The sequence below is a fragment of the Brachyistius frenatus genome, unplaced genomic scaffold (genome assembly GCF_029030835.1).
Source record: "Brachyistius frenatus isolate BFR_SWC_R1_liver_20210118 unplaced genomic scaffold, ASM2903083v1 Contig_258, whole genome shotgun sequence".
Taxonomy (NCBI): domain Eukaryota; kingdom Metazoa; phylum Chordata; class Actinopteri; family Embiotocidae; genus Brachyistius; species Brachyistius frenatus.
In genome coordinates, this window is record NW_027210857.1 from 220,671 (window position 1) to 487,660 (window position 266,990).

General features: G+C 42.1%; 2 protein-coding genes across 22 annotated transcripts; both read right to left on the reverse strand.

Moving 5' to 3' along the window:
* Nucleotides 1–30,777: 30,777 nt before the first annotated feature.
* Nucleotides 30,778–54,812, reverse strand: gdpd5a (glycerophosphodiester phosphodiesterase domain containing 5a). 5 transcript variants are annotated; one of them, XM_069721160.1, is made up of 17 exons: nucleotides 54,529–54,812; nucleotides 49,000–49,174; nucleotides 42,109–42,212; nucleotides 41,083–41,176; nucleotides 40,939–40,998; nucleotides 40,754–40,852; nucleotides 39,604–39,697; nucleotides 39,195–39,340; nucleotides 36,446–36,528; nucleotides 36,066–36,216; nucleotides 35,442–35,663; nucleotides 35,058–35,203; nucleotides 33,950–34,097; nucleotides 33,474–33,556; nucleotides 32,674–32,688; nucleotides 32,308–32,420; nucleotides 30,778–31,851 (listed from the first exon to the last, which is right to left on the reverse strand). In XM_069721160.1, exons 2-17 carry the CDS (start codon nucleotides 49,114–49,116, stop codon nucleotides 31,760–31,762), a joined length of 1,767 nt encoding a protein of 588 aa, XP_069577261.1. In that variant the 5' UTR covers nucleotides 49,117–49,174; nucleotides 54,529–54,812; the 3' UTR covers nucleotides 30,778–31,759. The 5 variants fall into 5 exon arrangements, with proteins under 5 accessions (XP_069577261.1, XP_069577260.1, XP_069577259.1 ...); XM_069721159.1 differs by having other exon boundaries at nucleotides 35,433–35,663; XM_069721158.1 differs by lacking the exon at nucleotides 32,674–32,688 and having other exon boundaries at nucleotides 32,308–32,447.
* Nucleotides 54,813–58,078: 3,266 nt separating this feature from the next.
* Nucleotides 58,079–241,179, reverse strand: dlg2 (discs, large homolog 2 (Drosophila)). 17 transcript variants are annotated; one of them, XM_069721141.1, is made up of 26 exons: nucleotides 241,048–241,179; nucleotides 232,607–232,675; nucleotides 179,239–179,322; nucleotides 178,339–178,500; nucleotides 176,753–176,812; nucleotides 116,082–116,135; nucleotides 115,087–115,137; nucleotides 112,624–112,748; nucleotides 108,809–108,978; nucleotides 107,652–107,788; nucleotides 105,862–106,006; nucleotides 104,773–104,938; nucleotides 97,135–97,194; nucleotides 93,436–93,591; nucleotides 90,556–90,712; nucleotides 83,062–83,164; nucleotides 73,540–73,654; nucleotides 72,715–72,891; nucleotides 70,954–71,029; nucleotides 69,600–69,696; nucleotides 67,588–67,638; nucleotides 66,673–66,774; nucleotides 62,773–62,945; nucleotides 62,546–62,655; nucleotides 61,246–61,337; nucleotides 58,079–60,928 (listed from the first exon to the last, which is right to left on the reverse strand). In XM_069721141.1, the coding sequence occupies exons 1-26, from the start codon at nucleotides 241,105–241,107 to the stop codon at nucleotides 60,822–60,824; spliced, it is 2,859 nt and encodes a 952-aa protein (XP_069577242.1). In that variant the 5' UTR covers nucleotides 241,108–241,179; the 3' UTR covers nucleotides 58,079–60,821. The 17 variants fall into 17 exon arrangements, 16 of the variants coding, with proteins under 16 accessions (XP_069577242.1, XP_069577243.1, XP_069577244.1 ...); XM_069721142.1 differs by having other exon boundaries at nucleotides 104,797–104,938; nucleotides 178,339–178,503; XM_069721143.1 differs by lacking the exon at nucleotides 69,600–69,696 and adding an exon at nucleotides 69,005–69,050 and having other exon boundaries at nucleotides 178,339–178,503.
* Between the last annotated feature and the right edge of the window lie 25,811 nt (nucleotides 241,180–266,990).

The following is a 266,990-nucleotide window of genomic DNA, read 5'->3' on the forward strand; positions in this document are numbered from 1 at the left end:
GGAAGTTCAGGAAGCGTGGATAAAAAAAACTGAATGTGATGAAATGCTGCAAGGGCAAGACGTCTTCAATGAACCCCCCCCCCCCCGTCTAGCCTCCAGATCTCACACACACACACACACACACACACACACACACACACACACACACACACACACACACACACACACACACACACACACACACACACACACACACACACACACACACACCGGGATGTGAAATGCCAGGACACACATACTCACTCCCTATAGCCCATTACCTCAACCTGCCTCTCCACCTCCCCCTGACCCTGTCGCCCCCCCCACCCCCTCCCCGACTCATTACTCCCTCTCCACCTATCCGCCGCTGTTCTCCGGCCCTCCACCTGTTCTTTCCCCTCGTCTCATTCTCGCTCGCTCCCCGCAGGTCGGCTCTCTGTCGATGTGAAGGTAGGCAGCGTGGTGAGTAATTCTCCCAGTGATACCGGGCTCCTGACCTTTCGTTGCACCTTAAGGAAAGAGGGATTTTTCTCCCTCCTCACCGGCATCACTCCTCATCGGTGGTGACGGCTCCCGGTGCATTCTGGGGCTCCGGCCTGGCCCTGGACCGGGAGGAGGAGAGGCAGCGGCGGTGGCGGAGTGCTCGTGCTGTCACGGCGCGGAGTGTCAGGCTTGACCCCCCAGGTGGCCTGCAGGCTGACAGCAGACAGACCTGCTATTTGTTGCCTGAAACACCTCTGAGGAAGATGTCAGGCGGCATCACAGCGGCACATCACCTGCCCCCGAGGCCTCTCCATGCACTTCACCTTCGCTTTTATGAACAACCTCCATCCCAGCACTATCTCAGCGACATACATCACTGCATTTATACAGTGACCACCAGGTTGGGTGGAAACTGTTTCCATCATTAACTGCAGCATCATCACCTTGAAGATTAAATCAGCTTGAAATCCTTTTCCAGAGACTTGACTGTACTCATAATCTTGACAGGTGAGATCACAGGTGTTCCTGCGGGTTCATGACAGAAAGAGAAAGGTTCCCTGAGAAGAAGGTGTTTGATTTCCCCCCTGCCAGCAGCATAACCTCTTCAGAAAACACAAAGCCAGCAATGATAACACGCGATTGCACGGACGGAGGAGGTGACCTGAAGCGTGGAGGTGTGCAGGGAGCATCAGGAGCTGCAGAGCAGTTCAGGCAGGGGTAAGGGGGACTCGACGGAGATGGAGCTGACTTAATTTGAGATCCTGTCTCTGTCCTCCCCTCCTTCTTCCAGCCTTTAAAGCCTCTTTTCTGCGGCTTTTCTTAATTTACACCGAGCAAGAAGAATGGCTAATTGCTGACCAGAAAAAAGGTTTATTTTGCTATCCTATTAAAAACACACATGGTGACAATGTCCTTCCTGCGCTGCCGCGAGATCACAGAGGCAGCACTAATGCTCTCGGCTTCACACACTCGGATGCACATGTAGGGGTGGGAATCTCAAAATTAGAAGTGGGATCACACCGGCGCTATAACAAGTGACAGTTCTTCTCTTTTATCTTTTTTAAGGAGGGTGCTGGTTGTTGTACAAGCCTCTTGCTCAGGAGTCCTAATTTCCTCATGGTCCCACAGTGACAAACCTTTTGTCAGCGACGAGGGCTTTGTAGATATTTAGGTGCCTGGGGAGAGAATTTTTTTTATTCTTTTTATTCCAAACAATGGAGCTCACACAGGGACAGAAATGGGTCACAAATGGATTATCTGTTTTGTGTTTGTTTGTGTTTTGACACCACTTTCATTGCGTTCTATATATAGATGTTGTAAGGAAGCGTGTCATTATTGTGCCTTTGATAAAGTGCTGGCTGAGTTGTGCAGCTGGGCCGCTTCAAGATGTGAAATGAAAACACAGAAACTCTTCTGATGCTCAGCTGAGTTCTATAGTGAAAAGTAAACTCCCTCAATTCAAGTCGGCCTGCTGGAGGAAATATATTGACTACAGAACAGAGAACGAGAGTAAGAGCATTCAGTACTTATGCTATGCCAATTGGGTCGTAAAGGGAACTGTGATTTAAAGAGCTAATCTGCTTCTATAGTAGCTCTTTATGATATTGATGCATTCAAGTCGTTTTTGGAAATTGCATTCAGTAATCACATAATGTTTTTACAGTACGAGCCTGAGCAGCCAAAGGCCACACATACGAGGGTGGATCAATAATGTCTGAGATGGCTGCTGTTGCACGCCAACGATGTGCAGCACCGTGACGCGCTCGGAGCAGGATGAAGGTACTATCTTAGTGAGCGCATTGGACAGCAGAGAAACATCAGATTTTGAGTCAAACTCTGGAAATCGACCCTTCAGAAAGTCCGTGCCGATGAAGTGATGAGCCAGCGAGGTATTCTGATGACATCACGTTTCAAGAGGGGGCGGAGCTTCACCGTCCGAGACCGAAGAAGGATCGTTAGGTCAGGAGACACCAGGGTTTTCTTTGTGTAACCGTGAATTCGTCTCCCAGAGTCAAGCTGTCAACACCGAGTTCCACCGGGACCTTCTGAGGACTCTGAGGGTTGTTCGCATTATTATGTATTTGTTAACTTGAGTTTTTTTTAATTTTTTTTTTACCAAAATTAGGTGTTTATGATCTTTTTTAGCTGTTTGTTATCTTAATCTGTTTTTGTCCAGTATACAGTTCCCTGTGTGCTGTAGATCTGAAGGGCTGAAACAAAAGGTTAGGTTAGTTTAGGTAGTTACTTTATTAATCCCCGAGGGGAAATTAAAAAAAAAAAACTAAAAAAAACAACTTCTCAGTTTCAGGTGATTTTACACATAAAATCCTACAGACTGCTACTTTAAGTGTTGTGTAAATGCTTAAAACTATTTACAGAGCTTTCAGTATGTTCTTTTTCTAAATCAGAGATTTGTTATTATTTAAATTTTCCCAAGGGCTGCTACCCATGTACTGGATACTAGCTGTGTAATAGCACTGATGCCCTCCCACACATCATTCATTAATGAATACAGAAGACAGCAGCACTCCAGATGGGCATCCCTGTGCTTTGTCATCCTACGACCATAACTCCTTTTATGGCCCTCACAGAGTCACAGTGTGGGTAATTAGCCCGGGTGTCACCTCACCAGTGGGAATGAAAGGGCACTCTGTGACCCCTGGGGTCACGCGGGATCAAAGGTCACCTCAGGGCCAACAGTAAGGCCGGTGAGCAAACATCAACCGTGCATGTAAGTCCACACAGTGCAGGCCTGCGGAGCCTCATCATATCTTCCGTTGCATCTCTCAGTTCAGCGTCCTACAGTGACACGATGGATTATGTAAACGGGGAGTAAACGACGAGGTCTGGCCGCCCGCTCCTCTTTGTTACATTACTGTAAGGTTGAAGGGTGAACGTGGCCCTGGGGACTCCGGCCAGTAGATGGTGATGGGCTTACTGAGAGTGACATTTAAGATAGAAATGACATCAAGTATGGCACCGCTGTGCCCTGTGGCAGGCCGCCACATGGAGGCAATGTCAGCGTGATCTGACTTAGCCCCCAAATGCTGCGGACCCCCACCCCACCCCCCCACCCCGCCACTGTGCACACACCCACACACAAACACACATTTCTCATAAACATGTCAACCGCTTCTCATGTCAAGTGACAGTTAACAAGATCTGCCACCTTCCAGATGTGGATGTGCTGTTCTCGCCTCCAGGCGGATTTAGCTGCATGATATTTATATGAAACACACAATAAATGTTCTTCTATTTTGGCCTCTTTTTATGAAAGGGTTTCTATTTTTTTGAACGCTGTGAGCATTAAATCCTCATGGCTACATTTAAAATCATGTCCATGCGACTGTGGCATTCAGCTGTATCGAAGCAAAATGTCTCTTAGTGTAGCAGCAGCGTTCAGGAAAATAGATTTCATATCACATGAGAGCAAAAACAGGGGGAGCATGAATTACAGTTGTTGAGGTGAATAGCTGCATCGCCCGCCCGGTAAGCTCTCCGTATCAGCAAACCACAAAATCCAATCATCGTATTCATACGTGACACGTGACCTTTGACTTAACATTCAAATGGTCATTTCCAGAAGTCGGAGCCACTGGAGGAACGACAAATTGTTTTTCCTCTTGCTGAAAGCTTATCGCCGACAGGGGCAATGTTTTGTAAGAAATCTGATTTGTGTCCTACATAAGTCATCAGAACTACAACTCCCAAAGAGAATGGAGATCCGATTGGGAGGTCCGGCATCAAGGACAGGGAAGCCATTTAAAGGTGACATTTCAGTCAACGCAGCAGATGCTGCCAATCTATCTCCTCGGATTTATCTCCCACCCTCCTCCTCCACCGCTATCTGCCTCTCCCTCCGCCTCGCTATTACTTTTTCTCTTTTGGCTTTCTTCTGCTTTCCTCCCTTTTTCCCATTTTGTCGCCCCGCCCCCCCACCTCTTTCCCCCCCCCTCCCGTGTGACGTGCTGACGAAGCAGCAGAGAGGAAGCGGTGTAATAAAAGGGAAGCGCTAATGAAAGGTTGAGCGGGGTCAACGTTCTCGCATACCTTCGACGAGAGGTCGTCCGTTCCAAGGGGACAAACTGTTTCACTTTTTGACTGGGGGGAGGTGGGGGTGGTGGTGGGGGTGGGAGGGGTCAAAAGTTCAAAAGGTCACGACAAAGGGTACCAGGTCATAGCCTCTGGGCTGAGATACGGTGCGCCCTGGGGGTCAAAGGTCAGTGCAGGAATGCTGGGTAGATGAGCGGTTGGGAGCAGGGTCAAAGGTGTGGTCTCCATCCCCCAGTTGGATGACCATGTTGGAGTACGTGTGAGTTATTCTTCGGACTGGAGGTCGAACTTTACCTCCAGCAGCAGCAGCAGCAGGTTTAACTGTGATTTAATATGATAATTACACACAGAGGAAGGTGTACAACGGGAGTCAGTGGATCATATTATAGTCAGTCTGTCCAAAGAAGAATCATAGTGTTTAATTAAACTTTTCAGTGCTGCTTGGATAAGACGTAATATAAGATCCCATGATGGAAATTCAACATTTAAAATGTAGTGTGGTGCAGAACTTATTGCAAGACTGGAGGAGATTCAATAATTTACATAAACACATGTAAAATATTTACCTTTGTGGAGGATGATGCAGATAGATTCTTGGATGTGCTCTTTACATGTCTAATAAAAAGTCCTCATGAACATGAGGATGTGGATTCAGCTCTGACAGATGAGACTCTGACATCAGCAGGTGTGACGCTGCCATCTACAGGAGTAACACGAAACAACCGGAGTGATGTCTGCACGAAAATGAACACGATACACTGAACCACAACAGTTTAATGACGAAGATCTAAAGACGGCGCTGCAGAACTGAATGGAAATGTGCAACACGAAGGGATTAATAGTGTTATTTTTAATGTGACTCAGTATTCAGATATAGATTTATTGTTGCTTCTTTCTCAGTTGCATACAAAGAGAAAAAAAAAATAAAAAAAATCCAACAACCAGCCCTCCAGATATCTGCGGACGTGTTGAGGTGTCACACCGTGAGGCTGATATCACGTCTGTGCTCGAGTCTCATCTGGACTTCAAAACACTACAGAGGCTATTTTTGTCGCCGCTGATTATTAGGTTGGAAGATTCAAGGATTAAAGTAAGGCCTACTAAGTCTGGGAATTTATCAACCTGAACTCTTCGCTGCATCCAGTAGATGGCAGCACACAAGCATTCAAAACCAAACAGTGGGCACACACGGAAAGGTCTGATGAGTGTCTATACTTTAAAATGTTCAACATTTTTGCATTTCATATGGTAAAACAACAGTAAAGCAATACAGAACGATAGTTGAGATTGTGATGTGGTGATGTGTTCACATGATGAGGTCATTTCCTGTCTGTGCACAGCAGCAGTGAGATTTGAAACAACACTACACAATAAGAGTCCTGACATGGAAGAGTACTATTTGTTAGTGTATGTAACTTTAAACGTGACCACATGACCAGGAGCCACACCCACAAACAGGAGAGCACACACTTACATGGTAAGAACTTTAAATTCTGGTTCCATCATATTTGGATAAAATAAATAAATGGAAATCGGCATCAAATGTTAAATAAATAAAAAGATCACAGCATAGAAAGTTGTACAGAATTCATAAAGAATTGAATCACATGTCAAACCTCACATCAATTCAGTCTATTAACAATCCAGGCAATAAAAAAACTACAGAAAACACTGCAGTAATAAGTATTCTTTTAAACGCAGAGGAAGCCAACATCTCAAGATAGAAAATTTAAAAACATCCAGTGACTTTCTGTCCTCAGCAGAGTATTTTCTACATTTCCCCTCTCGCACAGATATGTTGTATGTTTTTCAGGCGTCTTTAAAGTGAAACAAAGGCAATAATGCCTCCAAATAAAATATGTACAAATATCTTAAGGGGTTTGCATCTCTGGAAAAATCACTTTGGATCTCAAACACAGGTTTCATTATGTGACTTTCAGAGAAAAAAAAAAAAGTGTTTCTCTCGGCAGAGGAAGAGTTGAGCCACATGGGCGTAAACTCAGCTCCTGATTAGTAAAGCTGAACATTTTCACCTCAAATGATGGATCAAAGCAAAAGAAACGAATTAGAGGTGATCGCATGTGTACAAACAGAAACAGCTGGACATGTACATGTAGAGGTGTTGAATGCTTCTCATTCAGGTGAGCAGTCAGGTGCAGTGACCCTGGATGAAGCTTGAGGTCTGACTCCTCCCTCAGCCGGCCAATCAGAGCCTCAGGGTATAAAAAGCACCTGCTGTCGTTTCCTCTGTCTCACCTCCTGTCCTCAACCTGCTGTGGCTGGTTAGGGATGCAGGTATGTAGAGAAGTGATCCTTCTTCATGTTAAACTACCAGTCTAACATGTTTAGTGTTGGTGAACCACATGGTGATTTGGCCATCTTGATTTCCCTGTTTGTTCAGCTCTGTGCCGGAGGTGGAGAGAAGGGACTCATTCTGTATTTATATTTCAGCTGGCAGTAAGGTGGACCGGGTCCAACTGAGTCCGTCTGTTTTGTAGGTTCACCTGCTGCTGTTCTGTTTGTTTGTTTGTTCGGGTTTTGTTTTGTTTTTGTGTGGTTCTGCTTTACTGTTTTGTTCCCCTGTTATTGGTTCTGTGACTTTAGTTCAGCCTGGTGTTTCTTTCAGTTGCCCTTCTCCCTTTTGTTTGGTTAAACCAACTAGTTGTGTATTTGTTTAATTTAAAATTTGTATTTAGTTTTCTGTGTGCCATATTGTTGGGAGGTTTGGTGCTGTGGGGAGGTCCTTGCACTTGTGTGTGTGTGAAGCACTGGGACACCATTTGTAAGTGGCACTCTTGTTTGCTGTGTTGCACACAAGTATCAACCATCAGTGATGTCATCAACCATCAGTGAGGTCATCGTTGGTTTGTGAACATTATGAATCCTCCAGTTCAGATTCTGTCCGTCAACATCTTGTTAGTTCGGAGCGGTTCGGAGCAGGAAGTGACCATATTTGGATGAGCTGATTGGAAACCATGACGATACTATGTCCCGCCCACCGATAGCTGTAACCTGACTGCACCACAGGCCTGTCAATCAAACAGACAAAAAACAGGTGTTCTTGAATCTTCTTTTCTAATGAATGAGGGATTATTTTCAGATGGACCTCCAGAAAACTAAGAAGAAGGAGTGACTTTAGCTAACAACACCGAGATAACTGATGGACACATTTTATTCACTTTGGATTTGATGAGAGAAGTTGAATGGGAGTCTATGGAGCCGGAGGCTTTTTGGAGCCGACCTCTAGTGGCACTCGCTGGTATTGCAGCTGAAGACACTTCTGGATCAGAACCATTTTACAGACCTGAAGATACAAACTCTTTTATAAACAGTCTGTGGTTTATATACAGTCTGTAGTTTTATATCCAGTCTGTAGTTTTATATCCAGTCTGTGTTTTATATCCAGTCTGTGTTTTATATCCAGCCTGTGTTTTATATCCAGTCTGTGTTTTATATCCAGTCTGTGTTTTATATCCAGTCTGTGTTTTATATCCAGCCTGTGTTTTATATCCAGTCTGTGTTTTATATCCAGTCTGTGTTTTATATTCAGTCTGTGTTTTATATCCAGTCTGTGTTTTATATCCAGTCTGTGTTTTATATTCAGTCTGTGTTTTATATCCAGTCTGTGTTTTATATTCAGTCTGTGTTTTATATCCAGTCTGTGTTTTATATTCAGTCTGTAGTTTTATATCCAGTCTGTGTTTTATATCCAGTCTGTGTTTTATATCCAGTCTGTGTTTTATATCCAGTCTGTGTTTTATATCCAGTCTGTGTTTTATATTCAGTCTGTAGTTTTATATCCAGTCTGTAGTTTTATATCCAGTCTGTGTTTTATATCCAGTCTGTGTTTTATATCCAGTCTGTGTTTTATATCCAGTCTGTGTTTTATATTCAGTCTGTGTTTTCTATCCAGTCTGTGTTTTATATCCAGTCTGTGTTTTATATCCAGCCTGTGTTTTATATCCAGTCTGTGTTTTATATTCAGTCTGTGTTTTATATCCAGTCTGTGTTTTATATCCAGTCTGTGTTTTATATCCAGTCTGTGTTTTATATCCAGTCTGTGTTTTATATCCAGTCTGTGTTTTATATCCAGTCTGTGTTTTATATCCAGCCTGTGTTTTATATCCAGTCTGTGTTTTATATTCAGTCTGTGTTTTATATCCAGTCTGTGTTTTATATCCAGTCTGTGTTTTATATTCAGTCTGTGTTTTATATCCAGTCTGTGTTTTATATCCAGTCTGTGTTTTATATCCAGTCTGTGTTTTATATCCAGCCTGTGTTTTATATCCAGTCTGTGTTTTATATTCAGTCTGTGTTTTATATCCAGTCTGTGTTTTATATCCAGTCTGTGTTTTATATTCAGTCTGTGTTTTATATCCAGTCTGTGTTTTATATCCAGTCTGTGTTTTATATCCAGTCTGTGTTTTATATCCAGTCTGTGTTTTATATTCAGTCTGTAGTTTTATATCCAGTCTGTAGTTTTATATCCAGTCTGTGTTTTATATTCAGTCTGTAGTTTTATATCCAGTCTGTGTTTTATATTCAGTCTGTAGTTTTATATCCAGTCTGTGTTTTATATCCAGTCTGTGTTTTATATTCAGTCTGTGTTTTATATCCAGTCTGTGTTTTATATCCAGTCTGTGTTTTATATCCAGTCTGTGTTTTATATCCAGTCTGTGTTTTATATCCAGTCTGTGTTTTATATCCAGTCTGTGTTTTTTATCCAGTCTGTAGTTTTATATTCAGTCTCTGGTTGCACTCCTCAACACAGACTGCTTCACACATGTCCTCAGTTTCACTAATTTGGTTAACTTTGTTTTGGACTGTTAGTTTTATGAATTTTAACATCCCTTTTAGATATTAGATCGGTGTTAAGTCCTTATTTTAGAGATAAAGATACTTTTATATCCAGTATTGATTTTGTAGTTCTTGTTTGTTAACCTTCTTGCCTCCCCTGCAGCTACAGTCTGTGCCAAGTTGATCATTTTGTCTTTTATAAAATATTTGGGTTATTTTGGAAGCATGTCTGTCTTTTCATAGGAGCTTCTGTGCCTAATTTGCAACTCACCAATACCATACTGAAGATTTGTGTAAACAGTATTTCCTGGGGTGTAATTCCCCAGGTGGCGCTGTTGGTCCTAATCTCCCTCCTCCCCGTTGTGCCGTCGCCACATGCAGGTGAGAGGAGAACTGGTGGGTACACCTGTGGAGGTGAAGCTCTCTGTCCCATGTTTATAGAAGATGGATTTTGGCTTCTAATTAAAAATGTCACATCATTTTGGTGATGCAAAGTAAAAATGCATGTAGAATTAAGACTTTCATAATAATCAAACCCTCAGGCCTTTTGGCTCAAATGATTTCACTCCTGCATTTAAAAAACAAAACAAAAACAAAAACAAAAAACGTATCATCCAGCGGTTTACAGTTAACATCCTAACAGTATAGCCTCCTATTGCAAAGTACTAAAGCACTAAAACATGAGATTTATTTTTGTTTTAACTTTTCTATTGTTCAGAAAATGGAATCAAGACTCCTTAAACAGAATTTTTTTTAATCTTTTTTTTGTTTGATTTAAAAGTGCTTACTGCTTATTCCCCGTCCTGTTCCAGTGTATAATTTCCCCCTGTTAACTCTGAAAGATGGACTTAAGATGGGAATAACATTTGTTGCATAAGTTTTGTTAGATATGTGATGTAATTTAAAAATATTGTAAATTTAAATAAGTCAACAGTGACTTTTGTTTTCATGCTGTGGCTGAAGAGTGTCATAAGGATGTGGTGAGAGGTAGAGATTAGAGACATTACATTACCACTGCTGAGGTGTACTTGAGCAAGGCACTATCTGTGACCAAGAGATCAGACTGTGGCTGCTTCCAGGTGTGAATGTGAATCAAGATGGAAACCACTTCGATGCTCCGACAGCTTTTTTTTTTTTTAAACGTGTTGCTGCATTAAATTCAAAATGAGCATATATTTGTCATGGAACAATAAAATGTTTCCGTTTCAATATTTAATATGTTGTCTTTGGTCTCTTCATTAAATATTGGTTTACATGATTTGCAAATCATTGCTTTTCTAAGCCCCCTTATTTTTTTTTACCTTATCTTTAGCTTGTCACTTGATTTCAAACAATACTTCCGTCCAAAAGTTGCCCTCCGCCACCGTTTTGTCCTTCGTGTTGCCGAGTGGTTTCTGAAATATAATGCAACACTGATGCACAGCGAAGCATCCGCCGGGGAATCCTTCAACAATATCTCATTAGTAGGCCGCCTTCCAAATGGGACCGCCTCATCTGGGACACAGCTGTGATGTCACAGTGTGGTTGACCCTTGACCTTTTGGATGTTATAATTTGATTTTATTCGATATTTATGTGAAATTTTGTCATAATTAGCTGAGAAATTCTTGCGTTACAGCCACAAACATGTTGAGATATCAGTTAACCTTTGACCTTCAACCACCAGATTCGAATCCCTTCATCCTCGAGTCCTGTGGATCTCCGTGCTAGATGTGATGAAATTCCCTCGGATATATCACATTCACAAAGCGTGTGGTCACAGACAGTTGACCACTGAAATGTAATCAGTTCATCTTTTAGTTCAAGTGAATGTTTTTGCCACATTGAAGGAATTCCCTCAAGGCTTTCCTGAGAAATTACTTTGACAATATGAAGACTGGACAACCCACAAACTCAACGCCTCCAGCTGCAGCTGTCAGAGGCATAAACAGTATCTCAGTGTGATGCTTTAATTTTGACATTTATTTTTAAATCTGTCACTGTGTCTGTAGAAATACAGTCTATTACTCTTTGCCACTTACTGTGAGTTCTGATTTACCTGAAATGCCTCAAAGAATTAAATGATTTACTGGAAATATTGCTCATACACTGATTGCACTGTGTCAAATGCAATTTTTTTTGTGGAATAAATGGTTGCTGCAGTAAGCAAGGAGAGATTCTTCTTTTTCTTTTTTTCTGAGACAAATATGAGTAGCATCTTTTTTTTCCTCTTTTTTTTTTAAACCAGAGAAATGTTGTCCTCATTCTTTGACCTAATTCTGCAGCTGAGCCCTGATCACATCAAAGGTATTCATTGTCTCTGGATGTGATGCAGGAGGTGTGTGTGTGTGTGTGTGTGTGTGTGTGTGTGTGTGTGTGTGTGTGTGTGTGTGTGTGTGTGTGTGTGTGGTGGTGGTGGTGGGGGGGGGGGGGGGGTGCATTGTCAGATGCCACCACTGCCTGCAGAGAATGAGACCAACCTCGAGACTGAAACTGTTTATCTTCAGAGTAGATGAAGAGAAATTACTCTAATAAGAGGTTTGTATTCAGAGATTTGTGTTGCAGGTAAATTTTAGTGAAGCTTCATTGTGTAAAATTAAACTGCAGAGATATTCTCCAGTTTATTCATTTTTTCATTTAAGAAATAATATGAATTTGTTCTACTATCAAATTCAGTTTTTTTTATTTTACCATGTCAATGGTGGATGAAGTAGGATTATGATTGGAAGTAAAAGTCATAATCCTACTTCAGTAAAAGTACAAAAGTATTCACAGTAGATGTACCGAACTTTAGATGATGTATTAGACTGCTCATACAGATGCATTAATGTGCTGCTGCAGATGTCCAGTCACGTCCAGTGAACCCCAACATGCCTCGGACCCCTTCAGGGTGTCAACAAAAGAGGTGACATACAGTTTTGCTGTTTTTTATTTTGCAGGAACCAGTTTGTGGGAAAAAAAAAAAAAAAAAATCCCTCGACTCAAACTTAAGGAATTCTGACAAGGGACCAAGTTTAATCTTAAACAATGAAGTTTGTAAACGTGTGTTTTTATGCGACTTTTCTGTCTGTACAGTGACAAGTATGTAGTTGTCAGTAAATAAGAGGCACAGAAGTGTGATGGAAGATAAAATGTGAACATAAGTTTTTCTTAAATACACGACTTAAACAATTTTTTTTTACATCTCAAAACAATGGAAGATTAAAAGTATTCATGAACTGATTCAAACTGTGTGTGTCTTCAACATGAAGCACATTTTACAACACGTGACAATACTTCATTAGATCATTGTAATCTGCATGAATAATGACAGAGTCATTAATGATGCAGTGAACAGAGTCACTAGAAGTTTAACCTCACTCAGTGATGACTTGATCTCCATCAGGTTATTATCATAATCATTTCAGACACATGCCAAACAAAGCAGGCCTGTTGTTTAGTGTGGTGCTGCGGGGAGGCCGACTTCCTCCTGTTGGACGGCGATGACTCACTGCATCTATTGGATTATGTGAGGGATTTGAAAGTCGGATTAGGCCATCGGGATGGAGACGACATGGGGGCTGCGTGAGCCTTCGCATCACTGGGTTGTGTTAGGGTGCATGTGTGTGTGTTTGAGGGGGAGGGCGGTGTGTGTGTGTGTGTGTGTGTGTGTGTGTGTGTGTGTGTGTGTGTGTGTGTGTGTGTGTGTGTGTGTGTGTGTGTGTGTGTGTGTGTGTGTGTGTGTGTGTGTGTGTGTGTGTGCTTCCTAGAGGGCCACAGCGTGCAGCTTGTCTCCATTGTCTTCAACACAGAGCATCCAACATGAACCTGTTCTGCTTCACGCTGGTAAGATTCATCTTTTGAACTCTGGAAGTTTGAAGTCAGTCTGTTAGGAAGACTTTGTTTAAAAGAGCCTTAGAAGAGCTGCTGAGCAGAGGGAGCGAGTTGTCCTGCTGTGGGAGACTCTACTGATGTTATTGTTGTTGACAGAAATCTGAATGGTTCTCTGGAGGACAAGACGTAACTACGAACACTGTCCCTCTCGAGGACTCATTGGGTTTCTTAGATGCAGTCTTCCTGTGCTGTCGTTGTATTTGCTGGATTGTCAGCAGCTGACAACTGTGAATACAATGTTTCCATATTAATGTGATTAATGAATATTTAAAAAGTAATCATTCTGTTAACATGACTTATTTTACAATTTGACAACCTATTCAATTTGCTGTAATGTCAAGTTTTTATGTTCACGTGAAGACAAATGTGCACCTGCTTGGTCTTAGAAAAGAAATCATGAGATTAATGTTCATTGAGTTTGATGGAGTAGAATAATTGTCATATATACGCAACGTGTTAAAATGATAATAGTTTATTTATTATTTGTTGTGGGAAGTGATTACATCCAGAGTTATAACAGTGGTCTGAAAGAGCTTCAGACAGGGGACATTACAGGAACCACTGCTTGATAAAATAGCTGCACATGTTGGATCACATTAGTGGTGTAGTGGAGCTGCACCCTAACTCCTCCGTCACGCAGCGTCAGATATAAGGTTCTAAATTTAGCAGCACAAATGGAAAACGTGTCGTCAGCTTCATGGATGCATGAAGACATTCTTCTCACCTGAACACGCTGTGACAGATTCATGTCACAGGTTTCACAACCGACTCCCAGAAGTTGGAAAATTACAGGTTGTAGTTGACTTCACAGAATGTGACAGCAGAAACATGAGCTGAGTTTGTTGTGAGCTTTTATTCGTTTGATTGTTCAATTATCGTTTTCTGTGAATAATTCACCTTTCTATGTTGTTCTATCGAAGAGAAAATCTTTTCACTGTTTGTTTCTGCCTGAAATATTTCAGATTTTAGACACTTTGTGAGGGAGAAGTAACTGAGATACATGAAAACGTATTGAATCATTTAAATCGTCTTTTAAAGGAGGCATTGTAACCTCTGATGTAAGGCAAGATGCATACTCTCAAGCAGGCTGGGTTGTCTCGTGTGAGATATGATAGTTGGAGCTGGAATTTGTAATTAAGAGAAAAGTAAAAATAATGAGTACGTTTTGTTGTAACAGGCGAATGTGCTGGAGGGTTTCCAAGAATCAGGACATTAATAAATACATAAAAATGCAATGGACATGATCAGAGAGTGTTGAATGGTAGACTGTAACCTATAACAGATTAAAATAGATTAAAATGTGTTTTTCAAAATGTAAACAAGTATAAAAAAAAACTTTAAATTCGGACCAAAAACAACATAAATGACACTAACCAACCAACAGTAGTGAGACATTTCACCCAGGAGTCAAGTAATAAAAACAGTATCTAAGTATTTTTGAAAGTGATTAACAGAGGATACTGATTTTATAAGGTCATTGGACATTTGAAGTACCCTCGCCACAAAAGCTCCGCCCTCTGTAGTTTTGCAGGTCCTGTCCCGATGACCTCAGACTGTCTGCAGGTTGGTGAGGGTCAGAGATCTGAGGTTAAGGAAGTCTAAAAACAATAGTGGGAGTAATCTGAGCCTTTTTTTTTCTAGCTTTTATCAGGAGTCTGTTTGTTGCTGCCTTTTGTTTTTTAGTTTAGGTGACCATGATAGTAATGTAAACAGAAGGAAATTACATCATGTGTGATGGTGTAGTGTTTCTGAAACTCAGAAGTGAATTGAATTTTATAATATATCAAGGATCCCAATGGTATGATGGTATGAGCACATAGTGAAAATAAAACCGGCCCCAGCAGGGATCCCTGCGAAACTCCAAACAGTGGAGAAGTCAAACACGGTCATCTGTAGAAACAAAGCACTTTTTGTTTTGACAAGTATGATGGAAGGTAAAGTTCTTCTGTTGTGAAATGTTGAATGAATATCTCTAATGTACATTTGACATGTGAACACGGTACAGATGCAAACATTTTATAATTATCTACTCATATTTATATCTCTTGTGCCGTTTTATATTTTGAAGAATATAATCTAGCATTTCTTCTCACAATTATAAGATACTGAATAAGATACCTGCAGAGTTTAAGCACAGCTGTTGTCGACATTCAATTCAATTCAATTCAATTCAATTCAATTCAATTCAATTCAATTCAATTCAATTCAATTCAATTCAATTCAATTCAATTCAATTCAATTCAATTCAATTCAATTCAATTCAATTCAATTCAATTCAATTCAATTCAATTTTATTTATATAGCACCAAATCACAACATGGCAATTAACACATTAAAGTCCTTACAGCAAACTTTGCAATATTATACAGAGAAACCAACAATTCAACAATTTCCATATAAGCTAGGAGGGAAAAAAAACTCCTCTATAAGGGAGAAAAACCTCCAACAGAGGGAAGAAAAACTCCCTTTAACAGGAAGAAACCTCCAACAGAACCAGGATCAGAGGTGGAGAACATCTGTTAACAGAACCAGGCTCAGAGGTGGGCGGAGCATCTGTTAACAGAACCAGGCTCAGAGGTGGGAGGAGCATCTGTTAACAGAACCAGGATCAGAGGTGGGCGGAGCATCTGTTAACAGAACCAGACTCAGAGGTGGGCGGAGCATCTGTTAACAGAAGCAGGATCAGAGGTGGGCGGAGCATCTGCCTTGACCGGTTGGGGTGAGAGGAGAGCAGAGAGAGAAAAGGACAGCATAGAGATAGAAGAGAAGAACTGTTGGTGGAGACGACAATCACAGAGCAGAGACATGCAGCTCCATGACGGGACATCTGGAAAAGAAAGAACAGAAACTACACGAGTGAAGGAACTGAATGGAGACAACAGATAATAAGAAGAAACTATGGGAGAGAAGAAGATGGTGAGGTATGAGTCAGTTAAAGAGTAGGAGGAAAGAAAAGAAGCTCAGCATGTAACGAGGTCCTCCAGCAGCCTCGGCCTATAACAGCATAACTAAGGGTTGGTTCAGGTCTACCTGAGCCAGCCCTAACTATGTATGCAGACTGATGAGTGCTCTTCTTCCTCAGGACGGCTCCACAGAAAGCATATATGAACCACCGTGCAGCCAAACACTGAAGGACGTCCTCCCCAAGTACCAGTGCAGTCCTGCTGTTCTGAGGCACAGAGCAGAGTGGGGCGTCTCGGACCCGTCCATCTACTCTGTAAGTTTATCATTCAGTAGTATTCAGACCTACACCTTATAAAACATCGATGTGGTACACTGTAGGAAATATGCAAACATTAAACCCAATGTGAAATGAGATTTGAGACTGGTGACAGGTGACAGATCACTAACTGACCACAAACAGTGTCTGAATAATATGAAAGTCTGCCCTGCACAACTAAGAGTCAACTCTCAGGAAACTCAGAGGTGTGACTGCTTGATCAGGCAAGTTCACGAGTACACAAAACTTATTATTACCAAGATTTTGTGTGCAAAAAGCTGCAAACTAGTACTTGTGCATTGTATCTAATGAATGGATTTTCTTTCTTATTTCTTTGCTCAAAGTTGCCTGTCTGTCTGTTTCCATTAGACCCAACCTCGGAGTTCAGTGAAATTAAAACAGGACAGTCGAGGGTATGTGAAGTTTTAGCTCATTTCTCAAATGATTTTTGCTTTTATTTAATTTTTCCATGAAGAAATTAATATATTTGTCATTATTAATTGTCATTTCAGGTCACGTGTGCCAACATCAACCTCGGACAATAAAACCTCAGGTTGGTACAGAATGATCACAGACACAGATGTTCAGTAATGGTATCAAATCATTAGTAACACTGCTCATCTTGGTCTTATGTGTCATGTTGGACATTTCTGTAAACATCCACAGTGAGAAAGCATGTCACCATCTCCCTCTTGCAGAAAAAGACACTAATCATACCTGTTGGAAGTCATGTGGTGACAAGGACGTATTTCATCGGAAGAAAGTCCAGAACAAAGGTGAAGAAATATGTTGACATTAGAAAACATGTTTTCAGACACGGTTGACTCACGAGAAAACTTAATGTATGAGAGTATAAAATGAGAAGGTTGGGAGGGATGAGTGAAAAGTGATTGAGTTGTATGTTTGACAGTTTGAATTAAGGAGAGATGAAGTGTTTTGTGCGGTGTGCATTGATCCTGCAGAGATGTGTAATGCTGCCTCCCAGAGCAGCATGCCGACCAGAGACGACAGGACACAGACCGACCTGCCTACACAGGTAAAACCACATCACTGTACTCATAATATCCATGTGCATCCATGTGCATCCATGTGCATCCATGTGTATCCATGTGCATCATGTGCATCATGTGCATCCATGTGCCAGCGCACACGGGGCGATATGGGGAATAATATTTTCACATGTTCTGTGATTCACACGTGGACTTAATCAGCACCACAAACAATAATTGTTTGCAGAGCTGTTGAGACGGCCGAGTTGAGTTTGTAATCCTGCAGCCACGTGGCAGTGAGAGGCAGACAGGGACACACACACACACACACACACACACACACACACACACACACACACACACACACACACACACACACACACACACACACACACACACACACACACACACACACACACACACACACACACACACACACACACACACACACACACACACACACACACACACACACACACACACACACACACACACACACACACCTGGCATACCTGCAATGTTCGTGCACGTGTCAGTGCACGTGAGGACGACGGCTGTGGTTGTTTATCTTTCCCCAGCATCCTGCTTATGTAACTGGCCCCACTAGTTTATATCAAGGTGAAGACTCTGACAGGCGATTATATCACTCGCTTTCAGATAAAACTACATTTTATCAGCTGATGCTTAAAGGAGTGATCTTAAAGCTTAAAGGTTTGGAGGAAGGTTAGAGAGGGTAAAAAGTCTTTGGAGAGGGCAGTGGTATGGCAGCTAAATCAGATCCAGAGCCCACTTTAATCTGCTTTATCATCTTTAATCTGCTTTATCAGTTCTGTTATATCTGGCCTGTGTTCCTCAGGACACCTGGATGTTGCATTGTTTGCTGTGTTTCATGGCAGCAGCTGATACTGTTGTATCAACAGGTGATGAACTGCCTCTCTCCGACTCCTGCTCTCTGTTGAGTGGATGAAGGGAGACATGTGACACAGCAGCAGAGACTTTTTTAAAGGCCGGCTGGAGAGAAGACAGCATGTTGTAGAAGAACTATCAGTTTTCTGTTCATCGTGATTTAACTGAAGTGTACAGAAGAAGTGGTTGGATGTTTTGTTTGTACAGTTGTCCATGTGCGTCTTCAGGTCTCCTCCTGATGCCCAATCTAAGGACTGAGAGATAATGAATGGGGTCGGAGTTCAGGCTGAAAAATCTGTAAACAAATAGCAGTTACAATCCAAAATGTTTGATTATAAACTGTGGATGTAATCTACAGTCTCATATTCTGCAGCAGATTGAGCTCAAACACGTATGGATGGATTTGTTTTCTACCAGTCAGGACCAGAAGTTATTTTAGTTTTGAGATTTAGAGTTTTCTTTTCCACACTGGCGAGAGGATGAGGCGGGAATCGCATGCACTGGGGGCTTCATGGAGGTTGGCCAATCAGAAGAAAGAGGGCTTTCAGGGAGGAGTCATGAAGAGTCAGGTGTTAAAAGGCTTGTTTCTGACTGAGGATAAACTGAGGGCTGCATACATGGCAGGTGTAAGATAAATAAGACGTTTTTTAAAGGTGTAGATCTCACAAAGCTGCTCTTGTTGAGTCCCATAATAAAATACAATTATCAAAATGAGCATCATATGTCTGCACACAGCACAGTTTGATGTAGACTGTCTCAATGTATTAAGTAAAATATAATGAGTTAATTTAGTATTATATGTAGAGAACTTTGGCAGCAGGTGATTAGCAGAATGTAAATATAATAGAAACACACTTCACAAAACCAAAAACTACTTTTTTCCTGCAATGTATTCTTGTGTTTGTGTAAAGCAGCATTTGTTGGGTTTTGAATGTACGCTGCACTGTGTTAATCTCCTGTATCTGTATTTAGAGCGGTGGAACTCCAGTGGACTCACCAGAACCGACACACATCACAGGAAGACTAAAGAAGCTACAGAACCTGGTTCAAACAAAGAGGGGCCATCAGAGTGGACCTGGAAAAGGGAAGAGCACATCGGAGGTTAACGGTGAGTGTCGTCTGTCAGTCTGTTCAGTCAGCGGTGCTGAACCAGTTTATACAAGGAGGTTCTGCTGCTCCTCAGATCATCTGGCTGATGTGGTGAGCAACAACAATCCAGTACTGACCTGCATCGGACTGGGGAAGAGGACGGAGAAGGAGCCTTCATCACCACAGCAGCAGCGGCAGCAACAGGCCACTGGTCTCCATGGAGACACAGAGGAGGAGGATGTTTGGAGCCCAAAGTGTGAGAGTCTTCTGTGGGGCCCGTTTGACTGCCCACAGTCGTGGACTCTCTACCACACCTGCCACCAGCCTCAACACGGGCCGTGGGCCGGCGGCGGCACGCTATCGCTGCCTCGGACTTCAGAGTGGGACCGCTTTGAGAGTCTCATCCAGGAACTGGACGGTAAACTGCTGGATCTGTCTCCCCCGCAGATGATCCGCTCCATCACAGATCTGCACCTCTCACAGAACCCAGTAAGATCCATCTTCTTCTATCCAACTGACTGAACCTGCTGTAGTGTTGTCGGTGTCAGTTGTGACATGAAATCTGGAAGATGTTGAATGCCCAGCAGCATCCTGGGAAATCTGGACGATAGTTAGATCAGGAGATGAATTCTCTGTTTGGCAAACATGAAGCTACAATAGTTACGTTTGATAATAAATATTATATTTTGCTTGTTTAATCCATAAGAAAGTGAAACAGCTGTACTTTATTGTCTGGTTATATTTAGGACTATTTAAGAACATGTCAGGAGCTTTACAGGTGATAGTTTAGGAAGTGGATTGTGTTTCCAGATCAGGTTATATGTCCCCCCTTCCAGTTCTTATGATAAAATAACTGGCTAACTGTAGATTAAACAGACGGAGAGATGTACTGATGATCAAATTATTGATTATTTATCCAAATGATGACCTCTTCTTTTAATTGTCTACAAGGACATAAAAGGAATTTGACTCCGGTTGTAACTTCTCTCTCAGTGTGCAAAAACAAAAACAGACATAATTGTCGCTTTGGATAAAAGCATCAGATAAATGTAATGTAATGTAATTATAAGTAAAAAGAGCAGAACCCATAGTTAACTAAGCATTAATAACTCGTGCGTTCATCAAGCGAAGTGGTGAACGACTTGATCTTTACTATCTGTTGTGGGTTAAAGAGAACCAACGTTTTTACACCTTGACTTCATTTCCAATGCTTTATAAAGTGTTAATATCATAATCAGAATAAGATAAAAACCAAAACAGATTTTTGTTAAATTACCATAGACTGTGTTAGAAGCTGTTCCAGAATTTCTCCCTAAACTATATGTAATGTTTACATGTGAGATTTGTAATGAGGAAGTAAGCAGGAGCTCTGAGAGATCCAGAAGAGATACATGGCAGGATGCATTGTGGGAAGTGAGTTTCACCCGTACTGAGGGCTAAAAACTGCGAAACCTCTCGTTTCTTCACAACTTGTTTGTCGTGAGTTCCTCAGGATGCACTTCATAAATGACAGATTACAGGACATGAGGTCTAACAGATGAATGTTTGGGAGGCGTACAGACAGAACTGTAGAGGAGACAGTTTGGTTTGAGGTATTTATTGATTAACTGCAGGTTTGTGCTTTTCCTGACAGTAGTCCAAAGAAAAGAGTTTGTCCCATTTACCTGTTAGTGTGTGTGTTGTAAATCAGCCCTATTAATACACTCACAGCAGCCTGAGGAGCTGCAGGTTTACATGAAGTATAATATTCCCTTTGAAATTGGTTCAAAGACTCAAACAGAGTAGAAAGGCTCCATATAAACAGTCAGAATAAACAGATCCAACCGATTGATATTTCCACCGTGAACATTGACACTGATGACTTTCCAGCAGCGATCTTTCTGCTCATGTCTTGATGTAACTGAGTGGATGTAAGTTTCTCCTCCACTTATTAAAAATGGCAGCTGAAAGACATGAACACTACAGTCTTTAAAAAAAACTATTCCGCAGTATTAAAATCTGAATTTTATAAATAGATTGGGACCAGCCTGGTAGTACCAGAGCTGGATTCACCGTGTGCAGGTCCGGGTACGGCCACGTACCATTTAAGATTGTTTGCAGTCCTAATGGATGGAGACTTTGGGTGGATTTTAAAAACTACCGGAGCAGTTTTAACCAGCTGGCGTTGACCACCATGTACTTTGTTGTTCACCGAAACTCTTCTGCCATTGTTGGAACTACTTCAACATTTCACACTTAGGTACCCCTCCTGGTTGCTGATTGGTCCGCCCTTCACAGTGGATGAACAAGCGTTCATGCAAACAGGGTTTCCAGACTGTAATCTCAGCGAATACTGCAGCTGTGAGCCAGTCAGTTGGAGTGAGGCTAAGATTGGGTGTTTGTGGCTCAGATTGTATCGAGGCTCGATCTCTGGGTCGTCCTGTCCACAGCTGAAGTGTCCTTGAGCAATAAACTGAACTCCAAGTGGCTCCCGATGGCAGCGAGCACCTTACATGGTAGCTCTGCTGCTCTTGGTGTGTACATGTGTGTGAATGGGAGGCAAAGTGTAAAGAGCTTTGAGGTCGCTTACGGAGAGTGCAGACCATTAAACATTAAAATCTAAATCAATTATCAATCCCTTATCATAACTTAATAGTTTGTTCTCCAGTATCTTCTGTCTTCTTCCTAATCCAAAAATATCAGTCAGTTATCCTTCAGCTTTTAGTTGGTGACCTTTCTGAGAAGTGCAGGTGTATAAAACCAGTTTTGTTAATTAAATGAATGATTGACTGAATGTTTCTGAGTGAAAGGTACTATTGAGCCACATAAGGAGAGCAGGAGCAGTGAGGAGAGCCGGGTGTTTGACCTCCATAGCGGTTACAGTTCAGTAACATCTGCCTTGATGCACTGTGACTGTCTCATACAGAATACACCTGTTTCCTGTTTGAAGGACAGTGGTATTAACAGTCGTTGATCCACTGCGTGACAGTGAGGCCTCCTTCCAACGGTTAGCGTTGGGAAACGAGCCAACAGTCGGTACAACAGATGTTCTGAGAGCGGCGCTGATCGCCTGCTAAACTGATGCTGGTGGACCAACCAGGATAAGAACGCCTCGCTGCTTCTACTCTGCATCCCTTCAGGGACACTCACATAGTTTATTATGTCCGAAGAAAAAAGACTGAAGGACAGCAGATGATCCAAATTAAGCAACATGGAATTGATTGTACAAAATGTATTGTGAAAAATAAGAGTGAATCTGTCCTCACATTATTTTGCACAAATATTCACAGTGAATAGTTGGAGATGAGTGCAAGTATAAAACCACAAACAAATAAACATCATATCTGGGATGTGTAAGGCTGTCGAGGTTTGACCTAATTCAGAACACAAGTCATAAACAGGGAATGAACATAACGTGTTTATGTTGTGGGGTCACACAGAGAACACACACATGCCCATCTGTCACCAGATGAAACACATTTTAATCTGTTTTATCCAAACAGTTAACCAGATTTGGGAGATTTGATGTCTTCAGACAGCCGCCGCCTTCAGGGAAAGCAGAGGCTGATGGGAGTTGTCCGGTAAGAGAGCTCAACCTGTGTCCATCAAGGAATTCAGCTCTCAGATACACTCCTTGTTTATATCTGACGTTTACAGTGTGCTTCGTTGTTAAAGCAAAAGGAGCAGCAGAGCGGTGAGCCGGCCGGATGGAGGCTGCAGAGGAGGGAGACGGTGACCTCATCACTGAGGGACAGGAAGCACGTCGAGGCCTCACCGGAGGAAACGCTGACAGCCCTAATCGTATGTCAACCGCCCTACACAGCTCATGTTAATACACACAGCTTTAAGTTCGCGGCACCCTGGATTCACTTCAGTAGAATAAAATAACATCTGTTACCAACCAGATCAGCTGTCGGCCCACATCTGATCTGACCGACTGTAAACTATCAATTCAACTATCATCCTCTTCACACTAAAAGCACAGCAGAGACTGACAGGCTGAACCACAGAAACTGATGAACCTGCTGCAGCTACAAACAAGTTAACACAACTATCGGACCATGACATCTAAAATGTTTCTCCATCACCATATCAGTTTCCTCTTCAGAGATATACATGTACCAGGCTAGATCCAGAAGTTCAGAGACTGCTGGAAGGGAAAACCCTGATGAGGAACTGTACAAACTTCATCTCTTCATCATCATCAGCTCCTCAGTTCAACATGTTTCTGTAAGAAGTCAACCAACTGGGTCTGAAATGTTTTACTCTCCTGAGAAGTCTCAGGGAGACGAATCTGGTGTTACATTAACACATGTATATGAGTTGCCAACAGTTTCATCTTTTTTTTTCCCCTTTTTATTTATTAATTTATTTTATTAAAAAGGGACTATGTACAGTTTAAAACATCAATGTCACTACTGATGCTCAGCACCACATTATAACTTGATGTTCATTTGCATCTGTCGTCCCTGCAGGAAAAAAGCATACAAAAACCAGAACTAAACTACACAATAACAAAGATACACGAAAAGGACACACAATACACACAATACAAGGCTACACACCACAGCACATCACATATGCTTGTCAAACAAAAGCAAGCTGTAAAGGCCGTAAGAATAATGAGCGAGTACAGAGCTGAGCAGCTTTAAACACTGGTTTTAAAACGCTCCTGTCATTATGGTTAGACTTTTTCTTACATATCTGAAATTCATGAGGTTAAATTTTAAGACCTTTGTCACATGTTTTACCTGCTTTTTAAAAGAGAGATTCGAATCAATAAAAATTCCTGAATATTTAAAATCTGACACTACCTGTAGCCTCTCACCAGCACAATAAACATCTGGCTCCGGTGACACTTTGCAAGCCCTCTTTGTGAAGAACATACAGTCTTTTTAACATTCAGGTGAAGGCAGGAATCTGCAAGACATTTAGTTACATTTGTCATTGTGGACGTGAGCTTCAGTGCAGCTTGTTCTTTGTTCTTTGTTCTTTGCGTGCACATAAGTCACTGTATCATCAGCGTACATTTGAATATCACACCCGGCAAATCATTCATGTATAAACTGAATAATCAGAGGTCCTAAAATAGAACCGTGGGGTACTCCCACGTTAGATCTCAGAGTAGATGATGAAACATCACCCACTCTGACACACTGGGTTCTTCCTTCAAGGTATGATTTCAGCAAGGCAAGAGACTCTCAGGAAAAGTTAAAATTAGACCAGGACATTGTGATTAACCGTATCAAAAGCCTTCTTGAGATCAAGAAAAAGCCCTGCTACTGCACCCCCTTTATCCATTTTAAGCTTCACATTCTCTAAGAGAAAACAGTTGGCTGTTTCAGTCGAATGATTAGCCCTGTAACCAAACTGCATAGGATGTAGCTGATATGGAGCTGTTGAGGTGTTTAATAAGTTGCTCTGCAACACATTTCTCAGCAATTTTGGAAACAGCAGGGAGAATACTGATTGGCCGATAATTAGAGACATCGGTTAACTCTCCTGACTTAAAAACGAGTGTTACTGTGGCTGATTTCCATCCTTTCGGAAACACATATTCCCTGAGAGATTTGTTGACAATGCTTGTGATAGGGTGAGTGAGTGTGCCTTTGTGTTTCTTCAAAAAAATATTCAATAGTCAATTCCATTAACATCTATAATTCTTGAGTGAGTCTAGAACTCTGGTGACAGTAGATTCAGAGACTTCCTGAATAGAGAAGCATGGTTGACCTTCATTTACTGGTGGACGATGAAATTGACCAATACTGGAGCTCTGAGTTAAAGCTTCCACTGAGTTAATAAAGTATGAATTGAAAGCTGTACAAATTACAAATTCATCTTGTGTAAGGCACCCGTTCACATTCATTTTAAATTGCTTCATTGAATTGCTGTTATGTTTGTCTGTTAACTTCTTTAGATTATCCCATATTTCTTAAATTAATGCTAAGATTAATCACACATTATATCCGCCACGTGAATGTCATGACTGTGTAACTGGTACAGATGAAGCTCTGACTGTGTAAGTGTGTTACAGATGTACCGGGTTACTGTGTATTCGAGGCTGAGCATAAAGGCTGCAGGCGACATATGCAGTGTGAAGTTTAGCCAAACAAACCCTTCAGAATAAAACTCCGCCTTCAAAAATCTTTCAGTTAAACACTTTTTTTGGGTAAAGTGCGACATTTTTAACGTGTGCTCTTTTTGTACAACATAATTATTTTGCCAAACTATTTCAGAACTCTTCTCAAACCACATCATATTTCATATAAGATGCATACCAATGTGTTTCAGTGCATCTGACCCAGAATGGGACACTGAGCCTGATGGACTGATGCAGATGTGGTCCAGGGTGCTGAAGTCCCCATACAGGAACAGGAAGTTAGAAGCTGGGTAGCGGTAGGTGGGGATAATTCTCACCAAAGACTTCCCAGGTCTCTGCTATAAAAAGAAAGGCAACGCTTTCAGGATTAAGTATTGTTCTGGCCAGAGAAGCTGCGTGTCCCAGCATAAACTGGGATACTGAGCTGTTCCGTCACATGAGGAATCAAACCCGGCGGCTTAGTGGCCTGACTCAGCCTCCTGCTTTATTAGCTTTCTCTTTTGTTTGTTTGCAGAGAAGCAAAAAGAATAAAAACGTGACTTTTAAATGTATTTTTACCGTGCAGGATACGGACAAACAGAAAGAAGATGCGGAGAAGATGGAGGTCGTCCACGGCAGGTCGTTTCCTAAAGGACACCGCCGGTCCAGGAACTCTCTGGAAAGCCTCTACAGCCTAAACAGTGGACAAAGCTCCTCAAGTAAGCACCTCCTGGCACACAACCAAATGAGCTCTTCACACCACGGCCTCATCAATTATGCAATCCTTGCGTGTAAACTCAGGTTCCTCTCCTCGTTTGTCGAGTCACACAAACCGCTGACAAATCAAAATCTGAGTCCCCATCACAGACTTGTGCGGTCTTCTTACTGACATGTGAATGATTCTGAATTGAACACATTAATTAGCTCATCTTTCTCTGAACCCTGCTCTTGTGTAATCTCCCCCAGGTGGAGTCACCAGTGGGTCGGGCTGCTCCAGTAACAGAGACAGTCTGAGGATGGAGGATGACCAGCTGTGCATGAGACCGTGCTGTGGCAGAGCCAGAGTCCATACCGACTACGTGCCGAGTCCATACGACACCGAATCCCTCAAACTCAAGGTACACTGCTCCGGAGAGGAAATAGACATGAATGTAGTGACAACATGATACGATGAGTTATGGGAGATGGACTGAAACAAGTTTTAGGATGATAATTACTGGACAATGTCTTCAGGATGTTTTAGCCATGCTGAGTGTGGGAGTCTATGAATGGAAACGTTGGTACTGACTGAAACATGTCAACGACTGGATGGCTTATAGGCATGACACTTTGTACAGACACGGCAGGCGGTGTGTCGTTGAACACGTGCCAGTGCAGTAACATGTTTGACATTCATTTTGAGGTGAACTTGTGTCTACACCCTCTGCCAGCTCAGACCAGGTCTCAGTCCGCGGTGCAACTGACGGAGGAGTTTTATCAAGGCTTCAGTGGGCAGACATGAACAAGGCCGATCCAAACAAACCCCACACACAGGCTTGGTGGATGTTCTATGTATTTAAACTCGCTTACATAAATAATTAAAACTATAATATTATGAATTAAACCTTCTGATTCAGTTAATCATATAAAAATGAAGCTAACTCTTGTCTATTGAATTGGATGAGAATCAGTCAGTTGATTGATGACGCAGCAGCCGATCTCAGCCATAAAATATAAAAGACACTCAGGTTAACTACAAATGAACTGTAATTAAATTACACATAAAGAGGAAACAATCCAAAAGTGTTTTCATCTCCTCATCTGGTTTAGTACTCTAGCAGCTGTGAGACCAGAGTGTGACACTGCATCGTTTAAACATCCAGACAAACGGAAATCCCTAAAAACGCCGTCAGGAGCTTCAAGTGTGCGTAATATATTATTAATTTGTTTCCAGCTCCGGATTTAAATATATATTGGATGAGTGTTCTTTGTTCACTTTGACATTTAATTAATGATAGTGCTTGGCGTGTTTAAGACGCGTATCTATATTGAATCGCTTCCTGGATCAATGAGCTCCGAGACGAGAAGTTTCCCGGGGCACAGAGGATGTAATGCCCAGCAGGACTCCATGTTCCCAGTGTGACCTGTCTGAGGGAAGAAGTCCTGATGCAGTTTAAGGGTCTCTGTTGTGGATTTCCAGAGTTTGACACAGAATCTGATGTGCGCCTTCTGCTCATGTCCACAGACAAATCGACCAGCGCTCACAAAAACGGGTGACTCAGGAAGTGATGATGATTTGTAACATTAACTCATCAGAGTTGAACCTTCCTCCTGTTCTGTGCTCGTCACGATGCTGCGCTCATGAGCAAGAGGACCTGTCTCATTTATTCCCACCTTCATATTAATTAGCTCATCCCGAGCCTGCGATCAGCCAATGGAGCCCGACTCATAGCACCATGAATTGGGTGATCGGTTTCCTCCAGTGTAAAGGTTGGATGATGTTGGTTTCAGAAACTGACAGTTGCTGCGTCACAGCGGTCTTGAAGGGGATGAGAGGAGCTGATTTGATTGGCTCTGATTTAAGTCGACTTCTAATGATCTATTCCTCCTACCTCAGCCTGTGTGACATTTTCTTATTCTCAGTGTGCCACTTAACACACAAGCAGGTTGGGGAATGAACCCGTTTCATTAACTGTGCATCACTTGTGCAACATGAAGATAGAAAACTGTCTCCTTAACACATTGTGTTAGTTAGGAAATGTTAGCATACATTATATTAAATTGAAATAATAAACCGGATCAAACTTATCTGGAGCCCCAGAGCGGCCATAGAGAGAAAATAATATGCAGGCCCTTACCGGGCATACAAATTCACGTTTTGATTAATTTGTTCCCACAGTTTTATAAATTCACGCACACAATTTAAGTGTATGTACTTAGAGCCTGTGTGCCCGTGTATATATAGACATTATGCTGAAGTGGAGCTCCACTTTAATTTCACCAAAGTAAATGAAAGATAGCAACGTGACTTTTTAATTGACTAATATCGTATTAAAGTTTCATCAAGAGGTTTTTTTTTTTAAGTAACACATCAAAATAAAATGTATCATCCAACTTTGTATTTGGCATTGCATTGAAATGAAATCATGTACCACATTGTCATTCATGTAGTTATCCTTGAAGCTGTCCAAACACTCTGCAATTAAACATCTTTTGAGGAATTTGTTCATTTAAATACAGATTTTGTAGAATAAAAAAACATTAAAATATCTTTTTAACCAAGGTTGTCCTACATTTCAGTCACACTTAATTTTTTGTCTCAATAGCTGTTAACATAAATATGGAGGATATATGAAGCAGTGTGTACTCAATGTATTTTAGGCTTTGTAGTAATTGTATTCGTAGAGTTAGTAGCGAATGCAGCAGGTAGTTGAGAAATGAATAATTAGTAATAACAGTGAACTAAACTTTCATTCAGGTGGGAGACATAATCGACATCATCACCAAGCCCGCCATGGGAATATGGACCGGCACGCTGAACGGCAGAAAAGGAAATTTCAAGTTTATTTATGTGGATGTCCTAACGGAGGAGAGATCTGAGACCCACGAAAAAACACAAATCCACAAAGTGAGACACAAGTCAACTATCTGGGAAGTGTTAAAACGCCTCAGACTGGAGGTATTTTCTTCTTATTTGTGTTTTGGACTGATCTCATGTAGCAACATGATCATCCTCCCTACAACAGCGTGCTCCGTCAGCTTCTGACAGGTTGTTTTTCCACTTGATTTATCAGGAGTATTCGTCGTGTCTGCAGCTGAGCGGTTACCAAACAGTAGATGACTTGTTGAGACTGAGGGAGCATCACCTGATGGAGCTCAATGTGACTGATCCAGAGCACAGGCAGCGTCTGCTCGCCGCTGTCAACTCCCTGCAGCAACTGTGCTGTGAGTAATGGAAACGCAGACAAGGTCATCCAAGGACAGCGTCACCACACACATTTTGTGGCTTGATAGAAACCACGAAAAAAAAGTAAGCTGAGCTGTTTGGATTTGCAAAGCAAAAGAGACAAGTGACATTACACCTCGCGTAGATAAACCTTGGAGGGTATGCAGGCTGCAGCTAAAGAGGTTAAACATAACAGGATAACCACAAAGAGCATTTCTGAGAATAGAGCAGGACACACAAGGGCAATTGCCCCAGACAGATAGTCCGTTCAGCCTTAATGGACACGAGTGATAGCTGTAAAGGATTACTCACTGCTTATCTGTTCAACTCTTAACAGTACATTCGACCGACCCGTCTTCTCTACTTCACAGCTGATAGTCAGTTGGAGAATGAGGCCAATCGGGAGGCCGAGACCTCCAGAGAGAACATGAAGGCAGATATGAACAACTGCCCGAGAGACTCTGGCTGCCACATGCCTCCTGACAGCCCAGACAGCAGCTCCGAGGACACGCACCTCCCTTTTACCTCTGAACATCTTTCAGCTGGCAGGACAGCATCATAAGAGGAATCCCTTCCTTCCAGAGCTTGTTTTACTCCTTTTGATGCTTTTGAAATACTTGTGAATTCTGTTTTTATATTTCCTGCAACAGTGTAATTTTTAAGGATATAAAATAAAGTACACATGTTGAACCTTTACCACTTCAACTCCATTATGGGTGTCTGGAATTGTGTAAGTTATACTGTTACCTGAAATAAAACACTTTATGAATTAGTTTTCTTTGCAGTACAATTATATTTTCATTGTTTAAACACTCAAAGAAATATGTGGTTCAAAATATCATAAAAAAAACGTGTTATGTGGTCTAAAATATAAAAAGTTTATTTCATAGTATGGGGTCAAAAATGTCCTAGGAATTATAGAAATGATAAATTGTCAATTCATTTTTTTCCACGTGAATGCAATGCGCCTCCATACCATGAAGCCTCCCGTACAGGTTCAGTTGCTCCTTCAGGAAGATAGCGACTTCCAGCGGGTCAGACTGGACTTTTCCTCTGAACCACCCTGATGATTTCAGATTTTAGTAACATCAACATTTCCCAGTCTCTAATGTTGAGTTGGAAATCAAAGCAGATTAAATACGATAGTCGGGTCATCATTGCACTCATCCTGTAGCCAAAAGGTAGTGCAACAGGCTACAGCTGAACTTTTATCATAATTACGAGATCTGCATCACGTAAGTTCGAGATAAACGTTCACATTTTTTTCTTATACAATGCAATGTGCTTCCGTAGTATTTGAGGGTAGGAACAAACAGCCTCTATATGGGTTTTACAACTAGCCAACATATATATTCATTCCTACCGCCACGCTGTTAGCATGGCGCTCAGTCTTTTTCAATATTTACTTTTCCACAAAAGTCAACCTGTACACTTTTCAAAGATGATTTTTATTTAAAAGTCAACATGTCTGCAGCTACAAGTGTAAATGAATCCCCCTATAACTAAACTAAAAGAAAACAAATTCTACAAGTCAACCGATTTAACAAAAAGGCAGCCACGTGAAAGTTGTAATCGCTAATATTCCTATGAAGTAGAACAATCATGGCATGACAGAAAAGAGGCAGATAAAAGATGAGAACCTTGACCAATAATACACTCCCCAAACACCTGATCCCATGAAATGCAGGAAAATAAGTTTGTATTTGCCCTAACCTGTCTGTCACACTTAAACAGGACATCATGATAATAAATGCAAACATAAAATATACAATTCACATATCCAAACCACTGAAAATCCTCTCAGAGGGAAACAACATGAAACTCATATTTACATCAGTTTATCATCCAGACCATCCGCAGCCCGTTTCCTGTTATAAAACAACAGTGAAGTCCTGGAAAAACAACAGTTCAGCTTCATCAGCTCAGATGAAAACTTCTGAGGTCACTGAAGCGAGTCTTTTCTGATGTCTCAAGGTCGTCAGGTGGAGTTTTGGTCAGTAACCACTCACATCTCCAAAGTTTCCTCATGCTAATGCTCAAGGCTGAATGCTTACTTATGTGTTTCATTTATTTTCCTTTTATAGAAATGCTCAGTCTTAATGTGGTCAGAGACTCCGGTGTAATCAGACTATAATAAATGAAATAATAACACATTGAAGCCCCAGCTTCAGAGGTAAATAGTGAACTATTTCAGAGGAATGTGGCTTCGCCGCCCGCTGGACCGATACGTTAAACATGAAAAACACACAGCAATAGGCCATCCAGCAGAAACTCCAATGGTCAGTTCTCCAGACACAACATATGCACGATCATTACTGAGATATATCAGTATATCAGAAAATCATATTCAATCAGTGTCTGAGTTCTGAAGTCCAACTAACATCCAGATGTTCCAGCTGTGCGTTTTGCTCAGTGGTTGAGGCCTCCGTGAGAGTATCTCACGTAACCGTTCTCAGGATACAGCGAGAGCTCCTCTGTGCTGCTGAGCCCGTTGTTCAGCTCTGGAACAGACAACACAAACATACAGATGACGTTAAGTCAAATTCACATATCTGGATGTTATTGAGTCCATTACGAGCGGAGTGCTGCAGTCCAAACAGCAGCATTACGTCCTACTTTCTTAAAGAGTGTGAACAAAGCGCATCCCTTGAACTTACACTATTCATGGTACTCCGGGTTTACTCGGCCTGCTGCTAATTACCATGAAGGATGCAACATTTGAATCTCTGCAATGCAATGCTTACGTTAAGTGCCGTATTTACCAAAACAAATTAAAATGATTAGCAACTGTGAGCTTTGTAGTGAGCCACATGTCCTATTTTTCCCATAAATTATGTACTTATTATTTATTTATTGAAAGTACATTTCTGATTTCAAACTTGGCTACATGCTCAAATTTTTGTCCAGTTACAATCACAGCTTTGTATTTCCACGTGTGACCGACGCCGGAGCTGCACCTGAGAATATGAGCTTCTCCTTCATGATGTTGACGTCCCGGCTGCAGCGCCGCGTCACAGCGCTCAGCATGATCTGCTCCGGGTTGTAGTTCTGCATCCCGCTCATCCTCCACCTGTCAAAGCACACACGCATACCAACCCTCACCAGCACACCGAGGCACTGAGTCCAACTGTGTCATAACAACATTGAGTAATTGTGACATACAATATACACATATTAAATAAATAAACCTATTTAAAAGATGCACACAAAAGAGGCAAGGGAGTCCAGTGAGAGGGGGGGAGGGAGTGGCCTCGGGTTGTCGGGCAGAAACAGGAGGACAGACACGGAGGCAGAAACAAAGGCCGAGGCAGCGCAGCAGTTACCTGATCACATGATAGCTGACAGATGCCAGGGGGCAGCGGAGGAAGGTTGCATGCAGATCAGGCAGAGCACAGGACAGAGGAAGGATGTCAGAGGACAGAGAGAGGACAGGAAGACAGTGAGAGGGTTCAGTACAGAGGAGAGACATGGAGACACCCAGAGGACAGCAGACAGGAGGAGAAAAAAGAAAAACACAAGAACAGAGCAGAATGAACAGTCAGTGTGGCAGCAGCAGAGCGGACCGGAGGCATTCACTAAACACTGTTCAGGTCCGGAGAGAAACCACATTTAAGTCAGAAAGTCAACTGAGAGTTATGAAAACAACAACACGGAGTCTACTGGTGCAGGACATTAACTCTGCTAACCAACGCAGATAAAAAAAAACACATCATATTAAAAACATGACAACTAATGACTTTTAAAGGGGCAGTTCACCCAAATGTAAATTAAAAAAAAGCTTTATTTCTTGCCTTGGAAAATATTTGTGCAGGTTTGGATGTCTAACTCTGGAGTGCCCTTTCACCTCTAAATACAGATTTGATATATCCAGTGACTAACTGGTGGACAGGCCTGATGCAGGACGATCAAGTAATTAACAGGAAAAACAAAATGACAAGAGGAAGACTGGATGAAATCAAACTGGTTTTGTGGAGCAGAAACATGTTTTTCTGCTTTCCTCTCCTCGTTAGATTTATTCCGTGACCCTTCGTGGAGTCCCTACATGCTTCCTTTCTTTATTTGATATTATATTTTTCATGTGCTGCATGTCTATGACTTTCAACATGATTCAAACTGTTCTTACTTCTGGAAACAGAAAATCCCTATGACGATGGCGAGGGAGACGAGGTCGGAGGTCATCCAGATGAAGTTGTAAGCGTTCTGGCTCTACAAGACAAAAGAAAAAGGTAGTTTCCAGTGGACGCCACTAGAGGCCACTGTCAACGCTCATGTCTCCTGAAGGCAGAGAGCTGCTGGACAGCTGCTCCTTCCTTCAGATCCGTGCCCTTGTCCCGACCCGTGTCCAACTTGTTCCCAGCGTCCTGTTGTTCTCCAACGCCACGCTGAGCTCTAGTCTGCCGCTGAGCTCCCTCATATTTCTCTGCGTCCTCGCCCTCAAGTCTTGCTGGGTCCTCGTCAGTCTCTGTCCTCTCTCCTGCTGTCTTCTCGTCTCGCTGTGTGACCTTGTCTGTGTGTGTGTGTGTGTGTGTGTGTGTGTGTGTGTGTGTGTGTGTGTGTGTGTGTGTGTGTGTGTGTGTGTGTGTGTGTGTGTGTGTTTACCATGAGCCAGATGGGGTAAGGCACCTTTCGAAGGACTTGGGGGGCATCAGAGGACACAGAAGGCACCCCGCTACACCACAGAGAGGAGTAGAGCCAGGGCGCGTTCACCGGGAACACCGTCACACTCACGTTATTGGCCAGATACTCCCTGGGGGAAGGACAGATACGTGTCAACACTGGAAAAAAACAACCACCTCCCTTCACTCCCTTCATCCATTTACTCTCCAGACACAGCACTAACCTCTCACTGAGAACATTGTGTTCACTGAGACCCACAATATGTCAGCTAAAGGGGCAACAAAGATTTGTGTCCATGAAGAAGGCAAAGATGTGTTCAAGGGATCCTACCAGTGTAACTCTGACGTGATCTCTGTCTTCATGTGAATATCTGTACCCGCTGTGTGCATTTGAATGAATATATTTATGTAAATATGTATATTTAAATATATACTAAAGGCCTGAAAACATATTCAATACATGAACACAATCCTGAGCTAAATAATAAAACCCATTTTGATTATTTCACTGTTGATGACGTTCAGGTTTTTATGTCTTTCTTGATATTTGAACATAATCTCAAACTAATTGTTATTTCACACCGACCGTGTTTGATCTCGTTCTGGATCAAACTGAACCACGGTTCGGTTTGTTTGAGTGAAAACACTTTGTGGACAGCTTGATTACAAGAACAGAAGTAGAGAGAAGTAAAGCTGAGTCCCGGTAGCACATGGGGGGATGAGGAGAAAGTGTTTAACTGCAATTTGGACAAAGAAATCAAAAATCACCTTGAAATAATGCAAAAAAAACCAACTAATATTGTTAAATAAGTGCTGGTCGTGATGCCACAATAATGATAATCATATAGTGGCACCAAAAAGCTGTTCATTTATTTTCCTCCATTCAAACAAAAAAGATTGCACTGAGGATTTCCCTTTAATATCACTCATTTTGCTCAAAACTGTTCTAACTGCACAACTTTTATGTTTAAGAAGTCAAACTTACAGCTGAATGCTCCTTCGTTTGTTACTTATTGTTGTTAAAATGATCTCCTGCTCGATAAAACATACGACGCTCCCTCTTATCTTCTTGGTGACTTCTTTGCTCTTACTGTATGTCTTTGTTGCTGGCCTTGTTGTAGTGGAGGGTCAGACTTGTGATTCCTCTGTGTCTTATCTCCTCCACCGACAGCTTCTCATTTGCAGTCTGCTGCAGCCCTCGCACCCTCCCCCTGTCTGTGTCAGGGGTCCACGTCACCTGGTACACACATATATGACATGGAAAGACCCTGATTAGACTAAATGGAGAGTGCACTTCCTGTTTCATGATCACAAAAATGAGCTGCTCCATTAGGATGAATATAAAGCTGTGATGTGCTGGTATAGTCACAGTAAATGAGGGTTGGTGGAGATGTCTGTTTCTTCACAGTAACACAACTACAAGCAGCACCTTAAAGTTATCAAAGGATTATGAAGAAGGCACCTACAGTCCTCACCCTCTTCTGGGAGATTCCTGCCTTCTGCATGGCCCACAGTATGTCCATGAACCAGCTGCGGTGGCGCGGGTGCTCTGGTGGAGGCGGGTGGATGTTAAGCAGTGCGGAGCTGTTGGCCCTGGCCGCCAGACGGAGCATCTCCACCAGACTGCACACCGACTGGTTGCCTATTCGGTTCCGATCCTTCGCCAGCAGCGCTCCTACTGTCCAGTAGGGGTCAGTCTGGAGCAGAGGAGAGCAGCAGAGATGTGCAGACAACACTTAATGCAAACATCAAGAATAATTTGCAAATTCTGCATGAGACTCATTTTGCTCACTGCTTGCTTCAAAGTTTCATAGATTTGTAATTTGTTGAAAATGTCATAGAGATCATACTTGGTATTGTTTTTTTTCCTATTATATTGAAAACAAAATTAAAAAAAAATCAAAGCCTCTGCACACATATCTACAGTGTAAACACAGAGTTTGTTATTGGAGGTTTTGGTCAAATATCTTCATGTTTGAACTTCTCCACACAGTTTGACCACTAGTCTCAGTATTATACTATTGGTGACAGTCTGGAACCAGTTTGGTAGAATGAACCGTTGTCACAGCTGATGGTTGAAGTGAAGTGAGTTTCAGTACCTTCAAAAACCACTGGCCTGCGTTAAGAGAGCGAATCTCCGTCCAGTTGAAGAAGGAGGCATCTTCATACTTTCTGGATGGAAAGACCTTACTGACGTCGGTGGTCCGCCTCAAGGTGCGGTCTCGCAAGAGGAAGGGAACCCCGTCCACACTGGAAGAGACAGAACAGTTAGTACTTCAGATATGATTTAGTAAAGAAAGTGGATCACATAATCACATATTTTGCTATAGCTCTCTTATGCAATAATAATAATAATGTAATAATTCATACCAAACAAACTACATCTCAGCTGGGATCTAAATGAGGAACCTGCGACCCCGCTGAATCCATTAAATAAAAATGAGGCAGGATTAAAACGTTATTAATGTGCGATTAATACCTGATGGTGACGTCGGCCTCCAGGGAGCTCGCTCCATGCTGCAGGGCTCGGTTGAAGGACAACATGGTGTTTTCTGGAGCCAGCTGGAGCAGAGAGGAGACAGACAGGAGGACCACAGTCAGTCAGTGTGTGGAGAAAACACACAGCAGGGGGCGGAGACATATTTAATAAAGTACACATGATTAGTGAACCCACAAATGATGTGGTTAAAAGAAAAAATAAATATCTTCTGCACATCTATCATCACTGAATTATTCATTCTTTCCTGGCAGACTTTACATTTTTCATAGTTTATTTATATATTCTTATATTAAGAAATGTGTTCTGATCCACACAAAGTCAAATTACAAAAGTTTAAATAAATATGAATATTTAACAGACTTTTAACTTCAACTTCACAGATCTGATCAGTTTCAGTTTGCAGAAACCTCGTGTGTGTACAAACGTCAAACAATATTTGTGGCATTCCTTTGTACTTATTTACAGACTGTAAAATGTGTGTGCACGAATCACACGGATCATTTTACAACTGTGCAGAGTTTGATGATTCTTTTCTTCAGATCCACAAATACATGATGTATTTAAGTGATGTAGGAAAACTAGAACATTTAGAAAATACAAATTGTGAAATGTTTTTCGAAATTGACAGAAAAGCTCGAAGCACGTGTGTAAATCTTATTTTTTGAAAATCATGAAACACACATTTATGACCATTTTTAATCTGATTTCTCTACATGGCTGAGTAACATAACTTCTTTTTGAAGAGAGCCCAGTTAGCATTGAGCTGCAACACTTCAAAGACAAAACGGGGTCCAAACTGAGTTCAGACTTTTCTGACATGTGTTTACTGTACAAACATTATAACATGTAATACATTGAAAATAGCTGAATACATCTGCAAGAACAGGGGAACTATTTTAAGTGTTACCTGGTAAGTATAACTTGAGCTCGACGTAGCTTAACCTAGAACCAAATTCAAACCAATCCTCCTTTATGAATGCACATTCAACATGACTGATTGGAGATGAATAAATAATCTTGTAATATAGAAAACCTCAAATTACTGCTGTAGTAAATTGTACATTGACTATTTTGTTTTCTACATATATATCTACATAAAAGAGAGTTTTTTCCTTCCTTCTGTTGGAGGTTTCTTCCTGTTAAATGAGTTTTTCCTTCCTTCTGCTGGAGTTTTTTTTTTTCCTGTTAAAAGATATTTTCATTCCTCATGTTAGACGTTTTTCTCCCTTAAAGAGGAGTCCATTTTCCTCATAGCTTATTTGGGAATTGTTGAATATTTGGGTTCTTCTGAATAATGTTGTAAACTTCTGTTGTAAGGACTTAAGTGCCTTGAAATAACCTGTGTTGTGATTTAGCGCTATATAAATAAAAGTGAATTAAATTGAATTGAATTTAGTGGTGATTGAACATCAATAATAATATAATAATAATAGTAAACTTTGTTTGTATAGCACCTTTCATGCAAGAAATACAGCTGAAAGTGTTACATGCAGAATTACATGCAGTGTTTCACATAAAAACAGATATAAAGGAACATTTAAAAATATAGAAAAGAAATGAGATCAAACAAAATGCATAAGAAACAGATAAAAAGCATAAAAAACTGATGCAATGCATAAAAATGAATACAAGTTGACTTGATTTGAGTCGTTCTCTAGGATTCAATTCATGATATGAAGTAGTGGAAAAATCAGTTGTAGCAGGTGTACGTCTTGTGCACTTTTCTAGAACTTTACTTCACAGAGTCTATAATATTATAATATTACCCAGTAATGCACCAGAGATTAAATCTCCTGTTCTGCTGTGGTCTTAGTAAATTCTTTAAGGTAGACTCGTCAGTGTTCATCCAGGTTTCTGCTAAACCTCGGTTAAAAACTCACACGGGTCCAACCTGGCCATACATACTAAAATTCCCTTTTCACTAACATACAGTATCAGTATTTTTAAGTTTTAACAAAATATATAGTTAAAATATAAAATGAGCAACATGCATTTCAAGGTGCGGTAGTTTAAGAGCATGGCAGGTGCAAGAGAGGTTCAAGAGTTGCTAGTTAAAGGCTGATGTAAAGAGATATGTTTTGAGCTTTCTTTTGAAAGTATTAACTGAGCAGCTTCCCTGATATCTAACAGCTAGTTTGTTCCACAGCTTTGGAGCATAGCTGACAAAAGCTGAACCCCTAATTTTCTTTCGGCTGTTGCTGAGAACCTCCAATAAACCAGCAGCAGATGATCTCAGAGTTCTTGAATGCTCATAGCTCCCAGAGAGTTAGAGATGTAACTTGGACCGAGCCCATTAAGAGCTTTGTCTGTGGAGGCGGAGCTTAAAGTCAGTCCTGTGTCTTTTAGGCAGCCACTGCAGAGCAGCTAGAACTGGACTGATGTATTCTCTCCTCTTGGTTCTGGTTAATACGAATACATTAATAGTCTATTAATAACCTGGATGCAGGTTTTTGCAGAGAGGTGACAGGCAGGTGGCTGTTGTGTTTGGTGTGTATTAGGGTGCACATATTTGTATATATATATATATATATATGTGCAAAGAGTGCGTGTCTTTAGAGAGCAGGAAAACACTGCCTGAACATCAGTGGACATTTGTTTGGAGCTACTCATGTAGAACACTCACTGCTGGCCGAGCTGTGAGATGACAGTGTGTTGTTGACTCACACAACAGTAGGTTCATGTAGTGTAGCTATACACTGCTGCTGCTGTGAAATACAGTGCAACTGACCATTGGAGCTCCTCGTCGGCCGATGATGTCCGGTCGAGGTTTGAGGCTGTGGCGGTCCATGATGCAGGGGCAGGTGAATGTGAGCGGTGCCAGATAGAGAGCCAGGAGGATTAAAATGTAGATCAACAGTACCATCACCTGGACGTCTAAGAGCAGAGTAGAAAGAGGGTTTAGGAGTGGTAATCTCTTTGCAGGATTTTTCAGGAGGAAAAACAAACAACCAAAGCCGGGAAGTTGAGACAATTAGAGGAAAGCATAGTTTGAGACGTATACTGTAACCCGCGACATCTGAAATATGTTCATGTAGTTAATACAGTTATTAATAACAGCACTTTGTACAACAAACAGGAGTATGAAACCAATAGGTGAGGAGAAAAGATCTTTACTTGACATAAGAGTGGACACTCACTGGATCTCTCTCTCCGGACCACGTATCCAGCCACCAACCAGCTGAACGCTGTCACTGTTGCCAGAGCGCCGATGTGCAGGAACGGTGCTGTGGACTGGTGACAAAAGACAAATATAAAGTTGTTGGTATTGATTGGTGGTTATTGATCAGAAAGCATCTGAGCAGAAGTTTGTGTCTTTTATGACATATAGATCAGTTACGATGATGTCAGAAATAGCTTTTCTGATCAAAGATGAAAAGATTACACAGGATAAGTAAGATTTGTATATTCCATAACACAAAGAATAATATGGGTAATATGGTTGATATGACTGTGGAACAATACTGTGCTCTTATTAGGGTTGTTTATTCATTTCCACCGAGTCAATGGTCATATTTAAACACAAAGTCTTGACATTGTCAGTGCACCATTCAGCAGTTTTTTATCATAAAATCCTTGAAGGACTAGTTTGACTTTTTGAGAGATAAAACACATTATATTTGCTTTCTTTCACAGTTAAATGAGAAGATCAGAAAAGGTTTTCACTTACGAGATTGATTTTGTTTTGTGTTGCATAAAAGACAACAATATACAAAGCGAGAGAAAATGATATGCATCACAAGAGTTAAGCGGTCAAAAGACTGGGAACAGTGTGAAACAGCGAGCTTGGTTCTGTCCCAAAGAAACCAAATCCACCTACTATCACCTTTAAAAAACAACAACTAAATTGTGGTTTTGCAAGGAGTTAAGTGCAAGTTCTGACATCCATCTTCTCGTCACATTTTTTGCACAAAAGAGAAAACTAATTTCCAAATTTATTCTTTACATTTTATCAAAAAATAACCAAGATTGGATTAACAATGACAAGTAAAAGTGTGAAAAAATGGACTTAACCACCTTAAAAAACTTATATCATCCACATGGTTACATGTTAAAGTTTAGTGATTTCCATCTGTCAGAAATTCTGTTTTCTGTCGTGTTTCAGAACAAACACCTCATTATTGTACGAACACCTCAAACAAAAGGTTATTTTCTGCCATAATGTTTAATCAACTCAGCTGCTTTTCATTAAGATTTCAAAATTATTACAAAACATGAATTGCATGCAATTTAAGTCAAAACAAACCACATGGCGAGCGTATGGTTCAGTGGTTTGGAGAGCAGACTGACCTGCAGCGATACGATCAGGATGTCCCACTCGTCTCCCCATAAGTCATCAACGGAGATGACACCAGAGATGGTGGTGAGCAGCGTCGCCAACACTCCGATCTATGGACATGAACATGCAACGATGAATTCTCAAGCGTATGTGGATAAAATCCATGGCAACCATTGAAGATGTTCTTCCACATCACCTTGTGAATCCAGTAGAGATTCAGCTGTTGGCCCAGGGATATATGGAAAAGAGCCAATATCTGAAAGGGAGCAGGATTCAGTGAGTCGTTTCTCATCTGATCAACTGGTGTGCCAATATTTAGGGGTTTGAAAGAGACTGTTACCAATAAAAATGTGATGTAGCTGAAGCCCACGGTGGTGGACGCCAGGATGGGGATCGTCTCGTCCCTCCACTCTCCGAGGCGGTTGTATACCGACCTGAAGTGTGAAACAATAACGGACGACTCATCTATGTCGGTGGTATGACACCGATAATTTAAATATTAATTAAAAATTAAAATACAGTGAACCCTCGTTTATCGCGGGGGTTACGTTCCAAATAGAAACCGTGATAGGTGAAATCCGTGAAGTAGTAACCTTTATTTTTTTTACAATTATTATACAATGAAATACTCCATAATACATTGAAACCAAAGAACAAAACCTTTTTACAAGCCCAAGCATTTGTTTAACAAATAAAAGTACTGTATAAATGTGTTTTTTTTACAAATAACTACTGTACTGTAAAATAATAATTTGAATCATCAATACGAACTGAAGGCTTCAAATTGCTGAGATCGGCACCGCCCCACTGCGACCCGAGTCATTGGATTAGAACGGGAGGAAATGAAAAATGATTATGAAAACAAATACAAAGTACAGTAGGACAAATAGTGACTCGTGTATTTCACTGCTCTTCTGACTGAGCCGCTGCATCCTGACTCCGCTCTGCAGCGGTTCTTTCTTCTAAAGCCGGCGGTGCAGGTGTGGTTTTTCGAGAGAAGAACATAGTTATCGGTAGTTGTTGTCGCTCTTTTTTCTTCTGGGCAAAAAGATTCTTATAAACCGACATGCCACCATCGATTATTTTTAATTTGGCAAGCTGTTTTACGTACGTGTACATATTAAACCGCAACGTTATTGACAAACAGGTAGAGAAGAAGCGGAGAGACTGTTTAGCCAATCAGAATGCAGAACACAATGCACGATGCAAATCCGTGAAGCAGCGAGACCGCGAAAAGTGAACCGCGTTATAGCGAGGGGTCACTGTACACATGTTGGGCAGCTCATTGCCGCCCTGCTGCAGTAAAGGTCATAAACAGCTTTTCACTCATTACTAAAGATATATAACAAAAAAAAAACGGTCTCACCAGTTGAAGTCATTGAAATCATTTCGAGCCACCAACCAGAAGTAGGCCCAAAAGAGAAGCAGCAGGAAAGAGCTGCTCAGGATGATGAACCATGTGCACTCCCACTGTGAAGAATAACACAAAGACAGTTTAAAATATTACACAGACGGCATTGTAGACCACTGCTGAGGGGCGAGCTTGCTCTAAGTTCTCCTACATGTAGTAAATGTAACTCAAGTCGGTTCATATGTTTTGGAAATGTGTAAGGATCCAAACATATTAGAGAGAAGTGAAGGACGAAGTGGTTTCCTTCATTGGATATGACTTGGAGCTTTCACCTCTTCAATGCGAAACGCTGAACTGACTGAAATACTATTATACAGAGCACGGAAGACTTCTTAAAAATCTGGATTTCTAAAGACCCTCCGTCTTTGGATGATTGGTATAAGCGGGTTTTGGAAATCCTCCCTCTGTAAAAGCTGACTTGCACCCTTCAGGACAATCCCAAGGGATTTGTTAAGATATGGACGCCTCTGGACCGGACTTTGCTCTGCCAGATTAAGAACACAGGAACTGATGTTGGCTCGACCTGGTGGTCTGAGTTTAATGCAATTATGGCAGGCTGGTGGTGTGTGAGTGGTTTTTTTTTTTTTTTTTGCCTCTGTTTTGTATTCTTAAAGCTTTAAAGTTTTGTTTTGATAAATTGTAAAATCAAAAAAATAAATAAAAGAATAACACAAACCATGAGCCTTGGTCAGATCTGGCTCTACAATCAGGATTCAGGCGATGGATCAGATGTCTAAGTGTAAACTGGAAGGAGAACTGACACACTTCTGTAATCCATGTTCATCTCCAGAATATGTTTGCACCGAACTTCCCAGAGTCACTTTTTAATCAAATATTTCCTCGGATAACTTCTGGTTTGAGTAACTAAAGCAGGATAACTATCCAGATCGGTTTACTCAAAATCAATCTGCTGATGGTGACTTCCAGTAATATGTGCACAGCGTTTTGCCATCCATGTTCTGAACAGCACGTGTAGATATGCAGCACTTCATTATTTAAACATGTTTCCTGGTTGCCGGGTTTTAACCTCGTACTGTACAGTCCTCTGGCTCGACATGTGGGACAAAGGTGTAGAGGGGACCCTGTTCAGCGCTCAAGGACTCTTCCCTCCAGTAGTTAACAGGATTAGGAGCTAAAGCCATGTGTGTGGGGGGGATGTTGAGTATGATAGGCCGGCCAACAGATCCTGTTGAGCGTTAAACACCTTTGCACCACTGCGTCCCTGTATGGACTCACCATTTCCAGGAGCTTATGTAAGAGACTGGGACGTGATTAGATAAGTGTGCAGGTGAAGAAGAATTGTGTGCTCGGAGGAATCTGTCCACACCGAGAGACTTCTGAAAGGTTTCTCTGCTGGCCAAGAGGAGAGCGGCCACACAAACTCATCAGGGGAAATATTCTAACCTGATGTGGCCGGTAAAAACATGACAGCGAGGTGGAAATATGATGAGTGACAGAGGCTGTTTTTAATTAGTTTAGCAGCCACCTGCATCTCAGTGTAGCCGGAGCTAACTGTAACCGGCTAAGAGGCACTGAGCCAGAGTCACGTTTTGTTTTACCTGGTGCACCAGTGGAAACAGTGTCCTAGAAGTAACTTTATGGACTCCACAATTATTCACACAAACTCAGCATTTACCCCTCTGGAGGTAAAACTGCATGTCACTTTCAAAATATGTAATTTGTTCTATTCCGTCCTGCTCTTTATTCATTTTCTGACATTCTCTGCATTCAGGTTTCCACTCTACTGCAAGTCGGCACGTACTGGAGAGACATACTGTATCTGAACGCCACAGTGAAGAAAATTAAAGTATTTCTAAAAAAGTGATCAAATTGTAACCAATTAGAGAAAGTAAGCAGATTTTTCCTTTTTAAATTCTCCCTAGTCTGTGAGTGGTTGCCTCCAGCAGCGACCGGTTGTTTGGATTAGGATTCTGGTTTTAGGGTCAGCAGCAGGGTCAGAGGAAGGTCTGGACTACCAGGTCAAGTAATCCTTGAGGCTGAGAAATTCTAAAAGTGATGATGAAGACAATCCTGCCACAATTCTTACCTCAGTGCTGTTCTGCTTCCTCCAGCAGGTAACTCTGACTACATGTAATATAATAATGTAATTGATGTTGAAATTCTCTCAACTTTATTGCTGCAGAAGCAGCTCATTTATTTTCTGCAGGAAATAACAAAGGGACAACTTTCTGAATGTCTACCTGAATTATGATGTATTTTTAGGTCAGTTATGCGGTCCTTACTTTCTACTAAACAACAATATTTAGGACTTTACTTCCATTACATATTTTACAAGCTTTTGTGAGCCCCTCTCACTGTGCAGTACCATTTATTTGCAGGCGAGCGGTGTGCCATCTGATGTTTTCTACTGAGCGCTGCATGGCCTTCAAAGATCCCCGCGTCACCATTCAGAGCAGCTGGTACTTGACGTCTGACAGCTCTCATGAATCCTGGTCTTTGTGCTGACCTCACCATGTGACAGAATGTTTCCTCTACTGATAAATACCGTACAGACCGGCTCGTATCACACAAGGTCAGTGTCAGCTGAACATGGACACTGACAAAGCATGAACACGTGTGCTCAGGATTAAAAAAAAAGAAAGGAAAATGAACAACTGAGTAGGAATGCAGATATAAAATATAAATATCCAAAATGTTTTCATTCCTGCTGACCTTTGAAATGTGTGACACGGTATCACGGCAGAGTGTGAAATAGACACGCCTGCACAATGCAGCAAAATGTGAGATGGCCACGCTTTGGACTGTCTAGGCGTGAAAGTTACACGTTATCCTGTAGTGGATGAAAATGAAACTGGCGTGCTCTGAGCCACGTGATTTACAGGGAAATGGAACTTATTTCGCGAAATAAGCACATGGTGGGGTTAAGAAACAAAAAACAACTCCTTCCTCCTCATACAAAAACATGTTCTTTGTACTTGGTTTCTAAACCTCTGTTGCCTGACCCTGGTCACATGATCCCGCGTCACATGACATTTACGTGCGTGTGAGTTTCCCGCTTACAAAACGTGTAACTTTCACGCCTAGACACGCCAAAGCGGGGCTATCTCACATTTTGCTGTCGTAGACGGGCGTGTCTATTTCACACGTCACAATTATTACTGTATGTAAACAGCAGCATGAAACTCACAGAAATGTCATATTTTCATCACTAACATGTTGTTTTCTACCATTTGAGGTTTGACTGTTGCTCATTTCATTACAACCTCGTCTTCTGCTCCGATTTAATGACACCAGTAGAGAATTAGTGCCATTGTCTATTAAAATCAGTTCATCAAAATTATTTAGGTGACTATTAATCCTCAACTAAGATGTCATTCTTGTGACTACCCTACCTCTCACCCAGTGGAGGTATTCTGTCTGGGAGGAGTTTCCAGGAGTGCTTGATAGAAACATCATCTCGTCACTCGCTCGCTCTGAATTTTCCATAAAATGACCTGCTCTGTACACATAATGGCTCAATCAGACATTACACAGACTCGGTACTGCAGAGCTGCAGGTTCGTCCCGTCCAACTGATTCTGACATGTGCGTTATCACATTCAGCTCCTCCGGGTGGCTCAGGCCTGCAGTGCATGTGTGAGAGCAGCTTTACCTGAAGTTCAGAATACTGATAATCCTGAATCAACAACACTGACTGTCCTCAAAATAAAACCAGTCAAACATCGCCATGTTGCAGTGTAAACAGACAGCCTCTATGTTTATGACCCAGTACTGTGTGTGTGACTACATGAAGCTTTGTAACTGAGACAAAAGAGGGGAGAGAGGCAGCTGTGGGCTGGAACTTTTCCTCTTGGTCAGCACATCATCAGTGCCCGGCTCACACATGCAGTAAATGGACTAATTTATGGCCGAGCCACTGGCTCTTTGTGATGTAGAAGACATCCAGCAGCAGGAGCGGAGGCTGCCCTGTGGGTGTCCAACACAGCTGGGGATCTGGCTCCGCTTTACACATCGCAACACTGCACGGATTCTATTACTTGCTTTATTGTGAAGATTGTTTTCTGCAGTTACTAGGGCCAGCTGTAGAGGTCTCTTAGGAATTCAGGAGGACAAAAATGGGATGACACGAACAGCTAATTGATTTGTTTTTGACTTTTAAATTAAGAAGACTGTAAATTTCAAATGAATTTGGGGAATGAAGCCACACATTAAATAACTGACATAAACTTTCAGAAAATTAACACATTAGGCTGGAATGTCATCCGTTTAGAGTAATGTAAAACAATTACTCTTAATTTTTGTTTTTAACCTTGTAAATGTTGACGCAGCGCAAACACTGGCAGTGCTTGTAGGTGTGGCTGGTTTCTTTTGGTAACACAAACGCAAGCGCATATGTGGCAGCGTGGCACAATGTAAAGTAGAAGGAATAGATAATTAGAAGGTGTGTCACAGCCGACGCCAATCAAACCAGCTCCTCTCATCCCCTTTAAATCCTCCCTGGTGCAGTGTGTTGTCATTTTTGAATGGCGTACGAAGGAACAGACCGGCACCGACACCCAAACTTTACACAGGAGGAAACTAGCAAATTTGTCCGGGAGGTTCAGACTCGTAAACACTGAATTTATGGAACTACCAGTCGGCCTCCACGGACTCAATGATATAAGACAAAGGGCCAAACAAAAACTTGCATCTAATAGATGCAAAACACTGGAATTAATGAAATGTCAAAGTGAACAAAGAACACTCATCCAATGCACTAAAATCCGTTAGTGGAAATATAGTTAGGATCGAGCAGAAGTAAATTATTCACACTTAAAGCTCCCAATGCAATTCATTTATTAACAACACTGATGAAGAGCCATGTGCTTCAAACGTCACTGATGTTGTGGCGTCAACAAATGAGTTGTGTTAAAACATGTCACGAACGACTCATGCATCAGGAAACAAGACGGGTGCGCTGTTATGAGGAGAATGCAAAAACAGCAGAATAACAATGTTTTTTGCTCACAATATAACGTTACATATTGCTCTGTGAGTGCCAGTATTCTGCTGTTTCTTAAAAAATAAATGGCATCGGGAGCGTTAAGTGTGAATTATTTACTTTTCCAATCATTAATTACATGGCCCAAGCTGCAGTACGAAAATAGGGCCCTTAATTGTTACAAAATCTTCCTGTTAAGACCATCTTTTTTTAACATCTGCAAGAATTCACTTTCAATTCACGTTTAAATCGCTACAATTTTTAAGAATGAAGTGCATACCATGTAGACCGCAATGTTTCTGACAACTTTATAGTGTCCTGTTCAAAAATACCTTGAAAATGCATATGGACGCATATGCAGCCATAAAAAACACGGTCTGGCATGGTTTGCGTTCACAGTTTCACTCTGAGCAGTATCAAGAAGATGTAGAATGACACTGACAAAAACAAAGATATTTTTAACAATAGCTGATATCTAATAAAAAAAAATGTATGGGAGGTACGGAGTAAAATTACAACACAACACTACAGTTACTGGCTGTACGTTCCACATTAGGTTGCTGTTGTGTAGTTTCCTTTCAAAACGCCTGACCTACTTTTTGGTCCTCAGAACCACAAAATGGAAAATAGTTCATTTATTCCTGAGGTGCGCTCAGGTTTCAGTGAAGCAGCAGCAGGATTGTGTAGTGTCATTATCGGCTGTGTTTTGCTCTGCTGCACGCTACAGTTGGTCAACGGACACACACTCTGCACTGAATCTGCTGCCTTCATCTACAGTAAATGACTATCTACTGGATCTCTGCATATAACTATAAAAATAATACACATCAAATAATGTCTCTTAGCATACCAGACCTAAGTTATTTGGTGGGACTTCATTTTCCACATTTGTATGAATGCTGGAGTGTAAATTTTGTAGGACAGTTTACAACTATGAACGTTTTAGCATTAGGCAGATGCTTTAAATACTAATCCTGAAACATCTGATTATCTTCATCATCGCAGTCACCCACGACAGCGACTGCATGATGCTTCACTTACTTAAGTAAGAGGTGTTTGTCTTATTTCTATAATTCTGTGTAATGACAGTCAGAAAAGACGTGTTTAATTTAAACATCTGACAAACCACAGACTGACAAACTGCACATTCATTGGAGAAGTTTTTGTTATTGTTTACTGATCTGATATTTCTTGATTTTAATTGTAAGTTTGCAGCTTTTAGACTATTTCTTTGGGCAAAGTTCTTACAATGTTCACCCTTACAGAAAACACACACGTTTCCAATGTTTTCCACATGGGACACATGTTTAGCACTTGTTGAAACATACAAAACGGGGAAAATATGTGAAAAACTTTTCACATGGGACTCTAGATAGGCTTCAAACATTACAGGGTGAAAATGCTCCGCAAACACGTTTCACATATGGAATTCATGTGTTTTTTTCTGTAATGTTAGTCATGTTTAGACAAAATTAACCATGAGACTTTTGACCTCTTTTACAAATGAAAAAAAGGTTTCACAGCCTTTCTCAAATCAAAATGCCAAACATATGGTTTCAGTATTAAATTTCTGTGTTGTATTGACACAAAAAAATATCAAACAATAACCAGCTTTAATCAAAGCTCATTTCTCAAACAATCTGCAACCACTTGCCAGAATGCATCTACTTACACTATTGATATACCACAACACTAAAACAATAAGGTGGCATTAATAATAGTAAATTATTATATATATATAATTTATATATATATATATATATATATATATATATATATATATATATATATATATATATATATTATTATATATATATAATTTATATATATATATTATAACAAATAGCATGAGAATATTTCTGTTAATATAACATCCATACTTGATAATCACAGGTATTATCTTACCCTGGAGCTCTCGTCTTGGGAGCGCTGGTAGCGTTTCCAGCGGCAACCATAGATGCCAGTGACGAAGGACACAAAGACCTGCTTCTCATAGACCTGTAAGGGTTGGTGCTTCACCATGCTCCTTCAGCCTCAACGCGCCGCCAGTCCATGAACATCCCACACCGGACTGGGAACCCTGCAGAAGACCGAGCAGTCACTCACCAAGACACGCTGGCATGAAACAGCTCCGTCTGTGTACGTACAATTACACCTTTCATCAACACGCCGGGTCACGTCATGTCACTGAGGTACATGTTCACAAAACAACATGAACACGCTGATGGCTCTGGGCCTGTTTGGAGTAACAACACCTGTGAAAGGGAAGTCAACACGCCCGTCAACAGTGAGTCCCGTCTACGACAGACATAATGATATGTTATGTTTTACAGTCACTGAGTCCGCCGTCACCCATGTGAGGATTTATGGCTGTGGAAAAGACACAAATAGAAATCAGCAGGTAGGAAGCATCTGTCTGTAGCTACGACTTGATCCTCGAACAAGTCGAACATCTGGAAAAAAGAAAAAGTCAGAAGGAGACAGCAGGAGAAAAGGTTGTTTCCTTGGTGGCACATAAAAATGTCTCGGCTCAGACAGAGATGGCCGAAATGGTGTTTCTGTTTCAGGGTCCTTTAATGCTCAAAAGATATCTTGTGTCTTTCTTTATAAAAGTTTTTAGGAGAATTTTCCAATCTTTAATCATTTTTGCATGAACTACCTTACAGAGAGAATAATTTTATTGCTCAGGTTACCTAAAGTATGCGTTATTTATAAAACATGAATAAAGCTGGATACTGGGAACAGGCTTCCTGTCTGAGACCTTCAGGGTCTTTCTGTTCACACAACACCAACATACGACACTTCATCAGATAACATGAGCCTTCAACCGGGAAGTCAGTTTTTATTTCTTCAAGCAATTCAACGCAAAACTTTTGACTGTGTGACTGTCATGGTTCCCAGAAGATGAATCCTATGGACTCGAGTCATTTTTGGTTGTGTGAAATGTCTTTTAGAATGAAATATCTACAGTACAGAACAGATTATCGTGACATTTCCTACAAATATTCAAGGTTCCTAGAGGATTTAATGTTCGAACAAAATGATTGTCTCTGTGAAATAAATGAAGACCTCTCATAACCTCCAGGGTATAAATCCACCTTCTATTGTCTTGTGGACCAAACTTTGTGACCCGCGGTACTTGTGACTCCTCAGTGGGATTGACTGGTGCTCTTCAGGTCACTCTCCAGGAAGCCTTTCTGAGAAAGTGAAGTCATGCGGTGCTGCTCATTAAGACAGCTGCCTGCCGTAACATCAGCCAAGGTGCTCTCTTTCCAGATTCACTGTTGGTTTTGTTTCAGACGAATTAGGCTACAACGTACTAATCTGCAGTGAGAACAGACGTGCTGTAATCCCCTCCATGACAACGCCTTATTCCATCTGACCTATGAGGGGTTTTTAAGAAGTAAATCAATCTCATCCCTTCATTAATAACTAAGCTCAGCTGAAATAAAATGTTTTCTGATTGTATTGTTATCTTTTTTTTGATAAGAGCAGCAACAAATGGCAATTTCCTTGCGAGATAAGTTCCCGTTTCCTGGTCGACGATCGTGAACCACACAAACTGCTCCTTTGTCCTTATCTCGGAGAGGAGAAATCACCACATGGCGTGGGACCAGGATAAATCTGTCTGTGTTGAGCTAACACTGTTCATATCACGAGAAAGGCAGTGAGGGAAAGAACATTTTAAATAACAAGCAGATTATAGCCGCTCTGTGAGGCTGTACTGAGGCTTAAAGCTATATGCTAACATCAGCATGCTAACTCATGATGACTATAGTGATAACAATGTTCATCACCTTAGTTTGTTAGCATGCTTAACATTTGCTAGGTAGTCCTGAACACAAAGTGCAGCAGAGACTGTAGGGAATGTGTCTGGATGAAAGTTCAAATCTTCATTATTGACATTTTACCAGCAAATCTAAAAGGACAAACAAATACACTAGTCCTTGACATTTTCAGCATTTTATTCTGCCCTTCTTTAAACTGGAATTGCTCAAATGACCTTCAAACATTCAGTGTCCTGCAGCTGCATGACAAACACTTCAGATTTGCGTGCTATTATGTGTCACACATATTCAGGTTTTCTCAGCCAACTTGCAACTATAAAGTCTTAAAAACCGACCTGCATCCTCCCACTGCCGAGCGGTTGTTATGCAGGATCTCTGAGGCCTGAGGGAAGTTTCTCTGAGCTTCAGAGGAGCTGCCAGATTCCCATCACTCACATCCGGGCCCGTCCTCAAACAAGGGCCAACTGGAGCTGAAATCACAGGGCCTTATTCCAGCCAGGTTGGCCTATTGTCTCTGTGTCACCATGGTGCTGCGGTCATCATGAGGTAAACGAGGGCCAGTCAGGGGCTGACGGGCCAACGCACTCTTCCACTGCTGCACATTTCACACTTCTTCACAGGGAAGTGCAAATATTACCACACATGGTGTTGAAGATTTAACTTCAAATTCATCAAATTGTCATGTTCCCTCATTTTCAGAATCTACCCTCAAAAAACATGTTCTTACAATTTGTTTTTTAAATGTATTAAGAATTAAATCTGAAAACCTTCTCTGTGGTTGGATGAATCCTTTCTGCTGTATTTAGTCTTCAGATGGACAGTGCCCACTATGACTGTGAAACCACAACAACTCCCTCTACAGTCGGCTGTCCGGCCAAATCTAGCCACTAAGAGAGAGGAGCATCAGTCACCAAGAAGCCACTCGAACACACACTCGAACAGAGTTTCAGAAATCCTTTGCAGAGATGGAGAACCTGCAGGAACCACAACCATCCCAGCAGCTCTCCATCAATCAGGGGTTTGTGTTGGAGCAGCTACACAGACGTAAAAGCCATAAGACAGCCTGCCTGGAGTCTGCGAAACAAAAGCTGAGAACAAGTTCAAAAATTGTAGGCAGCACTTAAAGCACGCTGTCAGTCGAAGCCCGTGATCTGCTCATCATCTGACTAACGGCATTCCTACAGTAAAGCACGGCGGAGGTAGCATCATGCTACGACACGTCAGAGCTGAGGGAAGGAGAGGTCCTTGAAGAAAACCTGAGACTCAGCTAACGGTTCATTTTTCAGCACGACAAAGAGTCCGAGCATCCGCCCACAGTTCAGTTTTTGACTTTGCAAAAATATTTTTTTTAAAAAACGTTTTGAGTTTGACGTTAAGGGTTATTTAGTGTAGATTGAGGGACAAAAAGGCACATTTTATCCATCCATTATCTCTACCTGGTGTATGAGGGGGTTTCTCCCTAATGTGTAATTCTGCTACTATAGTCTGATGTTTCTAAAGGAATTAAGTTGTGCAAAGAACAAAGTAATGCTGAGAGCAAACAACATTTCACAAGAGGTCCAAGAAAAGCTGCAATCGTTAGTGGAAAATGAGAGAAGAAATATTCTTGGATCCAAGTCTCTCACGAACACTGAGCAGAAAGAAGGAAATCAATCTGCAAACAAAAACATGTGCAGCATAAACTATAAATACATATCCTTTATTAATAGTAAGACCAGTGTGAACAAGCACACACAGCCAATACAGCATTGGACTAGTACATATTTGTTTTGACCTGATAGGAATATACTTTATACAAGTTAAGTTTGGTATTTTAATGAATTTTCTGCAGTACGTGTGCTGTGATGAGTCATGAGTGTCAGCTGATTGGATGGTGTACTTACAGCAGCAGGAACCGTGCTGTTGTTTGGACTCTCAGGTCTAATGAGTTTTTAATTTGAATGTATTTTGAATTGTTTCTTTTAGCTTCTGTTACACACTGTGTACAGTAGAGTCAGACAGTCTGTTATCGTCGTGTTTACAACCAGCACTTGGCAGAAGAGATGTGTTCAAATATGACTCGAATTCACCCAGGTCCACCTGTCAATCACCTGTCACTCGCTCATTTAGCTGCTTCAAGCAGATTTCCTCTCTTGAACCTGAAGTTTACCTGACAGGACATCCTTTCTTTCCTCCAGCTTCTAGAAGTGACCTGCTTCCTGTCAGCAGGCCTTCAGGCTGCAGACACCTCTCCGTCAGTTTAGTCACTAGTACTCATTGAATAATAATACAATAATCCACAGAGCCTCCACCATATGTGTCTAATATTAGCCTTTTATATCGGTCACTGTCATCCCATTCCAGACTTCACTACTTCATGAAATTTATATCTGCGTGCATTAATAATATCCTTAATCTTTCAGTGGATTTAGCCAAAAATAGAGTTTCCATTAGCGCCACATGCTCGTGTTCCACACACTGAGGGAGGTTCAGGAGGACTGGAAACAAAGCTGCACTGGAAGCCCACGACTTTACTAAACCCAGCTTTTGTTATCAACCTGCAGTCATCAGGTGGTCCGAAGACCGGAGGCTCTTGGAGCTCCAGTGAGGCCTTGTTCTCCAGACCGGCCGGTCTCTCATCCATTCAAGGTGATTTAAACCTGACAGAAAAGTGAAGTGATGTGATGCTGCAGGAAGGCCGGGATGAAACCTGCTGCTCAGATATGTCCTCTACTGATCACATCTAGGAGGACCAAAAAGACAGGCCGGTGTGATTAAAGCTCCATTTACAAGATGATGACATCACCACTTGGTCCGTCAGTCTGTCATCAGATGAACCTTTAAATGGATTCATTCATTAGAAACCGTCAGTCATGTGAATGTGTACTTTAACTTCACAATAATTTACAGTATTTTATGAACCATGTCAGAAGACATTTCCAAGAATTGGATGCATGATGTGAAATGGAGCTGAGTCCATTCTGGAGCTGCATCTTTGATGAATCAGTTTCTCAGTTAATCGATGAATCATGTTGTCTATTAACATCAGAACATTGTGAAAAATGTCTTCTATAATTTCCCATCAACCAATGTGACTTCTTCAGAAATCTTGTTTGGTCTCAGCAACAGTTTCAAACACAAAGATGTTCATCTTACGACAGTGAAAAGCATCAAATCCACAGAGCTGAAAACTGGAATCAGTATTTCTGCTTAAAGAATGACGAACAATGATTCCTCAGGAGCTGACAGGTTTCCTGTGGGTGGACTAGCTGCAGCGCTCATCTATAAATTAGATTTATTGTATGCAATTTTGAGTTTATGTGTAAATATTGATATAGATTTGTATATTGATTTTATTTGTATATTTATAGATTCTGTTTGTGCCAGAATAACTTCAGAGCACATTCGTTTCTGACCTTGCTCACTTGATATCCTGCAGAAATGTTCATCCATTCAATAATCTGTCATGTGTTGATGCAGAAAGTATAGTGGCACCATAAGAGAACAGAAATGGATGAAACAAGATGTTTCTAATTGTTTTAAGGTTTCAAAACCTCCTAGTGAGGACAGATCAATCATCTCAATTCTGAATGACACCAAACCCACTGCGGGCCAAGCGACAGGTCCGCAGATTATGCAGATAAGCCGATAAAGTGCGCACACTTACCTCGCCTCCACTGCAGCCTTTTTGTCCCGGATAGCGCACAAAACGTCACCAGCTCCCGGTTAATCAGTCATTTATTTCCATGGATGTTGACATTCCGCCGTTTGTCCGCAGCTCGCGGGTGCATAGAGGACTTTGAAGTTACTTTGAGACGCTCCGGCTGCGCACATCAGCCTGAAGTGTACTCTCTCTGCGCAGACCTGCTGTAAACAAACCAAACAAACAAACACAACAACGAGCCTCCTCATAAATCATAGCAGTGGTTCTCCTCCAGGACAGACGAAGCAACATGAGCGGTCACGGCAGAGTTACAAAGTGTAATCCGTGTGACACGGGGTGGGCGGAGTTTAGGGACACACTGCAAAAAACACCCCGTGTGAGCAGGTTGAGGACGTCATCACAGGAAGGAGGCACCTGGAAAACGTTTTTTTGTTTTTTTTTACAGTGCAGGTCACTTCCCTGTCGGGTAACCGGAGCTGAGCTGCAGAGCTGAGCTGCAGAGCTGCAGGATCACTGCTCGACCTGTTCACGGAGCTTTATGTGGTGATTCAGTTTAAAGTTAATACGTTTTAACTAATGGTTTCATTAGTACTAAATGAAGCATAACAAAATATTTTTAAAAAAAAGTCCCTTTGACTGACATACAACAGGCTGTATGAGTTCTGCAGAGGATCAACATGCAGGTGCACCTTTAACTGATTATCAACATCAGTAACGGATTTGTTGCCAAATCCGGATTACCAAATGTTGTTTTACCCACACCACATTAGCTATTAAATTCCAGTTTGCTCTCTTACCAATTATTACAGTGAGACAATCCAAACAGTCCACAAACTTAAATTAAATATTTATATTATAAGGAAGCAGGGAATCTTGCATCCTGCATCTTAATTGGCCAGATGAAATGTATTATTTGTCTCCAGTGTGAAGACGCATCGTTTGAAAAATCAGCTTCTTTATCTCTACTCCTTTCTGCAGACAGAAACATCATATATGTCATAATCGTATACGTCATAAATGTGGAATTACTCCTATTAAAATTGCAGAAGGATGAGATGAGATGGAGGAGAAGTTGTCCGGAGTCATCAGAGATGCGTCCCGGTCCCTGTTCTGTTCGCTCTCTACAGAATTCATGGCTTCATTTCGGACAACTCAGGGTCATGTTGGTGGGAAGAGGTTGGATTCTGGAAGGAGATGAGACAGAGAGGGCAAATCAGGACGAAGCGGTGATGACACTCTGAGCTGAGAGGCATTTTTAGGACTCAGTTGCAGGTTTTAGGAACACTAATCCAACCTAAAGTTCAAATATTGATATGTCTGATGAAATCTAATCATGCAAAAAGCATTAACAAGCTCCCCTTTGTTAACATTACATTTAATTGTTGTAGTAAATATGAACATCACTGCACCAGGCTGTGGAGGCGGAGCAGATGAGTAATGTCTTGTAGGAGATCTATTCCCGGCCCAGCAGTCAGAGATTAACCATTGGTTTGGGATAATTACGTCAGATCCCTTTAATCCCAAACAATTTAGTGGCGCTCCCTCTACAAGTTCTTCTATAGATGACATGATGACATTCACTGGTCCAGTGACGGCGTCTTTAATCGAACATGAAGAAATATGTTTTTTATTGAAATGTGGAAACAAGTCAGGAGTTTTAATTAAAATCTCTCATTTGTTAATTCAAAAATCTGCTTTAATGTCTAAGTCTGTGCATTTAACCCTAGTTCAAATAATCACAATATAACTTACACCTGTTCATCCAATATGTGCTGGAAGTTGAAGTAGCATTATTAAAAAGAAAATGTAGTTTTTCTTCTATTTATAACTAGCTCGTTGTCGACCTCTAGTGGTCATATGAAGTACTTCCACCTCCCACCTGAAGGTCACTATTTCTGCCACTTGCCACTTTTTTCGCTCTCAAAACAGCACCAAATCATATATTCCACAAGATGGCGCTGTTCGGATTACTGATAGTTTGATGATTTGGTAACGTGATTGCATGACCAGATCTCTGCAGATCTGTCAGCTGCACATTCACACTGTGACTGAGTGGACTCTATGTGCACTGTGTCATAGAGGGGCGGGCACGTGGTCAGCATCAGTACTCAGACAGGCTGTGGCGTTCAAACCATGACTGAAGGGGACTAAAGGGCCCCGTGAAATCCAAAAAACGTTCTCCACACCACTGCACCACCACGAGTAGGCCAGATTGGTGACCCAACCAGTCCTCTCTCCTCTGACCGCTCTCATCAACAAGATGTTACCTTCCACAAACCTGTGTTTTTCACTTTTCTCTAGAATAAACTCCAGAAACGTTTGGAGTTAAACGTCACAGCTTTTTCAGAAAAGATCAAACAGCCTGTCTGACACCATCAGGACGATCCTGCAGCCGGCCCGGCTCTGTTTGGGTAAAGGTGGGATACGTACAGACCCATCACAGGGGCCACACTGAAAGACAGACATTCATACGCACATTGACACCTACGGAAAGTTTACCAATGAACTTAGCATGTCTTTGGGAGGAGCAGAGAAAAACGACACAGGCACTCAGTCCAAACCGACCAGCAGGTTGGACCCCAGAACCTTCTGACCTGCTGATCACTGCACCGCCAAGCCGGAGCGAACACGACAGCAAAATCTGTTCACCTCTCAAAACCGGCAAACAAAAAAATGACTTTTTTAAAATCTTGATTGAGAATGATCTCTGGTTACATTTACTAATAATTTCATAATTTGTTCAGAAATCTCTGTCAGCTGTTTATTTATCTTATTATTTATCTATTTATTGTTGTTGTTTGTCACCATCCTGCCTCGTACTCAGTTTTTGTCTGAAATCTCTCACTGTTTATCTGATTGAGTGATTCCAGTGGGTTGAACTTTAACATCCACGTATACAAAGACAGTCTCAGCACCGGATTGAATTCATTATTACACTCAAGTAGCTTTTTCTCCAGATGTTAATAAACCCACTCACTCTTATAAACACACCTCTGATGTAGAAAATGTCCTCAAAATCCTCTTCTGTCTGACTGTTTCTAATAATATTCCAATTTACAGAGATGGACTACAGAACATGTGAGGAAAAATAAATATAAACAAATTTAAGGAAGAGATTCCATTATTATTTACTTCAATGCTGTTACAATTAAGGTCATCTACTTTTAGACCCCATCCCAACTGGACTGCTCAAGGAGGCTGTACCCTTAATTAACACTTCCATTTTACATCAAATTAATCCATCTTTATTAACGGGCTTCTCACTGCAGGCTTTTATGGTTCTGTTATTAAGTGTGTAGACTATACTATACTATACTATACTATACTATACTATACTATACTATACTATACTATACTATACTATAGACCTCTATCCAACCTCCCTTTCATATATATATAAATATAATTATATATCTATTTATTTATTATCATGCCAACAATGTATACACAAAAGGAAAGTCCTTTACAACGGTTCACTACTGAAACTGCTAAAGAGGAACATGCTAGAACCTATTGCTAACATGCTAAAACATATAGCAGCGTGGACACGGCCTCTTACAACAGTGTTTTTATTGGGGCTTAAAATAGACAAAGGTCTGATTGAAAGATTCAAATCTGCAGACTGATCACGTCTTTAAACACAGGAAGTGCCTCGATGCTTCAGTTGTGATGAATATTGCGCATCCACAGGGAAATAGGAGACTGTTGCAACATGCATACATCTTTACAGTTCCACACACAAAACCCCGCTGGCCTGTAAAACATCCTGTGTCACAATGTCCACAATGATCCTGGCCGGGTTTCTATTTGAATGCTTCACTCATTTTTAAAGATAAAATTACATAATACAAAATATATCTTCAGCCTTTAACTGTTTCAGTACGAGGCGTCGACACTCAGTTCCTCCGGTGTAATCGAGCCATCTGTCACTGAAGTGCAGCTGTGGAGGAGAATCAAATAAAACGTTCTGTTGTCAAAGGAAACGCTCTCATCTCTGATATACAGTAAACCTTCTCTGTTAAGGCAAGTGGTGAGCAATATGCTGTGGAAAGTTTGCAAGAGGAACGATGGCAGATGTCTTAAAACATGTTGCAAAAACAAAAGGAAACACGGATGTTGATCTACACGTGTCCGTCCGTATCCATCAGCAACACAACTCAACCTATTTATCACAAAGGACAGGAGACCGATCTGAGCATACAAACATCTTCAAAATACACTCATCTTAGAAACGGTGGTGCGTTTAAGTGCTTCCTATCAGTTGACTACAGGTGCAGCAGTGGTCCACACATCGAGGTCTTCTCGTCTTTCAGCGCTGTCGTCATACAATGCCTGTTTCTTGCAGGGAACGATGAATAAGTGCACTTCTGAAATGTCTCATTGACTGGAAACATACCTGCATGTTAACGTCTCTACTATATTTACTGGATGACACGCTGGGTGGAACATGCCGTCTGAACCAAACAGTATCTATGACTCACAACTCCATTTAACGGTGCAGCAGGTGAACACAACAGGAGACTCGCAGGTGCATTAATCATTCCAAATGCTAGATTAATTTTGATCCTTTTATTTTGAACAAAGCGAGGTACTATAGTGTGTGTTCTTTCACACGAGGCGAGCCAGTGAGTAAACTCTGTGTAGTGGAGACGTACTGTAGCGAGCTGAGTTCGTTAATCATCTGCTCATCCACAAACTGATGTTAACAAACTGGGATACACTTGTCTGCAAGGTGGTTTTAAACGTGTGGTTCAGTCAGGATTCCTCCATCATATGAAACGTCAGTCGTGATTTGATCTATTAATCCAGGAGCAGATCGTCCGTCTGAGGGTCAGAAGTCCACAACGAAGATTTTAAGTTCATTGTTATTTCCCCCAAAAAATGAAAGGAGAAGCTTCACAGATGCCTTAAAACCACATGAACATGAAGAGACTCCGTCCTGACGCGTTGTACAGCAGAGACACTCCCCAGGCCATCTAAACCGTATCTAAACTAAGATGAAGCTTCAACTGGCAAACTTCAGCGGATATCTTTAAAGTTTTGAGTCTTTTTACAACAAAGTTCCCTCTTTGTGTTGTTCTCCTTCCACTGCAGCACAACAGGAAAACACACCAATAATTTGGTATATGAATCAGAGAGCAGTCTGCATCAGACTCTGTGATCATTATTATTATAATTATAACTTTATTCTGCCTGAGGAGAAGAAGAAGTTTGAATCTTTATCCTCGTCAGAGTAAAACTGGAAAACTCACCCTTTTAGTAGTGAATTAATAACTCAACAGAGCTGCTGAAAAATAGTAATATCAGATATTTTTGAACCAGGTTCTCACTGCTCATTTAGCAGATAAAAAGTATTGGTCCTTTGCTTTTATTCCTGCTCCTCTCTGTCTTGGTTATAGTCTCAAAAGATGAATGTAATGACAACTTGGTCCTCCTTCTCTTCTCCAACCTCCAATGTGTCTGTCACCTTCCCATCCATCATAACTCAGCCACAACACACTACATCACTCACATTAAATACACTCTGTAAATGACCCTTTAATCAAAGTTATATTTTCAATAATAAATAACTCTGTGCTTCTGCGCCCTGTAGCAATTTAAGTAGCAAAATACACTGTTACATTTCTGTTGCAAACAGCAGCTGTCTCCCTTTTACGTTTCATTGTCGATGCAACTGCTGGATGAGTAACTTTTATATCATTTTTTTTTTAAAAACATGAAAATCTTACGGTGAATAAAACATTTTTCCTCACAGATGCTCAAGTGTGACGTCAGAGAAATAAATACAGTCATTTAAGGAAGATGTGACGGTGGAAACAAACAGAGCAGAGCAGTGTTCGGGGTGCACAAAAGAAAAGCAGACAGTGATTATTAGTTGGTTGCAGTGTGAAGGAGTGTGAGGCTGTCGTCCTGTAAACACCTCCTCCAGCCTCCTGCTTCAGACTCCACACTTTACTCATGTGGACACACACACTCCACATTTATTCAGGATTCAGTACATTTCTTGTCCTTTTTGTTTAAATAAAAAATAATAATAATAAATCAACAAATATACAAACGGTTCATGATTGAAGACCTAAAATGTCCTAACACTTTATGGTTTACATTCAGGAACATTCATGTTGAGTGAAAAAAAACAAAGCAACAACCAAACAAAAGAAAAAAAAAAATAATTAAAAAAAAAACATATTCACAAGAAGTATTTATGAAGACTATTCATCACCACACAGTTATCATATGTTACAACTTATTACTAGTTCCTAGCAGTCCGGAGTCCCCTCCAGGGTGCAGAGTTATTATAGTCTCTCCTTCGAGGGGATCCAGATATAGGGTCCTGAATGTTCCTCTATGACCTGTTTGCAGTGGTTATAAATGTCCTCTAGGGTATCTCCTTGAACCAGAGCTGCAAAGCAAAGGGAAACCGTGAGTGGATTGTATGTTTGGAACAAGAACATCAAGTTTAGATACAGTCACACGTGCAGAGAGCCTCACAGCTGCTCAGCATTTAAAGCTTGAATAAGAAAAGAGAATTAAATATCCTTGAAGTGGACTCATTGAACTGAAGTTAAAGAAGTCTTAACAGAAGCTTTTGTTCTCGGATCAGTTGGAAGGAGAGCTTTGATACCAGACGTGTTGTTCACACACATCATGTTTGATCTGTTTGACAGTGAGCTCAATATATCGTCTCTTTTTACATCGGTGCTTTTATTAACATCATACCTGTGAAGAATTCTCCAAACTCCTGCTCCAGCTTCATAGCCCTATCAAACGTCTTCCTGGCTTGATCCTCGGTCAGTCTCTTATTCATGTCCCTGCGCAGAGGGACAGGACACAGGACATCACACACATGTTTTCTGACAAGCCAAAACCATATACATGTCTTTCAATTTTTCACACAAGTCGTTATGGTGTTATTAGATAAATGCCCTCCTTCTGATCAGTGTAATTCCATCATTAATGTGATATTAGGCATCGGAGACAAGTATGTTTTGGGGCATGCCTGGTTTGATTGACAGGCCTGACGTGCAGTTAGGTTTTTGATATAGGTGGGCGGAGCTCCCAGTCAGATCCACCCCTTGATCCTCCCCAGCTCGTCCAAATACGGTCACTTCTGGCTCCAAAAAAACAAGATGGCAACGGAGGCTTCAAAAGAGGAGGAAGAGACAACTGACCTCGACGGAGCGATCGGAGCATCGAGGAGCACAACAGCAGATGGAGGACACGTGAAAAGTTTCTCCAACTGACTGAGCGGCTCTCCTCCACAACCAGATTTATATTTTTGTCAGTGAACACAAACCAATAGATGCAGAAAAAAACTAAATGAATGCATCTGCAATCTCAAATTTACAGAAATGCAAAAAAAGGGAACTGTTAACGGCTTATTTAGTGCTTTTTATTCATTCAAAATGTAAATAAATCCTGGCAAGAAACAAGCTGCCGCCACCAGTCTGTCTCTGTCTTGGCTCGGACTGAGCCGGAAACGGAAATAATTCAGACTTTTTTAAATGTCTTCAGTATTAAAGTCATTCAGTGTTTTTTTTTTTAAGGTGCTGGTAACATTCCTCAGACATTTTGCTCCAATTTGATTTACAATCCCGCAGCTGCTGCAGATTTCTTTTTTGCAGCATCTTTCGTTTCACCTCCTCCCTACTGGACTGAGATCTGGAGACGGTGGAGGCCGTTAGAGGACAATGAACTGAGATTATAAATGCTGTGTTCTCCTTCTGACAGTAACCGTTAGAAGATGGATACTCTGCGGTAACAAAGTCACTTAAATACTCTTTATTCCACGTTTGATCTTTTCTGACACATGATTGGTTTATTAGATATTTGCTCCAGTGAGCAGGTGAACAGGTGTCCCTAATAAAGTGGCCAGTGTAACACTACAGTGTTACATGCCTCTAAATGATGAAGGAAGGACCTCATTCCTTCAGCTGAATAACATGTATAGAGAACATCTCATGGAAAACTGAAGAACTGTTGTACAGAAGGGTTTTTAATAAAAGACATGAATACTCACATTAATGAATCGATAGACTTTGGTTTGATGAAGATAGCGATGGGGTAGAGTTGTGCTACTTGAAGTCGTTTGATGGCGTTTCCAGACACGTCCAGTATGCAGTGCTTACCCTGCGTCGAGAAGAGATAAATCAAACTGAGTCACAATGTGATTGAAGGTTTTTAAATAAAAAAATAAATCATAAATTTGTTCTGATTTGATTTGAACGTGCCGGTGGAGCGTCTCACCCTCTCTGCCACATATTTCACGGACTGGACACTCGTTCCATACAGATTGTCGTTGTACTGTCCCGCCTCGATGAACTTGTGCTCCTGGATGTCCTTCTCCATCTGCTCTCTGGACATCACGAAGTGGTAGTCCCGCCCGTCCACCTCGTAGTCTCTCCTCGGTCGAGTGGTGTCTGAGGTGAGGGGAGAAGAAGCTCCTGGTCACTAACACGCCACAAAAAGGCCGGTGCACACTTCTACATTTCTATTTTTCATTCTCACAGAATTACACATATCTCCGCGCTGATATCAGGTTTTAATTAGCACAAACATGACCGCGGTGGAGATGAGTTGGAGCTTCTGTCACACTCCACTCATCGTGTTGAACTCTCCCAACTGTGAGACTCATTTACCTTTAAAGATATCAAATGACACGTTTAAATGCTTCTTATTCTCCACTTATGTAAAGTGAAATGTTTTCAGAGTTTTGTAAAACAAGGAGTTCCACATTAAATATAGTTAGAATCAAACAAGCTGGATGTCACTTTGAAGCAAATTTCACTGGATATCTTTAAAGTTGTCTCATCATGGATGCTCCTACAGAGGTAAGAAATGCACTTCTTCTCTGATTTAGATCGACATATTTTGTATAACGCAGTCACAGTCCATCACTGAATCGACAGAGACTTCCAGAGGGATGAAAGGAGGAGCAGGACGAATCACTAGGAGACTCAGGCGCTAAATAAAAGGGTGAAAGAAGATCTGGTCAGTTACTCACCTTGGGACCCTGAACTGTTAGCAGCTGTTCATGGTTTAAAGGGTAAATCAAAATAAAAGAGATGAGTAAATCAAAACATGCAAAATAAACACAGCTTTGACTGATTAGGAACACAACACACCATGCAGAGAGGAGTGAGTGGGTGGTGTGTAAGTACGGGGTCACACAAACACACAAACATACACCACAAGAAGATAGGAAGTGGAAGCACAACTATAACACTGTAACACTGTAACACCACAATGACACGACTGTAACACTACGATGACACCACTGTAACACCACAATGACACGACTGTAACACTGTAACACCACAATGACACGACTAACACTGTAACACTACGATGACATGACTGTAACACTGTAACGCTACGACGACACGACTGTAACACTGTAACACCACGATGACACGACTGTAACACTGTAACACTACGATGACACAACTGTAACACTACGATGACACCATTGTAACACTATAACACCACGATGACACCATTGTAACACTATAACACCACGATGACACCATTGTAACACTATAACACCACGATGACACAACTGTAACACTACGATGACACGACTGTAACACTACGATGACATGACTGTAACACTGTAACACCACGATGACACAACTGTAACACTGTAACACTACGATGACATGACTGTAACACTATGATGACATGACTGTAACACTGTAACACTACGATGACACAACTGTAACACTGCAACACTACGATGACACGACTGTAACACTAACACCACGATGACACGACTGTAACACTATAACACCACGATGACACGACTGTAACACTACGATGACACCATTGTAACACTATAACACCACGATGACACGACTGTAACACTGTAACACTACGATGACACGACTGTAACACTGTAACACTGTAACACTACGATGACACAACTGTAACACTACGATGACACCATTGTAACACTATAACACCACGATGACACGACTGTAACACTGTAACACTAAGATGACATGACTGTAACACTGTAACACCATGATGACACGACTGTAACACTACGATGACACGACTGTAACACTACGATGACACGACTGTAACACTGTAACACCACGATGACACAACTGTAACACTGTAACACTACGATGACATGACTGTAACACTATGATGACATGACTGTAACACTGTAACACTACGATGACACAACTGTAACACTGCAACACTACGATGACACGACTGTAACACTAACACCACGATGACACGACTGTAACACTATAACACCACGATGACATGACTGTAACACTACGATGACACCATTGTAACACTATAACACCACGATGACACGACTGTAACACTGTAACACTACGATGACACGACTGTAACACTGTAACACTGTAACACTACGATGACACAACTGTAACACTACGATGACACCATTGTAACACTATAACACCACGATGACACGACTGTAACACTGTAACACTAAGATGACATGACTGTAACACTGTAACACCATGATGACACGACTGTAACACTATGATGACACCACTGTAACACCACAATGACACGACTGTAACACTACGACGACACGACTGTAACACTGTAACACTACGACGACACGACTGTAACACTGCAACACTACGATGACACGACTGTAACACTAACACCACGATGACACGATTGTAACATTACGATGACACCATTGTAACACTATAACACCACGATGACACGACTGTAACACTGTAACACTACGATAACACGACTGTAACACTGTAACACTACAATTACACCACTGTAACACTGTAACACTACGATGACATGACTATAACACTGTAACACTACAAGGACACCACTGTAACACTACGATGGCACCACTGTAACACTGTAACACTACGGTAACACGACTGTAACACTGTAACACTACAATTACACCACTGTAGCACTGTAACACTACGATGACATGACTGTAACACTGTAACACTACAAGGACACCACTGTAACACTACAATGACACCACTGTAACACTATGCTGACACGACTGTAACACTACGATGACACCACTGTAACACTGCGATGGCACGACTGTAACACTACGATGACACCACTGTAACACTGTAACACTACGATGACACGACTGTAACACTATGATGACACCACTGTAACACTGCGATGGCACGACTGTAACACTACGATGACACCACTGTAACACTGTAACACTGCGATGGCACGACTGTAACACTACGATGACACCACTGTAACACTGTAACACTACGATGGCACGACTGTAACACTACGATGACACCACTGTAACACTGTAACACTACGATGGCACGACTGTAACACTACGATGACACCACTGTAACACTGTAACACTACGATGGCACGACTGTAACACTACGATGACACCACTGTGACACTGTTACACTACGATGACGCGACTGTAACACTACGATGACACCACTGTAACACTGTAACACTACGATGATGATTAGAATATACAGTCAGCAGCATTGTATTAAAACCTATGATGTCATAGAGTATCAGGATAATATCTAAGGGACATCTAAACTAAATTCATATTCATCTGTTTGTTTTTAAAGTAAGTTATGACTGTAGCAGCTACTGAAAAGTGAGTTTACTATATGTTTGTATGATATCAATATCAGTGAGTCAGGTCTGAAGATAAAGTGTCAGAGGAAATGAAACTGGAGACCGACTGTGACGACTTCTGGTGCCGCCACGCCTTCTGTTGGGTTTACTGAGGAAAGTTTGAGGTTTGAGCTCTTTGTTTTTGCTCTGACCTTAACAAGTTTCAGATATTACAACGTGTGCTGTAGTGCCGTTTTTTTTTACATTTGTTTTTATTCAGGTATCTTAAATCTTCCACCCACTTAACTGGGAAATGCAGCACCTGAGACAAACAGTGGTGGGAGGAGTGGATAATGTGATGAAACTTAAACCACAGTGGATGTGATTATACTAATAACCAATAAATTACCAGGTAAGCATATCAATATTCACCATTTTATCTCACTGTCAGCATCATATCTACTATAACTATGATGTAATACTACCTGTTATCTCACATCCTGTCTTTTGGTTCCACTGTTCTTCATGAACAACGGGACATAAACTCCTGCTCTGTTTACATGAACTACTTACGTGGCACACAGGATCCAAACTTGTCAGGATACTCTGATATCAGGTCATCGTTGATCCTGTCCTTCATCGGTCCGAGGATGATGACGGGTCTGGCATAAGTAACTGGAATGAAAAACACAGACTGAGTTCATTTCATGAAGATTTGTTGAAAAGGAAGTTGTGACTTGGAGGTTATTTTTTATGTGGAGCTCTAGTTCTGACTTCCTGTGCAGTGCATGTGCAAGATGCATATCTGTATCTTTATATGAAAGAAACATGAATAACACATATGGATAAGAAGAATTGCACAATAGTGAAGTACAGCTCAGCTGATGGAGGAATATTTTCATCTTCAGTATGCAGAGACACATGAACAGACCTATTTAAAACCCCACAGACAGGTATGGTGGATGTTCTACGTATTTAATCCCACTTACATAAATAATTAAAACTAGATATTATAATGCAACCTTCTGATTCAGTTAATCCTACAGAAAATGAAGCTGACTCCTGTCTATTGAATTGGATGTAAATCAGTCAGTTGGAGCGCGTCATGGCGCAGCAGCTGATCTCATAATGTATAAAAGATACTCAGAGTAACTACAAATTAATTGCCATTAAACTAATTAATTTATTAACACCACAATGAATAGATCTGCACTTTGTGCTGTTATAAAAATAAGGTCCAGATTGTGATATGTGCACTTTTAAAGTTCACAAAATAAAAAGTAACGATGCATTAATAGTTAAAAAAGGATCATTTGTTGTTTGCTATCGAGGTTTATTTGACTTTTTATGATCCTGGAATGAAAACTGTCTCATCACAGACTGCATGAAGCTCAGAACAGCTGGAGCTTTGTTAACGTTCCTCAGTTACAGTGATGTGTTGTGTGGATGACATGTTGATGACACATTTATTGGGAAATGACGACCTACTTTCTTGGCGCATCACAGGCTCGTATGAGAGAATGACGTCCTCTTGACTCCCTGACGGGATACACAGTGAAAACATTGGAAAATGTCTCTGCTCTTTTTGACGCATCATAATTTCTACTGAAAGACGAATACTCTCTGCTAACGTCAAAATGCACGTATACAAATTCCAAAATGAAGAATCATGGTAAACTTTCACATTTCCAACTGAACTGAATAATTAGCATAATTAACATTTAAAAACGAAAAAAATCAAAGATATCATTTCAGGTTTTGTTTGACAAGTGTGATGTTTTATTTCAGTTAAATGCCTTTAATTTAGATTCAATGATAAATGCTGATAACAGGTTTAAAAAAAAAAAACTTCATAAAACCTTTTGCTGATCTATATCAAGTTAAAGGAGACACATTAATGTGAGGTAAACTGATGTCTGTAGTATTTAATCTGCAAAAGAAAATCCTGGATTAACTGGTTTGTGAGGCTCCTGATTTCAAAGGAACTTTTCACTCAGAAGGTACAACATACATCTACTGTACATCCCAAAGAACTGAAACCTTCAATCCAACAGCAAACGATGCAACAGCATAACTTTCAAACAAGCACACATCACCGTGTCATGCTTCAAGAATCGTTTTTCAAACCAACATGCTAACAAGCAAAGACAAAACATTTGAGATATTTGTGCCGGCATCATGCAAACATGCACTAAACATATAATCCACATCTACAGAGAGCAGTGAGGGCTGGAGGAAGTCTGTCCTTTGCTGTAAAAACCCTGCTGAATCTGACAGACCAGCATGCGAGTGTGACACTGAGCCTCAGCTTTAACCAGCAGCAGGAAGATGAGCTTGACCAATAATTAATACAAAAAAAGGCTCTGAAAATAGAAAAGAAAACGCAGCTAATCAGAATTTAATCAATTGAAATAATAATAAAACAAAACATCTCATCCCCTCCTGACTTCATTTAAATTAACTTCAAAAGATCAAATCAAAACATATCATGATAATTAGATATGAAATGCTGTTTTGTAAGACTTTGTCACCTCTTGTGATTCATAAGAAGAAACTATGAATCTGAATATTTTACCATAAAACAAACAGAAACCTTCATGCAGTGCAGAGTTTAATGAACCTGCTTATGAGGTTGACTGCAAACAAGAAGCAACTGCAACATGCAGCAACGCAGGCAGGGCGGGAGACGTGACACAGAGGTCGTCAGTGTGTGTGTGTGTGTGTGTGTGTGTGTGTGTGTGTGTGTGTGTGTGTGTGTGTGTGTGTGTGTGTGTGTGTGTGTGTGTGTGTGTGTGTGTGTGTGTGTGTGTGTGTGTGTGTGTGTGTGTGTGAGTGTGTGTGAGTGTGTGTGTGTGGGAGGGGCGTAGTTAAACAGAGGTGAGGAATCATTCCTGGACCAACTTACTGAAGGTCTTTGTCCCATACCCATCATCACCTATCCCCAGGATGTCCTATCGGCCGTCCGGAGAGAGCCAACAGAGGAGAGAGAGAGGGAGGGAGGAGGACAGCCGCAGTGTGAGGCAGTGAGAGGAGGGAGGAGTCAGATCTGTCCCTGTCCAGACACTCAGCAGCCAGCAGGGGGAGCCAAATACAACACGACAACACTCGAAAAGATCTCTGAGGGGAAACTGAGTCCTGTGACATCACACTGAAATGAAGAGCAGTGATTTGGCTTCGCTCCTGCTGACTGATCAACATCTGAGGCAGGAAGTCCCCAACAGACAAAGAAGGAAGACAAAGACGACAGGAAATGATCATGAGGGGGAGCGGAGAGGCCTCCGCGGAGCCGCTACACCTGAGACGCACCTGTGACGCCCCTACCGGCTCTGTGTGTGTGTGTGTGTGTGTGTGTGTGTGTGTGTGTGTGTGTGTGTGTGTGTGTGTGTGTGTGTGTGTGTGTGTGTGTGTGTGTGTGTGTGTGTGTGTGTGTGTGTGTGTGTGTGTGTCCTGTGCTGACGCTGCAGAGAAGAACACGTGTGTCTGTCTGTGAGCTTACTTACGGTCCGAATCACTGCCATCCTGCTCACCATCTTTGTTCTTGTAGAACGGGAACTTTCGTGTAAAGATGAAATTCTTTTTACGTTTGTCAGTGAATGACTGTGAAGGGAGAGAGAGCATGGGGCAAACAGGTACATCTGTCATGTTCATGCAGACAAAACAACCGCATGCACACGGTGGGACGTCAAGAGGTTCTCCAACGATCGTCCAGGTTAGCAGGCGGCTTCAGTGGGATCAGTTTTCACTCTGCAGGTCCGGTTCAGGCCTGTGGTTATAGTTTAGAGTCACATGCTATCTCAGATTTTGTTATTGGAGTTTCTTTTTGACTCTTTTTGAAAGCAGGAAGTTTAAAATCATTCAGTCATAAAAAAATATTTTTACAGATATATAATGAGTACAGAAATCTGGTTATTTTATTCTTTGAATAGGTCGTAAAAAAGCTTGATAAATCTGTACATAGTCTGAAGGATTTAAACGAGTGTGTTTATCTCGTTCAGGGAGAATCACACTGCAGGTTGTAAGACCTCTTGACGTGCCACAGTTGCATCAAAGCCATTTAAAGTAAAAGCGGAGTGAGAGAAGACGTACTGAGGTCATGCTGAGAGGTGACAGGATGATGAAAACATGAGGTTCAGTCGTAGAGAAGACTGTCAGAAGCACAAATAAAACACATGCAGTGACGGAAAGTAGAGATGGAGCTGGAGAGGACGAGTTTACTGCTGCTCCATCATCTGAAGAGGAAACGCTGCTGTGTGAAGTTACACTGCATGAGGTGAGTCATGCTGCTGCCTTCATGTTTAACACTTAAAAATATAGTTTATAAATTAAATGTGCTTCTTCTGTGGTTTTAGCCTAAACGTTGGTAGAATATTCTTTCATTAGTTGTATAAATAAATGAGCTTTGTGAATGCTGAAGTCGCACAATTTAGTGGAAGGAAGAACGAGCACAACTCTTTCATTTGACTTATTGGACTATTTATTTATTTGATTTATTACCTGCTGTGAAGCAGAGTGAATTCATGTTCTAAAGAGGAAGTCATTGAATCAGATGACGTGGAGAAGTGGCTCACAGCGGTGGTGATGTCTTTGATAGGAGTGTAAATGAAGGAACCCACACGTGATGAAAGTGTTCTTTCAAACGAATTAAAATCTGTCCATCCGACTACATAATGAATGAACTTCTAACGACCTGACGATGAAAGCGATGACAGTCACGTTTGGTTGAACAGCACAGTGCCTCTGAAGATTTATTCATGAACTTTTTCTTGCACACAGGAAGTGATATCTGCACTCCACAATGAACCATCCAACCATGTGATGATAAACGGACACTTCAGCTCTGATAAAGACACTCACCCCTTTCGAATCAAACGAGGCCGGCTTGGCGTTGAACTTCACCGTCTTTAGACGCGCCCGCTCCTTCCTCTCCACCCTGGTGAACACCACGGAGAGGAAATGAAATCACTCACTCTGACAACACGCTGGAATAAAGAGAGGTTTAGATCCAGAGGGGTGACGACAGAGAACTCTCTTCCCAAGCACATCCGACCTGTCCATGTTCAAATCTGTCCTTTTCAGAGCTGCTTTTAATGTGATATTCATGTTGTTTTTACTCCTATTAGCTGCTATTATTGTGCAACTAATGTTGCGTGATTTGTACTTTTATTATGTTGTTTTTGATCATTTTAATCTATAAAGCATCTTTGAGTATCCTAAAAAAAAAGTGCTATATAAATAAAATGTATTGTTATTAAAACCATTTCCTTGAGTTTCTTGAAGTCTCTGCTCTCTTCAGTCGTCACTGCTGTCAGTAAGATGTCTAGAATATGGATTCATCGTGTGTTAACACATCTGAGCAAGACAAGTGGGCTGATATGAATCAGCGGATATTTAGTGAAGGCTTTTTATTCTTAGAAATCCACTTCTGGAATTGGATTTTATAATTCACAGAAAAACTTGTATACTGCAGACAACTACAAGACTTTGTTACCTATTTTCCCAGCAAAGCTGCACCACTGGATGCATGAAGCTCTCCTGTTGTACTTCTTTTGCTTTCATAGATTCGTGTATTTTTATCTTTAACACACATTCCCTCTGTCTCAGTCTTGAGCATACAGCTAAAAATCTGAATTCAGGAAAGTCATAATATCATATTTTATTGAACGCTATTTTTTCCTCATCCAGTATACATCTTATTCACCATCAAATAATCTCAGTCACTGAGTTTGTTTCAAACTGGTCTTCATTTGTCTTTGTGAGGTTTTCAGTCTGTTTTTCACCTCAAGAAAAAGGTTTATGAAGTGCAGCCCGCACTGGTGATACACTTCAAGCATCTTAATCATGAAAAAAAAGCCACGTGGACCTTTTATAAACTTTATACTTTTCATGTGTTATTGTAAATAGTTTGATCTGTTCTTTTTTATATATATGACATTTTTCACCACACTACTAAAATGTCTCCAAATGGTATTTTCTTTGGAAACACCTGGACGTACCCTCAGAAAAACATGTAAAACTTTATGTTTCTGTATTATTGTTATCATATTTGTATCTGGACTATGTCAGATTTCATACTCTTGTGTTGTCCAGCTGATACCCCGTAGCTTCAGTCATTTACAGACACCCAACAAAAACATTCAGGCTCGAAATAAAGACCCTTCAACTTTAGTGTGTTCAGACTTGTATAAGTCAGTGCCAGTGACTCCTACAGTGACTCTGACTGTTGGGAATAAAACTTACGAGTGTTTCCTTTCAAAAGACCAAACTCATGCTTCTACTATGAATGGTTCAAGAACAGCTTTCATTTAACTTTGTGTCTGCCTCGACCAGACGTTTCATGTAAATCTGACCGGAAGTATGAAAGGTTAACTATCTACTGATCTATTTTGTTCATTTGTATTTTAATAAGCAGCTTGTATAAAAGGTCTTGTCTTAATAAATCATTTGTTGTTTGAAGGTTTTCAGGTCTTTGGAGATGTTGTTTCAGTAGATTTCTGTATTAGTGATCAGGTCGTTTGTAAAGTTTTTGCAGTGTCATCACCTCCTGAATCTTCCTCTCTCAGGAACAGACAGCAGATATTATTTTCTCAAACAAACAAACATCCCTCCGCCGCTCACCGTCTCTTGCTGGGGATGACGCCCATCTCCTCGCTGTCTCCGTGGAGGGTGACCCGACGCGCCTGCCACCACTCATCGTCGGAGGCGTTGATGACGTGGAGGATGTCTCCGTACCTGAAGCTCAGCCCCTGGCTGGGGAGGCCGCTGTCCTTCGACTTCTCGTAGTCAAACAGGGCTCTGTTCAGAGGACGATAACAAGATTCTCAGTTTATTATCTCGGTTTCTTCACTGTCGCTCCTCCATGTGAGGTGATTTCTAATTCCACACAGAGAAACAGGAAGCTCCACCAGGTCAGAGGGACTGCAGGTCTGCGGGGGTTCTACGATTAGAAATGTTCTTCAGTTTCACACATCTCAAACCGAGGCTGTACCATATCTGGTCGTTACGTCCTTCAACACCGCACCGACAACACAACGAAATAATGAATATCAGCTACACATTCCTAATAATAATAACAACTGAGAGGTCAAAGGTCATCATGCTGCACGTGAATAAAATGATTTGAAGAGTTCTCCTTCATCGTGTTTCTGTGATGTGTTCATATTTCAAATATAATATAAAATGTGATTAATAAATCAGCACTAATTTCAATGTGTTAACAAATCTTTACAATAATGATGTCTGCAGCCTGAAACATAAAGAAACCTGAGCAGCACCACTTCTGTCAGTCATCTGTAGGAAAAGTAAACAACACAGCTTTTTAAAAAAACACCATTCATATCAGTTTCTTTGTGGAGCCTGAAATAAATCAGTGCAGACATGATGGAAACAGTTGGAGGCATGAAATTAATTTAGTGTCCAAAAGTCGGGTGAAATCAGACCGACCTCACGTAGAGCGATCTCTTCTGATTGGTCCGCAGCGATCCTGACCCGGAGCTCATGCTGTGGTTCATCATCTGCTCCCGCAGGTCGTGGATTTTGGCCTCAAAACGCCCGTACTCTGCAAGACAAGATGAGACTGGATCAGGACTGACAGTCGGGTCTGAATTCAGACTCTGGTACCTGCAGGGAAAGACGAGCTTGACATAATGACGCCTTTAAAACGGGTTTAAAAGATTCTCCTGTTAGCTGGAAAAGGGTTTAAATACATTCTAGATTATTCTCACAAAGGTCAAATCAAGGAGGTGCTTCAGGGAACTTTGTACTCAAACTATGGTGTTTTATACTGTATATATATATATTATTATTATTATTATTATTATTATTTATATATATATTTATAGCAGAATGAGCTTTAAACTGTGTTGTGGATGCACATTGCCATTATGTAAAAGTCCCTCCAATCAATCACAAACATTTATGCAAATCATTCTTGGCAATATTTGCAAAAGCTTGCAATTTTACATTTTCCCACCATTTCTCTGCAGTAAAGGAACATGATGGTAGTTCTGCTGAAAAACACAGCACAGAGAAAACCTTTCAAAATAAAACTTTACCAACAAAAGTAACTCCTCATTCACACTCTCCTCTCATCATGAAACGCACCATGTGATGCTGGACTGGACGACAGCAGAACCACAAGGGACAGGGTTGATGGGAACCGTGGTCTCACGACAGGTATTACCAATCAGCACTTCTCTCTGTCAGTCTCAGACAGTAGGTGTTCGTGAATACAGTTTGCGTTCAACTCATTTTATTTGAAAGGCATTTAAAGGCTCTTAAAGAAGATACAGACTTCTATGTGGCCCTTACTGTCACAGATTTTTAAAGCTACACCACTTTAATGAGTCAGGAAAGTTTTTATAACTTTCAATTCATGGTTCTTTGAAGTTACAGTGCAGAAATTGTACATATAAACCTGCTTAAACCTCAGAGGGAGTGTGTGTAGTATCTAACATTCCTCCACCGGCTGGACGGGTGGACGGACGGATGGGTGGACGGACGGATGGGCGGACGGATGGGCGGACGGATGGGTGGACGGGTGGACGGACGGATGGGTGGACGGGTGGACGGACGGATGGGCGGACGGATGGGCGGACGGGTGGACGGACGGGTGGATGGACGGATGGGCGGACGGGTGGACGGATGGATGGGTGAATGGGTGGATGGACGGAGCACGCTCAGTGGAGACCTACAGTTCAGCCCGATGTGGACTTCAATGAGGATGATATAATTCAATCCAGCTCTTCCACACTTTCTAAATGATATTGTGAAACGAGTCATTAAACGACGGTTGTGACCCCTTACAGAAATGTTTTCCACGTGATCATAAGACACATGTTTACCAAATGTTGCAACACATGATAACATGAGGAAAACATGTGAAAAGGTTTTCACATGGGACACCATGAAAATGTTCCAAAACCACATGCTTCATGTGTATTCACAAAAAGTCGTGTTTTTCCTGAACGGGACGCCTCCTACCATTTATCTACAATGTATTCACTGTTTTACAGCCCGAGATGGAAGCAGGTGTTAACAGGGCTGTAATTCCTCTCACTGGCAGAAGGGGGAGACAAAAGTTCCATATTGCTCAGAGAATTAAAAACAGATGAGAACTATTTGTTTTATGCGGGAGGCTTATTATTATAGGATGTGATGACATATGACTCTTTATTTTTTGGTTAGAAGGTTGAAAAAAATTATTTCCTGGACTTGAAAAAAACCCAACAATAAAAAAAAAAGAAACTTGTGGAGAAACTTTTGGGAACTGCTGTTCTTAACGGATGACATGATTTGCAGCTAACTTTTCACTAACTGTCTGTAGCTGTTCTACGAACACATCATCGAACCCACGGACTTTAATTTGATTTGATAATTTGCAGCCTTGCAAGTTGCTGCTATACATCAAATGTGCTGTATAATAACAGCTCCACACATTAAGTAACTGATATAATCCAGCTCCACGGTGCTCCACGGTCCTCAGAGGTCACATCGTCACACTGAGCTCATATAAACCTACACAACTCTTCTGTTACTTCCAGATTTCCAGTCTGTGACATCAGAAATGAATCGCTCTTCTTGCAAACTAAATGTGGACGTCAGGATATGAAAACCCATCAATCCTCTGATGAGTGTGCTTCTCCTGACAGCGCGGTTACTATGACGATGGAAAAGCTGGTAACTCCCGGCATGGCTGGCTGATCTGTCACTTAAAGAGACTCCAGCAGTAAAGAGACGTGACCTGTCATGACACCAGCTAACCGCTGACAGCACAGCCTGCACTCAGAAAATCAGACTACATATACAAATATACTACATATACAAATATACTACATATACAAATATACTACAATATACAAATATACTACATATACAAATATACTACAATATACAAATATACTACATATACAAATATACTACAATATACAAATATACTACATATACAAATATACTACATATACAAATATACTACAATATACAAATATACTACATATACAAATATACTACAATATACAAATAGACTACATATACAAATAGACTACATATACAAATATACTACAATATACAAATATACTACATATACAAATATACTTCAATATACAAATACATTATGACGATCACTGAAAATATGAGATAGATGGAAATGATATTTCTTTGGTTTTATCAGAGATAAAGCTGCCAAACTCCTTCATGTTCTCTGGTAACTAATGAGCTGCACATCTTCTTATTCTGAAGAAATAACAAAGCTGAGACTTTGGGAGCATGCAGGGACTCCCCTACACAACAATACACAATGATACACAACTATACACAACAATACACAATGATACACAACTATACACAACAATACACAATGATACACAACTATACACAACAATACACAACAATACACAATGATACACAACTATACACAACAATACACAATGATACACAACTGTACACAACAATACACAACTATACACAACTATACACAACAATACACAACTATACACAACTATACACAACAATACACAACTATACACAACTATACACAACAATACACAACTATACACAACAATACACAACAATACACAACAATACACAACAATACACAATGGTACACAACTATACACAACAATCTCCCATCATAGTTTTCTTTAAACTGATCTTCCTCTTCTGAAATACAGTAGTTCTCATACCTGTCTGCATGTTCTCTGTGATGTCCCACTGCTGGTGTCTCTGTCTACACTGTCCCCCCCCTGAGGACTATTCTCTCTATTCTCTACATACAGTCCAACTCTGACTGCAGCACTACCTGGACAAAAGAAAGAAAACACCTTTCTCTCCCCCTCTCCCTCTCTCTCTCCTCTTTCTCTCTCCCTCCCTCTCTCTCTCCCTCCCTCCCTCTCTCCTCTTTCTCTCTCCCTCCCTCTCTCCCCCACCCTCTCTCTCTCCCTCCTTCCCTCTCTCTCTCTCTCTCTCTCGCCTCTCTCTATCCCTCTCTCTCCCTCTTTCTCCCTCTCGCTCCCTCTCTCTCCTCTTTCTCTCTCCCTCCCTCTCTCCCCCACTCTCTCTCTCTCTCTCTCTCTCTCCTCTCTCCATCCCTCTCTCTCCCTCTTTCTCCCTCTCTCTGTCCCTCCCTCTCTCCCCTCCCTCTCTCTCTCCCCCACCCTCTCTCTCTCCCTCTCTATCTTCCTCTCTCTCTCCCTCCTTCCCTCTCTCTCTCTTCCCCTCTCCCCCTCTCTCCTCTTTCTCCCTCCCTCTCTCCCTCCCCACCCTCTCTCTCTCCCTCTCTATCTTCCTCTCTCTCTCCTTCCTTCCCTCTCTCTCTCTCTCTCCTCTCTCTCCCTCTCTCTCCCCCTCTCTCTCTCTCCTCTTTCTCTCTCCCTCCCTCTCTCTCTCCCTCTCTATCTCCCTCCCTCTCCCCCTCTCCCTCTCTCCCCTCCTTCTCTCTCTCTCCCTCCCTTTCTCCCCTCCCTCTCTCTCCTCTTTCTCTCTCCTTCCCTCTCTCCCCCTCCCTCTCTCTCTCCCTCCCTCTCTCCCCTCCTTCTCTCTCTCTCCCTCCCTTTCTCCCTTCCCTCTCTCTCCTCTTTCTCTCTCCTTCCCTCTCTCCCCCTCCCTCTCTCCCCTCCCTCTCCATCTTCCTCTCTCTCTCCCTCCTTCTCTCCCTCTCTCTCTTCCCCTCTCCCTCCCTCTCTCTCTCTCTCTCTCTCTCTCTCTCTCTTGTTCCAGTCTTTTGTTAAAAATGATTGAATATCAGAAGATTTCCTCACGCTGTTGTTTGTTGTCTAGTAACAACTGATCACCATCCACCCTTCATGTGGGTAATTACCAGAGATGTTTTTTATAAATCAATGTTGATCTCTGCATCAATAAAAATATCACAGAAAATAACTCCCAAATAAAACAGTGAACAGCTGAAAGACATTATTGACTATATATAATAATAACCTGATAATAACCTCCTCAGAACACAGCATTAATATAGAGAGCAGGGCTGGACTGGCCATCTGTTGTACCGGAGATTTTCTCGGAGGTCCGACACAAGTTTTTTTTATTTTTATTTTTTTGCCTGACCGGTCCATAAACAGTTGATTGACCCACTGTTATCACATATCAAAAGAATATCAGTGACAAAATGAATAATACCAAATCCAAGGAGAGGGACCAAAAAAGACATTCAGGCAGATGCTGCCAAGTGTGCAAAAATGCCTGACATGTTTGCCGCAGGACCTTTTTTCAGGACCTGAGGCCGGTGATGGTGCCGGCCAGGCGGGCACAGTGAGGAGAAGGAGAAGGAGAGATGAAGCCGAGAGAGGAGGAGCTGAGCAGAAGGTTTGCTGATTGGCCGAGAGCTGGGTGAGCAGTTCAAACTGTGAATGGAGCTGAACGTGTGCACCGTGCTCTGCATTTTAGGATAAAAGTTCAGTTGAGGTGTTGAGGGGACATCGGTACGTTGCAGCTGCATGACTCTCTGCATGAACATCACTGCACCACCAACCACCACCATAAACTCTGAGATCTCTCAGCAGTTCTTAATACCAGTTTATAATCAAGTGAATCCAAACTTACTGAAATGTTATTGTCATAGCTAAATCTAAAGGGGATGTCACTGTTGCACATTTTATGTAAAATAAATCACCAAAATTATGGAGAAACCATTATTTTCATTTCTTGACTGTGAGGCCAGTAAAACTGTGATCTGCTGAGCCAGTAGGGAAATGTGTTGGACACGCTGCCAATCACCTGATCAATCATTTATCGAGTCTACTGTCTCTCTCTTCCTCACACACAGTAGATGCTATCGCTGTTTTTAGGATTCATTTTGTAACGGCTCTATTTAAGGGTATTTATAATGTTTCCTCTCTTTAATCTTCCTTGATTCCCTCTGACACCACATCTTTAATGTTTTTACACATTCAGGGAAGCATGCAGATCAGCGGCGTGCGATCAGCTGTGGTGGGCCAGTGCAGATAGTCTTACTCTCAGTCTAACCCTGAGAGGAAGCACCTGATTTTAAAAACATTAACGGAGGGGAAGAGGAGAGGACGGAGTTTGAAGGGTGACGAGCTGGGAGCAGGAACGGAAAGAAAAGTGAGGATGGTGTGCAGTGGAGGTGGAGAGAGGTGAGGATCAGGTGAGCTGCAGAGGGTGAAACGCTCGGTGAGGACTGGACAGACATCACATTCACTCAGTGACTTAGCTGAGCCCTGCTGAATGCTGCTGCAGCTCAGAGCAACCACAGGTGCCAGCGGCACAAACCTGGTGCAGGAGAGGGGACCCGGCCCGGAGAGCAAAGAGCAAGTTCTGATGGGCAAGAAGACAAAGCAGTCGTTAGTCCTAGAGGGGTTTGGTCAGCTGGAAGACGTTGCCTCAGAGGAGACCAATGAGACGCAAGCATTCGGTGAAACTGATTTCTGATTCATCCCGACTAGAAAGATTCTGGACTGCAGAGCACGTCAGATCAAACTGATCAGAGAGGTCTGGTACTGATCTCTGCTCCACTACTGGAGAGTCTCCTGTGAGACGGAGCAAAGTCAATCTGATCTTCTTAAAAACAGGTCAAAATCCATCGAACACAGAGACACCAAGGACCTGATTTACTAAGATCTCTAATAAAGGGTATTTTTCATTCCAAAAGTTCACATTTATTTTGCACCAGTTTTGCAGGTGATTTACTGAGGGTAACTCCATCACTGATATTGGGTGCAAACAGCTCTATTTAAATGAGGTTTTTGTGTGTTTTTAAGTGATTCCAGTCATGAAAAAACAGAACAACTGCAGAAGGAAAAGGAAATCGGATCACATTGAATTTAAGAAATATAAATATAACAAGAACAAAAAGCTATATAGAAGATTATCAGCAAAAAAGTCAATGTGGGGAAAAAAACCAAAACACATTCAGGAGCTGGTACAGCGACGCATTCAGGACCTGTCCAGTCCCATTATTCAGTGAGCTGTCCCAGGTCCTGAATGCGTCGCTGTCCAAAGTTCTGAATGCATCGCTGTCCCAGGTCTTGAATGTGTCTCTGTCCAAAGTCCTGAATGCGTCGCTGTCCCAGGTCCTGAATGCGTCGCTGTCCAAAGTCCTGAATGCATTGCTGTCCCAGGGCCTGAATGCGTCGCTGTCCAAAGTCCTGAATGCATTGCTGTCCAAAGTTCTGAATGCGTTGCTGTCCCAGGTCCTGAATGTGTCGCTGTCCAAAGTCCTGAATGCGTCGCTGTCCCAGGTCCTGAATGCGTCGCTGTCCAAAGTCCTGAATGCCTTGCTGTCCAAAGTCCTGAATGCATTGCTGTCCCAGGGCCTGAATGGGTCGCTGTCAGAGGGCCTGATTGCGTCGCTGTCCCAGGTCCTGAATGCGTCGCTGTCCAAAGTCCTGAATGCCTTGCTGTCCAAAGTCCTGAATGCGTTGCTGTCCCAGGTCCTGAATGCATTGCTGTCCCAGGTCCTGAATGTGTCGCTGTCCCAGGTCCTGAATGTGTCGCTGTCCCAGGTCCTGAATGCGTCGCTGTCCCAGGTCCTGAATGTGTCGCTGTCCCAGGGCCTGAATGCGTCGCTGTCCAAAGTCCTGAATGCATTGCTGTCCAAGGGCCTGAATGCGTTGCTGTCCCAGGGCCTGAATGCGTTGCTGTCCCAGGGCAGGACCTGGGACAGCAACGCATTCAATATTCCGGCAGAGATACGCTGGAACGACCCAGAGGCAGGAAAATGCTGAGTCGTGAGAAGTCCTGTCATTGCTGGTGTTTTGTGGCTCCTCCTTGTTGTTGGCTGTCAATCATCTTTCAGTTCATTCAATAACTGTAAGATTTCATCTCCGGACAGACGAACTGTCTGAATCATTTCTGCCTCTGACATCAGAAATGTTTAACGGGTGTAAAACCTCGTTCTCTACGTATTCTCTGGTTTCCTGTGTCTCCTTCACAATAAGAGCAGCCGTGTCTCCTTCACAATAAGAGCAGCCGTCTCTCCTGATGTTCATCTGATTAAAACCTTCAGTCGTACTAAAATACACAACAATCACTTCTCCTGTTTCTACTTCCAGGTTCATTATACTTATACCACTTCAAATATCATTACAGATAATAAATGTATCAATTTGCAGTATTTAACATGTTCAAGTAGAAACACCCAATATTACAGATGTATTCAGGAAAACACGCAAAATGAACACTGAGTGTTAAACTGCACATTTGAAAGACGCAGTCCTCGCTGCACGTCGTCAGTAGATCAGCTGGAGATGTTTTGCGGCTGATGTGAAGTTTAAATGTGATTTTTGTACCGTGATTTAGACCTTTAGTACATCAGAATCTAAGAGAAGCCTCTTCAGACAGATGTTACCAGCTGTTCTAACTCAGATCAGACAGATGTTCATCCATAGACTTTCACTGAACAGATAAAGCTTTCTTGAACGTCCTGCTTCAGATGGACAGAACAGTGGACACTTCAGAGACAAACGTCAGCACCGGGGTCCGGACAGTTTGTGTGTTTGGCATCTCAGAGACGCGGTGACGTGAGTCACCGCTGCTGCTGGTGATGTTCACGAGAGGAGGCAGGTCACCGGTCCGAGCTGTCCGATCCACTGCATGCTAACGGCTGACAGAACATCTTCTGTAGGTTTTAATCAGCATGAACATGCCGGCACGGTTTATTAAAAGGAAACAAAGAAAGCAGTTCGAAACAAACTGAACGTTGTTGAATCAGATCGGAGATGATTCAGGAAACGCTTTTCAGGAACTTTGTGTCACAAACTATAAACTATTCAAGATGTCCTGTCCTTGGGCTTTGGTGGAGGACAGGGAAGTTTCAGAAAAGATGCTATTTAATGAACAGCACCTGGACTATTAGAAGAGAGTACAGGAGAAAGCTCATATAAAGATGTTTTGACTCACTTGTCAGCTCCACAAATGTCTCAATAAAAAACTGATTCCTATTAAACCAGTGGAGGTTTAAGCACGTATCAGATGTCAGACAGTAAACGACGTATCGCTGCACTGAAATCACTTTGTGCACAACTGAGGTTCATTTTTCTACATGTGAAGTCTGACAGCAGTTCAGTTTAACTATCAAGAATCCATTCAGCATGAATGTTCACACTCAAATCCTTCGTGTCTCACTGAAGGGACAAGAGAAACACTAAATAAAAAACTTAGCTCGTAACTTTTCCATTTTCATCCCTGACTGACATCTTTCCTGCTCTGAGTTGAATCCCATCTGAACCCCACAGACAGGATTTCTAGAAAGTGTTGACAGTTGGAGGAGGTGGGACTGCCACAGCAGGAGGCGGGGCTGCAGAGACGGGGGCTCTTATTCATGAGTTGATTTCAGAGTCTCATATTTGATGTCTTGTCAAGTATTTTATTTGCAGTCTTGATCTCTGGAAGAAGATCTTTTCTCTCTGCAGCTCTGAGGAGAACAGGCTGTTTTGTGTCTGTGTCTTCGTGGCACATTGATTTCAGTGAGCCTCTCTTCTGATTGGCTGACTCTGCTCTGAGTGACACATGTCCAGGCCAATCACAGCTTCTCTTGTAGCTCATCAGCTCAGTGAGGGTTGTGTTTGTGTTGTGTTGTGTGTTGTGTGATTGTGTGTTGGGTCTTGTTTGTTGTGTATTGTGTGTTTGTGTTGTGTTGTGTTGTGTTGTCTTGTGTTGTGTTGTGTTGTGTGTTGTGTGTTGTGTAATTGTGTGATTGTGTGTTGGGTCTTGTTTGTTGTGTATTGTGTGTTTGTGTTGTGTTGTGTTGTGTGTTGTGTGTTGTGTAATTGTGTGATTGTGTGTTGGGTCTTGTTTGTTGTGTATTGTGTGTTTGTGTTGTGTTGTCTTGTGTTGTGTTGTGTTGTGTTGTGTTGTGTTGTGTTGTGTTGTGTTGTGTTGTGTTGTGTTGTGTGTTGTGTAATTGTGTGATTGTGTGTTGGGTCTTGTTTGTTGTGTATTGTGTGTTTGTGTTGTGTTGTGTTGTGTGTGTGTTGTGTGTCTGTGCTGACTCACCTTCTGGTCTGTACTGGGCGATGATGGTGACCACCTGTCCGGCTCCTTTCAGGGCGGCTGCAGCTTGTTCATGTGTTGCTCCGCGCAGGTCGATGCTGTTCACCTGTTTCACAACATGGAGGTTCACTGGTCGGTTACTGGACAGACACACAAAAGATTCATCCTACAGCAGTGGAAATATTTTAAAATAAAGATATTTCCAAGAAAGAAATCCTGTTTGGCCTTACGTGGTAATACACAACTTCTGCTGTCATTCAGGGTGTGCAGATTTATGAATATGTGAACACACCCTGCCTCTATCTCCACCGATTCCTATTTTGTGAAATGGAGAACCACCAGCTGATGTGATTGGTCCTTAAATATGTGACATGTGATGTCTGACGTGTGTTCTGGAGGTTTATGTCTCTCATGCCACGTCTTCTCGCAGATAAAACACCACATGGACATGTTAACGACGGTAAAACAAACACTTTGGTAGATGTGCAATTGATGTAAACATAATACTGAGTGGATGCAATGTTGTTGTTACACATTAATACAATATTTTATTGGTGAAAATAAATGTGTATAAGGACACAAGCAAACTATATTTTTTGTTTCATTTCTTAAAACACAACAGACACTTTCTCAGTTAATCACACAGCAGCTGCTGAAACCAGATCGACCTCCACAAGACTCAGTTTAACACCTCAGACACAGAAACACTGATGATCTCCAGGAGCCCCAGGTGGAGGTGGAGAAAGATGAGCAGTGTGTGTGTGTGTGTGTGTGTGTGTGTGTGTGTGTGTGTGTGTGTGTGTGTGTGTGTGTGTGTGTGTGTGTGTGTGTGTGTGTGGAGATGTGTGGAGGTGTGTGTGGAGGTGTGTGTGTGTGTGTGTGTGTGTGTGTGTGTGTGTGTGTGTGTGTGTGTGTGTGTGTGTGTGTGTGTGTGTGTGTGTGTGTGTGTGTGTGTGTGTGTGTGTGTGTGTGTGTGTGTGTGTGTGTGTGTGTGTGTGTGTGTGTGTGTGTGTGTGTGTGTGTGTGTGTGTGTGTGTGTGTGTGTGTGTGTGTGTGTGTGTGTGTGTGTGTGGTGTGTGTGTATGTATGTAGGTGTGTGTGTGTGTGGTGTGTGTGTAGATGCGGTGGCCTTTCAAAGCCGGCCCCTGTCAGAGCGTTACCTGCCTCAGTCTGAGGTCCACATGGTGCCATGTTGATTTAACAGTGTGTATAACACCACAGTGAAGCAAGACTCTAATGTGTTGAGCAGCGTGGAATCAGTGTGGGAGGAAAAGCATCAGTTAGCTGTAATGAGGCAGAATAATGACTTCCTGCCAGCGACCGCCCACTCTGCAGTCACTGCATCATCTGAGGAAGTCACACACTGATTTTTGTTGTTCTAGAGACTCCTGAATACTTTCACCAAGCAATGCAGGACATGTTCTCCTTCTTTTAAAGAAGCAGTTTTTAGAGATGTTTTTGAGAAGCTCAGATATCTTCTGTGGAATGATAACATCATCTACAGAGTAAATCTGGCGACCTCTATATGGTGGATGTGTATTTAAAAGTCATTAAATATATTTTTTAACAATACCAACACATTGTACAGAAAGTGTAAAATAGCCCCACCTTGGCCTGTCGAGGTGTGAGTTACACATTTTGAAAGCGTGAAACTTAAACACATGTAAATGTCACGGGAGATCATGTGACCAAGGTCACCCAACAGAGGCAATAAAGGACATTTTTTGGCGTTATCATGAAGCAGGAGGGTTGGCCTGGCAACGTTGAACCATGTGTTTTAACTATAACTTTAATTTTCCTGTAAATCCCGAGGCTCTACACATGCAGTCGGTTTCATTTTCATCCACTACTGGAAAACGTGTAACAGTCACGCCTACACAAAGCATGGCTATTTCACGTTTTGCGGTCGTGGACCGATGTATCTATTTCCTGTTTAGCAGTGATACCAGGTTGCTTTTTTTTTTTTTTTTTTTTTTTTTTTTATCATAACAAAGAGGTTCCCAGGTCAAATATTACTACATCATCCTTATGGAGGTCATTTCCTGCCAAAACTGAACAAACAAAATAAAACGTGTTTTCAAATGTCTTACGATTCACCAACGGACACAGTGTGGTTTCTAAATACTAAACCCCATCAACAAACTAATGCATTCTGTTTTGTAAATACAAATTTAACATCATAAATAGTACATCATGTTTCACAAACAAATGCAATATGTTGTTATAAAACACAAAACAAATCCAACAAATGCAAAAATATATCGTGACTTTTGGTACAAACTCTGCTGTCATTATGTTGAAGATTTTCTCACACGTGTCCTCCACAACAGCAGGTGGCGCTGTAAGTAAATTGAAACATGTCTGCTTTCTGCCTGTTGAGAGCACAGAGTGGATATAAACCACAGACTGGAAATAAAACTACAGACTGGATATAAACCACAGACTGGAAATAAAACTACAGACTGGATATAAAACACAGACTGGATATAAAACTACAGACTGGATATAAAACCACAGACTGGATATAAAACTACAGACTGGATATAAAACACAGACTGGATATAAAACTACAGACTGAATATAAAACACAGACTGGATATAAAACCACAGACTGGATATAAAACCACAGACTGGAAATAAAACTACAGACTGGATATAAAACCACAGACTGGATATAAAACTACAGACTGGATATAAAACACAGACTGGATATAAAACTACAGACTGGATATAAAACTACAGACTGAATATAAAACACAGACTGGATATAAAACCACAGACTGGATATAAAACCACAGACTGGAAATAAAACTACAGACTGGATATAAAACCACAGACTGGATATAAAACTACAGACTGGATATAAAACACAGACTGGAAATAAAACTACAGACTGGATATAAAACAACAGACTGGAAATAAAACTACAGACTGGATATAAAACCACAGACTGGAAATAAAACTACAGACTGGATATAAAACACAGACTGGAAATAAAACTACAGACTGGATATAAAACTACAGACTGGATATAAAACACAGACTGGAAATAAAACTACAGACTGGATATAAAACTACAGACTGGATATAAAACCACAGACTGGAAATAAAACTACAGACTGGATATAAAACCACAGACTGGAAATAAAACTACAGACTGGATATAAAACAACAGACTGGATATAAAACTACAGACTGGATATAAAACTACAGACTGGATATAAAACTACAGACTGGATATAAAACACAGACTGGGTATAAAACTACAGACTGGATATAAAACTACAGACTGGATATAAAACTACAGACTGGAAATAAAACTACAGACTGGATATAAAACACAGACTGGATATAAAACTACAGACTGGAAATAAAACCACAGACTAGATATAAAACTACAGACTGGAATATAAACCACAGACTGGATATAAAATCACAGCCTGGATATAAAAGAGTTCGTAGCTTCAGGTCTGTAAAATGGTTCTGATCCAGAAGTGTCTTCAGCTGCAATACCAGCGAGTGCCACTAGAGGTCGGCTCCAAAAAGCCTCCGGCTCCATAGACTCCCATTCAACTTCTCTCATCAAATCCAAAGTGAATAAAATGTCCCCACAAGTTTTCTGTATGTCATTTAATAAAATGTGAACTGTAGGCTTCATAACGTTCACAAACCAACGATGACCTCACTGATGGATGATGACATCACTGATGGTTGATGACCTCACTGATGGATGACGATTGGTTATGACCCGTATAATAAATCCACTCAGCCAAATGAAACATCAACACTCGTGTATGTCTACCGAGTGGTAATGACATCATGTTTTTTGGGCGTTTCTGGCTTGACTGTGAATATCAAACATGTAACACTTAATATGAATGAAGTCAAATCAAAAACAGCTGCACAACTTTATTTCTGCTGATGCGTAAATCATACGCACATATTTGATACATATTTAGTCCATTTCGTCTCAACATTTTGAACTTAAGACATCTGATGATGACCTAACTTACTCTGATCTAAACTGTCAGCAAACTTTATTTCGTCAACTTTGACCTAATTGACTTAATTTGACATTCATTAAATGGTCCATGTTTGAAACTCTTTTCTCTAACTGTCTGAAATGTTCCATCAAGAACATATCAATACTTTTCAATCTATGAGTCTAATCATCCCTAAACTACAGACTTCAGATCATTTATCATTACTGGTGAAAAACAAAAAGAACATTACATCATTTTCAAGAAGAACTTTGCCTTAAAAATTATACCAACATCTGGTAGTTTCCACTTTAGCTGTGCACAGTTACAGGAGAGGAACGTCGCCCTCAGCAGGCAGGTGGAGGTTCTCTGTGATTTTAACCTGACTCATAGCACCACCTGCTGTTGTGGAAGTAAACAGTAGTACATTTGTGAGAACATCTTCAACACGGTCACAGTTCATGGTGTTTTGTATTTGCAAACCACACCAGAGCATTTATAAAACATGTCTTGTTTGCTGACGCCGGTTCAAACCAAAGATTCAGGGAAAAACTGAAGAGGAGAGATCTGTTGTTCCAGTTTCAGATTCTCCATTTTTATGTTGTCACCGTTTCAACACGACTAAAAATGCAACTGTTACCGTAAATAATTCACTATCACTACCTTCATTCATCTTTTAAAATACTTCACATTATATCCAGCTACAAAAAAGCCTGAAAAGCCATCAGTTAAACTAGAAGTGCGGAGTCGTGACTGGAGACGGTCTGGAGATGGTAGAGATGGTGGAGATGGTAGAGATGGTAGAGATGGTGGAGATGTTAGAGATGGTGGAGATGTTAGAGATGGTGGAGATGGTAGAGATGGTGGAGATGTTAGAGATGGTGGAGATGTTAGAGATGGTGGAGATGGTGGAGATGGTAGAGATGGTGGAGATGGTGGAGATGGTGGAGATGGTGGACATGGTGGACATGGTGGAGATGGTAGAGATGGTGGAGATGGTGGAGATGGTGGAGATGGTGGACATGGTAGAGATGGTGGAGATGTTAGAGATGGTGGAGATGGTGGACATGGTGGACATGGTAGAGATGGTGGACATGGTGGAGATGGTGGAGACGGTGGAGATGGTAGAGACGGTGGAGACGGTGGACATGGTGGAAATGGTGGACATGGTGGAGATGGTGGAAATGGTGGAGATGGTAGAGATGGTGGAGATGGTGGAGATGGTGGAGGTGGTGGAGATGCTGATTGTTGCATGTTTGAATACTGACGTCTTCCCAACTCTCTTCACAGACCAGAGTGGCATCGCTCTGAATGTTTGTACTCCAAATGTTACTTCAGTTTAACACTAGTTTTTGTCACTGACTGACTGATTGTTTGACTTTTTGATGTTTTAATTCAATCAAAATGTCAGAAAATAAAAAGGTTTTACAGAATTTAAGGTGACGGGTTAAATGGCTCGTTTTGTCCAACCAACTGTGGGACATATTTCATTTGACCAAAGCAGCTAAAACTTATTTAACCCTCGTGTTGTCCTTGGGTCAAAATGACCCGCAGCTGTGTTCAACCAAGTTCTATTTTATTTTCATATTTTTTGGGATCATTGGTGACAAGAAGGCTGTGAGGGTTTCTTTAAAGAATGATGACCAATGATCCCAAAAAATATACAAATATAGAAATAAAATAGAATTTGGTGTCAGGAATCCAGTTTTTTCCTCCGTTTTGCCCCCCGATCACCTCTCCTCCTGTGTCCCCTGTCTTTGTCTGTGGCCACGCCCCTCACCTCCCGTGGCCACGCCCCTCACCGGTCCCAGCAGATGCAGCCACTCACCCCTGATCACCACCTGCAGGTGTGCTGCATCTCCCTGATCACCTCCCCAGACTATATGTAACCTGCCCCTGCACAACTCTGGTTGTCGGTGCATTTTTGTTAGCCCCCCGTCCGTCTTCCGTCTGCTCCCCGTCAGCTCTCCGTCAGTCCTGTTCCTGTTCCCGTTCCCCCGGCCTCTGTGTCTCCTGCGGATATCCCGGTCAAAATCACCAGTCGGTGGAGTTGCCCTCCCGGCTTGGAGGATTGTTGACGCCGTCCCTTCCGCTGGTCTGCCGGCTGCCCTGTTACCCGTGTCCCCCTGGAGCTGTCGGTTGAGTTGCCCTCCCGACTGGACGTAAGTGGACATGAGCGGTGCCACGTTTTGGTTTGTTGTTTTTGTTTATTACAAATAAAGACTGTACTTTGGAACTTATACCTCGAGTCTGTGAGCTTGCATTTGGGTCCTGGAAAAACACCCACCACATAACACTTGGTTGAACACAGCTGCGGGTCATTTTGACCCAAGGACAACACAAGGGTTAACTGATTATCACAGTTGTTTCTGATTTATCAGGTTGATGAACCAACTAATTAATCCAGTTCTACTGATTCAGAGAGAAACTGTGTCACGTCAATGAACCAGGTCACAGCTGACTGTAGGAGCGATGTCTCCATCGTTCTACCAATCTGAGTCATTTAATACTGAGCATCTAAATATTGGTGTTTCACACTTCAAGTTTGATCAAATCTGGAAAATATATGCCTTTATTAAAGTATGTGTGATAATTGATCAGGTATAGCATTATGAAAAATAATTTGCATGCATCCAGTCAATGTTTTTTTTTTTTTTAATGATTACTACAATTATTCATATTTTTTCCCAAAATAACTAAACAAATAAAATATATTTTTTTGATCAGTATTCAACTTAGTGCTGCACTTGTTTTCAGGTTTCTTTTTTAAACAAAATAACCAAGTTGAGATCTCCATGGTAAGGACTGTCTGTACTTTTCACAGCTGGATATAATTTGTTTTGTCTTAAAGCAGAAGTTGAGGAGTCAGTATAAATACCACACACAGTAAACTCCTGCATCCTGCCACAAATCAGGACTGATACATCGCAGTATAACCGACAACAGTCAGTTAATAAATGCCTTGGTCCGCCTGATGGTCTGTCAGACCGCCCTGACCACAACTAGACTGTTGACACATGTAAAGAATTATTTCTAGAGGTCACCTGTAATTTATACAACCAGTTATTTTTCAATGGATCTTTAATAACAGCATTAAAGATGAAAAAGGAAACAGACTAACTCAGGTTTTGCAGCTGAGAACCATAACATCTAACATGACCTTGATAAAATAAACTTACGAGTAACTACCACTCCGTCACTGAGGGGGAGAAAAGACCAGGATGTGAGTGTTTGTCTCTGAAAACGAATCTAGGCCAGCAGAACTATAACACTATTAATATGCTGGCCATTTTAAAAGCAGATCTGTACTTGCAGAGAGAAACCTGTTTGACTGGTTTACATCTTTTTAAAATCACTTTCAGCATGCAACAGTAAAGAGTGAGATCAGATTTCATTTGTTAGTAAGCAGTCTGTATTTTGAGTAATAAAACCTTTTTCAAAAGAAGCATGAATCATAATGTCTCTCCATTTGTTTTCCAACATGGCTGGGTGTGTGATGTGGCTCTGGTTCACTCACCGATAAGATCTGGTCGCCTCGCCTCAGCTCGCCGCTCAAGTCTGCGGGGCCTCCTGCCAGGATGAAGGAGACGAAGATGCCCTCGCCATCCTCACCGCCCACGATGTTGAAGCCCAGGCCCGTGGAGCCCTTGTGGAGCACGACCTTCCTGGGTTCCCTGTACAGACAGTTCAGATAGTACATCAGCTCGGGGGAGTCGGAGGGTCTCTGCATCTTCAGCTCGGGGGTGAAGGAGGCCGGAGGATAGAGGACAGAGAGGTGGACAACAAGCGCTCGGTGCGTCCACAGCCTCAGTGCAGCTCTGCTCAGCCAACGCAGCTGAAAGAGTGCCGGAGCTCCACAGGGGGACGGTGCTCTACTTAGGATCACTTGTCCCCAATTCAGTTATGACGGAAAAGGAACCTTGTCACATGTTCGCACACACACACACACACACACACACACACACACACGGTCTCTGTCTCTCTCGCACACATGCACACTCACTAGGAGACATGCATGGACATGTACAAGTGTCCACTGAAGGACACGAGCTGTCTACAGCATAGTAGTGTAGTAATATTTTTGAGGTACAAACTGAGATGCTGAAGTTCACACGTGAATATTTATTGTTGTTTCAGCCTGAATTAGTAGCTGCAGTGTTTACAGTCCGACTGACTGGAGTGAAACCTGCTGTTTGATGACAGAAGTTATTTTTTCTCATTTTAAAACATGAAATACTTGCATGTTTTTAATGAAAACCTTTTAACCTGTCTAAAAGCAGAAACATTATCCTTGTAGGGGACGTGTAGGTAGCACATTGCCCTCTGCTGGTGAAAGTATTAACTACACGAGCCACTTCACTGGACACTGAACGCCATTTTTGGGCTTTCTAAAAAAAACTGTTGAGCATTTTTCTTAATTTTCAGGTGAACTGATTATGTGTCCACCTGCTGCTTTATTCCACACAAATGGTCTCATTCTTTCACGATCATTTGAAAACAGAGTTTCTGCCTTCGCTTTTGTTTAAATTTGACTAAATGGTCCAATACTATAATCCTGATCTAAATATAATAATATGTAGTTTGTGAGAAGATCGTGACTGTAAATTCTATCTTTGGAAATATGCAGAATAAAATCAGCCTCCATCAATCGACTGTTTCTGCATCCATTCAGGCCTTCACCCTGATTCCTACATAAACGTTAATAAAACAATATTTAAAGAACAAATTAACTTTAGTGGTTTAACTTCACTTTGTTCTTATATCTGTACTGTACAGAGATGCCTCGTGTGTGTATCCACAAACTACACCAAACTACATTAAAACAGAATAATGATCCTTCAGACGTAGTTGGACAGATATTATTCTGTATTAAACTGGTTGTATTTCCAAGAAAAAACATGCAGTTTCCTCTCCGGGATAATTAAATCCCCGTTCCTAACATGCACATGCTACGGTTACATCACTGCTGAACCATCAACACATGCCCCTCCCATCACGCTGCATTTCTACAACAGTAAAGATTCTGTTTGCACCAGTTTATAAACCTGCAGTTTGTCATATATTAGCAGACTGCTAGCAGATAGTATGTTACACCTGTTTCACATAGTGATTCAATAAAATATCATTTAAGAGGAATATTGTCTGAAAGCTGTCAGTACAGGCTCCTTTTTCATGACCCTCACTGTACCTGTGATTCAATCTATATCTGATCAGTCGTAGGAACTATGCACGTATAACTCAAATACTAAAAATAATCTATTACGATAACAGCACTCAAACCTGATATCAGCTGAACAAGGCTGAAGTTCAACAACAAAAAGCATATAGTGAAATATTATGTTAAGTTTTCTAGAGTACATAACAGCATAATTGTACTCTAAATCAGACCGTTTTTAATACATGTTATAAAGCAGAAGGTTATAAAAGGGGAAGCTGGGAAGAAACAATTTAGCATCGAATCAAACATTAGGATGATTTCCATTTGGCTAACATCACTCATGACTCCTCCTCATATCTGAGCTCCACCTATCAGGGGAGTGAGAGAGAGAGAGACGGGTGGATGAAGGCTTGAATTCACCAGCGTCACTGCAGTGATGATACAAACTTCAAATAGTCTGTGGTGTTTAGAAATGATGAATACTTTTTAAAGAAAAAAGGCCAAATCTTATGACCACTGTTCTAACACTGATTACAGATGTACTGCAGATCTGTTCATTACAACCAAACAAACATGATGGTACAAGAAAAGTTATGATGCACAATATAAAATCTATAAGTTGTGAAAGGCTACTGAAGTGTGATTGTTGTCAGGCTCAGGGTGATATTGAAGAAATGAAAGTCATGATTCAGCAGCTGAGCAGGAAAAATATTTGAACCAAATTTTCCTGAATGAGCAGAGATGAAATTCCATATCTATCATAAGAAAAATAATGCAAAAATGTTTTCATGTTCGATCAAACATTACCAAACTTATCTGTGTCCTGGGCTGCAGGACGGGCGAGTAAGGATGGAGGGAGAAGAATGAACAGGATGGAAAGCTGCTCATAGTGTCATGCAAGGAGGAAAAAAATCACCTACTGTACGTTCCATACATACATATTACATGTGCAGTACGTGCTTCAGCTGGGAAGGTGAATGCAAACTCCATTCAGCAGCTGGTGTCAGTTCTTACATGATCCACCTTGTTCCACCACATTTTTCTGTTACAACTGGGTTCCTTGATCTACAGTCGTGAATCTGCCTGTGCAGGAGGAACACGGTGACCAGCCGACAGCCATGCCGCATGAAGAGAAGCACTACCGAGGGGAGAGGAGCATGCAGCTGAATGCATGACATGAAACCATGAGACGATGCGAAACATTCACACGGTGGTGCTGAAGGTGGTGGTGAAGAGTACCTGGTGAAGTCCAAGTCAGGAAACAGGCTTAAGTGATAGTTAGAGAGGGGAGTGGAATGGAGGAGGTTTTTGTCGCACTCCACGGGGGAATAGTGTCGAGGGGAGGGCGCTTTGTCACATAGTTTGTTCACAGTGCTGTAAACTGGCTCAGGAGGCCTACAGTGGAGTGAGAGACAAGAGCAGAGAGGTTAGTGAACACAGGTGGAGGAGGGGGGGGGGACACAGGTGAGGAAGAGGAACACAGATGAAGGATGGAAGATAATAAAAAATGAAGCAGAATGAGACTTGACAGGAGGAGGAGGACAAAGTGATGGCGGACGGTGTGAATGGAGGTTTCACTGGTGGAAACACAGAAGTCAGAGTTGGTATGCTTCATATCTCAAGAAGAAAATCTGATTCACCAACATTTAGCCTCACAGAATCTGCAATAGTTCGTTTGAAAAGTTTGAAGGCATGATGACCAACAGACTGACAGGACACTGCCGGTTATGAGTTTTATGAAAATGTATTTCTATTGCGAAAATTTAAGCAGCAAATTGATCAAAGAGCTTTTAAAGTCACTACTTCTGTTGGAGTTAAACACATTTTTGGTGGTACGACTGCATAGGTCCAGATTTGATAGATATATTTAATGTTTTGTCACGTCAGAAAGTATTCTACCTCCTCAGCTTCCGCACAATTTTAGTTTCAATAACATGTTTTTCATTTATTTTACAATTGATTTGATTTTAAAGTTTAGATTCAACATACTTTAGAAACATGTATTTAAGATGGCGGTGCATCCACATCAACCATCAACCATCAGTGATGTCATCAACCAGCAGTGATGTCATCAGTGATGTCATCGTTGGTTTGTGAACGTTATGAATCCTCCAGTTCAGATTCTGTCCGTCACCATCTTGTTAGTTCGGAGCGGTTCGGAGCAGGAAGTGACCATATTTGGACGAGCTGAGGGAGGAGCCAGAGGTGGATCTGACCGATCTGATCGGAAACCTGACGATACTACGTCCCGCCCACCGATAGCTGTAACCTGACTGCACCACAGGCCTGTCAATCAAACAGACACTCCCCCAAAAACAGGTCTTCTTGAATCTTCTTTTCTAATGAATGAGGGATTATTATTGATACACGGTACAGACTAAAGGAAGGACTCCAGTAAGAGCAGGGGCGGCTGTATCTAAATCTACAAACCACTCTGAATAAGAGAGCTCATGTTTTCAGATCAAGAATATCTACTATTATATGATTCTGTTTTTATTTACATTTTAAACAGTATCCCAGTTATATTTTCAAGACATTTTATGACTTTATTTGACAGCAGCAGTGGAGACTGATGAGAAATGATTCTGAAAAGAAGAAGGGAATGAAATGCAGCGAAGGTACGGCCAGCTGGGCCCTGAACCTGTCAGTCACTGCTCAGGGCAGACGTGTGCAAGTTACATGTGTGATAATAACTCCACTATCGGTTCAACATGCAAATACTTTTTCTTTGGTTTGAGTTTAATACAACAATGCAGATATTACTGTGAAATACAAATCTGTGACTAGGAATGTGTATTATATTGATTTTGGACTAAATCTGCAGACATTTCTAAACTTTTTTATCATCAATATATTCGTCGCTCAGACGAGGAGCTAACATGGTTGGAAAGGTCACGTCGTAGCGTTTCATGTGATATGTGGTAGATCCTAATGTAACTGTTATCATGTTAAACAGGACGAGAATGAAACGGTGCCTGAATGTGACCCATTCAGACGACACGTTACATTTCCAAGCTGCTGCTCTGCACTGATTTCATAACCACGACGTCGTCTGATAAAATCATCATTTAAAAACAACGGCTGTGATTTCAGATAAATAAAACGTAAAATGAGAGAAAGTTTGAAGCAACACAATATCTGTCACAATAAACGAGTCGCCGCCACACAGAGATCAGCTGTTTGAATCGGGTCGTGTTGTGAGTGGGAGGACTGTGTGTCTACTTTGTGTTTCATAGACAATCTGGCAACTTCAGTAACATCAGACAAATATACAAAACGTGGTTCTGTGTCTGAAGAACAAGTAGCCTGCAAAATAACCTGAATCCATTTCAAAGTGTGAATATGTTGGTCTGTCACCCTCCACAGAGAACCGTTTGCAGTTGCTCAATCCTACTGGGCGTAGACCTTCGGATAATATTAACCAATCAGCATGCTTCGAAACCGGCTGACACGCTGCAACTACCCACCAAGGTGTTTTTTCCTGAGTACAGCGTATTTGTTTTTAATGAATGTCAGCAGCTTGACAAAGTGCTGGGTCTTTATTCTGCGCTGAACGCTTTCTTTCTGGTTGCGAGAGTTGACAAATATTAGCAGTGAGCTCGCCACCGTCTTCAGCCGCCCAATCACAGTGAAGGAGGGGCGGGACAAACACGGTTAACCACCGACGCTGGTCGCTGATTGGTCAGAGTAGCTGAGCAGACGCAAATAAAACTGAAGCTGTGAGCGACGGTCGGAGCCAGCAGGCTGGAGGAAAACAACAAAACAGGAGAAAACAGGAGAAACTCGGGTGTCGGCAGGTGACACACAGATCGGGACGAGAATAAAACCATTTCTGATGCTTTGAGTGAAAACAGAGGCCTCAATAAGACAGAAACAGAAGTTAGTTTTTGGAAGCAGCAGAACTTTTGCCCGTTCAGTCAGACTGAATAATGAATGATGTGATGAGAAGAGGCCCAGTCTTCTCTATTTCCAATGATTCCTTACAACCTCCTACAACAACACAAACATGCCATGATGAACATGCCATGATGAACATGTGATGAAGAACATGTGATAATGAACATGTGATGAAGAACGTGATGATGAACATGTGATCAACATGTGATGAAGAACATGTGATGATGAACATACCATGATGAACATGTGATGATGAACATGTGATGAACATGTGATAAAGAACATGTGATGATGAACATGCCATGATGAACATGTGATGATGAACATGTGATGAACATGTGATGAAGAACATGTGATGATGAACATGCCATGATGAACATGTGATGAAGAACGTGATGATGAACATGTGATGATGAACATACCATGATGAACATGTGATGATGAACATGCCATGAAGAACATGTGATGAAGAACATGTGATGATGAACATGTGATGAAGAACATGATGATGAACATGTGATGGAGAACGTGATGATGAACATGTGATGAAGAACATGTGATGATGAACATACCATGATGAACATGTGATGATGAACATGTGATGAAGAACATGTGATGATGAACATGCCATGATGAACATGTGATGAAGAACATGTGATGATGAACATGTGATGAAGAACGTGATGATGAACATGTGATGATGAACATGCAATGACGAACATGTGATGATGAACATGCCATGATGAATATGTGATGATGAACATGTGATGATGAACATGCCATGATGAACATGTGATGATGAACATGTGATGATGAACATGCCATGATGAACATGTGATGATGAACATGTGATGATGAACATGCCATGATGAACATGTGATGATGAACATGTGATGATGAACATGCCATACTGAACATGTGATGATGAAATGCCATGATGAACATGTGATGATGAACATGCCATGATGAACATGTGATGATGAACATGTGATGATGAACATGCAGCATGCAGTAGGAGACAGAGAGCATCAAACCTCTCACCTCATCTGGAAGTGCTGAGAATCAAACCTGTGTCCCTCCACGTCATCTAGCGAAGGGTTTCTAATAGGATGGAAAACATATCAATACATCCTGCTACATAACTGATGACTGTCTTTTATCATGGTTATTAAATTCAAAGGTACTCTGTTCAGTTTTAGATGTGAAGACACCGATCACAGAAACACTTGGAGGCATGCTGCACACACCAACAACACAACAGCACATGGAGTGAAGACATATCCTTCACACACTGAAGTGAGCGTCCCGTGTCTGTCCGGGACACTTGAAGTCATCAACGACATCACAGTGTGTTAGCTCACACACACACACAGACGCGCACGCATGCACGCACGCACGCACCCACTCACTCACACACACACACACACACACACACACACGCACGCACACACACACACACACACACACACACACACACACACACACACACACACACACACACACACACACACACACACACACACACACACACACACACACACACACACACACACACACACACACACGATAGACTCATGATGTCACTGTTTGGCCTGCCTTGAGCAAACCTCAACACAACACTCTCCCTCATCCTCTCTGTGTGTGTGTGTGTGTGTGTGTGTGTGTGTGTGTGTGTGTGTGTGTGTGTGTGTGTGTGTGTGTGTGTGTGTGTGTGTGTGTGTGTGTGTGTGTGTGTGTGTGTGTGTGTGTGTGTGTGTGTGTGTGTGTGTGTGTGTGTGTGTGTGTGTGTGTGTGTGTGTTTTCATCCTGTTTAAACATAAAAACATGTCCACCCAGTGTCTGTGTCCCTGCTGGCTGACCGACCTACAGCTACCTGATATCAACACGATAACAGCATCACACTCCACAGCAGCTCCTGACAAGGAACATCGCAAGAAAGAAAAGATCAAATAAAGAGCTCTATGGAAGATTGGAAGGATTTCTCCTCTCCTGATTCTGGTGATACGAGACACACTTCAGTCAAGAGATGAATGAGAATAAATATTTCATTTCATCTGTTTGTATGTTTTTTCCTCAGAAAGACATAATAAGAGACCGAGGAGGGAGAACACTTCAGGGTCAGGTCAAAGGTCAGATATCAGAAATATGTAAATTATGTTAATTGGACCGAGTGGTACCGACTCTTTGATTCCTGGATTCTGCTCTTGTTCTGAGTCTCAGTAATGACGGGCTGGTGAGATGCAGAAGTCAGCGAGGTCTTCGTTACTCTGCTGAATCATTCATCCTGAACAGAGCTGAGCTCAGGCAGCCAGTCAGTCCACATCAGACCACGATGCAGTGACCTTGTACCGACCCGCAGGTTCTGTTCACAGTCTGCAGGGGGACAGTTAAGGCTTCATTTTTTCTTATTCATTACCCTCTAAATTAGTCAGGTTTTTAGAGTCAAACACTTGTAGCTGCAGAAACTTTGTCCATTTCTAAACTTATCTTCAAACCAGAAAGTCAAAGTGATGCAGAAATTAAAGAGAAAATAAAAGTGACACATGTCGGTTTGAATAGATTCTGTAGAGAAGTGTGATGATGATTTTAACTATAGTACAGTGATGTTTAAGAAAGCAGGCAGTGTCTAATATTTACACTTCATACCTTATAACAAACACTGATATGAAACATTTGACATTTACTTCATATAATTGAATTTAATTGCAAGTGAGTTGTAAAAAACAGAAAACCTTAAACCATACCGTTCTGGTTATTTGGCCTTTGTTTTCTCTGTGTAAGATGGCGCCGCGCTAGCGGCAGCCTGTTGCAGCAGCTCCTCCCCGAGTGTGTTGTTATTAGTATTTTTTAAGCCTTTCTCCTCTTCGGAGTTGTTGTTTTTCTTTCTCTTGTGTGTTAAGTTAACGGTCAGACAATGGACTGTAATTTTTCCACGTTTCTGGTTGGGGGCATTGTTATTGTTTACTCGCGTGATCAGCTGATCGCGCTGAGTAGCCCTCTACTGCTGCTGCCCGGAGCGAGGCCTGAGATCCCCGTTGAACTTCAGAGAAGACGGCGGGGTTGCAGAGCTGGAGCTAAGCTAAAGGCGGAAAGGAGGAAATACAAACCAGCGGTACCGGCGATCTTAATGGGGAACGTGAGGTCGTTGGCCAACAAGACGGACGAGCTCGGCGCGCTGGTAAAGACCCAGAGAGAGTACCGGGAGTGCAGCATCATGTGTTTCACCGAGACGTGGCTGCACTCACATTTCCCAGACCACAGCGCGGCCGTACCCGGCTTCAGGACTGTTCGGGGGACGGAGACGTTGTTCGGAGCGGCAAGAAGAAAGGTGGAGGGATTGCAGTCTATGTGAACGAGAGGTGGTGCAATCCCGACCACGTGTGTGTGAAGGAACGTTTCTGTAGCCCGGACATTGAACTTCTAGCCGTGGGGATGTGCCCATATTATTTACCAAGGGAGTTCACGTCCGCCATTGTTATCGTTGTTTACATTCCTCCATCAGCTGACGTAGAGGCAGCAGTGGACACCATCTACTCCACTGTGGCTAAACTACAGACTAAGCATCCCGGTGCATTTTTGTTAGTTACTGGAGACTTTTACCAGTCTGGATAAAGTTCTGCCAACTTTGCACCAGTATGTTAACTGCCCCACAAGGAACAATAAAACTCTGGACCTACTGTATGCTAATGCCATGGATTCATACAGTACTACTGCCCTTCCCCCCCTTGGTAGATCAGACCACAACCTGGTCCTGCTGACTCCCAAGTATGTTCCCCTGGTGCAGAGGCAGCCTGTAACCACCAGGACTGTGAGGAGGTGGACACAGGAGGCTAAAGACGCGGACTGGGACGTGCTGTGTGGACCACATGGGGAGGACATCAACAGCATGACGGACTGTATCACAGAATACATTCAATTCTGTGAACACACCACCGTACCATCCCAGACTGTACACTGCTTCCCCAGCAACAAGCCGTGGATCACCAGTGGCCTGAAGGTGCTTCTTAATAAGAAGAAAGCAGCCTTCAGGTCTGGGGACAGGGAGGAGCTCAGGAGAGTGCAGCGCCACCTGAAGGAGAAGATGAGGGAGTGCAAGGACTCCTACAGGAGGAAGCTGGAGGCCAAACTCCAGCAGAACAACATATGCATGTTCATATGCTTATGGAGATTACTGGGTTCAAGGGGAGGGAGAGACAACCAGGGGGAACCTGGAGAGGAACGACCAGGGGGAACCTGGAGAGGAACAATCAGGGGGAACCTGAAGAGGAACAACCAGGGGGAACCTGGAGAGGAACAACCAGGGGGAACCTGGAGAGGAACAACCAGGGGGAACCTGGAGAGGTCAAATGAACTAAACTGTTTCTTCAACAGGTTTAGTTCACCACCCTCATCTCTCCATCGACACCATGACCCCCCCACACCCACCCCTCACCCTCCTCTCTGTGATGACTGGCCAGGTTAGGAGACAGCTGGAGAGAATCCACCAGCGCAAGGCTGCAGGACCTGACGGCATCAGCCCCGTGGTCCTGAAGACCTGCGCCATCCAGCTGGCTGAGGTCCTACAACACCTCTTCAACCTGAGCCTGAAGCAGGAGGAGGTCCCGGTGCTGTGGAAGACGTCCTGCCTGGTTCCTGTCCCTAAGAAGACGACTCCATCCGGCCTCAACGACTACCGACCGGTTGCCCTCACATCTCATGTGATGAAGGTGCTGGAGAGGCTGGTCTTGGCCCACCTCAGGCCGCTGGTGAAATCTTCTCTGGACCCTCTGCAATTTGCGTACCAGCCTCATGTGGGAGTGGACGACGCCATCATCTACCTGCTGCAACGAGCTCAGTCTCACCTGGATGGAACCGGTGACTCTGTGAGAATCACTTTCTTTGATTTCTCCAGTGCATTTAACACCATCCAACCACTGCTGCTGAGTGAGAAGCTGCGGGTGGTGCGGGTGGAGGGTGGGGTGGACACGTCCGCCGTCTCCTGGATCACTGACTACCTGACAGGCAGACCACAGTTTGTCCGTCTGGGCAGTGTGCTGTCTGATACGGTGGTCAGTGGTACTGGAGCTCCTCAGGGAACTGTTCTGTCTCCCTTCCTGTTCACCTTATACACAACTGACTTCCAGAACAACTCAGAGTCAAGACATCTGCAGAAGTTCTCTGATGACTCTGCAGTGGTCGGATGTATAAGGGATGGACGGGAGGAGGAGTCAGTGGACGGTGTATAAGGGATGGACGGGAGGATGAGTACAGGGCAGTAGTGGAGGACTTTGTGGAGTGGGGGGAAGAAATCACCTGCTCCTGAACGTGGCCAAGACCAGAGAGATGGTGGTCGACTTCAGGAGGAAGACGACGGCTCCACAACCGCTGAGAGTTCTGGGAGAGGAGGTGGACATGGTTGAGGAGTACAAGTACCTGGGTGTGTCCATCGACAACAGACTGAACTGGAAGACCAACATCAATGCTGTCTACAAGAAGGTGATGAGTCAACTCTTTTTCTTGAGGAAACTTCGATCCTTCAATGTGTGCAGCGAGATGTTGGAGATGTTCGACCATCTGTTGTGGCCAGTGAACTGTACTTCGCTGTGGTCTGCTGGGGGAGCAGCATTGGAGCCGGAGACACCAACAGACTTAACAAACTGGTTAAGAAGGCCGGCTCCATCATCGGCTACAAACTGGACAGCCTGGAAAAGGTGGTGGAGAGGAGGACACTGAACAAACTATTGTCCATATTGGATAATCCTGTCCACACTCTCCACCACCTGCTGCAGGGACAGAGGAGGACGTTCTCCAAAAGACTCCTCCAGCTGCTGTCACAAGGACAAATACAGGAGATCATTCCAGATACAGGAGATCATTCCTGATACAGGAGATCATTCCTGATACAGGAGATCATTCCAGATACAGGAGATCATTCCTGATACAGGAGATCATTCCTGATACAGGAGATCATTCCTGCCGACCGCAATAACTCTGTACAATAACTCACCTCTGGCAAAATCCATCACACAACAATAACACTGTTGACTGTGTTTCTTGGTTTGTTTGTATATAATATATATAGATATATAATGTACTGTATATACTGTGCATTTTATATTTTATACTGCTATTTACTGCTATTTTATTGCTTTTCTATTATTCTATTCTATTCTATTATTTTTTCTATTATTCTATTATTATCTTATTGCTTCTGTATGCTGCTGTAGCGAAAAAAATTTCCCCTCTGGGATTAATAAAGTAAATACCTACCTCCCTACCTACCTACATGAGGAATACATCTAAGTTCAGGATGTTTAGAGACAAGTGAGAGAGGTCTGAGCTGTCAGAACAACCTTTGAATCATTTCTCATTCAGCAGAATACTCGTCCATCACTTGGTTTATTAGTATCTTAATTTAGACTTTGTACATGTGCAGTTCTGAAAGCTGCTTGAGAGACATCGTGGTCTCCTACAGATCGTGAGGTTTCACTCAGCTGTCGTTTCCACTCTGTTCGTTCTGAGTGAAGAACACGAGAACAGGAGTGAGATGAGCTCCCGTCCGTCTGTAACCTCCAACACTTTGAGTCAACGTGGTAATCTCAAAGGCTATTAGCAATGCACCGCGGGGCCAAAAGCAAACTGTAAACCTCTTAACTCCACAGAGAATGGAGGGCTAATCCTTCATCCACAGAGCCGGACACGGGGCTCCTTCAGTCATCTTCTGAGATGAGCTTCTGTCATCACTGCTGCAATATTCATGCACTGGTCTTTGATTTGGAACATGACAACATGTGTAGTTCCTGCTACAGCACGCAACAGAAAGAAATGCTCTGGTTTGTTTGTAATTATTGAAACCAATCACAATCGTGTTGGGCGGCGCTAACACTGGGATGCAGAGTCTGTGCAAAACTATGAAGGATGCATGTGGACCTTTAACCATTCAACACCAGATCCAAGCAGGCCAGCCCGCTGCCTGAAGCAGATCTTCCTCTAAATGTGTCATGTTCAGGGACAGAAGGGGGAAGAGACTGCAGACTGAAACAACACACAGTGAACCCCCTGAGTCACACTGTCCTTAAAAGATCTACATCAGTCTGTTATTGACATATACCCAATAAACAGCCTGAAGCTGATGTTGGACCAGCAGCAGGAGAACATTGAACATTCACTGATCAGACCGAATAAGAAAAAGCTTCACTGTTAGATGTGACTTGATAATAAATTGGGCCGTTCGGTCCTGAGCCTCCTGGCAGCTTGCTCTGGGATTAGGTGTGAGGGAGCTGCTCAAGTTTGGCTGCGACTCGCACCGGTAAGACATCTTAAGCTTTCTGCTGTTTAGATGGGGGAGCAGCTGTCACAGCGGCTGAAACACCCGACGGGTCCGGAAACGAGGAGAAAGGGAAACAGACAGCACGACGCTTCCAGAGAATGAACTGGAACTTTTAGAGCTCTTTCAGTTTTGTTTTTATTTTCTCTGTTCATTAAGAATCAAAAAAGCTGCGATTATATGGGGAATTTCACAATTATGTCGTAAAGTAGACCGTGTATGTAGTGGACACGTGCAGGTATCTTTTGTATTTGGTTGTTGATGACCAAAGAAAACTCAAGAAGGACTGCGAGTCACCATCGCTGCCCTCCGAGTCTCTCAAAACAAGGAAGTAGAGTCTGTAGTTTGAAGCATCTGCAAGTGAATGAACAGGAAGAGCTCAGGACAGGCGACAGGAAGTACTTCACATACAGCAGACTTCAAATTTGATTGAAAAAAAAGAAAGGATAGAAAACCTTTACACATATGCACATGCAGGAACTGAAGTACTTTAGTGTTTCTGCACCACCTCCATCAAACTGGATGTTGTAGCAGCCTACGAGAGCACATGTTATCTTTACAGATGATCCGTCAAACCGACTCCCAGCAGACTCACTCAGCTGTGAGGCAGCTATAATTATTAGATTCCATCTTTCTTTCTAACAAACTCAAGTGTTCCGAGCAAAATACACAACAAACACAACCGCAACTGCAAAACAACATTTGTCTTTTTTTTACAGATGTCTCGTCGATAAATAACAATAATGTTTCCATATCTAACATCACATTTCAGTCTTGTTATTGCACAAACGTGTTGTACCGAGACACGACCTGAGGTAACCTTTACCATGACAACACAGCATCTACTGATAACCAGCCGACCAAAGCCTCTCCAAACAGCAGCTGGTACCAAACACAATAGAGACTCTCTAGAACAGCTGAGGCTGTTATGATCAACTGGACGGCGATGACTTGATGCTCCAGTGGTTTGAAGGCGTCACCAAAACACTAAACAATACAACAACGCAAAGAAATCATAAAGAGACATTCAACAGCCAGGACAGAAATACAGAACCACAGAAGACAAGTGTTTTTCAAATGACTATTTCTGAGCACCCTCTATCTATGTCAGGAATATTCATTTCATTAAAAGTGATCAGCAGCTTGCAGCTCTTAATTTTTTTAGGTTATCTTTGAAAAACACTGCCGAGTAAGTTGGACACAGACTTTAGGATTAACAGGGTTTTACAAAAACACAGTGACACCATCGACCTTTTCTTTTTGAGGGCTTCGTGAAGTGCCACACAAACATAAATCAGTGAGGACGAGAGGGACAGAAGGAGCAGGGTGGACAACGGGTCTACCTGTCGTCTAGTAGGAAGGGAGGTAATTACCGTAAGAAGGAAAAACCATCCAACCTTTTTATATCCTCTTCCCCCAGTAAGTGCTTAGGGAGGGGGGAGTAACTCCCGGGGGAGATGGGGGGCAGAGCAGACTTGTACTCCAGAGTGCCGCTGTTGATGGGGGAAGAGATATGATTTTCCATGGCAGGAGGAAAAGCTGTGGAGGAAGAGTGAGAGAGAGTGAAGACGGAGGAACAGCTGACACATTTATATGATGCCAAGAAGATCCTGCATGCTTCGTAGTTCTGATTTCAAACTAGCAATAATTAACTGATAAGTGTTAAAAAAGGGAAACAAATTGTGTGGAGTAAAATTTCAAAAATACAGCTTGCAAAGAAAAAGCGAGAGAATAACATGTTTATAACTTTGTAACAAAGGTTCGTTAAAGAGGTTGTGAAGTGAAACAACACTATAACTGAGCTTTTAGGATTTATGGAAATCATAACTCATCACGAGACACTAAATTGTCATTATTTATATCAATATTAGTTATTGTGTAACTTTAAAATGTGACTGTGGGTCGTAACAAGCTGCTTGAACACGTGTAGCAGGAACTCATATTTACTGCAATGTTCAGTCTCGGCACTTTCATCAACTCCATTCTAGCAGCTGCAGGAAGCTGTGATAAATATCCAGTCTGCCCAGCACCAAACAGCAGACAGTCAGAGGACCAGCTCGTTAAAAGATGTCAAGCATGGAGCAGAACCAAATCTTATCTCAGGAGCTGGTGGAGACCAAACCACAGCTAAAAGGAGACAGAAGCACGACCTCAAAATTCAAGGTTAATGCACATTTTGCTCCATCTGTTAGACACTTAAAGGGGGCAGTAGTTAGCTAATACATGAGCCATACCATTTTTATTAACCGGGGTTGTGTGTGCCAAATACTACTTAAAGCAGCTTGTTACAGTTTTGGGGATTTGTAAGAGATGTGCTGACTGACAGTCAAGCTCTTAGATATGGATTAAGTGCTCACATATCTCGTGTAATAAACAGGAGGAGACGTACACTTTAACATGCTTTAAGTTCACTGAACAATACTCTCTGCTGCCTGGTTCTAATACAACATGTCAGGACTTACAGTGTGTGATATCAGGAGGCCCATAGGGATCTGATAGGTAGACATTGGTGGGCTTCCCCACCTTCAGGTACACCACGTCCGACGTGTTCTTCAGAATGGCCACAGCCTCCTCATGAGAAACCTCCTCCAGACTGTAGTTGTTCACCTGTGCAGACATAGAGATCGTCCACCGTCGTTAAGTTTCAGAAGCTCTCCTGAGTTTCCTCCCTGCTCGCTGCCTCCAGGAGACTGGATTATGACAGATGGTCTTCGGGTGAGAACACGACAGTGGGAGGGTAATTCAATTAAGCGCTGGTTAAGCAAGAGGGATGCCCTCCTCCTCCAGAGAGCGCTCGCTGTTAGACTGAGCCGAGAGGTTGCTGCTCTGCTGCTCTCACACTGAGTGACAGATGGAATGTTGTCAGCTGGTCGGTTGGTTGATGAGCTGAATACAGTCTGATTCATGTGCTAAATATTAGTCTGTAATATCTGTGTGTGTATCAGGGTGCTCAAATGGTGCTACTTTATCTAATATTTAAAGCAACATATACTATAATGACACTATGCAATGCGATACGATACGATACGATACGATACGATACGATACGATACGATACGATACGATACGATACGATACGATACGATACGATACGATACGATACGATACGATACGATACTATACTACACTACACTACACTACACTACACTATACTACGCTATACTATATGATGCTATACTATACTATACTATACTATACTATACTATACTATACTATACTATACTATACTACATTATACTATACAATGCTATACTATATGATACTTTATGATACGATACGATAGAATAGAATACTATACTATACTATACTATACTATACTATACTATACTATACTATACTATACTGTACTATACTATACTATACTATACTATACTATACTACACGATACGATACGATACGATACGATACGATACGATACGATACGATACGATACGATACGATACGATACGATACGATACGATATGATACGATACTATACTACACTACACTACACTATACTACGCTATACTATATGATGCTATACTATACTATACTATACTATACTATACTATACTATACTATACTATACTATACTATACTATACTACATTATACTATACAATGCTATACTATATGATACTTTATGATACGATACGATAGAATAGAATAGAATAGAATACTATACTATACTATACTATACTATACTATACTATACTATACTATACGATGCTATACTATACTATACTATACTATACTATACTATACTATACTATACTATACTATACTATACTATACTATACTATACTATACTATACGATGCTATACTATACGATACTATACGATACGATACTATATTATACTATACTATATTATACTATACTATACAATACTATATTATACTATACTATACAATACTAAACTGTACCATACTATTATGATAATCCAAGGAGTTACTTTGGTTTCCCAACTGAAAAATAAAGTTATACAATATCATTATTATTGCACTCTAATATCAGAGTTATGTGGGTCTGTGTGTGCTTTTTCTGATGCATGCCATGTACCTTTCATCACATCCCTTCACATTACACATTCATGCTTCTTGGAAACAATAAGTGAGGCTTGTTTCTTTCTAGTTTCTCTGTTACTATTTAACAGTCCAAGGTTTTCAGTGAGGTTCATTAAAGCTCCTCTACACACATGGTTCACTCACAGGTGTGTTGACCTGTGTTGACTCATATGTGACGCTGTTGCCAGCCAGCATGCTTGTTGCTCACCATTAATAATCTGTCTCCAACTTGTAGCCGGCCGTCCTTCAATGCTGCCCCGCCGTCGATGATCTTGGTGACATATATGCTGTTGTCTCCGGGGATGTGCTGGTTTCCAACTCCACCTGCAATACTGAAGCCGAGTCCTGTGTGTGTGTGTGTGTGTGTGTGTGTGTGTGTGTGTGTGTGTGTGTGTGTGTGTGTGTGTGTGTGTGTGTGTGTGTGTGTGTGTGTGTGTGTGTGTGTGTGTGTGAAAGTAGCAGGTTAGTTTATGATCATGTTTATCATAATATACAGAAAATGTACAGTAGACATTACATGTACCAAAATACTTTCTATGTAATTATGTTCAAAGATTTTTCATTGCACTTCTTAAAATTGTTCAGTAAATATTGTAAATATTCAATCTGGTCATTAAAAGGTAGTATGAGAAGGTTGAGGCTAAATGTTGAGAAAGTTGTGGTTAAATATTTTATGTAAATTTGAAGGTTAACTGACATTTTTGTCAGCGGATGAGTTTTTGAGAAAACTGATGAGCTGCAATTAACATGTATATATGTATGAATTTGTATTCAAACTAGAATTATTATTATGCAAATCTGAATTAATGCTTACCTAATTAGTTTTATAATTAGTTATGCCACTTCACAATCTTGAAATACCTGCTTGCAACTGCAAGTACCCACTACAATCACTGCCCCACTGTATATTCAGTAAAAATGCAGAATCAAACCCGCCCAGGTTTTGCTGCAGATTGCCGGTCACATCGGTTTGTTGTATAATGGTGTCTCTCTGTACAGTCATGCACTCACACCAGTGCATGTACAGTATGTGTCCATATGTGTTGTTGTGTTCGACTGGTACAAAATGTGGGATTCATTGCTGCTGCATTTTGGGTGAACCACAAACCTCCGAACACACAACTGAGGAATCATCTTTTCATCTGCAGTATCTCTCACTGCAATACCATCCCTTCATTTCATATCATTATGTTGAGCCAAGAAAAAAACATGTTTGAAGTCACTTCATGCATGATCAGAAATTATTCAGTTAAAATGTGTGCAGATAAATCTTACACCAAAAAACACATGACAGAACCAGTAAGAAGTGAATATCATCTGCTGTTGATGATATTATCTCAGCAGGACTGTGTCATCTGAACTCACCTTTTGGTCCTTTGATGAGCTTGATCTCGATGATGGTTTCTAACATGGGCCGGCGGCGCCGAACATACAGACGGACAATGGAACCTGCGACCTTCAGGGCCTCGACCGCCTTACTGTGGGAGACTTCAGACACGTCGGCATCGTTCACCCGCAGGATGCAGTCGTTTACTCTGGAAGAGGAGCAGTGATGACGGTGATGTAATAATTAAGAACGAAGGCTGCACTCACAGCAGCATCCAGTTCTTCAGAGACTGCCAGCATATTAAGGTGTGAGGGGGGTGTCCACCTGGGACAAAGGGTGAATCATGACTGTCAGAGTCGAGCTCCACCTCAAGTTACAAAAACAGCTTTATGGAATCACAACGTTTTTGTTGCAGGCTGTTCAATAACTGAGAAGATGAGAAGTGTTTATAGTATATTCAAAGCAGTATGATGTTGTTGCATCTCCCTGTAGACACAAACACACTCGATGACACACGGTGGGCTTGTTGAAAGATCACATCTGTTTGGCAAATGTGCTGTTACACTGGTTTAATATATGGGCATATTATAGACTGGAGATGTGTGACAGAGAGACAGAGAGGTTTAGACCAGGACTGTGTGTGTGTGCGTGTGTGTGCGTGTGTGTGTGTGAGAGAGAAAGTGTGCATGTGTGTACAAATCAGAGTTAGAGAGCAGCTCGGTTTAAATTCCCCCGAGGTGTCGACCAAAACATCCATGCCCTGGCACTCAAGGACACTGCTCTCCTGCGGGTGCTCAAAGCAACCAGCTGGGACCAAGCGCACACACACACGCACACGCGCACACACACACACACACACACACACACACACACACACACACACACACACACACACACACACACACACACACACACACACACACACACACACACACACACACACACACACACACACACGTCTGTCTGTCTGTCTGTCTGTCTGTCTGTCTGTCTGTCTGTCTGTCTGTCTGTCTGTCTGTCTGTCTGTCTGTCTATCTATCTATCTATCTATCTATCTATCTATCTATCTATCTATCTATCTATCTATCTATCTATCTATCTATTATCTATCTATCTATCTATCTATCTATCTATCTATCTATCTATCTATCTATCTATCTATCTACCTATCTATCTATCATCTATCTATTATCTATCTATCTATGTATCCATCCATACTGTGAGAAAAGTGAAAATAAGTGCTACCATAAGTTGAGAATTTGCATCATGTATGTTCACAGAACTCTTCCCGAGATAAAATGGTGGCTTCAGTCCTCCTGACTACATCCATGCTTTTAGCTGTCTAGAACAACAACCAGCATGAGAAACACTTACAATGCTTCGAGCGGTCCCTGAAGCCAGGCTGGTGCATTAAGTATGCTTAGTGTTGTGCTACAGTCCCAGAGCAGCAGCAGGAAGTGTGTCTGGCTTCTATAATGTTAGAGCAAACCAATTCCCCATCAGGTCTCCTCCTCCTCTCAGAGATCAGAGTTACCCTCTATCCATAATGTAGAATGTCTCACTGTCCACCTTGAAGTGAGTGACCATCAATTAGGTTAAAGGTAATTTAAGCACCGCCTGCTCCTTCTGCGATTTGTTTAAGATAGATGCCAGGCATGCATTACGCTCCCATCTGTGATGCAGTGATGCTCCAGAGCTGCTGTTTGCAGAAAGAAATGGGACTGGCCCGCAACCAAAACCAACACTATCTATCATACTACTTAAAAAAAAAAAAAAAGGGGTGGGGGGGGGGGGGGCGCACGCACAGGGAGTGACAACACACTGACTGTAGAGGGAACAACAACTATTCTGAAAGAACTGCTAAGATCTATTTCGGTTCCTTTTCATGTCTGTCTTTGTCACCGTCATAAATCTTTGTCTCCCAAAAAGTTGGGACGCTGCCTAAAATGTAAATAAAAATAGAACGTGTGGATTTAAAAATCACATCAACCTATTTTTAATTGAAAATTGACCAAAGACAACATATCAAATGTTGAAACTGAGAAATGTTATTGTTTTACAAAAATATCTTCTCATTTTGAATCTAATGTCAGCAACACGTCTCTATAAAGTTGTTCCAGGATCATGTTCACCACTGAGCTGCATCAACTCTTCTTTTCACAACACTCTGGAAACCTTTGGGAACTGAGGAGACCAGTTTATGGAGTTTTGAAAGTGAAATGTGGTCCCATTCTTGCCTGATAGAGGATTTGAGCTGCTCAACAGTTCAAGGTCTCCTTTGTTGTATTGTTCATGTCTTGATGCTCCAGATGTTTTCAATGATTGACAGGTCTGGACTGCAGGAGGCCAGTTTATCAGCGGACTCTTCTACTAGAGAACCATGCTGTTGGAATACGTGCAGAATGTGGTTGGACGTTGTTCTGCTGAAATAAACTTTTTTTTTTTTTTAACATATTGCTGCCATCAAATTCATAATGAGCATATATTTTTCATAAAGTAAAATTTCTCAATTTCAAGATTTGATATGTTGTCTTTGGTGTATTTTCGATTATTTATGGGTTTATATGATTAGCAAATCATTGAATTCAGTTTTTATTTACATTTTACACACATCACAACTTTTTTGGTAACAGGGTTGTAGTAAAGTTGATACAATTACAGCAACAACATATCAAAAACACATTTCTGCAACTCTTTTTCTTACAGCTGTAACTACAGGAGAGCATTTCAATGCTGCTTTATAAACATAACTGTGAACACCATCAACGATATGGTGATGCGGTGGAGCGCATTGACTGGCTCATAACCCCTTTGACAAACATGTGTTGGAACTCTCAGGTGTGATTCAATCAGTTTGTGGCTCTTAAGGCTCAAACTTAAAGGTGGAGTGAGAGATTTGAATCCAACACGTATGAATGCACCATCTACTGAGCAATCAATCATCTTGGAAAACGGCATCACCAATCGTGGAAGATCCCGTGGAGTTCAGTTGTGATGCCATTTTCCAAGAGAACTGATTGGTCACTATAGGTGGTGCATTTGGTTTGGTCCGCTATCTTGAACAGCACGTTAAGTGTGCAGCAGAAGTTACCATGATGATGTATCCCAGCAAGAATCAAACCTTCGTAACACTGAAAACCCACGGTCACAGTTAACTGGGAGGCCTGCTTTTTGGTGCAGGCATAAGTTATGCTACCTTAATAACAACAAAGCAACGAAGGATCTGATGGAGTGTATCCACAGCCCTTTTAATAGGATGAGTCTTAGGCCTTAAGCAATATACACAACTGCTTTATCGTGCAGACTGAGTAAATGCTGATACTGCAGAGCTCTGAAGGTTCACTGTTGTGGGTTTTAATCGGAAAAAAGGCTCCACAACAACAGCTGACGTAAATGAAATTTGTCAGGCTTGAAAATAAATAAACAGAAATTCAATCTGTGTAATATCTGACTGTGGTTTTTATAAATGCTACTGGACAAAAATAGATGAAAATAAATGATCACTTCAAATATAGATTAAAAATGATTTGCAGAATTAGAAGAAATAATCAAGATGAACTGACGAGGAGACTTTCCTCAGAACTCCTCTGAGTTCCTTTACAACAGAGAGGCCACAAGTTTCACACAATTCAAAATCCATGAGACACCAACAGACAAAAGACACTGCTGTATAATATCTGCACAAAGTTTCTGAGGGAAGATTACTCAGTGCTGTGGAGGAGGAAGCAGTATGTCCGGTCTCCAGAGAGATTATCTTTAAATTATCCTTTTAGAGAGGATTTCTTCTCTGATGGGTTTGGTGACAAGCAGGTTTCTCAACAACTTTTATTAAAAGAAGAATAATCTGACTGACCTCAGGCGTCCGTCCTCTGCTGCAGCTCCTCCAGGGATGATCTTCGTGATGAAGATGCCGGGGTCATCACCGATGTGTGGGTTATCTGTCCCTCCAGCGATGCTGAAGCCCAGCCCTGAGTTACCCTGCAGCCACGACACAGTCAGACACATCATGGATGGTGCTAACACGCCAACACAAAGGCTTCATGTTTCTCACACAGCAGGAGGACGGGTGTCTTCAGTGAGCTGTGGTTCACACATGGATTTCTAACATGATTTTAACTGGGAAAATAGTTTTTTACTATCATAGTAAAGCTAATATTGAGTCTAGCAGTGCACAATTCAGCGTGTTATTTCATCTACAATATTTATACACAACAAATGGTATCTAATCTTATTTATGTCTGGAATGAGTTGAAGTACCCTGTGACACCACTGTGATGATCCAGATGAGTATATTGGATTTTAAAGTTGGCTAAATGTTTGTACAACTATCAATTATATATATAAATAAATGAAGGAGCACTTTGTCAGTTATGCAACTCTTTACTTCACCAGGTAGGTTTCAACAACTGATCCAATACTTCTGGCCATTAGTCTCAACTTCTCACATGCTAGCTAGTTTTCGCATACTGTCAATCACAGCAGGTGGAGTTCAGGTGTTACAGCTGACTCAGGTGGGTTGGAGGTGTGTCCTGGTGGACTACGACAGTTGTTACTTTACTGACAGATGATATACTGATCATCATGGTAAAAACATTTTCTAACACTATTTATGTTTTTTTTTTTTTTCTTTCTACAACACAAATATGTCCACGTAGTTTTTCTCGTCAACTAATTTCTGAGTACCCACCACCACCTGGAGAATTACTGTCCTCGTCAGCATCCTAATAACCTTTTCACACTTTATTGAGCAGACATTCCTTTTATACATATTATACAGTATGATTATGTATTTCTTTAAAAGTCAATTAAATATAACGGATTGTAATGGTGTGGTTTCATACTGTGCCTGCTTCCAGAGTGTGCAGAACATAGAGGTGATACGTTTTTAGCCGGTCATCACTGCACTGGTCAGTATTGTTGTTTTGGCATCCTGCTGTTAAGTCCTGTCCTGCCTCTGCTTTATGGATTTTACTATGAAATATTGGATTAATGAGGCTGCAGGATCACACCATGTCTTTCAGACGAGGAGCTGCTCTGCACATAAAATCCTCTGGTTCAAGCTCTGATGAAGGTATGGGCTGATTGGAATAGTGGCTCCTCCTGATTGGCTCTGTGTGTCGTCGCTACCTGGATACCGAATCAGAACATTTTTAGAAGAGCAGACATGAGCCTGCCTGTGCTCGGACACGACACTATGAATGGTTGTGGCCACCATCTGAATGCTGCAGTAGAAATGGAGGCAGATGTGAAGCTCTCTGTGTGGGTGGGGTTCTCCTCTGCTGAGGGTCTGCCGCTCTCTGCTCTGCCTCACTCGGATGCTTGTTACTGTCCTCTTGGCTGATGTTTCCATCTCACTGACTTGGAGCTTCTGCCAAATGTGTCACATCTGCTTTAGCATGCGAAGCGTTTTGCATGGAGTCAGATGAGGGCAGAACCAAGTGAAACAGGATGTTACGACATTGCACTCGAGATATAAATGAAAACATGAACTATTTGCGTGTTTTGCTTTGTTTTTTTACATTTCTATGAAGAATATCATGCCCATGATGTCAACCAGGCGTCCTCACTCAGCTTCTTGGTTTTAGCCATGACTTGAAACGGACTAGAAAACTACTGCATGAGCTGTTCTCATTTACAGTTTATAGTTGATGAGAATGCTGAGAATTTTGGACATTCGAGTAAAAAGTGTAGAAAAAACATGGAAATATTTCGGATATATTATTTACATCTCTGGCAAAATGTCTTCCTGTGTTTTGTGATGTGTTTAAATAATTTACAGACGATGAAACTAACCGATTAAATAAAAATTCACTAGACATGAAAATTTGAAATGGGTATGAATCATTTTGGGTTGAACTGTACATGTAAAAAAAAAAATCCAACTCGGCCTGCTGACTGCATTGTGTTGCAGAGAAAACTGAACATTTTAGGGCAGCCACACTTGTGCAATAATCCTGTTTAATCAGCATCTTGATGGGCCACAGCCTTCAGGTGGATAACTTGGTGAAGGGCTCGCTAATGTCGATTTGAACAAATTCGTGAACGAAATTTGAGAGAAATAAACCTTCAAACTTTGAATCCAACTCATGAAAAATGGGAGTGAAAACAAGTGTTGCATTTATATTTTAGTTGAATGTAGATAGTATTTCATGATATAAACGGAGATTGCAGAGCGACACACTGAGAGCAGTTTCTGTCACAGGGCAGCGAGGACTTTTTCTAATTTGAATTTGCTGTTCAGAGACCTTTTCGGCGTGCTGCCGTAACGAGGAACGTTCTCATAGATCGTCTGAGGTTAAAGATATTAAATACTCACCCGCTCCAGAGTGATTTCCTCAAACTCATATTCAATCTCGGTGCCGTTGACCTGCAGAAACAAGAAAATAGACTGATCTCAGACACTCACTCCATTTCTAAATATTGTTTTTAAAATGGATACCTGTGCTGCTGAATTACATTCATACAGGATGATGTTTAGCTCTATATTACGCCAGCTGCACACACTTGAACCAGAGATGACGGGTGTTCTCCAGGGCCACTTGTGCTTCCTGTGCTAAATAGGCCCCGCCTCCAGGGAATCGATTTAAGATGATGGTTAATCAAAACGAGCCGTTTCAGGTCAGCTACAGAGGAGTCGGTCTCATGAGGTGATTAATCAGCAGCGAGTGCTTCTGTCACGATGCATTCATAAAGCAGCATATTAGATGCTGCGTATAATATTCTGAGTTAGCCATCATTTTTTGAGAAGCTTTAGATATTATTATCAGAACTTCTTATGATTGAAACCTGATGTTACTATATGATCAGATCTTCAGTCTACAGACTTGTTATAAGTGAGCAATGTTGTCAGGAAGGGAAAAAACAAAACTGTTTGCACCAAAAGAGAGTGCTGAGGCTGAGACAGCTGCTCTCCTGTCCTCGTTTCTTCGCCACCAACCACGAGCACGCCTGTTAACATAACCTCCAACTGTGACGATGTCATCGTGAAAAAACCCACCTCCTCTCGGAGCAGTATTTTTTATTTACTCAGCCTCCGTTCTGCATCAGCACCTCGGCCTCATTTATTTGTTTTGATGTAAAATGCTGTGAAAAGTGCCAGAGATGAAGGTCTCTATATTCTCCTGCTGGTCTTTTATTCATGACAAACATCAATAATTCAGCGCTGCAGCCTCATTTGTTTTACTAAGATGAGTTACACCATCAAAATGTGCTCCACATACACTCAGGAGTGGAGCCTCGACTCCAGCGCTCTCCGTCCAGCTGGAGGTATTGATCTGCTGCGGACTAATAGGTGCATTAAATAGGACTCACATAAGGAACAGTCTCCAACGTGTCTGTGTTGACGATGATGGGAGCGGGGCTGGCCTGCAGGAGACACAGAGAGACATGGTGAGACGCCTGTGAGCCCACCACTGTCCTACTTTCCATAAATGCATCCCGGGAATGAGCTTGTGGATCTGTGTATCATCAACAATTTAACAGACGTCCATTTGCTGCTGGATGGCTCCACAAACACGACACAGTGCAGAGCTGCTGTGGAGTTAATATACTGGAGCTGAATGGGTTGAACAGGATGAGAACACAGAATTCAAGCGTAAATCTGTATCATGCAGATATGATTTCACACACCAGCAAAGACAACTGAGTCGTACAGGAGAAATGTGTTCACATTTTACATTAAATGTCTTTTCTCTGCATGTCACGGCTCCACTTCTCTGACCTCCTGTCAGGTTGTATATTGCAGTCATAAATCCTGAAGTATGAAATGAAAATAATTTCCCACAGTGCATGTAAAACACTTTTTGATAACTTGCAGAAATTGAGCAGGTAGTTAAAGGCGGCCTTCCCCAGAGAGGAGCACGACATGACAGCAGTGACCCGAACGCCAGACAAACAGCAGCTCAGTTTACGGGATGTAAACGAAGAGCTGGATGTGTGAGACTCACTTCAAAAGAGGAAGCTCAAGGATGCACAAGGAGATTCCTTTGAAATGAATCCTTTGATTTTGTCTCTACAAGATGAATCGAACTCAAACCAACAAGGGCGATAACAAAAGAAGGGACTAATCATCCACTGAAGAATTATAACAAAAAAGATTGTAATGCATATTAAGTAGTTTATCATGTGCAGAAGATGAGAGCAGCACCACGGGAGACGTTGGAGTTTACAACCGTTACATAATCCGTCACTACATGTATTGTGAAGGATTATCACACTGTATGCAGTTACTACACACACACACACACACGCACACGCACACGCACACACACACACACACACACACACACACACACACACACACACACACACACACACACACACACACACACGTACCTTACAGACTGTGTACCTGCAGTAAGTCTGGCCGACATATGAGACTGTTTGCTTGCTCAACAGTTCAGTGACAGCATGAGTCAGCGAGAGTCTCAGCCTGTCCATGCACGTCTTCATCACCGCGGTAACATCGCTGAGGCCGGGGTCACATGACCTGGCTGCTGGGGGGATATACTCGATATTACTGGTATATATTACTGCTAGATAACCACTGTGGTAATACAAACTACAGAAAATGTAAACAATCTGAGGAATGAAAATGTTTCGGTTTGCTGAATATCGACCAAAGAAAATTTAATCAAATTGATCAGCCATGCAGGAACACAGTTTTATGCTTAAATCACTCTTAGAATCCAAATCTGAGAAGAAAGTGGCTCCATAATGTGAGCAGGTATACCAATAAACCCCACAGGTGTACAAAGGTGTAATCACTAGTTAACTCCCAAATTACAGAGCCATGAATCAACTCAACTCTGAAGCATGTGAGCATTATTAACCTCTCTCATTCCTGAAGACATGCATTTACATTTTCACTGAGAAGAGTAAGGTAATTATTTATTTTCTCTAGTTAATATTTTTCAAGTACAGCATCTCTCATCTATAATGAACGGTCACCTTTTGGTAAAAGTCATTTAAATTGGTTATCTAAGCCAGCTACACTGTTAGGCTGCAGCTGTCCCCTTGTGTACTCGAACCCCACTCGTATGCAGCTCTGATCAAATTAATTGGCTCATTAGTAGAAGCTAATTTGATTAATTTGAGTCATTTATTTTTACGATGAACAACAACAGAAAACACATCACTGGACATGATTTCTGATCTCCGAGAGGTACCCTGTAGACCAGATGTGGGCCAGTGGTTCTCAACTGGTGGGTTGGGATCTATAATTGGGCTGTGGGGTCGTTTTGAGAGGATCGAGAGGAATGTCAAACTTTTATCTTGAAGTCTACAGAATTTCTGTTTTTATTTTGTAGGACACACGTTTCCCTTGACACAACACGTGTGCATCTGCCGTTTGGCCAGCGTTGCCATGACAGTAGAATCCAAAACTACCATGTCACATCAGTAGTTTGCTCTTAGTCGAGCATTTGTGCAGAATACGACAGCGACTACATTTAATGTGTTTTCTTACGTACACATGGAGGCATGAGCAGATTCTGAGGTGTTGGCTGCTGCCATAGAGAAGAGGAGAGTGGAAGTAAGAGCAGGAAGAATGGAAACAGTCAGGCAGCCATTCATTTTGTTGGAGAGGGAGAGGACAGCAGGGCAGGAAAGGACCACGGTCAACAACATGGTCAACAACATGGTCAGTAACATGGTCAACAACATGGTCAACAACATGGTCACCGACATGGTCAGCAACATGGTCACCAACATGGTCAGCAACATGGTCACCAACATGGTCACCAACATGGTCAGCAACATGGTCACCAACATGGTCAACATCATGGTCAACAACATGGTCACCAACATGGTCAACAACATGGTCAGCAACATGGTCACCAACATGGTCAACAACATGGTCAACAACATGGTCAGCAACATGGTCACCAACATGGTCAACAACATGGTCAGCAACATGGTCACCAACATGGTCACCAACATGGTCAGCAACATGGTCACAACATGGTCAGCAATATGGTCAGCAACATGGTCACCAACATGGTCACCAACATGGTCACCAACATGGTCAGCAACATGGTCAGCAACATGGTCACCAACATGGTCACCAACATGGTCAGCAACATGGTCAGCAACATGGTCACCAACATGGTCAACAACATGGTCACCAACATGGTCAACAACATGGTCACCAACATGGTCACCAACATGGTCAACAACATGGTCAACAACATGGTCACCAACATGGTCACCAACATGGTCCAACATGGTCAGCAACATGGTCAGCAACATGGTCAACAACATGGTCACCAACATGGTCAGCAACATAGTCAACAACATGGTCACCAACATGGTCAACAACATGGTCACCAACATGGTCAACAACATGGTCAGCAATATGGTCAGCAACATGGTCACCAACATGGTCAAGAACATGGTCACCAACATGGTCAGCAACATGGTCACCAACATGGTCAACAACATGGTCAGCAATATGGTCAGCAACATGGTCACCAACATGGTCAGCAACATGGTCACCAACATGGTCACCAACATGGTCAGCAACATGGTCACCAACATGGTCACCAACATGGTCACCAACATGGTCAGCAACATGGTCACCAACATGGTCAACAACATGGTCAACAACATAGTCAGCAATATGGTCACCAACATGGTCAGCAATATGGTCACCAACATGGTCAGCAATATGGTCACCAACATGGTCAGCAACATGGTCAGCAACATGGTCACCAACATGGTCAGCAACATGGTCACCAACATGGTCACCAACATGGTCAGCAACATGGTCAGCAACATGGTCACCAACATGGTCACCAACATGGTCAGCAACATGGTCACCAACATGGTCAACAACATGGTCAGCAATATGGTCAGCAACATGGTCACCAACATGGTCAGCAACATGGTCAGCAACATGGTCACCAACATGGTCACCAACATGGTCAGCAACATGGTCACCAACATGGTCACCAACATGGTCACCAACATGGTCAGCAACATGGTCACCAACATGGTCAGCAACATGGTCAGCAACATGGTCAGCAACATGGTCAACAACAGCACTACTGCGGGAGCTTGGAATCGGTGGAGGAAACCTGCAGCAGGCCGGGAGGGACACGAAGCAGCTGAGCCGTCTGTGGATTTGGCGTGAAAAGGATGGTGTAGTAGATGGTCGTGTGTAGCAGGTGTGATCTCGTGGTTTTGAGCAAAGATAACATTGCCAAAGTATGTAGGCACAAGTCATAACAGCAGGGTGGTCTCTGGAGTTAGTGGAGGAAGAAGGGTTGTATGGAAGGAGTATGATCTTGTGGAGCAGGAGTGATGGGTGTGAGTACTGACGGGAGAAGTTCTGGGACGCTGAGACTGCAGAGATTGAGTCAGTTGACCCCTTGCAGTGTGTATAGTAAATCCAGAAAGATAAAAGGTAGACACGAAGCATGAAGCCGGAAAGGAAACGGCATTTGGAAATGAAACACTCTGTGTAGAAGATAAAGTTGTTAAGTACTTTCAAGGACGACCGCAGGACATCGTCAACAAGCCGAATGTCTTCGTGTTCATAGCAAGAATAGACTCTTCTTAGCACGTAGCTCAAAGCGAACTGCAAAGTCAGTGAACAGTAGGATTACATCGTCAGTCTCACACAGCGTCACGCTGTGCTGCTTGACATCAAGGATAAGGTTATTGTTCTCCCTGAGAATGAAGTCTTTCATGTGATTAGAGTGCAGAAGCGTCTTAAAGCCTCTCACTATTCCTTCAATCAGTCTCTGCTGCTGAAATCCTGCACAGCCGCCAACTGTGATCTGTGTCTCTGGTTATAATTTGCGGAGTCAGTCGTCACTCTGCTGCTCTGTGATGCTCAGTCTTTCAATTCAGACTCGCTGATTAGAACCAAACACACTCATCCAATAATTCACATTAATGTAAATTCCGCTGCAAGTTAATGACCTGAATACATCGATGTTAAATGTACAGTCTATAACAGGGGTGGGCAATTCATTTTCCCAAGGGGCCTCATGAGAAACTGGGACTGTTGTGGAGGGCCAACAGGCTGAACTCAATCCTGCTCAATATTAATTTTATCTCTTTATAAAAAGCAGTAAATTGTATGTTTTTTTTATTAGCTGCTACTGGTAGTAGTAGATGTTGCAATTAGTCTATTCAAATGTGGTGCAAGCATTTTAAAAACGTCAACATTATATCACGATCAACATTCACGAAAAAGATTTTGAAAATGAGCATATTTTTGCAGTATTTCAAAGACCAGCATTAAATTAACTAAACAAAAATGTAATAAGTGCTATTGATATTTTGTTTGTCGTGTAATTACCTCATTTGCTGTTTTTCAGTTATTTGTTTTTGTTCAGTGAGAGAAGGGTTGGGTACAAGATGGCGCCGCGCTAGCGGCAGCCTGTTGCACCAGCTCCCCTCCCCTTGTTATTAGTATTATTAGTATTTTTTAAGCCTTTCTTCTCTCTTCGGAGTTTTTTTTTTTTTTCTTTCTCTCGTGTTCAGGTAACGGACCGTAATGGACCGTAATTTTTCCACGTTTCTGGCTGGGGGCTCTGTTATTGTTTACTCGTGTGATCAGCTGATCGCGCTGAGTAGACCTCTACTGCTGCTGCCCGGAGCGAGGCCTGAGATCCCGGTTGAACTTCGGAGAAGACGGCGGGGTTGCAGAGCTGGAGCTAAGCTAAAGGCGGAAAGGAGGAGATATAAACCAGCGGTACCGGCGATCTTAATGGGGAACGTGAGGTCGTTGGCCAACAAGACGGACGAGCTCGGCGCGCTGGTAAAGACCCAGAGAGAGTACCGGGAGTGCAGCATCATGTGTTTCACCGAGACATGGCTGCACTCACATTTCCCAGACCACAGCGCGGCCGTACCCGGCTTCAGGACTGTTCGGGCGGACAGAGACGTTGTGCAGAGCGGCAAGAAGAAAGGTGGAGGGATTGCAGTCTATGTGAACGAGAGGTGGTGCAATCCCGACCACGTGTGTGAAGGAACGTTTCTGTAGCCCGGACATTGAACTGCTAGCCGTGGGGATGCGCCCCTATTATTTACCTAGGGAGTTCACGTCCTCCATTGTTATCGTTGTTTACATTCCTCCATCAGCCGACGCAGAGGCAGCAGTGGACACCATCTACTCCACTGTGGCTAAACTACAGACTCAGCATCTCAGTGCTTTTTTGGCAGTTACTGGAGACTTTAACCAGTCTGGATAATGTACTGCCAACTTTGCACCAGTATGTGAACTGCCCCACAAGGAACAATAAAACTCTGGACTTACTGTATGCTAATGCCATGGATGCATACAGTACTACTGCCCTTCCCCCCCTTGGTAGATCAGACCACAACCTGGTCCTGCTGACTCCCAGGTATGTCCCCCTGGTGCAGAGGCAGCCTGTGTCCACCAGGACTGTGAGGAGGTGGACACAGGAGGCTAAAGATGCCCTGCAGGACTGCTTTGGGTCCACGGACTGGGATGTGCTGTGTGGACCACATGGGGAGGACATCAACAGCATGACGGACTGTATCACAGAATACATTAAATTCTGTGAACACACCACCGTACCATCCCGGACTGTAAAATGCTTCCCCAACAATAAACCGTGGATCACCAGGGACCTGAAAGTTCTTCTTAATCAGAAGAAAGCAGCCTTCAGGTCTGGGGACAGGGAGGAGCTCAGGAGAGTGCAGCGCCACCTGAAGGAGAAGATGAGGGAGTGCAAGGACTCCTACAGGAGGAAGCTGGAGGCCAAACTCCAGCAGAACAACGTGAGGGAGGTGTGGACCGGTATGAAGGAGATTACTGGGTTCAAGGGAGAGAGAGAGACAACCAGGGGGAACCTGGAGAGGAACAACCAGGGGGAACCTGGAGAGGAACAACCAGGGGGAACCTGGAGAGGAACAACCAGAGGGAACCTGGAGAGGAACAATCAGGGGGAACCTGGAGAGGAACAACCAGGGGGAACCTGGAGAGGAACAACCAGGGGGAACCTGGAGAGGAACAACCAGAGGGAACCTGGAGAGGAACAACCAGGGGGAACCTGGAGAGGAACAATCAGGGGGAACCTGGAGAGGAACAATCAGGGGGAACCTGAAGAGGAACAACCAGGGGGCTCCCTGGAGAGGAACAACCAGGGGGAACCTGGAGAGGAACAACCAGAGGGAACCTGGAGAGGAACAATCAGGGGGAACCTGGAGAGGAACAATCAGGGGGAACCTGGAGAGGAACAATCAGGGGGAACCTGGAGAGGAACAATCAGGGGGAACCTGGAGAGGAACAATCAGGGGGAACTTGAAGAGGAACAACCAGGGGGCTCCCTGGAGAGGTCAAATGAACTAAACTGTTTCTTCAACAGGTTTAGTTCACCACCCTCATCTGTCTCCTCCACACCTCACACCTCCCAAACACCTCTGCTGCCTCCCCCCTCTCCCCTCTGCGCCCCCTGGTGAACTGCATAGAGCCCTCAATCTCACAGGGCTCTTCCTCCATCCACCCCCCCTCACCCCTCACCCCCCTCTCTGTGACGACTGGCCAGGTTAGGAGACAGCTGGAGAGAATCCACCAGCGCAAGGCTGCAGGACCTGACGGCATCAGCCCCGTGGTCCTGAAGACCTGACGGCATCAGCCCCGGGGTCCTGAAGACCTGACGGCATCAGCCCCGTGGTCCTGAAGACCTGCGCCGCCCAGCTGGCTGAGGTCCTACAACGCCTCTTCAACCTGAGCCTGAAGCAGGAGGAGGTCCCGGTGCTGTGGAAGACGTCCTGTCTGGTTCCTGTCCCCAAGAAGAAGACTCCATCTGGCCTCAACGACTACCGACCGGTTGCCCTCACATCTCATGTGATGAAGGTGCTGGAGAGGCTGGTCTTGGCACACCTCAGGCCGCTGGTGAAATCTTCTCTGGACCCTCTGCAATTTGCGTACCAGCCTCATGTGGGAGTGGACGACGCCATCATCTACCTGCTGCAACGAGCTCAGTCTCACCTGGATGGAACCGGTGACTCTGTGAGAATCACTTTCTTTGATTTCTCCAGTGCATTCAACACCATCCAACCACTGCTACTGAGTGAGAAGCTGCAGGTGGTGGGGGTGGATGCGCCCACCGTCTCCTGGATCAATGACTACCTGACAGGCAGACCACAGTTTGTCCGTCTGGGCAGTGTGCTGTCTGATACGGTGGTCAGTGGTACTGGAGCTCCTCAGGGAACTGTTCTGTCTCCTTCCTGTTCACCTTATACACCACTGACTTCCAGAACAACTCAGAGTCAAGACATCTGCAGAAGTTCTCTGATGACTCTGCAGTGGTAGGATGTATAAGGGATGGACGGGAGGATGAGTACAGGGCAGTAGTGGAGGACTTTGTGGAGTGGGGGGGAAGGAATCACCTCCTCCTGAACGTGGCCAAGACCAGAGAGATGGTGGTCGACTTCAGGAGGAAGACGACGGCTCCACAACCGCTGAGAGTTCTGGGAGAGGAGGTGGACATGGTGGAGGAGTACAAGTACCTGGTGTCTCCATGACAACAGACTGAACTGGAAGACCAACATCAACGCTGTCTACAAGAAGGTGATGAGTCGACTCTTTTTTCTTGAGGAAACTTCGATCCTTCAATGTGTGCAGCGAGATGTTGGAGATGTTCTACCATCTGTTGTGGCCAGTGAACTGTACTTCACTGGGGTCTGCTGGGGGAGCAGCATTGGAGCCGGTGACACCAACAAACTTAACAAACTGGTTAAGAAGGCCGGCTCCATCATCGGCTACAAACTAGATAGTCTGGAAAAGGTGGTGGAGAGGAGGACGCTGATCAAACTATTGTCCATCTTGGATAATCCTGTCCACCCTCTCAACCACCTGCTGCAGGGACAGCGGAGCACTTTCTCTAACAGATTCCTCCAGCTACGCTGTCACAAGGACAGATACAGGAGATCATTCCTGCCCACTGCCATAAGACTTTACAATAACTCACCTCTGGCAAAATCCATTACAGTACAAAAACACTGTTGACTGTATTTCTTGGTTGCTTGTATATTGTATGTATATTATATATATAGATATATACTGTACCGTATATATATATATATATATATATATATATATATATATATATATATATATATATATATGTTGACTGTGTTTAATGGTTTGTTGTATATAATATATATAGATATTTAATGTACTGTATATATACTGTATGTACTGTGCATTTTATATTTTATATTTATATTTTTTATTTTATTGTTTTTCTATTATATTATTCTATTCTATTATTATTTTATTCTATTGTTTCTATTATTGCTCCTGTATGTATGCTGCTGTGGCGAAAAAATTTCCCCTCGGGGATTAATAAAGTATATACCTACCTACCTATTTTCGGTTGTTTGTTTGAATCCCAAAAAACTCAGATCTCAGAAAACAAAGTGCAAATAAATTCCTCGGATTTTGTTCCTACCGCCCACTGACAGGTCTCATTTTGCCTCAATTTCAAACACTTGGCAATCAACATACTTTTACAACATATACAATAACTTTAAAAAAAAATTACACACACACACACACACACACACACACACACACACACACACACACACACACACACACACACACACACACACACACACACACACACACACACACGCTAAAACAGCTCCTAACAATGACCATAATTAAGTCACATCATACAAAACGTTGTTATCCTGACTGGTTTTTACTTTATCTTCCTCAATGAATGAATGAATGACAATTATCGGACACAACTTGGTTAATAAGCACTCGATATCTCTTGGGAATCTCAAAATGTCGTACTTTGCTCCAAACCTTGTCTGCCTAATCCACCTGTCTCAGCTGCAGGGTCACCGGTAGGTCAGTGAGTGATTCAGAGTGGGAGGGGGGGCTAAGGGCTCTGCTCCAAGACGTTCAGACCATGAGCTCGCATGGTGAGACGTTTAGGGAACATCTGTAAATTGGGGTACTGAACTGGGTTACACATGCATGATGTACACTTATTTACGTGTGATTCCTAATTTACCATTGACCTCATGCGGGCCGGTCAGGGACAGTCAAAGGGCCGGATGTGGCCCGCGGGCCGTAAAATGCCCAGGTCTGGTCTATAAGGTGGGTACAATTAGTGCATTAATTATACAACAAGTGGTTCCGACCCAGAGATCTGATTGGTCAAATCATCATGACATCACTCCCTGCTCATCACTAGAAATATCACTTCACCTCCTCAGTGGGAATATAGAATTAGAATTTAATTATACTATGTAATACAATGTAGTTTTTACTTGTTATATTAAATGTGACCCATTTGGTGAAGTCGGGTCTCTTTTGGTCCTTTTTGGTCGCTCCGAGCACCCGTACCATAACACCACGGATAGTCACGCACTTACAATCCTAGAGGAGGCTAGATGGACCGGTTTGGTTTGAACACATGACATGGTGGTAAAATGTTAAAAACACATGAGAACATGGATATCTTTGTTCTTCAGATATCTTTGTTCATCAGATATCTTTGTTCATCAGATATCTTTGTTCATCAAATATCTTTGTTCATCAGATATCTTTGTTCATCAGATATCTTTGTTTATCGGATATCTTTGTTCATCAGATATCTTTGTTCATCAGATATCTTTGTTTATCGGATATCTTTGTTCATCAGATATCTTTGTTCATCGGATATCTTTGTTCATCGGATATCTTTGTTCATCGGATATCTTTGTTCATCAAATATCTTTGTTCATCAGATATCTTTGTTCATCAGATATCTTTGTTCATCAGATATCTTTGTTCATCGGATATCTTTGTTCATCAGATATCTTTGTTCATCAGATATCTTTGTTCTTCAGGTATCTTCGTTCATCAGGTATCTTTGTTCTTCAGATATCTTTGTTCATCAGATATCTTTGTTCTTCAGGTATCTTCATTCATCAGGTATCTTTGTTCTTCAGATATCTTTGTTCTTCAGGTATCTTTGTTCATCAGATATCTTTGTTCATCAGATATCTTTGTTCCAACCAGACTGAGCTAGCTGATCAGTTTAGTGTTTCTATGTTCTGTATTTATTCAGTTGGAGACTAGAAATCCTCTCTGTTGCTAGGTGGTTGCTAAGGGTCAGACTACTTCCTGGAGTAGGAAACGTTGCGTAAGTTACATCAGAGTCTACTGACGTGGCTGATTGTTTTCCAGTTGTTAGTCGTACCCCATGTTTTGCCATGGAAACGGAGATCTCGCGAACATAAAGTTTTATATTTTGAGAGGGAATTGCTCCACAATATGAACACATTTAGATTACATGTTTTATTTAGATGGTAACTTGTAATATTGCTTAAATGCACACTGAATGCCTGTAGAATGAGAACAGAGCAGAAATGAACTGCAACAATAACAGACCTTAAACTAAACATCCTCAGATTCCTGACTTCACTCTGTCACTTCCACTAATGATATTTCTTATGTACAACATCCCATCGTCTCATCTGTATTCACCGTCTGACGAACTGATTTTAGGCTCAGTTTGATAGCAGAATAAACAACATGATGAAATCATTTTAGTGGGAGGCACATCGAATTTTTGCATTTGGCATTAAAATGATGTTGATTTGTAATAATTAACCTTTAAAATGTGTGAAGAGTTCATGTAATGTTAAAGTCTTCCTCAACCTTGATTTTTCAGTTTGGCTTGAGTTAATTCTCCTATGGTTGTTTATTATTATTATTATTATTATTATTATCAGTATTATTATTATTTTAATTATCATTATATGTTTTTTTAAAATCATTTTGGTTTGTCTACATCAGCGGCTCTCCACAGATTTGTCCTTTGGATCCACATTTCAGTGAGTCATTAAATCATGACCCAAATTTTTAAGCCACTTAAATTTATTTCACAAAAAAATGGCGCAGTAATGCTCAATGTTTTCACGCCAGTGTTGTGACTTTGTGCCTTTAATATTATAGAGAATAGTTCTGTAAATGAACTCACTGAATAAGGAGGATGTCAGAGGCTCCATCCATTTTCATTTACCATCATGAAGCCCTCCAGTAACTCCACTGACACAACATGGATCCCACTCGGAGTACTCGTGTATGCACACAGACCCCCGAGAGGTAATGGCCACTGACCTGAGCACATAAATGGCATGCTTAACTGCATTTAGTCTCATTTCTCTTCTTGTTCATGCTTCCTAACGCGACCATGGGATCAGCTGACTGCAGCAGCACATTAATTCAGTGGTGCAGCAGCACAGGATACGTTCAGCGGCTAACATGGAGCTATAAACTAGAACAGGGATAAGATCAGAGTGTAATAATACTGAAGTATGGATTCAACTGCTTCCAGCACAGGAAGAACATTCACTTTGTTGTTTTGTTTTAATTTTGAACAGAAATAGCACTGATCAGCTGAAACACGCCGACACTCTGACTGAATAACGATGACGGTGTGACCCCACAATATAAAAGCTTGTGTCTCTTCAGTCAAACCTTCTTGTTGAGTTACACTCAATAATTCAGTGGCACCCTTTATGTATAGTGGTTCATGAAAACAGGGGAGCGTATCAATAATTCACTGGCATGTGATGTAAAAATAGTCAACGAGGTTTAAGACGTGGATGCTGTAGAAGTGGAAGTTAGAGTGAACCTGGTGGAGATGGATGGAGCAGTGATGGAGGAAAACGGGACTGAATGTGTTCAAACCTGAAGGTCAACTGGAGTTTTAATGCCGGCAGAAATAACGGATGGATTCTTCAGGGACTAACTGGAAATATTGAGTCATGATTTATCTTTTCAAGAGTAGCACAGAAAAGTAAAAGGACAGCCAACATTTTGTGATGGATTAGTCCCTCCAGGAAATCTAGTGATCTCAATAATTAACGCAAATTCAAGCAAACTCCGCAGTATTTGCGGGGACTTGCAAATTTCTAAAATTCCCACGATTTTTCTACAAAAATAGTCATCTTCAGAATCTGTGTTGAAAGTATTAATGACATAAAGTAAATATTTTTAAACAAAACTGTCTTTATTACCAACAATAACTCCTCATTTCAACCAGAAAGTCTCTGCTCCTGTTTTCATCACCAAATAAAACTCTGTTCACGGAGGAAACCGGAACAAGAGGAGAAACAGGAAGTGACGGGTTTGTGGGAAATGTGTTCTTCACATTAAAATGATGATTAAATGTTTGTGATCAAAGGAAGTGATTCCATATTACTGGATGTTAAATGAGTTTTCTCCACACGTCCAGTTGTCAGAGACGTCTCTTTGTTGGTTTCATCCAGCAGGTCTATGTGTTGAATGAACATGAATTAAACAGCATCTAAAGCTCTTGTAGAAGATGAAGACTACATTACCTGTCAAAATATTAGTCACACACCGTTTTATAAAGCTATGTCACTTTTATGATTTTATTTTATAACTTTTATCGCCATGGTTCTCAAAGTTCCATCCATAAATAAAAAAAAAGATTAAAACTAAAATATTTCTGCAGCATAATTATTATCAAAGGAAGTGATTACATATGTATTCCTTTATCAGGTAGTGCTTAAAAAAATAAAAATAATAAAAAATCTTTCTTGGCTTGCAATTTTTTCTAATTCCTGCAATTAAAACTCCACAAATTACATCACAATTTTTGAGAAAATGTGCCACAAAATCAACAATTTTTTATCACAACAATCACAAAAAAATTGTCAGAATATGTCATCTTTTAGTATTTATTTGTTTGTGCTCTCCCTCCTCCGGCCCTGATATGAGCCCTGTGTTCTGTCACCTGGCTTCCAGGTAATGCTGCCTGCTAACCCTCCTTCCACTCGGCTCCCCTCAGCTGCATGATGAATGGCCTCCAATTACCTCCCACTGGGCTGCCTGAGGTCATCTTACTCATGCTATGGTTGCACAAACATTTTACATTCCAGCAATTAAACCCACAACCACACTTCTGCATGTCATCAATTCTCCTGTTTCCTATCGTGAAAATGAACCTCCGTTTCTTCCTGCAAATAACAAGCAGCCTGAAAAGAAGCAGAGTTTTACTGCTTAACTCATTTTTACACGTTTACGACCAACATCTCACTACTACACACAAACAGTGTTCTCCACCCGGGACACAGGAGTTAGTTCATAGTGAAATACTAAACACACATTAACCATGTGCACCATGTGCATCATAGAGTTTCTATAAACAATATAGATTGCACTCAGATTATTATCATATGAAAATATGTTACTTCCTCTACTTGTTTGGTCTCCAGTGGTCCTCTTACACCAATCACCTGGTCTACTTTCTAGCCTGGTTTTCACCGTAGTGCTGCATGACGATGACACAGATCAGTGCCATAGTGTCAACAATCAGGAATATGTCACTAACTTTGCAGCAGAATTTGTTTCCACATAATTAAAACATCTGCTGCAGATGCTGAGAACTCACCTGATGTTCCCAGACTTACATTCGGTATGTGAGTATCTGGTCTTCCTTCACTCTGGAGGGAATCATTTCCACTCGCTGCATCCTACTGGATTCATTTTAAACTATGGGAGCAGCTTTAACCAATCAGCACTGACCACCATATGCACTGAAAATCTACCAACACTGCAACTACATTTAGAGGAAAACACTTCAACATCACTGCACTTAACCACCGACGCTGGTCACTGACTGGTCCGCCCCTTCAGAGGGGCAGTGCAAACATCATACCTTGACCTAGAAAGAAGCTGGGGGCGGAGCCAAACAGCTGCAACCAAGTTGGACAGTTTTCAGTCGGAGAAATACTCACTTCCTGTTAGAGCTGATCCCGATCTAATAAAATGTTCTCAGACTCTCAGTTCGTATGTAAATCATGTGAATCAAGATTTGATCAATTTGCAGCTGTACATAAATCTGAGCAGACGTGTCCCTCTAAAACTACAGAAACAAACTGAAAACATTAATAAATAGTAAAATACAGAGAAAAAACTACAAGACAACTTTCACTGTTGATAAATCAGAAGACTGTCACATCTGTACAGATGTTAGTTTTCAGATCTCTCACATCCCATCAACCAGACAGGTTTTATGTTATTAAATACTTCAATTGATTAAATCTGTGAGCAGTTTATTGATCTGTAATTTGAATGTATTGATTCTCCCTGACTGATAGACCACAGACCAACATCTATCATGTTCACGTAATAAACCTTCAGAATCAGACAAATACAATCTGAAACTCTCATTTTCAAATAAAAAGCAAAATTTCTATAAATTGTCACATTGTTGAAGTGACATCAGAACCAATCAGCTGTTAGATCAGCTGAGAGCCAGGAGTTTCCCATCATGCCCTGAGGTCAAACACTGTGATCTGTGACCTCGTGATGTTATCGTCTGCTATTTTAAATGACGTCAGAGGAAATCGGGCTCAAAGTCGAACAGAAATCCAACCGGCCTGCATCGTGCTCCGGTCGAATCTGGCTCATCTCAAACCAGCCTGTCAATGCAAACAGAGTGAAATCACAGCCAATAAAACTGAAGCTGTGAGCGACGGTCTGTCAGAGAACTGCAACTGGAGAACATTGAGAGGCTTTTATAACAAGTTCAATCACAAAAGTGTGTCGCCAGACCGAAATGTATCAGTCAGGTTCTGATTTTGTAAACTTTATCCTTTAATAAGATCTTTCATGAAACAGCCTGGCCAATGAGAGCCCACGGAGTCAATTATTAAATGACGAGTGGTAAACCATCTCCATGCATCACTGGACCAGTATTTCTGAACAGATCCTTTAGTTCTGCTCTGCTAATCAGACGCAGCTTCATTCACAGCTCTGATTTCTGATTAGATGAGCTCAGGGAACACTGGACGACCCGGTCACCCTTGAAATCAATTTTGTCAGTGCTATCAAATTCTCCTGATTTTTTCCACATGTGGAAACTACTGGCCGTGAGCACAATACACAACAACAAGTCCGATATGAGTGCCAGGTGTTGGCAGAGGAGAGGGGCTACCTTTTGTCCCTGTGCTTTGAATTGTAGATGATTTTCCTCTTTAGCTGTGCACAGTCTCATGTTGGACACAGTGCATAACATGGAGCCAAAAAAAGTTGAATACTGCAGATGTTGGAAGTTGTGCACCTGATTCAGACAGGATATCTCTTACTGCCTATTCCTAAATATGACGATAAATATGTTTCTTTAAGAGAAGGGTGTTTTCCATGAAGTACAACTTAGTTCAGCCACAGATAACAAGAAGCAATTTTGAATCAATGTAGCTGCAGATGTGAGACATAAAACACTCATATGGTTCCAGACGGGTAAACATCTGAGAGGTCACCAACATTGTCACACCTCTTTAAATCACCACTTCTTAAGAACAACACAAACAAAGTTTGTTGGTTCCACCCTCACACTGTTTCTAAAAGAGTTCGTAGCTTCAGGTCTGTAAAATGGTTCTGATCCAGAAGTGTCTTCAGCTGCAATACCAGCGAGTGCCACTAGAGGTCGGCTCCAAAAAGCCTCCGGCTCCATAGACTCCCATTCAACTTCTCTCATCAAATCCAAAGTGAATAAAATGTGTCCATCAGTTATCTCGGTGTTGTTAGCTAAAGTCACTCCTTCTTATTAGTTTTCTGGAGGTCCATCTGAAAATAATCCCTCATTCATTAGAAAAGAAGATTCAAGAAGACCTGTTTTTGGGGGCGTGTCTGTTTGATTGACAGGCCTGTGGTGCAGTCAGGTTACAGCTATCGGTGGGCGGGACGTAGTATCGTCAGGTTTCCAATCAGATCAATCAGATCCACCGCTGGCTCCTCCCCCAGCTCGTCCAAATATGGTCACTTCCTGCTCCAAACCGCTCCGAACTAACAAAGATGGTGACGGACAAAATCTGAACTGGAGGATTCATAACGTTCACAAACCAACGATGACATCACTGATGGTTGATGACATCACTAATGGATGATGACATCACTGATGGTTGATGGTTGGTGGTCACCAACACTGACACAATCCTTCAAGTCACCGGGTCTGGAGAACATCACAAACACTGCTGGATGGTCCCAACACAACAGCTGTAATAACAGATTTTTCTGGATATCATAACATAGAGCCAGCAGCCAAACACCAACCAGCACTGTGAGCTGCATGTCCCTCTGCTATCAGACGCATACAAAAAAAATTGTTAAATGCCCAATACGTGTAAATCATGTATATTTAATTGCGCGACAAGCATTCAGTTTTTTCAAGATGTAAGAACCAGAGTTATCTGCAGTTATCCATTGAAACACAATCTAATCCTGTTATACCGAGCAGCTAACCCACCTAAACACGTGTCTTTAGACAGCTCTCCATCACACGGCATTAACTCATGTTAATATTGACGAATGATGAGGTAGCTCAACATTTGTTTCCTTCAGCAAAACATTGCTGCCAAATACATCGTCATTTACCTTAATCTTGGATTATCAATTTATGAAATCTGTCCTCCACAGCAGGTCATCATGCTGCTGATGAACTCTACAGAACAACAGTTTTACCTGGTAGGGCTCCTGCCATCTCTGGACACAACCACAGTCAGAGGGCCACAGGTCACAGCTCCCCCCTTTGGATCTCACTGCCACCAGGCGGCCGGGGCTCCTGGAGGACACGCTGTCCGAACGCCACGCTGCCGTCCGCCCACTCCGGCGAGGAAGCGTGGCGCCGCCGGGAACGGATCCATAATGGTACCGCTGGCCCGGATGCTGCTGGCGCCTGCTGTTGGGATGCTGATGATGCCAGCTGTAGGAGCACGGCACCTCACCACAGTCATCCCGTCCATCCAGGTCCGCAAAGCAACTGTGCTGTTTGCTCAGGTAAGCAGTCATGTCGTTGCCATGCAACACTGACCTCTGCTCTCTTCACCCACTTCTACTCTTCCTTTCTATGTTCCTCTTCTTTTTGTTCTCCTTCTGTAGGTTCCACTGCAACAGTCATCAAACACACGCCGCCGTCCTGTCTGATGTACGACTCGCACGCCTTGGCAAGATGAATGATGGATGAAGTGAGTGGCTGGCTGCTGTAGCTGAACAGGCTACAGAGGGTGTGTTAGCTTTAGGAGAGGGAGAGAGATACATGAGAGAGAGAGGGGGAGCAGAGAGACAGGGAGGGATGGAGAGAGCTGCTGGATGACAGGGAGCGTGGGGGAGGAGATGGAGGGGAGAGGAGATGGGGGGAGAGGAGATGGAGGGGAGAGGAGATTGGGGGGAGGAGAAAGGGGGAGGAGATGGGGGAGAGGAGATGGGGAGAGGAGATGGGGGAGAGGAGAGGGGATGGAGGGAAGAGGGGATGATATGGGGGAGAGGAGATGGGGAGAGGAGATGGAGGGGGAGGAGAGGGGATGGAGGGCAGAGGAGATGGGGGAGGAGATTGGGGGGATGAGAAAGGGGGAGGAGATGGGGGAGAGGAGAGGGAATGGAGGGAAGAGGGAATGGGGGAAAGGATATGGGGGAGGAGATGGAGAGGAGAGGAGATTGGGGGGAGGAGATGGAGGGTTGGGGGTAGGAGAAGGGGGAGAGGAGATGGGGAGGAGAGGAGACGGGGGAGTTGGGGGAGGATATTTGGGAGGGTGGGGGTGATGGAGAGGAGATGGAAGGGAGAGGAGATGGGGGAAGTAGATGAGGGGAGAGGAGATGGGGGGTATGAGATGGAGAGGTGAGGAGATGGGGGAAGTAGATGAGGGGGAGGAGATGGGGGATGGAGGGGAGGAGATGGAGGGGAAAGGAGAGGGGGTGGAGGGGAGAGAAGATGGGGGGAGGAGAAAGGGGGAGGAGATGGAGGGGGAGGAGATGGGGAGAGGAGATGGGGGGAGAGGAGATGGAGGGCAGAGGAGAGGGGAGGAGAGGAGATGGAGGGGAGAGGAGATGGAGGGGAGGAGATGGGGGAGAGGAGAGGGGATGGAGGGGAGAGGAGATGGAGGGGAGGAGATGGGGGAGAGGAGACGGGGGGAGAGGAGATGGAGGGGAGAGGAAGGGGAGGAGATGGGGGAGAGAAGAGGGGATGGAGGGAAGAGGGGATGATATGGGGGAGAGGAGATGGGGAGAGGATATGGAGGGGGAGGAGATGGAGGGGAGGAGATGGAGGGGAGGAGATGGGGAGAGGAGATGGGGAGAGGAGATGGGGGAGGAGATGGAGGGGAGGAGATGGAGGGGAGAGGAGATGGAGGAGAGGAGATGGGGGAGAGGAGAGGGGATGGAGGGGCGAGGGGATGATATGGGGGGGGGAGAGGAGATGGGGGAGAGGAGATGGGGGAGAGGAGAGGGAGGGAGAGGAGAGGGGGAGATGGAGGAGGAGAGGAGGGAGGAGATGGAGGGGAGAGATGGGGAGGAGAGGAGATGGAGGGGAGGAGATGGGGGGGGAGAGGAGAGGGGATGGAGGGGGGGAGAGGAGATGGGGGAGAGAAGAGGCGATGGAGGGAAGAGGGGATGATATGGGGGGAGAGGAGATGGGGAGAGGATATGGAGGGGGAGGAGATGGAGGGGAGGAGATGGAGGGGAGAGGAGATGGAGGAGATGGGGGGAGAGGAGATGGGTGGGGAGATGGGGGGGAGAAGATGGGGGAGGAGATTGGGGATTGGGGGTTACATGAGGGGGAATGGAAGGAGAGGCAGATAAGAAGAGAGAGAAAGGGAGAGGGAGAGGGAGATAGAGGGAGAGAGAGAGAGAGAGAGCAAGGGAGAGAGAGAGAGAGAGAGAGAGAGAGAGAACGAGAGAGAGAGAGAGAGGAGAGAGAGAGAGAGAGAGAGAGGGAGAGAGAGAGAGAGAGAGAGAGAGAGAGAGAGAGAGAGAGAGAGAGAGAGAGAGAGAGAGAGAGAGAGAGAGAGGGAGCGAGGGAGAGAGAGAGAGAGAGAGAGAGAGAGAGAGAGAGAGAGGAGAGAGAGAGAGAGAGAGCGAGGGAGAGAGAGAGAGGGAGAGAGAGGGAGCGAGGGAGAGAGAGAGAGAGAGAGAGAGAGAGGGAGAGAGAGGGGGGAGAGAGAGAGAGAGAGAGAGAGAGGGAGAGAGAGAGAGAGACAGAGCTGTCAGCTGTCAGCCTTCCCTCAATAAATGACTCAACTGACAGAGCTGCTTGACAAACAGCTGATGGTCAGAGCTGCTGGGACTCACCCACAGCTGCAGCTTGGACTACAAATCCCTATAGGACTACAGTGGGAGGGGCTACACGACTACAGTGGGAGGGGCTATATCTCAGAAGCTTTTTTTGATACTTTTCTTTTTCTTTGCGACATCAGTTCTGTTATTAAACTGTATTAATTCATATTTATATTTGCAATATGCCTTCGAAGAGATGATCCACCCCGATCTGCAGTTTTCTTCAGCCCCACTGAGCTCTTCAGCCTGTTTTAACTCATTGTTTGATGGTCTGTAAACCCACTCTCTCACCTGCAGCTCTGCCCACACGCTGAGGTCAACCTCTGACCAGTAATCAGTCGTATCCATAGTAGTCAGGTGATCTTTGTTTACCCTTCATTAGGGCAGGACACACAGAGAACAAAGAACACCACCCTTCATCTGAATCTGTTCATACATTACTGACAACACCGTGAGTCTCTGCTATAACTACGTGGTAAACATATGACACATATCTGTGTTTGCAGGTAAACACGTCACATGACCTTTAGGATTTAGAGTGAGGGAGACGTTCCTGTCCACAGAACAGTTCACCTCACAGCCAGCAGCAGGCGGTAGGGACATAGGGACAGACAGCAGTGTGCACTCGGCCCAGTTCAGCACAGTCTTCTGGTTACGTCCTGCTGCATGTCCGTGGTGTGGACCTGCAGCAGGGTGAGGTGGTGGCGGGTGGCTGTGAGATCTTATGGGTCATCTGTACGAGGTTGGGTTGAGTGACGGACAACACAAGAATAGATGGGAGCAACATTAAATCCTTTGAATTTGCAGATGACTGAAATGGATGCTGTGATCCAGAAGATGTCCGTCCCTCAGTACACCAATAAATACTGCTCTTACATGTTGGGACTCTTTTAGTGCAGGAGTTTTAACAGTCCTGTTGTTTCCAATCACTCGCTGTTGTTCTGCACTGACAGGAAATGACCTCATCATGTGACCACATCAGCCTCCAAAATATCTGCAGCTTTAATTATTCAGAAATCAGTGTGTTTTTGTGTCCTCTGTTTAACACTCAATAAACACTCTGATTCTTCTGTCCAGCAGCAGTGGAGAACAAACACGTTGTGTTCAGGAACAGCTGCAGCTTCCTCACATGCTTTTAATTTGAAAATCCTTTACATCAGTGGCCCCGCCCCTTCCTCTACGGAGCCAAGATGGCGACCGTTTAGGGTGGAAACCTTTTGTTTCAATATCCATACTATCACAAAATTTAGTATGCTGGAAAAATATGAACTATGTCTCATTAAATAAGTAAAAGTACCAGTACTCTGGATGTTCTGACCCACAACCCTAAGTGGCAGAAGATACGTCACATTGACTGAGCCGCCGAGACAGTTGGTGGCGCTAAAGCTCCGCCCACAAAAGGAAGAAGAAGGAGAAGAAGAAGAAGAGGAAGAAGCAGAAGAGGAAAAAGCAGAAGAGGAAGAAGGAGAAGAGGAAGAAGGAGAAAGAGAAGGAGAAGAGGAAGAAGCATTCAAAGGAAGCCTGCTCCTTCCAGATCGCATCCTTTTTCTTTTTCCTATAATTGTCGCGCTACAGATTGCGACAGATATGACAGAGTGGATCAAAGTTTATGGTGCCTTTTGTAAATACTAAATTTAAGACTTTACTTTCGTTATCTCTGAGAAAATGTAATATCCCCGAGCTTTCTTTCTACACTTTCTGTTTATTTGAGGATTCATAAATCCATAGGAGCAAACAGGAAGAATGTAAAAGTGCTCCACTGCTCCTCATGTTGAAACCTTTGCAGTGTCACAGCTGAGGAGCACAGGGAGATGAAACACATGCTGGAGGCGCTGGTTCCTGGAAGCATGCTAATTCAATGTGATCAGAAACTGCACGTCTTCCCGCTCCTCCTCCGTCACGTGGAATCAGCGTCACGCAGCTTTTAGTCGCAAGCAAATAATGGTAAAACATTCAGCTGCTTCAGCATCAACGTCATCTGTGATGGGAGAGACAGGAACTAGCAGCGTGTCTCACAGGGGCAGAAAACACACAAACACTGTGTGTACTCGGAGAAACACATGTACACACTGTACTCGGAGAAACACATGTACACACTGTACCCAGAGAAACACATGTACACACTGTACTCAGAGAAACACATGTACACACTGTACCCGGAGAAACACATGTACACAATGTACTCGGAGAAACACATGTACACAATGTACTCGGAGAAACACATGTACACAATGTACCCAGAGAAACACATGTACACACTGTACTCGGAGAAACACATGTACACAATGTACTCGGAGAAACACATGTACACAATGTACCCAGAGAAACACATGTACACACTGTACTCGGAGAAACACATGTACACACTGTACTCGGAGAAACACATGTACACACTGTACCCGGAGAAACACATGTACACAATGTACTCAGAGAAACACATGTACACACTGTACCCGGAGAAACACATGTACACAATGTACTCGGAGAAACACATGTACACACTGTACTCAGAGAAACACATGTACACACTGTACCCGGAGAAACACATGTACACAATGTACTCAGAGAAACACATGTACACACTGTACTCGGAGAAACACATGTACACACTGTACTCGGAGAAACACATGTACACACTGTACCCGGAGAAACACATGTACACACTGTACTCGGAGAAACACATGTACACACTGTACTCGGAGAAACACATGTACACAATGTACTCGGAGAAACACATGTACACAATGTACCCAGAGAAACACATGTACACACTGTACTCGGAGAAACACATGTACACACTGTACCCAGAGAAACACATGTACACACTGTACTCGGAGAAACACATGTACACACTGTACCCAGAGAAACACATGTACACACTGTACTCGGAGAAACACATGTACACACTGTACTCGGAGAAATGTCACATGTTACACCATCCAGAGATACTCCACTCAGTTCTCCCATCACATGCTGTCATATGCTTCAGTGTGTGTGTGTTATTATTACCATCATCACCAAGACAACCACCACACAGCAGAAATGGACAATAATAACTGACTGAGGCAGTGAATAGTAGTGTGTGTGTGTGTGTGTGTGTGTGTGTGTGTGTGTGCGTGTGTGAGCGTGTGTGCGTGTGAGAGTGTGAGTGTGTGTGTGTGTGTGTGTGTGTGTGTGTGTGTGTGTGTGTGTGTGTGTGTGTGTGTGTGTGTGTGTGTGTGTGTGAGTGTGAGTCTGTGTGTGTGAGTGTGTGTGTGTGTGTGTGTGTGTGTGTGTGTGTGTGTGTGTGTGTGTGTGTGTGTGTGTGTGTGTGTGTGTGTGTGTGTGTGTGTGTGTGTGTGTGTGTGTGTGTGTGTGTGTGTGTGTGTGTGTGTGTGTGTGTGTGTGTGTGTGAGTCTGTGTGAGAGAGTGTGTGTGTGTGTGTGTGTGTGTGTGTGTGTGTGTGTGTGTGTGTGTGTGTGTGTGTGTGTGTGTGTGTGTGTGTGAGTGTGTGCGTGTGCGTGTAACCAGAGATGAAGAGTGTGTGTGAGCAGGATCATGGCTGGATGGATGCGTGGTTATCAACAACAGGGACCTCGTTTCTGACCCTCCTCTTCGTCCTTCCATTTGTTTTCAGGTTTAATCACATGTTTAATATTTTTTTCATTGATGTTGTTGTTTCCTGTGCTGCTCTGGTCTGTTGATGATGGGGGGTGATGGATATTTTGATGATATCTTTTTTTATGTCATCTTTTCATTTGTTCAAAATGCCCTGTTGTCTTATTATAGGACCATGTCCATAATAACAACTATGCAACTGTAATTATACTTTTTTTATGATTATCTGTGGCTTTGTTGTTCGTTGCTATCACTGGTATTATTGTTAATATTTTTCTCTGGGTTTTGATAGTTCATCTTTATTCTTTTTTTTTATGGGAGTGTGTTCTGTTGTTTCTGTATCCCTAATTATTTCACATGTATTGTTGTATGGTTGTTTTTTGTTTGATACAGACCATTTGTTCAATACTATCTTATATATATATATATATATATATATATATATATATATATATAAATTATACTGGGACACAGAACAGACTAGAATTACTGCCTCACAGTTTACATCCATGTCTCATAATGCGTGAAGGGAAGCCTTCGAAGAAATTCATTAAAAAGGTATGAAGTGTATTTTTAGGGATATATAGATAAAACTGCTTTGACTGCTATGACTTTGTTAAATTTTGATCTGCTGAATTAATTTGTAAATCAAGAGAAACAAAGAAGTTAAATTTCTTCACGTTTGGCCAATAAATCTTTTCATAAGACATTAATACTCCAAATACAGATGTGACCACAAAGAAGCTGCAAGAAAACAGATGTTCATCAAACATCCTCAACCAAGCAGCACACTTTAGATCAGTGTACCATATGTGAAATATGATCTCAGTCTCCTCTTCTGTTCCTGAGTTATGGAGCTGAATAATGGACAGAAATATGTTTTTACAGAATATTATGATGTCACAGTAAAGTTGACCTTTGATCTTTTGGGTAGAAAATATCATCCCCTCATCATTTTATTCAATCCAACAATTGTGTGAACAATTAGCGAATGCCAGAGCTACTGCCAGCAATGTGTTTTGTGAGGTCACAGTAACCTTGACCTTTGACTTTGACTATCAATATCTGATCAGTCCAAGTGAACGTTTGGGCGAAATTCCCTCAGAGATATCACGTTCATGAGCAAGGGAGTGGTGGACATCCTGGAGACATACTGCTTCTGGTAAAGCTACATATGTGGACATGACATGTGCATATGAACATACATGTGCAGAACGGGTTTAAGACCACTAAGGAATAATCTGATCATCACAAATGAGCTGAGCAGCAGAACAAACCCAAAGATTCGTCCGCAGCAGATGGTCTGGCCCCTGATGACCTCTGACCTCAACATCACGGAGTCCCTTTGAGGTAACAGGAAGAGATGCTGATACAGTCCACATCTGCCGTGGAGCCTTCTCTGAACACCCTGCCTGACGAGCTGGGTATTCCCATATCACTCTTTGTATGAAAGTAAGTGATCCGTTTAAAACACTGCCGGCATTAAAGAGTGTGACGGGTTCGGCAGCACATTCAAAGAGAATAAACATCTTCCCCTGAAACAGGTGTCCGTGTGCAACATTTACATCTCAACAAAGATTTAAACAGACTTCGTGGTCTCCCCTGAGAGCTGCTTTACGTGACTGAAGTGGATCACTGCAGGACGTTGAGACATTAAGTCCACGTAATATCGGCCGTGCGGAGAGCAGCACAGTCCAGTGGACACACCAGAGGGAGCTGGTCCGGACCTGTCATGTGTTTGACGGGTCAGAAGCTGAGCTGTCTGTGGGAGGATGAGATGCTTTCCAAGCAAACGTGTCCGGGGCCTCCCTGAGAAGAACTGTCCACTGAGAACGACTGCGTTCCACAATCCATACGAACGTACTATTAGTATGCCAGAAAAATAAAATACGACAACAATAAGAATAAAAAGAAGAAGAAGAAGAAGAAGAAGAAGAAGAGGCAATAAAAGAAAGCATACTTGTTCCAAATCGCTTTCTTTTTCTTTCTACTTCAAATGTTGCGCTACGGATCTCGACGGATGTGACTAAGAGGGTCGAAGGTAAAGCTTGTTAACAGTTATATTTCTCATCTGTACGTGGATTGATGCCAACTACACACCTAGAATAAAAAGCATCTGATGTGTTTGTGTTATCAAGAAAAATACAATAAACAAACAAGTAAAAAAATACTGTTGATTTGTATTTCCTGCCTCTCCAAAGATGAAACTGACACTGATCTGTGATTTGGATCCTGATGTCTCATCGTCTCACTGAGTCTCTTCTGCTCCCGTTGATTCAGTCAGTTTTGTTAAAAAAAAAACCTCCAGTATTCCTACAGACATCTAATGACATGTATATCCAAATACATTTTAAATGACAGAATATTTATTTTCAAACTTCAAGTAACTAAAGACACAGAAAGCCCTGTGTGTTCTCCCCTCCAGTGGTCCCTAATGATTCACTGCTGTACTGAGGAGTGACGTTTCTCTTTAAAATGATGCTGGATTATATCAATGATTACATTAAGATAATCCATTTCTTAGTAAATCTTGCTTATATATCCAGATATGATGCTTTTTTTTGTCGGAAATCCTCTGGAGTACAACAAGATTACGTTGAGCAGGGTGATATCGGTAGCTCATACTTTGAACTGCATTGCTGCCATCATGGGGTCAGAACAAGCATATGCGAAGAAAAGTTGTTGGTGGGCAACGACAGAGAGCTCGAGGTCTGAGAAATAATCAGGATCCACTGAGGGAACCAGGAAGATACCAGGATGTCACTGTGCCTCCTCTGTTTATTGTGTTCAGTAAACTGAGAGCTGCTTTAAAGTAATTCTATGATGCAACTTTTTCATTTTCTGCAGAATCCTCTGCTGCTGTTATAAACTCTCTAATCCCAGCTGATAAAATAGTGCAGCATATTTTATAACTGCTTTTCTCTGAGAAATCTGGTGCAGCAACGATTTTTCTGAATTTCATTTCCTACCTCCCATGTTGTGACTATTTACTTATAAAAGGAAGTGCATTTGATTGATTATCACATTAAAAAAAGTCTTTAATGAACATCATGCATGTGTATAATTGAAGGTAATCCTCCACAGACAGTTTTCACCATCATCCAGGGCTATGCTCTCTTTCTGAATACCTGACAGGTTATTACTATTTACAGCCACTGTAACAGAAACAGAAACCACTTGACAACATGTTACATCTGCACTAAATAACAAACAAACAGCATCATCAGCATGTGCTCAGTGAGCGTGGACATTTCTTAAATGTAAATATAAAATGGGATCAAACAGAGTGTCTGTATCTACTATCAGACAACAAGGAAGGAACGTTTCTACAGCTTATCATCCATCACTCCATCCTTACTTAATATATATTTACAGTATATAATCATACTGTTAGTTGATGTACTCTCTCATTTAAAAACATGTAATACTTTCTCTCACATCTTATCCATTCAGTCTCAAACAAATGTGTGTTTGCTCTGCGTGAAAGTCTGAGTTTCATTGTCACTCCATTCGGATATCGTTTCACCTTTGACACCAACTCAGGATGAATCAATCACAATCTGACAGGTCATTTAGTGTGTCTGTGCCACCTGATTGGATAACTTTCAACCAATCAGGAGGAGTACGATCTTCTTTCACCGTTTGGTCTCTGTGACATCCAAACTAATAAGTTGGGGTTCCTACTCTCCACAGGACAACAGCATGTGCTTCATTATATAACTTTACAAGGAGTGATGACTCCATGACCCAACAGCACAAATATGCATCCAACCTCAGTATTCCAGGAGAAAACACCCTGATTGAAAGACAACAATCAGAAAATATGTCTCTGCTCAGACACTCAGACTGTATTTGGCCACATTAACAACAAAATCTAAATGCAATGTTGTTCATTCGTGACTGAGTGTACACCTTAAATCTAACAAAGGAACAAACTCATAAACCTTCTCCAGCTGCCGATGAACTGTGGGAGTAATCGGCACTGTGTTTTATGTAATGCATTTAACTGGCCACATGGGGGCACTTCCAGCTCAGCCTCCAGGTCCCAGACCTGATCAACGGGAAGGCCTCTCCCTACTGGACCTGAGGAAGATCTGCAGCTCTCTTCACAAACCAAATCACTCTGAGTTTCCAGAGAAGGAGAAAAAAATACAGAAATTCAGAAGCCTTTTTTTTTAAAGTCAATAATCAAATCTGAAATATCTGTCAGTGTTGTCCTTCAGTACATCAGCCTATTAGCTGTCCGTGTTCCACTCAGTCAGTGCCTGACGACTGACCTGCATCTGCTGCTTTCACAACCATTCAAACAACCCCAGCGGCCCGGACAACCATCGGAGCAGAAATACTGATGCAAAAGGCAGAAAGTTGCATCGTTACACTCTGGGCGGACATCTGTGAGTCACCGTAAGATACACACTGGAAAGAGAAGTCTTCAGGTGCACCTGCATACACACCGTATTTCAGTGTTTACATCGAGATGACATAAGAGGAAGACACACAGATGACTAATGCCAGGAACCATCTCAAACATCAACATTTTGAACAGGTGATTCAAGACTTATGTATTCAAACAAGAGAAAACCTTTAAATTGCCACCACAAAACAAATATCCCTTCCTGATTCGTAACCCTGCAACTCTCATTTGATGGATACAAATGTAGTGAATCCTGCTGTCCTCACAGCTGTAGTCTTCATCAGCCATTACTCTTTGCTGTTGCACAGTTGAGCTCTCGAACGTGGCCTCCTAAGAGTCTGTAAACTTACAGAAAAAAAAGATTCTGAAATTTTAATCAAGCTCAGCAGCTGACCTGAACTCATATTAGACACAAGACATTTCTGTTGCTGATATCCAACCGTCTGTTGAGATATAAAGACTCCTCATCACCTGTGAGGAAACACACATTTTCAAACTAACCAATTCCACTTGTTAAAAGGTTCAATAAAACACTTCTCAACAACACCAAACAATACTGCATCCAGAAGAGCTTTTAGAGCATTTAGAGTGTTTAGAGCTGCTCTGAGTGCATGAAATCAGTGAAGGTGACCGATTTCTGCCTAAAACATCTCATCCACATTAACATTTACTCTCATAACAGACAACATGGAGGCTGATGCTGTAACAGTGCAACACGGTGAGTGTCTCGTTCAGAGATGCGGATTTGATGTCACACACCTTCTAATTATCTGTTCCTCCAAAGTAGCACCGCGCCACGCTGCCTCACAGATGCATCTGTGTTTACACCGACACCTTTCACACATGCACTCGCTCCCAGCACTCAGAAGTTACACCCAAGCTCGGAGTGACGAGTGTACAGGTGTCTTTCCAATCCATCTCTGAGCAACGCAGCATCACAGCAACGTGTGAAATAGACACGCTTTGGCCTGTCAAGGCGTGAAAGGCACACGTTTTGTAAGCATGAAACTTACATGCACGTAAATGTCATGTAACAGAGGCAAGGAGGGACATTTCTTGGTGGTACTATGCGATAGGAGGGGTGACTTGGCAGCATTAGTCACAGACTGCCATGGAGGATGTTGAGATTCCAAACCAGGAGGTTTTGAGTTGTTTTAGTTTTTCCGAAGCCCAACCACGTGTTTTAGCTATAAATTTAATTTTGCTGTAAATCACATGGCTCTATGCGTGCAGTAAGTTTCATTTTTATCCACTACAGAAAAACGGGTAACTTTCACACCAAGACAGGCCAAAGCGTGTCTATTTCACGTTTTGTCGTGACACCGGGTTGCCCTGAGTTCCCACCTCCGCAGGTCCAATTGATACTGTCCCCCTCAATGTTGTATATTTCCAGATAAGGAGAGGCCTCTGCCTCATCCTTGAAACTTGGTTAACTTTGGAACAGACTGTCTTCATCTGTAGCCTGATGGCAGCACAGAGTACAGGAGGGCATGGTGACCTCAGGAGGAGCGAAACAACATGAGACAGAGAGACTCAGCGATGAATCAAAATAGCTTCACAGTAGTAACAGTGGAAACCATTCGATAATATTACAGAGTATAAGGAGTAACATGAGTTTATCCCTTGGTGTTATGTCTCCAGAGTGGGTCGAGGAGATGTGGGGAGCAAAACAAGTAAAAACCCACGGAAAAAAAAGAAATACGGAAAAGCTAATGTGTCGGAAAACTCGTGAATCTGTTCAGATAAGATAAAAACTGAACTCAGCCTCAAGAAGAAACACAGCTAAGGGGAGAAGTAACCGACTCCAGACCTGGCAATCACTGTCCACACACACACACACACACACACACACACACACACACACACACACACACACACACACACACACACACACACACACACACACACACACACACACACACACACACACACACACACACACACACACACACACACACACACACACACACACACACACACACACACACAGGTCGTACCACCCAGCAGGAGGGGAACAGTAGTTAATACGTTAATACGTATGAGCAGCTTTTTGATGGTAAACAGTGTGAAAGTGTGATTATCACTGCAGCGGAGGACGGTGTTCTCATCTGTCCACTGCATCCATCACAGTTCACTCCACCCTGACAGATAACACATCCTGGATGCAGACCAACTCTCTCCAACTGAGCCTCACAAATCCCTGATGATCATAAATGATCCCAAAGTCCTCACAGAAACCTCACACAGCTTCTGTCTCCGGTGGACCAGTCCACTCCGTCTCCGGTGGACCGGTCCACTCCGTCTCCTTCACCACACAGTCAACAAACCGTGAAGATGAACACGACAAAAATCTCATCATGAAAACAGGTTGTTCCAAAGCTGCCCGTTGACAGTTGATGGGAGGACGGGTCGTCTGTACCTCCTTTTAAATTCCTTTTCTGTTCCACTCAGGACATTTTGACAGCTGTAGTCATCTCATCTTATTTCACAGTGACACACGTTTTAGCAGCACCTGGTAGCAACACATTCTTCTTCTTTTGCTGTTTAGCGGCAGTTTGCAAAAGGCTTTTCTGTGCTTTACCGCCACCTTCTGGCAGTAGTATTAACACCAGGAGCCAGTAAGGGAAAACATGCAATCCTGTTTCCCAAAAAGTTGGGACGCTGTGTAAAATGGAAAGAAAACCAAAATTCAATGATTTGCAAATCACATAACAACATATTTAATTGCAAATAGACCAAAGACAACATATCAAATGTTGGAACTGAGATTGTTTTATGAAAATATATGGTCCCAATTTTTTTTAGATGTGTTGCTGCCATCAAATTGAAAATGAGCAGATAGTTAACATAAAACATTGACATTTCTCAGTTTCAACATTTGATAAGTCTATCTGCAATTAAATATGAGTTTATGAGATTTGCAAATCATTGCATTTTGTTTTATTTACATTTTATACAACGTCCCAACTTGTTAGGAAACGGTGTTGTATTTTAAGACATGATAGTCACATAAACAATTACAACTTTTTAAATTTAATTCAACCCTAAAATGAGCGACTTGTTTCTAAAACACTCCCCGCCATTAGTTGCCTTTGATTTACCATGAAACTATAACTTTGTGTGGGTACAACAGGTAAATCACTCCACAGGTATCCAAGTTAAATATGACAGATTCTTTAAAACCTCTCTGTCTCTGCAGCTCATTGAATCACACATATGTTGATAAATCTGCATTACGAACTGAAGTGTACAAACAACTGAACACTATCTTCATTATATTAAACTACCTGAACACAACAACAGCCACACACTCCTCTGCACACAGCAGACGGCTCTCCTGTAACTCTCTCTGTCATTCGGGCCGGAGACATCAGATCACCGAAGCTCATTAATGCTGTGACTGTATGGTGAGCACTGGTGTGTCACCCATGAAATACAGAAGCATTATTGCTGAAGTGGTATCAGATTGATGCAAAGATAACCAAGCTATGTTTTAAATGTGAATATTAATCATCATTACACAAATGATGTGGAAAAAACTCCCACACAGATTTGTGGTGTTGTGTGTCGCATTACCCAGACAACAATATGGCTGTCCAGCCTCTTTCCATCTGTTGAGTTGTCATGCTGCACTGTGTTTCGCTGTCGTCATCCAGAGCAATGAGACCATTGATAAGACTATCTGAGGGTATATTTATCAATCACCAATCACCTTATATATAATCTCATGTTTCTGTTCCACCTCATCCAGCTCTGCTGCACCAACATGAACCTGACAGGCAGGAGTCCATCCACCATACTGGTGCCTCTAAATGTCCCGACATCAACTGGAGGCTTTGCTGCCTCCTCACATCCAACCATATCAAAACAGTTTCAACCATGAAGCAACCGGGGGACTCCCCATCTTTACAGTCTCAGCAGATAAAACATCTCCCTCTAAAACAGTTGTTAGCATGAACTGCACACTGGGAACAATATGCGGTCATTATAATGATACAAACATATTCATTTGAAACATATTTCACCGTGAAATTGACTGATGACCTGTCCAGCATGCACCTCTCATCCAATGTCAGATGGGATTAAGCAGTACAAGTAATGTTAACAGTATTATGGTATTATTATCCTTAGCTAATGTTAATATTATTATATCATTATTATCCTTATTCTCTCTCAACACTTTTCTGTGTAATCCAGTGTAGATTAAACTACAACCTCCATCATACAATGGAAGATATAAAACACTTCCAGTTAGAAACATATTTAGTGCTGAAATGTGACCACGTGTCAAGTACAAACTTCATGTATTTGTACGTTACGTGGGAATTTCCATTTCATGCAGTTTTATACTTCCACTCTCAGAGGAAAATATGGGACCATTTAAAACACTACATCACTCTGACAGCTTTAGTCACTTTAATATTACACTTTCTCCGATTAGATGCTTCTTTACAGGCTCAGAAAAATCTCCCACTTTTGAAGCTTAATAAACTTTTTTAAACCCTCCTGGATTCGTTGGGAAATATTTTTCTGAGTTTGTTGACTTTTTAGATATACTTGGTTCCTACAGAATACAAACAATACAAACATATGATATTATTGAATATGATATATAAGTGTAGTTAAAAAAAAGCAACAGGAGATAAAGTCGTTAAAATAAGCTCAACCTTAAATAACTAGTAAAATACACATTAATTCAACTGTAATATTATCAATTATTAAAATCAATTAATATGAAAGTGTAAAACACTGATTGCTCAGTGTATACTTTTACTTTGATACCTGTTGTACATTTTGCTGATAAACACTAACATAAGTAAAGACTTTAACTTGGAGTTTTCGGTATTAGTACTTTTACTGTAGTAGAGGACCTGAATACTTCTTCCAGCACTGAACATTTTTATTAGGCTCTTAATGATACAATAGAGAGAGTAGGGGAAATAAACTTGAATAAAAAAAACTCCATTAACTCATACACAGAAGGTCTAATAAGAATTTTCTTCTATTTAATTACTTCCATAAATTTAAGGAACCTGTTGGATGGAGATCATTTCTAATCACACAGTCTGTGCGAGAGGAAACAGAGCAGCAGTGGAGGGTTTCATTATTGTAGCTGATCTCACACAAAGACTCGTATTAAAGTCATTAAGGAGCTGTCTGCAGATGAAAACAGCTTCACCCCATGAGTCTGTCTTTTGCTGTTTTTATGTGACTTCATTTTGTACTAGTTGTTTGTCTGCAGCTTATCTTGATTCTACTTTCTGGTTGACCTTGAAAAGAAGTTTTAATCTCCGAGATTTGAATACAGTTACATTCAAATTCAAGAAGCAAAACCTGGGAACGGACATCTTAGGAATACACTGGAATATGTTATAATAATGCTCTAAAGGGCTTTAAGACTTTAAGACACAGGCCTGTCCGTCAGTCCTCTGCCGTATGAAAGCTCTCTAACCTGTGACTCATTCTCCATGTCAGACTGTCTCTTCTTCAGCTTCTCCGTCAGGCTCTGTTTCCACTTGCAAACAGAAACCAGCGAGGACCATTTCGCAGAAGTCAAACTCAGGTTGAGCCCCATGCTGAGGCTGCCCAGGTCGGGGGCCCAGCCCCGCAGGACGTCCATGGACAGCCTCTTCTTCAGGTTACCTAGGTTACCAAGGCCCTCGGAGCACGGGGGGGACCGCAGGTTGGGAGCGCTGCCTCCATGGAGAGCGTAGCCCAGGGGGGATTTCTTCGTTCGGTTGTCCCACCACATTTTCCCCATGAAGCTCATCTTGTGTTATTCACCCAGATGACTGACAGAGGTCACCAAGAGGTCACACAACTTCTACAAACTACCAGGCATCCTGCTTCAGTACAAATATCCAAACGAAGAAGAAAAGTTCAATGATTTCCCACAACATGTGCAGAAGTAGAATAATCCATCATAACCTTTGGATTCAGGAATCTTAAACTCCCCCTGTCATCCATGAGTTATGTGCATCAGCGGCTCCGCTCTGTTTACAGTACGTCCTCCACAGGACGACTGCATACGATGGACGTGGTGCAGCGGTGCAGGACAGATGGCTCATATCGCTCCAGGGGGGTGAGAGCCATGGGAAACACTTGCGACACATACTCAATATATCTGATCGGGTAAGAGCTGAAGTGGCCGGGGCCGCAGATGTGGATCCGATCGGATCAAGCCGGGAAGAGTGCTGGGTGCTGGAGCTCACTGATATAAATCACATGGAGGCATAATTAATGCCTGGGGGAAGTGAGCTCTGTCAGGAAGCCAAAACTAGATTAGAGACAGATCAATGGAGCGCGTCAGGATGAGAGGCGGAGTCACAGCGGCCACGAACAAACACAAAAACACACTAATGAGCAAAAAAAACCAACAAATGGAAACGACATGTGGACGCTGCAGCGGGTGATGGATGAAACACACAGATGAACACTGGCTGCGGGCTAATTGAAACTGCTGAGAATAACCGCTCCTCTCACTCTTTTGTTGTTGGGGTTACTGAGAGAGGAGAGATGTGCCACTTCGTCTACCTGTCTGTCTCCTATTCTTCCTCCTGTCCTTGTATTATCTATCTCTTTCGTTTGCCTGTTCGTCAGGGACCTCTCCTCTCTCCCTCCCTCCCACACCGGCCTCTCGTGTCCTCCTCCTTTCCTCCCTGGCTGCTGTGGGAGGATGCTGGACCACGGAGGCCCGAGGCCCGGCGGCGTCTCTGCTGCGCTGCAGGATGACTGCAGGATTAGACTCGCCTGGTGTGACGCTGATAGCAACTTGCAGGTACACAGAAAACCAGGTGGAGGGGAAGCAGAATGAAGGGAACACTGCTCCCTGCTCACAGATACACCGCTTAAAACAGAGAAGAGCAAAGAGCTCCATCACACACTGATGTGATGTCACCTGCTTCTCCATCCGCCGGCCATTCAAACACTCAGCATGGAGAGAACATCCATTATCAGGAGGAGCTGGTTCACATGCAGCAAACGGCTGCTTCAACTGGGATTTATAAACTCTGAGCGTGGGCGTAGTCTATGTGTTAATAATACTTATAATACTTATAATGCTAATACCATAACACCAGATACGTTACATCACATTACATTTCATTTAGCTGACGCTTTTATCCAAAGCGACTTACAATAAGATACGATCTATATTTCAATAGTCTGCCTGTTAGCAGGAGAAGAACACGTCTCCTGTCCTACTACAAAGACGCTGATGTAGTGAAACGATGTATGACAGCAAGTCTGCTGAGGCAGCTTTATTTTGGAGATTGACCAGATTCCCGAAGCTGTTTCTGCGTCTGGTTTCCTGCCCAGCTCATCTGCTCCGAGCAGCTTCCATCAAAAACAGAAAACATATGTATTTTTCTCAGAGAGGAGAGGAGGTCGGCCTCGGGCAGCTTCTGAAGCGCACTGCGGTGCGTCTGCTGGAATAAGGAGCGTTATTCAGGACGGCAGTGCTGCAGCCGCCCCGTGTCTGGGCCCTGATAGTTAGAGGAGATATAACAACGAATCAGAAGCAGCAACCACTACAACTACACATAATCAAATTGTACTGTCATGTTCTCAATTAAGTTATTAGTTCAGTCCTGTGAGGTTTCTGTGAGTTCAGTTCACTCTGAGACGTCTTTCATTTAGGAGGTGCTGTTCAAACACGACCTGCTGCGTTCACACTGACACGGTTAAACCCAGGATAAAAGCACTCCCAGTTGATGTTCCAATCTCAGCAGTTTGTTCAAGAAAAGTCTTTCTCAGCTGATTCCAGAAGAAGCTCTGTGAGCATCATACAGCAGCTCTCCTCTGCTCATATCAAACATCATCATTGCTGATTTTTACAAATCTCAGTCTCTGTTTTCAAAGATATATTTTTAAGCATTAAGTTTGTAACAGATTGCTGCTGCTGGGTGTTCTCCAGCCTCCTCTGCTGTATTTATGCGTTGGCTCATTAATGTGGGCTTGGTTAGTGATGGTGATATCTCTGACAGCAGACAGCAGCTCTGGGGCTTCTGTGATCCCGTTAAATCAATCCTCTGAAATAAAACAGTTTGCTGTGGACAGCTGTGGAGACAGATTAATTCGGGGTGTTTGGAGAGCGAGCTATTGTTTGACGTGGAGAAGCAGGTAGCGCTCGATGACTCTCACCTGTCCCGTGATCCAATGAGAGAGAGGAGGGAGTGACTGAGAGCAACGATACCTCCAAAACCTCATGACCCTCAGATACAACATGGGTTGGAGAAGGATCATAGTTTGAATAACAACAACGACTGAACCACGCTTTGTGTTAAAGTTTCTATTCCTTAGGATTATGTGATGTCCATTGTCATGACAACAGTATACACAGTTTAAAAAAAAACTGTCCTGACTCGTGGTTGGAAACAGGAAGTGAACATCAGTCTGCTACACCTGTTGTATGGAGCCATCCACCCAACCGGCCTCCTCCTTACAGGGAGGGGCAAACGTTTGATTGACACCTTTCTCTTTTCTTTAGTGCTTCACTTTGAAGACTTTTGTGAGACAGTGAAGTGACGCCTGATGTCTACAGGTTACAAACATCTCATGTTGCTGGTTCCAAATTCAAGTCTTCAGAAATGACTGAAATCATCTCAAAATGAGAAAAATCCTCGCGTTGATGTAGAAATAACTTCTTTCATCTTTAAACTGGAGCACAAACATTATTTTGTAGTATTTATTTGTCTTACTTCTCTGCAGATGCTTTAAGTATCATCTTTATCATTAATATTCTCAGTGTCTGTTCTGTGAAGCAGAAGATATAGAAGAATTAAAGTGAGGAGCTTCTGATATCTGACTGATTAACTGGGTTTACGTCATCTAACGTAACACTGTTGTTCCTCTTAATTAGAGGTGGTGCCTCAAACATGAATGAGTGAAAGATCTACAGTGAAAAAAATTAAGCTGTTTGACAAACTCGTCAACATCACAAACGAAAGTGTAAATCAACAAAGTGACGAAGAACCAGAGGAACTGTAGAGGAAAACAAAAGGAACGTTTATGAAGTATTGAGAGGAAAAGTGTCCCAGCATCTCTGAGCTGGAGGGAGAATGACACTGCGAAGTATTTACTGTACATACGACTTAAGAAGGAAGCACATCCTAAAGCAGCTGGAGAAGCACTGAGACGCTCCCTCTTTAAACAAGATGCTTTCTTCTCTTCTCTTCTCTTCTCTTCTCTTCTCTTCTCTTCTCTTCTTCTGTACTTTTATTGAATACTATAAGTACCTATGTTATCAATCACACCTGAAATCATCATCAACACCTATTTATAGTGAGTAATAACTGTGTGATGAATATTTGCTGGTCTCATTGGATTCACCAGTCAGTAGTTCAGCTATATGATGTATCCTGATTTAAAGAGGGAGCGTCTCAGCTGCAGGTCCTCTCTGGATTATTTATTCTTCATCCTGAAACAGATTTCAACAGTAACCTGTAGTCTGGTTTTAAACAGCATCCTACTGTGTAACCTGATGATGTCGGGAGGAACCGGTCCTCCGCTTCATGCCAGCCGATGACTCACTCCTTACCTCGCTACCACGGTGTTGCTCATCACGTTGACCATAATGTAACCTGATATCTCTGCTCCTATTTTAGATACAGACTCTCCATTCACTCTTTCTTCCTCTCTTCTTTTTTCTGGACTCTGTGGTAACCTTTTATGTAGTTTGTAACCAAAACACTAATTTGTACAACAAGCTGCTTTCAGCTGAGCTTTTCTGAGACTGCAGACCAACAACAAATACAGAAATACTGAAGGTAGCAAAGTGTTCATTTTTTTTAATGTGTAAAAATTATTTCTGAGAAACATGAAACTGACAAAGCTTTACAAGAATAAAAGTCTACAGTGAAAACAAGGATATTTAAATCATTTATAGAAAGATGAAATCCAAGTTTTTCAGTGAGGAGTTGACTTAGACGTAGCACAGACGGAACATTTCTTGTTCTGCAGGTGATGTGTCTCTTTTAATGGAAACAAAATGATAAGTGATGTTTCATCATTTCTTCTGGGAAATATTAGCTTCAAACAAAAAGTCAAACAACAACAACCAAATGCACTGATACTGAAAGTGACTCGAAGAGCAGCCTGCTTTCACCTTTCTTCTGTTTCATGCAATAAACTGAGCTTTATATCAATATTGGTTTTTGACTAAGAGTCCCTCACTGATGTATGGAACAACAATATCTCAGTATTTTAGAAAGGAAGGAACAATCGAACACTCCGAACAGAAGAAAAGAAAAAAAACACGAGTTAGGAATCATTACCTGAAAAAAAAGAAAAAAAATGGAATTCTTCACACCTGAAAACACTTCAAAAGTACCGGATGTATGGTTAATTGATGTAAATAACATCAGCCAAAAAAAAAAAGAAAAGAAATGTTGGTTTATGGTTTAAAATATCACAAAACGACACGCGGCGACAATTAGCTGAAATCCTGCTGCGCTGATGGAACTTTACTGTCATACTTCTGCGAGCTCATTATGCAAGGCTATTCATACTGTACACAACATGTACACAACATGTACAAAACATGTACACAACATGTACACAACATGTACACGTCATGTAAACAACACTGTGCACAACACGTACACAACATGTACACAAAATGTACACAACCTGAACACAACCTGTACACAACATGTACACATCATGTAAACAACATTTACACATGTACACAACCTGAACACAAACTGAACATAACCTGTTCACAACCTGTACACAACACATATACAACATGTACACAAAATGTACACAACCTGAACACAAACTGTGCACAACATGTACATATGTAAACAACATGAACACAACCTGAACAGAAACTGAACACAACATGTACACATGTAAACAACATGAACACAAACTGAACACAAACTGAACACAACCTGTACACAACGTGCACACAACCTGAACACAACCTGAACACAACATGTACACAAACTGAACACAACCTGAACACAACATGTACACAACGTGCACACAACCTGAACACAACCTGAACACAACATGCACACAACCTGTACACAACATGTACACAACATGTACACACCCTGAACACAACATGTACAAAACCTGTACACAACATGTACATAACCTGTACACAACCTGAACACAAACTGAACACAACCTGTACACAACATGTACATAAGATGTACAACAGATGTACAAAACGTGTACACATCCTGAACACAACCTGAACACAACCTGAACATAACCTGTACACAACCTGTACATAACCTGTACACAACCTGAACACAACCTGAACATGTGTACACAACCTATACACAAGATGTACACAACCTGTACACAACCTGAACACAACCTGCACACAAACTGAACACAATACGTAAACAACATGTACACAACATGTACATAACCTGTACACAACCTGTACACAACATGTACACAACCTGTACACAACCTGAACACAAACTGAACACAACCTGTACACAACCTGTACACAAACTGAACACAACCTGTACACAACCTGTACACAACCTGAACACAACCTGAACACAACCTGTACACAACCTGTACACAACATGTACACAACATGTACACATGTACACAACCTGAACACAACCTGAACACAACCTGTACACAACCTGTACACAACACATGAACACAACTGAACACTGTACACACACAACCTGTGCTGTACACTGTACACAACCAGTGAACACAACCTGAACACAAACTGAACACAAGCTGAACACAACCTGAACACAAACTGAACACAACCTGAACACAACCTGTACATAACAAACTGAACACAACCTGAACACAACCTGTACACAAACTGAACACAACCTGAACACCTGTACACAACCTGTACACAACCTGAACACAACCTGAACACAAACAATACACAACTGTACTGTACACAACATGTACACAACCATGAACACAAACTGAACACAAACCTGAACACAACCTGTACACCTGTACACACCTGTAACCTGAACACAACCTGAACACAAACTGAACACAACCTGAACACAAAACTGCAACACAACCTGTACACAAATTGAACACAACCTGAACACAAGCTGAACACAACCTGTACACAACCTGAACACAAGCTGAACACAACCTGAACACAACCTGAACACAACCTGAACACAAACTGAACACAACCTGTACACAACCTGAACACAAACTGCACACAACCTGTACACAAATTGAACACAAGCTGAACACAACCTGTACACAACCTGTACACAAACTGAACACAACCTGAACACAACCTGTACACAAACTGAACACAACCTGAACACAACCTGTACACAACATGTACACAAACTGAACACAACCTGAACACAACCTGTACACAAACTGAACACAACCTGAACACAACCTGTACACAACCTGTACACATCATGTAAACAACACTGTGCACAACACGTACACAACATGTACACATGTACACAACCTGAACACAACCTGTACACAACATGAACACAACCTAAACACAACCTGTGCACAAATTGAACACAACCTGTACACAACCTGAACACGACATGTACACAAACTGAACACAACCTGAACACAACCTATACACAACATGTACACAACATGTACACAACCTGTACACAACCTGTACACAAGCTGAACACAACCTGAACACAACCTGCACACAAACTGAACACGACCTGAACACAGCCTGTACACAACCAGTACACAACCTGTGCACAAATGTACACAACCTGAACACGACCAGAACACAAACTGAACACAAGCTGGACACAACCTGTACAGAAAATGAACACAACCTGCACACAACCTGTACACAAACTGAACACAAGCTGAACACAACCTGAACACAACCTGTACACAACCTGAACACAAATGTACACAACCTGAACACAACCTGTACACAAGCTGAACACAACCTGTACACAACCTGTACACAACCAGTACACAACCTGTGCGCAAATGTACACAACCTACCCACAACCTGTATACAAACTGAACATAAGCTGAACACAACCTGTACACAACCTGTACACAAGCTGAACACAACCTGTACACAACCTGTACACAAGCAGAACACAAGCTGAACACAACCTGTACACAACCTGAACACAAACTGCACACAACCTGTACACAAATTGAACACAAGCTGAACACGGGCTGAACACAACCTGAACACAACCTGAACACAACCTGAACACAAGCTGAACACAACCTGTACACAACCTGTACACAACCTGTACACAAGCTGAACACAACCTGTGCACAACCTGAACACAAACTGCACACAACCTGTACACAAATTGAACACAAGCTGAACACAGGCTGAACACAACCTGTACACAACCTGAACACAACCTGTACACAACCTGTACACAACCTGTACACAACCTGTACACAAGCTGAACACAACATGTACACAACCTGAACACAAACTGCACACAACCTGAACACAAACAAAACAAGACATGTACCGTACACTGTCATCCACAGAGGAGAAAGAGTTCTGAACGTTGTTTCTCAAATGAATATAAACATATTATATACATATTAAACCATTGTATTAATACATCATATGAAGTGTAAATGGCATCAACAGTCTCAGCTGTAGCTTACAGATCGCCTACGTAGTTAAACTACAATCAGCAGGATTGATGCTGAGTCAGTCTACAGAAGTTATCAGCATCTTGTGGTGACAGAGAAAGGAGGAGTTTGTCAAAGTGTGACAGCAAACCACAGCTTTTACTGGTTTAACTAAGAAGCAACAGCTTGGAGAAAACTTGAAGTCACTGAGAAACTTTCTCCACTGATGTTCAACAACTAGAGACAGACTAGAGCACAGGCATATACTCTGGTAGATGAAGACTGTAGTTTAGGGACCATCAGATGAGTACATGGTTAGTAGGACCGGATGTAGCAACAGCAGGGAGCACATATGAATGTATATCTGGGGGTCAAAGTTCAATTAATCTAGTGACAAAACCTGATAAAAAAAATTCAGGAGAGGATTTTACTCTGTGATGTTTCACTTAGTTAGACAGAGAGGAGATCTCTGCCAGAAGGTGGCGCTAGAGGGACGCACAGCATGTCTGAATGAAAGAGCTTCTTCCTCTGGGTAGCTTGAATGTGCTCAGTAAATTCAATACAGCTCTTGTCCTGATGGTGGAACATAAGAGATGATTGATGGGTCACTGACACAAGGTTTATGACAACTGAATATTCAGAGCAGATTTATCAGCAAATACAGCAAATCTGAGGAGAACAGGTCCAGTAGGTGTGGAAACCTTTTACCGATCAGGGCTAATTCTAATTCTAGTCAAGAGTTTCCATTTTAATTTAGCCACATTATTATAAACATCTCACTCTCTTAATGATGATTTTTAAGGATTATTTTATGAAAAAAAGGGAAACAACAGACAACAGAGCGGCTCTGTGTCCTGTCAGCGTGGTAAATCTGTGGTCGGAGGAGACTGTTTGTGACAGCATCAAAACTTGTCTGATGACTTAAAAGAAGAAGAAGCAAACCTGCGCTGAGGTACAGAACAAATGAGCTACAAGACTCTGTTGTGGTTTAAAGAGCAGAGATGGAGGGAGCGTCTGAGTTCCTCTGAACACAAGCAGAGTCAAAACACAACACAGGTCGGCTTCTGTCCACATGCTCTCTCTCTCAGATGAGGCAGAAAGGACACAAAGTCAATAGATTCACCCCCAAATTCAAATGACTAACACAGACGTCAACAACACTATCAATCAACAGGTGAGCTGAAGTGGCTCTATCTGCTGCACCATTTAAATCTCATATCTTTACAATATAAATCATCTTTTGTGGAAATAACCGAAGACGTGTTGGAGTTTGTAAATCACGCTGAGGTAAACCTACCTTTTCTTTCAGCAGTCTCGATGTCCGGCTGTTGTGCACAAGTCGTCTCCCAAGCTTCTTGGCATACCAAATAGAGGCAAACATACCGGCAGGTGAAGTAATAATTTCAATAATAATAACGTACTCCGACAGCCCCGACGGCTCTTAGCTGCTGTCCATCTGGACCGAGAACTGCTTATCAGCCGAGTGACATGCACACAGCAAAACGGAGAGAGAAAAGAGAAAAGAGCAGAGGATGCTGCGGGAGGGAGGCAGAGCATCTGCACAGCGGAGTCAGGTCTCCGTCAGCCACAGAGCAAGGGTGGGGGGGGGGGGGCTCTCACAGCATCTTCAGCACCAACTGAAACCTGCTAAGAGGTTGTCAGCAGCTCCCAAAGGCTACTCAGCTCTCACTATAGAATAACTAAACAACATCTGTCATCCATAAACAGCAAAGGTCAAAAATGGACCGAAAACTTGTCACTTCTTTTGTGAGAAAAAAATATCTTTGAGGGAAATTTACAATTTCTAAGGTTTTCTTCTATAAAACCCCATTTATCTAAATGTACTTTCATTTTGATCAGTTACTTCCACATCACGCGTTCAGGCATCTGGCATTTGTGAACGCCTCCCTTCCTTCTTCAGAGCGTTCACCAACTGTCAGAAAACACACCAGTGACATCATCCGTATGAATCCACATCGGACCAGATGCAGCTCAGGAGCTCAGTTTTATTTGTTGACTACATTTCTACACGTTTTGATGTGCTGCTGTTGTTAACATGTAACACGGCGAGTAAAAAGTCCGGTCAGACAAGCCAGTCTTCCTCTCACCACAAACGCTGCCTTATCTTCCAAAGGCAATGTGAACGTGAGGTAATGAATATTGTCCATCCACAGTTTGGCTGTAAACAAACACACCAGATACTCTTTTCTGCTCAAGGACGTGTCTTTGCTCCCTTCAGTGTATAAAAGACTCACGGATCAGGAGAACAGGATGGCTGCACGGTTGCCACAAAAATACAGAAAAATTTAATAATTTTCATCTTCAGCAAACAAACAAACATGTTTCAGCTACAAACCATCATCAGCATTCGTTTGTTTGACCACAATAAAAATTATTCTATATTGTTCTGCAAGTGCCGGTTTTCTGCCTTTTTTTTTGTTTGTTCCATTTGGACCGATTGTACTTTTGCACCAGCCTGGTGTGAACCAGAACCCACAGCCACTGCATGAATACGGGTCTGGTACCCTCCATAGAGAACCGTCTGCAGTCCTTTCTTCCTACTGGGCGTAAATCTTTGGTTAATTCTAACCAATCAGCATGCACCGAAACCGGCCGGCCCTCTGCCGACGATCTACCGACACTGCTCTCTGATTGGTCCACCCTTCATGGTGGCTGTTCAAACGCTGATACGAGCCGAGTTACCAGACGTGATCACAGAAGAACCCTGAAGCTGAGAGCGATAGTCGAAACAGAGGACAGTTCAGTACTGCAACAACCTGAAAACCAGGAAATGAGAAAATCTTACTCCGAGGTTAAGATTTATTGTTTTGTGTTGGATTTGTCACAAAGCATCCCTTAAAAGCTAGACTTCATCAGGCCATATCCAACTTTATACTCCCCCACAGCAACTATATGTAAGTATTTCTGATGTATATTCACTTCGTCACATTATTGAACATGAAACTGCTGCTGTTTTTATGTTCCTTCACTGTGACAGATATCGGGATATCAGGAGGAGGAGACGGTCTGCAGTTTAGATGTCGGTACTCCAAGAGCCTTCTGCAACGTCCTCAAACTTTCAGCAGTCTCATAGTTCCTGTGTTCCCCATCGTACTACACAACAGCTCAATGTAGGAACAGAGTCAGCCACTAAAGCAACGTGAAGTCAAACTTTAAATCGTATGTGTAACTAATATCGTCACACAACCAGACAGTCTTTGAGTAAATCACTGAAGACAGATAATCAGTCATCTGTCAGCTGCAGACATCAGGAGTTAAAGATGTGTTTAATTCATGTGCAGGGTGCTGACATCACACCTCATAATAACATTGCTTTCTCTTCCTCTGCACCATCTCTCTGATCCAGTAGTTGCATCTAAATCTGTATAAAGAACCACAAAGAAGAGAAGACAGAGGCGCGTTCCTCCGACTGCAGAGACGACATACTCTGGGCCAACCTCCTCTAATAACACGCTTGCCCTCCGATCACTAAAGAGAAGGAGTGTTGCAGGCTAATTGCCAGGAAAGATGACACCACACAGCCGAACAACGAAGAGGCAGCGGGTGGAGAGGATGACGTCCTGTAACACTGCCTTCTTCACTGCAGAGGATTTTACAGTTTACACATCCTTTCTGTGTAAATCTCACCATATGATTCAACCTTTTTTTTTATCTGGGCTGTATTCATCTGAGTGGCGGTCAGATGGTTGGAGTTAGCAACCCTGCATTTCCTCAGCACACACACAAAACCAAATCATTGTTTCTCCCCACAAAAACAGGGTGGGACCTACGAGAAACAGCTCCCAGGACAATAATATTACAAAACCCAGGCACAGATTCAATTATAGAGCACTCTATGCTGTCTGTGATAAATTAAAGTGGAAGTGGCTGTGAGAAAATATAGTGGAAACAACAAATAGTATGTTTTTAAATCTACAATGATGTCTCCTGTGCTAACACTGAGTCTGTCAGCATATACAGTACATGAACATATAAACGCTGATCTAAAGGCAGCTTTTCAATCAGGAGACACTGGTAATCATTAGAATGTAAAATATGTCTGATACCTTTACAACCTGCTGTGGAGGTTGTTGTTATATTTGACATTTACCCAGCAAAGCTGAGCTCTTTATAGGAAGCATTAGTGATTTCAATTCATGTCCTCTGCTTCATTGATTACTCATGTTGCCTTTTTAATCCTCAGTTTTGAGGCGCTGAAAGGAGTCTTGGTTTCTGAGAATAAATCAGCCAGAAGACTGAACACATGGAGGTGAGGACCAGACTCTAGACCTCCGGCCAATTGTCTGTGACTGTAGTCTGGGAGCCGTATTCACATTAAGGTTTGCAGACCAATCAGAGACCAGCTGGGGGCGGCTCAGTGGGATGATATTGAAGTTGTTCCAACAGTGGCCTTTCAGCACAAAACATGATTCATGGTGCTCGATGCTGATTGGCTAAATGTTTCTCCAACAGTTTCAAAATAAACCCAACGTCTGCGCACATTAGGATGCAACAACTGGAAACTATCCTCAGTGGAGCGTGGACACACACACACACACACACACACACACACACACACACACACACACACACACACACACACACACACACACACACACACACACACACACACACACACACACACACACACACACACACACACACACACACACACTGTGTGCACAATTATTAGGCAAGGTAGTATTTTGACCACATCATCATTTTTATGCATATTTTCCAACTCCAGCTGTATAAACTTGAATGCCTATTGCATTTAAGCATATCAGGTGATGTGTATTAGTGTAATGAGGGAGGGTGTGGCCTAAGGAGATCAACACCCTATATAAAGGTGTGCATAATTATTAGGCAGCTTCTTTTCCTCAGGAGGCAAAATGGGCCAAAAAAGAGATTTAACGGACTCTGAAAAGTCATAAATTGTAAAAAGTCTTTCAGAGGGATGCAGCACTCTTGAAATTGCTCAGATATTGGAGCGTGATCACAGAACCATCAAACGTTTTGTTGCAAATAGTCAACAGAGTCGCAAGAAACGTGTTGAGAAAAAAAGACACAAATTAACTGCGAAAGATTTGAGAAGAATGAAACGTGAAGCTACCAGGAAGCCGTGATCCTCCAGCTGTCATATTCCAGAACTGAAACCTACCTGGAGCCCCCAGAAGTACAAGATGTTCAGTGTTCAGAGACCTGGCCGAGGGAAGGAAGGCTGAAACCCAACACCACTGAACAAACGTTAAGACGGGGCCAAGAAATATCTGAAGACAGAGTCCTCAAAGATTTCATGGACCGATGAGATGAGAGTGACTCTTGGACCAGATGGATGGGCCCGTGGCCGGATGGGCCCGTGGCCGGGTGGGGATGGGTCCGTGGCCAGATGGGGATGGGCCCGTGACCGGATGGGCCCGTGGCCGGATGGGCGCGTGGCTGGGTGGGGATGGGCCCGTGGCCAGATCAGTAACAGGCACAGAGCTCCACTTCCACTCAGATGCCAGCAAGGTGGAGGTGGGGTACTGGTATGGGCTGGTATTATAAAAGATGAGCTAGTTGGACCTTTTTGGGTTGAAGATGGACTCAAAATCACCTCCCAAACCTGCTGCCAGTTTTTAGAAGACACTTTCCTCAAGCAGTGGTTCAGGAGAAAGTCTACATCTTTCAAGAAGACCATGATCTTTATGCAGGACGATGCTCCATCACATGCATGGAAGTACTCCACTGTGTGGCTTGCCAGTAAAGGCCTTCAAGATGAAAAAATAATGACATGGCCTCCTTCCTCACCGGACCTAAACCCTACTGAGAATTTGTGGTTCCTTCTTAAACAGGAGGTTTCTGCTGAAGGAGGACAGGAACCTCTCTGAACAGAGTCTGGGAGGTTGTGGTTGCTGCTGAACAAACATTTGATCAACAGATCAAGAAACTGACAGAATCCATGAATGGAAGGATTATTACTGTTATTGAAAAGAAGGGTGGCTATATTGGTCACTGATGTTTATTTTTGAAATATTAGAAATGCTCATTTGTAAATTTTGAGTTGTTTGTTTATTATTCTCACTTTAACAGATGAAGTGAGATGGGAAAACTTTCGTTTTTCATTTAGTTACGCCATGACCCCTCTCCCCCCCCTCTCTGTGACGACTGGCCAGGTTAGGAGACAGCTGGAGAGAATCCACCAGCGCAAGGCTGCAGGACCTGACGGCATCAGCCCCGTGGTCCTGAAGACCTGACGGCATCAGCCCCGGGATCCTGAAGACCTGCGCTGTCCAGCTAGCTGAGGTCCTACAACACCTCTTCAACCTGAGTCTGAAGCAGGAGGAGGTCCCGGTGCTGTGGAAGACGTCCTGCCTGGTTCCTGTCCCCAAGAAGACGACTCCATCCGGCCTCAACGACTACCGACCGGTTGCCCTCACATCTCATGTGATGAAGGTGCTGGAGAGGCTGGTCTTGGCCCACCTCAGGCCGCTGGTGAAATCTTCACTAGACCCTCGACAATTTGCGTACCAGCCTCATGTGGGAGTGGACGACGCCATCATCTACCTGCTGCAACGAGCTCAGTCTCACCTGGATGGAACCGGTGAATCTGTGAGAATCACTTTCTTTGATTTCTCCAGTGCATTCAACACCATCCAACCACTGCTGCTGAGTGAGAAGCTGCAGGTGGTGGGGGTGGAGGGTGGGTGGACACATCCGCCGTCTCCTGGATCAATGACTACCTGACAGGCAGACCACAGTTTGTCCGTCTGGGCAGTGTGCTGTCTGATACGGTGGTCAGTGGTACTGGAGCTCCTCAGGGAACTGTTCTGTCTCCTTCCTGTTCACCTTCTACACCACTGACTTCCAGTACAACTCAGAGTCAAGACATCTGCAGAAGTTCTCTGATGACTCTGCAGTGGACGGTGTATAAGGGATGGACGGGAAGAGGAGTCAGTGGACGGTGTATAAGGGATGGACGGGAGGAGGAGTCAGTGGTCGGTGTATAAGGGATGGACGGGAGGAGGAGTCAGTGGACGGTGTATAAGGGATGGACGGGAGGAGGAGTCAGTGGTCGGTGTATAAGGGATGGACGGGAGGAGGAGTCAGTGGACGGTGTATAAGGGATGGACGGGAGGAGTGGTCGGTGTATAAGGGATGGACGGGAGGAGGAGTCAGTGGTCGGTGTATAAGGGATGGACGGGAGGAGGAGTCAGTGGACGGTGTATAAGGGATGGACGGGAGGAGGAGTCAGTGGACGGTGTATAAGGGATGGACGGGAGGACGAGTACAGGGCAGTAGTGGAGGACTTTGTGGAGTGGGGGGGAAGAAATCACCTCCTCCTGAACGTGGCCAAGACCAGGGAGATGGTGGTCGACTTCAGGAGGAAGACGACGGCTCCACAACCGCTGAGAGTTCTGGGAGAGGAGGTGGACATGGTGGAGGAGTACAAGTACCTGGGTGTGTCCATCGACAACAGACTGAACTGGAAGACCAACATCAACGCTGTCTACAAGAAGGTGATGAGTCGACTCTTTTTCTTGAGGAAACTTCGATCCTTCAATGTGTGCAGCGAGATGTTGGAGATGTTCTACCATCTGTTGTGGCCAGTGAACTGTACTTCTAGTAGTCTGCTGGGGGGGAGATGTGGAGGGGGGAGGGGGGGCAGCATTGGAGCCGGTGACACCAACAGACTTAACAAACTGGTTAAGAAGGCCGGCTCCATCATTGGTTGCAAACTGGACAGTCTGGAAAAGGTGGTGGAGAGGAGGACGCTGAACAAACTATTATCCATGTTGGATAATCCTGTCCACCCTCTACACCACCTGCTGCAGGGACAGAGGAGGACGTTCTCCAAAAGACTCCTCCAGCTGCTGTCACAAGGACAGATACAGGAGATCATTCCTGATACAGGAGATCGTTCCTGATACAGGAGATCATTCCTGATACAGGAGATCGTTCCTGATACAGGAGATCATTCCTGATACAGGAGATCATTCCTGATACAGGAGATCATTCCTGTCCACTGCAATAAGACTGTGCAATAACTCACCTCTGGCAAAATCCATCACACAACAATAACACTGTTGACTGTTTTTCTTGTTTGTTTGAATATTTAAAAAAAAACAAAAAAAACTTTCTATCTATCTATCTATCTATCTATCTATCTATCTATCTATCTATCTATCTATCTATCTATCTATCTATCTATCTATCTATCTATCTATCTATCTATCTATCTATCTATCTATCTATCTATCTATCTATCTATCTATCTATCTATCTATCTAGTTTCATAATAATTGTGCACACTGATATTCTCCTAAGAAAGCCAAAACCGCACTTTTACTTTCTTAAATATTCAGGTTTGAGCTTTATTAACATTTTGGATTGACCGAGAGCACTGTTGTTGTTCAATAATTAAATTAATCCTCAAAAATACAACTTGCCTAATAATTGTGCACACAGTGTATACAGTATATTCAGTCTGGAAACACCAGGCAAGACATATTCTCTTCCAAGGAAACACACATTTTCCATGGAGCTCCACAGGGTTCAGTACTCGGCCTGATACTTTTCATGTCGCACATGCTCCTCTTCGGCAAAATTGTTACAATAAACCCTGTTTTTATTGTTATTGCAATGCAGGTGACCCCCAGCTTTATTTATCTATGAAGCCAGAAGAAACAAGTCAGTTAGTCAAACTTAAAGAATGTCTTGAACACATTGATTTTCTACTTCTTTATCCAGACAGAACTGAAGTTTTGGTATTTGAAACTCACTATCTAATCATTTAGTTCCTCTGGATGAAATGTGTCCTTTAATTAAAAAATATATATATATATAGATATACAGTGAACCCTCGCTATAACGCGGTTCACCTTTCACGGTCTCGCTGCTTCACGGATTTGCATCGTGCATTGAAATCACATTACGACTATATGTAACGTAGATATATTTAATGTCCAGTTCTATCTATTTCAATTGTAAAATAAAGGTTACTACTTCACGGATTTCGCCTATCACGGTTTCTATTTGGAACGTAACCCCCGCGAAAAACGAGGGTTCACTGTATATATAAAGCAAGTCTCTAGGACGGAATTCATTCACCTGCAGGGTATCGTTAAAATCAGGACCATCCTGTGTCAGAGTGACGCTGAAAAACGAGTCCATCTGTCACCTCGAGATTGGAGTGTAATTCCTTATTATCAGGATGTCCCAGTGACTTCCAGTGAATCCGGATTTAGAAAGACAAATTATATTTCTCCCATTTTAGCTTCGCTTTAATGGTCTTTACGTAAAATCAATAACAGAATTTAAAATCCAAAGCCTACAAAGTCCTAAACGACGGAGCTTCAGCATATCTCACAGATGACATGTCATACTATCACAGCAAAGCGTCTTTGGCCTGTTTGTGATTCCTAGAGTTGAACTTGACTTCAAATGTCACAGTCAAGGCAGAAAGTCAAGTGCAATAGGACAGCGTATGTTCCGTTTCATTTGTGGATTTAAACTGGCCACCTCTTGAAGAGTTTGATGCCTGTTGTCACCAGGATGGAAACTGGTTTTCACTTTTTAACTTCATGAGCGCCTGGACAGGAAGCAGCCGAACCGAGAACTCTCTGATTAACACTTAATCAGACATGACGCTGTATATGTGATGTAAAACTCTTTAAATAGGTTCTACATCTGTCTTGCTGCTTGGCTGAGGAGAAAACAAATAATAAAGTGAGCTACAGAACAGAGAAATATAAAAAAAAGTAAAGTTTATGACATAATTTACAGTTCATCACATGGGCCAGTGATATCAAACGATGACTCAGATTTCTGCAATGTGTAAATATATGTTAATTCATACATTTGATCTCTGCGTTGCTTCTCTGCATATTTTAAAAACCGCAAAACATTTGGACAAATTCACATACAAAATAAAAGTACTTAAATGATGTTGGGGAACGTTGTTAAAGTGCTTAAACAGCCCTCGTTTCACAGAACAAAGAAACAAAGAGACCACGACGAGGTGCCAGAGCTCTTGTTGTTGAACAGCTACTTGAATCTGGTGGATGGTTTGTACTGGTTCTGTTGGGATACTGAAACTCTTCACTTGTCACACATAAAACCCAGAACCTGCTGGGATCACAGGATAGAAACAGAAACCTGCATGTTCTTTATATTCTGCCTTGTATCGGCTTGTATTTTTTATGTCTGCTGCTCAGATCCCAACGTGTCAAGGTTGGTTAATCAGGGCGGCTGCATCCGCACCAACGGTGGAGGACTGTGATAGGCTGTCAGGCCGGGCCAAAGGAGGCCGCGGCCATCTGGAGCGAAGGGTCCGGTGTCCCCAGGGTCACTCTGAAGTTCTGTCTGAGTGCAGGGGGACGCACAACTTTCTGCCTGGTGTGTATAAGTGTGTACATACGTGTGTGTGTGTGTGTGTGTGTGTGTGTGTGTGTGTGTGTGTGTGTGTGTGTGTGTGTGTGTGTGTGTGTGTGTGTGTGTGTGTGTGTGTGTGTGTGTGTGTGTGAGAGAGAGAGAGAGCGGTGGTGGTGGAGAGCTCAGCGGGGATGAGGCCGTCTCGTCAGACCACCCTTGGCCTTGTGAAGAAGGTCAGTTGGTTCATTTGCATTTTCTTATTCTCCATTTAAAGAGCTGCGAGCTGGATGTTTGTAAGGACTGAACACTGGGGAGCATCGTGGAGGAAGAACATGATATTATATGTTTATAATAATAGATGTGTGTGCTTTAACGCCACTATTGACACGACGGTGAATAACTCCAGTGTAATACTGCAATTATACAACAAGTTACCAACTAAATAAAACATGTAATCTAAACGTTTTCATATTGTGGAACAATTCACTCTCAAAATGTAAAACTTTTTGTTAGTGCGATCTGTTTCCATGGCAACACATGGGGTACGACTAACAACTGGAAAACAATCAGTCGCATCAGTAGACTTGTTAGATATCTGACGAACTAAGATATCTGACGAACAAAGATATCTGACGAACAAAGATATCTGAAGAACAAAGATATCTGATGAACAAAGATATCTGATGAACAAAGATATCTGATGAACAAAGATATCTGATGAACAAAGATATATGATAAACAAAGATATCTGATGAACTAAGATATCTGATGAACAAAGATATCTGATGAACAAAGATATCTGATGAACAAAGATATCTGAAGAACAAAGATATCTGAAGAACAAAGATATATGATAAACAAAGATATCTGAAGAACAAAGATATCTGACGAACTAAGATATCTGATGAACAAAGATATCTGAAGAACAAAGATACCTGATGAACAAAGATATCTGAAGAACAAAGATATATGATAAACAAAGATATCTGAAGAACAAAGATATCTGATGAACAAAGATATCTGATGAACAAAGATATCTGAAGAACAAAGATATATGATAAACAAAGATATCTGAAGAACAAAGATATTTGATGAACAAAGATATCTGATGAACAAAGATACCTGATGAACAAAGATATCTGATGAACAAAGATATCCATGTTCTCATGTGTTTTTAACATTTTACCACCATGTCATGTGTTCAAACCAAACCGGTCCAGCTAGCCTCCGCTAGGATTGTAAGTGCGTGACTATCCGTGGTGTTACGGTACGGGTGCTCGGAGCGACCAAAAAGGACCAAAAGAGACCCGACTTCACCAAATGGGTCATTTAATATAACAAGTAAAAACTACATTATATTACATACTATAATTAAATTCTAATTCTATATTCCATTGAGGAGGTGAAGTGATATTTCTAGTGATGAGCAGGGAGTGATGTCATGATGATTTAAGGATGTTTCAAACTTCTTGTTGTATAATGTTTTACTTTGACACATTGTTAATAGTGTGTTTTATTCTGATGTGAAAACAGGATGTACAGCTGTGAATGTTCTGAAATATTATCACTAAAAGAGTGCCATATTTCTGCTTTCCTTTAGTGCAACTGTGTAACTCAATCTACAGTAAGACTCCACTCTTAGATATCATACAGACAGATGGCATGAAGTGCAACACAAGTAGCAGTGCACAGAGGACAAAACACACTGATTAATGACAAAATGAAATAATCATTATTATTATTTACACACCTTCACTTAAGAATAATTACCAACCATCAACAATCAGTGATGTCATCAACCATCAGTAAGGTCATCAACCATCAGTGAGGTCATCAACCATCAGTGACGTCATCGTTGGTTTGTGAACGTTATGAATCCTCCAGTTCAGATTCTGTCCGTCACCATCTTTGTTAGTTCGGAGCGGTTTGGAGCAGGAAGTGACCATATTTGGACGAGCTGGGGGAGGAGCCAGCGGTGGATCTGACCGATCTGATTGGAAACCTGACGATACTACGTCCCGCCCACCGATAGCTGTAACCTGACTGCACCACAGGCCTGTCAATCAAACAGACACGCCCCCAAAAACAGGTCTTCTTGAATCTTCTTTTCTAATGAATGAGGGATTATTTTCAGATGGACCTCCAGAAAACTAAGAAGAAGGAGTGACTTTAGCTAACAACACCGAGATAACTGATGGACACATTTTATTCACTTTGGATTTGATGAGAGAAGTTGAATGGGAGTCTATGGAGCCGGAGGCTTTTTGGAGCCGACCTCTAGTGGCACTCGCTGGTATTGCAGCTGAAGACACTTCTGGATCAGAACCATTTTACAGACCTGAAGCTACGAACTCTTTTATAAACAGTCTGTGGTTAGCACTCGATCTCAGCTGTTCTATTATGCTTTTGTTCAAATAAATCAGTTATTTGCCTTCATCCTGCCTCTCACTGTCCTCTTTGTGGATCAAGTTACGTAGAAGATGATCTAAGTTTTAGGTGATATTGTGGTTCTCATTTTATCCAAGAACATACACATTTAAATTAAATCACCATAGGGATGATTACACAGGAATACTGTTCAACCTGATATCTCATTCTGATATCACGCCAACAATCCACCATTCAAACAGCAGCGTCTGATCATGTGCATGATGTCAATAAAACATTTATGAAGCGCTTCAATCCAAAATATCTGATATGTTGTACTCTGCATCTCTAATTGATAGAAAATGGTCTGTTTAACACTCGTGTAAGTCCGACTTAAATCCGGGTCACTGACCTTCACATGCTGGATGATGTGTCACAGACCAACACACATCAAAGCACCAGACAGACACACCGGCTTATTAGACTCGACAGTACTGAGTGATTATACAGCAGTTCTCATTACAACCATTCTCACTAACATGTCTGAAGAAAATCAATAGAATCAATTCAGCTTTTTCAAAGAGCAGATAAACATTTTTACATTTTATATATCATATAAATTTATATTTTTGGATACTTAATACATTTTGCAGAGCTCACTGTGCTGATCATCACTGTCTGTTATGTAGAGATCGTAGACAGGACTCTGGGTCATGGCTGATGCCTGCTAATGTGGTCCACCTCCACGTTTCAGTCCCTCCAGGAAATTGAAACCGTGATAATTAATGCAAATTCAAGCAATCTCCGCAATATTTGCAGTAGCTTGCAATTTTTTTTAATTTGCGCAATTTTTCCACAAAAAACTTTCAGGTGTTTCTTTATTGTTTTATCATTCTGTGAAAAACTAATAGGTTCGTACAGGAATGAATCAGATGCTACAAAGATGAATCACTGAATTGTTGGCAATGAAACATTCAACCAGAACAAAACTCCTAAAGTGATCCATTTTGGGTTGTTCAGTCTTAAAAACTTAAAAACAAACATTATTAGATTTATGCATGTCATCTGAACCGCAGTTAGTTCCCATCAACACAAACTAATAAGAGCCTAATTGACAGCCCGGGAGGGGTGGGGGGAGGAGGGCACAACAACAAGGACACAGTTATGTAATCTGTGGGTTGGATTGTCTCGTTCTCTTGAACTTGGATAATTACTAGTCAAAGACCAGTTTGTGCTCTTCCCTCTGCATATTTCTGACAGGTAGTTATTGTCTCATTTATCAATGCTCCTCTTTTCCCTCTCTGCTCTCCCTGTGAGCCGGTTGAGTCTCACTTATCCACCTTTAACACTTCAAACTGGATCTAACAGCTGATTAGATGTTGGCTCAATAATAAAACTTTTCATTTTTATTGATTTGTCATATCTTTATTTGTTTGATTTTTAAGATTTTTTTGTGTGAAGAGAATAAATATTGTTGGTTGATGGTGGAGTTTACTAGTTGGAGGCTGAATACAAATGGATTACAATATCAGTTTATAATTAACCATTAACCATGAGCAGACATCACAGATCACCTGCAGAGACTCTCAAACTGATACCAGTTTATGGGTGATATCATTTTGTTAAATGTGAATCAGATCTAAGAGGATGTCTGTTGTGTGACTTCCTGTTCTGACTGAAGGCTGCTGGAAGCTTTTTATGTCGTTCTGTCTGTCTAATTGTTTTGATCTTTTTTAATTTCCAGCAGACAGGATGTGCATCGCTGCCTCCTGCTGGTTAAAAACAACAACGCAATTGGTCGTTTCAAACAGAAATGATGCACGTGTCTGTTTGCATGCAGAGCGGGGAGGTCGATCACAAGACGTATCTGGAGCCTGAGCTGATGTACGATCTGACTGGAGCTGTATACACTAATCTAACTGAATCTATACATGAAGTTTTAGCAGGACATTGTTAAAGATCCGTGGACAGAATGAAGTGTACATATATGAAACACAGGAACCTACTCATGTGTCTGTTTATGTTGTTTTGTTTCATCTTTCAGCCACTTAGAATTGCCTTGTTGAGAGGAGTTACACAAATAAAAAGCCTTTAAAAATGATATTATATGTTACTGTCAACATGTAAGCATTGGAACAGTTTTCAAATAAAATGCAACATTATGAAGGCGACATAATAATTGCAATACTTATTCAACTTAATTCAGCAAATGCATGTTAGATTTTTCAGTTTTTTTTTAAGAAGATGACTTTAACAAACACTTCATGAATTTAATGAAAAAAGAACAACCTAAAAAACCTTTTAGGGCATTAAATATTCATCAAGGTCACTGGTGATTGTTTTGAGGCCGTACTTCGCTGTCAAAGGAGTACAAATGCAGCCGCTCAAACAAAAGAAAAAAGAAGCCTTCTCTGAGAGTCTGAATGAATAAAAAGGTTCAGCAAACATGCAGCATGTCCCACACGCAGCCTGGTCGCAGCCTTCGGCAGCAGTCAGCCTCCGTCTCCTGATTTGAGGAGCTACGACAGCACTCTGCAACTCCTAATGGCTCTTTCTGTTTAATGGCTTTCCATTTCCTTTCCCCTCTTTTGAAGAGCTGACCTCTTTTAAATGCTGCTCTGTTTTTCTCAGATGTTCTCTTATGATAATATTAAATGAACTGTTCAACATATAACTTTTTTTTATTTTATTCAGTGTTGTCACCACCTTCAATTCATGTTCACAAATTACTTTTCCATCAGCAAAGAAGAGACATTTTTTTTGGAAGGGAAAAGGGCTAAATTGCAGAAAATTGACCTCTTACAACAACTCACTAAGTGCAAATCCATAGTGGAGGACCCCGTCGAGGGTCTGACTGCAGACAGCGAGCTCCGACTCCTTCACGCTGATACTGAGATGCTGCTGCGCAGTGATCTGCACCGATCATTATGTCCAATCTGGGTGTGATGGGAGCTCCTTGTGAACGAACCATCAGCAGGAGGGTCAGAAACACTTCGGGTGACTCCTTGTGTTTTCCTCTCCTTTGTTTCGCTCTTTGATTTGAAATAATCTTTATTCCATCAGCAGGAAGATAAAAAAGAACTACAGCTTCAGAACAACTACTGTGTGATATTACTGTATTATACAACCAGTAGTTCTGACACAGAGATCTGATTGGTCAAATCATCATGACATCACTCCTCTTTCTCAATGGGAATATAGAATTAGAATATTATAATAATATGTAATATAATGTAGTTTCTACTTGTTATAGTTCTATTAAATGACCCATTTGGTGAAGTCGGGTCTCTTTTGGTCCTTTTTGGTCGCTCCGAGCACCCGTACCGTAACACCACGGATAGTCACGCACTTACAGTCCTAGAGGAGGCTAGCTGGACCGGTTTGGTTTGAACACATGACACGGAGCTAAAATGTTAAAAACACATGAGAACATGGATATCTTTGTTCATCAGATATCTTTGTTCATCACATATCTTTGTTCTTCAGATATCTTTGTTCATCAGATATTTGTTCATCAGATATCTTTGTTCCTCATATCTTTGTTTATCATATATCTTTGTTCAGATATCTTTGTTCATCAGATATCTTTGTTCTTCAGATATCTTTGTTCTTCAGATTTGTTTATCAGATATCTTTGTTCATCAGATATCTTTGTTCATCAGATATCTTAGTTCATCAGGTATCTTTGTTCATCAGGTATTTTTGTTCCTCAGATATCTTTGTTCCTCAGATATCTTTGTTTATCAGATATCTTTGTTCATCAGATATCTTTGTTTATCAGATATCTTTGTTTATCAGATATCTTAGTTCATCAGGTATCTTTGTTCATCAGGTATTTTTGTTCTTCAGATATCTTTGTTCTTTAGATTTGTTTATCAGATATCTTTGTTCCTCAGATATCTTTGTTCCTCAGATATCTTTGTTTATCAGATATCTTTGTTCATCAGATATCTTTGATATCGGTGTTATGATGACAGGGGAGCGGAGGAAAGTGTTCACCAGGACGTTTGTCTGGCGCTCACTGCATTTATTAAACATGTTAATTATACTTTAATTTATTATAATATCAGCCGGCCTGACTGACAGAGGAACCAAAAAAATGGATGTTTCTACAAGTATTACCATGGAAAGAGGCCGGCGATCAATAAGCAGCGCAGCAGTGAGAATCAATATTGTCTTCCCTGAGTCACACTCTCCAGTCAGACTCTCCAGTCTGGGGGTGGGGTCTGGTCAGATAGGGAGGGGCTACTCTTCCTCCTCTTCTTCCTCTGCTCATAGACAAACCATAACTCTTGCCTCCCTGCTGCCTTTACAATTACACCCACTGTATTAAAGCCATTTTTCATTCAAACGTCTCGAGGCTGAGTTCACTCGTCTCTGCCGTTTATTCATATTCAGGATGAAGTCAGTGCTCCTCTACCTCACCGGGGAACCAACACACCAGGAAATTACACCCAGAAACAGTCAATAATTGTCTACACAGATGAATATTTGTAAGAATGTTGAGGAGCAGAGGAGATCTGAAACAAACTATTTTACTTTTATTTTCATGATTTATTTATTTTTTCTGATATTCAGTGAATTATTTAATCTGTAAATGTAAAATATAATGACTCATCTGCATCAGAAACCAGCCGAGCATGAAGCGAAGGGCCTTAATTTACTGTTACTTTGAAACTCTCCAAAGCTTTTTCCTGTTTAGTTCCAGTAAAACTGAAAACTACATCTCTGGTATCTCATCAGTGTTTGAATAAATGTGGGTTATGGAGCTATTAATTAACTGTTCATGTACTGCATGTTTTCCTATGTGATCAGATACTTTTAAAAGATGAATCTGATATTTAATGATGATTAATTTGATGCTAAATAATCTACCTTCTGTGACTTGAAGAATTGTTTTATTATATTTGGTGTGTGATTGTGATCTAAAACAAAGTGCTTCTGATTGGCAGATTAAATCAGTCAGTCAGCGAACAAGGACACATTTTCTGTAATTACTATTAAAAATATGACTCCTTCTTTTATTAAGCACATTGTGGAAACTATTCAGGTCGAATAATTGATGGGATCAGTGGGTGATCGACTTTTATAATCCACCTCATCCATTTAATCACCACATATTGTTAGAGGATCTATTATGGTTTTCCATACTTTCTGTGGTATTGTTGCACTGTTAGTTTTTCATACTAAAAATGGCTGAATAAGTAGAAGTGATTCCTTTGAGAGAGAAGCTCAGACTTCCTTTATAATGGTCATGTGATCCAGGACCAGCAGGCCACAGGCTGCAGGCACACATCCCCCCAAACACGCCGTCTGTCTATGATAATAAAAGCGGTTATAGTCAAGCGAAGATATTCAAACCCAAAAGTGTGTCAAACAACAGTCCATATGTTTTTCTCACAAGTAAACTATTTATGGAAAAATATGGTTTGTGATTGAAATCCACTGTTGTGTAACACAATAAGAAGGTAGTGATCAGAACATGAAACATCCTGCTGTTACCTTTGTTGCTGCGTACGGTCGTTCGGCCCATTTGAATTCATCTCGACTCAAACATGTAGAGAAGATTCAAGAAGGTTCCATCTCCAATCAAGAACCAGAAACAATCTTCAGAGTTTACTTTTACACATCACCAGTAGGGTGAAGCTGTCGTCACGAGTTCAACACAACAAACAACCATCAGTGATGTCATCATCCATCAGTGATGTCATCAACCATCAGTGACGTCATCGTTGGTTTGTGAAAGTTATGAATCCTCCAGTTCAGATTCTGTCCGTCACCATCTTGTTAGTTCGGAGCGGTTTGGAGCAGGAAGTGACCATATTTGGACGAGCTGGGGGAGGAGCCAGAGGTGGATCTGACCGATCTGATTGGAAACCTGACGATACTACGTCCCGCCCACCGATAGCTGTACAACCCAGGCTTCCTGCCGTCAGAACAAGGGGGGTGGCCTTAAAGAGACAGGAGCTAAAACAACTTGTTTCAGACAACCAAGGGGCTCCATAAAGGACCAGTGTTAGATAAAAGAAGATAGTTTTAAACTGTAAATCAAGGGGAAAAAAATACTCTAAAAGAGTCACAATAAAAGAAAATCTGTGAATGAGCATAATGCCTTTAAAAATAATGTTTTACAGTTTAAAATGATTGGAGGTGATAAACCCAGTACACAGGACACCATGCTGTAACTTCATGATTTCATTAATACTGTGTAGGTTAAATTAGATCAGGGGATCCAAAACACATGGGTACACCAAACACCCACAGTATAGTTATACATGACTGTAAACAGAGACAAATTAACACCAGACCACAACACAACAAGCGCATGGGATCTGCTGGCAAGCAAATGGGTCACAAATACGCATGGGGTTATTGGAACAGAGTGTGGGTGTGAAAGAGGGGTGGTGACCCACAAGAAAAAGAAAGACTGCTTCATCAGACAATGGATTGGAGACAACACCAAACAAAGTGCATGCAGCACCGAGTAGGTATCGTCTGGGGACCAGAAATCAGGGAAGACTTTGAAATCATCATCAAAATCATCAAATCATCAAAAAAATACAGGCTGGGTTTTCCCCAGAGATAAAAAAAAATAAAATAACATAAAATAAAACTTGCCATGTAGTTTGCTGTGGTCACACCCGGGTATGCAAGATCAAAACGGGTAACCAGTGCAGGCTGCAGGTAAGAAATGAAAGACAACATCACCAGCCAGTTTACTCAGGTACAGAGAGAGAAGTGAGCCTAATGCAGCAGGACACAGAACCATTAGCGATGGTTAGCCTGTCACATGTCGAGTGGAGGGAGAAGGGAAAATGTTCTGGGAGGTTAAGACTGGATGAGGATGAGGATGAGTGGATCACTGTGGAGGAAGAGCCTCTAACCTAGTGGAACATAATCACATCACACACTGGCTGCACATGTGCAACATCACATTCACTGATGATCATTTCATCCACTAACGAGAGACGATTTCTGAAGCAAAGAATCAAACCAGACAACCGATTATTAGATCAGAATATCTGAAGAGTTTTAGCTTCACGGCGCGTCGATAAACTGACACCAACACCTGAAAACATCAGTCCTCTATTCATCAACACACAGGGACAGCAGATCTGTCCACTCCTGTCCCCACCTGTCCCCTCCTGTCCCCACCTATCCCCTCCTGTCCCCACCTCCTTTTCCCTCCTGTCCCCAACTGTCCCCTCCTGTCCCCATCTTTCCCCTGCTGTCCCCACCTGTCCCCACCTTTCTCCACCCGTCCCCTCCCGTCCCCACCTGTCCCCACCTTTCCCTGTCTGTCACCTCCTGTCCCCACCTCTTGTCCCATCCTGTCCCCTACTGCTAATCAAGCTAAAAAAAAAACCTGGACTGCAGCAAAATGAAGCCGAAGGTTGATTTTATGTGTAAAACATGAAACAATCTTAACTTTTAGATGTTAATATGAAGATCATTAATGAAACATGTCCCGTCTCCACTGGTTTCTTCATACATGTTATAATGTGACGAACGGTCAGATTTTACTACAACGCATATCTGCAGCCATATAATTAAAACAAATTTAAATATCGAGCCAAAACTGCACATTAGCGTGTCCTTTCATCGGGACAGTCCGAAGCAACATGTGTAATAATGCTGCTGTTTAATCAGCATTTTGGATGATGGACGCCTTTTTTAAAACCAACAAACCAGCCGCCTGGCTCATAAATCACAGTCTGGGCACTAATGTGCAGTAAGCGAACTAAAACACTGAAACAATGATTCAGCCCAACATTTCAAACACTAAAACCTCTGTTCCTACAGCGCCCTCTGCTGGCTCCAACCAGCAAGTACAGTCAGCTGCATCTGCCAACGGGACGACCGCCGGATCTGTAGCAGTGACTGACATGATGCTGATGAACAAAGATGAAACTGGAACTCTAAATGAGGTGTGCTCTTTGTGCAGGATGTGACATCAGGATGTTTACTGGCATTCATGGATCAATACGATGCAGAGGGAAGGTGAGGGGCATGTGAAGACAACATCTTATCCTCTCCCCCCATAAAGATACATTAAAGTACAAACTGGCAGATTATTGGGGGGGTTGAGAAGAGGCCATGTTGGCAGTCATTCATGATGCTGAGTTGGGATGAGGTCAGAGGGGCGGGGCTTATATGCCAGGTGTAAAAACCCACACTCGTGGACTGCTGGGAGAGACACTGACCTTGAGAGGCGAGATGTGAGAATGGGACACGTAGCCGTGCACATTCTCGATCTCGGACAGGTTCTTCTCGGACACGTGCACGAGCTCGGGGGCGCGCACCTCGTTGGTGAGCCGCGGGAAGCCCTGGTCAAGAGACGGCGAGTCGTCTTCCTGGTAGTGGTACTGCTGCAGGTGGAAGGAGAGGCGGAGCAGAGGGGGAGAAGTGATGAGATCTACATGCTGGTACAAAATAATACACTTTGTGTTATGCTATTGTTCTCAGCAACGACAGGAGACGGCCAAATATACCTCATCAAATATGTTCATCATATTAAAAAAAATCATTTTCATTTCGTAATTTGTTTGTAATGTTTCTTGTCTCTGTGCAAATATTGCAAAATGCAAAACATTCTGACTTTGAAAAGAAGGATGTTAATTACAATTCACAATTAATCAAAAATGACACAAACAGATATGCACAGATTGTATGAACATGGGAAATCTAGCAGGTCTTATCAGGCTTTAATTAAAACACTCAGAACACCATTTTTATGAAGAATAAAGATTAATCATACACATTTCTCACTTGTCTAATGTGACAAAATGAATATTTAATGTGTCTATATATACATATACATACGTATATGATAATGATGATATAATGATATATATGATGTGACATAATGCAGAACAACAACAACACCACAAACTACAGCCTGTAGTTTTGAGACTATATAACACAGAGATGAACACATGAGGAGGTCCAGACACAGTGCATTTAAAATCTATTATTTTCTAATCACATGAACATCACAAATTTAAACGATGAATTCCTTGTATGGTTGATGTCATACACGAGGACACTGTATGAAATCTGGATGGGGGTGATTAAAAGACTCCGCCCCTCTTCCCCTCTCTCACCCAGGGAGCGTTCATCAAGGCGGGGGTCATGCAGGGTGGGGGCTGGCCGTTGTGGGGGGATCCCTGTACTGCCGGCGGCCGGTTCTGGAGAGAGCAACGGGACCATGTGAGACCACCAACAGCAAACAGCACAGCTCAGACTTAACAAATGAAGTCCATAAACAGTCATTCACACCCAACATGTCCATCATACAGGACGGAGGACAGAGGCGCCACTGGACACCAGAAATCCTCCACCGAGACAACAGACATCAGTTCATGCAGGACAGACGTGGTTACAACCTAAACACATGCACACGGAGGAACAGAGCGACATCTCATGGCACAGATCGTCATGTCAAGCTGTTGGCTTTACATCTTCGGCAGAAGAACAACACACAAAGTTACAACCTTCAATTTATTGTGTCCGTGATGAGAATTCGGAGAACGAGCCAGCTGTTGATGAAACATCTGTCCAAACCATCGAACATAAGAGGGATGTATGGAATACAGATTGGACCAATACTTAATAATAGGTCAAAATGGTATGTCTTAAGATCAACAGAAAATGTGGTTGTTGTTGTTGTTGTTGTTGTTGTTGTTAACACATTCATCTGTCTGTCTTAAAGTGTTTGGACATCTTAAGAAAACAGATAATACATTGTTAACATGTCCATTTTTAACATCTTCAGTTATTTATAATTAGTGGTATTTTTTCTGAAACTGACATACAATCACTGCAAGCAAGAAAACTTTAACAAGCTGGATGGTCCCTCTCCTCTTTAACCTGGAGGATGCAGCGTCCATGATTTCCAAACAGAATCTCAGATTGTGATCCATCAGACCTCAGGACAGTTGTCCACTTCACCTCAGTCCATCTTCAATGATCTCGGTCCAGAGAAGGCGGCGGTGTTTCTGGATCATGTTTCTATCTGGTTTCTTCTTTGGAGAGTTTTAACATCATTTGTGGACGCAGCGATGAACTGTGTTCACAGACGATGGTTTTCACAAGTGTTCCTGAGCCCATGCAGTGATTTCCACTCCAGAATAGTGTGTTTTTAATGCAGTGCTGCCTGAGGGCCTGAAGATCACCACCATCCAATATTGGTTTCCAGCCTTGTCCCTTGTGTTCAGAGATTTCTCCAGATTCTCTGAATCTTTTAATGATATTATGAACCGTAGACGATGAAATCCACTAATTCTTTGTAGTTTTACGTTGAGGAACATTATTCTTAGATTGTTGAACTATTTTCCCACACAGTCTTTCAGAGTGGTGAACCTCTCCCCATCTTCACTGCTGAGAGACTCTGTCTCTCTGAAATCATCTTTTATACCCAATCATGTTACTGATCTGTTGCCATGGTAACCTCATTAGCTGTGGGTTTCACTAGGTCTTCCTTTTAGCATTTTTTCAGTGTTTTGTTGCTGCTGCTATTTTTGGGGTCTATCAGGACACAGGTTTCATTACAGCTCATGAGACAGTTTTTTCAATCTACTCTTTAATTACTGGGTTCCAACAGGATTAATCAGCCGATGACAGGAGGACGATAGTTGGGATCCCTGTTGTTTTTATCAATAAGTCCATGTCTATCTATCCCCTCCACCTGGTACACACTGATTGCAACTTTCGAAGAGTTGGTGATACCAAGTAGAAAGCAGTACTACCTTTGGTTTTCTGTTGCAGTGATGTGAAGACACAAACATACATTTGAGTGTATTTGTTGTGTACATTAAGTTTCTAAAATCCCAGCTGGGTTTTAGGAAACACTTTATGTTGGAAGAAGAATATAGTGAATATGATACTGTACTCTTTCTGTAGCATCACACCTCCTTACTTAAGGATGTACAGGGAAACTTGGCAATGCTTCAGAAGCATACATAAAGTGTACATTTGTTGTAGTTTGACCTGTGAAAGGGTTTTCACAAACAGTAGTTCACTAACAGCTCCGCTACAGAGTCTTGACCCGGTACCGGTCCATATCCAATGTTATTTAATGTCAACATGAAGAGGCTCCAGCCATGCTATCAGCTTTGTAGTTAAAGTACAGCCATTCTTTGAGCTAAATGCTAACATCAGCAGTGTACCATCCTCACAATGACAGTGATAACATTACAACACAACCACCATATTTATTTTGCTAAACACAAAGTACAGCTGAGGCTGATGGGAATGTTATTTAGATATTTAATATGTGGTATTTATTTGTTGTTTTTTTTCCACCACAATGCAAGCCGATATATACAAACCACAACCAACAGACCAAATCCCAAAAGATAGTAATTTAATGCTTTCCACTGTGGTAGTCTCCGGCCCGGAGGACCAGTCACAGACACATAAAGCTAAACTCAATATCCAACCTTAAACTGCAGCATAAATAAAAGAGGTCCAGCAAACTGACTGCAGCCAGAAATGTCCGCACACCTTCGAGTCAAAGGGATCGTTCTCAAAACACCCACAGTGCATCGCACACTCACTCGTTCCCAGCCATCCTGTTGAGATGAAGACATGAGGAGAACAAACGTAGTCCCTCAGCTGTAGAGCGGTGTACGTAGGCAGCTCCCAAACACAGATGTTTCCACTGGGGTGTTGCTACAGGGGGGAAGGGGTGCAGGTGTCTGCTGTTAGGCTTACCACGGCAAAACTAATGGGAGAGGCTCTAAATATAGAAACTACGAACACAACATAATGACACTGTTCTTACCTAGTCGACAGTTCAGTGCTTTACGTAAACCGTAGACAGCGCTGTGCAACGGTAACGGGAGGATGCTTTTACAAATAATGCCATAAATAGGCTTTAAAAACAAATGTTTGATATAAATCAGATCAATATTTGGAGTGAGAACCTTTTGCATTCAAGAAAATAACCAAACCTCCTCAGAACACCTGCGCACAGTTTTTCAAGGGACTCGTCAGGTTAATTGTTTGAAGTATTTTAGAGAACGTGCCACAGCCTTTGTGTATTTAAGATGCCTCAATGTCTTCTGTTCCTTCATGTCATCCCAGACTCACTTCATGATGTTGAGATCAGGGTTCTCGTTGCTGAAAGTAGTCCTGAATGACTCTGTACGCTTTGGGTTCGTAGTCCTGCTGTAGAGTAAATTCAGGAAAACTTTCTCTGGTCCTGTTGTGATGGAATAGTTGAGGTGCCCTAATAACTGCTACAGAAGTGAGTTCCGTCAGCCCATGCACGGTGTTTGTGGTCTCAGACATCAACACTGTGGTCAGGTTAATGAGAGGACCTCTGCTTGTTTACTTGTTATACCCGTTACTCAGCAACAACTTCCAGAGAGGATACTCACTAAAATGAGTTGTAAGGCCGACGTCATACCTTTGATAATCTGCATGAGCAACGGAGGAGACTCACACTGTGTTTAATGAAAGAACAAAGTTTGCATTGTAACTCTGAGCCAATCAGGAGTCTGCCAGTGGAAACTCAACCAGCAGGCAGAGACAGACATAAGCGTTCCTAATGATATATTTATGTCTTTAAGTTGTCCACATGAAGCTGTCGTGTGGCAGTAACACTCTTTTAGCCTTGCTATACAGTGTAATGTTGCTGATCTGCAACACTCATCAACATCAACACCTCCGTATCGCACTGCAAATAAAATACGTTATTTATTCGACAACAGCGGTTCTGAGGAGCTTGTTCAGTTTTCAGTGATAATTAATCTATCTATAAAATATTCTCCATGAATGTCATCTTTTCTTGTTTCTTTCATCTGAAGCTGTCAAACATTCCACCTATAGTCTCTCTTGCATGAAGTAGTTCAGCGTGTTTAATAAGACTATGTCTGAATAAGCAGCCAACTGTGGGATTTCTATAATGAGGTAAGATGTTTGTGCAAAGCCAGAATAGATGAAGGAAGGCTGGAAGCTAAACACCACATCCCCCGCACCGATTCCACTTCATCTGACCTGAAGCCTGAGAAAGCACAGTGACCTCCAATGACCTGTGAGAGGAACACTACAGCACAGGGTGAAATCAGCCAGGCTGCACAACTACAGTATATCGTCAGCGTGAAGCATCACTGGAGTAATAGTTGCTGTCTTTGAAGCCTGAAATGAAAATAAATGATTTTCTTTTCACGTACTTTCCATTTGTGTTTACAAAGTTCTCTTTGAACTTCTGTATTATCTGTCTCAGGGTCTGATGTACTAAAGGTCTGTGTGTAACATCACGTTCAAACTTCACATCAGCCGCAAAACATCTCCAGCTGATCTACTGACGACGTGCAGCGAGGACTGCGTCTTTCAAATGTGCAGTTTAACACTCAGTGTTCATTTTGCGTGTTTTCCTGAATACATCTGTAATATTGGGTGTTTCTACTTGAACATGTTAAATACTGCAAATTGATACATTTATTATCTGTAATGATATTTGAAGTGGTATAAGTATAATGAACCTGGAAGTAGAAACAGGAGAAGTGATTGTTGTGTATTTTAGTACGACTGAAGGTTTTAATCAGATGAACATCAGGAGAGACGGCTGCTCTTATTGTGAAGGAGACACAGGAAACCAGAGAATACGTAGAGAACGAGGTTTTACACCCGTTAAACATTTTTGATGTCAGAGGCAGAATGAACTGAAAGATGATTGACAGCCAACAACAAGGAGGAGCCACAAAACACCAGCAATGACAGGACTTCTCACGACTCAGCATTTTCCTGCCTCTGGGTCGTTCCAGCGTACTGTAGGTATCACTGCTCAGATATCCCAGTCCTGTTATTCAGTGAGCTGTCCCAGGTCCTGAATGAGTCGCTGTCCCAGGTCCTGAATGGGTCGCTATCCCAGGTCCTGAATGAGTCGCTGTCCCAGGTCCTGAATGGGTCGCTGTCCCAGGTCCTGAATGTGTCCCTCAGAGTTCACAGGTCACTTCATCGGGTTCTCACTGAATGAAACTGAGTCAGCTGGAATGAATTAATTTTCTTGGCTTAACCTGGAAGAGTTGTCTCTGCACACACCGCTGCGATGCCATTGGCTCTGAGCGTGAGGGTGGATGAGGAGCCGCAGGGCCGACCGAACGGGGTTGTGTGCAAAGCGTAACTCCTCACGTGCGGTGTTGTCATGCTGTGCAGCGAGGATCCCTCCTCCCCGACCTCACCAGCAGGATCACGAGGAGATGAAGATGTGGGGTGGCACGGCCGCGGGCGTATTCAGAGCCTCTGTGTGGAATCTCCCAACGGTTGTATTCACTGACCTCCTTCTGCAGTTTCATATACCTACAGTTGGACTCCTCCCCAACACAGCCCTGATTCCGGCCGACAGGAGGAGGGCGAGCAGAGCTGGGGGGGGGGGGGGTGTGTGTGTGTGTGGGGGGGGGGGGGGAGACACACAACACCTGCCCTTTGCTATTCCTGCTTTTACAGTCAAACACATATTTCTGCTGTCATCTGGTGTTTTTTGTATTCTTTGCTCCAGTGTGTCAGAATCTTCTTAGATAAGCGATGGATGTTCCTGGTGTTTCAGTTATTGCTCGATATGCCTCATTGTCAATCACAAACATAAACATAATGAGGTTTTCAGTCAGATAATTTGATGTACTGGTGGTGACTTTGCAGATTTTTTACACAAAATTTTATGAACAAAATTGGAGTTAAATAAACCGATATTTTTTATTCCAACAAAAAAAAAAAAAATGGGGCGGGGAGTAAATGTAGCATTTCTATTTTTTGAGTTCATCTCTTGACTGACTGAAATATAAAATTATATTTTCTCAGTTTAGTGACATTAAACTTACATGACCTGCTGTAAAGGAGCTGATATGAACATCATTGCTGGCTGAAAGTGAACAGATTCACCCATTTATGTTACTGATGCTCCTCTTTCAACCTGAGATACATCACAGACCGGCGGTGAAGCCTCTCCACCTCCTCTATTAAATATATAATGATATAAAATGAAAATGTCTGCTGACGTAGTGAAGTGTGTTTTCACCTGTCACCAAAAATACCACAACTCTGGAATCATACTGACAAAGTGACTCTTTTCAACGGGCACTGTACTAGTCATGAATGTTTCAGTCTCATTCAACACCAAGCATCCACCATCAGTGATGTAATCAACAGTTCACCATCTGTGATGTCATCAACCATCAGTGATGACATCAACCATCAGTGATGTCATCAACCATCAGTGATGTCATCGTTGGTTTGTGATCGTTATGAATCCTCCAGTTCAGATTCTGTCCGTCACCATCTTTGTTAGTTCGGAGCGGTTCGGAGCAGGAAGTGACCATATTTGGACGAGCTGGGGGAGGAGCCAGCGGTGGATCTGACCGATCTGATCGGAAACCTGAAGATACTACGTCCCGCCCACCGATAGCTGTAACCTGACTGCACCACAGGCCTGTCAATCAAACAGACACGCCCCCAAAAACAGGTCTTCTTGAATCTTCTTTTCTAATGAATGAGGGATTATTTTCAGATGGACCTCCAGAAAACTAAGAAGAAGGAGTGACTTTAGCTAACAACACCGAGATAACTGATGGACACATTTTATTCACTTTGGATTTGATGAGAGAAGTTGAATGGGAGTCTATGGAGCCGGAGGCTTTTTGGAGCCGACCTCTAGTGGCACTCGCTGGTATTGCAGCTGAAGACACTTCTGGATCAGAACCATTTTACAGAAATGTAGTTAGAAATCTGAATTTGAAACACATTGCTTCAATTTGTAGTATTTAACTTGAATAACTGTATTGAGAAACTGAATCTGAAAAGCATAATTTGAAATTGAATTTATTAATTTGAAACTGAATTTCAATAAACTTGAAACAATCAAATTTAAATTGAATCTGATCAGAAAATTCAACTCTCTGCACTTACAAATTCATTTAATGTCAATATTTACCACTCAGTTGCAAGTTGCTTTGATTGATTTAATATGTAAAAAACATATATGCAGCAAACTGAAAATAATACTGTCCTCCAGATAGTCATGATCCACAGAACCCCCCGGGACAGAGTCACTCCTCACGTTGGTGCCACTGGTGTCGAACATTTTCACAGTGACACTAAAACTCACTGTTTTTTTTAATCAGAGCAGAATAACGTTTTAAGAGACTGTGGCTCAGTTGGTAAAGCAGGTTGCCTTCTAATCACGAGGTTGGCGGTTTGATGTCTGGCCCCTCGTGCACCTGCTAAAGTGTCCTTGGGCAAGACTCAGAATTGGGAGGTGAACTGTGAAAGTGCTTTGAGATCGCTGTGGTGATAAAGTGCTCTTAACGTTGACATTAGTGGCTTTCCTGCACTTACACCTACAAACATGGGCATTCATAGAAAATATTATAAGTATGGATTGTTATTAAACAGCTAAATCCACCGTGATGTCACACCGTAAGAAAGTCATGTGTGAAATATTTACCAAACAGAGAAAAGTTGCCATTTCCAATCCCATTTTTACTTTAAATGATGGTAGTTAGAAGGTTTATGGTGTCGTTTCAGGGCCTTGACACCAACACGAGGATCACAAACACAGGGTGGCGCTGCTCTGCAGCTTCCTGGAAGAAGATAGAGGGCTTAAAGAGACGGTAGATAAAACAGCTTCCTTCAGAGGAGGAACTGAGGAGCTGCAGTTTAACATAAACAAGGACTATTTTGCTTTTCTTTTTTTTCATAACTGTGATTCATGTAAAGCTGCTCTGGTGGAGTCCCAGAAAATACGAAAGTGAGCACAACAGGTCCCATGAAAGACCCGATGCAAATGTTTGAAGATTGAAACGGTTTCCTGCTTCATCCTCCACAGCTGGTTGGAAAGCTCTGACAAAAGACAGCACCATTATTTCTAATCATAACGTGCAGCTCTATTCAGTTTACAAAGTTCACCACCTCTGTCCACCCTGACAGCAGCCACACCGCCGCTCACCCGCCCACTCTGTAAGTCATCCTTGACTCATTAGCCATTGAACACGCCTAAAAACTGTGAGTCCGTACTCTTCAACATAACTACAAACAAAACCTTCTGTCTTTAACTTAGAGTTCCCAACACAAATTAGTTCATACTGTCTTATGTGCATATTCCACTGAGTCCTCTGCACGGCTTCATCTCCCACCAGGAGCTTTCAGGTAAACGTTGTTAAACGGCTTCTTTTCTTATGAGTTTATTGTTGTCATTTCCTACTTTGTGCTGCAGCCTGCAGACAAAGTTAAAACAGCTGCTGTGTTTTAGTCATTAAAACACGAATCCTCCTGTTCATTGAGTAACTGTTTCACACAGAGTGTCTGTTGCAGGCCGAGAACACATTTCTTGTCCAAATTGAAAGACAGTCAACGGTGATGTAGGGATGTGTTTTACGATCGGACGTTTGCAAATGGGTGTTTTATTTTGAAAATTGACTGGATTTTCTCAGACTGACAACAGAGGATGAGTTTACATGACGTAGCTAGACACATACCAGTTATATTATATAGCTTCGGTTGAACTGAAGTTACCAACTGCTTTAGCTGTTTCTGTAGCTGCAGGAAAATAGAAGAGAAAGATAGAAAATGATTTTGTCTGTGTTGTTTGGTTCTCTTGCAGTTTTTTGTCAGTATGTTCTTGTCTTTATTCTGTGCAGGTGAGGAATCATGTTGCTGGCGTCAGATTTGTAAATCCGATTTTACAACAAGTGTTTGTTCTGTCAGCAACTATTTCATTATTTTCTGCAACTTTTAAAGGAAAGCTAAAATACCAACGACTTCAACGTATCTCGTCGCCGCCCCCTGCTGCCATCTGTGAGAAGTACAAGGTCCCAAAAAACGGCATATTATAGCAAAAGCAACTGCGCCCTCTGCAGTTCAAGGTATGAAATACACAAGAAAATACAAGTCGAGCTGATTGAGGATGACTTCTGTTTATTGGCAAACATGCAAAGGAGCTGGTGTAAACAAAACCACACAATACATCATCATGTACTAACCGGAAAAGTCCTTCCCTCCTCCACGGGTCAGAGCGGAGAGAGGTTCCCCACTGGCAACACAGCGGAGTACCAGGGGCACAAACCGGGAAAAAAGGTTTTCACCCCTCACACAAAACTTAAAACTAACACATGCGCTCTCACAGTCAGCCGACATCTACTTTTACATCATTGTAAAACACATCAAGAAGTGTCACACTATCAGCAGCAGCTGTATGCATCACTGTTAGCTCACCGCAGCAACTCTAACAGGATACCCAATACCCATTTAAGTCATTTTATAACTGTAACCCTTCATCCTGGACACAGACAAAGACAGAGAAGAAGGAGGAGGAGGAGGAGGAGGAAGATGAGGAGGAGGAGGAGGAAGGCGCTTGACTTTGATTGTAGTTGGTTACAGGCAGCGGAGTAACTCTGACCCGTCACTGCGATAGATGAAGGGTGACAGAACAAGGATGCAGAAGTCCTACAGTAGCTATGAATATGCCCTCATTAAGCCTCAGTGAGCATCAACACAGCTTCCAGGAGTGCAGAGAGGAAAACAAAACTGTTCCAGCACTGACCATGAAATAAAAATGTAAACTCAAGTTATCTCAGTTATCACCGGACAGAAAATCCCATCAGGCTGTTATCCTCATCCTCTACGATACCTCATCACTGGATATCACACAGCAACACTCAGGAGTCACTGACAGAAAGATCTCTGCTACTGCACTCCATGAAACAACTGAACCTGAGCAGGAAATGGTCCACAACCTACCTTACATCCAAACATCAACGACAAAGAGTTGTTGGTGCAGGCAACTTTGCAGTGGCAGAGCAGCGGGGTGCAATCTGGGCTCTTCACTATGGGAGACATTCCTGCTACAGACCGAGGAATCAGAGACGAGATGAGCTGCAGTCGGACCGGACCGTCAGTGTCACTGCTTCATGAGAGGGAGGATCTGCATGCAGGCTCACACACACACACACACACACACACACACACACACACACACACACACACACACACACACACACACACACACACACACACACACACACACACACACACACACACACACACACACACACACACACACACACACACTCATACTACCCTCAGCATACACTCTGCTTCCTGCTCTCGCTCTCTCTCTCTCCACTCTGCCTTCATCATCCTCACCATCCTCCTCCTCCTCTGGTCTCGTCAGGATTAACTGCCTCATGAAATAAACTGACATCTCTCTTCCCTTCACATTTAGAATCACTGACACTGTTTTTATTTTAAATAAAGTATGAATATGTGCAGTATATTAAAGCAGCTCTGTACATGCAGCAGCAGGTCTACTGAGCAGTCTCTCTCAGGCTCGATGCTCTCTAGCGCCCCCGGCAGGCCGAGGTTTCACCCCACAAATCAAAACTGCAATCAGCAACTTTTACTGTCAAGTTTTCTGTTCGGCCACTTGAACATATTTCACTGCACAAAAATAGCTCAGTGAATGTTTGGGTTTATATTTTATTGTATTAATATTATTATTACTTTATATTAGTATGAAGCTGGAATGTGTTGCATTAATGTGCAGTACATGTATGAATGTGAGAATGGGTTTCATAATCAGAAATGATTCACTGGTCGAACAGTTCATTGAAAGGAGAAAGTCTGGAGATTAATATCAGAACCAAACCAACAATGAAGGGATGAAGTATTGTGTGCAGCTCTTACTGCAGAGTTTATCAACTTTCATTTAAGACTTTCAAGACTTTTTTAATACTCCACTACATTTCTAGCAAAATATGACTATAACATCATAATATTCAGTTATTCTTTGCAATATTCGAGGGTGGATCAAAAAGTTCAGAGACGGCTGTTTTTTCACGTGAACAGACGGCAGCAGTGCGACAGAATAGAGTGAAGCTATAAACACAGAGAGGAAGTGTTCAAGGTTTCGATGCTTTATCACCACAATGAGCTTTGGAGGAACTGCAGCAGGTCTTCACTAAAAGTAGTGAGTAGACTCCTGTAGACCTCGTCACAACCCTCTTTGTTCTAGTTTATGCCAAACAATTACACACAAAAACATTCACAACTAAAAGAGAAAATGGAAACTGCAATCAAAGATTTTCTGGTCTTTAAGGCCTTTTAAGACCAGAAAATACTCTTTATAAAAACACACTTCACCAACAGTGAGGCTGAAATGTTCCTTTGATACCATGAACAGTATTTTATTCCGACACCGTCCTGCTGCCTGCAGCGCAGCAGCACTTCCTCCTGTTGGAGTCCCATTTGATGACCAGGTGATTAAGGTCAATACCACGTAGGAAGACAGGCAGTCAGCAGTGAAACCCAGTTTGATTCCTTCACCTTCACTGCGTGTCGCTGTGCTGCTCTCTTTCCCACTTCTGCTGTCCGTCTACATCACACCACACTTCACCCAATAAAAGTACACGGTGTCAAATTACAGGCAGAATAAGATCCTCTGGGTGGTTCAAACATTCATGTACTGACTGCTTTGCTGAAAAGCAGTTGCTCAATTTTAACACACTAAAAACAGGAGAAAACACTATAAATAACCACTTGTGCTTAAAAGGGGCTTCAGCTGTGACTTCAGGCTATTTTCTGCTCAGATTTACTCTGTCAACTCTGCAGGAGTCCTAACTGAGGTGGGAGCTTTAGAAATGACTGACGCGGCAGGTTTGAATGGGAGAAGCCATCAGAGATGCTCCGGTCTGTTCACACGTACTGCAGCTTAACACTGTCACTCATGTGAGTCATCCTACAATGTCAGCATGTTTCTGTAATACTGCTCTTTAGAAATAACCTCGGATCATTTCTACATACAGGATATCAATATGAGGAGCGGAGCTCAGTTACCTACTTTAAATAGTTTAAATAAATATGAATGAATTATCGTAATACTCTCTACTCCCATCACCAGCACAAATCTCAACTAAAATTAGCCAGGCAGCGCTCTGACAGACTCCCAGCGGTGCTGAGGTTGAACACGCCGCCCAGCGGAGACAGGAGAGGTGTGCTGAAGTGCTGATGTGTTCATACCAGGTGAAAATTATAAAACCACAGCAGACTGATACCTTCAAAATGTAGCCAGCTGGGTGGAACCAAGTGTCTCTGCCACGAGGCAGCGCTGACAGATATTCTGCTTCTAACAGAGACTCGACTGTAGATGGACGATTACATGAGTGTGATGTAAAGGGACCGATAACACTCATCTTCAGATATTTTATATACAGTGGCATGAAAAAGTGTTTGCCTCCTTCCTGATTTCTTATTTTTTTGCATGTTTGTCACTTAAATGTTTCAGATCATCAAACAAATTTAAATATTAGTCAAAGATAACACAAGTAAACACAAAATGCAGTTTTTAAATGAAGGTTTTTATTATGAAGGGAGAAAAACAATCCAAACCCACATGGTCCTGTGTGAAAAAGTGTTTGCCCCCTAAACCTAATAACTGGTTGGACCACCCTCAGCAGCAACAACTGCAATCAAGTGTTTGTGATAACTTGCAATGAGTCTTTTCCAGCTGTGGAGGAATGTTGGCCGACTCATCTTTACAGAGTTGTTGTAATTCAGCCACATTGGAGGGTTTTCCAGCACCAACCTCCTTTTTAAGGTCATGCCACAGCATCTCAATAGGATTCAGGTCAGGACTTTGACGAGGCCACTCCAAAGTCTTCATTTTGTTTTCCTTCATCCATTCAGAGGTGGACTTGCTGGTGTGTTTTGGATCATTGTCCTGCTGCAGAACCCAAGTTGGCTTCAGCTTGAGGTCACGAACAGACGGCCGGACGTTCTCCTTCAGGATGTTTTGGTAGATGGTAGAATTCATGGATCCATTTATCACAGCAAGTCTTCCAGGTCCTGAAGCAGTAAAACAGCCCCAGACCATCACACCACCACCACCACCATATTTTACTGTTGGTATGAGGTTCTTCTTCTGAAATGCGGTGTTACTTTTACGCCAGATGTAACGGAACACACACCTTCCAAAAAGTTCAACTTTGGTCTCGTCAGTCCACAGAGTATTTTCCCTCACTTGCCTGAGTTAAGGTCGGTGTTCATGACTCCACCAGAAGAAAGAGACTCGGCAGAAATGGCTGCATGGCAGAGTTCCAAGACCAAAACCACCGCTGAGCAAAAACAACATGAAGGCTCGTCTCATTTTTGCCAGAAAACATCTTGATGATCCCCGAGACTTTTGGGAAAATACTCTGTGGACTGACGAGACCAAAGTTGAACTTTTTGGAAGGTGTGTGTCCCGTTACATCTGGCGTAAAAGTAACACCGCATTTCAGAAGAAGAACCTCATACCAACAGTAAAATATGGTGGTGGTGGTGGTGTGATGGTCTGGGGCTGTTTTACTGCTTCAGGACCTGGAAGACTTGCTGTGATAAATGGAACCATGAATTCTACCGTCTACCAAAACATCCTGAAGGAGAACGTCCGGCCGTCTGTTCGTGACCTCAAGCTGAAGCCAACTTGGGTTCTGCAGCAGGACAATGATCCAAAACACACCAGCAAGTCCACCTCTGAATGGATGAAGAAAAACAAAATGAAGACTTTGGAGTGGCCTCGTCAAAGTCCTGACCTGAATCCTATTGAGATGCTGTGGCATGACCTTAAAAAGGAGGTTGGTGCTGGAAAACCCTCCAATGTGGCTGAATTACAACAACAACTCTGTAAAGATGAGTCGGCCAACATTCCTCCACAGCTGGAAAAGACTCATTGCAAGTTATCACAAACACTTGATTGCAGTTGTTGCTGCTGAGGGTGGTCCAACCAGTTATTAGGTTTAGGGGGAAACACTTTTTCACACAGGCCCATGTGGGTTTGGATTGTTTTTCTCCTTTAATAATCAAAACCTTCATTTAAAAACTGCATTTTGTGTTTACTTGTGTTATCTTTGACTAATATTGAAATTTGTTTGATGATCTGAAACATTTAAGTGACAAACATGCAAAAAAATAAGAAATCAGGAAGGAGGCAAACACTTTTTCACACCACTATATATTACAACTTCACTAGAGTCACTTTAAATGATTCAAAGTTTAAAAACAAAACATACACACTGGCCCTTAATGAGACATCTTAGATCATCATCTGTCTCTTTAATGCCATAAAGGATTTTAAAATGAAACACTAGCACATTACTAGTTCCTGTGATGCCCACATTAATGTTTTTGCTGATATAGATGCACCAAAAGGAAACTGTGAAAAATCTGCAGCAACAAATATTACAGCAGGACGTCTCTCTTCTGTAACATGATGTTCATTACCTGCTTATTGCGAGACATAACGGTGCATTTGTTATATCAGCTGCAATGATGGTATGATACTCTGAACCAAACAGTTACAACCACAGTTTGAGGCTGAAGCTAGAACATAAAGATGGTTCCTGAAAGTGATGCGAGATGCTGCCGCCAAACAGCTCCAAGTGGTTCACACTCAAAAAGCAAGTTCTTTCTGGAAAGTTAATCAATTCCTGATTTTATCATTTCATAACCACTAAAGTAAGCCACTGTAATGATGGTGCTCATGTTGGGAATTGTTGCTCCATTAATATAATTATCATAAAATTAAAAAGAGTATAATAAAATGATAAAGGCTTTGATGTCTGACGTGTAGCTGCTGATTGACAGAAGCAACCAGAAGCTGCAGCTCTGGATTTAAACTGCTCGATGTCACAGGTCGTTACATCTTTAATCTCTGAACATCAGAAGGTCTGTGCATATAGAAATTCGGTGTAACAGTAAAATCTGTGGATTCCTGCAGCAGATGACTGGAATATCTGTTTCCATAAATTACATCTTTAAAGAAACATGTCAGTGTTTATTAGCTGCTGATTTCGCATCATATATTCAGACTCATCACAGCATTTCTTGTCATCCTTCCAATAGTTTGACATGAATATGAAACCACGTTGAAGCCTTGACATCGAGTGTGCAGGTTTAACTAGTGCTGTGCTGTCGGCTGCATGAGTTCACTAAGTGTCTCTGCTGTGGAACACTGATGAAATCCTCTGCAGTTAAAATGCAGCGCTGTAAAAACCTGCGTCTCAAACACAAAACATTTCATTCTGCTGCAGCTGCTTCACACTTCTATCTGCCTGTCGTTGGTCAGTCGTCCACCTGCAGAGGACGGGACCATCAGTAGACCTGAGAGTCCCTGAGCACCAGGAGACCAGGACGACACAACACAGCTGCACTATCAGAACCCTGGCGGCTTCCCAAACAGAATGCAGTGTTATCTAATCTGAACCACTAGATGGCACTGTAACACTGAGAAACTGAGTGTGGAGTGGCTAACTGAAAACTCTCACAGCTCACCATTATTAAACAGTGACTGAGGTCAGTGAGGATTCATTAACCAGGAAGCCTGTGGGGAACATTTCCACTGTATCACAGTAATTCATCAAATTAACAAAATCTGAGAGAAATGTGCACAAATGCACATAAAAAAAATACGAGTCTGACCCGCCAGTGTTTGAACGCTGGTGTTTCACAGGAACTCCAGACATGTTGCACAGGTTTAACTGGGCCAAACAGCATGACTGCAAACACGGAAGGTTCACCTGCTTCTGAGTATCGATACAAGACTTGGAAAGAGCCTACGAGGAATCAGGACACTCCTGGAGAGAATATCTCCCCTTCAACACAGCAGATTTCAGTGTCCATCCTCCAATTCAACTTTGTCTGTCTGCACTTTCCTCAGCAGCTACTGTCGGACTGCTGACTGGGGCGTCTTTTATGAGGTCAGAAGTTCAATCTGCATCTCTGAGGTGGTTTTCAGGTGGACATCTCAACTATGTTTTAAGCAATAAGAAATAAAAGGCTTCAGAGGATCTGATTACCAAAAACACTGAAGGATTCTGATCAATACTTTATCAACTACTCTGAACACTTTCTAATACACATGATACACCTGGGAAGTAGAGAACAAGTGTATGTCTTTAAAAAACACAACACAAGCGCTACAGAAAGCCCAAACCCAGCAGTGTGTGTATACGTGTGTGATTTATTCATATGTTTTCACCACAGAGCCCGTGACTCACTGACAGACAGCACGTGGAAGCCAAACTGTAAACCGAAGCCTCTCTGTGGCTGATGGATGGTGTTTACACACTGCACGTCCTCCACACTGGGTTAATGATCCAATAACAAATATGCCCACTCAAGAGGAATATCAACACTGTATGATGAGCATCAACAGAGCGCAGCCATGTTCCTTCACACTGTCACATTAATCAAACACATGCTGTCCTGTGTACGAAGAAACCACATCTTTAATGACGACTAATATTTTCAACACTCAGAATATATTTGCCTTTAAACCTCATTAAATGAACACTTTCATTTTACAAAGGTGAAAGGTGAAGCAGAAAAAATAATGGCCCCGCTGCATATATTTGGCTTGGGCTCCTCGCCTCCCATTTCCCAGCATGCCCTCATCCTTTGTAACTTTTAACAATAAAGCAACCATATCAAATACATGTTGGTGCACAGAAATCTTTATAAAACATGCAGTAAAACATGAAATTTCTATCAGCCCAAGTTCAGCTATCCTACATAAAATAAGATGACTCAAAACCACAAGGTGAATTAAAATATTTCCCAGATATATTGACTGAAAGTGACTGACTGAAAACCAATCAGGCAGCACTGCATTAAAAACATACTATTCTGGAGTGGAAATCACTGCATGGGCTCAGGAACACTTGTGAAAACCATCGTCCGCCGCCTTCTCTGGACTGAGATCATTGAAGATGGACTGAGGTGAAGTGGAAAACTGTCCTGAGGTCTGATGGATCACAATCTGAGATTCTGTTTGGAAATCATGGACGCTGCATCCTCCAGGTTAAAGAGGAGAGGGACCATCCAGTTTGCAGATCTGTCACCCATTTATTTATTTGTACTTTATTAATCCCCGAGGGGACATTTTTTTCGCTACAGCAGCATCTCGGGGGGGAGCTGCTGCAACAGGCTGCCATTAGCGCGGCGCCATCTAACCTGAGGTGCATGTTTTTTGGGTGTTGGGAGGAAGCCGGAGAACCCGGAGAGAACTCACGCAAGCACAGGGAGAACATGCAAACTCCGCACAGAAATGCCCAGGACCGGATTCTAACCTTTTTGCTGTGAGGCGACAATGGTAACCACTGTGCCACTGTGCCGCCCATTGAAAATGTTTGGCGCATCATGAAATAAAAAATACGACAAAGGAGACCCTGAACTGTTGAGCAGCTGAAATCTTATATTAGGCAAGAATGGGACCACATTTCACTTTCAAAACTCCAGAAACTGGCCTCCTCAGTTCCCAAATGTTTCCAGAGTGTTGTTAAAAGAAGAGTTGATGCAGCTCAGTGGTGAACATGATCCTGGAACAACTTTATAGAGACCTGTTGCTGACATCAAGTACATTAAATATGAGTTTACCTGATTTGTAAATCACTGCGTGCTGTTTTTATTTACATTTTACACAGTGTCCCAACTTTTTGGGGAACAGGGTTTAGTTTACAGTCCACCGCTGGTTTTCACATGGGATTTCTTGACAATTTTGTCAAATACAAATAATCACCAGAATTATTGTTATATTGTTTGAGGGCTTTGAAGGCTGTTTGTACAAAAAAAAATATTGATGTTACTAGCAACCAAAAGTCTTCCTGTAATAGGTGATACATGACTTCATGTCAAGAAATAACCAAAATACTAGAAATGAGGCTTGGTTGGATGTCTTATAATACCAACAGAAGATTATGGTAATGAAGGGAAAGACAAAACCAAAGAGGAGTCTGGGGGAACGGCTCTCTGTGCCTCCCTTCAGTCTTACCTTTCTCTTTCTCCCACAATCTACCTCTTAAATTCCCCTACAGGGAGTCCAGAGAACCGAGGGGCTTTCCCCTCCGAACAATAGCTGCATTCTGACGAGAGCCAAAGACGAGCGGGAGAGAGAGATGAGAGAGCATGAATGGGCTGGAGGCCTCTTTATTGGCTCCCACAAAGGGAGGCGATGGGACCAAATCTACTGCAGTCAACATGCTTTCCCTCTTGTATCACAACCAGTTCCTTGGAACACGTTACACAACTCCAGCTGAGAACAGAGAACATTATTTTTCAAGATGAAAACAGATCAGTACGCAGTGTTTTCTTGTCTGCTAATAAAAGGAGAAGTGTTTAGTGGCACCAAGTGGTGACATTGCAGACTGCAACCTACTGAACACCCCAACAACTCCCCGTTTCAGATGATTATACACTCACGAAAACCTAGTTATGAATATTATATTACCATTCAGCAAATAAATCCTGCACACTGGACCTTTAAGACGAATTAATTCAACAGTAAAAGGCCGAGCAGCATTCACAATGATGAATATGAAGACACCAAACTGCTGCTACAACATGACTGAAGCCAGAATAAAACACACTGTCGAGCCTAGAGGAGATTCAAAATGGTAATTTCTAAGATCTGAAATTCAAATAAAAATGAACTGACCTTTGTTAAATGCCACGTTAAAAGCAGAGCGACACCGTCGGAGCAAAATGAGTCATTACCTCATATATGTCAACCACTTCAGTTACCTGAAACATCCAAAGAGTCAAAACGGCTACAGGCCACTTTTAAAACATCATTAGATTAGAAGAGGAAGTTATTAATGCTAAAAACCACAAGCACAAACGTTGCCCTCACATCTCATGTGATGAAGGTGCTGGAGAGGCTGGTCTTGGCCCACCTCAGGCCGCTGGTGAAATCTTCTCTGGACCCGCTGCAATTTGTGTACCAGCCTCGTGTGGGAGTGGACGACGCCATCATCTACCTGCTGCAACGAGCTCAGTCTCACCTGGATGGAACCGGTGACTCTGTGAGAATCACTTTCTTTGATTTCTCCAGTGCATTCAACACCATCCAACCACTGCTGCTGAGTGAGAAGCTGCGGGTGGTGGGGGTGGACACGTCCACCGTCTCCTGGATCAATGACTACCTGACAGGCAGACCACAGTTTGTCCGTCTGGGCAGTGTGCTGTCTGATACGGTGGTCAGTGGTACTGGAGCTCCTCAGGGAACTGTTCTGTCTCCTTCCTGTTCACCTTATACACCACTGACTTCCAGAACAACTCAGAGTCAAGACATCTGCAGAAGTTCTCTGATGACTCTGCAATGGTAGGATGTATAAGGGATGGACGGGAGGACGAGTACAGGGCAGTAGTGGAGGACTTTGTGGAGTGGGCGGGAAGAAATCACCTCCTCCTGAACGTGGCCAAGACCAGAGAGATGGTGGTCGACTTCAGGAGGAAGGCGACGGCTCCACAACCGCTGAGAGTGCTGGGAGAGGAGGTGGACATGGTGGAGGAGTACAAGTACCTGGTGTCTCCATGACAACAGACTGAAATGGAAGACCAACATCAATGCTGTCTACAAGAAGGTGATGAGTCGACTCTTTTTTCTGAGGAAACTTCGATCCTTCAATGTGTGCAGCATGATGCTGGAGATGTTCTACCATCTGTTGTGGCCAGTGCTTTGTACTTCGCTGGGGTCTGCTGGGGGAGCAGCATTGGAGCCGGTGACACCAACAAACTCAACAAGCTGGTTAAGAAGGCCGGCTCCATCATCGGCTACAAACTAGATAGTGGAGAGGAGGACGCTGATCAAACTATTGTCCATCTTGGATAATCCTGTCCACCCTCTCAACCACCTGCTGCAGGGACAGCGGAGCACTTTCTCTAAAAGATTCCTCCAGCTCCGCTGTCACAAGGACAGATACAGGAGATCATTCCTGATACAGGAGATCATTCCTGATACAGGAGATCATTCCTGATACAGGAGATCATTCCAGATACAGGAGATCATTCCAGATACAGGAGATCATTCCTGATACAGGAGATCATTCCAGATACAGGAGATCATTCCAGATACAGGAGATCATTCCAGATACAGGAGATCATTCCTGATACAGGAGATCATTCCTGATACAGGAGATCATTCCAGATACAGGAGATCATTCCTGCCCACTGCCATAAGACTTTACAATAACTCACCTCTGGCAAAATCCATCACAGTACAAAAACACTGTTGACTGTGTTTCTTGGTTGCTTGTATATTATATGTATATTATATATATAGATATATACTGTACCGTATGTATATATATATATATATATATATATATATATATATATATATATATATATATATATATATGTTGACTGTGTTTATTTGTTTATTGTATATAATATATATAGATATTTAATGTACTGTATATATACTGTATGTACTGTGCATTTTATATTTTATATTTATATTTTTATTTTATTGCTTTTCTATTATATTATTCTATTCTATTATTATTTTATTCTATTGTTTCTATTATTGCTCCTGCATGTATGCTGCTGTGGCGAAAAAAAATTCCCCTCGGGGATTAATAAAGTATATACCTACCTACCTACCTACCTATTAAACAATTCACTACAAGTGTCATGGAAAAATAAAACAACAGCTAAGTTCACCTGAAAATTCACTTATGAAATAATAATTCCCATAAACTGAAACTTCAACTATCACTTTGGTGAACTGTGTTTACGTACAACGTTGTTCCAGGTGCAACTGAAGCAGGGTGACGGTGTAGACTGTGAGAAGTCTTCCACATAAACCTCAAATAATAACCTTCATGAGGTAATGGTTTCACTTTTGGTGTTCAACTAAAACACTGATCTCATTCTGATATCTCCTGCTTTCCATCTGCAGTCGCTCTGTTGGCAGAAACACAGCGCAACAAAAACAAGGTGTTTCAGCTTAAAAGAAGAATTTTCCAAACGGTCAGGTGCTCAAATTAAGATAGAAACAGGTTTTACTTGCTGTAATCATTCCTCCTGTCCAGAAACACAATTCACAGCCCGTCTGAAGTTCATCAGGTTCCAGCAGTATTAAATTAATTATGTCGTGACTTCCAAAGTTATATTCCTCCGACAGTCTTTCCTTCCTCAGGTGCAGATAGTCCACAAAGAAATACATGTAATCTGAAGCATTGGAAGATTTGTCGAACAGACTGCTGAAGCATTGATCTTCAGATCAACTTTGTGACATATTTTTACACAGCACTGAAGATTTGATTGGTAAACTTCTCTTCAGGGTCAGTATGGAAGGAAAGAATGATTGCAGTGATCTGTGTCTGAGTCTCCTGACACCTGACGAGATTTTAAAACCTCCCACAACAACTCCTTCAATGTTAACATGTCAGAAAACTGAGAAAATCCCACCTCAGGTTGTTAGTGCCTGAAAACACACATACAATCCAAAACACTCAAGTATTCTCAGTGGTAGAAAAAAAAGGAAGCTTTGAGAAGCTGTAACAGCATGTTAATAATCAAAAATGACTTTAGCAGATAATCAACTGGTTTAATTTAAAGTAAACAAACTGATTTGTGTGTTCAGTGGACGATCATTTCCTGGTATCGGTATCACCAATAAAGCAGATCGTAGCGCACAAAAGGACCTGCAGTAGCTCACCGGTGAGATTTACATATATCAATGATTCAGAGGCTGTAGATGTGAAGCTCAGTGAGACGTCAGGCCGACGGAGAGCAGCGAGCAGAGGGAGGCTGCTGGGCTTCACCGGGAAAAACACACTTCACTGCAGCTTTCTGACACACAGCGCAAGTTCTTCACCAGCCCAGACTGCAGGGTGAGCTGGCAGCAAACACACACACGCACACACACACACACACACACACACACACACACACACACACACACACACACACACACACACACACACACACACACACACACACACACACACACACACACACACACACACACTCACTGCCCACGTACAGCCAGAGTTCTTCCCTCTCACTCACATACTGCAACACTTGTAAATCCTGAACTGTGAGCTACCCTGAAGTCGTTCCTTACCTCCACGCTCTTCTCCTGCTCCTCCTGCATGTCTGTGAATGAAGCTCTGTGTGTGTATGTGTGTGTGTGTGTGTGTGTGTGTGTGTGTGTGTGTGTGTGTGTGTGTGTGTGTGTGTGTGTGTGTGTGTGTGTGTGTGTGTGTGTGTGTGTGTGTGTGTGTGTGTGTGTGTGTGTGTGTGTGAGTGAGTGAGTGTGCGAGTTGAGAATAAGCCTGCTGTCTCTCCAGCAGGGAAGAGCTCTCTTCAAACTACTGCTGGCTTTCTGAGGGCAGGACTGCTCATTGTGCCAATGTGTGTGTGTGTGTGTGTGTGTGTGTGTGTGTGTGTGTGTGTGTGTGTGTGTGTGTGTGTGTGTGTGTGTGTGTGTGTGTGTGTGTGTGTGTGTGTGTGTAGTCTCATCCAACAGCTTCATCTCATCCACCAGCTTCATGTTTCAGTCTCATCCAACAGCTTCATGTTTCAGTCTCATCCACCAGCTTCATGTTTCAGTCTCATCCACCAGCTTCATGTTTCAGTCTCATCCAACAGCTTCATGTTTCAGTCTCATCCAACAGCTTCATGTTTCAGTCTCATCCACCAGCTTCATGTTTCAGTCTCATCCACCAGCTTCATGTTTCATCCACCAGCTTCATGTTTCAGTCTCATCCAGCTTCAGTTTCATGTTTCAGTCTCATCCACCAGCTTCATGTTTCAGTCTCATCCACCAGCATTCATGTTTCAGTCTCATCCACCAGCCTCATGTTTCAGTCTCATCCAACAGCTTCATGTTTCAGTCTCATCCATGTTTCAGCTTCATGTTTCAGTCTCATCCACCAGCTTCATGTTTCAGTCTCATCCAACAGCTTCATGTTTCAGTCTCATCCAACAGCTTCATGTTTCAGTCTCATTCAGTCATGTTTCAGTCTCATCCACAGCTTCATGTTTCAGTCTCATCCACCAGCTTCATGTTTCATGTTTCATGTTTCAGTCTCATCCCAGCTTCAGCAGTCTCATGTTTCAGTCTCATCCAGCTTCAGTCTCATCTTTCAGTCTCATCCAACAGCTTCATGTTTCAGTCTCATCCAACAGCTTCATGTTTCAGTCTCATCCAACAGCTTCATGTTTCAGTCTCATCCAACAGCTTCATGTTTCAGTCTCATCCAACAGCTTCATGTTTCAGTCTCATCCAACAGCTTCATGTTTCATTGTCGTCCAACAGCTTCATGTTTTAGTCTCATCCACAAGCCCTATGTTTCAGTCTCTTCCAATAGCTTCATGTTTCAGTCTCATCCAACAGTTTCATGTTTCAGTCTCATCCAACAGCTTCATGTTTCAGTCTCATCAGCTTCATCCAGTCTCATCCAACAGCTTCATGTTTCAGTCATGTTTCATCCACCAGCCTCATGTTTCAGTCTCATCCAACATCTTCATGTTTCAGTGTCATCCAACAGTTTCATGTTTCAGTATCATCCAACAACATCATTTTTCAGTCTCATCCAATTGCTTCATGTTTCAGTATCATCCAACAGTTTCATGTTTCAGTCTCATCCACCACCCTCATGTTTCGATCTCATCCAACATCTTCATGTTTCAGTCTTATCCAGCAGCTTCATGTTTCAGTGTCATCCAACAGCTTCATGTTTCAGTCTCATCCAACAGCTTCATGTTTCAGCTTCATGTTTCAGTCTCATCCAACATCTTCATGTTTCAGTCTTATCCAGCAGCTTCATGTTTCCACCAGCCTCACGTTTCAGTGTAATCCAAGTGCTTCATGTTTCAGTCTCATCCACCAGCTTCATGTTTCAGTCTCATCCAACAGCTTCATGTTTCAGTCTCATCCAACAGCTTCATGTTTCAGTCTCATCCAACAGCTTCATGTTTCAGTCTCATCCAACAGCTTCATGTTTCAGTCTCATCCAACAGCTTCATGTTTCAGTCATCATCCAGTCTCAGCCTCATTTTTCAGTCTCATCCAAAATCTTCATGTTTCAGTCTTATCCAGCAGCTTCATGTTTCCACCAGACTCACGTTTCAGTGTCATCCAACTGCTTCATGTTTCAGTATCATCCACCAGCATCATTTTTCAGTCTCATCCAATAGCTTCATGTTTCAGTATCATCCAACAGTTTCATGTTTCAGTCTCATCCAACAGTTTCATGTTTCAGTCTCATTCATGTTTCAGTCTCATCTCATCCATCCACAGCTTCATGTTTCAGTATCATCCAACAGCTTCATGTTTCAGTCTCATCCAACAGTTTCATGTTTCAGTCTCATCCACCAGCTTCATGTTTCAGTCTCTCAGCTTCATGTTTCAGTCTCATCCAACAGCTTCATGTTTCAGTCTCATCCAACAGCTTCATGTTTCAGTCTCATCCACCAGCTTCATGTTTCAGTCTCATCCAACAGCTTCATGTTTCAGTCTCATCCAACAGCTTCATGTTTCAGTCTCATCCACCAGCTTCATGTTTCAGTCTCATCCAACAGCTTCATGTTTCAGTCTCATCCAACAGCTTCATGTTTCAGTCTCATCATGTTTCAGTCTCATCCACCAGCTCCACCAGCTTCATGTTTCAGTCTCATCCAACAGCTTCATGTTTCAGTCTCATCCACATCCACCAGCTTCAGCATTCATGTTTCAGTCTCATCCAACAGCTTCATGTTTCAGTCTCATCCAACAGCAGTTTCATGTTTCAGTCTCATCCACTTCACAGTCTCATCCACCAGCTTCATGTTTCAGTCTCATCTCATCCAGCTTCATGTTTCAGTCTCATCCAACAGCTTCATGTTTCAGTCTCATCCAACAGCTTCATGTTTCAGTCTCATCCAACAGCTTCATGTTTCAGTCTCATCCAACAGTTTCATGTTTCAGTGTAATCCAACTGCTTCATGTTTCAGTCTCATCCAACAGATTCATGTTTCAGTCTCATCCACCAGCTTCATGTTTCAGTCTCATCCAACAGCTTCATGTTTCAGTCTCATCCAACAGCTTCATGTTTCAGTCTCATCCAACAGCTTTCATGTTTCAGTCTCATTCAACAGTTTCATGTTTCAGTCTCATCCAACAGCTTCATGTTTCAGTCTCATCCAACAGCTTCATGTTTCTATCTCATCCACTTCAGCTTCATGTTTCAGTCTCATCCCAGCTTCATGTTTCAGTCTCATGTTTCAGTCTCATCCACCAGCTTCATGTTTCAGTCTCATCCAACAGCTTCATGTTTCAGTCTCATCCAACAGCTTCATGTTTCAGTCTCATCCAACAGCTTCATGTTTCAGTCTCATCCCAGCTTCATGTCTTCAGCTTCATGTTTCAGTCTCATCCAACAGCTTCATGTTTCAGTCTCATCCAACAGCTTCATGTTTCAGTCTCATCCACCAGCTTCATGTTTCAGTCTCATCCAACAGCTTCATGTTTCAGTCTCATCCAACAGCTTCATGTTTCAGTCTCATCCACCAGCTTCATGTTTCAGTCTCATCCACCAGCTTCATGTTTCAGTCTCATCCAACAGCTTCATGTTTCAGTCTCATCCAACAGCTTCATGTTTCAGTCTCATCCAACAGCTTCATGTTTCAGTCTCATCCAACAGCTTCATGTTTCAGTCTCATCCAACAGCTTCATGTTTCAGTCTCATCCAACAGCTTCATGTTTCAGTCTAAATTCATAACAGTTATCAGTAAACACTTTGCAAATAGCTTCAGCGTATTTACAAATCCCAACAGAGACGCTAGCAATAAATGTTCTCTTCACACAGTTTGTATTAAAATGCTGCAGCGTTTCTTTCCTCAACATTTCTAACATACAAAAAAAGACACGAGCGACTCATGAAGCAGCAGTCTGCGTGTATCATACAGTATTTATGAGTTACATGACGGCCTGCAGGAACTCTGACATGTGTACTGTAGTGAGCGATAATTCCCCTCATATTAGTGAGACGTTGGCTGCGCTGCTTGAACGTTACTTGACGAGGGTCTTTGCATCAGCGTGCTGACGGTGAGCCCTGCAGCTGAAATAAACACAGCACTCATCCTCCCGACCGCAACGCTAAACCTCTCCGAAGAGAAACAACTTGATTCTCTGGTGTTTGAAAGTCTGTCGAGAGCTCAGTCTCTGTTTGAAGTCGGTTGTACTTTCATCGGAGTAAAAAGGTTGAGCAGCTTCCAGACGTTCAGCAGCTTATCGGTGGAGAGGAGCAGGAAGGCCTCGACACCGGAGCTCAGGGAGCATGTGCTCACATTTCTGTCAGATCCTCAACTTAGAGCATGAACACAACAAGAGGCCGCGTGTCTGTTCCAGCTGGTGATGGCCGTTACAGACTACATTAGTTCAAGACCACAACACAAAGCAGAGTCTCACAAGAACTTCAGGGCTTCGTACTGGAAGGAGCTGCAGCCACTCAGGTGTTAATCTAACCTCATGAGGGTTATAAAATGATCAGTTCCACAGATGCACCAAAGCAGATGTATTTTGATATGTATGTCCCTCTGAACGCCCGTCAGGCTGAGATCAAACTTTGTCAGATTTAGCTCACCGGAGAGTTCAGATGGGAAAGTGGGAGTGGCCACAGAAGCCCTCAGCAGCTGGGTGTAGTTACCTGCATGTTCCACTGAACAGGTGTCTGTCACATGTGCGCTGATTTGTTCTTCCTCTGCACAGCTTCATATCCCATCAATTAATCATGTTTCCTTGATTTCGGTTCTTTTATCGCAGGTAAACGTTGTTAAACGGCTTCTTTTTTGTCCATTTTGTGTTCATTGTTATTTCCTACTTTGTGCTGCAGCATGCAGACAAAGTTAGAGGATCTGAAGGAGGTGGAGCTTAAAACAAGAGGTGGAGCTAACAAACAAAAAACCTATAAGGTTGATCTTATGCATTTCTGTATGAGGGAGCTGGACGATAAATCATCTGAAGGTTGTTTTTTTTTACATTTTGAGTCCTCAGCGTTTTATTTCTCTCAGCAGAAGCCCTTCATTGATACAACTGATCTGAAATTTACCAGATTTGCTTGATGAATCTCAATATTTATAATATTAAGATTTAACTAGAATATTTTCTGCATCAGGCACCATCTGATTTTTTTTAGTTGTCTTCTATATCTGGTAAATGAAAGCGATAAAAATGTACATTGAAAAAGATTGTGATTCTGCAGTCCTACTATGAGGTGAACCCACCAGTACTCTATCTTTGTATATGTGTCAGGGCCCGGTACGTCCAACTGGTGCCAAAGTAAAAGTCATCTTAGAGTTGTCATTTCCTTCCATAGCTGAGTGTTGTTGTCGTCCTGTTGCAGCTCTGCTCATTAGTCTGAGTGTGAAGAAGCGTTGGACCTACTCGTCAGGAGGACGTTGAGTCATGCAGCGCTCCTCTCTGCAGCACACCTGTCCTCGCAGCTCCAACCTGCACATGCTCAGTTAAATCAGAGGCATTAGGTGTCAATCATCCTGTTTCTCAGAAAGTTTGGTGCATCTGAAGACATTCACAGCAACACTGAGAAAGAGACTCTCACGTTACCGCCTGCATTAGTCAAGTGAACTACGTCCTGACCAGGAGCCTCCTGTGGACTAAACCAGAACCAACATTCACATCAGTCTGATGAGGACGAGGTCAGTACAGGAACAAAACTTCAGTCTGCACATCTGCCACTAAATAGGAATAAAAAATGTTCAAGCGCTGTCCTCATCCTCATTTTACTGGTCCATGAATTAACTTCATGTTCCAAATGATGATTTGTGTCCAGAGCGGTTGACCCTGAGTGACGGGTCGCCGTGGATCTGAACCCTCGGATCAGTCGGCTGCAGACAGACGGACAGTTCAGGCAGATATGAGAACTTTTACTTTTATTAACAGGGACATGTCTCGGAACTATTTTACTAACTGTAAAGCTTGTGATTAAAGACTAAATCTAGCGTTATGTTAATGAGCATAATATGAACTAACCAGACGTCCTGCTGTCGTCCTTGTTGCTGCACATGTTCATACTGTCCACTCCCATCATCCATATTTCATACAAGCTGAACGAGAATCAGCAAAAATATGAAATGAGATGAGATGGACGACTTGAGCAACTATTTTAATTGGTTAATACTTTTATTTATTTTTTTATTCTGATTACATACCTTTCACTGATGCAACAAGTGTGAATTAGTAATAAATATGAGACAGAAGCTTTGAATAATTTTGTCATAGATTTATCTTAAATTAGATACCAAAGTGTTTTCTCTATAAACAGAAGCTTCCTGAAGAGTCTGAAAACGTTAATGTCACCTTTTTCTCCCAGTTTGACTGTGTTCATGCTTTACTATAAAATGTGAGTGTTTTATTCTTCGGTTAATTTTCGGTGTGATTCCTACGGGAGATTTCTGAAATGCTTTATGAACACGCGCTCATAATACACTATCATAGGACATAATGGTAGAAGTGGGTAAGGTGGGATATTTTGGCGTGACCGCGGTCACAAGGTCATTTTGATCATCGTCACGTGACCGCGGTCATGTGACGCATGTTTGAGCTCATTACTTCCTCCACAGCTTATTTATTTTTTCAGTAACAGGAGTATATACGGTGTGTGTGATATGGAATAAAAACACAATATTGATCTTCCATCTATAGTAGTCACACACATGCCCGGTCAGGAACACAGTCTCTGATTGGTTGCAGTGTTGCCATAGCAACTTTGTCACTAGATATAGCAACTTTACAGATCAGTTTTTTTTTCTTTTTGGAAGAAGCTTACTGAAGTTACTTTCTAGAGAAGAGAGTCAGCAGCGCTGCAAACCAACAAACCACATAAATATTTTGTTTTTATATTTCTGTTAAAACAACATAAAACAATAAAACAGACATCCATCCTCTCACAGTGTTCATTTGTACTCTGTAATTAATAAACCACTGGAACCAGAACTGTTATTAATTATTCTCGGAGTGTCTGCAGCATCAACAAAACTCACAAGTGCCGAACAACAATTCCTTTCTTACTGTCTCATCACTGCAAAAACCGACTGCTCATGTCTCGGAAAGATGCGGCGGTTCCTTCCTTTAACATGTGGATACGTGATACAACCAGTAAATTACTCCTGGATGAGATTAGAAATCTTGAAGTTTCCCATACTTTGTTTTTTGCCCTGCATTTGTTCAATAAGTAGGTTTTTCTAAGTTTTAAAAATCCAAGTGAGACTTATCATGAACTAATTGCAGGTTAATTGCTGTACAGGACCAGAGGACACAAGCCAGATTAATTACAACGGCGTCTTGAGGGCTGGATAATCAGTGATGGGAGTCATGGATACACACACCGACTAAAACACACCTTTACCTCATGCATGTTTGTCTGCATGCTGGCTGCACACGGCTGCAGGAGTCTGTTGTTGTTAGCCTGACAGATAATTCCCTGCAGCTCCTGCAGTAGTGAGCGATCAAAGCTTACATTGAGCCGACTTAACAAACTGCATTAACTCCTGTAGCAGCCGAGGTTGGAGGTGGAGGCGCTTACAGAGCGCAGCTCCATGGCTTTAAAGTATCACTGTTGTAACCTAAATATAAAACGGTCAAAAAAGCATTATCATATCCACATGGTTGAAAAACAAAGTAGCTTAAAAGAAGAACGATCGCTGGGAATGTCTGCAGTGAAGCTCCCAGTTTTAGAAAAGACTTGTATAACAACACACATGCACAGAAATAAATCGATAAACTCCTCTGTTCACCTGTGGAGTCCCACAGTCATGCTCCCACCAGCAAGACCCCATCTCGCACACACACACACACACACACACACACACACACACACACACACACACACACACACTCTCTCCCTTACCTGCATGTCTGATCTCAGAGCACAGTAGCATGCAAAAAACATGGCAGTGTTGTAGTGACATGAAGGAGGCTGGGGGGAAACTAAGTCTTCTTCAGAGATGAGAAACCAAAAGGAAGGAGGTGCACTGAGAGATGAACAGAGGTGGAGGAAACACTCCTCTGACTGGACGAGGAAACGGCGCTTTCTCTGTGGGAGAATTTGAAACACCAATAAAAACAGCTTTCACGTGATGTAAAGCTCCGTCACAGCTCAGAGGCGGGACCGAACTGTCAGGAGGGGAGAGAAGAAATGTGCATCTCACATGGAGAAAGAAGAAGGTCTGCTGGACGTGCAACACAGGACCAGCTGGTGCTGGTGGGACAATGTTGTTTCAATAAACTGTGTGTTGTACAGTATACTTAAAGTACTGAGCTGGGTGGTATCCTAATTCTTAACATTATCATCATTATTTTCTGTATAACTGAATTTTATTTGTATTTAAAGTGTCTTATTCTCCAGACAGGAGTCCACAGAATACAATAACATTTTAATGTCATGTCAATTTTGCAGACTGAGAAGAGCTAGCGGTGGATCTGACAGATCTGATGGGAAACCTGACGATACTATGTCCCGCCCACCGATAGCTGTAACCTGACTGCACCACAGGCCTGTCAATCAAACAGACACGCCCCCAAAAACAGGTCTTCTTGAATCTTCTTTTCTAATGAATGAGGGATTATTTTCAGATGGACCTCCAGAAAACTAAGAAGAAGGAGTGACTTTAGCTAACAACACCGAGATAACTGATGGACACATTTTATTCACTTTGGATTTGATGAGAGAAGTTGAATGGGAGTCTATGGAGCCGGAGGCTTTTTGGAGCCGACCTCTAGTGGCACTCGCTGGTATTGCAGCTGAAGACACTTCTGGATCGGAACCATTTTACAGACCTGAAGCTACGACCTCTTTTATATCAAGTCTGTAGTTTTAAATCCATTCTGTAGTTTTATATCCAGTCTGTGTTTTAGATCCAGTCTGTAGTTTTATATCCAGTCTGTAGTTTTATATTCCAGTGTGGTGTTTTAGATCCAGTCTGTAGTTTATATCCAGTCTGTGGTTTTAGATCCAGTCTGTGTTTTATATCCAGTCAGTAGTTTTCTATCCAGTCTGTGTTTTCTATCCAGTCTGTGTTTTATATCCATTCTGTGTTTTATATTCAGTCTGTAGATTTATATCCAGTCTGTAGTTGTTATGAGGTGGGTGTATTTTTCCAGGACCCAAATGCAAGCACACAGACTCGAGGTATTTTTTCCAAAAATACGGTCTTTATTGTCCCAAAAAACAAACAAAAAACTACAAACCAAAAGGTGGCACCTCTCGTGTCCACTTACGTCCAGTCGGGAGGGCAACTCAACCGACAGCTCCAGGGGGACACGGGTAACAGGGCAGCCGGCAGACCAGCGGAAGGGACGGCGTCAACAATCCTCCGAGCCGGGAGGGCAACTCCACCGACTGGTGATTTTGACCGGGATATCCGCAGGAGACACAGAGGCCGGAGGAACGGGAACAGGACTGACAGGGAGCTGACGGGGAGCAGACAGAAGACGGACGGGGAGCAGACGGAAGACGGACGGGTGGCTAACAAAAAATGAACCGACAACCAGAGTTGTGCAGGGGCAGGGTACATATAGTCTGGGGAGGTGATCAGGGAGATGCAGCACACCTGCAGGTGGTGATCAGGGGTGAGTGGCTGCATCTGCTGGGACCGGTGAGGGGCGTGGCCACGGAGGTGAGGGGCGTGGCCACAGACAAAGACAGGGGACACAGGAGGAGAGGTGATCGGGGGCAAAACGGAGGAAAAAACTGAACTCCTGACAGTACCCCCCCCTCAAAGGGAGCCTCTCGGCGACCAAAACTGGACCGGACGGGAGGAGGGGGGGACGGAGGACCACAACTAACACAAGACAGGGAACCTAGGTGGACGGAAGAAGGCCCCGGGGCAGGGAGGCCTGGGGTGACCGCTCCGGAGGACGGCCACGGGGCAGGACAGGTTCAGGGGATCTCTCCGGAGGACGGCCACGGGGCAGGACGGGCTCGGGGGACCTCTCCGGAGGACGCCCACGGAGCAGGACGGGCTCGGGGGATCTCTCCGGAGGACGACGACGAGGCAGGGCTTCGACCGCGATGGAGGACGGAGCCGGAGGCGGGCGGCGACCGCGCCGGAGGGATGACCGAACAGGTGGACGGAGCAGGAGGCGGGGCGGCCGCGCCTGAGGCCGGAGCCGGAGGCACGACCTCGCCGGAGGACGGGGCCGGAGGCGTGGCGCCGACCTCGCCGGAGGCCGGAGACGGAGCGACGACATCCCTGGAGGACGGAGCAGGAGGCGTGGCACCGACCTCGCCGGAGGCCGGAGACGGAGCGGTGACTGCGCTGGAGGCCAGAGCGGGAGGCATGACCTCGCCGGAGGCTGGAGGCGGGGCGCCGACCTCGCTGGAGGCCGGAGACGGGGCGGCGACTGCGCCGGAGGACGGAGACGGGGGCGTGGCGACGACCGTGCAGGAGGATGGAGCCGGAGGCGGGGCGTCGACCGCGCCGGAGGCAGCAGGGGCCGGTGGCGTGGCGACGACCGCACAGGAGGATGGAGGAGGGGGCGGGGCGTCGACCACCCTGGAGGCAGCAGGGGCCGGTGGCGTGGCGTCGACCACCCTGGAGGACGGAGCCGGAGGCATGGCGACGACCATGCCGGAGGCAGCAGGGGCCGGTGGTGTGGCGACGACCGCGCCGGAGGACGGAGGAGGGGGCGGGGCGTCGACCACCCTGGAGGACGGAGCCAGAGGCGTGGCGACGACCACGCTGGAAGCAGCAGGAGCTGGAAGAGGGGCGTCGACCACCCTGGAGGACGGAGTCGAAGGCGGGGCGACGACCACGCTGGAGGATGGAGCCGGAGGCGGGACGTCGACCCATCCGAAGGCAGCAGGAGCTGGAGGCAGGACGTCGATGACCCGTCCAGCGACGGGGAACGAAGGAGCAGCATTACTGCCGCATAGGCCATGCTGCAGGTACTTGAGGGCCAACGCCCGGGCCCGGATGGCGTCCGGATCTCTCGCCGGCGCCGCGGGGGTAGAGAGTTCGTAGTGGGGACCGACGGGGCTGTAGGCTCGCTCGTAGCGACCGACGGGGCTGAGGGCTACACGTCCAGAGATCAAGGGTGCAGCAGGACCGGATTGCCGGTGACCCCGGCGTCGCCCCCTCCTTCTGGGGGGGGTCCCAGAAGGCCAGGCGGGTTCCCTCGAACCCAGTCCGGGGTTCAGTGGAAACCGTGTCATTCAGGCGGGCCTGATTGGAAAAATATTGAAATAAAGTTACGTATTTAGGATTCGAGTCTGTGGCTGCTGGGTCCTTCCGTGGTCGGTGCATTCTGTTATGAGGTGGGTGTATTTTTCCAGGACCCAAATGCAAGCTCACAGACTCGAGGTATTTTTTCCAAAAATACGGTCTTTATTGTCCCAAAAAACAAACAAAAAACTACAAACCAAAACGTGGCACCTCTCGTGTCCACTTACGTCCAGTCGGGAGGGCAACTCAACCGACAGCTCCAGGGGGACACGGGTAACAGGGCAGCCGGCAGACCAGCGGAAGGGACGGCGTCAACAATCCTCCGAGCCGGGAGGGCAACTCCACCGACTGGTGACTTTGACCGGGAATATCCGCAGGAGACACAGAGGCCGGAGGAACGGGAACAGGAACAGGACTGACGGAGAGCTGACGGGGAGCAGACGGAAGACGGACGGGGAGCAGACAGAGGACGGACGGGTGGCTAACAAAAAATTCACCGACAACCAGAGTTGTTCAGGGGCAGGTTTTAGTAGGTGATCAGGGAGATGCAGCACACCTGCAGGTGGTGATCAGGGGTGAGTGGCTGCATCTGCTGGGACTGGTGAGTGGCCTGTGGCCACAGACAAAGACAGGGGACACAGGAGGAGAGGTGATCGGGGGCAAAACGGAGGACAAAACTGAACTCCTGACAGTAGTTTTCTATCCAGTCTGTGTTTTCTATCCAGTCTGTGTTTTATATCCAGTCTGTGTTTTATATCCAGTCTGTAGATTTGATATCCAGTCTGTAGTTTTTATATCCAGTCTGTGGTTTTAGATCCAGTCTGAAGTTTTTATATCCAGTCTGTAACTTTTATGTCCATTGTGCAGTTTTTATATACAGTCTGTAGTTTTAGATCCAGATTGTAGTTTTTGTATCCAGTCTGTGGTTTTAGATCCAGTCTGTGTTTTCTATCCAGTCTGTGTTTTCTATCCAGTCTGTGTTTTATATTCAGTCTGTGTTTTATATCCAGTCTGTGTTTTATATTCAGTCTGTGTTTTATATCCAGTCGGTGTTTTATATCCAGTCTGTGTTTTATATCCAGTCTGTAGATTTGATATCCAGTCTGTAGTTTTTATATCCAGTCTTTGGTTTTAGATCCAGTCTGAAGTTTTTATATCCAGTCTGTAACTTTTATGTCCAGTGTGCAGTTTTTATATCCAGTCTGTAGTTTTATATCCAGTCTGAAGTTTTTATATCCAGTCTGTGTTTTCGATCCAGATTGTAGTTTTTGTATCCAGTCTGTGGTTTTAGATCCAGTCTGTGTTTTCTATCCAGTCTGTGTTTTCTATCCAGTCTGTGTTTTATATTCAGTCTGTGTTTTATATCCAGTCTGTGTTTTATATCCAGTCGGTGTTTTATATTCAGTCTGTAGTTTTTTATCCAGTGTGTGTTTTATATCCAGTCTGTGTTTTATATTCAGTCTGTAGTTTTTTATCCAGTCTGTGTTTTATATGCAGTCTGTGTTTTATATTCAGTCTGTGTTTTATATCCAGTCTTAGTTTTATATCCAGTCTGTAGATTTATATCCAGTCTGTGTTTTATATTCAGTCTGTAGTTTTCTATCCAGTCTGTGTTTTATATTCAGTCTGTGTTTTATATTCAGTCTGTGTCTTATATCCAGTCTGTAGTTTTATATCGAGTCTTTGTTTTATATCCAGTCTGTGTTTTATATCCAGTCTGTGGTTTTAGATCCAGTCTGAAGTTTTTATATCCAGTCTGTGTTTTATATTCAGTCTATATTTTTATATCCAGTCTGTGTTTTATATTCAGTCTGTGTTTTATAACCAGTCTGTGTTTTATATCCAGTCTGTGTTGTATATCCAGTCTGTGTTTTCTATACAGTCTGTGTTTTCTATCCAGTCTGTGTTTTATATTCAGTCTGTGTTTTATATCCAGTCGTTGTTTTATATCCAGTCTGTGTTTTATATCCAGTCGGTGTTTTATATTCAGTCTGTAATTTTTTATCTAGTCTGTGTTTTATATCCAGTCTGTGTTTTATATTCAGTCTGTGTTTTATATCCAGTCTGTAGTTTTATATCTAGTCTGTGTTTTATATTCAGTCTGTGTTTTATATCCAGTCTGTGTTTTATATCCAGACTGTGTTTTGTATCCAGTCTGTGTTTTATATTCAGTCTGTAGTTTTTTATCCAGTCTGTGTTTTATATCCAGTCTGTGTTTTATATTCAGTCTGTGTTTTATATTCAGTCTGTGTTTTATATCCAGTCTGTAGTTTTATATCTAGTCTGTGTTTTATATTCAGTCTGTGTTTTATATCCAGTCTGTGTTTTATATCCAGTCTGTGTTTTATATCCAGTCTGTGTTTTATATCCAGTCTGTGTTTTATATCCAGTCTGTGTTTTCTATCCAGTCTGTGTTTTATATCCAGTCTGTGTTTTATATCCAGTCTGTGTTTTCTATACAGTCTGTGTTTTCTATCCAGTCTGTGTTTTATATTCAGTCTGTGTTTTATATCCAGTCTGTGTTTTATATCCAGTCTGTGTTTTATATCCAGTCTGTGTTTTATATCCAGTCTGTGTTTTATATCCAGTCTGTGTTTTCTATCCAGTCTGTGTTTTCTATCCAGTCTGTAGTTTTAGATCCAGTCTGTAGTTTTATAACCAGTCTGTGTTTTATATCCAGTCTGTGTTTTATATCCAGTCTGTGTTTTATATCCAGTCTGTGTTTTATATCCAGTCTGTGTTTTATATCCAGTCTGTGTTTTATATCCAGTCTGTGTTTTATATCCAGTCTGTGTTTTATATCCAGTCTGTGTTTTATATCCAGTCTGTGTTTTATATCCAGTCTGTGTTTTATATCCAGTCTGTGTTTTATATCCAGTCTGTGTTTTATATCCAGTCTGTGTTTTATATCCAGTCTGTGTTTTATATCCAGTCTGTGTTTTATATCCAGTCTGTGTTTTATATCCAGTCTGTGTTTTATATCCAGTCTGTGTTTTATATCCAGACTGTGTTTTATATCCAGTCTGTGTTTTATATCCAGTCTGTGTTTTATATCCAGTCTGTAGTTTTATATCCTGTTTTATATCCAGTCTGTGTTTTATATCCAGTCTGTGTTTTATATCCAGTCTGTGTTTTATATCCAGTCTGTGTTTTATATCCAGTCTGTGTTTTCTATCCAGTCTGTGTTTTATATCCAGTCTGTGTTTTATATCCAGTCTGTGTTTTATATCCAGTCTGTGTTTTATATCCAGTCTGTGTTTTATATCCAGTCTGTGTTTTATATCCAGTCTGTGTTTTATATTCAGTCTGTGTTTTATATCCAGTCTGTGTTTTATATCCAGTCTGTGTTTTATATCCAGTCTGTGTTTTATATCCAGTCTGTGTTTTATATCCAGTCTGTGTTTTATATCCAGTCTGTGTTTTATATCCAGTCTGTGTTTTATATCCAGTTTTATATCTGTGTTTTTTTATATCCAGTCTGTGTTTTATATCCAGTCTGTCCAGTCTGTGTTTTTATATCCAGTCTGTGTTTTATATCCAGTTTTTTATCTGTGTTTTTATGCAGTCTGTGTTTTATATCCAGTCTGTGTTTTATATCCAGTCTGTGTTTCTATCCAGTCTGTTTTATATCCAGTCTGTAGTTTTATATCCAGTCTGTGTTTGCACCTAACTGAAGTGCCACTTTAAAGAAACGCCTCTTGTCTTCATATGTTCTCAGCTTGACTGTTAAACTGAAGTATAGTGACGAACCACACAGCTTGCCTATGGTTGCTCGGAACACATCTGCCTCCGCTAACGGTGTCCTGTAGTGTCGGTGGATTGTTGTTGCGTTCATCATAAGTCTCCGCCAGCTCTTCCTGTCATATTACAAACAATCATTGTTGTTTTCTTCTTCTCTGTTCTGGAATGTACTGATTCGACAGAGTTTCTCCCAGCTGGTAACAGACCGTTATGCTACCTGGCTAACAAGCTAGCGTACCCAGCATGCCACAGGGCAGTGTCATTTTGTACATGTACAAATGTTTGTGTTACCAATGTTTTTTCCCTGTTGTAAGAAGTCAGTTGTGGGTTATTAAAACACGCATTAGTTAACAGAGCTCAACACGAGAGAATTGTAGTTATCTGGTTATAACCTCAGTTCTATGAGTGCTGCAGTTCACAGCATGATATAGAGACAGTGATTATCACAACACTGCCCCATGCTGGTGATATGAAGCAGCTTCATAGCGCACTAAATAGTTGTTTTTGCAGCATGTTTCATACTATTTTGGAGAGGCACGCATGCACACACACACACACACACACACACACACACACACACACACACACACACACACACACACACACACACACACACACACACACACACACACACACACACACACACACACACACACACACACACACACACACACACACACACACACACACACACACACACACACACCAGCATGACTTCATCTAAAAACCAAACTCTAATTATCACCCCACAGTTGAACGCCTCCACCGACTGGTCAAGTTGCAGTTTCCTCGTAATATGAAGAATAAAATAGAGACTTTGAAGGAATCATTTATATTCTGAGTCAATAAATCGGATTCTGATTTCTGAACACGTGACAGCAGACGATGTTTCAAATCTGGATGTTGCTGCACAGAAACGACAAATCTTAAAACGTGGACGCTTCACACACGTTCAACCCGACAAACAGAAGATCGACACAATCAGCACAGTTCCAGCTGTCAGCAGGTCAACATCTGACCTCATGTTAGGTTTGATCACGAGTTATGAAAGTTATGAATAATGGACAGACAAGTGTTTCTGCAGAACATTATGATGTCACAGCAAAGTTTGGATATAAGACGCCATCACTTCTTCATCTATTCCTAATTGCCTAATTGAGTTCTAATCAGTGGATGAACTCTGGGGTCATGGCTACAAACGGGTTTCAGTGAAGTTACTCTAACTTTGACCTCTGACCTCCAAAATCGTATCACTTCCTCCTTCAGACCAAGACAACATGTGTGCCACATTTAAAGGCATTCTTTCCTGCTTCACGAGCATGCGTGAGGCGGACGGATAGCACAGACCCATAAAGAGAAAGAGGATGAGTTTGAACAAGTTGAGACAGTCGAGACAAACCGGGCCGATCTGTTCCAGTCATACAGGAACAGATTTCTGCACATCGGAGTTCTTGCGTCACTCACAACGACGCACACGGTGACGACATCGTTTTCAGAGCGACAGATGCTACCGCTGGCAGAGAGCTATCACAACGTGTAGATTCTGGTTCCGTTAGAAGTTAATGAGAACAACAGTCGGCAGACAGAAGCCAGAACAAACTGTCTGCTGCCACGTGGGTGCCGGCCGGCGTCGCTGCCTGTACGTCGTTACCACAGCAACCCATGCAGATATGTTGGTGATGTCTGGACACACCGAATCTGATCTGTTTACTTGCAAATAACAGTTGAGCCAGTCTGTTCTAAAGTTCTGATTTAGGAAACAAGTCAATCTCTGGCCACCGTGGATACCTGCTCTAAAGATGGCCGCTCCCAGCCTGACTAAAAGTCCACATCCTGCTGCAGTTAGTCTCACCGGTGGGAACTGCAGGCAACATAGTGGACTGATTATACTCAGTGCACATTTTAAAAAGCTAAATCTGTGCAACAAAGGTTCAACAGGTGAAGCCACAAACATGGTGAGTGACCAGCTGAGCGGACGGATCTTCTTACAGCTCCGAGCACGTTGTTTTGCGTGTGTGGGTCTGAAAATGAAGTGCAGTCGGGTGAATTGTTGGTGAATCATCTTGAAGAAGCAGAAAGCAAAACCCTGGTGTTCAGTCAGTTCTGCAGTATTTTGCTGTTATTTTAAGGGTGCGTTATTAACAGGGCTGTAACTCTTCAGTGTGAGACACCCACACTCAGGCTCTGTCTCCAAACTCAACTCAGCCTCCAAGCCCCTCCCCCTCTGATAAACCACCTACAAACGGGCTTTCTCTGCACACAAGACCAAGTCTGAACACGTCAGTCCCAATATTGGTCTTTAAATATCAGAGAAAGACACTTCTAACTGTTACAGACTGAGATGTCTGAAGACAGTCTGTCACTTGAGAATGAGACTCACTGATGATGAATATAATCCAGGTTTGATGAAACATTCACAGCAGCTGAAGTTTGTTGCTTCCAGCTGTTTGTGTTTCTGAGCTTCACACAGCTGCAGGATCCCTGTGAGCGTCTACAGAGGTGTGAACATGTTTGCACAACAGCGGTAACAATTAGTTATTAAAGATCTCCGACACAAAGACGTAATAATACTGTTGGTTTCCTCACGTCACAGTTTACCAGCTGCAGCCGTCACGTTCAGGTTGGACTTCACAACATTATTTTACTATTTATTAAAGTCTGATCCGTTTACTAAAGTCAGAAATATTGTTTTCAAATACCACAGGAGGATATGCAGTTGTGATATTATTGGGCATGAATAAAGTAAAGTTAAATTAGATTAGATTTTCATTTTACTTTGCTGAAAGTGTGCAACCCTCAGAGACTAATATGAGTTTAAATAACTGGTGCACGATGTGTGCACACTATGGCTGCAAACATGCAAATGATTAAGAATAAAAACATTATAAAGTAAATAATTATTATTGTCTGTTTGTTCTGCAGAGAAACTTTCTTTTCCTCAACTTTAGCAGGTCCAGCAGGGTGTCAGTGCTCCTGGGTTTAAAGGGAGATTAATTGTATAAATAAAGTATTAATTAATTAGTAGACTCACCTTTGAAGCATGTGTGACGCTGTGCTCAGATTATCTGCCATTAGAGAAGTTATTTTTTATATAAATCTCCCTCCAAATGGTATTTTCTTTGGAAACACCTGGACGTACCCTCAGAAAAACATGTAAAACTTGATGTTTCTGTATTATTGTTATCATATTTGTATCTGGACTATGTCAGATTTCATACTCTTGTGTTGTCCAGCTGATACCCCGTAGCTTCAGTCATTTACAGACACCCAACAAAAACATTCAGGCTCGAAATAAAGACCCTTCAACTTTAGTGTGTTCAGACTTGTATAAGTCAGTGCCAGTGACTCCTACAGTGACTCTGACTGTTGGGAATAAAACTTACGAGTGTTTCCTTTCAAAAGACCAAACTCATGCTTCTACTATGAATGGTTCAAGAACAGCTTTCATTTAACTTTGTGTCTGCCTCGACCAGACGTTTCATGTAAATCTGACCGGAAGTATGAAAACGCTTGAACGTGCCATAAATGTTCCTTCGCTGCTGGATTCTTCAACATGTCTGAGCTCCTTCCACTGAAGTTCAACATGAAAGCACACCGACACTTTATTATCAATCCTGAGTGGGAGTTGCAGGTTTTACTCCTTTATATGAACCGTTGCATTTAAAAACACTTGATGTGTCTTCGTTAGTTTCACAGATTTACACCACCAGCAGCATCCTGAAGTGAGTTCAGAGTGTGTGTGTGTGTGTGTGTGTGTGTGTGTGTGTGTGTGTGTGTGTGTGTGTGTGTGTGTGTGTGTGTGTGTGTGTGTGTGTGTGTGTGTGTGTGTGTGTGTGTGTGTGGGGACGGGGGGGGGGGGGGGGAGGATGCACCAGTCAGCAAACTGAATGCAAGAGGACATATTGAAGATGTTGCACTGAATATATTTTTGGAGCCAGCCTCCCTGTTACCATGGTAACTGTCCATCGATTCAGCAGTCTAAGTGAACAGAGAAGCGAGCGGATCTCCCGCCCCCTTCATTCCTTACTTATTTATTTCTTCCTCACTGAGTGTGAAGTTGAGCCGGGGGAGGGAGAGGAGTGAGGAAGAACAATGGGGGGGGGGGGTCTGGGGGTGAGGATGAAACTGTTCAGAAATGATTGAACTTGAACGCAACCTCCGACTGTGTAAAGCTGACTCTGTAGGATACGTAGCAGACTCTCTCCGTACGGCGTGACATAAGAAGGAGAACAGTCAGATCCTCAGCTAATGACCAGGGGCAGTTCCCTCCACCTCTCTGTCCTAAGCCCCTCCCACCAGATGACCACAGACACTTAAATCACAAAATCCTCTGAAACGTTCAGACAATATTGACATGTTTGTTAGCAGAATCTTTTTTTGGGGGGTTGTTTTGATGACGATTTATCTTGCAAGAATAAACGCATTCAGGAATAAAGGCTAAATGTCAGGACATACTGTTACAGCCTGATGTTATTTTCTATGAACTCCTCTTTTTCCTTCTCATATTTTCCACCAATAAACAGGAAAACCTCCAAACAAACTGCATCGGCCCAAAAATGTTATTTTAAGTGACGTAAATTGTTCCAAATTGTTCTGCGCACACCATGTTTGTTTGTTTCTCTTCAACAATAATTCAAGTCTGCCTCCAACCAGACATGTTTTTCCTACAGCTTTACTGTCCAGAGTTTAAAACTGGAAGGTTGTTCTCACTTCATCTGCTTAAAGTTTCTCTGTTCTCACTGAAAATCTCATTTTAAAGAGCGAGCCTTCGAGTATGATTTGTTACATCACAAAAAGTGACATCAAAGCCAATTTGGACCAATTGAAACCTCAAGTGCACAAACACTGAGGATGGACTTCTCATTAATTTTCCATATATATATATATATTTATTTATCTACTAACATGTTAGCCCAGACGTCCTGCTGCCCAGAAACATTTTCAGTTCCTGATCTGGTCCTCTGAGGAGTCCTGAAGAGTTCCCAGGTCAGAAGAAGTATTTCAGTCCCTCCAGGAAATCTTACGATGGCAATAATTAATGCAAATTTAAGCAAACTCTGCAATATTGCAGAAGTAATTATTTTTAATTCATGCAATTTTTCTGCAAAAAGTATTAACGACATCAACTCTGACCTAAACTAACCCTGACCTAAACTAACTCCACCATAAACTGACTCTAGCGTAAACTCACTCCGACATAAACTAGCCCTGACCTAAACTAACTCCAGCATACAGTAAACTAACTCTTCAATAGACTGACTTTGACACAAACTAACTCCACCATAAACTGACTTAGACATAAACTGACTCAGACCTAAACTAACCCTGACATATACTGACTCTGGCATAAACTAACTCTAAACTAGCCCCGATATAAACTAATCCTGACATACACTGACTCTGATATAAACTAACTACGGCATAAACTGACTCTGGTATAAACTAACTCTGTCATAAACTGACTCTGATATAAACTAACTCTGGCATAAACTAACTACGTCATAAACTGACTCTGGTATAAACTCACCCTGACCTGAACTAACTCTGCCTTAAACTAAGTCTGACCTAAACACAAAATATGTCGTTCCAAATGGTAATGTAACAGAAATATGTTGAATTGCTTGCTACACATGAACATGAGTGCTGTGATATCACGTTGACATGTTGACGTGTGTAAATAAACATCTGCCTGTGTTTAATTGTAGCGTGTCAACATGAAGCTACTGTTTAGATGTACATGGAGGCTCTGCAGGTTCCCAGCGTGTGTGTGTGTGTGTGTGTGTGTGTGTGTGTGTGTGTGTGTGTGTGTGTGTGTGTGTGTGTGTGTGTGTGTGTGTGTGTGTGTGTGTGTGTGTGTGTGTGTGTGTGTGTGTGTGTGTGTGTAAACATCATGAAGAGCCCCGTGTTTGCTTTTTTTTCAGAATTGCAATACCGTCTATATTTTGATAAGTTAGGGAGGTTCCCATGAAAGTTTATGGTCATTAATTACAACCATTAAAACTGAAGATTGATAATCTGACTGCATCTTTTCTAATCGTCTCTCCTTAACGGGGAATTTTGCATCTATACTTAAAGTTGTACTTGCTTCATATTTCTCTCTTCATCTCTTAAGTCAAACTCCTATAAGAACTGCTGAGGTGTCGCTCTGACCGCTTCACTCTGCATCACGTCACGCTCCATCTTCTCTTTCTCTTCTTGCACTGGCAGTGATTTCCATGTCCTCACTGTCGGAGCAACACAGATCTAAACTTTCATCACATGCAGACGTTGTGAGGGAGAGCTGGTTACAGATTCTGACTTCTAGTATTGATGATTGATTTAACACAAAGTCACATAAGAATGACCAACAGTGTGATGTGCTGAACAACCGACCATCTGACAACAACCAGATCTGAAAAGGGTGCAAACAGAGATGTGACGATTCCCCCTGTCCACAAAGTCTGTCCTCCTCCCGCCTGGAGAGAAGCAGTTCTGTTTCCAGGCAACACAAAACAATCAGAAACCGGCCCGGCAGGTCGCCGTCGTAGTGGGAGGAAAGTTTGGTCAGCACTGCAGAAAGGAGGGTTTCCAACCAACGATCAGTTTCTAACAAACACCAGCTTCATGCTAATAAACTCTCACACAGACATCAGAGACGGACAGAGGTCGACACAGGCGGAAACAGATTGAGAGATTATTCATTCATATTTATATTTCTCAGGAGAAACCAGCACATGATTAACTGAATATTTATGAATTGTAGGGATACTAATGAATGCAGTGTCAAGTTCAGCTGCCTCTACATACCAGGATGAACCACCTACTCTGCAATAACCATCTTGGACTCATCCTTTCACCCACAACTGAAAGACATTATACTTTACTTTTTTTCAGTCAGACACAAAATGTTTTCTGTGATAGATTTTCTTATATTCTGCTGGCCCTCTCAAATCTGCTTATTTAAACACTTTATGGGACATCAAAGTGTCACAGCAGCACAAAACACAACGAATCCAACGCACCAGAAAAATATGATAAAACAGAAAGGTTACATGTCAGCATTTTGCAATAACTGTAAAGACTGTGCAATTCTCCACTGAGCAGTAAATAAATGAGAAGCATGAAGAAAGAGAATAGTGAGATAGAAGAGAAGTTACAGTGATTCCTGCACAGACTTTACTGAAGTAACTTCCACACAGGTTTATTCAGAGACCCATTTCACTTTGATTTTTTGTATCTATCCTAGAGAACAACGTCATCAACAACTAACATATTGCTCGTTCGGAGCGGTTTGGAGCAGGAAGTGACCATATTTGGATGAGCTGGGGGGAGGAGCCAGCAGTGGAACAGACACGCCCCCAAAAACAGGTCTTCTTGAATCTTCTTTTCTAATGAATGAGGGATTATTTTCAGATGGACCTCCAGAAAACTAATAAGAAGGAGTGACTTTAGCTAACAACACCGAGATAACTGATGGACACATTTTATTCACTTTGGATTTGATGAGAGAAGTTGAATGGGAGTCTATGGAGCCGGAGGCTTTTTGGAGCCGACCTCTAGTGGCACTCGCTGGTATTGCAGCTGAAGACACTTCTGGATCAGAACCATTTTACAGACCTGAAAGCTACTAAACAGTCTATAGGTAAAAACAATAAATAGTGTATTTATAAATATACATATAGCCCTATATAACCACCTCCTGTATCGTTTTCAAGTTAAAAGTCCTCCTTACAAATTAAAAGCATGGTGAAGCATCCCATTTGTAGATGTCGATTTCAGGATGTCTCCTTCAGTAAACCGTAAAGTAGAAGGCCTTGTTTTACTCACACGAACTGTGCACTCTGCAGTAAGTGAGAGCGGACCAGAGATTTCTTTGTGTGCAGCTGTTTAGCTGGAATCGATCAATAGTCTGCATGTGTGAGGCGTTCAGGGGATAATTACAGAAAATAACCCGGGTTACGCTCTCCCCCTCTAAACCGCATAAATTTCTCCTTGAACATCAGTCACATGCTGAACCACCCACCGCAAGTAAATACTGCTTCTGTGTAAAACACTTAATTATTATCTATTGTGGAATTATTACACGCTTAATAATTATAACTATCAAAAGTGTAATACAAAACTATACTTCAGCTATTACATATTCTGTTCTTATCTGTTCTTCTATCGTTAAAGAAAAGCATCAGTACATTGAGGACAACACCTGCACCACCTTGAGTTCACTCCTTCTTTCATTACTTGTAATTGATCAATCAATATTATTGACTGATCTCACAGGGCTGGAAGCTGTGAGGACGGGGAGAGAAAAGCGGGTGAAAACGGTGGTCAAGGCCGTTTCACACAGATAGAACTAAACTGTACTTAATCCAGCAAAATCAGACGGATGTGTGATTTATGTGTGGTATTTATATTAAGATTTTTGAGATGACATCACTTATTATTTGCCTCCCTACAAACACAGGGAGATCTAACATGTTCAATTATAAATCAGACGGTAAACTATGCAGTTTGCCTCTGGGCTTATATCACATTTTGAAGTGAAAATAAGTAAATACAACCTTTGCAGAAAACACTGAAAGCTCCCTTTTTCCAAATGTTAACACACTGTTACTTCTTTATTTCATCAACATTAAACAGATATTTTCAGGCTGCCGTTCACACACAGTGTGTTTAAGATCAGGAGACTGAGAGCTGCACCATGAATCCGTCAGCGCATGTTTCCATTCATTTATCAACCATCAGCATGTATCTGACAGTTACAGGATTCATCATTTAAGGAATATATCAACTGCAATTTTCTCTCATCAATATTCTGGAACATTTTCATTGTTAATACAAGGTATGATCACACCGGGCATTAGCACACACTTATTTTGTTTTTCCATTATGAGCGTGTGATCAAATAAAACATCAGCTTGTTGCTGAGGACCTTTCAGGGACTGTTTTTCTCATGAAATATTGTTTCCTAGCGTTTTGTAGAGAAACTCATTGATCAAGAATACTTAAACTTGCAGTGTGGAGCTTTTGTTTCTCCTTCTACCAATTTCGATTATCTAGACACTGACGTAACTGCAAGAAATGTCATGAAGGCTACGTCCCGTTTCCTGATACAGTCTATGAAGTAAACAGGAAGTTAGTGGGCTCTGCTGGTGCTCCGCCCACAGAGCACAGCCAGCGAGGGCATGTCACACCAGACAGGAGATGTAAAAACTGTGCGGTACTAGACTGCACTATAAATTTAACATTACTGAATAATAATCTAATCTAATCATCAGTTAATCAACAGCTGTAGGTTGTGTGTATGGAAGAGAAGTCTCAGTAGAAGGGTGTCAGCATCTAGATGACAGGGATCATCTAAAAACAGCAGCAGTGTCAGAGTATCAGCACTCATGTAGGAGTGGTTTCTTCCTGTGTTGTTTCCCTCTCATGCTCATCTAAAGCACAGGACTCATCATGCCCCCAGAAGCATTACATAACACGGCTATGGAAGGGAAACTGCATATCATTATGCAGTGCACATTCATTATAGAGTGATGAATACCTAAGATAGTAGAGCTGAATATAATACATACAGGATCTCATGACAGGAGCACCTGGAGAGCTTCTGAAGAGCTCCGGTCGGCTGCAGTGTGACGAACAGGAGTTCCACTTCTCTACAGATCTCCTGTCACACAGCAGGTCTGTCTCATCACACCTGTCACTCAGGAGGAGAGGACATGTCTCAAAGAAAGGAGCACATCTAATCTGAGCTTTAGCATTGCGTGGGCTCCATTTCAATCTTATGTAATGCACATTAACAATGCTCCACATCCATTCAACAGTACAGTGTGCAGCATGCCGCAGTCACTGTCGGGAGGAGCTGCTATCCAACCGTCATTCATCACATTTAACACAAATCAGAGCACATAGTTGATTTTCTTTAAATGCATGGATATCTTTAAATTTCCCTCTCTGCAGGTCCTTACGGTCAGGAGGTCCAATATTCCCCCTGAAAAATCCCTGAGCGGCAGTGAAAGAAAAGTGTCACTTCCTGAATGAATGAGTGCTCCAGTAAAGAGCAGAACTTTTATTGTGCATCTGCGTTAAAGGTCAGATCGCTCTCAAGGCCACGCCCCTTTCTGGGGGAAAACAGACCTTCGTACTGCATCGACAGCAACGGAGAATCGGAGGAAGTTGAGACTTTTCTCAGATTTAAACTAGCCAGTTTAAATAATAACGATATGCCGAAGAGTTGCTGTGTAGTCAGTTGCACCAACAATGATGTGAAAAACTTCAATTTGTTTCCCTGTTATGTCCGAAAAAAGATGCTGACAGAAGGTCTCTATGGCTGCACTCTGTACAAGGGAAGACTGAAGGGACCAACGGGGGATCAAATTCAACTTTTTTATCTATCCAGCGTGTTTTCTGGCCGGTAGAGTGGAAATATAAAACCTAGACATGGTGCCGCCGTGTCATTTTTACGGTCAGTTCGATCCGGTGGTTTACAACGGATTGGTTTAGTAACACTATTTTACATTGATGTCTATGGAGAGTCGTTTGTTTTTCCCCAAAAGGGGGCGAGGCCGTTTCTGAAAGACAAAGTTCCCGGATGCAACGCTCTGCTCTAATACGTGTGGCTGTGAACCGATGAGCCTCCTCTGTTCGCACAGCAGGGGGTCCTGGTGTTGCTCTCATCCAGGACATCTGATGTTCCAGCCAGGATGGACTGGCATCACCTGGGTTCCGCCTCGACCCCAGTGCATGCTGGGACATTTTCTGAAAACAGCTGTGTCTGATTGGGCTAATCCTGTAGTACCACATTATCGTGGCTAAAATCCAAACTGGTCATGTGGCCAAACATGTTACACAGTATGACATGTTGAACTGAATCACCTAAAAGAAAACTCAACTGCCAACTTCCAACAACACGTCAACACTACTAGTGCATCATGTGACTTGCTTGTTGGTGTTCTTACATGTATGATGTGGATGCTGTACACGGTTACATATAAGAACTACCTCGCTGAAATGAGCGTACTTGAGCACTATAACATGAAACAGTATGATTATTGATCCTTGAACATTTCTCAAATGAAACCCTGCAGGTCTACAGCTTTAATAAGGATCTGACTATTAAACACTGCAACAGTATTGTGCTCTCATCGTTAGCCAGCTGCACTCTGCAGCTTTCACGAGCGCTCGTGTGTTGGGAGCTCGGAGCTCCACCAGCTGATAGAAGTTCAACCCAACTTCTGCTGCCATACCTCACAGACAGGCTGACATGCAAACTGTAGTTGGAGGGAAGAAGTGAATCATTCTCACACACACACAGATTAAAGTCTGTCTGCAGATAATTACAGCCAGGAAACAGTGAAAGCATCCAGCAGCAGTAAACCTCCACTGATGGAGCTCTTCGGTCCAGAGGTGCTGAACACCGTCAGGTGCACACAGAAACATGCACACACAGATCTTCTGTCCTCCTTCTTCACTGCATGCCTCCCTCTCATCCTCTCCGCTCCACTGAATCATCCACACAAATGTGTCTCTTACCTTCGTGGTGACAATGCAAAGACAATCCATGGTGGCTGGACAAGGAAAAGGAGCTCTCAACCTGTGTTCAGACTCATCACTAATATCACCACTGGAGGAGAAAGAGCGGGAAGATGGAGAGAGAAGACAACAGCGTGAAGGAGCGAGGAGGAAAGGAAAAGAGGTGAGGGCTGCTGAAGAAGAAGAGAGATGAGGAAGAGAGCTCGCTCACAACCACACACACAAGCGCACACACACACACACACACACACACAAGCGCACACACACACACACACACACACACACACACACACACACACACACACACACACACACACACACACACACACACACACACACACACACACACACACACACATACACACACACACTCCCGGGCGAGGGAGAAAAGGCACGGCGGACAGACGTTACTGCATGTGGGCCCCTTGTGAGGATGGAGATGCCTCCTCCACAGAACTGAAGGCAATCAGGATTCTTAACGCCATCTCAGAGCGCCGCGTCATCAGCCAACACTCACACAGACACACACCGATTCTCAGCATCCGCTTTCCTCCAACCAGACAAAATCCTTCCTGAGCTGCTCTCCCTCTCATTCACCCTCTGCCTCCTGTTGTCAGTGCATCCTCTCCTCTTCCTCCTCCTCCTCCTCCAGGCTCGGCCACGAAGCAGCGGTGGAGGATGAGAGAGAGAGCGAGCGAGGAGAGTGAAGGACGAGAGCGTCGGCTCAGCTGAATGAATCAGGTTCCCATGCTCTCCCTCTCACTGGCTGTTTGCTGCTGAGGCAGACTGCTGGAACTTCACAATAACACACAGCCTCGGATTCCATCTGCAGAGCAGCAGCACTGACTCCCACTCACTTTGAATATTCAGGATGCACAAAAACATCAGCAACAAAACAACAATCTGCAAAAAACTTTCCAGAAAACACCAAAGAAAAAGCATTCTACCAAACAAATAAAGAAGAAAGAAGTGGGTGGAGGTCTGAAACCCTGCAGCTGGCTCTCTTTAACACTCCTGCATCATCAGACGCTTCTCATCACAACATTGATGGCACTCGTGACTCATAAAACTGACAAACAGAGACCACAATGCACTGATAATGAAGGATAGAACAAAACTCATTTAACAGTTTCTTATCACTGACAGGTTGTTATGAGATTGTTTAAACTTCCAGAAAAATAAAGATGCAAATCAAATGCTTCAAACAGGTGGCTGGATGCATGTAGGAGTGATCTGCACCCATTAAAAAGTCCATCTGTGAATAAAACCAATCTTCAAATTTGTTTTTGTTTTTTTTCATTCTGTGCTTCTGTGAATTTTCCATGTTTGTCTGTTTTGAACGACTTCACACTGAATGGATGTAACAAAACATTTGATATAATTTCCTGGGACCCTACAGAGCTGTGATCGGCAGGATGATGGACCTGCTTGAACAGCGCACACTGTTGTGATTACAGACTGTTTATAAAAGAGTTTGTATCTTCAGGTCTGTAAAATGGTTCTGATCCAGAAGTGTCTTCAGCTGCAATACCAGCGAGTGCCACTAGAGGTCGGCTCCAAAAAGCCTCCGGCTCCATAGACTCCCATTCAACTTCTCTCATCAAATCCAAAGTGAATAAAATGTGTCCATCAGTTATCTCGGTGTTGTTAGCTAAAGTCACTCCTTCTTCTTAGTTTTCTGGAGGTCCATCTGAAAATAATCCCTCATTCATTAGAAAAGAAGATTCAAGAAGACCTGTTTTGGGGGGAGTGTCTGTTTGATTGACAGGCCTGTGGTGCAGTCAGGTTACAGCTATCGGTGGGCGGGACGTAGTATCGTCAGGTTTCCGATCAGATCGGTCAGATCCACCTCTGGCTCCTCCCCCAGCTCGTCCAAATGTGGTCACTTCCTGCTCCAAACTGTTCCGAACTAGCAAAGATGGTGACGGACAGAATCTGAACTGGAGGATTCATAACGTTCACAAACCAACGATGACGTCACTGATGGTTGATGACATCACTGATGGATGATGACATCACTGATGGTTGATGACATCACTGATGGTTGATGGTTGGTTGTGACTGGAAACCTTGCAGCTCTCCACCCTTTTACTCTCCGTGCATCTATAAGCCATGGTAGCATGTCATTGACTTCATGCCATAGTTGTCCTGTAGTTGCCTGCAGGTATCTTCAGACATGAATGTTTCTGATCTGTGGTTACTGGCCTCACTGTTACTGTTGGAGGCCGCCCGCTGTTAAAGAAGAGTTTTTCCCTCCAGCTGATGTTGAATTGTTGTGGTTTTCTCTATGATTTTGTAAAGTTCTGTTCCGGATCTTCCTCACCTCACTTCTGATTTGGTGCTTTTTAATATAAATTAATTGAATTGAATTATTTGCACATTTTTGTTGTCTAATTTCATGAAGCACTCAATTTTCACAGCAAAATACCAAAGAGAATTGGTGTCAGAGGTTAAAAAAAAAAACGCTTTTGAGGATTGTTCACAGTGACACGAGAAGTTCCAGCCACCCAGGAACAGTTATGTAAAAGCATGACAAATGTTCTGCGTTGTTAAAATTAAAAACAGATTTAGTAGCAGCAGCTTTTCTAAGTGTTCATCCTTCTACATCTCTAGTTTTACAGGTAAAAACATGAAACGTAACATGCCTCAATTCTTAGAAACATATTTTGCAGGGATGGAAGTATAATGTGAATGTTCTACAAAATAATGATTTCAATACTGATTTTAGGTGGTTGACTTTTGCTTCTTTAATGTTGCTCTTCAATTTTACGTCTTTTTCAAACTGACTTGTTAAAAAAATACAACTTTACTGCGATGAAGATTCGGTCTGTAGCAAGTTGGATGAACACGACTCAGCAGTAACGAATGAGATCCGAGATTTAAAGCTCCGAAGAAGAAGAAATACCTTTAGCCTTGTTAGCTACTCGTTTTAATCAAATATTTTAAAACAAATATAATTTAATTGACTTGTATGTCAATTGCATGCCGCTCAGGTCAATTAAAGGCCGTCAAGCATACTTTAGGGATGGACATTTGCTCATGAATCAGACATTTTCCCCAAATTCAGTTGATCTGACCATGAATTATTGATGGTGGATTCGGCCATCTGCTCACTGCTTCACTCAAATGTTGCTGCTTATCTTCTGTAGATTTATCTTCAGAGTTTGGTTCCACCTCACCTTCATTTATTTCCTGTTTCTCTTCCACACAACTACCTGCATGTTTCAGCTGTCTAATCTCAGTTTGTTAGCAACGTGTTCTCATTCTCCTTATGTTGTTTGATGTCGGTTTGCAGAAAGCTTAGGGCCCATTACTGCCACCTTCTGACGGGAGTAACGCATTACAACCAGGCGCTGGTGAAAACGGGAAATAAGGAACAATCGTCGCACAAACAAATCTAATTTTTATATCAGAACGATTATTCAAAAATTCTAAATTCATGTCCTATACCAAGTATATTTGTTGACCCACGACTCAACCCCTCCGATACCTGTTTGTTATGTTAACATGACAAGTTGGATGTCAAAAGTACGGATTAACAAAGACAGACTTTTTAGACACTTTGTGAAAACGCGTCTGCATGATTTTGAGAAAGTGACACCTGATAAACTAGACTGGTGTCTGAGAAGATGTTTAACAGAAAGCACTTTCATTTCTACATGATACAGTGCAGAACCAGGGATGAGTAAATGCCAACAGTATAAGAAAGGATTGGGAAAAACCGGAGGCTTCATAGCAGACGTTCACAAACCAACAGGTGGCATCACTGCTGGTTAACAATAATAAAAGTCGTCCTTCTGACTCATGTCATCTTTCCCCGAGCACTCAGAGACTATCAGACATAAAACAACAAAAATTTGACCAAACATTTCAATCTGATCATTGAAGCAACATGAAACATCTTCATCGTTCTCACAGTTTGTTAACTCATATCTTGTCCAGCACAGAACCAGCAACACTTTCAGCCTCTGTGCAGTTAAACGGAGTTCCTCTAAAGGTCCAATTGTTCCTGAAGGACTCTCCTGGCTGAGATCCTGCTACTGTCCTACAACACACTTCAGATACCATCACAGCTCCCAGGAGAACCAGAGCCGATCCAATGAGTGGAACCCGACAGTAAAAGCCTCGTCATCTGTACCTGTACCTCGTACCTGTTTGCTGCGACTGTCCAGGTGAAGAGCCGAGTTGCAGATCTTCACTTTGATTACTGCTTTCATTAGTAGACGAAGCGGCCGCCCGACTGGCCCTCTCTCCTGCCGGTCCTCCTCAACACGTCCACCAGCTCACACTGCCAGAGACACACGGCTAATCTTTTCAGGTGATGCAGCTCAGCCAGCTTTGGCTTATTGCATTAAAGACAAGGACCGCTTTAACCTCCTTTGTTAGTTCTGCTGCTCATATTTACAGACGAGGTGTGACAAACTTGGATTGGTATATAACACAGCCTGCTGCTGGCCTGTTTCTGGTCCCAACACTCTCTGCAGGTATTTCCTGACAGGACGAAATAAATATCACGTTGTAAACAACATAAATTCAACCTTTTGTCATCCTTTTTCTCACTTTCAGCAGGTGGAGTGACAGGAAACAACCAAAACATGCCGCAGCAAGCACGAACATCTCACCCTGTCTTACAAAGTGATTGAATTCCCTAACATGGATAAAAGGTGAAGATCATACAACTCTGTGTTTTCTGATTTTAAAAAGTGTTGTTCTGTAGTTGCTGCATTCAAACCCTCCCTGCACAGACTGCACACAGCCTGAATGTACATGTAGAAAATAGAACCAGGACGAATAGAAGTTCACACGCAGCATGTCTACAAACCTAATTTTCACAGAAAGACGATTTGATTTACACATCAAATAAAGAAGCAGAGATTGGTTTAACACAGAAAGAGTTGAAGTTATGTCAGCGGTGCCCACAGAGCTGTGATATTCCTGCCACTGCAGTCTTTATTCTGGTTTCAAGCCCTCGGGTCTCATCTCCACCCCTCGCTGGAGTGTAATCTCATTTACAGTCGTGAGCTCATTGTTGTTGGGATTATGGAGCTCCTAGAGGAACCAAGTGTTATGTTCCTGGGAGAAGTTGTGTTGGGCTGTGTCACGCTGCAGGATGAACACAGAGTGGACGTACACGGCCGCAGGTAAGAAACCCACGATGCACTGCTCCGTGTGGCGTGATCGTAAAATAAATAAAAGACACACCACTCCGACATGAACACACTTCTGAGGGGAACTTACTTCAGAGGTCCTGACACTGCTCTCTCCCGCCTCCCTCCAGCTGGGCTCCGAGCTGCTCGGCTCCCTCTGCTGGAAACAACAAACAGGTGCATCAGGAACTCTGCACAAGCACAAACTGTGACCGAGTGACCCGACCACCACCTGCAGTCGTTCAGGTGACGAGCAACTGATCGAACACACGGGGACTTTTTGTAAAGATTAAACAGACAATAACACTTGTGGAAACATCTACATTCAATACACACATGCAGAACACTCAAATAACTTCTGACCATGTACACTGCATGTTAAATCTAATCTTACTTGAAATGAAATTTGAAGTGTTGACCAACCAATAAAAATATATGCAACATTTATTTTAAATGCACAACACCAGCAGGATGCAGTTATGTGAGCGTTATGGAAGAACAGCCACTGACAGATCGACGGAGTCATCATTGGCTGGTCAGTCCGTCTGTTGCGAGTAAGTCTTTAATTAGAAGCTCAGATAGTGTAAGCCTATATGTGCCTGCACACTAAAAATAAATCCTTGGCACACGTTGATATACTCCAAATCTTTTTACACACGACATACAGGCTGCTTTTATTCTCCTAATGACCGGAACAGAAAGCCTGTTTGACTCAGAATACAACTGTTTATTACAATTATTAAATTGAATAAACTATAAAGAATGAAGAGAAAATTGGGGCCAGCTGCATGATGGGAGTCATTCAATCATCAATAAAACGCTGAAATACCTGCAAGATCTGCTAACAAAACAAACAGCAACATTTTAGATGCAGAAATTCAGAGAATAACAAATTTGCATTTATTAATTTGTTAATTTGTTTACTATTTTGGAGAATCTAATGCTAAAGCTTTCCATTCAAAACCCTGACCCTGTCTGAAATCTGAACCACCGAGGTCCCCCCACTTAAACATGTCTGCCCCCAGTGGCCATTAAGAGGAATAAAGGAATATCTTCATACATTAATCTGCCTAATGAACTACTGAAAATCAACATTTAGGACTGAACCAAGTATCATCCATCAGTGATGTCATCATCCATCAGTGACGTCATCGTTGGTTTGTGAACGTTATGAATCCTCCAGTTCAGATTCTGTCCGTCACCATCTTGTTAGTTCGGAGCGGTTTGGAGCAGGAAGTGACCATATTTGGACGAGCTGGGGGAGGAGCCAGAGGTGGATCTGACCGATCTGATTGGTAACCTGACGATACTACGTCCCGCCCACCGATAGCTGTAACCTGACTACACCACAGGCCTGTCAATCAAACAGACACGCCCCCAAAAACAGGTCTTCTTGAAGCTTATTTTCTAATTAATGACAAACTAATCTGGAAGAGTGAATTTAGCGAATGACATACAGGAAACTTGGAGAATAATGTTATTCACTTTGGATTTGATGAGAGAAGTTGAATGGGAGTCTATGGAGCCGGAGGCTTTTTGGAGCTGACCTCTAGTGGCACTCGCTGGTATTGCAGCTGAAGACACTTCTGGATCGGAACCATTTTACAGACCTGAAGCTACAAACTCTTTAATAAACAGTCAATGACCCACACTCAAATATGTCTGCCCCCAGTGGCCATTAAGAGGCATGACAGAATATCTTTATATGTAAATCTCCCAAATGAACTATTCAAAATCAACTTTCAGGACAAAACAGAAGAGTGAATGTTTGTGTTGTTTTTAAATGTAACATACTGTTAATTTAAATAAACTCTGGATCACTTTAAAACTTGTGTTTTCACCTTTAATCTCTTAAAATCTAAGTGATGCACACAAGAAGAGTTTATATATTTGAAAATCCCCTTCAGACCCCGTTAATTAAATTGAATGGGGCCATCTGCAGTTTCATGATTCGACAGTACATTTGCCTAATCTTCAGAGGGCTGATTGTGGCACCAGAACAGGGGATATAACAGCAGTGTGCTGATGACCTCTTGGGAGGGGGGGTCATCAGTCTCTGAGGACTCTTATAATCCCCTCCACTTATCCCTATCCTGGCACTACTGGATGACCTCAACAAAGTGGTTCACAAGCTCCTGCTGTTACAGAGAGGCTATTTCCAACATTGCAAAGACCTCGTATACGTAATCTCTTAGAAATGTGTATTCATGTCCCTTATAACTGATTCTTCACTGTTACTGCAGAAAAAAGGTATAAAAAAACAACAACAACAACAACTGACTGCATCTACAAACAGGATTACTGGTGGATTACCAAACTGGTTGGTCCCACTCCACCTCAAACACACTGCTAGTAACACGACTGGTGTTTATATCTTGAACTCTCTGTTTACATTGTGAACTCTGTTTACATTGTGAACTATGTTTACATCTCTATCGCTCTGTTTACATATCTAACTATCTGTTTACATCTCTAACTCTGTTTACATCTCTAACTCTCTGTTTACATCTCTAACTCTCTGTTTACATCTCTAACTCTGTTTGCATCTCTAACTTTCTGTTTACATCTCTAACTCTCTGTTTACATCTCTAACTCTCTGGTTACATATCTAACTCTGGTTACAGTATATCTCTAACTTTCTGTTTACATCTCTAACTCTCTGTTTACATCTCTAACTCTCTGGTTACATATCTAACTCTGGTTACAGTATATCTCTAACTTTCTGTTTACATCTCTAACTCTCTGTTTACATCTCTAACTCTCTGGTTACATCTCCAACTCTCTGTTTGCATCTCTAACTCTGTTTACATCTCTAACTTTCTGTTTACATCTCTAACTCTCTGGTTACATCTCTAACTCTCTGGTTACATATCTAACTCTCTGGTTACATATCTAACTCTGGTTACAGTATATCTCTAACTCTCTGTTTACATCTCCAACTCTCTGTCTACATCTCTAACTCTGTTTACATATCTAACTTTCAGTTTACATCTCTAACTCTATGTTTACATATCTAACTCTCTGTTTACATCTCCAACTATCTGGTTACATCTCTAACTATCTAGTTACATATCTAACTCTCTGGTTACATATCTAACTCTGGTTACAGTATATCTCTAACTCTCTGTTTACATCTCTAACTCTCTGTTTACATATCTAACTCTGGTTACATCTCTAACTCTCTGTTTACATATCTAACTCTGGTTATAAAGAGTTAACAATGTAAACAGATAGTTAGAGATGAAACCAGAGAGTTAACAATGTAAACAGAGAGTTTGAGATGTAAACAGAGAGTTAACAATATAACCAGAGTTAGAGATGTAAACAGAGTTAACAATATAACCAGATAGTTAGAGATGTAAACAGAGAGTTAACGATATAACCAGAGAGTTAGAGATGTAACCAGAGAGTTAACGATATAACCAGAGTTAGAGATGTAAACAGAGTTAGATATGTAAACAGAGAGTTAATGATATAACCAGAGAGTTAGAGATGTAAACATAGAGTTAACGATATAACCAGAGAGTTAGAGATGTAAACAGAGAGCTAGAGATGTACACATGCAAAAATAAATACAGCACTCAATCTCAACATTGAAACACTTGATAGACAAATATTAAAAAACATAATGACCTCAGTTTGGATAACTGATATGAACCTGTAAACATGCAATGTCTAACAGGCTCATCAGAATATAAATAATGATGATTTACAGATGTCGTCAGGCTTAATGTTGCATATGAGAAATAAATACAAAGTCAGTTGGGTAAACAGTAATAACACAGAGATACAATTAATCACTGATGTAAATCATTTATTGTGAAATAGATGAAAATACAATAATGTACTGTGACAGCAATCAAAGGTCCCTATTATGCTGTAGAGAGGGAGGCTGTAGCTCAGTGGGGAGGCTGCAGCTCAGTTGGTAGCGTGGGTTGCACACTCAAGTGTCTTTGAGCAAGACACTGAACCCTAAAAAAAAATTGCTCCCAATGGTGTACCATCAGTGTGTTGTAAGTCATTTTGGATAAAAGCGTCAGCTAAATGTAATGTAATAATATGCTGAACTTGCAGCCTTAATACAAACTAAAAGGGTGAGTGTAACAAGTCCTGTGCTACGTATGGTGGTTTCCACAGACAGAATGTACTCCAGCCACAAGTCTCTGCTTTTAACAAATTTGTGTTGTCATCAACCATCAGTGATGTCATCATCCATCAGTGATGTCATCGTTGGTTTGTGAACATTATGAATCCTCCAGTTCAGATTCTGTCCGTCACCATCTTGCTAGTCGGAGCGGTTTGGAGCAGGAAGTGACCATATTTGGACGATCTGGGGGAGGAGCCAGAGGTGGATCTGACCGATCTGATTGGAAACCTGACGATACTACGTCCCGCCCACCGATAGCTGGAACCTGACTGCACCACAGGCCTGTCAATCAAACAGACACGCCCCCAAAAACAGGTGTTCTTGAATCTTCTTTTCTAATGAATGAGGGATTATTTTCAGATGGACCTCCAGAAAACTAAGAAGAAGGAGTGACTTTAGCTAACAACACCGAGATAACTGATGGACACATTTTATTCACTTTGGATTTGATGAGAGAAGTTGAATGGGAGTCTATGGAGCCGGAGGCTTTTTGGAGCCGACCTCTAGTGGCACTCGCTGGTATTGCAGCTGAAGACACTTCTGCATGTCATGTCGTGGTCCCTTCAGACTGTTCAGCCACATTCGTCTGGGTGGAGGCTGTATCCTCTGCTTGTAGAAACTCTGTGGGACAAGTTCTGGAGAGCAGAGGTGGAGGAGAAGCATCATCTACCTCTGGATACGTCTTCCCTCAAACCATGACAGAGGTCTCCACTTTCTCCAGTGTCTCTGAGCGCATGCAGAAAGAACTGCTGACTGTGATCCCGGGGGCTCCAGAGATCATACGTCCATGTGGTTACTGGCAGTAGGTGGTCCAAGGCTGCGCTCTCCATTGATATCAGAGATCTCATTGGAGAGTTTGGGGTTTTCCACCTACTGTCCAGGGTGTGAGAGCTCTGTCTGTATGTCTATGACTGCTCACGCAGCAAAATGGACAAAGATCCACATCTTGGTCAATCTGTCCAGCTTTTGATGGACAGGAATCTGCTTTTCTCTACAGTCAGAGCTGTGCTGCAATCATTTCTTCCTGGTTTTGGAGGGAGATCTGTTGTTTCGTATGCAGTGATTAAACATGTTCTAAAAGGAATCAGGTGACAGGACTACGATTAAACACTGGATCACATCAGTGGGAGTTACTACCGGTTTTACGTCATCTCGTCATCCTCCGTCTGAGACGATTACGCAAATCTCGTTCAAGCTTTAATCCCTGAAAATGATGCTTCTGTTTGCCATAACCGCTGCGAATGCCAGTGTTGTGTGGGATCTCGGTCTCACGGTTCAGGGAGATGCCTCATTGAGATCGTGCATTAAAAGTCACTAGCTGTGATTTTATTGGATGTTTTTTTCCCTCCTCCTCAAAGGAATTTAACATTTTCACCAGGTTAACAAATAATCTGTAACCTATCTCATTTGAAAAATAACCGATATATAACTCTGATTGTATGAATGACTGGTGCTTTCACAAACTGCTTACACTGAGATTTTTGACAAACCATCATCAGTAATGTTGTGATTCCACTGTTTCCAACCGATCGGATCCCTTTCAAAAGCTTTGTAATACATCCATGATGATATATCCAACACTAAGTTTCTTCTGTGATTTATTTTTACATTTTTCGGTGTTGAAAACAGGTTTTGTTGCAGTTAGCAGTCCATTAACAGTTCATTAGCAAACCAATGGTGCCTTTGGTTGAGTCACAACAACTTTTTCTTCATTTATGACATGCACCCAAACCTAGAAATAATTAATAATCTTCATACACACACAAAAGAAATCCCCTTCATGTTTAATGGACTGTGTGAAGCTCAAATAACGAGTAGCTGAAACCTTTAAACATATCATACCATAAGACAGTCAGTGGTGAATAAAACAAAATACGAACGTAGCTCACTCATAGAACCGGAGTTACATTCGATATCTGCAGTGAGAGTCGCTCATGCATTTTTCTGTCACTAAAAGTTGCGTTAATTTGTCAGTTTCTCTGCTATCTCTTTCATGAAGGGCTGACCCTGGGGGGCTCAATAAAAGCCCAAATTAAGCTGTCAATGGGCAAAACTTCACATCAAACTGCTGAAAACCGTCTGGTGAGGAGAAACGCTGAAGATATCAGCATAATAGTTTTGCATCGCCCTGCACTCTTGCAGGGTATCAAATATGCCTCTTTAATCATACATCGGCAAATCATATGAATGGAGCCAGTTTTGTTTAAAACACTGCAACAGTGACATATGATCCGTTTTTAAGATGAAATGGAGAACTTGGTAGCAAACAGTTGCTTTTTCAGCCATACATCAGTTACATAGAGACGTGATTATTAATTTGAAGTGGTGCTCACATCCACCTGCTGGATGTAAGTTTTCCGGCTCTATAAAAAGGAAATAAGCTTAAAGCATTATTCACCATGTGGTCTCCAACTGTGTTTGACTGCTGAACAGGTAGAATAAATTGGCATTTTACAGCTTTTTCTCGTCCTGCTCTCGACAACAATGATACAATGAGAGACTGAATCACACCAGTAAAAGCTATACAGCTCAACAATGAACTGAAACTCTATAAAACTTCATAAAGGCAAAAGGAGCTGCAGATTGAGACTCATAAATATGAAGAAACCCTTTCACACTGTCCTTCAATAAATTTGATCATGAACACGTCAGTTGGGGCTAATCAGCATCCATTTCAGCAATATTTTGCAGATCCACTTCCAGTCTATCCAGAAAATGACGATCTTGCGTCTCAATAATTAACGTAAACTCAAGCAATCTCTGCAATATTTGCAGGAAGTTGCAAATTTTTTAAATTCCCACAATTTTTCTGCAAAAAAACATCATCATTGATATCAGTGCTGAAAGTATTAAAACATAGAGTAAATATTTTCAAGCAAAACTCTCTTTATTAATAAAAATAACTCTAACCAGAAAGTCTCTGTTCCTGTTTTCATAAAGGCAAAAGGAGCTGCAGATTGAGAAAATCTTGTTGAGGACTAAACTAAAGTAAAGCAGCATCTAGAGACGATTTTAATTGGGCAGTGTGTATGTCAGTATTCAGTTGTGTTTATAGCAGTGCTTCACTGTAGTGCGTATGCCCAGGGTCAGTAGCTTCCTGCTGATGTTGTCATTTTTTATGAACTCTGTTCACAGAGGAAACCGGAACAAGAGGAGAAACAGGAAGTGACGGGGTTTGTGGGAAATGTGTTCTTCACATTAAAATGATGTGATTAAATGTTTGTGATCAAAGGAAGTGATTCCATATTACTGGATGTTAAATGAGTTTTCTCCACACGTCCAGTTGTCAGAGACGTCTCTTTGTTGGTTTCATCCAGCAGGTCTATGTGTTGAATGAACATGAATTAAACAGCATCTAAAGCTCTTATTTTGACAGCTGATGTAGTCCTTGTTTCTATATTCCAGTCACAGACGCTCTGTTCTGGAAACATACGCAGCTTTTAGGACCTTTTAGGAACTTTTAGGAGCTTTTAGGACCTTTTATCTCCACGGTTCTCTAAGTTCAATAAAAAAATATTAGAACCTAAATCTTTCTGTGATGTGCAGTAGGATTATTATCACAGGAAGTGATTTAATATGTATTCCTTTATCAGGAAGTGCTAAAAAAAAATAATTTAAAAAATGCATTTTTCTTTCTCGACTAATTGCTGCAATTTTACACAAAAAACTCACTTAAAAATAAAATGTTTGAGAAAATCCGCCACAAAATCAAACTTTTTGATAGCAACAATCACAAAAAGTCTCCTGAGGACTGAACTTCACCTCCAAACTACTGGTCTAATTTAACTTGAGGATTTTGTTGACGTTGAAGACAGAGAGCCGTCTGAACCTTTCAGCCATGCTAACCTCTCTAACGCTGCTCTCCTTTTTAATACTACTATCAGTCCCACCCAGCATGAAACATTTCTCCAAGATTAACATGTTTGACCTTGTTAGAAAGGACACGGAGACACTGTGTCCTCTTATTAGGATAATTAGACATTAGAGTATTGTGAAAGGATGAATTTGACCTGACACACTTTGAAGAAGTCTCAATCTTTATAATTATAATTATAATTATAATTCTTGTTCATTCTGTTAGTGTGCCTTTCTTTGAACTCTTATTTCATTATCCTTAAAAAATGTTTGGATGTGGAAACACCTGACAAGGTGTCCAGAGAACTGTACTGTGTTCATGAATGATGCCGTATTGGACTGAACTATGTGTATGTGGATAGTCACATTAAGGTGTTTGGTCTTCTGTTCACCACGACGAGCACGTGTCTCTGCAGCGCAGCTTTAAAAGGCTGATTCATGATGGCTGCTGTTACTCCTGCTGCTGTCGAGCAGAAATCTCTCCGCCTGACCAGCCTGTTCTTCGGTGCAGATGTGTGTCAGAGACTCACCTCCTCCACCGGACACGCAGGGTTCTGGACAGAAACGCTCTTCTCCCACTTGTCTGCCATGTGGTTGACCTCCTCCAGCTTCTCCTCGCAGCTCTTCTGTGTGTTCAACAGGGTCACTTCATAGAACTCCTGGATATCTGCGGACAGACACACAACACCACTCAGGGCTGGAGACGCTTGGATCAAAGCAAACTATTCAAATACTCTTTCAATTTTAACGGTGCAACACTTATAATTATTATTAATTATTGAAAACTGAGGCCATTTATGAATGGCAGATTCAAACCTTCCTGACTTCAGCAAATATAAAACTAACTGTTGAGCATTGACTGCATTTGATTGCTGGCTTCAGCCGACAGTTTTTATCTGCTGTGATGAAAACCTCCTCTTACGCTGTGTGAACATTATTATACAACAAGTAGTTCTGACTCAGAGATCTGATTGGTCAACTGAACATCTGGAACGTGCTAAACTCATCATGACATCACACCCTATTCATCACTAGAAATATCACTCTGCCTTCTCAATACTCCGAGCACCCGTACCGTAACACCACGGATAGTCACGCACTTACAGTCCTAGCGGAGGCTAGCTGGACCGGTTTGGTTTGAACACATGACACGGAGCTAAAATGTTAAAAACACATGAGAACATGGATATCTTTGTTCATCAGATATCTTTGTTCATCAGATATCTTTGTTTATCATATATCTTTGTTCTTCAGATATCTTTGTTCATCAGATATCTTTGTTTATCATATATCTTTGTTCATCAGATATCTTTGTTCATCATATATCTTTGTTCATCAGATATCTTTGTTCTTCAGATATCTTTGTTCACCAGATATCTTTGTTCATCAGATATCTTTGTTCTTCAGATATCTTTGTTCATCAGATATCTTTGTTCTTCAGATATCTTTGTTCTTCAGATATCTTTGTTTATCATATATATTTGTTCATCAGATATCTTTGTTCTTCAGATATCTTTGTTCATCATATATCTTTGTTTATCAGATATCTTTATTTATCATATATCTTTGTTCATCAGATATCTTTGTTCTTCAGATATCTTTGTTCTTCAGATATCTTTGTTCATCAGATATCTTTGTTTATCAGATATCTTTGTTCATCAGATATCTTTGTTCTTCAGATATCTTTGTTCTTCAGATATCTTTGTTCATCAGATATCTTTGTTTATCATATATCTTTGTTCATCAGATATCTTTGTTCATCAGATCTTTGTTTATCATATATCTTTGTTCATCAGATATCTTTGTTCATCATATATCTTTGTTCATCAGATATCTTTGTTCTTCAGATATCTTTGTTCACCAGATATCTTTGTTCATCAGATATCTTTGTTCATCAGATATCTTTGTTCCTCAGATATAGAATGTAGTAAACATTGCGTACGTCACATCAGACTCTACTGATGTGACTGATTGTTTTCCAGTTGTTATTTGTACCCTGTGTTGCCATGGAAACAGATCGCACTAACAAAAAGTTTTATATTTTGAGAGTGAATTGTTCCTCAATATGAACACATTTAGATGACATGTTTTATTTAGTTGGTAACTTGTTGTATAATCTCAGTATTACACTGGAGGCTGTTTTAATGTGATTATTGTCACCACGGTGATGCGGTCCATAAGCATCACTGAAGTGTAATATTGCTTAATTATTTCACTACTTTACTGCTGTAACTGGTTCAACATATGTCAGGGTTTCCACTCTCAGTCAAATGTCAAATTCCCTGACTTTCACTGACTTTTTTGATCGAGTGTTACACTTATATTTATATATTTCATCATTAATCTTTTGGTAAATGTATGGTAGAAAAATTTTACTGAAGTGAAAGTTGAAGCTGTTTCTTTATTACAGGATATTTTCTTTACCGTGTTATGTCAAGAATAAAAATGCACATTCTGTTGGATTTGTCAAAAAAATAGATTTTTTTTTTAAAAAGCCAAATAGAATTGACCTAAAATAAACAAAAACGTGCTGCTGTTGTGCAGACAGACATGAAACATTTCTGTTAAAAACAGGTTGACACACGCTGACATTAAAATATATTAAATACATGTCAACATTTTTTTTATTTTATAACAACGGTAATTAACTCACAGCCTACCTAACATACACACAGATAATAACTAGCTTACTAACTTCATAGCTAGATACATGGAAATTATTATGTTTTGATAAATGGACACTGAAATTTAAACATGCAAACTAAATTACCTGATATTCCAGCACTTGGCCCAAAACATTTATCAATTTCCCTTTTTTTCTCTGACTGGAAAAGAGTTTTTTTTTTAAATTCCCTGACTCGTAAGAACGTAGTTTAAATATCATATAACGCCTGATGTATGCATGTGAGGGTTTCATGCAAAAGACGGAGCAGCCAGTGACTCAGGAGATTTTTACTGAGGCAATAGTTCTGTGTTCAAGGTTCAGCTTTAACGGTTATTAACAGATGAAGAGGAAGTTTAGACTCGAAGACACATCACATCCAGCGATCATGACAGTGATGATCATCATCAGAGATCAGTGACGGGATCAGTTATCATTTATAACTAAATTTGAATTGTTCAACTTGAATAATTGCCTTAAATTATTTGAATTTCTACAACTAAACTTTTAGAATTTCACTGAGAAACTGAATTTGACATTGAAGTAGATCTGAATGAACTTGAGAGTGATTGTAATATAATGAAATGTAATGCACCTGCTCTGAAACTATATTTTATCGACATCTATACTTCCTCATTCAGTTCTCACAGTTTAAACTCAGTCATTTTAAGTTTGTTTTTAAAGGAAGAGCAATCGAGCACAGATTCACTGAACTCTTCACTGATTTCTGTGAATAAAACATATTTACTTCATGCAATAAAGAAGAAAAGTTCAGTAAGACATTGTTGACATATTTGTAAATAACGAGTTGGGATGGTTACACATATATATATATATATATATACATATATATATCCATCAGTCAGGCCAAAAGTACAAGAGACAAATTTTCTGATTTAATATTGAATCCAAATCTCCACACAGGAAGTACAATGACTTCCCAGCCCAAAGTTGCAGAGCAGATCAACATGAAAATAAGAAATAAATTTAAAAAAAAGCAGCCTGTACATTAAAACACCGAACTACATGCAGATTCTCCAAATCTTTGCAGAAGTTGTTGGACAGACAGAGAGTGTGTATTTCTGTCCACATGGTCAGCATGAGTCACCGCTGCATCTTCTGCAGTGGACCAACATCTGTCGGTGCATCGTTACAGCATCCAACACAGCATCTGCAGCGTCTGCTGAGCAGCAGCTCCTCACTACTCACTTCAAGTGCTGTTGTTTGAAACACGACGACACTTTTCTTCAATGGTCGGCCATGTTTCACCAAAGAATCCGCGACACAGCGAGCGATCTGCCACAACGGCCTGACGCACATAAAAGACACATTTACATTTAAATGGATCCTAATAAAAACAAGCCATTAGGATTCAGCAGCACACACACACACACACACACACACACACACACACACACACACACACACACACACACACACACACACACACACACACACACACACACACACACACACAGTCATGTTTCTGTCGCACAAATGTCTCCACGCAACTCAACATTTTGAAATAGGAAATTAATTCTGATTACAGATTTATTCATGTAGTTTTTGTAAAACAAACAAACAAATAAACAAAGAACAGTCACAGTTCGATCTCTTTGTAATTCAAAGTGAAGCAGCCTATTACAGATGCAAATGAATACTGCGAAATGTATGGAAATCCTCAGAAGCTGAATGGCTGATATACAGTGTGTGTGTGTGTGTGTGTGTGTGTGGGGGGGGGGGTACAGGTAAGACCGAGTCGTAGAAAAAGCAGTCGTCATTCATTTCATTGTGATGTGACGTTCAGCAGCAGACACACGCAGCACGTAAACTCTGTAACACATTCTTTAAGAAACTTCTGTTTCATTATGAGGAATTTAAATGAGAATTACTTTACAAAGGAAAAATACATCCATCAGTTTGTCTAAAACTGTCTTCTCTACAAAGCATCAGAACCATCATCTGTTACCTTCAGCAGCTCTTCATCACCTGACCTCTGCAGGAAAACCCCTCATTCAGTCTGCCATGTTGCAGCGCCGCCGTCCTGTGCTGCAGCGGGCCTGACGGGACCAGATGCCCGGTGGCTCGCAGCGGGCCTGACGGGACCAGATGCCCGGTGGCTCGCAGCGGGCCTGACGGGACCAGATGCCCGGTGGCTCGCAGCGGGCCTGACGGGACCAGATGCCCGGTGGCTCGCAGCGGGCCTGACGGGACCAGATGCCCGGTGGCTCGCAGCGAGCCTAATCCTCACACACAGACGCTGCCTGTTCCCTTCAGAGCAGACAATGACCTTACGCCCCACATGGCTGATTTCTAATTACGCTTTCCCTTTGGTGAAGCGCTCAACGCAGCCGGCCGCTCATTCCATCTCTTCCCTTAATGAGCAAAACTCCCATCAGCAGATGAACTGATCCAGGAACTGCTGAGAAGCTTCAGTTCACCAGCCTCTGAATCTGACATCTACCCAGCAGCCCTGCAACTATCCATCCACTCTGCACGGCTGAGCTGCATGAAAGACACAGCATGGCCCCAAATGGGTCCACGTGGGTCCAAACGGGTCTACATGGGTCCAAACGGGTCCATCCAAACAGGTCCACATGGCTCTAAACAGGTCCACATGGCTCCAAACAGGTCCACATGGGTCCAAACGGGTGCACATGACTCCAAACAGGTGCACATGACTCTAAACGGGTCCACATGGCTCCAAACAGGTCCACATGGGTCCAAACGGGTGCACATGACTCCAAACAGGTGCACATGACTCTAAACGGGTCCACATGGCTCCAAACAGGTCCTCATGGGTCCAAACGGGTCCATCCAAACAGGTTCACATGGCTCTAAACAGGTCCACATGGCTCTAAACAGGTCCGCATGGCTCCAAACAGGTCCTCATGGGTCCAAACGGGTCCACATGTCTCCAAATGGGTCCATCCAAACAGGTCCTCATGGGTCCAAACGGGTCCACATGTCTCCAAATGGGTCCATCCAAACAGGTCCACATGGGTCCAAATGGGTCCACATGGCTCCAAACAGGTCCACATGGGTCCACATGGGTCCACATAGGTCCACATGGCTCCAAACAGGTCCACATGGGTCCACATGGGTCCACATAGGTCCACATGGCTCCAAACAGGTCCACATGGCTCCACATGGGTCCACATGATAAAGGCATCATGCATCCAGCAGAGAAGAACTACGCATGCGGGAGTCTCATGTACTTCGTCTCCACTGAGCAGCTGATTCTCTCCAAGTCTCTGAGTGAGGAAACTTTTACAGAAGTGACTGAAGCCAAAACTTCCAACACGTAGCGATGCAACACAACTGCAGGAAACACGAGATGGCTACGGCTTGAAACTAAAAATTACTTTATTACATTATCTGTTTTATTCTGCAAAATGTCAAAATAAAATGTCTTGTTTTGTTTAACTAACAGTCTTAAACCCAAACAGGTTTTGTTTGAAATGAATTATGATGCAAAAAAGCAGCAAAAAATTAATATTTAACCATCAACTAAACAGAATTTTTCCTCCATGAATGAAAACAGTATATCAAGTATTAAAGCTGCTAAAGATGATATAATATAATGATCCATCAACGTGCGCAACACGGCAGTATTAGCGTCATGATTTAACAATGTATAGATCAATTAATATTTGTATTGTAGCACATGAGAAACAGCAGTTAAATCAGTATCATCTAAGAAATAGTATTATGGTTCCTACTGTTAATAAATAAAGAAATCAAGACACAGTGAGACAATCAGTCTCATTCACCGACTTTTCTTACAAAGAAATTTCTTCTTGAAACCCACTGAAGCAGTTTTAACAGTCAGTTTTCTTGTTGGATGTTTGTTGTCAGGTGAGAACAGAATCTACACACTCACACACTCCACAGTACTGACATGTTTGTGAAGAACTATTGGTTATTGGGTTTTCTTCAATTCTACAGTTGTATAATAGTATTTAATCTACTATATTTGTTATAATTCATAATCTAAATAATTATTTTAATTACATCTTCATTACTTTTCATTATGGTTTTTACACTCTGAGGACCTGTTTGTCAAAATTAATTTGACTTTTAAATGTGATTATCTATATATTACAATTAATCTGAAGAAGGAAATATCACTAATGAAACAAAGAGGTTTCAGTTTATCTGTTTTCTATCTATCTTTTTGAATTTCATGAAGTGTTTCTGGGATTGCAACCAGTGTCGAGGCTGTCTGTCCATCTGATAATAACCAATAACTAGTTATTCTTCACAAACATGTCGGCACTCAGGTGTGTGGAGGTGTGTTCTTGAGTGTGTGTAGATTCTGTTCTCACCTAAGAACAAATCCAGAATCTTCTTATAACCCACTGATAAACTGATGAGTAACATTTCAGGAACGCCTTGAGGGAACTTCTCCATATTCCTTAAAAATGTTCACCGTTTCTCAGCAATGACCTGATCCGATTTTGATGGTCAAAGGTCAGAGGTCAAGGCTGCTCTGACCTGACACCCGTCCGACCCTGTTTTTTGCGAAACAGCCAACATCAGAAGTTTCAAGCGGATATTAAAATGAGGCTTCAATGAGCAAAAACGTCTTCTTTTGTTAAACGAACAGATGAACCCCCCCTCCCCCTCTCGCGTTTCTGTGCGTGTTCTTGTGCTTTTTTTTAACTCTTATTTTCTTGTGCTCATTTGCATATCGAGCCGGGAAAGTGACTCTCAAAGGCACATTTGGAGACACATGAAGTGGCAGGTGGGAACAAACTGCTTCCAGCTGCCCACTCGTGATCCGATCCCGGCGGCACAGATCAGGACGGGCTGATAACACCGGGCGTAAACAGTCTCACACAACCACCGGAAAATTAACACCGAGAAGTTTTCATATCACCTGTTTGAAAATAGTAAACAAGATAATTCTCTAATACCAATAGTACCACAAACAACAAAACATCCAATAAATGTACTGTAGCTTTTAAATCTATTTTGAAGAGTGTGAGGAGTTCAGACATAAAGTACATTATAATGTAACGTCACTGAGGAGTCCTCTGGTAGTTCTCCAAAGAGCCAATTACTGCTTTATATATTGATGGCTCTGGTCTTCTGACTGCTTGCATGTTCTCGCCCCTTTTGGGTTTCCTTGGCAACCCTGCAGTGGATCTGAAGAGCTTTGCATCCTCTCCAACTTAATACTGTATATATTCCACATGCTGTTACTGGGAGCTTCCTTTAACGAGCGCACAATCCCACCCACACAGCATTTCTCCAGTGAATAGACACACTGTCAGAGCGCTGATCTGCTTTCCTCGCGTTTACGTAACGGGTGGGCGGAGTGGGCGGAGCCTCAGCGAGGCCTCCTCTGTGCCACGGCTTCTTCAGGGAGTGATTATTTCAGCTGAATCTCCTCCCTACTCCTCCACAGTGACAGTGCCAACTAATCCCTCTATCTCCCAACACACACACACACCACCAATTATTGGTAATACATCAGTCGCCTGGCTCTCACCTCCCTCAAGGACACAGTCTGATTGGTGGTGTTAAAATATAAACAGAGGACTCCACGTGAGAATGCCAACTCGATGACACTGGTGGCGTCAGCCATCTTTTATGCAGCGGTCTGCTGGAGCTGTGCAGGAACAGAGAGGGACAGGAGACGACTGAACAAGCTGGTCCAAAGGGCAGCTCTGTCCTGGACAGTCCTCTGGACTCCATAGAGGAGGTGGGTGGTAGGAGGATGTTCGCCAAGCTGACATCAATCATGGACACCACCTCTCACCCTCCATGAGGCTGTAGGAGCTTTAAGCAGCTCCTTCAGACTGCTGCACCCTCAGAGCAGGAAGGAGCGCCACCTGCAGGTCGTTTGTTCCGACGGCTGTCAGACTCTTCAACACCACCACAAAATAACATTGCACTGTTCATCTCATTTCATAGCACCTGACACTTTTTCCATTCATTTTAAACTGTATTTATTTATTTTTATTTTATTTTATTTGTTTTTGTGTATGTAGTCTATGTGTGTGTATTTATTTATTGCTCTTATTTTTTTCTAAAATAATTATTTTTATGTATCTTATTTTATGTACACGTATTTGTAATTTTTTTCATGTTCTGTGCACCTTTTTGTGTTTCTACGCTGCTGTGACGACTAAATTTCCCCACTGTGGGATAAATAAAGTCTAAATCAAAATCTAACAAAAAATTTCAGATCAAATCCCGCTCCATATTTAATCGCCGTCTCACCATCACATCACCACCGGAGGAGAGGAGATGGCCGGACCGACCGACGTCAGCCGTGGAGCGCTGCAGCGGTTGAAATGTCAGGATTATGTCGGGATGTGGGAGGATTCAGTCCAATCTGGCTGCTTTTTCCCCATATTCAGCTTGAGTATAATATAATGTAGTCGGTTGCCGATGATAACGTCTCATAGTATTAAAAAAACTGCAGAGCAGAGTATCAGTAGTAAATTCTCTGCACTGTGCATCTGTCACTCGGTACGAGTTTTCCTAAAGTTATTGAGTATATTTCAGTGAACACGTCATATTCAGTCTACGATGCAGCCAACGGAGTTGTTTACTGTCATTCGAGATGATGCTTGTGATTCCACCAGACGGGCATTGGTGAGCATCAGCAGCGTCCCAAAAGCAGCACGGCGCTCCACTTTGCTAAAAAGACGCGCCAGGCATCGGGTCAGAAGTTCATCTGTCAGAAGAGCATCATCATGGATGATGGGGTATATTTATTGTAGATCCTTTTATGAGAACATTACCAAAAATGCATGCAGTCTAACTGCGTGAGTTTTTGGTATGGGATTCAGTAAAGGCTAGCAATTACCTTCCATATAAATACGTACGTTTGTAAAGAGCTATTCAGTAGATATGAATCTTGAAAACCCAACAAAAACCATGTCAGTAACCTTCAATTTCACAGGCCATGGCATCCTTTAGAACTGAGCTGACAACAAGCTGGATGGTCCCTCTCCTCTTTAACCTGGAGGATGCAGCGTCCATGATTTCCAAACAGAATCTCAGATTGTGGTCCATCAGACCTCAGGACAGTTGTCCACTTCACCTCAGTCCATCTTCAATGATCTCGGTCCAGAGAAGGCGGCGGTGTTTCTGGATCATGTTTCTATCTGGTTTCTTCTTTGGAGAGTTTTAACCTGCATTTGTGGACGCAGTGATGAACTGTGTTCACAGACGATGGTTTTCACAAGTGTTCCTGAGCCCATGCAGTGATTTCCACTCCAGAATAGTGTGTTTTTAATGCAGTGCTGCCTGAGGGCCCGAAGATCACCACCATCCAATATTGGTTTCCAGCCTTGTCCCTTGTGTTCAGAGATTTCTCCAGATTCTCTGAATCTTTTAATGATATTATATATTGTACATAATAAATCCTCAAATTCTTTGCAATTTAATGTTTTCAATTTTCAATTTAATATGGGTTTACATAATTTGCAAATCATTGCATTCTACTTTTATTTACATTTCACACAGCGTCCCAACAGGGTTGAACTGTCTCACCGTAATGTGTTTTTTTTGCTGTTGATGTTTTTCACTATTTGGTGATATAATATTATGTTAGTGTTAAAGTATTTGAATTATGAAAACACGATGAAAATACATGCGTCACAAGATAGACAAAAGTTTATTCAAGTAAAGCAAAGTATTACATTAAATATGGTGAAACAGTGTTGGCCAAGGTTCTGGTGCTGGGGCGGAGCAACTGGGTCACGCTGGCCTCTAACTGCCTTCAACCAGGGCTTCGTTGAAGGCCGTGGTTGCAGAGATCTCCTCCCTTCTCAATGCTGCTTCCTGATAGCCGCTTTCTATCGCGGGACATCTGCAAATGACGATCTTTCAACTCCTGCTGCTGCACATCTGCTGCATGCATCTCCCTCAGGACATTCAGAGGATTCTGCTCCACAGGCTGTTTCCTCCCATCTGAGAAGAAAAAAGAGAATCAAACTGAGGCTTATCAATTCTGCTTTAGTAAATACCTCAACCTGAAACTTAAAATCACTTTTCACTCAAAACGTGGCAATAATCAAAAAAACGTTACAGTACCGAAAGAGTTGGAGAATAAGTCAATTAGTGAAATACGTTCTATTCAGCTGAGAAGACTTTAGCTTTGGTGCACGTGAGCAGACTTTGATTTCTTTAATGGATTCTACAATGCTGACTGTTATTTTTTAATATCTTTATTTAGCTGTAACCTGATAGAGACAAATACAAAACTATAGATCCAACTACTATCAAACCCAAACTACATTTAGTCCAGTTTCCATCTCTTCTGATGCAATACAATCATGCTCACTCAGAAATATCTAAACATGAATATGATATGATGATTAACTGGTGAATGTGACTATACTTACTGATTGCCAGCTGCAGGTGTCGGAGCTGTCGGTTTGGTGGGCTGCCGTTATTTGAGAAGTAACGTCAAAGACAAAATGCAAAAAAAAAAGAACGCTGTTGCCGTGTAGCTGTTACGTGTGCGGGACGTCCTGTGTCACTCTCACTTTCACGCCATTTTCTGACTGTTCATCGGATCTAGTGCTTAGTAGAGATCCTATTATGATACAGATTATTATTATTTTTATATTAAAGATTATAGTTGGTGATTTAAACATTCAGGATGATGTGGACATTTATAAGATTAGAGCTGCATTTAATTTATCGTTAGACTAAATTGGCTTTTCTCAAAATATAAATAAACACACTCACTGTTTTAGTCCCACGCTCTAAACATACAAAAAATTTAACAAAACCCACTTTTCTCTGACAATTTTTGAAACATTTTAATTTACAGTAATTGACAACACAGCATTTAGCAAAAAGAAATCCAACACAGTAGATGTCTATCTGTAAATGCTGTACTAACTTTAAGGAAATGATTTCACTTCCATGCCAACTTTACTCCCACACAAGTTTATTATCTTTTTTAAAAAAAAATTTATTTCACTTTATTAATCCCCGAGGGGAAATGTCTTCACTACAGCAGGGGGGCTCTCAGGGGGGAGCTGCTGCAGCAGGCTGCCACTAGCGCGGCGCCAGGTAACCTGACCTGAGGTGCATGTTGTTGGATGATGGGAGGAAGCCGAGGAACCCGGAGAGAACCCACGCAAGCACAGGGAGAACATGCAAACTCTGCACAGAAAGGCCCAGGACCGGATTCAAACCCCGAACCTTTTCGCTGTGAGGTGACAGTGCTAAACACTGCACCACCGTGCCGCCCAAAAAAATTATAACTGCTGGAATTTGAACAAGTCTGCACAATGTGGATATGTGGAGCTCTTAATTATTTCTTTTTTTTTTTTAATCTGGTTGATAGTGCAGCAGTCTGACTTCATATGAATTTCAATTATGTTGCTCTTCTGAAAAACAAAGCAATGAAACCAACCATCAACCATCAGTGATGTCATCATCCATTAGTGATGTCATCAACCATCAGTGATGTCATCGTTGGTTTGTGAACGTTATGAATCCTCCAGTTTAGATTCTGTCCGTCACCATCTTTGTTAGTTCGGAGCTGTTTGGAGCAGGAAGTGACCATATTTGGACGAGCTGGGGGAGGAGCCAGCGGTGGATCTGACCGATCTGATCGGAAACCTGACGATACTACGTCCCGCCCACCGATAGCTGTAACCTGACTGCACCACAGGCCTGTCAATCAAACAGACACGCCCCCAAAAACAGGTGTTCTTGAGTCTTTTTTTCTAATGAATGAGGGATTATTTTCAGATGGACCTCCAGAAAACTAAGAAGAAGGAGTGACTTTAGCTAACAACACCGAGATAACTGATGGACACATTTTATTCACTTTGGATTTGATGAGAGAAGTTGAATGGGAGTCTATGGAGCCGGAGGCTTTTTGGAGCCGACCTCTAGTGGCACTCGCTGGTATTGCAGCTGAAGACACTTCTGGATCAGAACCATTTTTCAGACCTGAAGCTATGAACACTTTTATATCCAGTCTATGAATGAAACACAAGAGGCTAGCTCCTTGGTATAATTCACAAATACGCTCTTTAAAGCTGGAAAAGGAAGTGGCTTTCCAAGCCCGCTTCTGTCAAAGCTTTCTTTCTGTTAAAAGGGAGTTTTTTCTTCCAGCTGTTGCTCATCTGGGAACTGTTGGGTTCCTCTCTAAAATGCTGTAAAGTTCTGATGTTAAGTCCCCTGAGATGACGTGTGTTGTGATTTGGTGCTATAGAAATAAAATTGAATTGAATGTGCAGCAGCAGGCAGAGAGGTGTTCTCCATTCTTCTCCCCAAACCAGAGATGCCCCACCATCTCTGGTTCTTCTGACTTTCCCCATCCAACTATGCTGAACAGTCAGTATCCACAAGTGAAAATTGCAATTTATTTTAACAACTACCTGATAAAGAGTAATATGCAATCACTTCGGAAACATGCTGAACATAATAGAAATATTTTACTTATAATGTTTTTGTATTTATATATTTAACTTAGAAGCATGGGGCTCAAAGTTACAAATAAATTCAGAAAAGTAACATAGCTTTACAAAACTGACAAGGTACAGATACATCTGCTGTCAAAATAAGAGCTTTAGATGCTGTTTAATTAATATTAATACAACACATTGGCCTACTGTATGCACAACAACAAAGTGCAATTTCCTAAAACTTGAAGTGTGATTAAAACTAATTAAACATACAGTTTTCCTCTTTCCAATGATGAGACCACATTACCCACAATCCCCATCACTTCTGGTTTTTCCGCTTGTTCCGTGTTTTGCTAATAAAAGCTAGTTTTGTTTGGAAGTGCGACATTATGCCGTAATACTCTCAGCAGAGGTTCTGTTCACGACATTTTCTGTGGAAAAAAAGGCACAAATTTTGCTAAATTACAAATATTGCAGAGATGGCTTGGATTTACATATTTTTTTTTGCAATCACAAGATGGGGATTTCCTGGAGGAAATGACTTTCTATCCTCCAAATCACCCACAAGCACTTTGGTTTCCAGGTCTCTACTGTTGCCATAAAGAACCACCGATCAGCATTCGTGAGGTGTTTTGCATTGACCATTTATGGTCATGGTGGTAAAGTGGGCTTGTAGAGGGCTGATGAGGCTGATCAATGTGTGCAGGTGGACTGTGATTTATATAAAGGGAACTTTGCCTGCAGGTGTGCATGAACATGGTTTTTATAAAACGTATTTTTTAGGTGTATGACATTTATGGCTTATGTTCACATGTTATCCGTATAAACACAAACACATACAGTATAAATATGTATGTAATAAATTATTATCTGATAAATCCTATTTTTTTTTTCATTTAGAAGAACATACTCTTTTTGGAAAAAGATATTGTTAAGCCCGGAGAAGACTAAAATGTGAGTGTTGAAAGCAGGGGAGTATCTGAATTTCGCAGAGCAACGGTGCAGAGTAGGTGGATAACTCCACTTAGGTTTAACACCAATTTGAGGGAACAGTGAGAGGAGGATTAAAATTAATGATTGCAAGAAGAAGTTAACTCTTTCAGCTCTGGTATTTGCTTTGCATCCTATTTTGAAATATAAAACCAGTCTGTTTCTGCAAAAGAGGAATGGATGGAGTCACAAAATGGCCACATTTAGGAAAAAGCAATATGTTTAAGTTTTCTCCAAGTCATGTCCAGGCACCTAGCTCATGGCATCTCCATGGAAACAAATACCAAGTGCACTTTTCACTGTGACGTCAGTCTTTGTGCGAAAGAAACTGCAGCAGCTGGTAAACTGTGAAATAATCCTGTGGGACGGTGGACACTGACAAACTGCAGGAGACAGAACTGAACCCTGGTTCACAGCGAGCTGACATTTTCAGCTGAAGATGGAGCTGGTGAAGACGTGCTTGGATGAGCCTTAAATATCTTCTCTGATCTAAAATATTTACTAAATAATGAATGTATTAACCCAAACATATAAAAGATCAGACAGGTCAAAGCAGATGACAACCATTATTAACATTTTCTGCCACTTGTACTACATTAATCTTTCTATCAGTTTGGATTTCCTGCCCATTTCTCCGACATCCAACACACTGACGATACAAAACCTTGAGATGACCTGATATTATGAGATCATCTGTTCTTCGCCCACGTTGGTGAACTTTTGTTCATGTCTAGTCTCTGCAGACTAATGTTGGTATCATTAACTGTTTATAAAAGTATCAGATTGATTTACTCTGTCTCACAGAGACCTGGCTGCAACAGGAAGAATATGTTAGGATTAATGAAGCAACTCCTCCCAGTCATATTCATTATCATATTCCTAGAGATTCAGGAGGAGGAGGAGGAGGAGGAGGAAGAAGAAGAGGAAGAGGAAGAGGAAGAGGAAGAGGAAGAGGAAGAGGAGGAGTGGCAGCAATCTTCCACTCAAGTTGATCAATTAATCCAAAGCCTAAACTTAGTTCTAAATCATTTGAGAGTCTGACTCTTAGTCTCTCACCCAAACTGGAAAGCAGAGAAACAGATTGTATTGTTGTTGTTTACCTCCCACCTGGTCCTTATTCAGAGTTTCTAACTGAATTCTGACTTTTGATCAGATTTAGTGCTGAGTTCAGATAAAGTGATGATAGTGGGAGACTTTAACATTCATGTTGACGTGGACAACGACAGCCTCAGTTCTACTTTCAGCTCATTATTAGATTCTATAGGCTTTTATCAGGATGTAAATAAACCCCGTCACCGTGGTAACCACACCCTCCATCTGGTTCTGTCGTATGGGATGGAAACTGAAAATGTAATAGTATTTCCTCCAAACCCTGTTTTGTCGGACCACTTCTTATTAACATCTGAAGTTACAATAATGGACGACACAGCATGTGGGAATAAATCCCACTACAGTAGATGTCTGTCAGATGATGTCGTGGCCAAGTTTAAGGAAGCAGTTACATGTTTATCCTCTTCGATGCCGTGTGTTAAAGCAGTGGAAGACATCTACGTTGATCTTAGTCCCACACAAGTGGATCATCTGGTAGAAAACACTGCAGTATCTCTGCTACAACTCTAGATGATGTCGCCCCTCTGAAGAAGAGAGTCATGAACCAGAGGACGTTGTCTCCATGGTACAACTCAGAACTACGCTCTGCTAGGCAGCGACTAGAAAGATGGAAAGGAAATGGAGTTCCACTAATTTAGAAGAATTTCACCTGTCTGGAAGGAGAGTCTAATATTATATAAGAAAGCTCTTGGTAAGGCCAGGACTTTATATTATTCATCATTAATAGAGGACAACAAGAACAACCCCAGGTTTCTTTTCATCACTGTAGCAGGCTGACAAAGAGTCCCAGTTCTGTTGAGTCCTCTATTCCTTCAGCTCTCAGCAGTAATGACTTCATTAACTTCTTCACCAATAAAATTCTTACTATCAGGGAGAGAATCGGGCCGACCCTTCCTGACACCATCACTGATGTGTTGCTAAGCAACAGCAGCCCTGAAAGCAATTGTAGGACCAGATGTAAACTTGGAACATTTCTCTCCTGTTGATCTCTCTGAGTTAACTAGAATTATTTCTTCATCTGGATCCTCTAGCTGTCTGTTAGATCTCATCCCAACTAAACTTTTTAAGGAAGTCTTCCCTTTAATTAGTACTTCCATATTAGATCAGATCAACCTATCTATTGTAACCGGCTATGTACCGCAGGCTTTTAAAGTGGCTGTAATTAAACCTTTACTTAAAAAGCCGACTCTTGATCAGCTGTTTTAGGAAACTACAGACCAATTTACAACCTGATGTTTATTTTTATAATCCTTGAAAAAGTTGTTGCAAATCAACTTTGTGATCATTTATAAAGGAATGATCTGTTTGAAGATTTTCAGTCTTTCGAGTTCATCATAGCACAGAAACAGCTCTGGTGAAAGTTACTAACGACCTTTTATTAGCATCAGATAATAGACTCGTCTCTGTACTTGTTCTTCTGGACCTCAGTGCTGCTTTTGATACGATTGATCATACGATCTTATTACAGAGATTAGAAGACGTTACGAGGATTAAAGGAACTGCATTAGACTGGTTCAAATCCTACTTATCAGATAGATTCCAGTTTGTCCATGTCAACAATGAGTCTTCCAGACAAACAAGAGTTAGTTATGGAGTTCCACAAGGCTCAGTGTTAGGCCCAATACTTTTTACTTTGTACATGCTTCCATTAGGAGATGTCATCAGGAAGCACTGCATCAACTTCCATTGTTATGCAGATGACACTCAGCTATATCTTTCTATAAAACCAGATGAAACTAATCAGTTAGTAAAACTTGAAGCCTGTCTAAAAGACACAAAGGCCTGGATGACCAAAAACTTCCTGCTTCTAAATTCAGACAAAACAGAAGTTCTTGTACTTAGTCCTTAACACCTCAGAAACTCTTTCTGTAATCACTTAGTTCCTCTAGATGATGTTGTCTTGGCCTCCAGAAAAACTGTGAGGAACCTTGGAGTCATCTTTGATGAGGATTTGTCCTTTAGACACCATATAAAGCAAATCTCCAGAACTGCCTTCTTTCATCTACGTAATATTAATAAAATCAGGAAAATCCATCCTCATCGTGACGCAGAAAAACTCATTCATGCATTTGTTATTTCTAGACTAGATTATTGTAATTCCTTGCTGTTAGGATGTCCAAATTACTCATTAAAAACCTGCAGCTGATCCAAAATGCTGCAGCAAGAGTACTGACGGGATTTAACAAGAGAGATCATATTTCTCCAGTTTTATCTTCTCTTCACTGGCTTCCTGTTAAATCAAGAATAGAATTTAAAATTCTCTTGCTGACTTACAAAGCTCTTCATGACCAGGCTCCATCATATCTTAGAGATCTTATAGAACCATATAATCCTAGCAGAGCACTTCTCTCAGTACGCTGGTCTACTTGTGGTTCCCAGAGTTTCCAGAAGTAGAATGGGAGGCGGAGCTTCAGTTTTCAGGCTCCTCCCCTGTGGAACCAGCTCCCAGTTTGTGTTGGAGGGGCAGAAACCCTCTCTAGCTTTAAGATTAGACTCAAAACGTTCCTTCTTGATAAAGCCTATAGTTAGGGCTGGCTCAGGTAGACCTGAACCAACCCTTAGTTATGCTGTTATAGGCCGAGGCTGCTGGAGGACCTCGTTACATGCTGAGCTTCTTTTCTTTCCTCCTACTCTTTAACTGACTCATACCTCACCATCTTTTTCTCTCCCATAGTTTCTTCTTATTATCTGTTGTCTCCATTCAGTTCCTTCGCTCGTATAGTTTCTCTTCTTTCTTTTCCAGATGTCCCGTCATGGAGCTGCATGTCTCTGCTCTGTGATTGTCGTCTCCTCCAACAGTTCTTCTCTTCTATCTCTATGCTGTCCTTTTCTCTCTCTGCTCTCCTCTCACCCCAACCGGTCGAGGCAGATGCCCCCCCCCCCCCCTCTGATCCTGGTTCTGTTAACAGATGCTCCGCCCACCTCTGATCCTGGTTCTGTTAACAGATGCCCCGCCCACCTCTGATCCTGGTTCTGTTAACAGATGCTCCGCCCACCTCTGATCTAATTGCTGTTGAATTGTTGGGTTTCAATGTATAATATTGTAAAGTTCTGCTGTAAGGACTTTAATGTGTTAAGTGCCATTAAATAACCTGTGTTGTGATTTGGCACCATATAAATAAATTTGGATTGAATTGAATTGATGGTTCATGATTGATGACATCTGATGGGTGATGCTTGGTTGTATACATCCAACGATAGCCACACTAACATACCAACGAGGTGAGCTCAGGTAAGAATTAATAAACTAGTCTATCATTTTACTGTTCAGTTTCATCTCCTCCAAAAATGTTTGGCGAGACTCAGGGTTTGTTTTCAACCTGCCTGACAGTCTGACGGCTCGTTTATTTGCGACTTAGGACTTCGTTTTCGTGCTGTTGTCGAGTCTGACGAGTACACTGTCATCACCAGGGACAGGAACGAAGGCCCTACCTACAAAAGTCATATTGGATTCTGTGACTTGTTGGTCTTCCTGTTGGCTTGTTAGATCGTGCAAAACCTGCTCTGCTTCTGGAAGCTTCAAATGTCTGGATCTTAACATGTTCTTTAACTGCAGCTTCAGTCAAAAATCATTCTTGAAAGCAGCAGAATGATTCTGAGAGATGTTGATTGCAACTGAAGAGGAGAGGAATACTGATAACAGATCATTACATAAAGACTGAGACGACATACAACTGTTTGGTTTGTCTTCTAATCTCTGTCACTGAGTGTGTACACAAATATTAACACAGTATGCATAATAAGGATGGAGGAGAGTGACTCTGAGTTTTGATTACTCATCAGCCTGAATGTACATAATGTAGTTATTGTAAGAAACAATGTTCACAATATTTTGATCTACTAAATTCTGCTCTACACACTTCCAGCTCCAGTCCTTCATTCTTAAAACATCCAAACTGGTGTCGTCTGCATGAATGTGGTCATGACTGAGTGTTCATGTTGTAAACATGGAATATGACATCTTACTGCATCATTGTACGGTTTGAACTGATTGCTAGATTTTGACAGCTTACATACCAAAGAAAGGTATCATTTTCACCATATGAAAATCTAGCAGCAAAACCGCTCCAACCTGTGAGCTGTGAGATGGAGCCACCACGGATCAGCTCCATCCGGCCAAGATGGGATCGATTTTGAAGACCAAGCAACATCTTGAACTCTTTATCATGATCCTCAACATGATTGTTAAATGATATATGCAGTGTGGAATGGTGCATTATGATGCCGAGAGAGGTCCATTAACATGAAGCTTGAGAGGCCTTCGACTGGGTAGTAACCTGGACCAACCCTGTACATACACATTCCTCACATAACCATTATTCAAACTTTCTGCCACTTGTACGACCTTCAGATCATTATGAGATCATCTGTGTTGGTGCCAATACCACCACAATGAATCTGAGTTCATCTCCAATATATGTATCCAACTCTTCATCGGTCTAACATGCTTCGGTTTACAAAAACATTTTTATGACATACTGATCGTGACATTACTTTCATACATCTTCTAATTTACGTTGTAAACAACACCGATATCACTCAGAAACAACTCTCAGCAACACGGCAGGAAGGAGGACCGAATTAGATTTAACAGTCCAGCTGCATTAGGAGCATATCGATGATTCATAAATTAACTGCGTGCCTCCACACTCCTCCAAGCATAACGGACGTCTCAGAGCAGAACGTACGGCTCTCAGTGTATGTGTGCACGGCTGCAGTTTCCCAGTGAGGTCAGAGGTTCAGCAGGTCAGCGGGTGTGTGGGCGGCTTCATGACCTCACCAGTGTAGGAGGAATCACTCTGCTGACAGTGGGCTGCAATAAAGTACTGAGATCTGCATCAGTTATCGCTACGGTGACCGCGCAGTACATCAGCTGCACAACACAGTTATGGACATCATCCAACAACGGAGGTAAACAACCTGTCTGGTTATTACTAATTATTATTAACAACACTGTGTGGTGGAAACAGACCACACAGCCGTCAGATGTGGACAACATGTCCATCGGAGAGGTGGAAGCTCGCATCACTGACAGAAGCAGGATGCAGAGCAGAGAAGCTGAAGGTAAACGATAGTAAACCCGGTGGTCTGGCTCCCTCTGCTGGAGCCACAGCTCGTCGCGGACACCGTGTAGATCCGTATCACTCTCAGCCGACGGCCACGAATCAAACGGAAGTGAAGATGCTGCACAGCAGACGAGTGGATGTCATCATTAATATGCTTCCTGTGTCTGCAGCAACACGTTTCTCATACAGACGTCACCATGGAAACCACCACACTAACAGTCAGGTGACATCTCTGCTGCGGACAGAAGCTCAAATCTATCAGAGTTCAGTGATATGGTTGAAATCCTGAAGCAGCAAAACAGCCCCAGATCATCACACTACCACCACCATATTTTACTGTTGGTATGAGGTTCTTCTTCTGAAATGCGGTGTTACTTCTACACCAGATGTAACGGAACACACACCTTCCAAAAAGTTCAACTTTGGTCTCGTCAGTCCACAGAGTATTTTCCCAAAAGTCTCGGGGATCATCAAGATGTTTTCTGGCAAAAATGAGACGAGCCTTCATGTTGTTTTTGCTCAGCGGTGGTTTTGTTCTTGGAACTCTGCCATGCAGCCATTTCTGCCGAGTCTCTTTCTTCTGGTGGAGTCATGAACACCGACCTGAACTGAGGCAAGTGAGGCCTGCAGTTCTTTGGATGTTGTCGTGGGGTCTTTTGTGACCTCTCGGATGAGTCGTCGCTGCTCTCTCGGGGTAATTTTGGTCGGCCGGCCGCTCCTGGGAAGGTTCACCGCTGTTCCGTGTTTTCTCCATTTGTGGATAATGGTTCTCACTGTGGTTCTCTGGAGTCCCAAAGCTTTAGAAATGGCTTTAGAACCTTTTCCAGACTGATAGATCTGAATTACTTTCTTTCTCATTTGTTCCTGAATTTCTTTGGATCTCAGCATGATGTCTATCTTCTGAGGATCTTCTGGTCTACTTCACTTTGTCAGGCAGGTCCTATTGAAGTGATTTCTTGATTGAGAACAGGTGTGTCAGTAATCAGGCCTGGGTGTGGCTCGAGAAATTGAACTCAGGTGTGATGAACCACAGTTAAGTTATGTTTTAACAGGAGGGGGAAACACTTTTTCACACAGGGCCATGTGGGTTTGGATTGTTTTTCTCCTTTAATAATAAAAACCTTCATTTAAAAACTGCATTTTGTGTTTACTTGTGTTATCTTTGACTAATATTTAAATTTGCTTGATGATCTGAAAAATTTAAGTGTGACAGACATGCAAAAAAATAAGAAATCAGGAAGGAGGCAAACACTTTTTCACACCACTGTAGAATTAGAATTGAATTATAGTATGTAATATAATGTAGTTTCTACTTGTTATAGTTCTATTAAATGACCCATTTGGTGAAGTCGGGTCTCTTTTGGTCCTTTTTGGTCGCTCCGAGCACCCGTACCGTAACACCACGGATAGTCACGCACTTACAATCCTAGCGGCGGCTAGCTGGACCGGTTTGGTTTGAACACATGACACGGAGCTAAAATGTTAAAAACACATGAGAACATGGATATCTTTGTTCTTCAGATATCTTTGTTCATCAGATATCTTTGTTCATCAGGTATCTTTGTTCATCAGATATCTTTGTTCTTCAGATATCTTTGTTCATCAGATATCTTTGTTCATCAAATATCTTTGTTCATCAGATATCTTTGTTCATCAAATATCTTTGTTCATCAGATGTCTTTGTTCTTCAGATATCTTTGTTCATCAGATATCTTTGTTCATCAGATGTTAGTTCATCAGATATCTTTGTTCATCAGATATCTTTGTTCATCAGATGTTAGTTCATCAGATATCTTTGTTCATCAGATGTTAGTTCATCAGATATCTTTGTTCATCAGATATCTTTGTTCATCAGGTATCTTTGTTCATCAGATATCTTTGTTCATCAGATGTTAGTTCATCAGATATCTTTGTTCATCAGATATCTTTGTTCGTCAGATATCTTTGTTCATCAGGTATCTTTGTTCATCAGATATCTTTGTTCTTCAGATATCTTTGTTCTTCAGATATCTTTGTTCATCAGGTATCTTTGTTCATCAGATATCTTAGTTCATCAGATATCTTTGTTCATCAGGTATCTTTGTTCTTCAGATATCTTTGTTCATCAAATATCTTTGTTCATCAGATATCTTTGTTCGTCAGATATCTTTGCTCATCAGATATCGTTTCAGATATCTTTGTTCATCAGATATCTTTGTAAAACACACTCATGTAATATTGCTCAATTATAATAAATGAAATGATTTTAGTTTCAATTTTAAATTAAATTTACGAAACACCATACAGATGCGAATGTCTGGGAGAATCTAATCTGTCCAGTCAAAACAAGACAATCGTAATTGTTTTCGTATCCACTGTCATCTTCATTCAGACTCACCTAAAACCCAACAGCATAAAACAACAACACCGTCAGTGTGTATGAAACATATGTAATGTTTCATTCACGTGTGGCCAAGACAGGATTTGCCTCATAAAATGAGTCGTTACAATTCTCCATCTCTCCACTGGATGGCAGCATCCTCTTCGTCACTTCTTACTGAGCTGTGATTATTCTGACTTTAAATATAATTAAAAAACAGTTTCATTCAAGGACAATTAACGACTGAAGAACAGAAAAGCTTTCAAAAAGTTCAGAATGAAATGGAGCCTTATGAATATAGTGTTGAAATGAAGTGTTGAATCTGACTTCCATGTATTTTTGTGCTGCGACTACAGCAGAGTAATAAACTACAGTAGAACCTGTGACTGATCTAAAGCTCCGGAGAAGTCAAGTATTTCATGAAAACTACCACCTCTGACCTCTAACATGGCGGGAAAAATAAAGCAGCCATAAATACTCAGATACACATTCATCACTCATCTATCTACTGAAGTAGAGTAATAAATTACAGTAGAGTAATAAACTACAGTAGAACAATAAACTACAGTAGTCATGAAATACAGTAGTACAATAAACTACAGTAGAACAATAAACTGCAGTAGAATAATTAACTACAGTACAGTCATAAACTACAGTAGAACAATAAACTACAGTAGAGTAATAAACTACAGTAGAGTAAAAAACTACAGTAGAATAATAAACTACAGTGCAGTCATAAACTACAGTTGAATAATAAACTACAGTAGAGTCATAAACTACAGTAGTGCAATAAACTACAGTAGAATAATAAACTACAGTAGAGTAAAAAAACTACAGTAGAGTAAAAAACTACAGTAGAATAATAAACTACAGTACAGGCATAAACTACAGTAGAACAATAAACTACAGTAGAGTACTAAACTACAGTAGAACAATAAACTACAGTAAAATAATAAACTACAGTACAGTCATGAAATACAGTAGAATAATAAACTATAGTAGAACAATAAACTACAGTGCAGTCATGAAATACAGTAGAATAATAAACTACAGTGCAGTCATAAACTACAGTTGAATAATAAACTACAGTAGAGTAATATAGGGTAGTCAGAGGTGTTATTAATTATTTGATCACAGTTTATACCAACTGTTACAAAAGTTAATTTGGTTTTGAGCAATAAAAGATAATAAACATTGTTGCAGTTTAGTTTTCATCTATTTTCTATTTTTTACAAACAGACTAACAAGTAATTAATTTATTGGACAGTGATGTCATCAGCAATGGTGACGGTCGCACAGGAAGATCAGATCTCTGTGACTGACAGCTGCTGTTATTGAGCTCACCCATACCTGCCTCATAAATAAAGATGAACCAGTAGAAACAGGGAGAACTGGGAGGATGAACAGGTGTCTGGTAGTAAAATTCAGCATACAGGTCACCGTCTACTGGACATATCCAGACCAGGAAGGTCTGAGAGATGCAAAGAAGGTCGACAGGAAAGTATTATTATTAACAAATAAAAGAGCAACGATAAATAATAAGACAACAAGCTTCTCAAAGTATCATAATCATCAAAAAACCAAGAAATTGATTGAACGTTAAGTCACAGTCGTGAACTCGCGCTGGAAGCATCTGTCTGTCTGGCACAGACGTGATTAACACAGAGGAGACAGATGAAGGATCCTCAGAGCTCATTAACAAGATCTGCTCTAGACAATGGCAGCTGAGGGGAACGAGGTCACGACCTCCAGAACCCCACCGCTCCTCCGTCGTTTCCAGGTGAACTGGTCACAGGTAGACTGCAGATATCCAGTTATAACGTGGTCATCATGCACGAGCAGATAACGGCTAAACAACAACTAGAAAATATATTTCCTAAAACATTTGATGACAACTGAGAAGCTTGTTTCCGTCAGCGCCCGCAGCTCATGACTGGAGATGAATGTAGATCAACTCTTTGCTTGCCGGCTCAACGCCCACTTTATTGCTGATGCTGCACTTCCTGCGATGCCGCTCCGCGTCGGGAAGCTGGATGGAACGATGGAGGGATGAACGCAGCGAGAAACAGAGGCAGGAAACATCCAAAGGACAAAGAGCTCAGGCTGGGCTGAATGTCCAGCTTCATACCATGCCATGCCATACCATACAGCACAATAACATACTATACCATACCATACCATATAGTACAATAATATATAATACAATACCATACAGCACAATAATATACTATACCATACCATACCATATAGTACAATAATATATTATACCATACCATACAGCACAATAATATACTATACCATACCATACCATATAGTACAATAATATATTATACCATACCATACAGCACAATAATATACTATACCATACCATATGGTACAATAATATATTATACCATACCATATAGTACAATAATATATTATACAATACCATACAGCACAATAATATACTATACCATAGCATATAGTACAATAATATATTATACCATACCATATAGTACAATAATATATTATACAATACCATACAGCACAATAATATACTATGCCATACCATACCATACAGCACAATAATATATTATACCATACCATATAGTACAATAATATATTATACCATACCATATAGTACAATAATATATTATACAATACCATACAGCACAATAATATAACGTACCATACCATACAGCACAATAATATACTATACCATACCATACAGCACAATAATATACTATACCATACCATATAGTACAATAATATACCATACCATACCATATACCATACCATACCATACCATACCATACCGTACAATACTATACTATACTATACCTATACTATACTATACTATACTATACTATACTATACTATACTATACCATACCATACCATACAGCACAATAACATACTATACCATACCATACAGCACAATAGTATACTATACCATACCATATAGTACAATACTGTACCATTCCAAACCATACAGTACAATAATATACTATACCATACCATACAGCACAATAATATACCATACCATATAGTACAATACCATACCATACCATACCATACCATACAGTACAATAATATACCATACCATACAGTACAATAATATACTATACCATACCATACAGCATAATAATATACTATACCATACAGCACAATAATATACTATACCATACCATATAGTACAATACTATACCATACCATACCATACAGCACAATAGTATACTATACCATACCATACAGTACAATACTATACTATACCATACCATGAAGCACAATAATATACCATACCATACAGCACAATAATGTACTATACCATACCATATAGTACAATACTATACCATACCATACCATACAGCACAATAGTATACTATACCATACCATACAGTACAATAATATACTATACCATACCATACAGCACAATAATATACTATACCATACCATACAGCACAATAATATACTATACCATACCATATAGTACAATACTATACCATACCATACAGTACAATAATATACTATACCATACCATACAGCACAATAATATACCATACCATATAGTACAATACCATACCATATCATGCCATACAGTACAATAATATACTATACCATACCATACAGCATAATAATATACTATACCATACCATACAGCACAATAATATACTATACCATACCATATAGTACAATACTATACCATACCATACCATACAGCACAATAGTATACTATACCATACCATACAGTACAATACTATACCATACAGCACAATAATATACTATACCATACCATATAGTACAATACTATACCATACCATACCATACAGTACAATAATATACTATGCCATACCATACAGCACAATAATATACTATACCATACCATACAGCACAATAATATACTATACCATACC

What these genes read in the sequence shown, in the direction of transcription:
- dlg2 (XM_069721140.1), bottom strand. Translation starts at nt 241,107, where the DNA reads ATGGCAGACAAGTGGGAGAAGAGCGTTTCTGTCCAGAACCCTGCGTGT. An exon ending in CTGCGTGTCCGGTGGAGGAG is followed by an intron (nt 232,676 to 241,047) that starts GTGAGTCTCTGA and finishes TGTTGTTTCCAG; the next exon opens with CAGAGGGAGCCGAGCAGCTC. An exon ending in AAGAGATCGCTCTACGTGAG is followed by an intron (nt 72,892 to 73,539) that starts GTCGGTCTGATT and finishes TCCTCTGAACAG; the next exon opens with AGCCCTGTTTGACTACGAGA.
- gdpd5a (XM_069721157.1), bottom strand. Translation starts at nt 49,116, where the DNA reads ATGGTGAAGCACCAACCCTTACAGGTCTATGAGAAGCAGGTCTTTGTG. An exon ending in GGTCCGGAGAGAGAGATCCA is followed by an intron (nt 39,341 to 39,603) that starts GTGAGTGTCCAC and finishes CTCTGCTCTTAG; the next exon opens with ACGTCCAGGTGATGGTACTG. An exon ending in GCCAGCAACAAAGACATACA is followed by an intron (nt 34,098 to 35,057) that starts GTAAGAGCAAAG and finishes TCCTTCCCCCAG; the next exon opens with GGAGTATCTGGCCAATAACG.